Here is a 288,358-nt window from a genome sequence, read left to right as displayed (position 1 = left end):
ATCCAGTGAAACCAAGACCATAAGCAAACAAAGATACTTCTATCAGGCACAACACTTCAAGGTCTTAAGAGGTTATCTTCCAGAAGCTGTGAACAAAGGCCAGACATATTTTGGGGCAAGATTAAATTCTTTGCTACATACTTACTACCTCTGATAAGGAGTCCTGGTGGTGCAGTGGTTAAGTGTTGGGCTGCTAACCAAAATGTTGGCAGTTTGAATCCTTCAGCTTCTCCCTGGAAACCTTATGGGGTGGTTCTACTCTGTTCTATCAGGTAGTTATGAGTTAGAATTGACTTGCCGGCAATAGGTTTGATTTTTTTTTTTTTTCCCTTAACCTCTCATAAGTATAACTGTGATTGAATTTAGGGCCCACCAGATAATCCAAGACAATCTCATCTAAAAATTCTTTATTTAATAATATCTTCAGAGAATTTTTTTTTTCCAAATAAGATAAAATTTATTAAAAAAAAAATTTATAAGGTTCGTGAATTAACACCTGACATATTTAGGGAATATTATTCAACCTACTACAAATACTGAGCTTAAAACCTAAAAATAGTAGGTTCAATTTGGGAAATCCTCAGTTTATAATATCTGTGGGGATTTAACTGAGATGGACAACAAACAAGGCCATAGAAGACTGAAGATTTGCAGGCAAAAACTTGGGCTGAAGATGTCCACCTGGTTGTCATCTGTGTGTTGAAGGTGGCAGCCAAAACTATGGGAGTAATTATGGAAGGCTGTATTGAGTAGTGTTTAATAAGGTCAGCTTGGAAGTCATCCAGACTCGAGCTCAAGTCCACAATCTGCACCTAATTAGCTGTGTGACCTTGCACAGGTGATTTAACATTTCTGTATCTCACTGTCCTAATCAGTAAAATGGGGCAAATATTGCCACACCTATAAAAAGATTGTGAGGAGGATTGGCACAAAGCAAGCATTCAACATTACCTGTTGGTAAAATTAGTAAGAATAGTGGCATTAGGTGGTGGTAGAGGGTAGAACTCTGTGAAGTTTCCAATAATACTTTCAATTATTCTCTTTCGCATTTAAAAATACTTACTCTTGAATCAAAGATAAAGATGGAGATCAGCTGAGTACTTTTGCTCAAAGGGAAGGACATCAAAATAACCTTTATAAAATTGTTGAATCAATACATTAGGGGCAAGAGGTGTCACAGGCAGGAATACTGAATCCAAACAAATGGGGGCTTCAGACTAAATCGTCTCCCTTACAACAATACAAATACAGAATCAATTTCCAAGAAACAGCACAAAAGCAAATAGCAGAAATGCTTTTAAGCTTGTTCACATTAACTACTTAAAGGATGACTAAAGGTGAAGCCATAATTTTAGGTTAAAATAGAATATGAATGGATGTGATTTTTAGCCTAAGCAGGCCTTTTTAGTGTCCACAATCATTACATATAAAAAATGAAACAAAGTAAAACATAAATACTACCACTGAAGCGAAGGCACCTGTAGAATTCTGTCACTTCTCTAAGGCTGTAATATTTGAAGCCACTTGAGATGGAGAATGTTCTCCTCAGCAGGCAGAAGTGTACGGTGCTTTCATTCTAGTTAAAATGGTTTCCTGCTCATTCCTTTATTTTTAATTTAAAGTTGAAGGAAACTCAGAAAGAAAGACATCTAGGGGTTCAAATTTACTTTACATCAACTGCAAATTTGATTTTGATGAGGAGAGTGTAGGCAAAGTATAGGTGAGTCTAAAGAAAGTCAATTTTAGAGGAACAATTTTCCAGAACCACAAACTGGATACTCAGAATGACTGAATCAGCTAAACATCTCACCTCCTCAATTTTACATACAAAATAGTTGCATTCCAAATGAAGTCCAAGTTTTTTACTCCCTGAAATTATATGTGAATAACAATGTTTTGTTGGAGGATCTATAAGCTTTAATGAAAATGAAGCTTCATTTTCCCTTGCTCATACAGGAAGCGATACTACAGCAATCTTCGTTTTCCAGTCTTAAACTTTAGCACTTTTACCAATTTTCTTATTATTTCAAGTCAGCCACAATCACTTCTCTGACACCACATTCTAAAGGAATTCTTCTTATTGCTTCCCTGTAATTGAATTCCCCCATGCTTCTGTCAGCTCGTTGTACTGTGGGGGCTTGTCTGTTGCTGTGATGCTGGAAGCTATGCCACCGAAATTCAAATAACAGCAGGGTTACCCGTGGCAGATATGTTTCAGCTGAGCTTCCAGACCAAGCAGGCTAGGAAGAAGGACCCAGTGGTCTACATCTGAAAAAGATGAAGTGAAAACCTAATGAATAGCAGCAGAACGTTGTCTGATATAGTGGCAGAAGATGAGACTCTCAGGTCGGAAGGCAATCAAAATACAACTGGGGAAGAACTGCCTCCTCAGAGTAATGACCTTAATGACATGGATGGAGTCAAGCTTTCAGGATCTCCAGTTGTTGATGTGACATGACTCAAAATAAGAAGAAACAGCTGCAAGCATCCATTAATAATCAGAAAGTAAAATGCAGGAAGTATGAATCTAGGAAAATTGGAAGTTGTTAAAAATGAAATGGAACATATAAACATCCATATCCCAGGCATTAGTGAGTTGAAATGGGCTGATCTGATTTTAAATAGGACAATCATATGGCCTACTGTGCTGGGAATGACAACTTGAAGAGGAATAGAGTGGCATTCATAGTCAAAAAGAACATTTCAATACCTATTCTGAAGTACAATGTTATCAGCGACAGGATGATATCTGTATGCCTACGAAGAAGATCAGTTAATACGACTACTCTTCAAGTTTATGCACCAACCACTAAGGTCAAAGATGAAGAAATTAAAGATTTTTACCAACTTCTGCAGTCTCTAATTGATCGAATATGTGATTAGGATGCATTGATAATTACTGGTGATTAGAATGCAAAAGTTGGAAACGAAGAAGGATCGGTAGTTGGAAAATATGGTGTTGGTGATGGAAACGATGCCAGAGATTGAATGACAGAATTTTGCAAGACCAATGACTTCTTCGTTGCAAATACCTTTTTCCAACAGCATAAGCAGCGACTATACATACGGACCTTGCCAGGTGGAATACGCAGGAATCAAATCAACTAAATCTGTGGAAAGAGACAATGGAAAAGCTCAATATCATCAGTCAGAACAAGGCCAGGGGCCAACTGTGGAACAGATCATCAATTGCTCATAAGCAAGTTCAAGTTGAAACTGAAGAAAATTAGAACAAGTACATGAGAGCCAAAGTATGACCTTGAGTATATCCCACCTGAATTTAGAGATCATCTCAAGAATAGATTTGACACATTGAACACTAATGACCGAAGATCAGATGAGCTGTGGGATGACATCAAGGATATCATACATGAGGAAAATAAGAGGTCATTAAGAAGACAGGAAAGAAAGAAAAGACCCAAATGGATGACAGAAGAGACTCTGAAACTTGCTCTTGAATGTTGAGTAGATAAAGCAAAAGGAAAAGAATGATAAAGTAAAAGAGCTGAATGGAAGATTTCAAAGGGTGACTTGAGGAGACAAAGTAAATATTACAATGACATGTGCAAAGAGCTGGGGATGGAAAACCAAAAGGGAAGAACACGCTAGGCGTTTCTCAAGCTGAAAGAACTGAAGAAAAAAGTCAAGCCTCGAGTTGCAATAGTGAAGGATTCCATGGGGAAAATATTAAACAACTCAGGAAGAGTCAAAAGAAGATGGAAGGAATACAGAGTCACTACACCAAAAAGAACTGGTTGACATTCAGCCATTTCAGGAGGTATTATTTTTTTATATGACAAGGAACATATGGTACTGAAGGAAGAAGTCCAAGCTGCACTGAAGGCATTGGTGAAAAACAAGCCTCCAGGAATTGATGGAATACCAATTGAGATGTTTCAACAAACAGATGCAGCACTGGAAGTGCTCACTTATCTATGCCAAGAAATTTGGAAGACAGCTACCTGGCCAATTGCCTGAAGAGATCCATATTTATGCCTATTCCCAAGAAAGATGATCCAACCAAATGTGGAAATTATAGAACAATATCATTAATATCACAGGCAAGTAAAATTTTGCTGAAGATCATTCAAAAGCAGCTGCAACAGTACACTGACAGGGGACTGCCAGAAATTCAAGCTGGATTCAGAAGAGGAACCAGGGATATCACTGCTGATGTTAGATGGATCCTGGCTGAAAGCAGGAACACCAGAAAGGTGTGAACCTATGCTTTACTGACTAGGCAAAGGCATTCGACTATGTGGATCATAACAAATTATGATTAACATTGCAAAGAATTCCAGAACACTTAATCGTATTCACAAGGAACGTGTACATAGATCAAAATGCAGTTGTTTGAACAGAACGAGGGGATGCTGTGTGGTTTGAAGTCAGGAAAGGTGTGTGTCAGGGTTTTATGCTTTCACCATACCTATTCAATCTGTATGTGGAGAAAATTATCTGAGAATATGGACTATATGAAGAAGAACCAGACATCTGAATTGGGGGACGAGTCGTTAACAACCTGGATTATGCAGATGACACAACCTTGCTTGAAGCACTTACTGATGAAGATCAAAGACCACAGCCTTAATATGGATTACACCTTAACATAAAGAAAACAAAAATCCTCACAATTGGACCAATAAGCAACATCATGATAAACAGAGAGAAAAGACTGAAATTGTCGAAGATTTCATTTTACTTGGATCCACAATCAACACCCATGGAAGCAGCAGTCAAGAAATCAAAAGATGTGTTCCATTGGGCAAGTTCGTGGCAAAAGACGCCTTTAAAGTGTTAAAAAGCAAGATGTTACCTTGAAGACTAAGGTGTGCCTGACCCAAGCCATGGTGTTTTCAATCGCCTCACATGCATAGGAAAGCTGGAAGATGAATAAAGAAGACCGAAGAATTGACGCCTTTGAATTGTGGTGTGGGTGAAGAATATTGAATATACCATGCACTGCCAAAAGAAGGAACAAATCTGTCTTGGAAGAAGCACAACCAGAATCCTTCTTAGAAGCAACGATGGGAAACTATGTCTCATATATTTTGGACCTGTTATGAGGAGGGATCAGTCCCTGGAGAAGGACATCACGCTTGGTAAGGTGGAGGGTCAGCGAAAGAGAGGAAGACCCTAACGAGATGGATAACACAGTGGCTGCAACAATGGACTCAAGCATAACTATGATTGTGAGGATGGTGCAGGACCAGGCAGTGTTTCGTTTTGTTGTACATAGGGTCACTATGAGTCGGAAGCGACTAGACGGAACCTAACAACAACAACATAATTGAATTGATGAAAAGCCTCCTGTAATAACCATCAACACAACTTCTTCTTATAGTCAACATTATTACTCACCCTCACAGGGGAAGTCAGATTTCGGAAAGCCTTGTAATAACTTCCTGGGTTGGGAGAGCCTGATTCAGTATTGCAAACCATTAAGGAGCTCAGCTGCTACCTGAAAGGTTTGAGGTTCACATCTACCCAGAGGTACCTCAAAAGACAGGCCTGGAGATCTACTTTTGAAAAATTAGCCATTGAAAACCCTATAGAGCATAGTTCTACTCTGACACACATGGGGTTGCCATTAGTCAGAGTCGACTAGACAGCAACTGGTGTAGGGCTCAGGGATCTGGAGTTCCTAAAATCTCCGCGGTGGCTTTACTTACGCAATGATTTTTGGTAGTTTTAGTAAACTAATGCAAAGGTTGGTATGACTCTCACTCAGAAGGGTGACACGTGCTACTCTTTAGGGAGACGGTATAAATGTGCGCCTTGCAACCTCTAGTTCCCTGGATGTGCTGATATTTATATCTCCTGTGTGTGTGTGTCTTAGAGTGTATGTAAAAATACCTACTAACTTCCATTTGGAAAAATCTTGACTTAGGATAAAAAAAAAAAGTGGAAATAAGTAAAAGTAGACAGCTTAATAGCTTAAAACTTTAAAATTAATTGAGAATTGATTATAATTCCAATAACAAAGATAGACTGTTAAAAAAAAAATTGCTGTTGAGTCAATTCCAACTCATAGCAACCCTATATAGGACAGAGTAGAACTCCCCATAGAGTTTCCAAGGAGGAGCTGGTGGATTTTAATGGCTGACCTTTTGCTTAGCAGCCGAGGTCTTAACCACTGTGCCATAAGAGCTCCAGATTTTTAAACGTTCAATAAAAAATATAGAGAAGTGAATATTCTAAAATGTAATACATAGCAATGTCCTCAGTCTTTTTCACTTCCTTCTAATTATGACTTTTTAAGAATTACATGTGTCTTTAAAATGTGTTTAATTTTTATTTTTAGAGCAAACTTGTCAATTGCTAACAACAACAAAAATAACAATACTAGCAGCAGGTGACATTCATTTAACATTTATTAAGTCTTAGGCAATGTCAAGCACCTTATATATGTTGTCGTTGTTAGGTGCCGTCGAGTCAGTTCCGACTCATAGCGACCCTATGCACAACAAAACGAAACACTGCCCGGTCCTGCGCCATCCTTACAATCTCTGTTATGCTTAAGCTCATTGTTGCAGCCACTGTGTCAATCCACCTTGTTGAGGGTCTTCCTCTTTTCCGCTGACCCTGTAATCTGCCAAGCATGATGTCGTTCTCTAGGGACTGATCCCTCCTGACAGCATGTCCAAAGTATGTAAGATGCAGTCTGACCATCCTTCCCTCTAAGGAGCATTCTGGCTGTACTTCTTCTAGGACAGAATTGTTTTTTTGAAAGTCCATGGCATATTCAATATTCTTTACCAGCACCACAGTTCAAAGGTGTCAATTTTTCTTTGGTCTTCCTTATTCTTTGTCCATCTTTCACATGCATACGATGCAATCGAAAATACCATGGCTTTGGTCAGGCGCACCTTAGTCTTCAGGATGACATCTTTGCTCTTCAACACTTTGAAGAGGTCCTTTGCAGCAGATTTGCCCAATGAAATGCGTCTTTTGATTTCTTGACTGCTGCTTCCATGGCTGTTGGTTGTGGGTCCAAGTAAAATGAAATCCTTCACAACTTCAATCTTTTCTGTTTATCATGATGTTGCTCATTGGTCCAATTGTGAGGATTTTTGTTTTCTTTATGTTGAGGTGCAATCCATACTGAAGGCGGTGGTCTTTGATCTTCATTAGTAAGTGCTTCAAGTCCTCTTCACTTTCAGCAAGCAAGGTTGTGTCATCTGCATAATGCAGGTTGTTAGTGAGTCTTCCTCCAATCCTGATGCCCCGTTCTTCTTCATATAGTCCAGCTTCTCGGATTATTTGTTCAGCATACAGATTGAATAGGTATGGTGAAAGAATACAACCCTGACGCACAGCTTTCCTGACTTTAAACCAATCAATATTCCCTTGTTCTGTCCGAACAACTGCCTCTTGATCTATGTAAAGGTTCCTCATGAGCACAATTAAGTGTTCTGGAATTCCCATTCTTCGCAGTGTTATCCATAGTTTGTTATGATCCATAGAGTCAAATGCCTTTGCATAATCAATAAAACACAGGCAAACATCCTTCTGGTATTCTCTGCTTTCAGCCAGGATCCATCTGACATCAGCAATGATATTCCTGGTTCCACGTCCTCTTCTGAATCCAGCCTGAATTTCTGGCAGTTCCCTGTTGATATACTGCTGCAGCCGTTTTTGAAGGATCTTCAGCAAAATTTTGCTTGTGTGTGATATTAATGACATTGTTCTATAATTTCCACATTTGGTTAGAGCACCTTTCTTGGGAATAGGCATAAATATGGATGTCTTCCAATCAGTTGGCCAGGAAGCTGTCTTCCATATTTCTTGGCATAGACAAGTGACCACCTCCAGTGCTGAATCTGTTTGTTAAAACATCTCAACTGATATTCCATCAATTCCTGGAGCCTTGTTTTTCGCCAATGCCTTCAGAGCAGCTTGGACTTCTGCCTTTAGTATCGTTGGTTCCTGACCATATACCACCTCTTGAAATGGTTGAATATCGACTAATTCTTTTTAGTATAATGACTCTGTGTATTCCTTCCATCTTCTTTTGATGCTTCCTGGATCATTTAATATTTTCCCCATGGACTCCTTCACTATTGCAACTCGAGGCTTGAATTTTTTCTTCAGTTCTTTCAGTTTGAGAAACGCCGAGTGTGTTCTTCCCTTTTGGTTTTCCATCTCCAGCTCTTTGCACATGTCATTGTAATACTTTCTTTTGTCTTCTCGAGAGGCCCTTTGAAATCTTCTGTCCAGTTATTTTACTTCATCAGCTCTTCCTTTTGCTTTAGCTGTTCAAAGCTCAAGAGCAAGTTTCAGAGTTTTCTCTGACATCCATCTTGGTCTTTTCTTTCTTTCCTGTCTTTTCAGTGACCTCTTGCTTTCTTCATGGATGATGTCCTTGATGTCATTCCACAACTCGTCTGGTCTGCTCTCACTAGTGTTCAATGCGTCAAATCTGTTCTTCAGATGGTCTCTAAATTCAGGTGGAATATACTCAAGGTCATATTTTGGCTCTCGTAGACTTGCTCTGATTTTCTTCAGTTTCAGCTTGAACTTGCATATGAGCAATTGATGGTCTGTTCCACAGTCAGCCCCTGGCCTTGTTCTGACTGATGATATTGAGCTTTTCCATCATCTCTTTCCACAGATGTAGTCAATCTGATTTCTGTGTGTTCCATCTGGCGAGGTCCATGTGTATAGTCGCCGTTTATGTTGGTGAAAGAAGGTATTTGCAATGAAGAAGTCGTTGGTCTTGCAAAATTCTATCATTCGATCTCCGGCATTGTTTCTATCACCAAGGCCATATTTTCCAACTACTGGTCCTTCTTCTTTGTTTCCAACTTTTGCATTCCAATTGCCAGAAATTATCAACGCAGGTTGATTGCACGTTCTATCAATTTCAGACTGTAGCAACTGATAAAAATCTTCTATTTCTTCATCTTTGGCCCTAGTGGTTGGTGTGTAAATTTGAATAATAGTCGTATTAACGGGTCTTCCTTGTAGGCCTATGGATATTATCCTATCACGGACAGCATTGTACTTCGGGATAGATCTTGAAATGTTCTTTTTGACGATGAATGCAACACTATTCCTCTTCGAGTTGTCATTCCCAGCATAGTAGACTATAGGATTGTCCAATTCAAAATGGCCGATGCCAGTCCATTTCAGCTCACTAATGCCTAGGATACTGATGTTTATGCATTCCATTTCATTTTTTTTTATTAATTTGTATTAAGCTTCAAGTGAACATTTACCATTCCAATCAGTCTGTCACATGTAGGTTTACATACATCTTACTCCCTTCTCCCACTTGCTCTCCCCATATTGAGTCAGCCCTTTCAGTCTCTCGTTTTGTGCCAATTTTGCCATCTTCCCTCTCTCTCTATCTTCCCATCCCCTCTCCAGTCAAGAGTTGCCTACACACTCTCCAGTGTCCACCTGATTTAATTAGCTCACTCTTCATCAGCATCTCTCTCCCCCCCACTGACCAGTCCTTTTCATGCCTGATGAGTTGTCTTCGGGGATGGTTCCTATCCTGTACCATCAGAAGTTCTGGGGAGCATTGTCTCTGGGATTCCTCTAGTCACAGTCAAACCATTAGGTATGGTCTTTTTATGAGAATTTGGGGTCTGTATCCCATTGGTCTCCTGCTCCCTCAGGAGTTGTCTGTTGTGCTCCCTGACAGGGCAGACATCGATTGTGGCCGGGTACCAACTAGTTCTTCTGGTCTCAGGATAATGTAGGTCTCTGGTTCATGTGGCCCTTTCTGTCTCTTGAGTTCTTAGTTGTCGTGTGACCTTGGTGTTCTTCCTTTGCCTTTGCTCCAGGTGGGTTGAGACCAATTGATGTATCTTAGATGGCCGCTTGTTGGCATTTAGGACCCCAGGTGCCACAATTCAAAGTGGGATGCAGAATGTTTTCATAATAGAATTATTTTGCCCATTGACTTAGAAGTCCCCTCAAACCAAGTTCCCCAGACCCCAGCCCCTGCTCCGCTGACCTTTGAAGCTTTCATTTTATCCCGGAAACCTCTTTGCTTTTAGTCCAGTCCAACTGGGCTGACCTTCCTTGTATTGAGTGTTGTCTTTCCCTTCACCCAAAGCAGTTCTTATCTACTGATTGATCAATAAAAAGCCCTCTCCCTCCCTTCCTCCCTCCCCCCTTTGTAACCACAAAAGTATGTGTTCTTCTCCGTTTTTTCTATTTCTCAAGATCTTATAATAGTGGTCTTATACAATATTTGTCCTTTTGCCTCTGATTCATTTCGCTCAGCATAATGCCTTCCAGATTCCTCCATGTTATGAAATGTTTCAGAGATTCGTCACTGTTCTTTACAGATGCGTAGTATTCCATTGTGTGAATATACCACAATTTATTTACCCATTCATCCATTGACGGACATCTTGGTTGCTTCCAGCTTTTCGCTATTGTAAACAGAGCTGCAATAAACATGGGTGTGCATATATCTGTTTGTGTGAAGGCTCTTGTATCTCTGGGGTATATTCCGAGGAGTGGGATTTCTGGGTTGTATGGTAGTTCTATTTCTAACTGTTTAAGATAACGCCAGATGGATTTCCAAAGTGGTTGTACCATTTTACAATCCCACCAGGAGTGTATAAGAGTTCCAATCTCTCCGCAGCCTCTCCAACATTTATTATTTTGTGTTTTTTGGATAAATGCCAGTCTAGTTGGTGTGAGATGGAATGTCATCGTAGTTTTAATTTGCATTTCTCTAATGGCTAATGATCGGGAGCATTTTGTCATGTATCTGTTGGCTGCCTGAATATCTTCTTTAGTGAAATGTGTGTTCATATCCTTTGCCCACTTCTTGATTGGGTTGTTTGTCTTTTTGTGGTTGAGTTTTGACAGAATCATGTAGATTTTAGAGATCAGGCGCTGGTCTGAGATGTCATAGCTGAATATTCTTTCCCAGTCTGTAGGTGGTCTTTTTACTCTTTTGGTGAAGTCTTTAGATGAGCATAGGTGTTTGATTTTTAGGAGCTCCCAGTTATCTGGTTTCTCTTCATCATTTTTGGTAATGTTTTGTATTCTGTTTATGCCCTGTATTAGGGCTCCTAGGGTTGTCCCTATTTTTTCTTCCATGATCTTTATCGTTTAGTCTTTATGTTTAGGTCTTTGATCCACTTGGAGTTAGTTTTTGTGCATGGTGTGAGGTATGGGTCCTGTTTCATTCTTTTGCAAATGGATATCCAGTTATGCCAGCACCATTTGTTAAAAAGACTATCTTTTCCCCAATTGACTGACACTGGTCCTTTGTCAAATATCAGCTGCTCATACGTGGATGGATTTATATCTGGGTTCTCAATTCTGTTCCATTGGTCTATGTGCCTGTTGTTGTACCAGTACCAGGCTGTTTTGACTACTGTAGCTGTATAATAGGTTCTGAAATCAGGTAGAGTGAGGCCTCCCACTTTCTTCTTCTTTTTCAGTAATGCTTTGCTTATCCGGGGGTTCTTTCCCTTCCATATGAAATTAGTGATTTGTTTCTCTATCCCCTTAAAATATGACATTGGTATTTGGATTGGAAGTGCGTTATATGTATAGATGGCTTTTGGTAGAATAGACATTTTTACTATGTTACGTCTTCCTATCCATGAGCAGGGTATGTTTTTCCACTTAAGTATGTCCTTTTGAATTTCTTGTAGCAGAGTTTTATAGTTTTCTTTGTATAGGTCTTTTACATCCTTGGTAAGATTTATTCCTAAGTATTTTATCTTCTTGGGGGCTACTGTGAATGGTATTGATTTGGTTATTTCCTCTTCGGTGTTCTTTTTGTTGATGTAGAGGAATCCAAGTGATTTTTGTATGTTTATTTTATAACCTGAGACTCTGCCAAACTCTTCTATTAGTTTCAGTAGTTTTCTGGAGGATTCCTTAGGGTTTTCCATGTATACGATCATGTCATCTGCAAATAGTGATAGCTTTACTTCCTCCTTGCCAATCTGGATACCCTTTATTTCTTTGTCTAGCCTAATTGCCCTGGCTAGGACTTCAAGTACGATGTTGAATAAGAGCGGTGATAAAGGGCATCCTTGTCTGGTTCCCGTTCTCAAGGGAAATGCTTTCAGGTTCTCTCCATTTAGAGTGATATTGGCTGTTGGCTTTGCATAGATGCCCTTTACTATGTTGAGGAATTTTCCTTCAATTCCTATTTTGGTAAGAGTTTTTATCATAAATGGGTGTTGAACTTTGTCAAATGCCTTTTCTGCATCTATTGATAAGATCATGTGGTTTTTATCTGTTGTTTTATTTATGTGATGGATTACATTAATGGTTTTTCTGATATTAAACCAGCCTTGCATACCTGGTATAAATCCCACTTGATCAGGGTGAATTATTTTTTTGATGTGTTGTTGGATTCTATTGGCTAGAATTTTGTTGAGGATTTTTGCATCTATGTTCATGAGGGATATAGGCCTAAAATTTTCTTTTTTTTGTAATGTCTTTACCTGGTTTTGGTATCAGGGAGATGGTAGCTTCATAGAATGAGTTGGGTAGTATTCCGTCTTGTTCTATGCTTTGAAATACCTTCAGTAGTAGTGGTGTTAAGTCTTCTCTGAAGGTTTGGTAGAACTCTGCAGTGAAGCCGTCTGGGCCAGGACTTTTTTTTGTTGGAAGTTTTTTGATTACTGTTTCAATCTCTTTTTTTGTTATGGGTCTATTTAGTTGTTCTACTTCTGAATGTGTTAGTTTAGGTAGGTAGTATTTTTCCAAGAATTTATCCATTTCTTCTAGGTTTTCAAATTTGTTAGAGTACAATTTTTCGTAGTAATCTGAAATGATTCTTTTAATTTCATTTGGCTCTGTTGTGATGTGGTCCTTCTCGTTTCTTATTCGGGTTCTTTGTTTCCTTTCCTGTTTTTCTTTAGTCAGTCTAGCCAATGGTTTATCAATTTTGTTAATTTTTTCAAAGAACCAGCTTTTGGCTTTGTTAATTCTTTCAATTGTTTTTCTGTTCTCTAATTCATTTAGTTCAGCTCTAATTTTTATTATTTGTTTTCTTCTGGTGCCTGATGGGTTCTTTTGTTGCTCACTTCCTATTTGTTCAAGTTGTAGGGACAGTTCTCTGATTTTGGCTCTTTCTTCTTTTTGTATGTGTGCATTTATCGATATAAATTGGCCTCTGAGCACTGCTTTTGCTGTGTCCCAGAGGTTTTGATAGGAAGTATTTTCATTCTCTTTGCTTTCTAAGAATTTCCTTATTCCCTCCTTGATGTCTTCTATAACCCAGTCTTTTTTCAGAAGGGTATTGTTCATTTTCCAAGTATTTGATTTCTTTTCCCTAGTTTTTCTGTTATTGATTTCTAGTTTCATTGCCTTGTGGTCTGAGAAGATGCCTTGTAATATTTCGATGTTTTGGATTCTGCAAAGATTTGTTTTTATGACCTAATATGTGGTCTATTCTAGAGAATGTTCCATGTGCACTAGAAAAAAAAGTACACTTTGCAGCAGTTGGGTGGAGAGTTCTGTATAAGTCAATGAGGTCAGGTTGGTTGATTGTTGTAAGTAGGTCTTCCGTGTCTCTATTGAGCTTCTTACGGGATGTCCTGTCCTTCTCCGAAAGTGGTGTGTTGAAGTCTCCTACTATAAATGTGGAGGTGTCTATCTCACTTTTCAATTCTGTTAAAATTTGATTTATGTATCTTGCAGCCCTGTCATTGGGTGCGTAAATATTTAATATGGTTATGTCTTCTTGATCAATTGCCCCTTTTATCATTATATCGTGCCCTTCTTTATCCTTTGTGGCGGATTTAAGTCTAAAGTCTATTTTGTCAGAAATTAATATTGCTACTCCTCTTCTTTTTTGCTTATTTTTTGCTTGATATATTTTTTTCCATCCTTTGAGTTTTAGTTTGTTTGTGTCTCTAAGTCTAAGGTGTGTCTCTTGTAGGCAGCGTGCAGATGGATCATGTTTCTTTATCCAGTCCGTGACTCTCTGTCTCTTTATTGGTGCATTTAGTCCATTTACATTCAGCGTAATTATAGATAAATAAGTTTTTATTGCTGTCATTTTGTTGCCTTTTCCTGTGTGTTGTTGGCCATTTCATTTTTCCACATGCTTTTTTGTGCTGAGAGGTTTTTCTTAGTAGTTTGTGAGATCCTCATTTTCATAATGTTTAACTTTATGTTTGTTGAGTCGTTACGTTTTTCTTGGCTTTTTTCTTGAGTTATGAAATTGATATTCCTTTTTGTGGTTACCTTATTATTTACCCCTATTTCTCTAAGTAAAAACCTAACTTGTATCGTTCTATATCACCTTGTATCACTGTCCATCTGGCAGTTCAATGCCTCCTATATTTAGTCCCTCTTTTTGATTATTGTGATCGTTTATCTATTGATTTCCGTGATTTCCTGTTATGTGAATTATTTTGTTTATTTATTTTTTAGAATTAATCTTAATTTGTTTGTTTTTGTGCTTTCCCTATTTGAGTTGCGTTGATATCAGGACGTTCTGTTTTGTGACCTTGTATTGTGCTGGTACCTGATATTATTGGTCAGCAGGCTGAACAATCTCCTTTAGCATTTCTTGCAGTCTTGGTTTAGTTTTTGCAAATTCTCTAAACTTGTGTTTATGTGTAAATATCTTAATTTCTCCTTCATATTTCAGAGAGAGTTTTGCTGGATATATGATCCTTGGCTGGCAGTTTTTCTCCTTCAGTGTTCTGTATATGTCGTCCCATTCCCTTCTTGGCTGCATGGTTTCTGCTGAGTAGTCTGAACTTATTCTTATTGATTCTCCCTTGAAGGAAACCTTTCTTTTCTCCCTGGCTGCTTTTAAAATTTTCTGTTTGTCTTTGGTTTTGGCAAGTTTGATGATAATATGTCTTGGTGTTTTTCTTTTTGGATCAATCTTAAATGGGGTTCGATGAGCATCTTGGATAGATATCCTTTCATCTTTCATGATGTCAGGGAAGTTTTGTGTCAGGAGTTCTTCAACTATTTTCTCTGTGTTTTCTGTCCCCCCTCCCTGTTCTGGGACTCCAATCACTCGCAAGTTATCCTTCTTGATAGAGTCCCACATGATTCTTAGGGTTTCTTCATTTTTTTAAATTCTTTTATCTGATTTTTTTTCAGCTATGTTGGTGTTGATTCCCTGGTCCTCCAGAAGTCCCAGTCTATATTCTAATTGCTCGAGTCTGCTCCTCTGACTTTCTATTGCGTTGTCTAATTCTGTAATTTTATTGTTAATCTTTTGGATTTCTACATGCTGTCTCTCTATGGATTCTTGCAACTTATTAATTTTTCCACTATGTTCTTGAATAATCTTTTTGAATTCTTCAACAGTTTTATCAGTGTGTTCTTTGGCTTTTTCTGCAATTATCCTAATTTCATTTGTGATATCTTTAAGCATTCTGTAAATTAGTTTTTTATATTCTGTATCTGATAATTCCAGGATTGTATCTTCATTTGGGAAAGATTTTGATTCTTTTGTTTGGGGGGTTGGTGAAGCTGTCATGGTCTGTTTCTTTATGTGGTTTGATATGGACTGCTGTCTCCGAGCCATCTCTGGGAAACTAGATTTTCCAGGTAATCAGCTAAAAAAAAAATGCAGTCAGATCCCTATCTGAATTCTCCCTCTGGCTCAGGGTATTCGGATGTTATTGGAGCCGCCTGGGGAGGGTGGGGGAGGGATCAGAGAGCTAGGAGTGTAGCACCACAGAATATAGAGCTGATCCCAACTTTCAAGCTCCGCCCCCGTCCGCCAAAATCCTGGCGGGACGGCTCCCCGGCTGGGACGCTACTCTCCCTGCTCCGAGACCAGTCACTTCCTCCCGGGGACTTCTCCCTCTGGTGTACCGCACCGCTCGCGCGAACTGGGTGGGAGTCTCCCGTATGAACGGGTGGGCCCGCCCCCGGGGTCTATTCAGGGGAATATAATTGGACCCCACACTCACGCCTCGCCCGCTTTAGCCAAAATCCCAGCGGGACGGCTCCCCAGCTGGGACGCTGCTCTCCCCACTCCAAGACCAGTCACTTCCTCCTGGGGACTTCTCCCTCCATTGCGCCGCGGCTCAAGCGCGAACTGGGTGGGCGTCCCTGGACGAACGTATGGGCCCTGCCCCGGGGTCGCTTTAGGGAAATATAGCTGATCCCCCCGCTCGCGCCTCACCCGCTTCCCGCCAAACTCCCGGCGGGACAGCTCCCCGGCTGGGACGCTGCTCTCCCCCCTCCAAGATCAGTCACTGCCTTCCGGGTGCTTCTCCCACTGGCTGTGCCGCTACGCCGCCCGCGCCAACCAGCTAGACTTCCTCCCGGGATGGGTTTGGGGGGATAAGGCTGGGCCCCTTGTCTGTGCCGTCTGCCCCCCTGGGCTCTGCCCCAGATTGGGCTCCGAAGGTCATCTGCCTGGTACGCTGGCTCCTAGTTCTGAAAACGGTCGCTGTCTGCCTGTATTTGTTCATTTTCCGTCTCTATGTCTGTGTTTGTTGTTCAGAGTTCCTAGATTGTTATGTATGTGATCGATCCACTTGTTTTTCCGAGTCTTTGTTGCAAGAGGGATCCGCGGTAGCGTCCACCTAGTCCGCCATCTTGGCCCCGCCAGTTCCATTTCATTTTTGATGATTTCCAATTTTCCTAGATTCATACTTCGTACATTCCAGGTTCTGATTATTAATGGATGTTTGCAGCTGTTTCTTCTCATTTTGAGTCATGCCACATCAGCAAATGAAGGTCCCAAAAGCTTTACTCCATCCACGTCTTTAAGGTTGACTCTACTTTGAGGAGGCAGCTCTTCCCCAGTCATCTTTTGAGTACCTTCCAACCTGGGGGGCTCATCTTCCAGCACTATATCAGGCAATGTTCCTCTGATATTCATAAGGTTTTCACTGGCTAACGCTTTTCAGAAGTAGACTGCTGGGTTCTTCTTCCTAGTCTGTCTTGGTCTGGAAGCTCAGCTGAAAGCTGTCTTCCATAGGTGACCCTGCTGGTATCTGAATACCAGTGGCATAGCTTCTAGCATCACAGCAACAGACAAGCCCCCACAGTATGACAAACTGACAGACACGTGGGGGACCTTACACATAACTTATCTAAATTCACAACAATCTTATCAAAGAGATATTATTATAAATCCTTTTTTACTGATGAGGAAACTAATTTGCAAAAAAAAGTTAAGTAGCGAAGACATTAAATCACAACACTGAAAAATAGCTGTGCTGGGATGGTCCCATGATATCTGATTCCAAAGATTATGCCTCTATTAAATGAATGAAACTATTAATGTTTAAAGAAGTGAAATTTTACTGTACGTATTTATTTGTAAGTTGACAAAATTTTGCCTCAGGACATAATACCCAAGACCGGATTTTCATTACATCATTTATTGATTATTTATACTGTCTCTTCTTCACAAAGGAATTTGAGTTGGCTTGCAAAAGCAGACACATATATGCTAGAGATGAACAACACAAGAACCAGAATCTTTAATGACAGAAGGGAGTGTGAAGAGTTCTCTCTAGAAGGCTTAGTTTAAATGAAGCCATGGTAACTGAAAACCGCCTTGACAACTCAGGCGCAAAAGAGAACAGCATGAGTTTGGAGACTAACTCTTTTTTTTTTCTCCCTGAGTGTAGTAGGAAAAGGTCTTAGATATTAATCTTAGAGATTTTTCTTTTCCTACCCATCCTAATTCTTTCCTTGTCTGTCTGAGGTATCCCTGATGGCCTTGAGGAGAACAGAGCTGTTGTAGCAGAAATGCAAAGAAAGAAAAACAAAATCACTTTTTGTAGTTGTTTTAATTCCCATACTAGGCTCCCAAGAGTCAAAAGAGAAGGCTTAGAGGAAAGTATTTTTTTAGCATTAAAAAGGATTAGAAAAAGAAGAATATCGTGTCCTATCTTGGGGATACTCAATGAGGGTTCTTGGCAGAGGGATGGATGTCAGGACTTTGAAGGAGGTGATGGATCTAGGAGAAGGACCTGTCCTGATGGAGCCCAATGGAAGCCAGTGTCTTTTCTTCCCCTCTTGTACAAAAAAGCCATGACATCCACTTTCTTCCAATCCTCTGTTTGGGGTCTTCTGTCAATAGGTCCTACTCACCTTCTGCAGCTCATTCAACAGAAGTACCCCTCCTTGTGGTACCAGAGACTTGCCCATGTAGACAACCCCTTTGACAACAGCCCACAACACAAGGTGGAGCCCTTGGTCCTTATGAGGGATGAAGATGGTGCAGACAAGAAAGCCTTAGTATGGGAAGTTAGGTAAACCAACCCTACACTAATATCGCCATAAGAGGAATTCAATGCCTCAATCCCTTACACACACACAGTGATATCCAAAGAGACATTGAATATTGTCATAAAAACAATACATCCATTCATATTGCAATTTTCACTTAAAAAAATCACATTTGGGTGGGGTATGGGTAGTAGGCTTGAACAAAATTTAAATATTTGTTTAATTTTAACTGTTTATAAATCTATTTAATTTAATAAAATTACAAACATTAATTAAACATTCAATTACATATTGAATTCAAATATTTAAATTATTATATTTAAATATTGAAAAGTTTAACTAAAGCTGTAGAAACAGGATTTGATAAATCACTTACGTCCTGTTTGTGAACTGTGGTTTACTGGAGACCATTGCATAATAAGTTAAATCAGTGCAGTTCAGATATGTTTCTTTCAGGCTCTCAGACTTAAAAGGTTATTGCTTAGGCAGTATTTGCGCATCAGAGAGTCTGGAAGGCACGTAAAAACACAGGTTTCTTCCCCCACCCCCTAGAGTTTCTAATTTAGAAAGTCTGGATGAGTTGAGAGAATTTGCATATCTAAAGAGTTCCCAGGTGAGCCTGATGCTCCTGGTCCAGGACTGTATTTTGAGAAGCATTCACTTGGGGGGTTTAAAAACTTGGATGCTTCGCCCATCTTTTAAGTCAGGACTTCGGAACACAGCTTTCCGGTTATAACCCCTGCTGAAAATGTGCATTTCTAACACATTCCTGGGAAGTTAAAGTCAAGAATCACTTGGAGATCTTGTTAAAATGCAGATTCTGATTCAGTATATATGTGATGGAAATGCAAATTATCAGCAGAGAACTTGTTAAAAATGCAAATTCTCAGCAGGCGTTCATACCAGAATGAACCTATTTGAGGCCCTGATTTAAAGTTTGCCTCTCAAGCAGCAATGGCCTCTCTCAAGAGGCATTTTACAAGGGCTGAGAATAAGTAAACACATATAGTACTTAACTCTGGGTCAAACAAGATTCCAGGTACATTTCATGAGCTTACTTAGTCCTCACAGTAACCCTGTCAGACAGGTACTATGATTAGCTTCATTTTGCAGATTAGGGAACAGAGGCAGAGAAAAGTTAAATGACTTGCCCAAGGTCACACAACTGATAGGTTGCAGTGTTAGGATTTGAACACAGATCATCTATCTGTGCTTATAATTGTAGATCAATGAGGACTCTGAACAGTGCCTGAACCTCTGGCATTTTATCTGAGTATTTTATAATGCATATAACAGGTGGTAAAAATGACTGTCTGCTATGATAATTTGGAGTCCCTGTGTAATAGTGTAAATGGTTAATATGCTTAGCTGTTAACTGAAAGTTTGAAGGTTTGAGCCTGCCCAGAGATGCCTGAGAAAAAAGGCTTGGCAATCTGCTTTTGAAAAGCCAGCCATTGAAAACCCCGTGGAGCACAATTCTACTCTGACACATGGGATCATAATGACAATTGACTCAAAGGCACTGTTAACTGGTAAAAATGATAATTTATTCAGTGTTTGGGATGTGTATTCATGGAGATGGAACCTGGACGTTCTGTCCAATAACCAAACCCACTGCTGTAGAGTTGATTCCAACTCGTAGTAACCCAATAGGACAGAGTAGAACTGCCCCATGGAGTTTCCAATGCTGTAAATCTTTATGGAAGCAGACTGCCACATCTTTCTCCTATGGAGCAGCTGGTGGGTTTGAACCACCAACCTTTCAATTAGCAGCTAAGGCTCCTTGGAAGGTCTATAGGCAGGGCCAAAACTTTCCTAGGGAAGAAAACTGTTGGTGCATCTAGTTTCCAGGACTGTACACCATTCCTCTCTGGGATTTAAAACCTCCTCCAAAGTCTTCCCATTACACTTAAACTGTAGTAAGCCAGACCCTCCTGAGGCCCACAAAAGCCTTCCTGATCAAACTTGCCATAGCTTCATGGGCTACCTCTCCCACTCTGCACCCATCCCTTCTGTTTGTCCAAAGACCCATTCCTCTCCTTCTCCCTGCTCTGCCGCTGAGTCAGCTGGCTTCTGCCCGGGGCCTGCCAGTGGCGGACACTGGCAGGAGAGGGAGGAATCAGCATGGTATTCATTCTCAGCCTCTGCCCTGACCTCTCCTTGATTCTAGCTTCTGTTGGTCAAGTCTACTGTGTTCCAACTTCTGCTGGGTGACCCTGGCCTGGGTCCTGGCCACCCTACTTCCTCCCTTGGTCTTCCCATTACATGAGGCTGGTGATAACTTCCTGTCAATTACAATCTTTGGGTTGTCTTAGCATATCATTTGGCTTCTTAGCTCTTCTATCACCCATGTAACCAATTCCCCACATTGAGTTTCGTTTGTTTTAAATATGGGAAGTGGTTTTTTTTTTCCTCATTGGGCCCATCTTCATTTACCTGCTCCAGCCACATTAAACCTCTTTCTTTTCCTTAAACATAGATGAATTTCTGCCTTAGGGCCTTTGTACTATTTGTTCCCTCTATGGAATACCCTTTTCTCAAATGGTCTGTTGGCTTACTTTTGTATGGCGTTCAATCTTGGCTCACCATCTGTTAAAACAGTTCTCCTTTTTAAATTATTTTAAAAATTATCTAGAACTCAAGAAATAGTTTAAGCAGAGAAGAAAATATTCTTTGATGGTTATGAGAGTGGGGAGGGAGGGAGGGAGAGGAGTATTTGCTAATTAGATATTAACCCAGACCCAGTGCTGTCGAGTTGATTCCAACTCATAACGACCCTATAGGACAGAGTAGTGCTGCCCCATAGAGTTTCCAAGGAGCGCCGGGCGGAGTTGAACTGCTGACCCTTTGGTTAGCAGCCTTAGCACTTAACTACTACACCTATCTTAAGTGAAGGGAAAGACAACACACAATACAGGAGAGGTCAGCACAGCTGGACTAAACCAAAAGCAAAGAAGTTTCCTGAATAAACTGAATGCTTCGATGGCCAGAGTAGCAGGGGCGGGGGTCTGTGGACCATGGCGTTAGGGGACATCTAGGTCAATTAGCATAATAAAATCTATTAAGAAAACATTCTGCATCCCACTTTGGTGAGTGGCGTCTCAGGTCTTAACCACTAGCAAATGGCCATCTAAGATGCATCAAGTGGTCTCAACCCACCTGGAGCAAAGTAGAATGACGAATACCAAAGACACAAGGTAATTATGAGCCCAAGAGAAAGAAAGTGCCACATAAATCACATACATCAGCCTGAGACCAGAAGAAATAGATGGTGCCTGGCAACAACGGATGACTGCTGTGACAGGGAACACAACAGAGGATCCCTAAAGGAGACCAAGAAAGCAGTGGGAAGCAGACCCCAAATTCTTGTAAAAAGACCAGACTTAATGGTCTGACTGAGACTAGAAGGACCCCCGAGGTTATGGTCCCCAGACCTTCTATTAGTCCAAGACGGGAACATTCCCAAGGCCAACTCTTCAGACAGGGATTGGATTGGACTAAAAAAAAATAGAAAATGATGCTGGTGAAGAGTGAGCTTCTTGGATCAAGTAGACATATAAGACTTTGTGGGCAGCTCCTGTGTGGAGGAGAGATGAGAAGGCAGAGGGGGACAAAAGCTGGCTGAATGGACACGGAAATGCAGGGTAGAAAGGAGAAGTGTGCTGTTTCACTTAGGGAGAGAGCAACTAGGAGTATATAGCAAGGTATATATAAATTTTTGTATGAAAGACTGCTTTGATTTATAAACTTTCACTTAAAGCACAATAAAAATTTAAAAAAATTATGTAGAAATTACTATTACTATTTGAAATTAGGAAATATTTGAGTGGAAATAAAAGAGAGATATGTGTAATTTTGACATTGGGAATCCATGCAGTTCAATATATTAGGATGTTGTGGTTAGTTGCCACTGATGGCCCCCAATGACTTCTATCAGGAATATCAATAGCATATAGCAAAATGATAAGATGTCACTTCTAAGATTAGGCTATGAAAACTGTGGTTTTCTTTTTGGACATGCTGAAGAGGAAAAATGCTAGAATTAAAATTATGACTGCAAATTGAAACATTCTAGTGGATATGTCTACATAATTGGTAAATAAAAATCATATTTGGGAGAAAAGTATCTCTCACATCTTAAACACCATCTACCAAAAAGTCCTATGGTATAAAGACTTTTGCATTTCTATCATATAGTTGATGAATTACTTGATTGTTTTAAATAATAGATGGCACATAATGGACATTTCTACCATATCTTATTATTTTTCTCTCTTTTTTAGAATAATGCAATGCAATATAGGATTTTTTTTTTTTGAGGCAAGTATGCATATAATACAATATTTGCCAGTTCAACATTTTTTACACGTACAATTCAGTGACATTAGTTACATTCATTATGTTTTACAACCCCCATGGCTATGTGTCATGGAATGAATTAAGTCCCCCCCAAAAGTGTGTGTATCAACTTGGTAGGGCCATGATTCCCAGTATTCTGTAGTTTTCCTCCATTTTGTGATTGTAATTTTATGTTAAAAGGATTAGGATGGTATTGTAACACCACCCTTACCCAGGTCACATCCCTGATCCGAGGTAAAGGGAGTTTCCCTGGGGTGTGACCTGCACCACCTTTTATCTCTCAAGAGATAAAAAGGAAAGGGAAGCAAGCAGAGAGTGGGGGACCTCATACCACCAAGAAAGCAGCACCAGAAGCAAAGTGCGTCCCTTGGACACGGGGTCCCTGAGCCTGAGAAACTCCTCAACCAGGGGAAGATTGAGGACAAGGACCTTCCTCCAGAGCCGACACAAAACCTTCTCCTGGAGCCAGTGCCCTGAATTTGGACTTGTAACATACTAGGCTGTGAGAAAATAAATTTCTCTTTGTTAAAGCCATCCACTTGTCGTGTTTCTGTTATGACAGCACCAAATAACTAAGACACATTTCCAAATTTTTCTATCACTGGAATAATTTTTTATCATTAGAGTAACAATCTAAATTTATGCACAGTCTTTCCAATGGATTAATGAGAGTTCTGACCTGAACAATTTCTGTGTCCATCCATCAAAGAAAATATGTCAGCAATAATTAATGGTGTCTATTTATTTTTTTTTTTTTTATTTAATATTAGTTCTACCATGTTGGTTTCTCATTTTAGAAAATAGTTTTTTTTATCATATGTAACCCTGGTATTTAAGGTCAGCACATTATATCTGTCTATAAATCTTATTTATGTTTGTTTTCATTATTAAGTCAGTAGTAAAAAGGGACAATAGCAAAGAAACAGGCTCTGAGAGTCTGAAGAAAGAACACGCTCAGCCAATGGAAGTCAAGAGGTAAATAAGAATTATGGAGAGCCAAACCAAATAAAAGAGACAACATCCTAATTGTAATAACTCTTAAATCTAAAAGTAAGTAAAATAAATCTGTCAGAAGAGTTGGTTATTGTTTTGGGGAGAGAAATGACATACTTTAAATTTAAGGAAAAAGCTACTTTTAAATACAGGCATTTAAAATTGATAAGGAAGAGAACCACCATGTGGCTGAAAGCAGAGAATACCAGAAAGATGGTTACCTGTGTTTTATTGACTACACAAAGGGATTCAACTGTGTGTATCATAAGAAATTTTGGATAACATTGTGAAGAATGGGAATTCCAGAACACTGAATTGTGCTCATAAGGAACCTGTCCTTAGATGAAGAAGCAGCCATTCAAACAGAACAAGGGGATACTGCATCGTTTAAAGTTAAGAAAGGTGTGCGTTAGGGTTGCGTTTTTTCACCACACTTTTTCAATCTGTATGCTAAACAAATAATCTGAGAAGCTGTATGATGAAGAAGGCGGCATCAGGACTGGAGGAAGACTCATTAACAACCTGCAGTATGCAGATGATACAACCTTGCTTACTGAAAGTGAAGAGACCTTGAGGCACTTGCTGATGAAAATCATGGACCACAGCCTTCAGTATATAGATGAAGCTTCGCCAAAAAGTAAACAAAAATCCTCACAACTGGACCAATAAGCAACATCATGATAAGTGGAGAAAAGATTGAAGTTGTCAAGGATTTCATTTTACTTGGATCCACAATCAACACCCATGAAAGCAGCAGTCAAGAAATCAAATGACTTATTGCATTAGGCAAATCTGCTGCAAAAGACCTCTTTAAAGTGTTAAAAAGCAAAGATGTCACTTTAAAGACTAAGGAGAACCTGACACAAGCTGTGGTATTTTCGGTCACCTTATATGCATGTGAAAGCTGGACAGTGAATAAGCAAGACTGAAGAAGAATTGATGCCTTTGAATTATGGTGTTGGCAAAGAATGTTGAATATACCATGGACTGCCAGAAGAAGAAACAAATGTGTCTTAGAAGAAGCACAGCCAGAATGCTCATTAGAAGCAAGTATGACTTTGTCTCACATACATTGGACATGTTATCAGGAGGGACCAGTCCCTGGAGAAGGACATCATGCTTGGTAATGTGGAGCGTCATTGAAGGAGAGGAAGACCCTCAACAAGATGGACTGACACAGTGGCTGCAACAACAATGGGTCAAGCATAATAACAATTGAGAGAATGACACAGGACCTGGCAGTGTTTCATTCTGTTGTACATAGGGTTGCTGTGAGTGGGAGCTGACTGGACAGCACCTGACAGCAACAATAAGAAAGAAGATGCATGGGGAAGAAAGATCTTATATCAGCATTATGTGTTTAAGAACTTTCACTGGGTTGTTTTATTTTTGTTTGTTGGATTTTTTTAATTTTTTTTTTATAGAGGTGAAAGCTTTAGTCTGTCCTGTAGCCTATTCATTATTTGTATGTCTCCTATGATCATTCAGAATATTCCAAAACACCTCCAATCACAGGGTTATAACTAGCTGATGAAAGAATGTTGTTGTCGTTAGGTGACAAGAGATTAGGGCTGTATATAAAGCATTGCTTCTCTACATTCAAGCATTGTACTCTGTAACTTCAGCCTATAACTTCTAGTTGCCCTGTTGAGTCCTACATATACTTTTCTAGACAATGGACTCTATGACCTAATTTGAGTCAGACATTTTCTTGTTTTTAAAAGAGTCCCTGGGCAGTGGTTCAAACACATCCAGAGGCACCTTGGAAGAAAGGCCTGTCGATTTGATGGCAGCATTTTTTTTTTCCCCTTCTGTCTAATTAATCCACTGTGGCTATGGGTGGGATCACACTATATTAAAATGGGGGCTCTCGACCATATGAATGAAATGAAGAAGAAAAACTGGAAAGTGGTTGATTTCCAGAGATTCTCAGGGCCCAGATAAAGAGGAGACAAAAGCAAAATTTTTCATTGTAACACTGATATCACTTAAAATATTTGAGGATATCTATTGGGCCCCTCAACATAAAGAAAACAAACGTCCTCACAACTGGACCAATGAACTACATCATGATAAATGGAGAAAAGATTGAAGTTGTCAAGGATTTCATTTTACTTGGATCCACAATCACCAGCCATGGAAGCAGCAGTCAAGAAATCAAAAGACGCATTGCATTGGGTAAATCTGCTGCAAAGGGCCTTTTTGAAGTGTTGAAGAGCAAAGATGTCACCTTGAAGACTAGGGTGCACCTGACCCAAGCCATGGTATTTTCAATCACATTATATGCATGTGAAAGCTGGACAATGAGTAAAGAAGATGGAAGAAGAATTGACGCCTTTGAATTGGGGTGTTGGTGAAGAAAATCGAATATGCCATGGACTGCCAAAAGAATGAACAAATCTGTCTTAGAAGAAGTACAGCCAGAATGCTCCTTAGAGGCAAGGATAGTGAGACTGTGTCTTACGTACTTTGGACGTGTTGTCAGGAGGGATCAGTTCCTGGAGAAGGCCATCATGCTTGGCAGAGTACGAGGTCAGTGGAAAAGAGGAAGACCCTCAATGAGGTAGATTGACACAGTGGCTGCAACAATGAGCTCAAGCATAACAACGATTGTAAGTATGGCTCAGGACCGGGCAGTGTTTCATTCTGTTGTGCATAGAGTTGCTGTGAGTTGGAACCAACTTGACAGCACCTAACAACAACAACAACATTAGGGCCCCTATGAGTCTTCCCTTTCCTGGTTTTTCACACCTTGAGATTTTTTTTTCAACCTCTTCACATGTTTTGATACTCTTCTCTGTTTTAACCTTTTCAAAATATCTGAATATTAAATATAATGTGCAGTAAGGGGCCCTGGTGGTGCAACAGTTAAGAGCTTGGTAGCTAACAAAGAGACTGGCACTTTGAACTCACCTAGAGGTTCTGTGGGAGAAAGACCTGGTGATCTGCTTCCATAAAGGTTACAACCAAGAAAACTCTTTGGGGAAGTTCTATTCTGTCACATGGGGTCACGATGAGTTGGAATCAACTTGATAGCACTCAACGGCAACAACAAATAACAAATGACTAGCATAATGAATAATTATGAACACCTGTACTCACTACTCAGGGCAAGAAACTGAGTATTGCTCACATCCCAAAGCCTCGAATACTTCCATTCACCTTGTCTACCTCCGAGAGAAAATCACTACCCTTTCATGGTACCAAATCAAAACCAGACCCATCACTGTTGAGTCGATTTCGACTCATAGTTACTCTATAGTACAGAGTAGAACCGCCCCATAGGGTTTCCAAGGCTCTAAATATTTACAGAAGCAGACTGCCACATCTTTCTCCACAGAGCAGCTGGTGGGCTCAAACCGTCAACCTTTAGGTTAGCAGCCAAGCACTTTAGTCATAGCACCAGTAGGTCTCCTTCTCTGGACTTTATTTCCCCTTTTTAAACATCTTTCAACCATGCTACCCTCTGGTCCTTTTGCCTCATTCATTCTGAAATTCTCATCAATACATCAAACAAATTGTGAACCTTTTCCATTTACACAAGTCATTGCTAGCACATGTCAATTTCATGGTTTACAAACAAATGGTTCTTATTGTGTAAGCAATCCTTCCTGTGTCTCAACACGGCTCCCTCTGCCATTCCCCACAGAGGCTCTTCCAAACCTTTATTACCTACCTCCAACATTCTAAGCCATAACTTTTTCTATGATTTTACTAGGTTATTTTGTTTTTACTGTGCAATGCAGAGAGGACAAAAGGTAATACAGTTTTCAGTTCTATATTCCTAAAACAGTAACTTTCTGTGTATCCTCCTTCCTTCTTACCTCTGTAGAAGACATGAGCCTTTATTTTCCCAAGACTAATCCTCACAATTGGACCCATAAGCAACATCATCATAAATGGAGAAAAGATTGAAATTCTCAAGGGTTTCATTTGACTTGGATCCACAATCAACACCCATGGAAGCAGTAGTCAAGAAGTCAAAAGATGCATTGCATTGGAAGAATTTCCTGCAAAAGACCTCTTTAAAGGGTTGAAAAGCAAAGACATCACCTTGAACATCAAGGTGTGCTTGGCACAAGCTGTGGTGTTTTCAAACACCTCATATGCATGAGAAAGCTGGATGATGAATAAGGAAGACCAAAGAAGAATTGATGTCTTTGAATTGTGGTGTTGGCGAAGAATATTGAATATAGCACAGACTGTCAAAAAAAACAACAAATCTGTCTTGGAAGAAGTACAAGCAAAGTGCTCGTTAGAAGCAGAGACAGCGAGACATCTTATATACTTTGGACATGTTATCAGGAGGGATCAGCCCCTGGAGAAGGACTTCATGCTTAGTAAGGTAGAGGGCCAGTGAAAAAGAGGAACCCCCAGGAGATGGATTGACACAGTGGCTGCAATAATAGGCTCAAGCAAAACAATTGTGAGGATGGTGCAGGACTAGACAGTATTTCATTCTGTTGTCCATAGGGTCTTGTTATGATTCGGAACCGACTCGACAGAACCTAACAATTTTTCCTGTGGTACTCAGGATCATTTCCCTTCTCTCCAGTTACAGCAATGTATCCACTGTTTTGCTCTCTTCTTCAAGTAAACTCATGGTCTGTTCTAATAGTTCTTCTATATTTCTCTTTCCTCCACACAAATCTTTTTAAGACAACCCAAGAAAATTACAGAGCTGTCTCGATTAAAAACAGTGTTACAAAAATATTAAAATGAACCTTAAAAAAGAAATTCTAGCTGTAAATTAAAAGGACAGGTAAAAAATAAGTGCAATTAATTTCAGAATTCATGAATAATAATAATAAAATTAACAGTAATAATATAATAAAATCATAATAAGAGATAATAAGGATATAGCTCCTTCTATATTGTAGGCACTTTTCTAAGTGCTTCATCTTTGTTAACTCTTTGCAGGATGGATCAATATTTAAAAATATGTTAATATAATTGACTATAATAATAAAGGAGGAAAAACATGATCATCTCAATAAATGCCAACAAGACATTTGACTGATTTATTTCTTTAAAAAAATTTTTTTATTGTGCTTAAGGTGAGAGTTTACGCAGCAAATTAGGTCTCCATTTAACAACTTCTATACAAATTACAAATTACTCAGTGATAATGGTTACCTTTTTCACAGTGTCATTATTCTCATTCATTTTGTTCTTGTACCATTTCCAGTACTCTAGTTTTCCTGACCCTTTACCTTTTTATCTTTCCTTTAGAGTAATTTTTGACCATTTGATCTTCTATAGTTTATTTATTTTTTTTAAAGAAGCACATTACTCATAAGTGATATTCTTTATTTTATGATAACAGCTAACAGGTGATCTCAAGGAATAATTTCAGTTTAAGGTTTGAAGTGTATCTCAGGGTGATAGTCTCAGGGAGTCCTCAACCAGTCCAGTAAGTCTGGACTTTTTAAGAATTTGAGTTCTGTTCCACATTTTTCTCCTGTTCTATAAGAATCCATCTTATGTGGCCCTGCTTAGAACGGTCAGTAGTTGTTGCCGGATACCATCTAGTTCTTCTGGTCTCAGGGTAGATGAGGCCATGGTTCATGTCTACCATTAGTCCTGTTGAGGGCTTTCTTCCCTGAGTCTTTGATTTCCTTCTTTCTCTTTTTTTCTAGATGAGTAGAAACCAATAGTTGCATTTTAGGTAGCTGCGCATAAGATTTTATGACTCTAGACACTACTTACTGTACTGAGTTGTAGAACTTTCGCTTTATGAACTATATTATGCGAATTAACCGAGTTGTCCCATGAGGCTATGGTCCTAATCTTCAAACCCTGAAAACCAGTCTCTCAAGGTGTTTGGTTGTGTCCTCTAAGTGGTTTACAATATATATAGACATACATGCATTCACCTACATACCTGTATGTACATATGACTATAGATACTTTTATCTATGCGTACATATGTACCCACATATTCATACTCATATACCTATATGCCTATAGGCATATTTGTGTAACCATACCCATATTTGTTTGGCTATTGTTGGTGTTGTTTCCAAGTTATATTTGTCACATCCTTTACCAAAGACATTCTTTTTTCTTGTACTCTTCATAGTGACCTCATTTATCTTGATCAAACTGTGTGCACTTCACCCATATTTGATGGTATCTTCCTAATCACCAAAACTAACAAGAGTCTGTTATCTTGAGAGTGCTCCTCCCCCAACTCTGGTAACCCACCAATGATCACTGGTTTCCGTATATACATATGTATATGCATATGCATATACATATACATATATTCTTGTCTTCTTATAAAAGTGTGATCATACAATATTTGACCTTTTGTGACTGACTTATTTCACTACGCATGATGTCCCACAGATTCATCCACGTTACATGATGTTTTGAGGACTTATCATTGTTCTTTATGGCTGGGTAGTATTCTAATGTTTGTATGAACAATTTGTTTATCCATTCATTCATTGATGAGCACTTAGTTTTCCATTCTTTGGCTATTGCGAATAAAGCTGCAATGAACATAGGTATGCATATGTCTATTCATGTCACTGCTATTAGATCTTTAGATTATACCTAGGACTAGGATTTCTAGATCATAAGGTACTTCTATTTCTAGCTTTTTGAGAAAGTATCATACCATTTCTTTAGTGGTTGTGCCATTTCACAATTCCACTTGTGATGGATGAAGGCTCCGATCTCCACACAACATCTACCCTGGCTGATTTCTGATTAAAGAACACTTCCATAAAATAAGTGATGCTAGGTATGTCCAAACCTTCTAAATTTATGCACACACACACACATGTGTTCATACACAGAGATTAAACCCAACGTTAGACTTAACGGTAAAACTCTAGAAGCATATCAGGTAATAGAAGGAACAGCACAAGGTTGCCCTCCTACCACTATTGTTCAGTACAGCATTCTCAACAAGGGTTGACTTTATCCTCCAAGAGATGTATGGCAATGTCTGGAGACATTTTTGGCTGTCACAACTGGGGCAAGTTGTAGTTACCGATATCTACCAGGTAGAAGCGAAGGATGCTGTTGTATATTTTACAATGCACAAGACACCTCCCTCCACAATAAAGACTATTCAACTCAAAATGTCAGTAGTGGTGCAGTTGAAAAATACTGTTGTTTTTAGGTGCCACCCAGTTGGTTCCAACTCAAAGCAACCCTGTGTACAACAGAACAAAACACTGCCTGGTCCTGCACTATTCTCACAATCAATGTTATACATGAGCCCGTTGTTTCAGCCACCGTGATAATACATCTCCTTGAAGGTCTTCTTTTTATTTATGGAACCTCTACTTTACCAAGCACAATGTCTTCCTCTAGGGACTAGTCGCTCCTGATAACATGTCCAAAGTATGTGAAACAAAGTCTCATCATTCTTGCTTCTAAGGCGCATTCTGGTGGTACTTCTTCCAAAACAGATATGTTCAGTCTTCTGGCAGCTCATGGTATATTCAATATTTTTTGCAAAACCATAATTCAAAGACATCAATTCTTCTTTGGTCTTCCTTATTCATTGTACAGCTTTCCCATGCATACCAGGTGATTGAAAACACCATGGCTTGGGTCAGGCACACTTTGCTCCTCCAGCTGACATCTTTGTTTTTAATACTTTAAAGTGGCCTTTTGCAGCAGATTTGCCTAAAGCCATGCATCGTTTGATTTCTTGGCTGCTGCTTCCATGGGCGTTGTTTGAGGATCCAAGTAAAATGAAATCCTTGACAACCGCAATCTTTTCTCCGTTTATCCTGATGTTGCTTATTGGTCCAGTTGTGAGGATTTTTGTTTTCTTTATATTGAGGCATAATCCATACTGAAGGCCGTGGCCTTTGATCTTCATCAGGAAGTGCTTCAAGTCCTCTTCACTTTCAGCAAGCAAGGTTGTGTCATCTGCACAAAGCAGGTTGTTAATGGGTCTTCCTCCAATCCTGATGCCTCTTTCTTCTTCAAATAGTCCAGCTTCTTGGATTAGTCGCTCAGCACACAGATTAAAAAGTATGGTGAAAAGATACAACCCTAACACAAACCTTTCATAATTTTAAGCCATGCAGTATCTCTTTGTTCTCTTCAAATGACTGCTTATTGGTCAAGTTCAGATTCCTCATGAGCACAGTTAAGGTTTCTGGAATTCCCGTTCTTCACAATATTATCCATAATTTGTTGTGATTCACACAGTTGAATGCCTTTGCATTTGTTCTGTATATTTGTCTAGGTTTAGAGTTAGGTGGATCAAGAAAGCAAGATCTCTTCTGTGTCTCAGTCCTACTATTATCTTCCTTCTAGCCGAAAAACATTTTGTAGGAGTTGGAAGATAAGGCTAAGGGATGTCTCAAAATTTTCATCTCCCTGCTTTCCAAGTGTGGCTGCAGGAAATCTCTTTTGAATGGCTCACGGACCAGAAAATGCTTAGGCCACCCAGGAAAGGCAGGAAGTGCTACTTCATCACTGCCCCTGTCCCCACTGCTGCTGCATCTGTGCCTGGACTACTCTAGCTTCCTCCATCTTGGACAAGGCACTGTGCATGGTTAGGAGCCCCAAGGAAGATGCCAACAATACTGTCTGGCAGGTGGGAAGATGGGTATTCATGCTACTTTGACCTAGCTTCTCCCAACCCTCTCCTAGGCTGATGTTGACCCCCCGCAGGGTGAGGTCTAGGTCTCTAGGTCTTTAGGTTTTTTTTCCCATGTCTCTCCCCACTTCACCGTAGGCAAACTTTCTTTTGTTTCCTTCTCATTTGGTTACAGAAACCCTTTCCAGTTTGTTAAACTGGTTAGGATCAGTCTCCAGTCCATCACACCACTCTTGAAGATCCAACCGTCCTAGTTCTAGTTCACACCAACCATCTCTCCTCAAGTTCCAATCAGAAGATTTTACTTAAGTTTTATGCAATTCTTCAAGCTTTCGTTGCAGTATCAGAAGTTCCAAACTTGCGGGTTTGAAAATGAGAATTTAATAGTAAGAGTAATTGTTTTTATTGTTAGTTGCCATCTGGTAAGCTATGACACAGAGTGACCTTATGTTTAACAACAAACATTGCCTAGTCTTGTGCCATCTTCATGATTGGTGGTATGTTTGAGCCCACTGTTGCATTCTTCAGTCAATGCATCTCATTGAGGGTTTCCCTTGTTTTCACTGACCCTCTTCTTTACCAAAAATATATCTTTTTCTAGCCATTTGTCTTTCCTTATGGCATATCCAAAGTAAACAAGTCAATTCTCACCATCCTCATGTCTAAGGAACATTCTGGCTGTATTTCTTCTAAGACTGATTTGCTCTTTCTTTGACAGCCCATGTTATATTCAATATTCTTCGCCAACATCACGGTTTGAACTCACCAGTTCTTTTCTCTTTCTTTTTAATTATCCAACTTTTGCATGCGTAAGAGGCAATTGAAAAGAATACTAGTAGTAGTAGTATTTCAGTAAAACTTGACAACAATATGCATTAAAATATATAAATATAATATCATGAATACTTTTTGCTTACCTGTTTTCTCTATTTGTCTTTTAAGTGGAAGCATCCTATAAAGATAATAGGCTCTTTAGTAGTAAAATCTGGGTTTGAAGCTCTGCTCTTACCCTTGCTAGTTCCGCTGTCAAGAGGGCCACTTCTGGGATCTCAGAGTTTGTTTCCTTATAAGTAAAATGAGATTATTATGCCTATCTGGAAGACTGTTTTGAGGATTAAATGAAATAACTGGTATAAAATACCAGGCACACAGTAGATATTCAACAAAATGTTAGCTCCCCTATTCTGCCTTCACCCCAGAGTAATACTTTTATTTAAATTACCTCCTTAGTAGAATAATGGATGATTATGCATTTCTGTATACTAGTTTTCTATCTCCTGGAACTCTTCATCAGTTGTTGACATTGTCATTTTCCTTTATATATGAATCGACTCACCCAAAATTAGACTTCGAACAGTGATAAAGTCATTGGAATCCTGGCCAGCCAACTGGAAGAGATCCATATTTATGCCCTTTCCAAAGAAAAGTGATCCAACGGAATGCAGAAATCACTGAACAATATCATTAATATCACAAATAAGTAAAATTTTGCTGAAGTTCATTTAAAAGCAGCTGCAGCAGTACATTGACAGAGAACTTCCAGAAGTTCAAGGTGAATTCAGAAGAGGAGGTAGAATGAGGGATATCATTGATGACGTCAGATGGATCCTGGCTGAAAGCAGAGAATACCAGAAATATATTCACCTGTTTCATTGACTATGCAAAGGCATTCGACTGTGTGGATCATAGCAAATTATGGATAAAATTGCAAAGAATGGGAATTCAGAATACTTAATTGTGCTCATGAGGAACTTGTGTGTAGATCAGGAGGCAGTCATTTGAACAGAACGAGGGGATACTGCATGGTTTAAAGTCAGGAAACATGTACATCTGGGTTGAATCCTTTCACCATACCACTTCTATCTGTACGCTGAGCAAATAATCCAAGAACCTTAACTATATGAAGAAGAATGGGGCATCAGGATTGGAGGAAGACTAATTAACAACCGGTGTTATATAGATGGCACAACGTTGCTTTCTGAAAGTAAAGAGGACTTGAAGCACTTACTGATGAAGATCAAAGACTACAGCCTTCAGTACAGATTACACCTCAACATAAAGAAAACAGAAATCGTCACAACTAGACCAATAAGCAACATCATGATAAATGGAGAAAATGTTGTCCAAAGTTGACAAGGGTTTTATTTTACTTGGATCCACAATCAACCGCCATGGAAACAACCATCAAGAAATCAAAGGACATATTGCATTGGGCAAATCTGCTGCAAAAGGCCTCTTCAAAAGTATTGAGGAGCAAAGATGTCACTTTAAGGACTAAGGTGCACCTGACCCAAGCCGTGGTGTTTTCAGTCACCTCTTGTGTATGCAAAAGCTGGGCAATGAATAAGGAAGGCTGAGGGAGAATTGAATGATTGTGTTGGCGAGGAATATTGACTATACCATGGACTGCCAGAAGAACGAACAAATCTGTCTTGGAAGAAGTTCAGCCAGAATGCGCCTTAGAAGCAAGGATGGTGAGGCTTTGTCTCACATACTTTGGATGTGTTACCTGGAGGGATCAGTTCCTGGAGAAGGACATCATGCTTGGTAGAGAGTCAGTGAAAAAGAGGAAAACCCTTTATGAGATGGATTGGCACAGTGGCTGCAACAATGGGCTCAAACAGAGAAAAGATTGTGAGGATGGAGCAGGACGGGGCAGTGCTTCGTTCTGTTGTACATATGGTGGCAATGAGCCAGAACTGACTTAAGGGCACCTCACAACAGCAACAAGTTTAATACCTTTATCTAGGCATCAGTCTACCCATTTCTTCTAAAATTGCTGGTTTTATAGTCATAAAGTTTCAGAGGCTGTACTCTCTTTACAAAAAAAGTAAAGAGTATATAGAAAAAAGAGTTTTTTCTTGATTTTTTCCTCACAATTAGTAATGGAAGGAATATAGGTCAAAGGTAGAATATGTAAGTATGACAATCATTTTCAATACAAATAAGGAAATGTTAAAAGTAATGTCAATACACAGTAAGCAAAGTAAAATTTGACATTCTTATTTTGTTAAACAAATGGACTTTAGCTTTTCATTCTTGATCAGCTTTGGAGTGCAAAGCTTATGAGCACAGTAAAACAGGATACCAGGTGAGGCTTGTATTGAGAGCTGTGATATGTGTATCAATATTTAAATACATTGAACTCCTATCAACTTATAAAAAGGTAAATATTTTAAAGTGAGACAGGTGGATACAGACAAATGTTCTGATTTTTATTTTTCTCACTTTTTCTTCTCTTTTAATGACATCCAAATTTATTGTCTAAATTCATTTCTCTATACTCAAGACTCCACAATTTCTCTCTCTCTCTTTTTTATTTTGTAGGTTTAAGATCCTGCACTCTTTATACTAATTTTTAGGATAGCTATGAGAAAGACACTTCCTGAGAAATAAATGTGTGAGACGTGAATTAAGGCATGTAGTTCTCAAAAGTATCAGTATCATCCAGCCATGCCTCCAGTCAGGTCCAAGACAGAGGCAGGTGGAAACGAAGGGTTTCTATATTAAAGGGCTAATTGCCTTCTAGATGTTCCCTTGGGAGAACAGATAGCCCTGAGGGCTTCAGCTGCCCCTTTTATTCTCAGTAACTAAATGAGCACCCTCCAAATCCAAAATCTATAAGCAGAACAGGAGCTAGCCAGAGCGACGCCAACTCAAGTTGAAACAGGACTCTTGGCTTACTGCATGAATATTGAATGAATGAATTTTTCAGTAGCTTTATGATCTTGGAAGCCCTGGTGGCACAGTGGTTAAATGCTACGGCTGCTAACCAAAGGGTTGGCAGTTTGAATCCGCCAGGCGCCCCTTGGAAACTTTATGGGGCAGTTCTACTCCATCCTACAGGGTCACTATGAGTTGAAATTGACTCAAGGGCACTGGGTTTGGTTTGGTTTATGATCTAAGAAGATCAGACAGCCAATTTTCTGTGTACTGAGAAAAGTTGGGCTTATTGCTTTCTAGCTTCCAAATTATCTGATCTTTGATAGCATTTATTAATTTTTTTCACCCCCATGGAGAATGTGTGATCTCTGGTACAAAATGGCCTGTTGGTAGGGGTGGATCTGGGTTTTATGGGACTTAAATTTATTTAATTTTGGAGGCCCTTGCCGAGGAAAGGAATCCCCAAACACAAATACACGATTTGGTACATAATGCACAGTGGTTTTTGTTTTTTGACCAGTTGCAGTTGAAATATTTTACTTCTGCAAATGTTACAGAAGTATATGAATATGTAAACATTGCTGTGAGTGTCAGCTGTTAACTGCTCCCAAGTGCCCTCTTTCCCATGTCTGAGGCCTGGGCCCAGATGACTTAAAGCCTGGGCTCAGCTGGAACCATCAACTGGCAAGCATACATACAGGCTCTCCAAGTGTCTCAGGCTCCCCTACAGCATGGTGGCCTCAGGGTAGTCTGACTTCTTACAGGCAGCCCAGTGCTCCAAGAGTGAATGTCCTCTTAAACAAGGTGGATGGCTTCTTAAGACCTAACCTCAGAAGTCTCATGATGTCACTTCCACCATACTTTGCTAGGCAAAGCAGACACATGCCCACCCATATTCAAGGGAGGAAACCTAGACCTCACCTCTCAATGGGAGGAGTGTCAAAGAAGCTGTGGCCTGTTTTCAAACCGCCATAGGAAGCCAATTAGGAACAAATCATACTAAGTTGAGTTGTAGAAAAGCTTTTCACTGTTTTCTGTTGGCCTGCTCTGGATCTTCATCATGCAGTTCCTAGCAAGTGTCAGTTATCTGTGAAATAACTTCTAGTCTACAGCCTCTGCTCTCGGAATGCTGAAGTTACTGCATGGTCATGGAATGGCAACTGAAATTCAATAAATATAAAGTAGCTAAAAGGCCTGACTCAGCAGCCCTTGGACAGAGTCAAGTCAATATTTCTACAAGCAATTTTGAAAGCTTCAATGGCTAAATAACTCATGCCAAAGTGCTCCACTCTTAATAACAATAGATATTAGTCTGTAAACAGATTCCTGTAACATAGATATTTGGCTCCATAGAGAAAAACAAAGAATTTCTGCACTCAAATATTCACTTCCTTGGTAGAAGATCCTTTGGGGTATGGGAATAAGAAAAATTGAAGAGGGGAGGAGGATCCGTAGAGCCAGTTTATGATTTTTGCTCCATTAAGGTTTTTGAAGTTATATATGTATATACAGTCCTTATAAAGTATATGCGTATGCACATGCAAAAGCATTGTTATGAAATGTAAATATTTAAAATATACAACAGTTTTTGCCCATAGTTTGAGGTATGAGTCTAAATTTATTTATTTTTACTGTATGGATAGGCAATGCTTTTACAGGCATTTAGTGACTAGTTTCTTTTTATCTTTTCTGCACTAACTTGCAATGCTGTTTTGGGAACTTCCCATATATGCATAGGTCTGTTTCAGGGCAATCAATTCTGCTTCTTTCATCTATTTGTCTGTTCCTCAACCCATAGCACACTGTTTTCATCACCAAAGCAGGATATTGAGTTGTGATGTCTGGTGGAGTACCTCTCCCCCCACCCCCATTTCTTATTCTTCATATTGTCCTAAATTTTCATTCTTTTATACAAATTTAAAACCACTAAGTAAAATTCCTCCAAAAAAAATCCCCTTGGAAAATCTCCCTGAAATTGTATTGAAATAATTGATTAATTTGGGGGGAATCGTTGTCTTCACAATATTGAGTTTTCCCATCCCATTTGTCCCTTTACTCAGATCCATTGCTTTTGGATTTTCAAGAGCTACCTATACTTTTCCTCATAGAGGTTTTACACATCTTTTGTTCAATTTAGTCCTGAGTAATGTATAATTCTTGTTGCTATTGAAAATGGTGTCTTAATTTTTCTATTACAGATACTAAGTGGTTTTTACCAATATATAGGAATACTGTTCATTTGCTAATTGATCTTAGATCGAACACCCACAATTTACTAAGTTTTTGTAACCCTGTTTTGGCATCTCATCTTTTTTAACACATGGAGGGTCTCAAACCCTGGAAGTGTGTTGGCCCTCTTTCAAACTCTGAGTGGCCCTGGATAAGCCTATCACATAATAGAGTGCCACATCAAGTTAGCGGTAAAGCAATTATAAAAGGAAGGAGCTCCAAATGTCCCTGTCTAGTTAACTGCCTGGCCAGCCCATCTCTCTGTTATCTATGGCAAAATTCTTGAATTTCAAGGTGAATTAGAACCATCCGTGGAGATGCCAATGCAGTAAGTCAGGGGTTATGGCCTAGAATCTCCGCTTTTAAGTCACCCAAGTGACTCTCCTTCATGAAATTCTTGCACCACATGAAGAAACAGTGAGCAATGACACATAATAGTTGTGAGGATTTGGAACAATGTGACTAATGGTACCTTGACCATGACTTTAACTGAAGAATTGTTGTTACTTGGATATCCTGCCCCATGTATCTTTGCTGTGAATTATGAAAATTTGTCTTTTAAGATTAAAAATATTTCCTGAATTGTGGTCAGTTTACTTTGTATGTGGAGCCCTGGAGGTGCAGTAGCTAAGCACTTGCCTGCTAACTGAAAGGTCAGCAGTTCAAACCCACCAGCTGCTCTGCAAGAGAAAGGTGTGACAGTCTGCTCGCATAAAGATTACAGCTTTAGAAACACTATGGGGCAGTTCTCTCTCCTATAAGGTCACTATAAGTCAGAATCAACTTGATGGCCACGGGTTTGGTTTTTTGGTTACTTAGTATGTCTCTCTGACAGCTGGTCTCTGGGTGGTGCAAACAGTGAACACGCTTGTCAGCTTACCAAAAGGTTGGCAGTTTGAAACCACGAAGAGGTGCCTCTGAAGAAAGGCCTGGTGATCTACTTCCAAAGAACCAATCACTGAAAAGCTTATGGAGCACAGCTCTACTCTGACACACATGGGGTCGACATAGGTTGGAGTTGGCTTGATGGCAAATGGCAGCTAGGCAGCTGAGCCTGCCTTATCCTCAGTGTTAGCAGCTGTAGCCCGTGCATTTCAGGGCTTTCTTCAGGTTCTTGCTAAAATTGCTGGCCATCAGCTAGTTAGCTGCCTTGCAGGGCCAGAAATCACATGAGTATCTCACTCTCCTTAGCAAGAAAATGAAGGCTGGTCTACTTATAAGGTCAGCTTAGATCTTCATGTTGATAAACCTTGTGTATTTTAAGTATATGGGCAAGCAGAGGTGAGGGAAAAAGAAGTCCAAATGATAAAAACAAACAAACAAACAGAAACCTTTCTATGCTTTTGAAAGTAAAAATAATTTACTGTTTTGACCTTTTCCCCAGAAAATGGCTTCAGGGAAACAGGTAGTGGCTTGCCTAAAAGCTCTGAACCAAATTTCCCAGATTGTTCAGTGTGAAGTGCAGTATCAATCTCACTTGACAGGGAGCAAAGAAGAGCAGAAATTGGATATCCACAGATCCTTGTTCCATAAGCTGAATTCTGAATCTCTTTTCAGTATGTGGATTTACTAAGTAAAATGACTCACTCAGGCAGTTTTGTTTCTTGGCACCTATTACAGTAAATAGGGTCATCTGTTCTTTTGTTGCATTCTTACCTCTACTATTTAAAGTTCTATGAAAGGAAAAGAACCTAATATGTATTGAGTTTCCAAAATATTCCAGGCATTATTTTAGGCTCAGTTCCGTACATTATCACTCATTCAACCCTTACAAATACCCAGTGAATAACATATCATTATCATCTCCATGGGGAGACTGACACTTGGAGGTTCACTCTGCTTGTCTAAGGCCATACAGGTAGTAAATCATCATGCCATGAATTAAATCCATAACCGTCTAACATAAGGCCTATAGTCCTTATGAATTATATCTTTTGGTTCTCTTAGATTAGATCATAAACCCATTTGAAGAACATTCATGGAGAGAATCAATCTAAACACATAGTTCTCTTTGTGCAAAGGGAACTCTTTGAATTGCTGAGGTCAGACATTCCAAGATGACTATATGTACTCCTGCATATGGAGGGTTTCTTTGGGTTATTTCTATAGACTTCTCCAGGTATTGGTAAATTCTCCTCTAAAGGTACTGGGAAAAAAGCCTTTGAGAAGCACAGTCGTAGACTATTCCCTGAGTTGTCAGATAAAACCTGGAACATCCTAAAACAGTATCACAACAGCCTAGGTGGACCACTGATGGGTTCTACTCCTTCTGGAAGGTCTCAGAAATGCAAACAACTAATTGAAACAACAGTGCCTGAGCTGATTTATACTCATTGCTATTCTCTAACTAAATGTGTACTTCCATTTAGTGAAGGATCAGGAGGAAGGAATAAAATCAGACAACATAAATAAAAGTGTAGTTTTCAGCCACAGATATGCAAGTGATAAAGAGATAAAAATAACAAACCATAGCTATAAAAATATTGTAAATATACTACCTTTTATAACTTCTTAATTTGTGGGATTTTGCTTTCCTATAGCTATTTTTCCGCAGCGATTAGTAACAAAATTTAGAAAGGACAAAAGATCTGCGTAGTACTTGTGAAGTCCAAACTACAGTGACTTCAAAATAACCCTAAAGAGTGCAGCCCTGAGCTTCTATTCCCAGGGAATGTCTACTGATGTTCTCATTAGAAACTGCACAGCTTCTGGTTTCCACCCACATGTGGAAATGTTGGACCCAAGTTCTGCACTTTTCATGCAAAGGAGAGTATAACACTACATAATCCAGACAAGAATATAACAAGTGCACAAGCAAAGCTTAAGACCATTTTGCAGGTAATCACAAATAAGGCCCTGCATAGGGAGCAACATGCTAGTGCAGAGTGGTGGGGAGGAGGACAGTGTAGGACCCAAAAGAAGATCAATGAAACTTGGAGAAAAAACCCAGACAAGAAAATCACGGAGACTATTTTCTTAAGGCTTAACTGTCTTCATCAATTTCTTACTCAAGACATAACTGGAAATTAATATCAAATGACCGTTATATTGAATCTATGCTGAATGTAATTATTCAGCTTAAGTTAACCATGAAGATAAAATATATTGATGTTTTCAGCTGCTGTCGAGTTGGCCTTAGGTATTATGGTGACTATAATACCTGAGGAACAAAAGGGAGAAAATAATTTGGGGTGGTTTGGAGGATAAGAGGGAATTACTGGGTGGTGCAAATGGTTAACATGCTTGGTTGCTAACTAAAAGGTTGAAGGTTCAAGTCCCCCCAGAGGCATCTCAGAAGAAAGTCCTGGCAATCTACTTCCAAAAATTCAGCCATGAAAACCCTATGGAGCACAGCTCTACTCTAACACACACAGGGTCACGTGAGTTAATATCGACTCAATGGCAACTGGTTATATAATCTTAGAGGCCATCTGCTGCAGATTCTTACCAATGAGCTCAGGTTTTCCCCTTCATATCCCACTGACAAAAAAATGGGAATAGACCATGAATCCATTCACTCAGCAAATATTGTTTAAAGAATTCATTATCCAATTAGCTCAGCTTGGGTTAAGTGCAGATCCCTGAACCAGGCAACTATAGTCAGGAAAGTGAGGGTCATGATATATGAACTTGGCTTTGATAGTAACAATGAGGATGGGATGTCGGAAGGAGGCATTTCCTAGGTGGTGCTAAGGAGGCACTTTTTAAATTGTCCAATACAGCATACACTTTTTTCAGATGTCCTAACATAATATTAAATGCTCAGAAAGTGTTTGTTGAGTGAATTAATGAACGAGACCTTCACATTTTCCTACCCTATCATAATAATCTGCATTTCAAATGTAACATATGTATCCTTTACCTGGCCTTGCATTTGTGGTAGGTTCCTCCCAAACAATAGCATTCTTTCGTCTCTCCACTCTCCCTCCCTCACTGATCTCACCCATCTCCATGACTGCTAGCATGTTGGTGACTCGTAAATGTATCTCTCCAACAAAGATCTTTTCCCTGAGCATAAAAGCATGATGCGAAGTAGTTGAATGAGGCTGAGTGAGCAATGTGAGAAAAGAAGATTGTCAAAGGACAAAGTTCTGGGGAAGAACAACATTTAGGACTCCTTATATACCAATTGGTAGTAGCTTCCAAGATCACTGCACTGTGAAGGATTCTTATTCTATATCCAAGCTCTAGAAAAAAGAATATCAGTTGTAGGGAGAAGGGGGGGAGATTGATAACAGTTGTGCCACGTGTTTGAGCTATTCAGTTGTCATCTCTAATTAAAAAGATGTACAAAGGAAGATAAGCCAGCAAAAGAAATTAAGATAGTACAATTAGGTAAGGAGAGAATAAGGATAGAATCAAGTCAAGGAAAAACACACATAAGGCAGGAAAAGAGGCAAATACTATGAAACACCTGGATGTGATCAAGTATTATAAGTATTATTATAAATCTTATTATAAATAAGATTTTTGTATTGGGAATAGCTGTTTCAGTGGAGTATTGGTTATGCAAATTAAATGCAAATAAGCGGACTTAAAAGTAAATGGATGGTGAAAAAATGTGGACACAAATTACATTCTACTCATTTAGCTGCTTATAAATGTGAAGAGAAAATTGTGGCTAGACTGGGTCACAGAGTTGAAAGAAAGTTGTATTTTCTAATAGGACACAAGTGAGCATGTTGACAAGTTGTGCAGAAGCAAAGACTCAAATGGAATATTGCTGGAAAGATACGTTGGTGTCTTTCAAAGAGAATCTACCTCTCTAGTTAGCAGGGAGAATGTTCTGGTTTCCCAAATGCATCACTCCTTTTGAAAAACTTTGAGGCTCTAAGTAGCTGGAAAATCTGAGAAAGATTTGGGGAAGTGACCCATAAGAGTTGGCTCCACATTTCAGGAAATGAGATTGGCCAGATCACTAGATGCTCAGCCACTGAAGGACTCTTGTCTGTTCACTTTGGGTAGCACCAAGGAGGACATGACATTCAGTAGGTGGGACTTTACTAGTAGAGACAACCAGCTGAGGTGGTAACATGGGTAAAAAACACCTGGAAACAAAAAATGTCTAAAATGCAAGGAAAAAAAATCAAATAGAAACTGAAAAACAGCTAGCTCAAAAACTACAGGGTTATACAAGAAATCAAGGAGAGAATAAAGAAATTCATAGAATCAAATGAGAATGAAAACACATTCTACCAGAACCTTTGGGAAACAGCAAAAGCACTGCTCAGAGGTCAATTTATAGCAATAAACGCATACATCCAAAAGGAAGAAAAGGTCAAAATCAAAACATTAACCCTACAACTTGAGCAAATAGAAAGAGAGCAGCAAAACAAGCCCACGGGCACCAGAAGAAAGGAAATAATGAAAACTAGAGCAGAAATAAATGACATAGAGAATACAAAAAAAAAAAAAAAAACTCAATGACCAAAAGCTGGTTGTCTGAATAGATCAACAAAATCGGTAAACCACTGGCCAAACTGGCAAAAGAAAAACAGGGGAGGACTCAAGTAACCTGAATAAGACATGAGATGGGTGATATCACAACAGACCCAACTAAAAACTGAAAGAATCATAACAGAATACTATGAAAAATTGTACTTCAACAAATTTGAAAAGCTAAAGGAAATGGACAAATTTCTAGAAACACACTACCTACCTAAAGTAACACAAACCAAAGTAGAAAAACTAAATAAACCTATAACAAAAGAAGAGATTGAAGAGGTAATACAAGAAACTCCCAACAAAAAAATGCCCTGGCCAAGATGGCTTCACTGGAGAATTCTACCAAACTTTCAAAGAAGAGTTAACTCCACTATTACCAAAGGTATTTCAGAGCACAGAACAGGATGGCATACTCCCAAACTCATTCTATGAAGCCAGCATAACCCTGATACCAAAACCAGGTAAAGACGCTACAAAAAAAGAAAATTATAGACCAATATCCCTCATGAATATAGACGGAAAAGTCCTCAACAAAACTCTAGCCGATAGAATTCAACAACATATCAAAAAATAATTCATCACGACCAAGTGGGATTCATAACGGGTATGCAGGGATGGTGCAACATTAGAAAAACAATCAATGTAATCCATCACATAAATAAAACAAAAGTTAAGAACCACATGACCGTATCGATTGATGCAGTAAAGGCATTTGACAAAGTTCAACACCCATTCATGATAAAAACTCTCAGCAAAATGGGAATAGACAGGAAATCCCTCAACATAATAAAGGGCATTATACAAAGCCAACAGCTAACATCATCCTAAATGGAGAGAGTCTGAAAACATTCCCCTTGAGAACGGGAACCAGATAAGGATGCCCTTTACCACCACTCTTATTAAACATTGTGCTGGAGGGCCTAGCCAGAGCAATAAGGCAAGAAAAAGAAATAAAGTGCATCCAAATTGGTAAGGAAGAAGTAAAAGTATTCCTCTGTATGGATGATATGATCTTACACAGAGAAAACCCAAAGAATACACAAGAAAACTACTTGACTTATAGAAGAGTTCAGCAGAGTATCGGGATACAAGATAAACATACAAAAATCAGTTGGATTCCTCTACATCAATAAAAAGAACATCAAAGAGGAAATGACCAAATCAATACCATTCACGGTATCCCCCAAGAAGATGAAATACTTAGGAATAAATCTAATCAGAGATGTAAAAGACCAATACAAAGAAAACTACAAGACACTACTGCAAGAAACCAAGAGAACTATGTAAGTGGAAAAACATACCTTGCTTCTGGATAGGAAGACTCGACATTGTGAAAATGTCAATTCTACCCAAAGCCATCTACAGATACAATGCAATCTTGATCCAAATTCCAATGACATTTTTTAACAAGGTGGAGAAGCAAATTACCAACTTCATATGGAAAGGGAAGGGGTTCCAGATAAGTAAAGCATTACTGAAAAAGAACAAAGTGGGAGAGCTCACACTACCCGATTTTAGAACCTATTATACTGCCACAGTAGTCAAAACAGCCTAGTACTGGTACAACAGCAGATACATAGATCAACAGGACAGAATTGAGAATCCAGTTATAAATCCATTCACCTATGAGAAGCTGATATTTGACAAAGGTCCAAAATCCATTAATTGGGGAAAAGACAGCCTTTTTACCAAATGGTGCTGGCATAACTGGACATTCATCTGCAAAAAAATGAAACAAGACCCACATCTCACACCCTGCACAAAAACTAACTCAAAATGGATCAAAGACCTAAATATAAAGTCTAAAATGATAAAGATCACAGGCGAAAAAATAAGGTCAACACTAGGAGCCCTAATACATGGTATGAAAGAATACAAACCATAATTAACAATGCATAAACACCAGAAGAAAAACTAGATAACTGGGAGCTCCTAAAAATCAAATACCTAGGATCATCGAAAGCCTTCATCAAAAGAGTAAAAAGACAACCTACAGACCAGGAAAAAATTTTTGGCTATGACATATCCAATCGGGGTCTAATCTCTGTACTCTACAAGATACTGCAAAAACTTAACAAAAAGACAAATAACCCAATTGAAAAATGGGCAAGTGATATGAACAGACACTTCACCAAAGAAAACATTCAGGAGACTAACAGATTCTTGAGGAAATGCTTATGATTATTAGCCAGTAGAGAAATGCAAATCAAAACTACCATGAGATACCATCTCACCCCAGCAAGGCTGGCGCTAACCCAAAAAACAAAATAATAAATGTCGAAGAGGTTGTGGAGAGATTGGAACACTTATACGCTGCTAATGGGAATGTAAAATGGTGCAACCACTTTGGAAATTGATTTGGCTCTTCCTTAAAAAGCTAGAAATTGAAGTACCGTATGATCCAGTAATCCCACTCTGTAGAATATATCCTAGAGAAATAAGAGCCCTCGCACAAACAGATGTATGTGCACCCGTGTTCATTGCAGCACTGTTCACAATAGCAAAAAGATGGAAACAACCTAGGTGTTCATCAACAGATGAATGGATAAACAAATTATGTTACATACATACAATGAAATACCACGCAACTATAAAGAACAACAGTGAATCTGAGAAACATCTCACAACCTGGATGAATCTGGAAGGCATAAGGCTGAGTGAAATTAGTGGCAAAAGGACAAATATTGCATAAGACCCTTATTATAAGAACTCAAGAAAAGGTTTAAACACAGATGAAAATATTCTTTGATGGTTACCAGGTAGGGAGGAAGGGAGAGGGGAATTCAGTAAATAGATAGTAGACAAGAATTATCTTAGGTGAAGGGAAGGACAACACACAATACAGGGGATGTCAGCACAACTGGACTAAACCAAAAACTAAGAAGTTTGCTGAACACAACCAAACACTTGGAGGGACAGAGTAGCAGGGAAGGGTGTATGTGGACCATGGTTTCAGGGGACATCTAGGTCAATTGGCATAACAAAGTTTATTAAGAAAATGTTCTGCATCCCACTGTGGTGAGTGGTGTCTGCGGTCTTAAAAGTTAATGAGCGGCCATCTAAGATGCATCAATTGGTCCCAACTCACCTGGAGGAAAGGAGAATGAAGAACACCAAAGACACAAGGAAAATATTAGCCCAAGAGACCAAAGGGGCCATATAAACCAGAGACTCCATCAGCCTGAGACCAGAAGAACTAGATGGTGCCCTCTACCACTAATGACCACCCTGACAGGGAACACAACAGAGTCTACTGATGGAGCAGGAGAAAAGTGAGGTGCAGAATTCAAATTCACATAAAAAGGCCAGACTTAATGGTCTGACTGAAACTGGAGGAACCCTTGAAGACATGGCCCCTGGAAGCTCTGTTAACCTAGAACTAAAATCATACCCGAAGCCAACTCTTCAGACAAAGATTAGAATGGAATATAAAACATAAAATAATACCCATGAAGAATATACTTCTTAGTTCAAGCAGATACATGAGACTAAACGGGCAGCTCCTGTCGGGAGGCAGGATGAGAAGGCAGAAAGGGACAGGAGCTGGTTGGATGGATGAGGGAAAACTGGGGTGGAGGGAGGGAATGTGTGATCACATTACAGGGATTGCAACTAGTGTCACATAACAATGTGTGTGTAAATTTTTGTATGAGAAGTTAACTTGAGCTGTAAACTTTCACCTAAACACAATAAAAAAATAAAAATAATATTTTTAAAATTGCATAAAATATGTTGAAAAGATAATTAGTGTGTTCAGAACGTAAAGGATTTGTGGGCCATAAGCCTGGATAACATTGGTAAGGCTTAGTCAATACAGGCTTATGGATTTGATAAATGTACCACACAAATATAATAATGAATCACATGAATAGGGCTTTAAGTGAAAAGAGTAAGTTTCTGAACAAATAAATAATTGATGAATTGACTTGATGGCACTGGATTTGTTTTTTTGTGGGGTTTTTTGGTTTATATAAAGTTTGAACCTTTGCAAAATGGTACCATTTATTGTTTTGGGATGTGTGTGTGTGTGTGTGTGTCTCTGTAGAGAGAAGAGAGAGAGTCCTGGTGGCACAATAGTTAAGCACTCAGGCACTAACCAAAAAATTAGCTATTTGAACCCAACTTATTGCTCCTCGGAAGAAAGACCTGGTGATCTGCTTCCAGAAAGATTTCAGCCTAGAAAACCCTATGGGGCAGTTTTACTCCATCTCATTGAGTGGCAATGAGTTGGAATCGACTTGACAGTGCCTAAGAACAACAACAATACACAAATAGGAATATATATATACATACATATGTATATCTGTGTATATATATATGTATATATGTACAGTATATACCCTTGTGGTTGAATTGATTCTGACCAATAGCTACCCTTTAGGACAGAATAGAACTGTCCCATAGGGTTTCCAAGGAGCTGCTGGTGGATTTGAACTGCTGACCTTTTGGTTAGCAGCAGAACGCTTAACAACTATGCCACCAGGGCTACGTACAGTACATATGTGTGTGTGTATATATATATGTATATATAAAATAAAGACCAAATCAGGAAAGGGGGAACTTAAAAAAGTATGAAGAAGAAAGGAAGAATGGGAAGTGATTAGAAAGGGATTATTATTTTTCTTAAACTGGGTTGGACACTGCAGCTATTCATTGTGTCATGTAGATCTTCATTCTGTTTTTTTTTTTTTCTTTTTTGTCTGAAATAGTTTACAATAAATTTAAAGTAAGTGAAAATAGGTTTTTAAAATAAGAGAAAATAAAGCAAGTTTTTATAAATCTCATAACAAAAGAAGCCGTGTCCTGCCTCCTACCCCACCCAGAATCCTACTTCCTAGAGGCAGTCATGTTCAACTCTTAGCCTTTTCTTCTAGAATTTTACCCCATTAAAAACAAACAATACTCAATCCTGTGTGGAGTGTAAAATTGCACATGATGAATATATAACCAAATCAAGAAAAAGTGTGGATTCTCCTTAAGAGAGATGGAGTGGTTTGTCAGTGCAGAGCAGTGGCTCAGGTTCATCACCGGCAAAACTGCAGACCGACATTAGCCATGGGCATCTTAAATGAATGGCATATGCAACAATCTTTCTACTAGATATAAAAGGTAGGTCATATATTGTAGAAGTGAAGAAGAGGGGACCCGCAGATTTGATAGTAGTGGGGAGATTGTTTGAAAGGCAACAAAAGAAGCCAGGCAGAGATTATTATGATAAAGACAGCAAAGATGAAATATGTTATTGTTGTTAGGTGCCATTGAGTTGGTTTCAACTCATAGTAACCCTATGAGAAAATAGAAGGAAACACTGCCCGGTCCTGCACCATCCTCACAACTGTCGTTATGCTTGAGCCCGTTGTTGCAGCCACTGTGTCAATCCATCTGGTTGAGGGTCTTCCTCTTTTTTGCTGATCCTCTACCTTAGCCATTGGCACTGAGTCTATTCCAATTCATAGCAGCACAACAGGACAGAGTAGAACTGTCCCATAGTTTTTCCAAGGAGCAGCTGGTGGATTCGAACTGCCAACCTTTTGGTTAGCAGACAAGCTCTTAATCACTTCTCAACCACGGCAAACATGATGTCCTTCTCCAAGGACTGATCCCTCCTGATAACATGCCCAAGGTATATTACCAATATATGCTCTATAGATTTTTTTTCTGTCTCTACCCACTTAACGAGAAGATTCATTTTTCTGTTTTGCTCATTAATTCCTGCTGTTGAGCTGTTGTTGTGTGATCGTTGTTGTTGCTATTGTGTACTGTCGAGCCAATTCCAACTCATAGTGAACCCATAGAACAGACTAGAACTGCCCCATAGAGTTTTCTAGGTTGTAATCTTTATCGGAGCAGATCACCAGGTCTTTTCTTCTGTGGAGTGTCTGGTGGATTAAAACCACTGACCTTTTGACAAAAGGTAATGTTTTCTGGAGAGCACAAAGCACTGCATCAGTCTACAACATTGCTGCCAAATGCACCTTTCCCATGAGTTTGCCCTGGTGCCTGGTTTAGGTGTGCCAGCCTCTCTCAGCACTGCCAGAAATATCTGCTGTTCAGGACAGGCAGAATCATAGCCAAGGCCCTTGGAAGAACTCAATTATTCAGTCATTCTTAAAAAAGAAAAAAAATTATTGAACACTTATTATGTGTCTGACACTTTTCATGGAGTTACAAATACGGTAGTCAATGAAAGAGTCTTTACCCTCATAAGTTTACAGTCAAGGCAGCACAAGATTATAGGAAAACGGTAAGTTGTATAGGATAGAAAATACATTTGCTGTTATTAAGTGTCGTAGAGTTGGCTCTGATTCACAGTGACCTTACGGATAACAGAACAAAATGTTACCCAATACTCCGCCATCTTCATGATTGTTACTGTCCATAAAGGTTTCATTGGCTGATTTTTGAAAGTAGAATACTAGACTTTTCTTCCTATTCTTAGTCTGGAAGCTCCGCTGAAATCTGCCCACCGTGGGTAACCCTGGTGGGTATTTGAAACACTGGTGGCATATCTTCCAGCATCGTAACAACATGCAAGCCACCACAGAAGGACAAACTGACGGATGAGCTTACATTCCAGTCAGCATAAGATTGTAGGAAAAGGGCAATTTATATAGAATAGAAAACACATACGTACATACAGGTATAACTATATTTACACAGCAAAGTGATGGTATGCCATTAACATTGCAAATTGTACATGTAAATAAGTTCTAAAAAATTTTCCATTCTTATTGCATGTGTGCGTACCTTATAAACTTGTGGGCAGTCTATAAAAAACCAAGATGATGTTTACAGCGGGGTGGGGAAATGCTCTCCTCCTGAGCCAAGGACCAACCCTATCTGGCACCTTCATCAGTAACCCTTTTAGAGAAAGGCCATTTTCTCATCCCAGGTACAGCCTCTTCATCACTTCTTGACCCCTATCTCTTGCTCTTTAGTGAGAGAGAAACATCATGCCTCAGATCCATGGAGGACATTTTCCTTCATAAACTCAATCATCCAACTGAGGTGAACACCTGTGTCATACTAAAAACATCCCTCCTGTCTCTCGTTCTACCCCTGAGACATTATATACGCCCGAAACAATCTATATGGTATTTATTTAATCCTTTTAGCAGAAAGCAAACCTGGCTCATGCTTTGTCTTTACGTTACGGGGTATTGGTGAAGGGCAGGGTGGAGGGCTCAGGCTCTCTGAGTTTAAGTTCCAGATCTACCTCTTAGCAGCTGTGTGAGCTCAGGCACGAGACCTAGTCCCTCTGTGCCTCAGTTTTCTTCATCTGAAAAATGAGATGATAAAACTATCCTCCTTACAATGTTTTGTAAGTGTTAAATTAGATAATGGACTGTCTGGTATAGAATGATTTACTCAATCAATACTGGATAACTAGTAACCAGTTGCCATTGAATTGATTCTTACTCATGGCTACCCTACGTGTGCCAGAGTAGAACTGTGCTCCACAGAATTTTCAATTGCTGTTTTTTTTTCAGAAGTAGATTGCCAAGTCTTTCTTCTGAAGTAACCCTGGGTTGACTTGAACCTCCAATCTTATGATCAACAGCCAAGTGGGCGAGTTTACCATTTGTACCACCCAGGGACTCAATATTGGAACCCAGCCCAGACCAATTTTGGAAAGCATCATTAATTTTTGACAGGATAATTAATCTGAGCTTTACTGTGATCTTTTAACAGAGAGCCTGGTGTCTATGAGAAGATGAATAAATATTTGTTAGGTAAATATAACAAATAGGAGGCATTGGTAGTTAAGTAACGGAATTCTCGCCTTCCATGCAGGAGCCTTGGGTTCAATTCCCAGCCAATTCACCATTAGCGCAGCCACCACCCGTCTGTGAGTGGAGGCTTGCATGCTGTCATGGTGCTGAAAAGGTGTCAGCCAAGCTTCTAGTTATAAGACTGACTAAGAAAAAAGGCCTGGGAATCTACTTCTGAAAATCAGCCAGTGAAAACCCTGCAACCCGTCCCCAACCAATCGTGGGGATGGTGCAGGACTGAGCAATGTTTCATTCTGCCATGCATGGGGTCGCCATCAGTCAGGGGTTAACTCTGCAGCATGCAACAACACTTTACGCTTTGGGTTACTGCTTATATGTGTGTTTGAGGTTTCTCAATTCTTTACTTCCTGCTTACAAGTTAAAAGAAATAAAAGAAGCTATTTAGGAACTAAATGAAAAGAATATACCCCAGGGCTCAGAGTCTACGGCAGCTAACAACCACCACAAGCAAACATGAACTCAGACTGGTTCTTTAGGGTTATCAGTAGTATGCAACATAATGGATGCAAAGTTTTGGACTCTTGTACCTGTGATTCGAGACAACTTGTTTAATTTTTCTGGGGGCTCTTTTCTTTGCTCACCAGTGACGGACAAGGGTTGAACTAAGGTCCTTTCAGGTTCTAAACATGAGCTGAGAAGGAAGCATTATAGGGGAAAAAACAAAAACAAACTAGAATCAAGACTTAAAATTATTTAGAGGTGAAGCATGAATTAGAATTAAATAGAAAAGGTTTTGAGTTAATGAGGAAACGAGCAGCTCTTGAGTCATATAAGTTGACATAGGCCAGTGACATAAACATAAAAATGAAAAAAGAAAAAAAAACCCACTGCCGTCCAGTCAACTCCAACTCATAGCCACCCTACAGGACAGAGTAGAACTACCCCACAGGGTTTCCAAGGAGGGACTGGCGGATTCCAACTGCCAAGCTTTTGGTTAGCCACCAAGCTCTTAACCATTGCGCCACCAGTGCTCCAAGGTAGTTCAAAAGTTTCTGGGTCATAGGAATATTAGCTCTGCCAATTTCCTGAATTGTTGAGTGGATGAAAGACAATTTTAAAGCGTTCGAAAAATGATGAAAGTGCTTTAAAAGATGTGAATCCATTTTAATAATGAACAGATACTCTCCTTCAGCCACAGGTGTTTAAGGCAGGATCTTGTGTTGTGCAAATTCCGTCAGCGTCCTAGTAGCTTTTGGTTGATTTAAGCTATGAGGTATATAGTGAGTCATTCTTTGTTCACTATATATTTCTATCCAAAATAATTTGTTTAATATACATCCCTTTATTCTTTTAAAGATGATTTTTGGCCTTTGCTATTGTTACAGGATTAAAAAAATAAAATCCTCTATGCAATCTACAGTAAGACTGTCCCTTATTCTCATGTCATTCTATAGGTTTAGGAAAACCTGGATTTATACCTGAAACACAATTTCACAGGAGCAATCAAAGAGAACAGCGTTCCTATCAAATGCCACTGGATGTTGACAAATCCAAGATTTTGACAATTGTGTATTTACAAATTATACTATATCAAACTCACTTTTTATGACTTTTAATCCTTTGGTGACCCAATTATTTTCTGCTTTGAATTTTTTGTTCTTATCACATGTTTTCATTAATGGAAGCGTTCTGAATCATTGAGTATGTCTGAATTTTTAGTTGACAGTATTAATTTTTTTTTCTTACCCCCTCCCATAAAGCCTACCCTAAATGTTTAGTGGTACATAGGAAGTACCACTAATTACACCCCAGAGTTCCCACTGGGGTCTATTGGTACACATGTGAAACAAATAAAAATTTTCACAAAATTTCTATTTTTCCTACCAAAAATTCAGACACCTCATACAACACTCTATAAAAACAATAATTAGTGGCACACACCCATTTCTTTTATTTCAGTCATAAAGGCCCCTGTCTTGAGGCAGCATACACTATCAATGATACAGCAGCTTTCCAATAAACCCCAAAGGCTGAAAAAGTACATGGTCACTATATATACTGCCGGGCATGAAAGGGTTTAAATAGTCCAGAGCTGTGTCAACAGTGGTGCTCAGTGAGGGTCTCCTTATAACCAAAGAAGATCTGCTGCTTATGCTGTTGTTGCAAGGGAAAATTTTCAAGTCCCAGGACATTATTCCCCCCCACCCCCACAAAGCCTTATGCATTGACCTACTGAAGGACAATACTCATTTTTCAGGATGTCCAAAGCTGAAACTTGAAATCATCCAGACATAGGAGGCTGTGAAGAGAGCCTTTCTTGCTATATAAGAAAAGACATCTAGAAAAATAAGTAAATAAATAATTAAAAATACACTATTCCTTGATTTTTTTTTTTTTTAAATCTGTATTTCTCTTTCAATCACCTTTTCATTTCCTGTCATGGTATCCTATTTTAGTCCAATACATGTGGGGATCAGAGGCTTTGCTTCTCCCTCTAAATCAAGGTTATGTGAATGTGGAAGGAACCAAAATGGGGTGAAAGGTTTCCAGAACCTGTAAGTCATTTTTGGGAATAAAAAAAAATCCCTATAATCCTTCCAGGGCCCTGGTAGTACAGTGGTTAAGCCTTTGGTTGCTAACCAAAAGGTTGACAGTTCTAAGCCACCAGCTGCTCCTTGGAAACCCTATGGGGCAGTTCTACTCTGCCCTATACAGTCACTATGAGTCAGAATTGACTTGTAGGCAACTAGTGTTTTATAATCCCTCCTTCTTAGGTCCTGCTCTTGGGAACTAAGAATCCAAATAGGGAGAAGATGAGCAAAGATCAGTAAATGTCAAATGATGTTTATGGTAGGCTGTCTCCAAGATAGCCCCAATGATCCCCACCTCCTCGTGTTCACACCCTTGTATAGTCATTCCCCCCCCACCCAACATTGTCCCAGGGTTGGTCTGTGTGACAGGAGTGATGGTATGTTACATCTGAGATTAGGTTATAAAAGCATATGTAGCTTCTGTCTTGGTCGCTCGCTCTTTCTTACTCTGAGATAACTCACTTAGAGAGAAGCCAGTTAAGCCTTCAGATGGCTGCAGACCCAGCAGATATCTTGACAGCAACCTCGTGAGATACCCTGTACCAGAACCACCGAACTCAGCTGTTGCTCCTGAATTTCTGGTCTACAGAAACTGTGTGGTAGTAACTATTTGGTGTTTTAAGAAATTTAGGGGTGCAGGAATGTATAATTAATATAGTGTTTTTCAAATTAATCCTGCTCTTAATAAAGAAAAGGTAGTGAGGCTTCAGCTTCTCTGGATAGGCAACTTGGAGGAGGTGTGGCAAGAGTGAAGGCACTTCAAATACACAGAGTAGGACAATAAGTCACCCTCGTGCTCCCACCCCACCCCCACCCCCCACACCCCCCATTCCTGCTTCTTCCATGTCTTTCCTCTCTCCAGGGAAGTCGTTGTTACTAGGTTCATGAGTGTCTTCCTGGCATATTTTGAGCATTTTTGATATTGATTTTGAACACCTTCAATATACTTAATTACTAAGAATTTTTCCTTAATGTGTAGAGGGAAGGAAGCATGTCAACTTGTGAAAACTTCATACCGTGTTTTTAAACCCATTGCCAACTGGTTTGTTTTTCAATTCTAGAGACGTGTTGCTAATTTTTAACGTCTACTGTTTGAACTTTTCATTTCTGCTCCCTTTTCATTCTGTTTTTTCTATTTTGCCCAGATTCATAGGCTAGACTATGAAGAGCTTTTCAAAGATGCATTTGGACTTGAGGACTATTTCAAAATGAATTGAGCAATAAAATTTTCTAAATGATCATGCCCATTCATGCATCCCGTCAGTCTTTCTTCACTTTCTGGAAGATATTAAAACAGCTTCTATTAATAATTCGTTGTTTGTGTTTAACAAATGTGCAGTTAGCTTTCATTAATAATTCATTATTATTTTAACAGTTGGCCTTAACCTAGGGTCCCTGAATATTGAATTGTAGTTTTTTAGAGTAGTGATTTCCTATTCTGTATAAAATTCATACATTAATTATTAAAGTCATACTTATTTGGGTGGCGCAAATGGTTAACACCATTGGCTGCTAAGAGAAAGGTTAAAGGTTTGAGTCTACCCAGAGACAACTTGGTAAGAAAGGCCTGATCTACTTCCAAAAAACCACCCATTGAAAACCCTGTGGAACACAGTTCTATTCTGATATATACGAGGTTGTCGTGAGTTGACGTCGACTAGAGGACAAGGAGCTAGTTCCTATACTTACTTAAGAGCCTCACAGCATCTGAGACTTTCCAAACATGAGCTGTCTATTAAGTTGTTGTGCTTTTCTTCTTGGGAATTTATTTGTATTATATAAAATCTTTTGGAATCACGTTGCCTATAGTCTGCTTCTTTTTAAAGTCAAGTTCTTTAAAAAAATGTAACAGACCATCTGAGTTAACATTGAAAGATTCCAAGGAAATTTACTTAAGTATCGGACTTAAAAAAAAAAAATACAGTTTTTTTTATTTTCATTGCCAACAAATTTTTCTTTCAAATATGATGTTTTCATATTTCTTGATCATAGTTTCCATGACTATGCTTTATGTCATCTTTATAACCCATCTTCTTTTGAACATGTGCTCCCCTCTATTTTAAAGTTGGCTACAAACAATTTGTTTTTAGCCCCAGACAACAAAGCATATTCGCATGATTTAAAACACATGCACACACCCTCACATGCAAAATAATGAAAATATACTAAAAACCATGACAACTCCAGCAGTCATGCTGCTTTATCTGGTCGAGAGAGAATACTTATTTTTATTTTTATTGTTTAGCAGTTTCATTTTGTCTTTAGCTATGTGATTCTGGACTTTTAATTTTTTGATAGTCTAGTTTTTAGTTAATATTTAGCATGACTTTGCAAAATATGCAATGAATTATCCATTTTACAGAAATCATCTCCAGCTTGCCCTCATTTCCTTGACCATGATATAATAGCAAATATTTGCTCCTAGGCTTGACTAATTTAGTCCATCCACACTTATGGACCTTATTTCTGTTTCTGGCCCCTCCCCATGAGGCCACCCTCAATCATATCTATGATTTTTCAGGTTTTCCCATTTTATTTTGTCTGTCTTACCATTCACGATTGTTCAACTTTGGTCCATCTGTCTACTGACACCTCATTTAAGGCTCTTTTCTCCTGTGAAAACTTCCTGGATGGAACACACTTTGTTGTTATTGTTGTTATTTTTAGATGCTGTCGTGTCTATGTACAACGGAATGAAACACTGCTCATCCTGCTCCATCCTCACGATCATTGTTGTGCTTGAGCCCATTGTTGCAGCCAATGTGTCAGTCCATCTCCTTGAAGGTCTTCCTTTTTTTGCTGACTCTGTACTTTACCAAGCATGATATCCTTCTCCAGGGATTGATCCCTCCTGACAACATGTCCAAAGTATGTTAGACAAAGGCTCATCATCCTTGCTTCTAATAAGCATTCGGGCTGTACTTCTTCCAAGACAGATTTGTTCGTTCTTCTGACGGTCCTTGGTATATTCAATATTCTTCACCAACACCACAATTCAAAGCCTTCAGTTCTTCTTCGGTCTTCCTTATTCATTGTCCAGCTTTCGCATGCTTCTGAGACGATTGAAAACATCATGGCTTGGGTCAGGTGTACCTTAGTCCTTAAAGTGACATCTTTGCTTTTCAGCACTTTAAAGAGGTCTTTTGCAGAAGATTTGCCCAGTGCAATGTTTTATTTGATTTCTTGACTGCTGCTTCCATGGCTGTTGATTGTGGATCCAAGTCAAATGAGTTCCTAGACAATTTCAATATTTTGTCTGCTTAAAGTTATGTTCCTTATTGGTTCAGTTGTGAGGGTTTTTGTTTTCTTTATGTTGAGGTGAAATCCTTTTTGAAGGCTATAGTCTTTGATCTTCATCAATAAGTGCTTCAAGTCCTCTTTACTTCCAGCCAGCAACTTTGTGTCATCTGCATATCGCAGGTTGCTAATGAGTCTTCCTCCAATTCTGATGCCTCAATCTTCTTCATATAGTCCAACTTCTCAGGTTATTTGTTCAGCATACAGATTGAATAAGTATGGTGAAAGGATACAACCTTGCTGCACACCTTTCCTGATTTTAAACTGTTGGAACAACTGCCTCTTGGTCTATGTACAGGTTCCTCATGAGCACAATTAAGTAGTTTGGAATTCCCATTCTTTGCAATGTTATCCATAATTTGATACGATCCACATAGTCGAATGCCTTTGCATAGTCAATAAAACACAGGTAAACATCTTTCTGGTATTCTCTGCCTTTAGCCAGGGTCCATCTGACATCAGTAATGATATCCCTCATTCCATGTCCTTTTCTGAATCCAGTTTGAATTTCTGGCAGTTCCCAGTGGATTTACTGCTACAATAGCTTTTGAATGATCTTCACCAAATTTTACTTGAGTGTGATATTAATAATAATGTTTGATAATTTCTGCATTCTGTTGGATCACCTTTCTTTGAAATGGATATAAATATGGGCCCCTTCCAGTCAGTTGGTCAGGTAGCTGTATTCCAGATTTCTTGGAATAGGTGAGTGAGAACTTCCAGAACTGCATCCATTTGTTGAAACATCTCAATTCGTATTCCATCAATTCCTGGGGCTTATTTTTTGCCAATGCCTTCAGTGCAGCCTGGGCTTCATTTAGCACCACCAGTTCTTGATCATATGCTATCTCCTGAAATGGTTAAGTATTGACCAGTCCTTTTTGGTACAGTGACTGTGTATTCCTTCTATCTTTTTTTTATACTTCCTGCACCATTTGATATTTTGCCAGTAGAAACCTTCACTGTTGCAACTAGAGGCTCGAATTTTTTCTTCAATTCTTTCAGCTTGAGAAATACTGAGCACATTCTTCCCTTTTGGTTTTCCAACTCCAGGGTTTTGCACATTTCATTATAACACACTTTAGGGTTTGATAAATTAATATATAAAATGATCGTAAAAAGCAAGAAGAGACCAATCTCCTAAAAAAGATATTCTGTAACAGAACAAACCCATGTTTCCACGGGTTTGTACTCTAGAAAGAGCCACTGTTCTTAGATTCTTGGAGCTGATAAATAAAGATGGCAGCACATTAAGAGAAAATCTACGGGGTAGTAGTTTTCCAGGTTTAGTGTGCTTAAGACAGCACCACCTGGGTTGCTTATTAAAGCTACAGATTCCCAGATCCCACTCCTAGAGACTCTAATTTAGTAGGTCTGGGGTGGGGTCCAAGAATCTGTACTCTACAAGATTTTATGAAGTCAGTTTTAGTCCCTTGCTTTGAAGAATATTGTTTTGAGGAACACAGAAAGCTCATACGAGATCAATATGTTTATGTTCACACAACTGAAACAGGAGAAAGGTGAATTTAGTGTCTGTCATATATGGGAAAATAGCCCCAACCGTTTTCAGATTTCTTGGAAGATTCTTTACAAAACCTGTTACTGAAGGTACCATTTAAGTAATTCAAAGGAAAAATATGTGTAAGGGAAATTGTTTTTGGGAGAGAGTAAAGAAATTATTTGAACTCGCTTTGAAACAGGAAAAGACAGAAAAATCTAAAGGAGAGTAGGCCGTGTTGATGAAATGAGAGGAAGAATATTTTAGTGCTGAGATGGAGGACAATCTAAACCTTACAAGGACCATTAATTCTAATGATTCCATCCACTTTTCATTCACTGGATGTTGACTGAGCATCAATTAACAACAACAACAATAAAACTGATTCTAATGTGCATCAGAGCTATAGCCACAGGATTCATAGTTTTTTCAGTAGCCCCTCCACCTTGGCACTGTTACTGGAGTTCAAGTTTATGAATATACATCCAGCTCTCATTTAATCTTAAAAGATATTTGCATTAGGCTTTTGTCTACAGAGCAATGATTCTCATTTCTAGCTGCACTTTGAAATTACATGGGAACTTTATGAAATGTTGATGCTTGGGTCCCACCCTCTAGGCAGCAGATTTTAATTGGTCTTAGGAATGGCCTGAGCATAAAGAGTTCTAAAACCTCCCAGGTGATTTTAACATGCAGCCGAAGTTCATAACAACTGCTCTAGATAACCTGGCAACAACTGTAGCAGAATGAAATTAAGCCATGTAAGGTAGATTGATTCAATGTTAAATATTTAGAAAGAAGGCAGTGTACAGACGTGGAAGCATGTTGTATTTCAGTGAGAGAATATACACAGAGAGAAGATCTGGGAAGAAAGTAACCAAATGAGACAAATCAGTGGCTGCACTTTGCTTAAACAAACAAACAAATAAACTAGCAGCAAAACAAAAAAAAAAACAAGCATGATTCTAGAACTTTACCTCTGAACAATTTAAATCCAGATCCAGATATTTATATTTGTTTAAAGCTCTTAGCTGATTCTGAAGTCCCTGGGTAGCACGAATGGTTAGCCACTCAACTACTAACTGAAAGGTTGGTGGTTCAAACTCACCCAGAGCTGCCTTGGAAGACAGTCCAGGTAATCTGCTTCTGAAAAGTTGCAGCCTTAAAAACCCTGCAGAGCAGTTCTACTCTGTACACATGGGGTCGCCATGAATTGAAACTGGCTGGACAGCAACTAACAACAACAATAAAGCTTATTTTGTTGTGCATTAGAGCTTTATCCATGAGTACACTATTTTTTCAGTAGCCTCTCCACCTAGCCACTGTTATTGGAGCTCAAGAAAGAACATGGAGGAGTCAAGGGGATGAAGCTCCTCCTGCAGTCTGCAGTGTAGACTAAGGCAGCTTGGGAAGCACAACCGTTCTCTGTATAAACCCTTCCCATTGAAAACCAAGAATGCTTGGTAAGTGATTATTGATGATTTTCGTAGGTCCGGACAGACATTTTGTCCAATTTCATAGATTCTACCTGAGTCCAAAATTAGATCTTAACTACTGGATTTTGCTGTTTATTCATTTGATATTGCCTTTTCTTTTCTTAAATGTTAAACTTTCCTCTGTGGCATCTTCCTGAGATGGATGAAACATAACACATTTCAGGGAGCTGTTTCCAAAATGCCTTTATCCTGGACATAATGGTTAGTTAACTTATGCCTGGGAGTGATGTCAGCCTAAAATCAGAGATATGAATACCCTGATTAGCACACTGTCTTAGACTTAGGTGGATGGCAGAATAATGGCCCCAAAGATGTCCACATCCTAATACCTGGGACTTGAATATATTACATTACATGGTATATGGAATTAGAGTTCCTAATCAGCTGACCTTAAAATAAAGAGATTATATTGGATTATCTAGGTGGGCCCAATGTCATCACAAGGCTCCTTAAAAGTAGAAGAGGGATGCAAAAGAAGAAAGACACAGAAAGAAATGTAAAGACAGAAAGTAAGAGTGATGTTGTGTGAGAAGAATTCAATCCGCTGTTGTTGGCTTTGAAGTTGAAAGAATGGGGCCATGACCCACCGAATAGGGATAGCCTTTAAGAAGCTGGAAAAGTCAAGGAAACAGATTCTCCTTAAAAAAAAAAAATTTTTTTTTTTGAGCATAGATCTGCCAACACCTTGATTTTAACTCACTGAGACCCATTTTGGACTTCTAACCTCCAGAACCAAAAGATAATAAATTTATGTTGTTGTAAGCCACTAAGTTTGTGGTAATTTGTTATAGTAGCAACATGAAACTAATAAGACTTTCCTGTTAAATAAGGGGAGAGACCTAAGAAAACATGAAATCGCTCTCTTGAGATCCATTCTTTTGTGGTCAAAGGGGTCGGTGGCACACACCAGCTTTCCCATGCCACATATGATGCCGCCCAGGAGGACTATAATTCCTATAGTTGGTTGTGGGATGGTGCCTTGTCTCCTTAGTAAAAGCACAGCCTTTCAACCCACAAAGCCACAGGTGACCATGGTGTACCTACTATGTGCTAGGCCCAGAGGAAGGGCACCAGTCAGAGGTAACAGCAGTGGAAAGAGGGAAGCTCTCTCTTGCATTCTGCATCATGCTCAGTATTTTCAGTGTTTTCAAGGCCCCTAAATAAGCAAAGCTATCATTTTGAGGACTTGTCACTGTACCGATGAAGAGTCTTTTTCTGATCTCAGGCATTACTTATGTGACCAGCCCTTGTACACTCACTATTCAGAGAGAATTCTCTTTCACAGAGTAGCTTCTTAATTCTGTTTTCTCAAATTCTTCACTAGAAGTATCTGTTCTATAGGTAGAACTTTCCTTCCATCCTGGTCATGGTAGTATACAATATTATCATAATACTGTTTGGATTACTGTGTTTACTATTTGTGTGTTTAGGTGACAGAAAGCCACAATGTGAGGAGAGAATCAAAGTCATATTTGTGCAATGCTTATGCTGAGCTTTCTGGTGAAGAAGTTTGGTTTCCTGATTCCAAGATATAATTATAGTCTAATTTTCATATACAATAGACCCTCTACTCTTCACTTGTTCGGTCAACAAATATTTGAATTACCTTTTGAATATGTGCTAGTCACTTTACTAGGCATTAGAGATAAAACGACGAACAAAGGCATGGTCCTTTTTCTCTGGGAACTTAAAATCTAGTGGAAAATATAGACAATAAAGCAAAAAATTCCGGTACCATGTGACTAATTTGTTTATTCATCTACCAATTATATATGGAGCACTTACACTCAGCTAGTGTCAAGAACAGAAAAGTGAGACACAACATGTTTTTTAGGTATTTAAAGGAGCGTGGTGGGGAGCCCCACCTCCTTAAATTGAATTATGACAGAATAGAGGTGAAAAGTGTACATTTTATAGAGCTGTCCACTGTTAATTAGCCACTGAGGATGGCTGCAAAGAGATCTGTACATCTGGGTGACAGGCCTTTATTTCTAAAACCTCAGCAGGGTACAGACTAGGAACTTAAGACTTCATTTAGAGGCTTTTTCTGAGAGCCTGGAGTTGTTCTCAAAAAGAAATAAATCAAAATCCAAGTTGACTTTGCAACTAAGTCATCTTAGAAAAGTGCTTCTCCGGAGGGTTCATCACCCACTCACATCAAAATCATCTGTGAACACTTGAAATTCCTGTGAATGGGACCTGGAACCTGCATTTTTAACATGGACCCCAGATCTAAAGTATGATAACCACTGCCTTAGATCCCTAGCATATCCCATATTGACATCTTTCTTTTATTAGTACAAATAGCAAGGCCTTATAGATTTTACTAACTTGATTGTACAGTTAAGAGGTTTCCACAAGAATTTTAAATACACTAGGGGTAGTTGTGGTGCAGTGGTTAAGAGCTTGGATGCTAACCAAAAGGTCAGCAGTTCAAATTCACCAGCTGCTCCTTGTAAACCCTATGGGGAAGTTCTATTCTATCCACTAGGTTGCTAAGAGTTGGAATGGACTCAATGACAACCAGTTTAATTTTTCAGCATGGAGGAGAGGGGTGGTGGTGGCTCAGTGGCAGAATTCTCACCATTCATGTGGGAGACTTAGGTTTGATTTCCAGTCAGAGCACCTCATGCGCAGTCACCACCATCTGTCTGTGGAGGCTTACATGTTGCTATGATGCTGAACAGGTTTTGTCATCACTCTAGACTAAAACGGACTAAGAAAAAAGTCCTGGTGGTTTACTGTCAAGGATCAGCCACTAAGAACCACATGGATCACAGTGGTCTAATCCACAATCTATCTTGGGAATGGTACAAGACTGGGCAATGCTTTGTTCCATTATGCATAGGATCACAATGAGATGGAGGCCAACTTGATGGCAGTTAATAGCAACAACAAATTCCTCTTAAAACAGTAAAGTCCACGTATGATGCAAGAGACACAATCTGGAGAAAAAACTGAGGAACTTATCTATAAATGTTTAATGTGAGGAGAGGCGAACACCCAAGTTCAGCCATCTAAGATGACTTGGGTGCAATTCATTTTCGAATGACTAGAATATGTTGCCAGTCAAAACTCTGAAACCCAATTAATAACACTGTAGTGGATATGAGGAAAGCTTGTTAACAAAAGGCTATTAGATTCTCACTCTCCTGTTTTAGACTTGACATTGTCTAAAATAAAAAATGAAGACCAGCTCATATGACTATTATTCAAATTTATGAACCAACCACTAACGCCAAAGGTGAGGAAATTGAAGGTTTTTACTAACTTTTGCAGTCTGAAATTGATCAAACATGCAATCAGATGCATTGATAATTACTGGTGATCGGGATGAGCAAGTTGGAAAAAAAAAGAAGGATCAGTAGTTGGAAAATATGGCCTTGGTGATAGAAATGATACCAGAGATCACATGATAGAATTTTGCAAGACCATTGACTTCTTCACTGCAAAAACCTTTATTCACCAACATAAGCTATGACTATACCCGTGGACCTCATCAGATGGAATACACAGGGATCTGTAGGAAAAGACAAAGGAAGAGATCAATATCATCAGTCAGAACAAGGCCAAGGGTCAACTGCAGAGTAGAACACCAATTACTCATACGCAAGTTCATGTTGAAGCAGAAGAAAATTAAAATAAGTCCACAAGAACCAAAGTACGACCTTGAGTATATCTCACTTGAATTTAGAGACCATCTCAAGAACAGATTTGATGTATTGAACATTAACGAGCAAAAACTAGAAGAATTCTGGAATGACATCAAGGACATCTTACCTGAAGAAAGCAAGAGGTCATTTAAAAAAAAAAAAGGAAAGAAAGAAAAATCCAAAAAGGATGTTAGAAGAGACTCTTGAATGTATAATAGCTAAAGCAAATGGAAGAAATGATGAAAAGAGCTAAACAGAAGATTTCAAAGGGCAGCTGGAGAAGACAAAGTATTATAATGAAATATGCTAAGGCCTGGAGTTAGAAAATGAAAAGGGAAGAAAAGCCTCAAAATTTCTCAAGCTGAAAGAACTAAAGAAAAACCTCAAGCCTCGAGTTGCAATACTGAAGGATTCTATGGGCAAAAATTGAATGACACAGGAAGCATCAAGAGGAAATGGAAGGGTTTCAGGGGACATCTAAGTCAATTGGCATAATAAAATCTATTAAGAAAACATTCTGCATCCCACTTTGAAGAGTGGCTTCTGGGGTCTTAAACTGTAGCAAGCAGCCATCCCAGATGCGTCAATTGGTCTCAACCCACCTGGATCAAAGTAGAATGAAGAACACCAAGGACACAAGGCGATTACGAGCCCAAGAGATAGAAATGGCCACATGAACCAGAGACTACATCGCCTTGAGACCAGAAGACCTAGATGGTGCCTGGCTACAACCGATGACTGCCCTGACAGGGAACACAACAGAGAACTCCTGAGGGAGCAGAAAAGCAGTGGGATGCAGACCCCAAATTCTCATAAGACCAGACTTAATGATCTGACTGAGACTGGAAGGACCCTGGTGGTCATGGCCCCCAGACCTTCTGTTGGCCCAGGACAGGAACCATTCCCAAAGCCAACTCTTCAGATATGGATTGGACTGGACAATGGGTTGGAGAGGGATGCTGGTGAAGAGTGAGCTTCTTGGATCAGGTGGACACTTGAGACTATGTTGGCTTCTCCTCCCTGGAGGGGAGATGAGAGGGTGGAGCGGGTTAGAAGCTGGTGAAATGGACATGAAAAGAGAGAGTGGAGGGAGAGAGCAGGCTGTCTCATTGGGGTGGAAGTAATTGGGGAGTGTGTAGCAAGGTGTATATGGGTTTTTGTGTGAGAGACTGACTTGATTTGTAAACTTTCATTTAAAGCACAATAAAAAAATTTTTTTTTTAAAAAAAGGAAATGGAAGGAATACAAAATTACTATGCCAAAAAGAATTCGTCTACCTTTAACCATTTCAGGAAGTAGCATATGATCAAGAACTGATGATGCTGAAGGAAGAAGTCCAAGCTGCCCTGAAGGAGTTGGCAAAAAACAAGGCTCCAGGAATTGACAGAATACCTACTGAGATGTTTCAACAAATGGATGCAGCGCTGGAGGTGCTCACTTGTCTATGCCAAGATATTTGGAAGACAGCTACCTGGTCAACAGACTGGAAGAGATCCATATTTGTGCCCATTCCAAAGAAAGGTGATCCAACAGAATGAGGAAATTATCAAATAATACCATTAATATCACACACAAGTAAAATTTTGCTGAAGATCATTCAAAAGTGGTTGCAGCAATACATCAACTGACACAAATTCAAGCCACATTCAGAAGGATGTGGAACTAGGGATATCATTGCTGATGTCAGGTGGATACTGGCTGAAAGTGGAGAATAGCAGAAAGATGTTTACCTGTATTTTATTGACTATGTAAAGGCATTTGACTGTGTGGATCATGACAATTATGGATAACGTTGAGAAGAATGTGAATTCCAGAATGCTTATTTGCACTTATGAAGAACTTGTACATAGACAAAGAGGCAGTCATTTGAACAGAACAAGGGGATGCCGTCTGGTTTAAATCGACAAAGACATGAGTCCTGGTTATATCCTTTTACCACACTTATTCAATCTGTATGCTGAGCAAATAATCTAAGAAGCCAGGCTATATGAAGAAGAACGTGGAGGAAGCCTCATTAACAACCTGCTATATTTATTTATATGCAGATGATACAACCTTGCTTACTGGAAGTAAAGAGGGCTTGAAGCACTTACTGATGAATATCAAAGACTAGAGCCTTCAATAATGATCACACCTCCAACATAAAGACAGCAAAAATCCTCACAACTAGATCAGTAAGCAACATCATGATAAATGGAGAAAAGACTGACATTGTCAAGAATTTCATTTTAGAGAAAGTAGGGCCAAGATGGTGGAGTAGTCAGGTGCTTCCAGTGATCCCTTTTACAACAAAGACCCAAAAAACCAAGTGAAATAATTATATATATGACAACCTAGGTGCCCTGAGCATCAAAGGTAAAGTTAGAAAATGGACTGAGTGATGGGGGAGGGATAGACGGTTCAGAAGCAGTGAGGAATGGCCTGATTTGACTCAGTGGAAACCAGCACCCCTCAGACACGTTCCTCTGGAATGACTGTGGCAGGGCTAGGGGTAGCGTTCCAGACACGATTTCCTTAGGGAGAGACAGCAAGCTGCACAGCCTACTCACACCTCTGGAATCAAAGAAGAATGGAACTCTCAGCAAAAGCTAAGTACTTGTGTTTATTTTACCTTGCCTGCAGCCCCCAAGCCAGTTTTAGTGGCTGTTGACTTCCCTGGGCCTAAGAGAGGTCCTGCTGCATGCTCAGAGCCATTCCCCCAGCCTTGGAGAAGGAATAAATTCATAATTGGGGGAAAAGACAATCTGCCAGTTCCACTAAGCTGGGGAGCTCAGGTCAGAAGCGGCTCTTGTCCAGGCACAAATGGTCCCCTGACTTTGACTACCTTTCATCCCTGCATGGACCTGCATGGGCTTATTTCAGGAGAATAGGCTGTTGCTGGCAGACTGTGTGGTGGAAAGATGGGTGTTTGGTGCTTGACACCACTTTGCCTATTAAACAAGGTCTTTACCTACCCACATCAGGGGCCGAAGAACTGGTGCCACCACCCATGTCACCTAGCCACCTATGACAGAGATCCAAGGAAAAGTGGCATACCTCTCAGTCCTTACAACCAAAAGCATTAGGTTCCCATGGTCTGACTGCAGAACCCACCCACCAGTGCACTCTAGGGAACAGGGATGTGATTTCTTCACGGACACTCGGGGACGATTGTCAGCCCTCTGCCTTGTTCAGAGCATGACCCCCTGCTGCAACAAGATACATGTGCCTACACCAATCACCCCTTCTGCTCTAAGACTGTAGGACAGAATCTGTACCATGCACTTGATGATCAACTACCTGGACACCTGGGCTGAATCCATACAAGAAAAGTGAATGGACTTCTAGGCTCATGTACCTGGTAACAGCTCTAACCATCTGGTGACAGAACATTAGAGCTTCAGAGGTGAGAATAATCAAGCTAGCTCACTCAAGCAGTCTATTTGGGGATATCCAAACAAAACAAAGCAAGAATCTAGGATATAGTGAGCAAACATAAAATAAATAATACAATAACTTATAGATGGCTCGGAGACAACAGTCAATATCAAATCACATAAAGAAACAGACCATGATCACCTCAACAAGCTCTCAAAACAAAGAATCAAAGAATCTTCTGGATCAAGGTGTCTTCCTGGAATTATCAGATGTAGAATACAAAAGATTAATATACAGAATCCTTCAAGACACAAGGAACAAGGTCAGGCAAAACCCAGAACAAGCCAAGGAACACACAGATAAAGCAGTTGAAGTTAAAAACGTTATTCAAGACCATCATAAAAAATGTAATAGGCTGCAAGAATCCAGAGACACAGCAATCAGAAAGTCAGAAGATTAACAATAAAATTTCAGAATTAGACAACTCAATAGCAAGTCAGAGGACCAGAACTGAGGAAATGGAAGGCAGAAAATAGTGAGATTGAAGATAAAACACTTGGAAACCTATGTATTCAAAGAAAATTCAGATAAAAAAATTAAAAAAAATGAAGAAACACTAAGAATCATGTGGGATTATATCAAAAGAAATAACTTATGAGTCTTTGGAGTACCAGAACAGAAAAGGATAACAGAAAATACAGAAAGAATTGTTGAAGATTTGTTGGCAGAAAACTTCCCTGATATCATGAAAAATGAGGAGCTATCTATTCAAGATGCTCAACGAACTCCACATAAGGTAGCTCTCAAAAGAAAATCACTAAGATGTATTATAATCAAACTTGCCAAAACCAAAGATAGAGAACTTTAACATAGGCTAGGGATAAACAAAAAGTCACCTACAAAGGAGAGTCAACAAGTGTAAACTCTGACTACTCGGCAGAAACCATGCAGGCTAGAAGGCAACGGGATGTCTTACATAAAGCATTGAAGAAAAAAAATCACCAGATGAGAATCATATATCCAGTAAAACTGTCTCTCAAATATGAAGGCAAAATTAGGACATTTCCAGAGAAACAGAAGTTTAGGGAATTTGTAAAAACCAAACCAAAACCACAAGAAATACTAAAGGGAGTTCTCTGGTTAGAAAATCAATAATATCAAATATCAACCCAAGACTAGAGCACAGTACAGAACAACCAGATGTCAACCCTGACAGGGAAATCACAGAAATAAATCAAGATAAAAAAAATGCTCAAAGCAGGGAAACAGCAATGTCATTATGTAAAAGATGACAACACTAAAACAATAAAGAGGGAATAAAAAATGCAGTAATAGATGTTTCATATGGAGAGGAAGTCAAGGTGGTATAAGGAAATAAAAGTTGCTTTTAAACTTAGAAAAATAGGGGCAAATATTAACGTAAGTACAAAGGAGACTAACAATCCTACTCATCAAAATAAAATACAAGAAAAAAATAAAGACTCAGCAAAAACAAAATCAGTAACAAAGAATAAGAGGAAAAGGCAATATATAAACTGCTCAGCACAAAAAATTAAGTGGGAAAAAGAAACTGTCAACAACACACAAAAAAAGACATCAAAATGACAGCACTGAATTCATACCCATCCATAATTACATCGAATGTAAATGGACTAAATTTACCAATAAAGAGACAGAGAGTGGCAGAATGGATTAAAAAAAAAAAAAAAACAGTATCCGTCTATATGCTGCCTACATGAGACATACCTTAGACTTAAAGACACAAACAAACTAAAACTCAAAGGTGGGAAAAATATATATCAAATCAACAATCAAAAAAAGAGCAGGAGTGGCAATATTAATTTCTGACTATATAGACTTTAAAGTTAAATCCACCACAAAGGTTAAGGAAGGACACTATGTAATGATTAAAGGCACAATATACCAGGAGGATACAACCATACTAAATATTTATGCACCCAATGACAGGGCTTCAAGATACATAAAACAAACTCTAACAGCACTGAAAAGTGAGATAGACAGCTCCACAATAAAAGTAGGAGAATTCAACACACCACTTTTGGTGAAGGACAGGACATCCAGAGAGAAGCTCAATAAAGATGTGGAAGGTCTAAAGGCCACAATCAACCAACTTGACCTCATAGACATAAACAGAACACTCTACGCAACAGCAGCCAAGTATCCTTTCTCTTCCAACGCACATGGAACATGCTCCAGAATAGACCACATATTAGGTCATAAAGCAAGCCTTAGCAGAAACCAAAACATTGAAATATTACAAAGCATCTTCTCTGATCATAAAAAAAAACATAAAAATAGAAATCAATAACAGAAAAAGCAGAGAAAAGAAATCAAACACTTGGAAACTGAATAATACCCAGCTCAAAAACAATTGGGTTATTGAAGAAATTAAGAATGGAATAAAGAAATTCACAGAATCCAATGAGGATGAAAACACTACCTATCAGAACCTTTGGGACACAGCTAAAGCAGTGTTCAGAGGTCAATTTATATCAATAAGTGCACACACACAAAAAGAAGAAAGGGCCAAAACCAAAGAATTATTCCTATCACTTGAACAAATAGAAAGACAGCAACAAAAGAAACCCCCAGGCATCAGAAGAAAGCAAATAATAAAAATTAGAGCAGAATTAAATGAAGTAGAGAACAGAAAAACAATTGAAAGAGTTAACAAGACCAAAAGCTGGTTCTTTGAAAAAAATAAACAAAATTGATAAACCATTGGCCAAAATGACAAAGGAAAAATACTAGAGGAAGCAAATAACCTGAAAAAGAAATGAGATCAGTGGTATCACAACGGACCCAACCGATATGAAAAGAATCAAATCAGATTACTATGAAACATTGTACTCTAACAAATTTGAAATGTAGAAGAAATGGATGAATTTCTAGAGACACTCTACCTACCTAAACTAACACAAACAGAGGTAGAACAACTAAATAAACACATAACAAAAGAAGAGATTAAAAAGGTAATTAAAAACTCCCCCCCCCCAAAAAAAAAAAAACTCTGGCCAGGAGGGCTTCACTGGAGAGTTCTGCCAAATTTTCGGAGAAGCGTTAACGTCACTACTACTAAAGGTATTTCAGAGCATAGAAAAAGATGGAATACGCCCAAACTCATTCTATGGAACCGCCATATCCCTGATACCAAAACCAGGTAAAGACACCACAAAAAAAGAAAATTGCAGACCTATATTTCTCAGGAGCTTAGATGCAAAAACTCTCAACAAAATTCTAGCCAATAGAATTTAACAACATATCAAAAAAATAATTCACCGTGACCAAGTGGGATTCATACCAGGTGTGCAGGGATGGCTCAACACTAGAAAAACAATTAATGTAATCCATCATATAAATAAAACAAAAGACAAGAACCACCTGATCTTATCAATTGATGCAGAGAAGGCATTTGACAAAGTCCAACCCCCATTCACGATAAAAACACTCAGGAAAACAGGAATAGAAGGAAAATTCCTCAACATAATAAAGGGTGTTTGTAAAAGGCAGCACCCAACTTCATTCTAAATGGAGAGTCTGAAAGCATTCCCATTGAGAATGGGAACCAGACAAGGATGCCCTTTATCACTACTCTTATTCAACATTGTGCTGGAGGTCCTAACCAGAGCAATTAGGCTAGATACAGAAATAAAAGGCACACAGATTGGCAAGGAAGAAGTAAAAGTATCTTTATTTGCAGATGGCATGCTCTTATACACGGAAAACCCTAAAAAATCCTCAATAAAACTACTGAAACTAATAGAAGAGTTTCGCAGAGTATCAGGATACAAGATAAACATGTGAAAATCAGTTGGATTCCTCTACGCCAACAAAAACAACATCAAAGAAGAAATTTACCAAATCAATACCATTTACAGTAGCCCCCAAGAAGATAAAATACTTAGGAATAAATCTAATCAGAGACGTAAAAGACCTATACAAAGAAAACTACAAGACACTACTGCAAGAAACCAAAAGAGACCTATGTAAGTGGAAAAACATACCTTGCTTATGGATAGGAAGACACAACATTGTAAAAACATCTATTCTACCAAAAGTGATCTATGGATACAATGCAATTCTGATCCAAATCCCAAAGTCATTTTTTGATAAAATGGAGAAACAAATCACCAACTTCTTATGGAAAAGAAAGAGGCCCCAGATAAGTAAAGCATTACCGAAAAAGAAGAACAAAATGCGAGGACTCATACTACCTGATTTTAGAACCTATTATACCACCACAGTAGTCAAAACAGCTTGGTACTGGTACAACAACATTTACATAGATCAATGGAACAAAATTGAGAATTCAGACATAAATCCATCCACCTATGAGCAGCTGATATTTGACAAAGGCCCAAAGTCCATTAAATGGGGAAAAGACAGTCTCTTTAACAAATGGTGCCAGCATAACTGGATATCCATCCACAAAAAAATGAAACAAGACCCATACCTCCTACCATGCACAAAATCTACCTCAAAATTGATCAAAGACCTAAATATAAAATCTAAAACAATAAAGATCATGGAAGAAGAAATAGGGACAATGCTATGAGCCCTAATACATGGCATGAACATCATACGAAACATTACTAACAAAGCACAAACAGCAGAAGAGAAACTAGATAACTGGGAGCTCCTAAAAATCAAACACCTATGCTCATCCAAAGACTTCACCAAAAGAGTAAAAAGATTACCTACAGACTGGGAAAAATTTTTAGCTATGACATTTCCGATCAGCACCTGATCTCTAAAATCTACATGAGACTGCAAAAACTCAACAACAAAAAGACATATAACCGAATTAAAAAATGGGCAAAGAATATAAACAGGCACTTCACTGAAGAAAACATTCAGGTAGCTAACAGATACATGAGGAAATGCTCACAATCATTAGCCATTAGAGAAATGCAAATCAACACTACAATGAGATTCCATCTTGCTCCAATAAAGCTGGCATTAATCCAAAAAACACAAAGTAATAAATGTTGGAGAGGTTGTGCAGAGACTGGAACACTTATATACTGCTAGTGGGAATGTCAAATGGTACAACCACTTTCGAAATCCATTTGGCACTTCCTTAAAAAGCTAGAAATAGAACTACCACACTATCCAGCAATCCCGCTCCTTGGAATATATCCTAGAGAAATAAGAACCTTTACATGAACAGATATATGCACACCCATGTTCACTGCAGCATTGTTTACAATAGCAAAAAAGATGGAAGGAACCAAGGGGCCCATCAATGGGTGAATGGATAAAGAAATTATGGTATATTCACACAGTGGAATACTATGGATTGATAAAGAACAATAATGAATCCCTGAAACATTTCATAACATGGAGGAACCTGGAAGGCATTATGCTGAGTGAAATTAGTCAGTTGCAAAAGGACAAATACTGTATAAGACCACTATAATAAGAACTCAAGAAATAATTTAAACAGTGAAGAAAATATTCTTTGATAGTTACAAGTGTGGGGAGAGAGGGAGGGAGAGGGGTATTCACTAATTAGATGTAGACAAGAACTATTTTAGGTGAAGGGAAAGATAACACACAGTACAGGAGAGGTCAGCAAACTGGACTAAACCAAAAGCAAAGAAGTTTCTTGAATAAACCGGACCCTTCTAAGGCCAGCGTAGCAGAGGCAGGGATTTTGGGACCGTGGTTTCAGGGGACATCTAGGTCAATTGGCATAATAAAATCTATTAAGAAAATATTCTGCATCCCACTTTGGTGAGTGGAGTCTGGGGTCTTACATGCTAGCATGTGACCATCTAAGATGCATCAACTGGTCTCAACCCACCTGGAGCAAAGGAGAATGAAGAACACCAAAGACATAAGGTAATTATGAGCCCAAGAGAGAGAAGAAAAAAAAAAAAAGACAGAGAGAAAAGGCTACTGAAATTAGAGACTACATCATCCTGAGACCAGAAGAACTAGATGGTGCCCAGCTACAACTAAAGAGTTCCCTAAGAGGGAACACAACAGAGAATCCCTGATGGAGCAAAAGAGCAGTGGGATGCAGACTCCAAATTCTTGCAAAAAGACCAGATTTAGTGGTCTGACTGAGACTAGAAGGACCCCTGAGGTCATGGACCCTAGACTTCTGTTAGTCCAAGATTGAAACCCCAAATTCCCAAAGCCAACTCTTCAGACAGGGATTGGACTGGACTATAAGATGGAAAATGATACTAGTGAGAAGTGAGCTTCTTGGGTCAAGTAGACACATGAGACTATGTGGGCAGCTCCTGTCTGGAGGGGAGATGAGAAGGCAGAGGGGGACAGAAGCTGGCTGAATGGACATGGGAATACAGGATGGAGAGAAGGAGTGTGCTGTTTCACTAGGAGGAGAGTAACTAAGAGTATATAGCAAGGAGTATATAAATTTTTGTGTGAGAGACTGCCTTGATTTATAAACTTTCTCTTAAAGCACAACAAAAGATTAAAAAAAAAAAAAAAAAGAATTTCATTTTACTTGGATGTACAATCAACGTCCATGGAAGCAGCAGTCAAGAAATCAACTGACATCTCCTGCAAAAGACCTCTTTGAAGCGTTGAAAAGCAAAGATATCATTTTGAGGACTTAGGTGTGCCTGACCCAAGGCATGGTGTTTTCAGTTGCCTCATATGCATGCAACGGCTGGACAATGAATAAGGAAGACCATAGAAGAACTGATGTTGGTGTTGGGGACGAATACTGAATATACCATGGACTGTCAGAAGAACAAAGAAGTCTGTTTGGGGAAAAGTACAGCCAGAATGCTCCTTGGAAGTGAAGATCATGAGATTTTGTCTCATGTACTTTGGACATGTTATCAGGAGGGTCCCTGGATAAGAACATCATGCTTGGTAAGATAAGGGGTCAGCAAAAAAGAGAAAGACCTTCAATGAGGTGGGTTGACACAGTGTCTGCAACAATGGGCTTAAACACAGGAACTATTGTGAGGATAGAGCAGGACCGGGCAGTGTTTCATTCTGTTGTACATAGGGTCTCTATCAGTTGGAACCTACTTGAAGACACCTAACAACAACAAATTAAAAAACAGGTTAGTATTTCCCAGCACGGTCCAGGAGGGAGAGAGAGAGAGAGGGAGAGGAAGAAAGTGAGAGAGAGGGAGATAACGAGCATCTGATCTCTTGAGAAATATTATCTTCTCTGAGGCAAAGACGAGCCACCAGGGTTAACCACGAACTAGAGGAAGTGTCCTCAAGACTATCTCAAGACTCTTGGCTCTGGGTCTATAAATCACTGCTCAGTTTTCTAATAGCAATTTGGAGTCCCTTGAAGATTTCAGGACATAGAGAATGCACTGGCCAGAAATCTGTGTGTTCCAGCACTTCTAGCATTTATTTTTCTCATTGTAAATTTGTATGTTGACATGTGATTTATAGTTTTTTTTTTTTTTTCCTGTTGACTCTGGAGAGTATTGACTTGAACCCCTGGCCCCAACGATCCTTTTAATTACAGTGTCATAGCTTCTTGAATGCAAATTTGAGCGCTAAGGGTCTGTGAGCTTATGTGAGCAGCTGGAGTCCTTGAATAGAACGACTATGTTGTTTCCTACTAACTGTAAAATGTGCTCTAGATTTTTTTTAGAACCACTAGGAGCCAATCTTTTATTTTATAAGGAAGGAAACTGAGGTTCAAAGAGGTGAAATGATGAGCCAAGGTCACAGGGCAAGCACATGGATGGGTAGGGATTTGAACACAAAACTTTGAATCTAAGAGCATATTGTTTCTACAGCATTACAGTGTTTCTCACAAACAGTGCTTGCCATAATGACTTTATTTTCCATACCACTATTGCCCACCAAGCTTATGATACCAGTATACCTTTGTAAGGAACGAAATCATTCCGTACATAAAACGACTTCATTTTTACAGGGCTTCACTTATTTTTTTTTTTCACTTACAGTAATTTTTCTCGAGGCCTTACAGCTTCCAAAACCAACATGTATGGATGCATGACAGTGCACTTCCTAAGTCTGGCATGGGTTTCTTCCTTTCTTTTTAATTCCCTGCAATGTGCCCCTGCTTAAACATACAAAAAATCAGAAGAAGTCAAGCAAAACTTCCTTGCTTGAAAACATGACTTTCCTTGTTATAAAAATAACTCTCAAGCTTTGACAAACTGCTGATTTTCTATTAAAAACTAAAACAAAAAAAAACCCAAAATACAATCATTAAACATGATTTTACACCTAAAAACACCATGGAAAACTAAAAAGTTAGTTTCAGTGAAACCAATCTTCATCCAGAAAGGGAGGTCAAAATGCCCCATGGACGTGACTCACTTCTTTAAGCTTGTTTAGACAGACCTCCTGCGCACACAATTGCCTTCAAAGATAATAGTCATATAAAAATCATTTTGTCTGTTTTGCCTAAAAGTGCTTGTAGGCTCAGAAACAAACAGAAACCAGACCAGAAGTCACTGCATTTTCTCTTGGCTCTCAATGTCATGTGTCAGAATCTCTGGACTCCCATCCGTCAGTTGATTGGATTCAAATCATGATTTTCTTATTTGTCCCATTTAAATTACCCTGAAGGTATGAGCTCAGTAGTGCTCTGAGGCAGCATTGGCACACGCTGCATAAACAACCCAGGCTCAGAACTCAGGAACGCCTCAGCAATAACCTGAAAAAAAAAGAAAAAATCTCTGTTACAAAACAACTTATAGGCTTGATATAAATCGTGCTTTCAACACTTTGGGAAAAACATTTGCACAGGGCATTGCATGCAGTTCCTGTGAACTGGAACAAGGAAACATGTTCTAAAAGCTTATTCAAAACACTGTTACATTTTAGTGTAGTAAAATACATATAAGACAAACTTACCACTTTTTAAGTGTAAAATTCAGTGACATTAATTATATTCACAATGTTATACAAACACCACCACCATCCAGAATTTTTCATCATCTAAAATAGAAACTCAGCATCCATTTAGCAGTAACTCCTCATGTTTCCCACCCCCATCCCCAGCTCTTGGAGATCCTTGGATGGTACAACTGGTTTGTCCTGGGCTACTAACCTAAAGGTTGGCAGTTCGAACCCACCCGGTTGCACCATGGACGAAAGGCCTGGCGATGAGCTTCCATAAAGATTACAGCCCAGAAAACCCTATGGAAAAGTTCTACTCTGTAACACATGGCTTTACCATGTGTTGGAATCAACTTGATAACAATGAGTTTGGTTTTTTGTTTTGTTTTGTTTTCCAGCCCTTGGTGACCACTGTCTACTTTTGTCTGTATGCATTTACCTATTTTACATAATTCCTATAAGTGATATCATACCATATTTGTCCTTTTGTGTGTGACTTATTGCACTTAGCACAATGTTTTAGGACCCATCCAAGTCATAGTATGTATCAGAACTCTACTTCCCTTTATGTCTGAATAATATTCCTTGCATTTATAGTAATTACCGAAGAAGAAGGAACTTAATTCTGCCATTTTACTCTTTGTTTTCTGTGTGTCTTATACATTTTTTGTCCTTCATCTCTTCCCTTGCTGCATTCTTCTGTGTTTAGTTAATTTTTTATTGTGAACCATTGCCTTAGTCATCTAGTGATGCCATAACAGAAATACCACAAGTGGATGGCTTTAACAAAGAGAAATTAATTTTCTCACAGTCTAGTAGGTTACAAGTCCAAATTCAGGACATCGGCTCCAGGGGAAAGCTTTCTCTCTGTCAGCTCTGGAGGAAGGTCCTTGTTCTCAATTTTCCCCAGGTCGAGGAGCTTCTCAGGTGCAGGGACCCTGTGTCCAAAGAACACACTCTGCTCCTGGTGCTGCTTTCTTGGTGGTCCCCCACTGCTCTGCTTGCTTCCCTTTCCTTTTAACTCTTGAGAGATAAAAGGTGGTGCAGGCCACACCTCAGGGAAATTCCCTTTACCTTGGGTCAGGGAGGTGACCTAAATAAGGCTGGTGTTACAATCCCACCCTAATCCTCTCAACACAAAATTACAATCACAAAATGGATGACAACCACACAATACTGGGAATCATGGCCTAACCAAGTTGACACATGTTTTTGGAGGGACACAATTCAATCCATGATGACCATTTTGATTATCTTCTCATTTCCTTTTGTGTAAATTTTTAAGGTGTTTTCATTATGGTTATCATGAGGATTATGCTTAACATCCTACATTTATAACAATTTAATTTGAATTGGTAACAACTTAACTTCAATAGGAAGCCCTGGTGGCTTAGTGGTTAAGAGCTATGGCTGCTAACCAAAAGATCAGCAGTTCAAATCCAGCAGGCACTCCTTGGAAAATATGGGGCATTTTGACTCTGTCCTATAAGGTCACTATGAGTCAGAATTGACTCAAAGGCACCAAGTTTGGATTTTTTCTTTTTTAACTTTAATAACATGCAAAAATTCTATTCCTATACAGCTTCACCGTCTCCCCCTATTATGTTGCTGTTCTCACAAATTACATCTTCATATACTGTGTGCTCAATACCATATATTGTTAATTATTTTTATACATTTGTCTTTCGTAACATGTAACGTTTAACAAGTTGAATTATAACACAATAATGTCATAAAACTACCCATGAAATATCTTTACTGGAGATCATTTTTACTTCATATGGCCTTGATTTATTGTCTAATCTCTCTGCATTTCATCATGAAAGACTTTCTTCAGAATTTTATGGAGGCAGTTCTGGTGGCAACTAACTGACTCAACTTTTGTTTATCTGGGAAAGTCTTAATTTTGCCCTTAGTTTTGAAGGACAGTTTTGCTAGATACAGTATTCTTGGTTGATAGGTTTTTTAGCTTTTTTTTTTTTTTTTCTTTTTCAGCACTTTAAATATGTTATCCCAGTGTCTTGTGGCCTCCATAATTTCTGGGCAGAAATCAGCATTTATTCTTATCGAGGATCCCTTGTATGTATTGATTCTCTTCTCTTTTGCAGCTTTCAAGATTCTTCATCTTTGGGAACAGTTTAATTATAATGTGTCCTGGTGTGGATCTCTTTAAATTTATCCTGCTTCAACTTTGTTGAACCTCTTGTATGTGTAGATGCATGCATTTCATTAAATTTCTCAAGTTTTCAGCCATTATTTCAAATATTTCTTTCTTTCACTTCCTTTATAGAGATGACTGCTAGAGTAGTTTGTACATTTTTAATATGTACTACATCTACACAGAGTCACTGTACCAGAAAGAATTGATTGATGTTCAACCATTTCAGGAGGTAGCATATGATCAAGAACTGATAGTATTGAAGGAAGAAATCCAAGCTGCACTGAAGGCACTGGCAAAAAACAAGGTTCCAGGAATTGATGTAATACCAGTCGAGATGTTGCAACAAATGGATGCAGTTCTGGAGGTGCTCATTCATCTATGCCAAGAGATTTGGAAGACAGCAACCTGACCAACTGACTAGATGAGATCCATATTTGTACCCATTTCAAAGAAAGTTGATCCAACAGAATGTGGAGATTATAGAATAATATCATTAATATCACATGCAAGTAAAATATTGATGAAGATAATTAAAAAATGGCTGTAACAATACATTGACAGTGAACTGCCAGAAATTCAAGCCAGACAGAAGAGCAAATAGAACAAAGGATATCACTGATAATATCAGATAAATCTTGGGTGAAAGCAGAGAATACCAGAGAGATGTTTACCTGTGTTTTACGGACTACACAAAGGTATTTGACTGTGTGAATCATAACAACTATGGATAATATTGAGAAGAATGAGAGTTCCAGGCCACTTAGTTGTGCTCATGAGGAATGTGCACATAGACCAAGAGGCAATTGTTCAAACAGAACAAGGGAACACTGCATGGTTTAAAACCAAGAAAGGTGTGAGTCAAGGTTGTATCCTTTCACTATACTTATTAAATCTGTACACTGAGAAAATAATCTGAGAAGCTGGACTATATGAAGGAGAACAGGGCATCAGGCTTAAGGGAAGACTTGTTAAAAATCTGTGATATTAAGATGATGCAATATTGCTTGCTGAAAGTGAAAAGGACTTTCATGTACTGATGAAGATCAAAGACTACAGCCTTCAGTGTGGATTGCACCTCAACATAAAGAAAACAAGAATTCTTAAAATTAGACCAATAAACAGTATCATGACAAATGGAGAAAATATTGAAGTGGTCAAGGATTTTATTTTACTTGGATTCAAAATCAACACCCACTGAAGCATCAGTCAAGAAATCAAATGACATGTTGCATTGGGCAAATCTGCTGCAAAAGATCTCTTTAAAATGTTGAAAAGGAAAGATGTCACTCTGAAGACTAAGGTGCACCTGACCCAAGCCATGGTACTTGCAAGCGTCTCATGCATGAGAAAGCTGGACAACTAATAAGGGAGACAGAAGAAGAATTGATGCTTTTGAATTATGGTGTTGGTGAAGAATATTAATATACCATGGTCTGCCAGAAGAATGAACAAGTCTTTCTTGAAAGAAATACAGCCAGAGGCTCCTTGGAAAAGAGGATGGCAAGACTTCATTTAATGTATTATGGGCATGTTATAAGGAGGGACTGGTACATGGAGAAGGACGTTATGGCTGGAGAAGGTCCTCATTGAGATGAATTGACACAGTAACTGCAACCATGGGCTCAAACAGGGAAAACATTGTGAGGATGGTGTAGGGCCCAGCAGTGTTTCGTTTTGTTGTGCATAGGATCATTATGAGTTAGAATCTATTGGTTGGCACCCAACAACAACAATGACAATATACAGGTGACGCAAGCATGCTTGCTGAAAGTGAAGAGGACTTGAAGCACTTACTGATGAAGACAAAGACCACAACCTTCACTATGGATTACACCTCCACATAAGGAAAACAAAAATTCTCACAACTGGACCAATAAGCAACATAATCATAAATGAAGAAAACATTGAAGTTGTAAAGGATTTAGTTTTACTTGGATCCACAATCAACACCCATGGAAGCAGCAGTCAAGAAATCAAATGACATATTACATTGGGCAAATCTGCTGCAAAAGACTTCTTTAAAGTATTGAAAAACAATGATGCCATTTTGAGGACTAAGGTGCACCTAACACAAGCCAAGGTATTTTCTATTGGCTCATAAGCACACAATGGACAATGAATAAGGAAGATCAAAGAATAATTGATGACTTCAAATTATGGTGCTGGCAAAGAATACTTAATATTTCATGGACTGCCAAAGAACAAATAAACCTGTCTTGGAAGAAGTACAGTAAGAATGTTCCTTAGAAGTGAGGATGGAGAGACTTCGTCTTAAGTACTTTGGACATATTACTGAGAGGGACCAGTCCCTGGAGAAGGAAATCCTGCTTGGTAAGGTAGAGAGTTAGTGAAAGAGAGGAAGATTGTCAACAAGATGGGTTGACGCAGTGGCTTGAACATTGCAACAGTTGTGAGGATGGCATAGAACCAAGCATTATTTTTGTTCTGTTTACATAGGGTCGCTATGATTTAGAATGACTCAGAGGCACCTAAAAACAACAGCATGTGCCGTTGATATGATATGATGAGAATGATACTTTATCTCTGTTTTCTTCCTCCTAATTGGGTAAGATTTTTAAGACCATTAGTTCTCATTTCTGGAGACTTGTCCTATTCTAAGGCTATGAAACTCTTATTCTAGGATAATACATCTCAGGGATTGTTTCTATGACCAATAAACATCTGTTGAGCACCTGATGTGTGCCAAGAACTGGAGATACAGAAATGAACAGGACATGGTCCTTCATGTTAGAAATCTCATCGAATAGTGGGGCAGATCCATTGGTCAGTACGAGAATCACTAAAATAGAAGGTTTCATGGATTGAATTGTGAACCTCAAAAATATGTGTCAACTTGGCCATGATTCCCAGTACTATGTGGTTGTCCTCCATTTTGTGATTTTCCTATGTGTTATAAATCATAATCTCTACCTATGGTTAAAGAGGATTAGGGTAGTATGTAACATCCTTGCTCAGGTCACATCCCTGATCCAATATAGAGGGAGTTTCCCTGGGGTGCGGCCTGGACCACCTTTTATTTTACAAGAGATAAAAGGAAAGGGAAGTAGACAGTTTGGGGACCTCATAGCACCAAGAAAGCAGTTCCAGGACCAGAGCATGACCTTTGGATCTGGGCTACCTGCATGTGGAAGCTCCTAGTCCAGAGGAAGATTGATGACTGGGACCTTCCTCCAGAACAGACGGATAGGGAAGGCCTTCCCCTGGAGATGACTCCCTGAATTTGGACTTCTAGGCTACTAGACTGGGAGAATAGATTTCTCTTTGTTAAAGCCATCCACTTGTGGTATTTCTGTTATAGCAGCACTAGATGACTAAGACAGAAGGATACTGGTTCTAAGGAGACATAAAAAAAGAGGCAAGACTGTTGGTCACTGAGGATTTCAGATGAGTGTGGAAGGATAACTTAAAAATAGACTGAGCAAAGGGGTTAGGCCTTGAGGCAGGAGGAAGCAGCTGGTCCTTCAAAGTCGTGGAGGCGTAGAACCATATGCCCCACTTGGAGAACTGCAAATAGTTCTGCACAGGTGGAATGAAGTGTGTACGTGGGGTAGTGGCTATAAATAAAGCCAGAGCACTAAAGAGTGGGCAGAATAATAAGAGCTTGTGGGATAACCTAAGTACTTGAGCTTTTTCTCAAGCACTGTTACCAAGCTCCTCATAGTCTCTAACATCCCACTTCCAAGTATCTACTGGTACTTGTAAAAACCTGTCTGATAATCCTACAAGACAAATGAAGAAATATAGATAAGGTCAAATAATGTTGTAAGAGGACAGATTATAGGCTGACATTCCATTGTCTTTTTTTTTTTTTTTGTACTATATATCTCATTTCTATCATAGCAATACATTTTAAAGAAAATAGAAAGTTGTGTGATGAATACACAAAGTTTCTGCCTTATGATGATGCTAAAGGAGTGTGTGGAAGGGGAGTGGCGGGAATCTATAAACCAGTTATATTGTGCCATAGAACATTTTCTATAAACACTCACCAAAAACCTTTTACATTCTTGGGATGAAGATATTGCTATTCCTGTAATCATAAATTTAATTTTCCATGGATTGTACGTATTCTTTGAGTATTTTCAGGGTGTAGGAAACTATATTTAATCGCAATATCCCCTTAGCAAGAATGGAAGTGTTTTAAGAATTGGGAATGGTTTGCTTGGAGAAAAGGCTAAAGGGCAACATAGAAAGAAGAATTGACCCGGGTAATATGAGGTTCCTTAGGCCTAGGTTCCTGTTAGTCCAGTTTGCCCTATATCCCCAGTGCCTAGCAGATGGTTTTGCAAGTGTAGGCATTCAGTTAGAACTTCTGGATGGCTACAGGGATGGAAGGATGGAGGAAAGAATGGATGGAAGAATCTGGGAGTGAAGCTGCCAACTGAACAAAGCTGGTGGTCTTATGAGAAGCAGTGGAAGTCACTTGCTGAAAGCTAAAGGGCATGTCATGTAGCATAGTGGCTAAGAGCATGGGGTCTGAAACCAGGCTCTGTGGGGCAGCTGCCTGACTCTGTTACTTTCCAGGCTGGTATGCTCAAGAAGGAGCCCTGGTGGCACAGTGGTTAAGAACTCAGGCTGCTAATCAAAAGGTTGGCAGTTTGAATCCACCAGCTGCTCCTTGGAAACCCTATGAGGCAGTTCTACTCTGTCTTACACAGTCGCTATGAGTCAGGATCAACCTGATGACAAGGTTTTTTTTTTTATGGTTAAAAAACTTTCACCTCTCTGTCCTAATTAAAATAATATTTATATCATATGGCTTTGTGATAATAAGTGAAAGTATCCATGTCTATATTTATATCAATATCTAGAAATTGATATGAATATTGATATATAGGTATGTATCGTCCAACAGTACCTGACACATGGCAATCATTAAAATGCCACTTATCTTTATTTTAAGGTGTTTTTCATCCCTATTTGGTCACTATGAGTCAGAATTGACTTGATGGCAATGGATTTTGTTTTGGTTTTCATCTTTGATACATTGACTCTTGAACACTCATTAACAGACAAAAGGGGAAACAAAAGAGGGAAATACAATGAAACTTTCCACATTTTCATTCCTTCTTATTCTGAGTAAGGAGAAACTGACTGGCAAGTGTGGGAAATGAATATTGTGGAAGGTGTAAAATAATAAAACAAAAATTTCAAACTTAACATAAAAATCTGAAAAGAACATCTTGGCAAACATATTAAACTAACTTGAGCTTTCCAGTTGGGTTGGAGGAGTTGATCTCAAGTTGAATTCACATGGACAGCAAATGGAAGGAAGATAAGAGGTGGCAGATTTTCAGCACATACCAGGGTGTGAAAAATACTTTCTCATCTAAAAATCAATCTTTCCCCTGCTTCAATCCTGGAAGAGAAAGGAGAAGAGAAATGCTGAGGGCCAAAAACCTTTTGCAGGAGCTGATCTGTGCTTTCCTCTTGTGGCTGAATTCTTGACAGGCTTACTCATTCTGCTGCTGGCCTTGTCCTCACATCATACTGATTCCAGGAACTCCTTATGGTCACTAGTAAGGGAGCAAATTATCTACAGCAGGTGGTGATTGACTCCACGAGCATACTTGGGTCTAAACTACTAAAAAAGCCCTGTTTCCCTTCTCACCATAGCATCCCTCGTGTGGGCAGCTCTCACACATTTCTCATCACATCCAGGCGCTTCACCTGGCTGAGAGGCATCCTCTCAAGGCCAGAAGAATCTGTGACTTGGACTTGCTGACAAATCTCTGATTCCTGGAATTGTTTGGCTGGTGGATTTTCTGAACACCTAATTTACCCTAACTTTAAAACAAGATGAGAAAATAAATACCTGACTTCAGTGACTTCTCATAATGTGGCGGAGCTGTGCATTTCAAAGCAGATACTGTCATGGTTGGCACTAATTGGCTTTCAAAGCACAGTAATAGGCATAGACCCTTGAGATGCATTGAAGTATATGTTGTACACATTAGCATGGTCTCCCAAAATATCCAGTCTGTCCTCCTTCACTGCATGTTAAAATACACTTGGGAAAACGACAGTTTAAGGTAGGGCCTGTTCAGTTATAAGGTTCCCTCATCCTTTTTGCTAGTGATTGCTGTTGGAATGACCACATGACCAATCTGGCCAGTGAGGCACAAGAAAGGTTTGCTGGAAGCTGTGGGCTCTCTGGACATGAGCAAGTCAGCTATGCTGTAACTGTGAGGGCAACCAGCTGATACTGTGAATACAGGGATGGCAGTCTTAATAACATTGTTAAACTTTAGTCTAACTGCAAAGTGGATCCTTCCTCAAGGTATCATCCTAAAAGACCTAATAAATGCCTTCGTTATTTAAGACCATTTGAGTTCATTTTTCTTGCTGTTGTTGTTAGCTGCTGTCAGTTTGGCCCCTGTCTTACAGCACCCTATGCATAATGCAATAGGACTGTTGTGATACATAAGGCTTTCATTGCTGATTTCTTTGGAAGTAGATCACCTAAAAAAAAAAAATTTTTTTTTTTTTTTAGATCACCAGGTCTTTCTTCCTAGTCTGTCTTAGCCAGGAAGTGCAGCTGAAGCCTGATCACCATCATAGCAACATGCAAGTCTCCACTGAGAGACACGTCTTGGCTGTGCTCGAGGTACATTGGACAGGAATTGCACCTGAGTCTCCCACATGGAAGACAAGAATCCTACCACTGAACCACCACTGCCCTCTTGCTGCTAAAACATCCTAAAAATATAGAAATCAACTTAATATATAACTTGACCAGAGGGACTTTAAATTGCTACATTTCTATGTAAACATGTAGAATCAACTTTCTAAGAAACACTGTTTCGACTGAAAGAATGAACAAGTAAGTAAAAATCTAGCTTAATAATCTGATTTTATTCATTAATTCCATAAGCTTTAGTTGAGTGTCCGCTTGTGCCTAGCACTACGGTTGGCACTGGGAGTAAGTGCATAAATATAACCCTGCCCTCCAATTGTTTATAACTGCTATAAGATAAAGATACTTAAAAAGATAATGACAATACCGTGTGATAAATGTGATAATAGAGCTACGCACAAGTATTCCTGGATTCCAGAGGGGTGTTGATACTAGAGCTACAGAGCTGTGTCTTACAAAATAAGGTGGGAGTTGGGTCAGGCAGAGAGGAAGCAAGTGGACAGTCCAAGCATTGAAGGCATTGTAAACAAAGGCAAGGACATTCACCACTTAGACTACAATGTAAATGTCAATCAGGATTGTGTCGTGCATAACCTGCTCTACTCTATGCAATAGCCCTCAAAAAGATAAAGGTGGAAAACTGTGTGGGGATTCATGGAGCTAGAAACTGTCATAGTTGCTGCACTGACAGATGGGGAGTCATAAGAGATGAGGCTGGAAAGTCACACAGAAGCATGCATTCTTCTCGTAGAGTCACCTTATATAACATCTAAAGGAAAGTGAACTTTATCCTGTGGGATAGTGTTTCCCCTAAAGTGCATCTCCTAAAGTGATGTATCTATCACCCAGTAAACATTTTAAAAATAAAGACTTGCAGGCCCCACCCCTGGGTATTGATTCCATAGGTCTAGGGCCAGGCACAGGTTCCTTATCTGCAAAATGGGGATAATAATTACACCTACCTGAGCAGTAAAGAATAATGAAAAGTTCCTATTTGTAAAGCACTGTGAAGAGTGTAATCATATATGTAACAGAGGTGAAATGCTCTGATACATTCTGTTACATACATTAAGCATTTGAACATACTTATTTTAAATTCAGTTTTTAATTAAATGTAACTAAATTAACTTTATTTTAAATTCAGTTTTTAATTAAATGTAACTCAACAGAGGACACAGCAATAGGATGAACAAACCAGAAGGAAAATCATCACCCGGGCACTATTCCAAAGCGAGGAGTCTGACAAGAACCAGGTCACTTCCTGTTTCCTGGTGGCCTTCTAGAATTTTACCTACCCAGTATGCTTTTCCTTAGTATGCCTGTGTGGCCACCATCCTGCTGCCCAAATCATATATAAGCTCTATTTCCATGTAGCTTGGGGAGCCGAATCTGAGGAACTTCCTCCTGGCTCCTTGCTTTGTGCATTACAATAAAGTTACTTTCTCTTTCTCGAAGACTGGTGTCCAGATAATTGGCAAGTCTGAGTGTGTCAGACAAAGACCCACCTTCTAGGGTTCAGTAGCATTACCCCTCTGGCTCCAGTGTCATTGTTTAATTAACACTGTTGAAAGTTCCCAACTGTTCCGTTTCACCACACACTTCCTCTTTTATTTTAACCCCTAGTTTTCAGTCTCTTCCCACCAATTAATTTCTAAATATATAGACAAAAAAAGTGATCAATGCACTTTTAATTCCAATCTCCAAAATTACTTTTTACTTCTCACTTTCAGAATGATATTTCTACAGAAACTATTAATTGTATTTCTGGTTTTGGTTCTACACAGAGGATAATGGAGTCTTGTTCAGGTGTGTGAGAATTCTTGGTAGACAAAAGGAGAATCTTAATTTAAAACCTTAAATCTTAATTATATTCCAAAGAGCTTTGAGCTGGATCAGAGTTAATGCCCGTGTCTCTAAGGGAGAGTTTGATGTAAAGACGCTGTCCAGCCAAGCTACGCTTGCTTTATGAGCACTACAGTAAAGAAATATCAACGGAGAGCTTTCTTCCCTGATTCTTTTCTAGGCTAAGAGACATTCTTCACCCTGGGAAGGAGCATTCCCTGGAAAAGTGTTTCTCAAAGTGTGGTATTTGAACTGCCTATATCAGAAACTCCTAAAATATTTATTTAAATTTCCTAGAACATCAGTCTGGGGGTGAATCTAAAGCCCCCGTGTAGTTAATTCCTAGGGTTGCTGTAACTAAGTACCAGAAACTGGGTGGTTTATAAGACTAGAAATTTATCGTATTACAATCCTGAAGTCTAGAAATCCGAAATCAGGGTGTCAGACATGCTGATTCCTTCTAAAGGCTCTGAGGGAGGTCTTCCATGACTCTTTCCTAGTTTTTGATGGCGACCAGTGACCCTTATCATTCCTTGGCTTGTGGATGCATCACTTCGGTCTCTGCCTTTGTTTTGACATGACCATCTTGTCTTTGCATCTGTTTGTCTCTGTGTCTCTTCTCTTTTTATAAGGACACCAATCATATTGAATTAGGACCCACCGTACTCTTATTTTTTTTTTACTCCAGTATGTCATTCTGTTAACTGATAATATCTTCAAAGACCCTATTTCCACAGAAGGTCACATTCACAGGCACTAGGGATTAGAACTTCTACATATCTTGTTGGAGAACACTCACTATTCAAATAATAACACTTCCATATCCATACTCTTCTTTGATTTTGTGCACATTAATTTTTAGGACTATCACGTGTCTGTCACTTTGTCATACTGTGGTGGATTGTGTGTTGCTGTGATACTAGAAGCTTTGCCATCGTTATTTCAAATATCAGCAGGATCACTCTTGGTGGACAAGTCTCAGCAGAGCTTCCACGGACTGCCAGGAGAACGAACAAGTCTGTCTTGGGAGAAATACAACCAGAACGCTCATTAGAAGCAAAGATGGCAAGACTTTGTCTCACATACTTTGGACATGTTATCAGGAGGGACCAGTCCCTGGAGAAGGACATCATGCTTGGTAAAGTAGAGGGTCAGCAAAAAAGAGTAAGACACTCAATGAGATGGATTGACACAGTGGCTGCGCCAAAGGGCTCAAACATAACAACAATTGTGAGGATGGTGCAAGACTGAGCAGTGTTTTGTTCTGTTGTACTTAGGGTTGCTATGAGTCAGAACTGACTGGATGGAACCTAACAACAACAAAAACATTTGAGATCACCTTAATGCCTTTGTACTTAAACCAAGGAAAGTAGGTAGTAAGGGCTAAAGTTGCAGAACTGAGGATAATCTTGGGACTAGGAAACCTCTATACTTAAGGGCAAAATCCACAACCAAACCCCTTGCCATTGAGTCAATTCTGACTTTTAGTGGCCCTATAGGGCAGAGTAGGACTGCACCATGGAGTTTCCTACTCTGTAATCTTTACAGAAGCAGGCTGCCACATCTTCCTCCCATGGGTCAGATGGTAGGTTTAAACTTCTGATCTTCCAGTTAGCAGGCAAGCACTTAACCACTGTGCAACCAGATCTCCTGTCATGCTTAAGAATGCTGGTAGATAAATAAGTATTAAACTTAGGAAAATTATAACCCAAGAAGAGGACACAGAAAGTGATTCAATTATTAGATCCATAACAAGCTATGGGCAATTTGAGGGATGAACTCTATAACCTTTGAGAGGCACCAAAACCCAAACCAAACCCATTGTCACTGAGTCAATTTCAACTCATAGCGACCTTATACGACAGAGTAGAACTGCCCCATAGGGTTTCCAAGGAGTGACTGGTAGATTTGAACTGCCAACCTTTTGGCTAGCAGCCAAGCTCTTAACTACTATGCCACCAGGGCTCCTTGAGAACTACATTCCCTATACAATGTCCCTTGGAGATGCTGTCAGAAATGGACTCCAGAGATTCTCATATTTGGCATTTTGAGGGTATAGTAAACTTGATACTATACTGTGCATTCTTCCACTAGACTAAAAGTTGCTTAAGGACAGAAACTGTGTTTCTTGTATTCTTTGTGTCTCTGGAGGCTAACACAGTGCCTGACAGATAATAACAGACCTCAGCAAATGTTGGACACGTCTCTGCTGCTAAGTAAATGTTTGTTGAAATGACCTGAGGGAAAGGATCATTTTTCTGGGAGAGTTCACTGAAAAATAGAAACCCCAGCATCAAATATGAGAGTGAACTGACAAAAACATATGCATTGTTTTTATTCAAAATGTCCTTGACATTTCACCAAAAATGCCCGTTAATAAACACATTTTTCCATTCTATTTTGACAGTATTATGTACAGTTTTGCTTACAAAGTTTTGTCACTGACTCTTCCTGTGGTGTCTTTGGTCACATTCCTCTAGGCTACACAGAATTTTGGTCATCTTCAATTAATTTAGTAATACAATATATTGATTTTCATAACACTGAACTCTGTTGCATAATGTATAATTAAATAAACTTCTCTCTGTTAATTCATTTTGATCTCTAGAACTTTTTTTCAGTTTATTTCAAAATGACTATGGCTTAATAGCATCTTTGTTTTTTTTAATAATTTTTATTGAGCTTTAAGTGAACATTTACAAATCAAGTCAGTCTGTCACGTATAAGCTTATATACACCTCACTCCATACTCCCACTTACTCTCCCCCTAATGAGTCAGCCCTTCCAGTTTCTCCTTTCGTGACAATTTTGCCAGTTTCTAACCCTCTCTACCCTCCTATCTCCCATCCAGACAGGAGATGCCAACACAGCCTCAAGTGTCCACCTGATACAAGTAGCTCACTCTTCATCAGCATCTCTCTCCAACCCATTGTCCAGTCCCTTCCATGTCTGATGAGTTGTCTTTGGGAATGGTTCCTGTCCTGGGCCAACAGAAGGTTTGGGGACCATGATCGCTGGGATTCCTCTAGTCTCAGTCAGACCATTAAGTTTGGTCTTTTTATGAGAATCCCACTGATCTCCTGCTCCCTCAGGGGTTCTCTGTTATGCTCCGTGTCAGAGCAGTCATCGGTTGTGGCCGGGCACCATCTAGTTCTTCTGGTCTCAGGATGACGTCTCTGGTTCATGTGGCCCTTTCTGTCCCTTGGGCTCATAGTTATCATGTGGCCTTGGTGTTCTTCATTCTCCTTTGATCCAGGTGGCTTGAGACCAATTGATGCATCTTAGATGGCCGCTTGTTAGCATTTAAGACCCCAGACGCCACATTTCAAAGTGGGATGCAGAATGTTTTCATGATAGTGTTATTTTGCCAATTGACTTAGAAGTCCCCTGAAACCATGGTCCCCAGACCCCTGCCCATGCTCTGCTGACCTTTGAAGCATTCAGTTTATCCCGGAAACTTCTTTGCTTTTGGTCCAGTCCAGTTGAGCTGGCCTTCCGTGTATTGAGTATAGTCCTTCCCTTCACCTAAAGTAGTTAATAGCATCTTTTTTAAGTGAGGTTTTTTTTTTTTTTTTTTTCCTATTAATCAGTTCTAGTGCAGTATTAAGATATAAAAATCTTCCATTGGTTACGGCAAAGCCCCCAATGTCTGGCATGCTGAGATATCACACATGTAAAGTGGCAGGAGAAAGAAAAACCTCTTTGATCACCTGTGAAAATCATGTGTATTAAACAAACAAACAAATAAATAGATTTGGGCAAGTTTCATCTCCCATGGTAGCTGATCTCTTCTGGGGAGAACCAGGGGTAGAAGAGTAATTTGAATTAATTACCCTTGCAAAATCCTTACTTCTGTTTCTGAAAGAGAAGTTCGTAAAAGCAACTTTTTTTACATTGAAAGACCTTTTTAACATAGTTATGAATTACAAAATAATAAGAGCTAGAAGAAAATAAATGTGAAACATATGGATTAACAATCCCAATCATTGTATATATACGCTTAAAAATTAAGAGAAAAAATATGTTGGGGTACAACACATGTTGAGGTCTTACTGAACCACAGCATTATCTGAAATGTAATTGACGGTGTTCAAGAAATCCATGGGATGAAGGCTTTGAGTACTTTTTCTACAACTATAATTTTTTTGACAAATGAGATATAGGTCTTCTTGTTAAATAAATATGGAAAATATGGTTAGTTATACAGAACAAATAATCTAAATATATCAAGCCTACTTAGAGTTACTTTATTGTATAGGCCTACCAAAGTGAAACAAAAGATGGGATTATAAAATGCCAGGCTTAGAAAAGACCCTAGAGATTATGGGCAGCCCTCGTATTGACTTGAGGCTGAAGATAGTAAATTATTTGTCTAAGATTATATAGGAAATAAATATCAGAATTAGGGCTGGTTTGAAACTTCTGATTTTATATTCAGAGAGAAAAAAAGAACTATTAGGGAATAAAAATGTCAAAAATGTTTACTATCACTCAATGCTATTTCTATGTAAAGCTATGATTTATTCTCTAATAGTTCATAAACTCTGCAGCAGATATTTAACTAAAGTCTTCCACCTATGCAAAGTAGCTATATATGATGCAAACAAAATTTTTGAATTCACTATGTTGTGAAACAGCTCTAAATATTTATTATTTTGGAATTTGATATTGGCTCAAAGGCAAATAAAAGGACTTGAATTAATTACATAAGACAGACCAAAAATAAGAATTTTAATTTGAAAATTGGGATGAGGAGTATTGGAGAACAGGCTGCCACCTATCAGGAAGGCATTGCTTTGAACCACAAATTTCTCAGGTCACCTCCCAGGACTAAAACAATCAAAAGGAAACACCGAATGGGAAATATTTCTAAGAATTATTAGTGTAATGCAAATGTGATATTAATGTTATGAAATGTATGCACATATATCATAATAATATTTCTATTATTATGAATTTTAATGAATAAAGACCAGATGAGTTGTGGAATGACATCAAGAACATCATACCTGAAGAAGGCAAGAGGTCATTAAAAAGAAAAGACAGAAAGAAAAGACCGAAAATGGATGTCAGAAAACACTCTGAAAGTTGCTCTTGAACATAGAGTAGCTAAAGTGAAAGGAGTAAATGATGAAGTAAAAGAACTGAACAGATTTCAAAGGGCGGCTCAAAAAGACAAAGCAAAGTATTATTAGGAAATGTGCAAAGACCTGGAGATAGAAAACCAAAAGGGAAGAACATACTCAGCATTTCTCAAGCTGAAGGAACTGAAGAAAAAAATTCAAGCCTCAAGTTGCAATATTGAAGGATTCTACAGGGATAATAATTGATAACACAGAAAGCATCAAAAGAAGATGAAAGGAATACACAGAGTCACTGTACCAAAAAGAATTGGTCGATGTTCAACCACTTTCAGGAGGTAGTGTATGATCAAGAACCGATAGTACTGAAGGAAGAGGTCCAAGCTGCCCTGAAGGCATTGGCAAAAAATGAGGCTCCAGAAATTGACAGAATACCAATTGAGATGTTTCATCAAAGTGATGCAGTGCTGGAAGTGCTCACTCCTCTAAGCCAAGATATTGGGAAAGACAGCTACCTGGCAAACTGACTGGAAGAGATCCATATTTGTACCCATTTCAAAGGAAGGTTATTCAACAGGATGCAGAAATTATTGAACATTATCATTAATAACACACACAAGTAAAATTTTGCTGACTCTCATTCAAAAGCAGTTACAGGAGTACATTGACAAGGAACTGCCAGAAATTCAAGCCAGATTCAGAAGAGGATGTGGAACAAAGGATTTCATCGCTGATGTTGGATGGATCATGGCTGAAAGCAGAGATTACCAGAAAGATGCTTACCTGTGTTTTATTGACTCTACAAAAGTATTTAACTGTGTGGATCATAACAAATTACAGATAACATTTCAAAGAATGGGAATTCCAGAACACTAATTGTGCCCATGAGGAATCTGTACTTAGACCAAGAGGCAGTTGTTTGAACAGAACAAGGGGATACTGCATGGTTTAAAGTCAGGAAAGGTGTGCGTCAGGGTTGTATCCTTTTACCGTAACTATTCAATCTGTATGCTGAGCAAATAATATGAGAAGCTGGACTATATGAAGAAGAATGCAGCATCAGGGTTGGAGGAAGACTCATTAACAGCCAGCAAAATACAGATGATATAACCTTGCTTGCTGAAAGTGAAAAGGACTTGAAGCATTCATTTACTGATGAAGATCAAAGGCCACAGCCTTCAGTATGGATTATACCCCAACATAAAGAAAACAAAAATCCTCCCAGCTAGACCAATAAGCAACATCATAACAAACAGATAAGATTGAAGCTGTCCAGGAATTCATTTGACTTGGATCCACATCAAATAAGCAGCAGTCAAGAAACCAGATGACACATTGCATTGTCAAATCTGCTGCAAAAGATCTCTTTAAAGTGTTAAAAAGCAAAGATGTCACATTAAGGACTAAGGTGTGAGACGATTGAAAACATAGGCATGTGAAAGCTGGACAATGAATAAGGAAGACTGAAGAAGAATTGATTCCTTTGAATTATGGTGTTGGCGGAGGATATTGAATATACCGTGGACTGCCTGAAGAACGAAAAAAAATCTGTCTTAGAAGAAGTACATACAGTCTGATCGCTCCTTAGAAGCAAGGTTGGCAAGACATTGTCTCACATACTTTGGACATGTTATCAGAGGGATCAGTCCTTGGAGAAGGACATTTCACTTGGTAAAGTAGAGGGTTAGAAAAAAGAGGAAGACCCTCAGTGAGATGGATTGACTTAGTGGTTGCAACAATGGTTCAAGCATAAGGAAGATTGTGAGGATGTCTCAGGACTGGGCACTGTTTTGTCCTGTTGTACATAAGGTCGTTAGTCAGAATCAACTTGATGGCACCTAACAACAAAAACAACATACACACATAAGAGTCCCTGGGTGGTACAAATGGTTATGGCACTCAACTACTAGCTAAAAGGTTGGAGGTTCAAGTCTATCCAGAGGCACCTCGGAAGAAAGACCTGGTGATCTGCTTCTGAAAACTCAGCCATTGAAACCCTATGGAGCAAAGTTTTACTATGACACACATGGAGCTGCCGTGGTTTGCAATCTATGCCACAATGACTGGTTTATATATTATACTAATTAATAGAGCCACACCAAACCTGTTGCTGTCAAGTCGATTCCAACTCATAGCAACCCTACAGAACAGAGTAGAAGTGCCCCTATAGGTTTCCAAGGAGCGTTGGTGAATTCGAACTGCCGGCTTTTTGGTTAGCAGCTAAAGTTCTTAACCACTGTGCCACCAGGGCTCCATACTAAATAATAGCATATAATATTATAGGCATTACTTTTAACATTTATATTACATTTATACTTTTAAAAATGCTTTTACGGTCAATATTTTTTGCTGGTATGGTGTCAATAGCAGTAGTAATTTTACACAAAAATCATTGTGGAGTCAGAAATGTCACTTTTGAAAAGTCTTAGAAGACTGAGATGACCAAAGGGTAGAAAATAGGCCCCAGGTTTCTCTTTACAAAACGATCCCCCCTTTAGTTACAACTCTGGCTCTAATCTGTCATCCAGCTTCTACTTAAACTTTTCCAACTGCTTTCAGTATCTTTCCACTTAAATGTCCCATTGCTTCAATCTCAACACGTACCAAACTGCATTTTTCCTCTGGTTCTCTGAACAGATATTTCCTGGTGGAATCAAAGATATTACTGGTCACCCCTGCACTAAAGCTGGCCACCTATCTTGGTTTAATCCTCCTCTTCACCCTGTCCTCTGCCCTTTTATGTCTGATTTATCTCCAAGTCCTACTGATTTACTTTTTTTTCCCTTTCTCTCTTTTATTGTGGTGAAAACATATATGAGAACACATCCACCAACACAAAAACATCCACACTTACAACTCGATGACATTGATTACGTTTTTTATGTTGTGCCACCATTATTGCTATCCCATTCAAAACTGTCCACCACCATTAACATGAACTCAATGTTTCCCAAACTGATTTGTTTTTTATTTCACTCTTGGAATTGCTAAATATTGTTTCTTGACATTCCTCCAAGATAGGACAACTAATTTTGTGTGGCGTAGGGGGTGGACCAGATAAACTCTTTGAGTTAAAAATTCAAGCACTCTCTGGTAAGATAACATTTCAGAAATGATTGCAGTGTGCATTGTTTGTGTCTCCATGAGTCGTGATCAACTCGATGACAACTTTTTTTGTTACATTGTTAGCATGAAACTTCTTCCTAACTTCCGGTATTTCTTTCCATGAAATACCTCATCACATGGATGAATCTGGAAGGCATTATGCTCAGTGAAATTAGTCACGAAAGAACAAATATTGTATGAGACCACTACTATAAAAACTCAAGGAAAGGTTTAAAAACAAGAAAACATTCTTGGATGGTCACTAACTATATAGTAGTCAAGAATTATCTTAGGTGAAGAGAAGAACAACACACAATACAGGGGAAATCAGCATAACTGGACTAAACCAAAAGCTAAGAAGTTTCCTGGATACAACCAAACACTTTAAGGAACAGAGTAACAGGCAACGGTCTTGGGACCATGGTTTCAGGGGACATCTAGGTTAATTGGCACAACAAAGTTTATTAAGAAAATGTTCTGCATCACACTTTGATGAGTGGTGTCTGGGGTCTTAAAACTGTCAAGTGGCCACCTAAGATGCATAAATTGGTCCCAACCCACCTGGAGCAAAAGAAAGTGAAGAACACTGAAGACACAAGGAAAATATTAGCCCAAGAGACAGAAAGGGCCACATAAACTAGAGACTCCATCAAGCTGAGACCAGAAGAACTAGATGGTGCCCAGCTACCACCGATGACTACCCTGATACGGAACACAACAGAGTCCCTGATGGAGCAGGAGAAAAGAGGGGTGCAGAACTCAAATTCTAGTAAAAAGACCAGACTTAATGGTCTGACTGAGACTGGAGGAACCCTGGAAGACATGACCCCCAGACTCTGTCCACCCAAAACTAAAACTATTCCTGAAGCCAACTCTTCAGATGAAGATTACACTGGACTATAAGACATAAAATGATACTTGTGAAGAATGTGCTTCTTAGTTCAAGTAGATGCATGAGACTAAATGGACAACTCCTGTCTGGAGGCAAGATGAGAAGGCAGAAAGGGACAGGAGCTGGTTGAATGCACATGGAAAATCTGCAGTGGGAAGGAGGCGTGTGCTGTCACATTTTAAGGATAGCGAGTACGGTCACATAATAACGTGTGTATAAGTTTTTATATGAGAAACTAGCTTAAGCTGTAAACGTTTGCTTAAAACACACACACACAAAAAAAAGTTAAGGAAAAAAAAAAGTCAATCTGCGTCCTTTCAGACATACCTGATGGTTGAGTTTGAAATTGGGAGTGAATGTGTTACAGAGCTCCTTCCTTTCTTTTTTCTCTCAAGAGCTGCCCAGGGTATCTTGGCTCTGCAGTTCCAGGGACAGGCTCCAAGTAGAGAGGTAGGGAGGTCTGCAGGTAGGGAGGCCTCCCCAGTACTGTGGTGCCTGCAGATACATGCTAGAGTTTCTAAAGAAATATCTTTAGGTGATTATTCATTATTTTTAAAAGAGTTATTTTTGTTTCTGTCTGCTATTTTGTATTATCTCAATTGTTTTAGAACTTATGCTGGGAAATAGGATGTTCTTTATTGCATTCATCACTTAAAGACAGCTCCATAAGAATAATTCATGTCATAATATTAGTATTTTCTTTAATGACCTTGCTACAATACACGAATCCATGCATTTGCTGAATATATATTATAGGTGTGGGCTATCCACCTTATTCGTTGATACTATCACATGAAGAATTGATTCTTAGGTGCTTAAGCTGTTTGATTAATGTGCTTAGGGTTATATTATCAAAAGATGGGTCAGGTCTAAACATCATACAGGTATTGTAGTTGTTATTATTTAATTTAAAAAAGCTATATTTGTAGGATTGGAAGAAATGGCCTGATAATGAGATTTCCTCCTCTAAAATCAAAATGACTGTTTTTCCAAAAAAAAATCTTTGGAAGGAAAAAGGGTTTATGAGATACAGAAAATCTAGGAAGATGAAAGTTTGCACAAAATTTTTGGAGAGTGGGGAGGAAATCTTGAAGGTAGAAGTGAATTTGATTAAGTATATCATCAAGTTCTTTGGTTTGAACTAGTTTTTCTTGATGTTAATTCTCAAAGATACCGTGATTTTATAAGAACTATTCTCTCCTTCGTTCCCTCATATTGTTATTTTTTCTATTACCACTAATTGTGTTGTTCTGGCCCTTGTATGTTACTTCGAAGTTGATGAAGAAGTGTGCATATTTCCCCCTTGGCAATTTTTCCATTGTGACAAGGTCTTTGTGTAACTGTGATAATTTATTCTCTAGATAGATCTTTAATGAAGCACGATGGCCGTGTGTGTTTCATAACACCTGGATGGTCAGATAGCCAATTATGAATTTTCTTGCAAAACTTTCAGTTTGGGTTTCTGAAGTGATGAACATTACTGAGAGCCAGGCAGTCTACATATTTGTGTGCGGTGTGTGTATGCCCATATGCACATTCTAGGTTCTTCAATTTCAAGGTCATTATAATTTTTCACCCTGAATATCTGACCCATGAGATTACCAAGAAATTTTCTCCAGGGATGCTGCTGCTTAGGAATCAGAGACAAAACAAAACACAACTTCACTTAGAGTTTTGCATAGTAATGCTATGTATATTGAATCCAATCTATCATTGTGAAAAGAGTATCTTAACTTGGGTTATTAACAACTCTCTATTATTTACTTCAGGATTTGAATTTTGTTTTTACTACTTAGTTGTGGTATCCCTAGGAACGAAATAGATGGCAATCCACTAAATATTTACTTGATCTGTATAAGTAAAAGAATTTTAGGTCAAGTGAATGGCAGCCTAGCTTTGATCACCAGAATAGAGACTCATGGCCCCTAAATCAATTCCCAGATTTAAGCCACAGACCCACAACTCCTTGAATGAAGGGAAGGCCAAGCTTTTTTGAGTTAGGCCCTCACTGCACTGCCTAACATATTTTTACAATGTATTTTGATAGTATTTTATTAGAGTATTAAGGAACAATAATAGAACAAACTTCACGAGTTTATATTAAGGATTTAGTGAGTTACTCCATGTAAATAATTAGAATTGTTTAGCTATTATTATCTTAACTTTGGGGAGTAGATTATATTATTTTTTTTTAATCTGGGGGTTAAAAGCAAAATCATGGGTTTGGTCAGACTTAACAGCTTCATGAGCCTCAAGAATATTTACCCTTTCTAAACTGAATTCCATAATCTGCCAAATGTGTGTTAAAACACAGTAGGATCATTGGGAGATTTAGATGTTTATTTCTGAGTATTATTTTCTGAGTTGGTTTTTTTTCCCCCCCTCTCTCCCTGCGGAACATGTTATAAGAGATGAATTAAGACACAAACTCCTAAGAGGAAAGGAAGTGTTTTTATTCTGTTCTTAATGTTTTTTTTTCCTGTCTTTTGCTTTCAAAACCCTTCTTAATCCACTCTTAACCTATTAATCCAGCCATAATTTCCCTCTACTTTGCAGTGTATCTTCCAGTCAAGCTATATTACTCATGCATTTCTGAATATCATTTGTCCCTTCTGTGGTGGTTAATGTTATGTGTAAACTTGGCTAGGACATAATTCTAGTGGTTTGGCAGATATCATGTACTCATCCTCCATTATGTGATCTGTTGTGATCAGCCAATCACAGGCTTACAATACAGGCAATTCCTGGGTTACAAACATCCAACTTACGTACAAACAGTAGTTATGAACCAACTCCCGTAAAGCCTATACATTAAAAATTCGAGGTATGTATAATGGTTCATAATAACAAACGGACTCTACTTTGCTATGTGTATCCAAACATTATTATTAATGTTAGGTGCCATTGAGTCAGTTCCGACTCATAGCAACCCTAAGTACAACACAACAAAACACTGCCCAGTCCTGCGTCTTCCTCACAATTGTTACTATGTTTGAGTTCATTGTTGAAGCCACTGTGTTAATCCATCGTGTGGAAAGTCTTCCTCTTTTTTGGTGACCCTTTACCTTACCAAGGTTGGTGTCCTTCTCCAGGGACTGGTTCCTCCTGATAACATGTCCAAAGTCTTGCCATCCTCCCATTTCAGTAGCATTCTGACTGTACTTCTTTCAAGACAGATTTATTTGTTCTTCTGGCAGTTTATGGTCTATTTAATATATTTGTCAGTACCATAATTCAAATGCATCAACTCTTCTTTGGCCTTCCTTATTCATTGTCCAGAGGAATGAAATCTTAAGGACGAGTTTTCTGAACTGGTTCTCTAGTCTGTCCAGTCTTAAAGGCACTGATGACTCTATCTCCAGTAGTAAAGGAAAACAAACCAAACCCATCGCCATCAAGTTGATTCTGACTCATAATGACCCTACAGGACAGAGTAGAATTGCCCCATAGGGTTTCCAAGGAGCAGATGGTGGATTCAAACTGCTGACTTTTTGGTTAGCAGTTGTAGCTCTTAACTACTCCTCCAGTGGTAAAGAGGGCACTGCTAATCCATGGCATGAGGTGGCGACCAAAATACTCAAAATATCACCACCCTTGGATCAAATATTTGTGAGAGACAAGGTTCTGGGTGATCACATATTTGATACTTTTCTACAACTTTGTAAGAATGAGCAGTATGAAGAAACTGATTGGTTGGTCCTACTTTCACTAGACAATGTGGTCAAAGAAAGAGTTGAGCTCAAGGCTTCAGAGTCACAGATCAAGCACACATAAAAATCCTGAATGTTGCCACTTGTACACTGAAAGAAAGCCTTATTTCCTGTAGCAACAGAGCTGATATTGCTAAAAACCAAACTCAGAGTCTTATCATAAGAGTGGCTTAATTATAATGCCAATTGAATTCCCAGCTTCAAAATATGTCTGAAGTTAAAGTGAGTGCACTGATTGGAAAGAAATAGTATCCTAAAACTTGGGATGGGGCATATGGGCAGATAATGAGGAAGCTGGGGACATTAAGCCCCTAAATTCTATTGAGTCACTCCCACCAACAGAACAGTCCCTCTTACTCCCATCTGAAGAGGTTATTCCAGTTTTTTCTGCTAAACCCCAACCCCAGCTAAACAATTATCCCTTCCACCCCATCTTCCACACCCAGCTGTTTCTGAAAAGTCTTTGTCTGAAATATCACCTGGGGTGGCTGTTGCCTTGGGCATTTCCTGGGGCATCACCTGAGGCAGATGCCTTTTAAGACATTGCTTAATGTCCCCAGGACCCACACCCACCACCTATTTCTGCTTCTAGACCTGTAATCAGAATTAAGTCCCAGCAAGCCCCAAAAGGTGAAGTATGAAGTGTGACCCATGAAGAGGTACCCTACGCTCCAAAAGAACTTCTTCAATTTTTTTTTTTTTTAATATATACAAACAGAAACCTGGGGAACATTTGTGGGAATGGCTATCAAGTGTGTGGAATAATGGTGCAAGGAACATAAAGTTGGATCAATCTGAGTTTCTTGATATGGACCCACTGAGCAGAGAGACTTCACTCAATGTTTCAGCTCGACAGATTAGTGAAAGATCTAATAGTTTATTTGGCTGGTTCTCTCAAGCATGGATTAAACAGTGGCCTACACTAAATCAAGTTGAAATGCCAGAACTGCTTTGGTATACTGTAGGAGAAAGTGTCCAACTTAGGGAAATTGGCATGTTAAAGTGAGTTTATCAGGCTGGACCCACAGAACCACTCATGGAGTAACCAGAGGACATACCTTTCACTACAACAATGAGGAACAAATTAGTGAAGTGAGCCCCAGCATCCTAGAAGACTGCTGTAATTGCCATTTTATGTACGTCAGGTTTGACAGTGGTTACTGCCCTAACTGAATCAAGACACCTAACTACAATGGGGCTGATGGGACCTCAGCCTGGTAGAGGCCAAGTGGTGGCACTTAATCACCAAAGACAAGGTGAGTATGGTTACTGTTATAGACAGTAGAGTCAAAGCAGTAACTAGAAAAGTCTGACTTATATAGACTCGTGGCATTGGCTACTTTGTTGTGGTGTCCCTAGGAATGAAATAGGTGGCGAATCCACTAAATATTTACTTGATCTGTACAAGTAAAAGAATTTTAGGTCAAGTGAATGGCAGCCTAACTTGAATCACCAGAATAAAGAGTCATGGCCCCTCAATCAATTCCCAGACTTGAGCCACAAACCTACAACTCCTTGAATGAAGGGGAGGCCAAGTCTCTTTGAGTTAGGACCTCACTACACTGCAAAAATTTATGTGATTAGTCTTTCTCCCAGCCTTCCCCAAAGGATTCTATGGCCTTTTACGAGAGTGACTGTTCATTGGGGAAAAGGAAATAATCAGAATTTTTGAGGATTACTAGATACTGGCTCTGAATTGACACTAATTCCAGGAGACACAAAACATCAGTGTGGCCCACCAGTCAGAGTGGGGGCATATGGAGGTGAGGTTATTAATGAAGTCTTAGCTCATGTCCATCTCACAGTAGCTTCAGTGGACTCCTGAACCCATCCTGTAGTGATTTCCCCAGATCAGGAATGTATAATTGGAATAGATATACTCAGCAACTGGCAGAGCCCCTATATTGGATACCTGACATGTGGAGTAAGAGTCATTATGGTAGGAAAAGCCACATGGAAGCCTTAGAACTGTCTCTACCTAGGAAAATAACAAACTAAAAGCAATATCACATACCTGGAGGGATTGAAGAGATTACTGCCACCATCAAGGACTTGAAGAATACATGGGTGGTGGTTCCCACCACATCTACATTCAATCGTGTATTTAGCCAGTGCAAAAAACAGATGGATATTGGATAATAACAGTGGATTATTGAAAACTTAACCAGGCAGTGACTCTAATTGCAACTGCTATTCCAGATGTACTTTTATTGCCTGAGCAAACTGATACATTTATTGGTACCTGGTATGTAGCTATTGACCTGGCCAATACCATTTTCTTGATTCTGGTTTTGAAGGGTCGCAAGAAGCAGGTGACCTTCAGCTGGTCCTACCTCAGAGATATATTAACTCTCTTGTCCTGCTTCATAATTTAGCTGACAGGAATCAATTCCTCTTTGGTTTTCCTTATTCATTGTCCAGCTTTCACATGCATATGAAGTAGTTGAAAACACCATGACTGGGGTCAGGTACATCATAGCTCTTAAAGTGACATCTTTGTTTTTTAATACCTTAAAGAGGTCTTTTGCAGAATTTCTGGCTGTTTCCTGTTAATGTACTGCTGCAAGTGATCTTCAGCAAAATTATATTTTCCTGTGATATTGATACAGTTTGATAATTTCTGCATGCTGTTGTAACACTTTTCTTTGGAATGGGTACAGATATGAATCTATTCCAGTCGATTGGAAGAGATTTCTTTGCATAGTCGAGTGAGTACTTCCAGTGTTCACTGATTTGTTCAAACATCTCAATTGGTATTCCATCATTCCTTGGAGCCTTGTTTTTTGCCAATGCCATCAGTGCAGCTTGGACCTCTTCCTTCAGTACCAGCGGTTCTTCATCGTGTGCTACCTTCTGAAATGGTTGAATGACAACCAATACTTTTTAGTACAGTGACTCTGTATTCCTTCTATCTGCTTTTGATGCTTCCGGTGTCATTTAGTATCTTCCCAATATTTTCAATATTGCAACTTGAGGCTTGCATTTTTTCTTCAGTTCTTTCAACTTGAGAAATGCCAAGCGTATTCTTTCCTTTTGATTCTCTACTTCCGGGTCTTTGCACATTTCATTATAATACTTTACTTTGTCTTCTTGGGCTGCCCTTTGAAATCTTCTCTTCAGTTCTTTTACTTCATCACTTCTTCCTTTCACTTTATCAACTCTAAGTTCAAGAGCAACTTTCAGAGTCTCTTCTGACATCCATTTTGGTCTTTTCTTTCTTTCCGGTATTTTTAATGACCTCTTGCCTTCTTCAGGTATGGTGTCCTTGATGTCATTCCACAACTCGCCTGGTCTTTGGTCATTAGTGTTCAATGCATCAGATCTGTTTCTGAGATGGTCTCTAAATTCAGGTGTGATATCCTCAAGATGGTACTTTGGCTTTCTTGGACTTCTTCTAATTTTCTTCAACTTGAAATTGCATATGAACAATGGATAGTCTGTTCCACAGTCAGCCCCTGGCCTTGTTCTGTTTGATGTTATTGAGCTTTTCCATCGCCTCCTTGGAAACCCTGATGGTGTAGTGGTTAAGAGCTATGGCTGCTAACCAAAAAGGTCGGTAGTTCAAATCCACCAGGTGCTCCTTGGAAACCATATGGGGCAGTTCTACCCTGTCCTATAGGGTCGCTATACGTCACAGTAGACTCAACAGCAATAGGCTTGGGCTTTCCACAGATGTAGTCAGTTTGATTCCTACGTATTTCAGCTGGAGAGGCCCACATATATAGTCACCATTTATGCTGTTGCAAAAAGGCATTTGCAACGAAGAAGCCGCTGGTCTTGCAAAATTCTATCATATGATCTCTGATGTCATTTCTATCACCAAGGCCATATTTTCCAACTACTAATCCTTTTTCTGGAAACCCTGGTGGACTAGTGGTTAAGTGCTGCAGCTGCTAACCAAGCAGTCAGCAGTTCAAATCCACCAGGCACTCCTTGGAAACTCCATGGGGCAGTTCTACTCTGTCCTCTAGGGTTGCTATGAGTTGGAATCAACTCAGCCGCAGTGGGTTTGATACCTGGAGGCAGGATGATTACTGTCTTAGTCATCTAGTGCTGCTGTAACAGAAATACCACAAGTGGATGGCTTTAACAAAGAGAAGTTTATTCTCTCACAGTCCAGTAGGCTACAAGTCCAAATTCAGGGCACCGGCTCCAGAAGAAAGCTTTCTCTCTCTGTCAGCTCTGAAGAAAAGTCCTTGTGATGCATCAGTCTTTCCTTCTTCTGGGAGCATCTCAACACAGGTACATCAGATCCAAAGGATGTGCTCTGCTCCCAGTGCTGCTTTCTTGGTGGTATGAGGTTCCCAACTTTGCTCGCTTCCCTTTTTCTTTTATCTCTTGAGAGATAAAAGGTGGTGCAGGCAATACCCCAGGGGAGCTCCCTTTACATTTGATCAGGGAGGTGACATGAGCAAGAGTGTTACAACCCACCCTAACCGTTTTAACCACAGGCAGAGATTAGGATTCATAACACACAGGAAAATCACAAAATGGAGAACAACCACACTTGGCCTAACCAAGTTAATACACACATTTTTGGGGGGACAGAATTTAGTCCATGACAATTACTTTGGATGACTTCCACAATGGAAAAGGCAGCATTGTGTTCTTATTGGAATAGACACTTACTGTGGGTATGGATTTGCCTTGCCTGCATGCAATGTTTCTCCCAAAACTACCAACTGTGAGCTTATAGAATGCCTTATCCACCATTATGGTATCCCACACAGCATTGCTTCCATTCAGGGAGCTCACTTCACAGTAAATGAAGTGCAGGCAGTGGGCTCATGCTCATGGAATTCACTGGGCTTACCATGTTCCCCATTATCCTGAAGCAGCTGGCTTGGTAGAATGATGGAATGGCCTTCTAAAGACACAATTACGGTGACAATCAGGTGGCAATACCTTGCAGGGCTGGGGCAGTGTTCTCCAGGAGGCTGTATATGCTTTAAACCAGCATTCAATATATGGTGCTGTTTCTCTCATAGCCAGGATTCTTGGGTCCAGGAGTCCAGGGGTGGAAATGGGGTTGGCACCACTCACTATTACCCCTATTAACCCACTTGCAAAATTTTTGCTTCCTGTCCCTGCAACCTTATGCTCTGAGGGTCTAGAAGTTTTAGTTCTAAAGGGAGGAATGTTCTCACCTGGAGATACATCACTGATTCCATTGAACTGGAAGCTAAGAATGTCACCTGGCCACTCTGGGCTCCTTATGCCTCTGGATCAACAGGCAAAGAAGGGAGTTACCATATTGGCTGGTGTGATTGATCCTGATTACCAAGAAGAAATTGGATTGATATTACATGATGAAGGTAAAGAAGGCTGTGTGTGGAATGCAGGAGAACCCTTAGGCATCTGTTAGTACTACCATGCCCTGTGATTAAAGACAATGGAAAACAATAGTAACCCAATTCAAACATGACTACTAATGGCCCAGGCCCTTCAGGAATGAGGGTTTGGGTCACCTCACTAGGCAAAGAACCTTGACCAGCTAAGGTGCTTGCTGAGAGGAGGGGAATATGGAATGAATGGTGGAAGAAGGCAGTTCTAAATACCTGCTACTACCACATTACCTGTTGCAGAAATGAGGACTATAATTGTTATGAGTATTTCTTCCTTGCTTTCTTATATGTATATCTTTGTTTTCTTCCCTCTCTTATTCCGTTAAAAAAATTACTTATTATAAAATACAAGATATAAACATGGTTAGTGTGTTTTTGGTTGTTAGTTGTATCATGTTAGGATCAAGTATGACTTTATAATTGTCTTTATTTAGATATTATGTATGGCTTAAGGAGATGTGTATAGGTGACAAGTTGACAAGTGGTAGGCTGCGATGCTTGAAGTCATGTGTCAACTTGGCTAGGCCATGATTTTTCAGTAGTTTGGCAGATATTATGTATCATCCTCAATTTTGTGATCTGATGTGAACAGCCAGTCAGTTAAAAGGGGCGTTTACTTGGGGGTATGGCCTGCATCCAATATATAGGGATGTTCTGGCAAAGTTCTCTCTCTCTAGATCCTTCATTCGATCCCACATTCACCTCATCATCCCCTTACCTCTGGTTCTTGGGACGTGAGCCATCAGCCTGCCACCTGACCTGAAGATTTTGGATTTGCCTCTTCCTGCCACCCTGTGAGCCAGAAGACTGCCGCCTGACTGGCAGATTTTGGGTTTGTCAGCCTTTGCTACCACATGAATCAGGAGAGCCTCCAGACTGCTGCTTACCCACAGATTTGGTGCTTGCCAGCCTCCACAATTGTGTGAGCCATTTCCCTGAAACAATATTTACATACCTGTTTCACTGGTTTTTGCTCCCCTAGAGAACCCAGCCTAAGATGTCTTCTCACTTCTATGCTCTATATCTGTTTGCCTAAAATATGCTATTTAACCAAATCTATCTGTTGAAATGTCACCTTTATAAAATCTTTCTAAATCTCTTCCTAGAAATAAAGTCTCTCCTTTGAATGTCAACAGCACTTTGGGCCAGTTTTATAAGTGTTATTCCATCTGCTTTGCATTATAGTTATGTGTAATCATAGGTTATGTCTGATTAGGCCAAAAACTCTTTGAATGAAAGAAAGAAAAGGCAGATTCACTCCCATAAAATATAGCACATAGTAACCATTTACTACATATATGAATTGAAACAACAGCAGGATGAGGTATCAGATTGAATTTCTTTTTGTACTTTTAATGTAAAAAGAGATTTTTGTGTTGATTAATAATGAAGAAAAGACCAAGAAGGGAATGTCTCATTTAAGAGAAACAACGTTTTGATCACTCAAGAAGCAGTAATTATACACACACAGTTAATGTATTAATATTTAATCACGCTCAGGTATTTGTTAAAGTTCCCTGAGGATCAGTACCAGGCAACGCTATATTACTTGAATGCCATATGTTTGTTATTGTTGTTAGGTGCCATTGAGTCAGTTCCAACTCACAGCAACACTATGTACAACAGAATGAAACATTGCTTGGTCCTGTGCCATCCTCACAGTCACAGCTATGCAGGAGACCATTGTTGCAGCCACAGTGTCAACTCATTACCTTGAGGGTCTTCCTCCTTTTCACTGACCCTCTACCAAACATGATGTCCTTGTCCAGGGACTGGTCCCTCCTGACAACATGTCCAAAGTACAAACTCTTGCCATCCTTGTTTCTAAGGAGCATTCTGGCTGTGTTTCTTCCAACACAGATTTGTTCTTTCTTCTGGCAGTCCATAGTATATTCAATATTCTTTGCCAGCATCATAATTCAAAGGCATTCTTCTTGGGCCTTCCTTATTTCTTCTGGGTCTTCCAGCTTTCACATGCATATGAGGTGATTGAAAACACCATGGCTTGGGTCAGGCACGCCTTAGTCCTCAAGGTGACATCTTTGCTTTTTAAAACGCTTTAAAGAGGTCTTTTGCAGCAAATTTTCCCAATGCAATACATTGTTTGATTCTTGATTGGTGCTGCAGTGGGCGTTAACTGTGGATCCGAGTAAAATGAATTCCTTGACAATTTCAATAGTTTCTCTATTTATCATGATGTTGCTTATTTGTCCAGTTGTGAGGATTTTTGTTTTCTTTATGCGAAGTTTTAATCCATGCTTAAAGGCTGTAGTTTTTTGATATTTATCAGTAAGTGCTTCAAGCCCTCTTCACTTTCAGCAAGCAAGGCTGTGTCATCTGCATAATACAGGTTGTTTGTTAATGAGTCCTCCTCCAATCCTGATGCTCCATTTTTCTTCATATAGTCCAGCTTCTCGGATTATTTGCTCAACATACAGATTGAATAAGTATGGCAAAAGGATACAACCCTAACGCACACCTTTCCTCATTTTAAACCACGCAGTGTCCCCTTGTTCTGTTCGAACGACTGCCTCTTGGACTATGTACAGGTTCCACTTGAGCACAGTTAAGTGTTCTGGAATTCCCATTCCTCCCAATGTTATACCCATAATTTGTTATGATCCATACAGTTGAATGCTTTTTCAAGTAAACATCTTTCTGATATTCTTTGCTTTCAGCCAAGATCCATCTGACATCAGCAATGATATATTCCTCATTCCACGTCACATTTGTGCAACATTTGATAGTTGACAAAGTACTTCCATGCACATTATCTAATTTGATCATCATATCAGTCCTGTCAGCTGGGGAGGAAAGATATTTCTATTTCACTTCTGCAAAAGAAAAATTTGAACCTGACAGCATGTGATTTGTCCAATATCACAAGCTAATGATTTCTGAAACTAGGATTAGTTTGCACGTTTTACTCTTAGTCTGCGCTGTGTTGTTTTCCACCACAAAACATGCCTTAAATCCCGTTTCAGAATCCCTATGTGTTAACAAATTAGACTGGTGTCTTCAGCCACCCTCCTCCCCCTAGTTAATGTGTGAGTTTTTTCATTTGATTAAGAGAAACTTCAGTGAAGCAGATTTTATTTGATTGCAAAATGCCCAGGAAAAAAATCAAATATGATTAGATGAATCCTTTTTTGCTGTGATTTTCTATTCAGCAAACTACTGTACTGATTCACCCAATGTACTTAATTTAGGTTTATCTTGTTGAAACCCAGCTAAGTAGCTTTAATTTTACAAAAATTCTAACATTGTTTCTTTGCAGAATACACCAGTTGAAATGAGCTTGAAGTATGACGTGTCACACATTAGTGTGTTTCCTATTAAAATTTAAATGTTTGATCAAAGTATCTAAATTTTATAGACTTTAAATTTTTCCCATAGGTAGTCTTGCTAGGAAGTGATACCTTGGTTCTGGTTTGTGGTTTCCCTTTATTTTTCCTTGTAAAATATTGAAGTTTCATAACCGAAATTACTGCTCATTTAGAAAGTAATACTATTATTCCCATAAAAAGATAACTTTCATTATATTTCCTCAAGGAAAATTCACCAGTATTTTGGCTTTTTTTTTTTTAATTCTTCAACTACCCCAATTAAATATGCAGATGGAATTCATTAGACAATTTCCTTTAGAAAACGATGTTTTGTTCCTTTATATTGTGCTGTAGTGAATCTTATAGTTCATTCAGTTCCATATGACTCTAACCTCGAGAACCTGTGCTAACCTTTAAACGTGCACCAGTATAAACAATATCATCTCTGTCGTTGGTGAGTGTCCTGCTCTGCCTTTTCTCTAGTGATAAGCCCTTGACTTGGTTTCTTGCCATGACTTCAATTAAAGGCTTACTTCTTAACCACTGGTGTTGTGTTAGCTTGCCAATTTATGACAGGGAAAGAATGCCCTTCAGGTTATAAATGCTATGTCATTTAGGTTCCAAGATCATAGCTTTCCATTGAGTTTTCTGTGAAGTCGTACCTGCTATATTCTGAAGTCAAAGCTCTTAGAGTTCAGGTAGGTGTTTTGCAAAAATTGTGTAATGATCTTTCAGGTGGTGACTGAAAATAGGTGTGGCATGATCACAGAACATTCTGAATGTTTTATTTCAAAGATGCCAAACAAACACCTGATGAGAACAATACATAAAAACATTGAAACTTAAGTTTTAATGATAAGGAGTAGTCAGGGTACCTGGGGAACAAAGGTAGCAGACTACTAACCTTAAACCAAGGTATCAAGATGACACTGAGCCTAAGAAGCTGAATCTCAACCAGCATCTGATTTTGCGACTAAAAGGCACTATCTTTTCCTACTTGGCTCATTCCTCCCAAAGGCTGCCCCTGAACCACATTTGCCAAAGGCTATTCTAGAGAGTGTGTTGTTATTCTAGAGGGGTGTTGAAAACCTAACTGGAACATTATGGCCTTTGAAATTCTGTAATTAACTAGAACATCAGTCTAAAAGGAAAATGAATACCAAGTTTTGATGAAATATAAACTCCATCTAATTGTTGGTAAGACTAAATATAGACTGAAGTGTGATAACACATACAAATGTGCAATTGGAAATACTGGCTCATGTGTGTACTGTGTCATGAGAGCAAATTAATCTCAGCATGGTTTAAAAAACATTGACAGGCTCACATCTGCCATTTAAGTTTCTTTTTAGAATAGCCATCTATATTGATTTTTAAAATTCTTTTTGAAAGAGGAAAGTTCTTCATCTACAAAGATGTTAGAGACAAGGATTTAAGACTGAACTACAAGCACATGTAACACTTTCAAGGTTATATAACTGAGGCACAGGTCTTCTAGAAACTCAGAAAAAGGAAGTTGCAGGAACATGTGCAGTGTGGTTAGTCTTTGGTGTGTAGTCTCACAAAACCTTGGAAGAGAGTGGTCGAAATTAAATTCTTTAAAAGTCATACTTAGATATTGTCTTAGTTATCTAGTGGTGCTATAACAGAAATACCACAAGTGGATGGCTTCAACAAACAGAAGTTTATACTCTTATAGTCTAGTAGGCTAGAAGTCCAAATTCATGGTGTCAGCTCCAGGGGAAGGCTTTCTCCATTAGCTCTGGAGGAAGGTCCTTGTCATCAGTCTTCCCTTGGATTAGGAGCTTCTCAGTGCAGGAACCCCAGGTCCAAAGGACACGCTCTGCTCCTGGCACTGGTTTCTTGGTGATATGAGGTCCCCTCCTTCTGCTTACTTCCCTTTCCTTTCCTTTTACACTGGATCAGGGACGTGACTTTAGTAAGGGTGTTATAATCCCACCCTAATCCTCTTTAACATAAAATTACACTTACAAAATGAAGGATAACCACACAATACTGGGAATCATGGCCTAACCAAATTGACACATATTTTGGGGGGACACAATTCAATCCATGACAGATATTTCACATGATTTTCATTACCAAGATATTTATTAATTACTAAATTATATGCATATTTTATTGAAAATTCTGAAGGTCATTAAAACCAAAAAACCAAACCAGTTGCCATTGAATCGATTCCCACTCATGGTGACTCCATGGATGTCAGAGTAGAACTGTGCTCTATAGGATTTTCAATGGCTTTGATCTTTCAGAAGTGGGTCATGAAGACTTTCTTCCAAGGTACCTCTAGGTGGATTCAAACTGCCAGTCCTTTGGTTTGTGCCACCTAGGGACTCCTGAACGTTATTAGACTTTGTTAATGTTGTGGCAGCCAGACCCCAATATGATCTCCAATGAACTTCACCTCCTGGTGTTCACTCCTTGTAATGTTCACTCCCACAATGAATAAGGCTGACCTGTGTAAACAACAGAAAATTGTGGAAATAGCCATGTGTGACTTCTGAGGTGAGGCCACTAAAGACATTGCAGTTTCTGCCTTGCTTTCTCTCGGATCACTCAGTGAGGGAGCCAGGTGCCATGCTGTGAAGACATTCAAGCAGCCCTCTGGAGAGGTCCACATGGTGAAGAACTGAGGCCCCCCCAGCCAACAAGCAGAATTAACTCACCAGGCCTATGAGTGCCCCACTGTGGAAGTGGATCCTCCTGTCTTGTTGAAGCCTTGTGGTGACTGCCGTCCTGGCTGACATCTTGACCACCACCTCAGGAAATACTCTTGGTCACAACTACTCTAAATCCTGATTCACAGAGACTGTGTGAGATAATAAATTTTTATTGTTTTAAAACGCTAAGTTTTGGGGTGATTTTTTAATGCAGCAATAGATAAATAATACAAAATGGAGAGCTTTTAACACATCTTCTGAGAAAAGGATATATAGAGAGTGGCTAGTGAAGAACAACAGAACAAGACACATCAAAAGAACCAGCAAGCTTAGAACCTCACAACACAATGCCTAGAATCCCCAAAGGAAACATTACCCTTCTGGAAAACTAGTTCAGAGGGGTCCTGGAGAGATTATCATTGAATGGCAGATTTTCAAAAGTAAAGCATGCTAAATTGATTAAACACATAAATAAAATAGAAGCATCCTTGATAGAGTGTATAAAGACAACAAATAATTCTTTCATGTGGCTGAGAACTTCCTCACAGCTTTGGATGCACAGTTGCCTGGTATAACCCCTGGTAGAGAGTTAGTATTCAATGAATATTTGTTCAAATGGGAAAATAAAATTCTAATACTTTGGTTGGTTACGCTGTGCAATGGATCTTTTTTGTTTTCTGAGAGTGTCAGCAGCTAAAAAGACTTTGGCTCTGGGCTTTGAGTTGCTTTGGTTTGCCCTTACCAGGATGCTAGAAATGCCCTAGCTGGGACTAAACAATGGTTCCTTTTGATCCCTCAGAGCCTCAGATTGTTCACATGGGAGGAGAAGATCTCCATACTCCCATTCAGTTCTGTTATTAGTTCTATCCAGTTGCTCCATTTTGCAAAAGAAACTTAATTGGTGTCACTGAATTGTACACATGAAAAATGTTGGATTGCAAATAGGTTATTTATATTTTTTCAACAATAATTTTTTAAAAAGACAATGAAAGTGGAAAGTTTCCACTATTTCTTGCTGTTTATATCTACCATGATGTTGGTCATGTCCAACATACAGGCAGGAGTTCTGGTGGAGCAGTGTTTAAGAAATTAACCAGAGGCCAAACCAAGATGGCAGAATAAACAGACGCTTCCGGTGAGCCCTCTTTACAACAAAGACTCAAAAAAACAAGTGAAACAAGGATATTTGTGACAAGCTGGGAGCCCTGAGCTTCAAAGGCAAGCTTAGAAAACGAGCTGAGGGGTAGGGGGAGGAAGAGACCATTCAGAAGCGGAGAGGAGTTACAGGACTTGAATTGTGGGGAGCCCTCAGGCACCACTCTCGGAACGGCAGCAGCGGTGGGCTGGTACTAGGGTTCGGCCGCAGTTTCCTCAGGGAGAAGCAGCCAGCCACACAGTCTACTCACACCTCCGGAACCTGAGAAGAATGGCGCTGTCAGCAAAAGCTAAGTACTTGCCTATATCTTACCACACCCTCCTGACCCCCAAGCCAGCTTCAGCAGCTGAATTCCATGGGCTTGAGATAGGCACTGTTGAGCACCTAGAGCCATCCTCTGGGCCTTGGGGAAGGAAAAGATTTGCAATTGGAGGAAAAGACAATTTGCTAGCTCCACTAACTGCGGGAGCTCAGGACAGAAGCGGTTCCTGTCCAGGCATAAACCGTCCGTGGACCTTGAGTACCTTTCCCTTCTGCATGGACCTGTGTGGGCCTATTTTGGGAGAATACGCCCTTGTTGGCAGACTCCAACCATTTCAGCTGTGTGGTGGAGAGATGGAAGTTTAATGTTTGACATTGCTTTGCCTATTAAACAAGGTCCTCACCTTCCCACATCAGGGACCTAAGGACTGGTAGCTCCACTCAGGTCACCCAGCCACCTGCAACAGGGGTCCAAAGATAACTGGTACCTCCCAGTCCTTACAACCAAAAACTTTGGGTGCCCATGGTCCATCTGCAGAACCCACCCACCTACATGCTCTAGGGAACAGGGACATGCTTTCCTCAGAGACGTTTGGGGACTGGTTCTCAGCCCCCTGCCTTATTCAAAGCATGACCCCCTGCTGCAATCAGACACCAGTATATACACCAATCACCCTTGCCCCTCTAAGACTGTAGGACAGAGCCTGTACCACACACTTGATGATCAGCTACCTGGACACCTGAGCTGAATTCATACAAGAAAACTGAATGGACTCCTAGACTGATACACCTGATAACAGTTTAAGCCATCTGGGGACAGGACATCAGAACTCCAAAGGCGAAAAGAATCAAGCTAGCTCACTCAAGCAACCCATAGGGGTATACCAAAACAAAACAAAGCAAGTAGGTACGACACAGTAAGCAAGCATAAACTAATAGAATAACTTATAGATGGCTCAGAGACAACAGTCAATATCAAGTCACATAAAGAAACAGACCGTGATCACCTCAACAGGCTCTCAAAACAAAGAATCCAGGAGTCTTCTAGATGAAGGTGCATTCCTGGAATTACCGGAAGCAGAATACAAAAGTTTAATATATAGAACCCTTCAAGACATCAGGAAGGAAATGAGGCAATATGCAGAACAAGCCAAGGAACACACAGATAAAGCAACTGCAGAAATTAGAAAGATTATTCAGGAACATAATGAAAAGTTTAATAAGCTGGAAAAATCCATAGACAGACAGCAATCAGAAATTCAGAAGATTAACAATAAGATTACAGAATTAAACAACTCAGTAGAAAGTCAGAGGAGCAGAAATGAGCAAGTAGAAGCTAGAATTTCTGAACTTGAAGGTAAATCACTTAGCACTAATATATTTGAAGAAAAATCAGATAAAAGAATTTAAAAAACGAAGAAACCTTAAGAATCATGTGGGAATCATCAAGAGAAATAACCTTCGAGTGATTGGAGTACCAGAACAGGGAGGGATAACAGAAAATACAGAGAGGATTGCTGAAGATTTGTTAGCAGAGAACTTCCCTGATGTTGTGAAAGATGAGAAGATATCTATCCAAGATGCTCATCAGTCTCCACATAAGGTAGATGTTAAAAGAACTTGCCAAAACCAAAGATAAAGAGAGAATTATAAGAGCAGAGAGGGATAAATGAAAAGTCACCTACAAAGGAGAGTCAATAAAAATAAGCTTGGACTACTCGGCAAAAACCATGGAGGCAAGAAGGCATCGGGATGACATATTTAAAAAATTGAAGGAAAAAAAATTGGCAGCCAAGAATCATGTAACCAGCAAAACTGTCTCTTAAATATGAAGGTAAAATTAAGATATTTTCAGATAAACACAAGTTTAGGGAATTCATAAAAATCAAACCAAAGCTACAAGAAATACTAAAGGGAGTTCTTTGGTTAGAAAAATAATAATATCAAGTATCAACCCATGACTAGAACACTGGGCAGAGCAACCAGAAGTCAAACCAGACAGGGAAATCCAAAAAAAACAAAGCAAGATTATTAAAAAAAAAAAAAAAAACAAAGCTCAAAACAGGGTAACAGTGATGTTACTATATAAAAGAAGACAACATTAAAATAATAGAGAGGGACTACAAAATGTAATCATACACCTTCCATATGGACAGGAATATACGGGGATACAAAGAAATAAAAGGTTTAAATTTAGAAAAATAAGGGTAAATAATAAGGTAACCACAAAGGAGACAAACAATCCTACTCATCAAAATAAAATACAGAAAAAAATAGTGACTCAGCAGAAACAAAATCAATAACAATAAATATGAGGAAAAGACAATACATAATCTACTCAGCAGATAAAATTAAGTGGGAAAAAGAAACTGTCAACAACACACAAAAAAGACATCAGAATGATAACACTAAATTCATACCTATCCATAATTACCCTGAATGTAAATGGACTAAATGCACCAATAAAGAGACAGAGACTTGCAGAATGGATTAAAAAACAAGATCCGTCTATATGCTGCCTACAAGAGACACAACTTAGACCTAGAGACACAAACTAACAAAACTCAAAGGATGGAAAAAAATATATCAAGCAAACAACAATCAAAAAAGAGCAGGAGCGGGGGCGGAGCCAAGATGGCGGACTAGGCAGACGCTACCTCGGATCCCTCTTACAACAAAGACACGGAAAAACAAGTGAATCGATCACATACATAACAATCTACGAACCCTGAACAACAAATACAGATTTAGAGACGGAGAACGAACTAATATGGGGAAGCAGCGATTGTTTCCAGAGCCTGGAGCCAGCGTACCAGTCAGGTATGGCACAAGCACAGAGAGCGGCTCCACCCCCCTGAACTAACCCCGGGAGGGGGACCAGCTGGTTCCACGGGCGGCGTGGGACGCAGCCGGTAGGAGAAGTCCCCGGGAGGCAGTGACTGGTCTTGGAGCAGAAAGAGCAGCATCCGAGCCGGGGAACCGTCCCGCAGGGATTTGGACTGGACGCAGGTATGGCATAAACACGGAGAGTTGCTCCACCCCCCTGAACTAACCCCGGGAAGGGGACCAGCCGGGTCGCGCGGGCAGCGTGGGACGCAGCCGGTAGGAGAAGTCCCCGGGAGGCAGCGACTGGTATTGGAGCGGGGAGAACAGCGTCCCACCCGGGACACTCGGTCACGGCACAAGCACGGGGACCTGCTCCACCCATCTGAACTAACCCCGGAAGGAGGCCCAACTGATTCTCGGAGGCGGCACGGCCACGCAGCTGGAGGGACGAGAAGTCCCCAGGAGGCAGCGACTGATTTTGGAGTTGAGAGTGCACCGTCCCAGTAGGGGAGCCTTGACGCTGGGCTTGGGGCTGGAAGCGGAGGATCTGACCGTGACTCCAGCGGGCCAGACCCCCCCAGGGGCAATCTCCACACAGCCAGCACACATAGGCGACGCGCCCCGCGGGAGTCTCAGATATAATAGTCATTCCAAGCAAGACAAGCAACTCTGGCTATATTCTGAGGTGCTACTCTCCTATCTCTCTGTTCCCTCCCCCACCCTCCCCAGGCAGCTTCATTAACATCTGAATAGCCTGAGCCAGAGGGAGAACTCTGATAGGGATCTGACTGCATTTTTTTTTTTAGTGGATTTTCTGGAAAAACTAGTTTCCCAGTGATGGCTCGGAGACAACAATCCATATCAAACCACTTAAAGAAGCAGACCATGATAGCTTCTCCAACCCCCCAAACAAAAGAATCAAAATCTTTCCCAAATGAAGATACAATCTTGGAATTATCAGATACAGAATATAAAAAACTAATTTACAGAATGCTTAATGATATCACAAATGAAATTAGGATAACTGCAGAAAAAGCCAAGGAACACACTGATAAAACTGTTGAAGAACTCAAAAAGATTATTCAAGAACATACTGGAAAAATTAATAAGTTGCAAGAATCCATAGAGAGACAACATGTAGAAATCCAAAAGATTAACAATAAAATTACAGAATTAGACAACGCAATAGGAAGTCAGAGGAGCAGACTCGAGCAATTAGAATGCAGACTGGGACATCTGGAGGACCAGGGAATCGACACCAACATAGCTGAAAAAAAATCGGATAAAAGAATTAAAAAAAATGAAGAAACCCTAAGAATTATGTGGGACTCTATCAAGAAGGATAACCTGTGGGTGATTGGAGTCCCAGAACAGGGAGGGGGGACAGAAAACACAGAGAAAATAGTTGAAGAACTCCTGACACAAAACTTCCCTGACATCATGAAAGACGAAAGGATATCTATCCAAGATGCTCATCGAACCCCATTTAAGATTGATACAAAAAGAAAAACACCAAGACATATTATCATCAAACTCACCAAAACCAAAGATAAACAGAAAATTTTAAAAGCAGCCGGGAGAAAAGAAAGGTTTCCTTCAAGGGAGAATCAGTAAGAATATGTTCTGACTACTCAGCAGAAACCATGCAGGCAAGAAGGGAATGAGACGACATATACAGAACACTGAAGGAGAAAAACTGCCAGCCAAGGATCATATATCCAGCAAAACTCTCTCTGAAATATGAAGGCGAAATTAAGATATTTACAGACAAACACAAGTTTAGAGAATTTGCAAAAACCAAACCAAAGCTACAAGAAATACTAAAGGATATTGTTTGGTCAGAGAACCAATAATATCAGATATCAGCACAACACAAGGTCACAAAACAGAACGTCCTGATATCAACTCAAATAGGGAAATCACAAAAACAAATTAAGATTAATTAAAAAAAAATACACATAACAGGGAATCATGGAAGTCAATAGGTAAAAGATCACAATAATCAAAAAGAGGGACTAAATATAGGAGGCATTGAACTGCCATATGGAGAGTGATACAAGGCGATATAGAACGATACAAGTTAGGTTTTTACTTAGAAAAATAGGGGTAAATAATAAGGTAACCACAAAAAGGTATAACAACTCTATAACTCAAGATAAAAACCAAGAAAAACGTAACGACTCAACTAACAAAAAGTCAAGCACTATGAAAATGAGGATCTCACAATTTACTAAGAAAAACGCCTCAGCACAAAAAAGTATGTGGAAAAATGAAATTGTCAACAACACACATAAAAAGGCATCAAAATGACAGCACTAAAAACTTATTTATCTATAATTACCCTGAATGTAAATGGACTAATGCACCAATAAAGAGACAGAGAGTCACAGACTGGATAAAGAAACACGATCCATCTATATGCTGCCTACAAGAGACACACCTTAGACTTAGAGACACAAACAAACTAAAACTCAAAGGATGGAAAAAAGTATATCAAGCAAACAATAAGCAAAAAAGAAGAGGAGTAGCAATATTAATTTCTGACAAAATAGACTTTAGACTTAAATCCACCACAAAGGATAAAGAAGGACACTATATAATGATAAAAGGGACAATTGATCAGGAAGACATAACCATATTAAATATTTATGCACCCAATGACAGGGCTGCAAGATACATAAATCAAATTTTAACAGAATTGAAAAGCGAGATAGATACCTCCACAATTATAGTAGGAGACTTCAACACACCACTTTCGGAGAAGGACAGGACATCCAGTAAGAAGCTCAACAGAGACACGGAAGATCTAATTACAACAATCAACCAACTTGACCTCATTGACTTATACAGAACTCTCCACCCAACTGCTGCAAAGTATACTTTTTTTTCTAGCGCACATGGAACATTCTCTAGAATAGACCACATGTTAGGTCATAAAACAAACCTTTGCAGAGTCCAAAACATTGAAATATTACAAAGCATCTTCTCAGACCACAAGGCAATAAAACTAGAGATCAATAACAGAAAAACTAGGGAAAAGAAATCAAATACTTGGAAAATGAACAACACCCTTCTGAAAAAAGACTGGGTTATAGAAGACATTAAGGAGGGAATAAGGAAATTCATAGAAAGCAACGAGAATGAAAATACTTCCTATCAAAACCTCTGGGACACAGCAAAAGCAGTGCTCAGAGGCCAATTTATATCAATAAACGCACACATACAAAAAGAAGAAAGAGCCAAAAGCAGAGAACTGTCCCTACAACTTGAACAAATAGAAAGTGAGCGACAAAAGAATCCATCAGGCACCAGAAGAAAACAAATAATAAAAATTAGAGCTGAACTAAATGAATTAGAGAACAGAAAAACAATTGAAAGAATTAACAAAGCCAAAAGCTGGTTCTTTGAAAAAATTAACAAAATTGATAAACCATTGGCTAGACTGACTAAAGAAATACAGGAAAGGAAACAAATAACCCGAATAAGAAATGAGAAGGACCACATCACAACAGAACCAAATGAAATTAAAAGAATCATTTCAGATTATTATGAAAAATTGTACTCTAACAAATTTGAAAACCTAGAAGAAATGGATGAATTCCTGGAAAAACACTACCTACCTAAACTAACACAATCAGAAGTAGAACAACTAAATAGACCCATAACAAAAAAAGAGATTGAAACGGTAATCAAAAAACTTCCAAAAAAAAAAGCCCTGGCCCGGACGGCTTCACTGCAGAGTTCTACCAAACTTTCAGAGAAGAGTTAACACCACTACTACTAAAGGTATTCCAAAGCATAGAAAATGACGGAATACTACCCAACTCATTCTATGAAGCCACCGTCTCCCTGATACCAAAACCAGGTAAAGACATTACAAAAAAAGAAAATTATAGACCTATATCCCTCATGAACGTAGATGCAAAAATCCTCAACAAAATTCTAGCCAATAGAATCCAACAACACATCAAAAAAATAATTCACCCTGATCAAGTGGGATTTATACCAGGTATGCAAGGCTGGTTTAATATCAGAAAAACCATTAATGGAATCCATCACATAAATAAAACAAAAGACAAAAACCATATGATCTTATCAATTGATGCAGAAAAGGCATTTGACAAAGTCCAACACCCATTCATGATAAAAACTCTTACCAAAATAGGAATTGAAGGAAAATTCCTCAACATAATAAAGGGCATCTATTCAAAGCCAACAGCCAATATCACTCTAAATGGAGAGAACCTTAAAGCATTTCCCTTGAGAACGGGAACCAGACAAGGATGCCCTTTATCACCGCTCTTATTCAACATCGTGTTGGAAGTCTTAGCCAGGGCAATTAGGCTAGACAAAGAAATAAAAGGTATCCGGATTGGCAAGGAAGAAGTAAAGTTATCACTGTTTGCAGATGACATGATTATACACACAGAAAACCCTAAAGAATCCTCCGGAAAACTACTGAAACTAATAGAAGAGTTTGGAAGAGTCTCAGGTTATAAAATAAACATACAAAAATCACTTGGATTCCTCTACATCAACAAAAAGAACACCGAAGAGGAAATAACCAAATCAATACCATTCACAGTAGCCCCCAAGAAGATAAGATACTTAGGAATAAATCTTACCAAGGATATAAAAGACCTATACAAAGAAAACTACAAAACCCTACTACAAGAAATTCAAAAGGACATACTTAAGTGGAAAAACATACCCTGCTCATGGATAGGAAGACTTAACATAGTAAAAATGTCTATTCTACCAAAAGCCATCTATACATTTAACGCACTTCCGATCCAAATTCCAATGTCATATTTTAAGGGGATAGAGAAACAAATCACCAATTTCATATGGAAGGGAAAGAAGCCCCGGATAAGCAAAGCACTACTGAAAAAGAAGAAGAAAGTGGGAGGCCTCACCTTACCTGACTTCAGAACCTATTATACAGCCACAGTAGTCAAAACAGCCTGGTATTGGTACAACAACAGACACATAGACCAATGGAACAGAATTGAGAACCCAGATATAGATCCATCCACGTATGAGCAGCTGATATTTGACAAAGGACCAGTGTCAATTAACTGGGGAAAAGATAGCCTTTTTAACAAATGGTGCTGGCATAACTGGATATCCCTTTGCAAAAAAATGAAACAGGACCCATACCTCACACCATGCACAAAAACTAACGCCAAGTGGATCAAAGACCTAAACATAAAGACTAAAACGATAAAGATCATGGAAGAAAAAATTGGGACAACCTAGGAGCCCTAATACAAGGTATGAACAGAATACAAAACATTACCAAAAATGATGAAGAGAAACCCGATAACTGGGAGGTCCTAAAAATCAAACACCTATGCTCATCTAAAGACTTCTCCAAAAGAGTAAAAAGACCGCCTACAGACTGGGAAAGAATTTTCCGCTATGACATCTCCGACCAGGGCCTGATCTCTAAAATCTACATGATTCTGTCAAAACTCAACCACAAAAAGACAACCAACCCAATCAAGAAGTGGGCAAAGGATATGAACACACATTTCACTAAAGAAGATATTCAGGCAGCCAACAGATACATGCGAAAATGCTCTCGATCATTAGCCATTAGAGAAATGCAAATTAAAACTACGATGAGATTCCATCTCACACCAGCAAGGCTGGCATTAATCCAAAAAACACAAAATAATAAATGTTGGAGAGGCTGCGGAGAGATTGGAACTCTCATACACTGCTGGTGGGAATGTAAAATGGTACAACCACTTTGGAAATCCATCCGGCGTTATCTTAAACAGTTAGAAATAGAACTACCATACAACCCAGAAATCCCACTCCTAGGAATATACCCTAGAGATACAAGAGCCTTCACACAAACAGATACATGCACACCCATGTTTATTGCAGCTCTGTTTACAATAGCAAAAAGTTGGAAGCAACCACGGTGTCCATCAACGGATGAATGGGTAAATAAATTGTGGTATATTCACACAATGGAATACTACGCATCGATAAAGAACAGTGACGAATCTCTGAAACATTTCATAACATGGAGGAACCTGGAAGGCATTATGCTGAGCGAAATTAGTCAGAGGCAAAAGGACAAATATTGTATAAGACCACTATTATAAGATCTTGAGAAATAGTAAACGTGAGAAGAACACATACTTTTGTGGTTACGAGGGGGGGAGGGAGGGAGGGTGGGAGAGGGTTTTTTATTGATTAATCAGTAGATAAGAACTGCTTTAGGTGAAGGGAAAGACAACACTCAATACATGGAAGGTCAGCTCAATTGGACTGGACCAAAAGCAAAGAAGTTTCCGGGATAAAATGAAGGCTTCATAGGTCAGGGGAGCAAGTGTGGGGGTCTGGGGAACATGGTTTGCAGGGACTTCTAAGTCAATTGGCAAAATAATTCTATTATGAAATCATTCTGCATCCCACTTTGAAATGTGGCGTCTGGGGTCTTAAATGCTAACAAGCGGCCATCTAAGATGCATCAATTGGTCTCAACCCACCTGGAGCAAAGGAAAATGAAGAACACCAAGGCCACACGACAACTAAGAGCCCAAGAGACAGAAAGGGCCACATGAACCAGAGACCTACATCATCCTGAGACCAGAAGAACTAGTTGGTACCCGGCCACAATCGATGACTGCCCTGACAGGGAGCACAACAGAGGACCCCTGAGAGAGCAGGAGATCAGTGGGATACAGACCCCAAATTCTCATAAAAAGACCAATCTTAATGGTCTGACTGAGACTGGAGGAATCCCGGCGGCCATGCTCCCCAGACCTTCAGTTGACACAGGACAGGAACCATCCCCGAAGACAACTCATCAGAAATGAAAGGGACTGGTCAGCGGGTGGGAGAGAGACGCTGATGAAGAGTGAGCTAATTATATTAGGTGGACACTTGAGATTGTGTTGGCAACTCTTGTCTGGAGGGGGGTTGGGAGGATAGAGAGAGAGGGAAGCCGGCAAAATTGTCAAGAAAGGAGAGACTGAAAGGGCTGACTCAAGAGGGGGAGAGCAAGTGGGAGTAGGGAGTGAGATGTATGTAAACTTATATGTGACAGACTGATTGGATTTGTAAACGTTCACTTGAAGCTTAATAAAAGTTATTAAAAAAAAAAAGTAAAAAAAAAAAAGAGCAGGAGTGGCAATATTAATTTCTGACAAAATAGGCTTTAAAGTTAAATCCATCATAAAGGATAAGGCAGGACACTATATAATGATTAAAGGGACAATACACCAAGAAGACATAACCATATTAAATATATATGCACCCAATGACAGGGCTGCAAGATCCAATCAGCATTGAAAGGTGAGATAGACAGCTCCACAATAATAGTAGGAGACTTCAACACACCTCTTTCTGTGAAGGACAGGACATCCAGAAAGAAGCTCAATAAAAACACGGAAGATCTAAATGCCACAATCAAACATCTTGACCTCATAGACATATACAGAACACTCCACACAACAGCAACCAAGTATACTTTCTTTTCTAGTGTACATGGAATATTCTCTAGGATAGACCACATGTTAGGTCATAAAGAAAGCCTTAGCAGAATCCAAAACACTGAAATATTACAAGGCATCTTCGTTGACCATAAGGCCATAAAAGTGGAAATCAATAACAGGAAAAGCAGGGAAAAGAAATCAAACACTTGGAAATTGAACAATACCCTGCTCAAAAAAGACTGGATTATAGAATATATTAAGGATAAAAAAAAAATAAAGAAATTCATAGAATCCAATGAGAATGAAAATACTTCCTATCAGAACCTTTGGGACACAGCAAAAGCGGTGCTCAGAGGTCAACTTATATCAATAAATGCACACATACAAAAAGAACAAAGGGGCAAAATAAAAAAATTATCCCTACAACTTGAACATATAGAAAAAGAACAACAAAAGAAACCGTCTGGCACCACAGTAAAGCAAATAATAAAAATTAGAGCTGAACTAAATGAAATAGAAAACAGAAAAACAATTGAAAGAATTACTAAGACCAAAAGCTGTTTTTTTTGAAAAAATCAACAAAATGGATAAACCACTGGCCAAACTGACAAAAGAAAAACAGGAGAGGAAGCAAATAACCCAATAAGAAATGAGATGGGTGATATTACTACACACCCAACTGAAATTAAAAGAATCATATCAGATTACTATGAAAAGTTGTACTCTAACAAAAGAAAACCCAGAAGAAATGGACGAATTCCTAGAAACACACTACCTGCCTAAACTAACACAAACAGAGGTAGAACAACAAAATTGACCAATTACAAAAGAAGAGATTGAAAAGGTAATCAAAAAACTCCCAAGAAAAAAAAGGCCCTGGTCTGGACAGCTGCACTGCAGAGTTCTACCAAACTTTCAGAGAAGAGTTAATAATACCACTACTACTAAAGGTATTTCAGAGCATAGAAAAGGACGAAATACTACCAAACTCATTCTGTGAAGCCACCATATCCCTGATACCAAAACCAGGTAAAGACACCACAAGAAAAGAAAATTATAGACCTCTATGTTTGATCCCTCATGAACTTAGATGCAGAAATCCTCAACAAAATTCTAGCCAATAGAATTCAACAGCATATCAAAAAAAAAATTCACCATGGCCAAGTGGGTTTCATAACAGGTATGCAGGGATTGTTCAACATTAGAAAAACAATTAATGTAATCCACCACATAAATAAAACAAAAGACAAGAATCACAAAATTTTATCGATTGATGCAGAAAAGGCATTTGACAAAGTTCAACACTCATTCATGATAAAAACTCTCAGCAACATAGGAATAGAAGGAAAATTCCTCAACATAATAAAGGGCATTTATATAAAGCCAAGAGCCAACACCACCCTAAATGGAGAGAGCCTGAAAACATTCCCACTGAGATCGGGAACCAGACAAGGATGCCCTTTATCACCGCTCTTGTTCAACATTGTGTTGGAGTTCCTAACCAGAGCAATTAGGCTAGATAAAGAAATAAAGGGCATCCAGATTGGCAAGGAAGAAGTAAAAGTATCTTTATTTGCAGATGACATGATTCTATACACAGGAAATCCCAAGAAATCCTCCAGAAAACTACTGAAACTAATAGTTCAGCAGAGTATTGGGATACAAGATAAACATACAAAAATCAGTTGGATTCCTCTACACCAAAAAAAGAACATCAAGGAGGAAATCACCAAATCAATGCCGTTTACAGTAGCTCCCAAGAAGATAAAATACTTAGGAATAAATCTTACCAGAGATGTAAAAGGCTTATACAAAGAAAACTACAGTACACTTGTGCGAGAAACCAAAAGAGACTTACATAAGCGGAAGAACATACCTTGCTCGTGGATAGGAAGACTTAACATTATAAAAATGTCTATTCTACCAAAAGCAATCTATACATTTAATGCAATTCCGATCCAAATTCCAACGACATTCTTTAATGAGACGGAGAAACAAATCACCAACTTCATATTGAAGGGAAAGAGGCCCTGGATAAATAAGGCATTACTGAAAAAGAAGAACAAAGTGGGAGGCCTTACTTCACCTGATTTTAGAACCTATTATACCACCACAGCAGTAAAAACAGCCTGGTACTGGTACAACAGCAGATACATGGACCAATGGAACAGAATTGAGAATCCAGACATAAATCCATCCACATATGAGCAGTTGATATTTGACAAAGGCCCCAAAACAGTTAAATGGGGAAAAGACAGTCTCTTTAACAAATGGTGCTGGCATAACTGGATATCCATCTGCAAAAACATGAAACAAGACCCATACCTCACTCTATGCACAAAAACAAGCTCAAAATGGATCATAGGCTTAAAGATAAAATCTAAAATGATAAAGATCATAGAAGAAAAAATAGGGACCACGTTAGGAGCCCCAATATGTGGCATGAACAATATACAAAACATTATTAAGAATCCAGAGGAAAAAATAGACAACTGGGAGCTTCTAAAAATCAAACGCCTATGCTCATCCCAAGGCTTCACCAAAAGAGTAAAAAGGCCACCTACAGACTGGGAAAAAGTTTTTAGCTATGACATTTCTGATCAACGCCTGAACTGTAAAATCTACGTGATACTGTAAAAACTCAACCACAAAAAGACAAATAACCCAATTAAAAAATGGGCAAAAGATATGAATAGACACTTCGCTAAAGAAGACATTCATGTAGCTAACAGATATATGAGGAAAAGTTCACGATCATTAGCCATTAGAGAAATGCAGATCAAAACTACACTCAGATTTCATCTCACTCCAACAAGGCTGGCATTAACCCAAAAAACACAAAAGAATAAATGTTGGAGAGGCTGTGGAGAGACTGGAACACTTCTACACTGCTGGTGGGAATGTCAAATGGTACAGCCACGTTGGAAATGGATTTGGCTCTGCCTTAAAAAGTTAGAAAGAGAAATACCATACAATCCAGCAATCCCACTCCTTGGAATATATCCAAGAGAAATAAGAGCCCTCACATGAATAGATACATGCACACCTATGTTCCTTGCAGCACTGTCCACAATAGCAAAAAGATGGAAACAACCTAAGTGCCCATCAGTGAATGAATGGATAAACAAATTATGGTATTTTCATACAATGGAATACTAAACAATGATAAAAAAACAATAAGGAATCTGGAAACATTTCATAGCATGGAGGAACCTGGAAGCCATTATTCTGAGTGAAATTAGTCAGTTGCAAAAGGACAAATATTGTATAAAACCACTATTATACACACTTGAGAAATAGTTTAAACTGAGAAGAAAACATTCTTTTGTGGTTATGAGAGGAGGGAGGGAAGAAGGGTGGGAGAGGGGTATTCACTAATTAGATACTAGATAAGAACTACTTTAGGTGAAGGGAAAGACAACACACAATACAAGGGAGGTCAGCACAATTGGACTAAACCAAAAGCAGTTTCCTGAATAAACTGAATGCTTTGAAGGCCAGTATAGCAGGGACAGGGGTTTGGGGACCATGGTTTCAGGGGACATCTAGTCAATTGGCATAATAAAATCTATTAAGAAAACATTCTGCATCCCACTTTGAAGAGTGGTGTCTGGGGTCTTAAATGCCAGCAAACAGCCATCTAAGATCCATCAATTGGTCTAAATCCACCTGGATCAAAGGAGAATGAAGAACACCAAGGACACAAGGCAATTATGAGCCCAAGAGACAGAAAGGGCCACATGAATCAGAGACTACATCATCCTGAGACCAGAAGAACTAGATGGTGCCCGGCTACAACCAATGACTGCCCTGATGAGGAACACAGCAGAGAACCCCTGAGGGAGCAGGAGAGCAGTGGGATGCAGACCCCAAATTCTCATAAAAAGACCGGACTTAGTGGTCTGACTGAGACTAGGACCCCGGTGGTCATGACCCCCAGGCCTTCTGTGTGCCCAGGACAGGAACCATTCCCGAAGCCAACTCTTCAGACATGGATTGGAGTGGACAATGGGTTGGAGAGGGATGCTGGTGAAGAGTGAGCTTCTTGGATCAGGTGGACTCTTGAGACTATGTTGGCATCTCCTGCCTGGAGGAGAGATGAGAGGCTAGAAGGGGTTAGAAGCTGGTGAAATGGGCACGAAAAGAGAGAGTGGAGGGAGAGAGCGGGCTGTCTCATTAGGGGGAGAGTAATTGGGAGTATGCAGCAAGGTGTATATAAGTTTTTGTGTGAAAGATTGACTTGATTTGTAAACTTTCACTTAAAGCACAATAAAAATAAAAAAAAAATAAAAAAGAACTCTTAACCAAAAGGTTAGCAGTTTGAATCCACCAGCCGCTCCTTGGAAACACCGTGGGGCAGTTCTGCTCTGTCCTATAGGGTCACTATGAGTTGGAATTGACTAGACAGCAATTTTTTTTTTTTTTTTTTTGGTACATGTAGGCAGCTCTTTCAACCTGGATTTCAGAAAGAGAAGATCCAAGGAGCTGACACCAGGAGAGTCAAGCAAAACAGAACAGATCCAAAGAGTTGAGAAAAACTGCAGCAAACATAGCTGAACGGCACCCACCAACATATAACTTAAATGAAAAATGAATCTTGTAGTTTTAAGCCTCCTTCTCCCCCTCCCCCCTCCCCCCAAAAAGATGATTTATCCTGGAGTAGAATTTTTTTTTTTTTTTTTAGAAAGCTAGTGAACAGTAGGACTGCTTGCAAACACCAACTTTTTGGCTATAACCCAGTCCTCTTTCCTTTTATCAATAGACCCATGTCAGCCATACTCCTGGCTCTCCTACTGATTTTAAAGTAGTGGCTGAGGCATGGGGCATAAGAGTTCTTTGTGAAATATAAGACCGGAGCGTCAGTTTGGATTCTGGTTAAAATTGCTCTGCGTGACAATGACTTTGAAGATTAGCTGACTATATTGGGAAATGGTATTTTACTTCTTACACTAATGTTGCCTCTGTGGATTCTAGTATCCTTTGCAATGCCTTTTACTGACCATAGATACCTACGGAACATGCTAAAGAAAAAACAAGGCCACTCTGCTAGTAATTCTGAGTTTGCCTTCCTTCCACCCAGCCCCGATCCTGGCAATCCACTATAGATAGATTCTTGGCTCTTCTTTGTCCTGCCCTGTGCCTTCTGAGGCTTAAACCCTGGGGCCTGTACTTCCTGGCCTTTCTTATCTTCTGGCTTCCCTTTGGAGCGGGTGATCTGAGGGTAGGAGGAGAGAGAGATTGGGGTATTTCTTCCCCTGCTGCTTTACTGCCTCAGCACCACAGTTCTGGCAGTTTCTGTGACCACGGCTCCTGTCAAGGCTCTCTTCCGTAGCTGCAGCTTTCACCAGACTCTGGCTCTGGTACTACTCCCAGTCTTCATGCTTAGAGGGTAACAGCTTTCTGCTACTGCTAAGCCCTGGGAGCCTGAGTATTGCTTGCTGATTCCCTTAATCTTCCCATAGCTCTGTAAATATTTTCTTCATTAATTCACTTAAAAAATCCCCAAATGAGTCTTTTGTTTCCTGTCAGGACCCTAACTGATGAATCTACACCAAAAAAAAAAACATGCCTCAGATTCCTAAAAAGGTATTACTTTACCTCAGAGTTTTTCAACCTCAGCAATATTGGTATTTAAAAAACAAACAAAAAAAGTTTCCTTCAAATTGATTCTGACTCATAGAGACCCTATAGATCAGAGTAGAACTGCCCCATAGGGCTCCCAAGGAGCAGCTAGTGGATTTGAATTGTCAACCTTTTGGTTAGCAGCCTAAGGCTTAACCACTGCACCACCAGGGCTCTTGTTGGTATTTAAGCCAAAAAACAAATCCATTGCCTTCAAGTCAATTCCGACTCATAGCGACCCTATAGGACAGAGTAGAGCTGTTAGGGCTGGATAGTTCTTTTTGCAGGGGAGATGTCCAGTGCACTGTAGGATGTTTAGCAGCATCACTGGCCTCTACCCAGTAAATGCCAGTAACATCCCTTCCCCAACTGTGACAATTTTGCCCCCAGGTGACATTTGGCACTATTGGGGTATCACATCTGGGAAGGGTGCTTCTGGATCTAATGGGCAGAGGCCAGGGATGCTGCCCAACATCCTAAAATGCACAGGACACTCTCCACCCCAAGAAAAAATTATTCAGCCCAACATGTCTAGTCATCTATCCACTGTGCTATGCTGTCTCCTTAACCAGCTAGTACTGTTCTGTCTTTTTTCTACCCTCTTGGCTAAAATATTCCTCTGGAGTTATAAAGATATATTGAAGTCATAAATTAATAGTAGTTCACAGGAACTTAAACCATACTAGGAAACACTGGTGGCATAGTGATTAAGAACAATGGCTGCTGACCAAGAGATAGGCAGTTTGAATCCACTAGGTGCTCCTTGGAAACCCTTCAGGGCAGTTCTACTCCGTACTTGGGGATTGTTATCAGTCAGAATCGACTCAATGGCAACAGGGTTTTAAATCATACCAAGTTCATTAAAAAAGTAATATTCCTGCCTCTCTGCTGTTTATAATGCAATTTCTCCCCTATAGATTATGTTGATGAAAAGTGTAGGGAGAAGCTTGTCTTTTCTTAGATTTAAAAAGCAGTTTGGAACATGGAGATGGCAAAAAGAAAGAGGAAAATTGGCAAATACATTGAAGTTTAAATAGAATTATTACAGCTTGATTATTAATAAAATATTTATGAAATATTTTAGAGCAGGTCTACAAGTTCTCATATTTCTCAACCTGACCTAGAAATACTTCACACAAGGGGAGAAAGAGAGGTAACTTTATGGTAAGGTTTGAGAAACAAAAAAGTGTAAGAGATATGGTGAAGGGTTTGGTTTGTTGTAGTTGTTTTGGCAGACAGGATAAGATCTTAACTTCATTATTTTTAGGTTTTTAAATTAACACATAGCAACACTGGCTTTGTTGGTGTGCGTGTCTATGCATTTTAACACACGTACGGGTTTGGGAAAGCACTGCCACAGTCAGGATACACAACAGTTGCGCCACATTCTCGTGCTATCCCCTACGTATTGCCAGTGTACCCTCCACCGATCCTAACCCTCTGTCTGGCAACCGCAGATGTCTTCTTCATCACTATAGTTTTACATTTTCAAGAATGTCATTTAAATGGAGTCATAGAGTATGTTCCATTTGGAGATTGACTTATTTTAGCAGCAGCATGCCTTTGAGATTTTTCCAAGTTGTTGTGTGGGTCAATAATTTAATTTTTACTGCCTCACAACTGGACCAATAAGCAACATCATGATAAATGGTGGAAATCTTGAAGTTGTCAAGGATTTCATTCTACTTGGATTCACAATCGAACCCCATAGAAGCAGCAGTCAAGAAGCCAAACATCGTATTGCATTGGGCAAATCCGCTGCAAAAGACCTCTTTAAAGTGTTAAAAAGCAAAGTGTCACTTAAGGACTAAGATGTGCCTGACCCAAGCCATGGTATTTTCAATCGCCTCATATGTATACAAAAACTGGGCAATAAATAAGGAAGACTGAAGAAGAATAGATGCCTTTGAATTATGGTGTTGACATTTTTATGTCAACATTGAATACTGAATACACCACGGACTTCCAGCAGAAGGAACAAATCTGTCTTGGAATAAGTATAGCCAAAATGCTCCTTAGAAGCGAAGATGGTGAGACTTTGTCTCATGTACTTAAGACATGTTATCAGGAGGAACCAGTCCCTGGAGAAAGACATCATGCTTAGTAAAGTAATGAGTCAGCAAAAGAGAGGAAGACACTCAAGAAGATGGACTGACATAGTGGCTGTAACGATGGGCTCAAGCATAACAATGATTGTGAGGATGGCACAGGACTGGGCAGTGTTTCCTTCTGTTGTACATAGGGTTGTTATGAGCTGGGACCGGCTCGACAACACCTAATAACAATAATAACAGCATTACATTTCATGAACATACCACCATTCATTGTCATTTACCCACTGAAGGACATTTGAGTTTCCAATTTGTGGGTGATTATAAATAGACCCAACCTAGAGCTGCTATAAAATTTAGTTTACAGGTTAATAAATGAACCTAAGTTTTCATTTCTCTAGGCTAAACACCTAGGAGTCAGATTGCTAGGTCATATGGTAAATGTGAGTTTAATTTTACAAGAAACTACCAAATAGATTTCTAGAGTAGTTATAAACGCCTATATGAGTGTTTCAGGTGATCTGAATGCTTACTAGCCCACTGCTGCTGAGATGATTCCAACTCATAATGACCCTATAGGACAGAGTAGAACTGCCCCACAGGGTTTCTAAGGATGTAAATCTTTAGGGAAACAGATCGCCACATCTTTCTCCCTCAGAGTGGCTGGTGGGTTCGAACTGCCAACTTTTCAGTTAGCTGCTGAACACTTAACCACTGTGACACCAGGGGTCCCTGAATCCTCAATTGTTGTTGTCGTTGTTAGTTGCCAACTCATAGTGACCCTATGTACAACAGAATGAAACATTGCCTGGTCCTGCAAACAATGTTTGAGCTCATTGTTGCAGCTACTGGGTCAATTCATCTACTTGAGGGTCTTCTGCTTTTTCCCTGACCCTCTGCTTTATTAAGCATGATGTCCTTCTCAAGGGACTGGGTCCTCCTGATAACAGGTCTGAAGTATATGAGATGAAGTCTTGCCATCCCTGTTTGATAGCACTTGGTATTGTCAGAATTTTTTTCTTTTAACCATTCTAGTAAGGATGTAAGGAGCCCTGTTGGTTCAACAGTTAAGCTTTAGGCTGCTAACTGAAAGATCAGAGGTAGGAACCCACCAGCTGGTCCCCAGGAGAAAAGACCGGAAGATCTGCTTCTGTAAAGATTATTTTACCATGGAGCCAATCCTGACTCATCCCAGCCCTACAGGACAGAGTAGAACTGAACCGTAAGGTTTCCGAGGCTGTAACCAGAAAGATTATACTCTAGAAAACTCTATGAGACAGTTGTGCTCTGTCATACAGGGTTTCTATGAATCATAGTTAACTAGATGGCACCCAGCAATAACAGTAAGGAAGCAGAGGTATCTCACTGTGGTTATTTTATTTTATTAGTAAATGGTTTATTTTAGAATTGTTTTAGACTTCAGAAAAATTACAAAGGCTGTTGGAAGAGTTGCCATACACTCCACACCCAGATTCCCCTATAGTAACATCGTGCATTTGTCACAATTAATGAATCAACATTGACACATTATTATTAACTAACAACCATAATTTATTCAGATTTCCTTAGTTTTATCTAACGTCCTTTCTTTGTTCTAGGAGTTCATCCACAATACTGCATCTTGCTTGATCATCTTGACTGTGACAATTTCTCAGACTTTCCTAGTTTTTGATGACTTGACAATTTTCAGGAGTACTAGCCAGATATTTTGTAGAATTTGCCTGTGGTTTTCTCATGATTAGATTGAGGTTGTGGATTTTTGCTTGGAGGAACACCAAAGTAAAGTAGCATTCTTGTCACATCATATCAAGGGTATCAACTATCAAAATGATTTATCACTATTATTGTTGCCCTTGATCACCTGGCTGAGGTTCTATTTTTTCAGGTCTGTCCACCTTAAAATTACTTCTTTTTGTCTGTTCCACATTTTGCTCTTTGGAAGGAAGTCACTAAGTGCAGCTCACACTCAAGGAGAGGAAGATTATGTGCAGATACTCCACTTCCTTGAGCTTGGAGTATCTACATAATTTGTTTGGAATTCTGCAGAGAGTATTTGCCCATTCTCCCACATTTACTTCATTCAACTCTTTATTTAAACATGGATTCAGGATATTTATTTTATACTTTGGGTTATAATTCGATACCACTTTATTTATTTATTTATTTATTGTGCAAATTGTTCCAGTGTTGACCATTGGGGGCTTTTTCAATTAGCTGCTGTGTCCCTTTGACATAAACCTGTCATCTTGGTGTTTCTGTTTTCTTTTTTTTTTAAGCACTGCCTTACTTTCTGGCATTACAAGATGTCCCAGGCTCATCTTGTATGTGTCCTGCCCCAGTTTTAGAATCAGCCCTTTCTCCAAGGAATTCTGGCTCCTTTTATTGGAGAATGGTATTAGAAATGAAAATCTGGGTATTAGGTGTGCTCATTGCTACTAGGATGTCATTACTTTTAGCTCTCTCGGCTGACAGAACAAGGAAATATATGTGTGCAGGCTATGTACATACACATACATACTATGTATACATACATACCATGTATATGCACATATTTACAAATAATCCTGTATGTAACCATCTGTATCAATGTTAAGCTAAGCATGAGTTCATACTAATGTCCCCAGTGCTAATCCGTTGTCACGTGTTTCGTCCTAGCCTCCTGCCCTTGTTTATCTGTAACCTCCTGCTCCAAAAATGAGAAGCTTGGCTCCTACTATCTGCCATTCATTCATTTCATTGTTAACTTTCCAGTATACATGCATAGGCTTTAGGATTGTAAACCCATACCCTTATGGTAGACAACTTTATCAATTAGAGTACACTCCTTATGTACAGTTTCTTTTGCTTTTTGTTTTTACACATTCCACTAATTTCCAGTGTTACTTAGCTTAGCACCTTTTTCCCCAGCCCCTTCAGTGAAGTCGTTTTATACTTTTGCAATAGAGTTAGATTCTTTTATTACATTCTGCAATCCATCCTGGGATCTTAAATGTTCTTTTTTTTTGATTTACATATGTTGAGGCTCAGTCTTTGTGCTGTGAAGTTTTGTGGGTTTTGACAATTGCAGTGTCATGTATCTGTCATCACAATATCATACAGAATAGTTTCACTGCCCTAGGAAGTCCCTTGTGCTGTCAACCTCCCTACCCCCTAAACCCTGACAAGTACTGACCTGTTTACCGTCTCTATAGTTTTACCTTTCCATAATGCTACACAAATGGAACCATACAGTATGTGATCTTCTTATAGCCTGGTTTCTTTCATTTAACAATATGCATTTAAGATTCATGTTTTTGTGTGGCTTGCTAGTTAAATTCTTTTCATCACTGTCATATTCCGTTGCCTGAATATTTCACAGTTCGTTTAATCCAACATTAAAGGGGATCTTGGTTACTTCCAGTTTCTGATGATTATAAATAAAGCTGCTGTAAACACTCACATGCAGGTTTTTGTGTCCTCATAAATTTTCAAAGCAGTAGGATAAATACTTAGGAGGAGAATTGCCTGATTGCATGGTAAGTCTGTTTAGTTTTACAAGAAATTGCTAAACTGTTTTCCAAAGTGGCTGCACCATTGTGCATACCCACCAGCAATAAATGAGTGTTTTTTGCTCCACATGCTTGGCATCAATTGGTATTGTCAGGTTTTTTGGATTTTTGCCATTTTATCAGATGTGTAATATTCCCAAGTCCTCCTTCTTACCCACTGTAGCATTGCTGTCATTCATTTCACCTCTCCATATGCTTTAATCACTCAGTACATTGTTGTTATTATTGCTTTTAATGGTTCTTTTTTAGATCCACTAAGACTAAGAAAAATAAAAGATTTCATTCTCCTCCTTTCTTCATGTAGATCTAAGTTTCTGACTTAAATCATTTTCCTTTACCTGAAGAACTTCTTTCAACATTTCTTGCAGGGTAAGTCTGCTAGCAATGAATTCCTTTTTTTCTGAAATTTTGCATTTCTTCTTCACTCTTGAAGGATTCAGAATTCTAGGTTGGTGTTTTTTATTTCTTTTAACATTTCACTATTTTTACTCTAATCTTCCTTTCAGTTATATTTCTCATTTATAGTGAGAGTTGCTGTAATTCTTATCATCTTATATAGATAAGGTGCTCCCCACCCCAGTTTCTTTCAAGATTTTTTATGTCTTCAGTTTTCTGCAGTTTGAAGATGATATGCCTAGGTGTGTGGAATCTGGGAAAGAGGCAGGATTATTTAACCTGCTTTGTTTTCTCTGCAGCTCCTGAGTATGGTTTGGGGGTCTTTCATTAATTTTGGAAAGTTCTTGGTCATTATGACTTTAAATATCTTCTGTTCAGTTCTCTCTTTCTCTTCCTTCTGATATTCCAATTACATGCATGTTCCACTCTTTGAATATATGCCACAGTTTGTAGATGTTCTGTTTTTTTGCATTTCAGTTAGGGAAGTTTCTAATGACCTACCTTCAAGCTCCCTGATTTTTTTTCTACAGTACACTGATGAGTTCATTGAAGGCAATCTTTATTTATCTTACCGTGTTTTTGACTTCTAGAATTCCCTTTTGATTCTATCTTAGAGTGTCCATCTCTCTGCTTACGTTAACCATCTGTTTCTGCATGTTGTCTACTTTTTCCACTAATCCCTTGGCATAATAATTGAGTTATTTTAAATTCCTTGTCTGATAATTCCAACATCTGTGCCATATCTGGGTTTGGTTCTGAAGATTGCTTTGTCTCTTCAGACTCTCTTTTATTTTATTTTTTGCCTTTTGGCATTCCTTGTAATTTTTTATTGAAAGCCAATAAACTCTGTTACTTTTTGGTTGTGAGGCCTTGTGTGCTTTGTTCAACTCCTCTGAGTTCTAGGCAGCTCATCAGTAAAATGGGGGAAAATCATGCCTACATAATAAATTTGTTGTGTAGGCTGCTAAAAACAAAGTTCTGTGCAAGGGGAGAGACTTACGGTCACCAACGTGAGGTACAGCTTTGACTTAGGAAGTGGCAAGTGTTCTTCAGTTTTTTATGGCAACACTCTTTGGGTGTTCTTGGATGGCAAGGGTGGGGGGATATAAGAGAACATCAAGGTTTATGTACCTGTAGGAAATTTAAGGTTTACATATATAATATTGAATGGACCATCACTCTTGAATATGATCATATGTTTTCTCACACTCAGGACCAGGTCACTTCTTAGAGTTGTCAAAATGCATTTTACATCTGAACCTGAGGTCTTTGGTACTTATGATGGTTGGTGGGTTTGAAAAGATGATAGTCATGGTGGGGGGTTGGCCCCCAAAAAACCCATTACTGTCGAGTTTATTCCAACTCATAGTGACCCTATAGGATAGAGTGGAACTACCCCCAAGTGTTTTCAAGGCTGTAAATCTTTACGGAAGTAGACTGCCACATCTTTCTCCCACAGAGTGGCTGGTGGGTTTGAACTGCTAACCTTTCCATTAGCAGCACAGTGCTTTTACCACTGCACCACCAGGGCTCCTTGAGGGGCTGGGAGTTAGGAGAAAACCAGATCAGAACAACAATACATTCTATTGAAGATCTGAAACAGATCTATCTGATGAAAAGGACAATCACAGGGAAAGATGTTTTGAAAGACAAAAGATTCAAGTAGGCTTTGCAACACATACACACATTGATCACAGTCATTTCTATTTCACGTACCTTAATGTGAAGCTAAACAAGTTTAAGACGCAGTTCTGTTCCTCTATCTTTCAGCAAAGAGAAAGCTATGGGGTTGAGGGCTTGGGGAAAGTCTATGGAAATGATAAGCTACTTACTATTAGTGACCACGATGTGTTTACCATATGCTTAACTTTTCCTAGCCTTGAAAATAGCACCTATGGTAGGCAGAATAACGACTTTCCAAAGATATAAGAGTTCTAATTCCTGGAAATTGTGAACATGTTTCTTTACATGGCAAAAGGGACTTTGCGAATATAATTAAGCTAAGCAGTTTGAGATGGAGATATTATCCTGGATTTCCATTTGGACCAAATCTAATCCCATGGGCCCTTAAAAAGCAGAGAGCCTTTCTTGACCAGAGTAAGAGGGAGAAATGACTATGGAATAATAGTCAGAAAGATAAAACATTGCTGGCAAGGTTGAAGATGGAGGAAGGGAGCCACGAGCCAAGTACTATGAGTAGCCCCTAGAAGCTAGGAAAAGCAAGATAATAGATTGTATCCTAAAGCATCTAGAAGGGAATACAGCCTGCTAACACCTTGATTTTAGCCCAGAGAGACCCATGTGGGACTTCTAACCTACAGCATTTTAAGATAATATGTTTTTGTTGTTTTAAGCCACTAAGTTTGTGATAATTTTTCACCCACCCAGTACCGTCGAGTCGAATCACAGCACCAATGAAAAACTAATTCATTGCTCACTTAGAAATTAATACTGCTATTTCCAATAGTTCTTCTGCTATTCAGAAGGGAAAGCTTTTGTAGAAGGTCACCATGCAAACTTCCTAATCTGTATTAGACAGATAATGAAAGACACTAATGTCCCAGACGTTATATTGGTCATGACTTCAATTTAGAATATTTAAAATCTTCTTGAAAAATATCAACCCTGAACCTCCTGGCAATATGTCTATTCAAAGATTGAGAAATACACCTATAGTAGTTAAAATCATTTCCAATATTTAGGAGACAAGACAGACCCACATGGTCTCTGATTTGCAGAAATGTGTATCCCTGCTCTAGGTGGGAATCTTATAAGCTGTTAGTGGCTTGCTGGATGAGTCACTGCATTGCCACCTTTATGAGTCTCATGGTGCATTGAAAAAAATTACAAAGAGAAAAATGGGAGTGCGGTGCAATTTCCAGAGCTAAAAACAAATAGCAAATGAGTGATTCTATTAATCATATCAGAGATGGGTGAGAGGTAATATTTCAATATAATTTAAAAAACAAAAAAATCCAACATGTAATACTTTAAGGAAAATGAAATCCTCACCCTTTGTAGCCAATAGAAAAAGGAACTGTTCATCACCTAGCAGCACAAAGAACTGATTGATAGACAAAGAGAGCCATCCAAAAACTTCCTAACTTAGCCCTTAGGGGCTTCCATAAAGTCTGCTCCAGGGAAAAGTCAGCCAATTTAAACGAGAAATAGGCATATATGCCCACACATCAAATGAGTGACAGCTTCTTTAGTTGTGAGTCCCCAAGAAGGTGATGGTTTTAAAAATGATAAAAGATTTAAAATTGACAAATATTTCTTCTGGAAGAAAGTTGCTAATGGAAGGACTTTGAGATTAGCAATAGAGTTATGGTAATTGAAATCTTCTGCTACGAAAGCTATTCCTTACAGTGATTTGGCATTGTGGGTTCATTAGTATTGCTGTTACAGTTATGGTAATTTAGTTATTTTGCTTAAAAAATTAGATTAAAGCACACTTGAACTCAACAGGAGAAGTGACAAAATACCAGCATTTATTTGCCCAACTGCAATGACTGAAAACGTGAAAGCATAAAGCTTTGCAGTAAGTGAAAAAGTGTCTTCTTTGCTGAGGACACACAAGAAGTTCCTTCTGAATTTTGTGTTACATATAGCCCATAAGACTTTTCCTCGATGATTTTTTATCCTACTTTGGAGGCTAGATGCAAGTAAGAATTTTTGATGCTATCAGATAATTAATTGTATTTTAAATGGTATGAGTTCAGAGAGTTTAGGGAAATCTTTTATTGGATAATAAGCAAAGGAGTATTTTAAGGAAGTCATCCTAAAGATAAATAGAATTCAACATATCTAATACTCTTTATTTAGTATGTAGCAGGAGTCCTTGCCATGCTTTGCTTAATTCCAAATGAATTGTGTTGGCACATCTTTAAAAAAAAAAAAAAAGGAAGGAAATACAGGTAAAACAATGTCTAAGAGAGATTAGATTATCCAACCCTTAGGGGGCAGCAGACGGAGCTTGCTTGTAAACAGCAACATGAGTTAACCAAAAAAAAAAAAAAAAAAAGCCAAATCCATTGCTATTGAGTTGATTCTGACTCATAGAGAACCTATAGGACAGTGTAGAACTGCCCCATAGAGTTTCCAAGGAGCAGTTGGTGGATTCAAACTTCCGACCTTTTGGAAATCACCTCTATTACTTTGGACAAAGAAGTCACGTGGCTGATTCAGATGTACTACAGACTTATTGACTGAAATTTGGTCACTAAAGAAAAACAGCCAACACCCTTCCCTTTGCCACTGGAAGGAATACTAAGCTTTGCAGTCGTATTTCCTTTCAAGAATCTACAGCTGGGCTACAGTGATGTGTAGTTATTGACAATTATAAATATGTAAATGAAACACTGTTCCCTTTGGCCTTTAGGAACTGCAAAGTGAACAATTTTTAGAGATATGTAAACAAAACACCTTCTTTCATAACTGGCTAACATTAATTGAGCACTTACTATGTGTAAGACTATGCCCTAAAAGTACTCTACAGATACTGACTTCTTTATTACTCATAACAGCATTATGAGGTAGGCACTATGGTTATCCCATTTTGCAGATGAAGGAACTGAAGCTCAAAATGATTGCCATTTGCCCAAGGTCATGCAGGTAACATGTGGTAGAGGTGGGGTTTGTACCAGGGACTGTGATTCTATATACTCTGTGCCTCAATTACAACATGAAACTTCCTAGTGAAATGAGAAGGAGGGACCTCTGGTTTATATTAATGCTGTATCCCTTTTGTCTCAGTCACAGGGCTATAATCATATATCAATGACCAGAAACTCATGTTAAATGTGAGTTAGGGGAGACAATGGTCTCAAAGAGCTTGTCAGTCCTTCAGATTAATAGATCAGCATAGAAACCCTGGATGCTGAGTGAATACATGTAGAGACAAGCTTTACACATGTTCTTTTTCCAATACCAGCTGGGCCATAGGCAATTTAAAGAAGAAATAAGTGAAGGCATATAAATAAGTAGAGCCTTATACGGAGCTGACAGAGAGAGAAAGACTTCTCCTGGAGCTGGCACACTGAAATCGGATTTTAACCTACTGGACTGTGAAAGAATAAACTTCTCTTTGTTAAAACTATCCACTTTTGATATTTCCATTATAGCAGCACTAAATGACTAAGACAATTAGTAAAGATATTTCAGAGCATAGAAAATGATAGAATACTCCCAAAATAGTTCTATGAAGCCAGCGCACCCTGATATGTAAAACAGGTAAAGACATCAGAAAAAAAGAATCTTACAGACTAATATCCCTCATGAACATAGACTCAAAAATCCTCAACAATATCCTAGCCAATAGGATTCAAAAACATATCAAAAAATAATTCACCCTGACCAAGTGGGATTCGTACCAGGTACACAGGGATGGTTCAACATTAGAAAAACAATTAATGTAATCCATCACATAAATAAAACAAGAGACAAGAATCACATGATCTTATTAAGTGATGCAGAAAAGGCATTTGACAAAATTCAACAGCCATTCATGATAAAAACTCTCAGAAAAACAGGAATAGAAGGAAAATTCCTCAACATAATAAAGGGCATTTATACAAAGCCAACAGCCAACATCACCCTAAATGGAGGGAGTCTGAAAGCATTCCCCTTGAGAAGGAAAACCAGACAAAGACGCCCTTTATCACTACTCTTATTCAACATTGTGCTGGAGGTCCTAGACAGAGCTATTAAGCTAGGAAAAGAAACAAAGGGCATCCAAACTGGTAAGGAAGAAGTAAAAGTATCTCTATTTGCAGATGATATGATCTTATACTCAGAAAACCCTGAAGAATCCTCAAGAAAACTAATAGAAGATTTCAGCAAAATATCAAGATTCAAGATAAACATACAAAAATCAGTTGAATTCCTTTACACCAACAAAGAGATCTTTGAAGAGGAAATCGCCAAATCAATGCCATTTACAGTAGCCCCCAAGAAGATAAAATACTTAGGAATAAATCTAACCAGAGACATAAAAACCTATACAAAGAAAACTACAAAACACTACTGCAAGAAACCAAGAGACCTACATAAGTGGAAAAACATACCTTGCTCGTAGATAGGAAGATTCAACATTGTGAAAATGTCGGTTCTATCCAAAGGGATCCACAGATACAATACAATCTCAATACAAATTTCAATGACATTTTCTAATGAGAAGGAGAAACAAATCACCAACTTCATATGGAAAGGGAAGAGGCCCTGAATAAATAAAGCATTACTGAAAGAGAAGAACAAAGTGGGAGGCTTCACACTACCTGATTTTAGAACCTATTATACTGCCACAGCAGTCAAAACAGACTAGTACTGGTAAAACAACAGATACATAGACCAATGGAACAGAATTGAGAATCCAGACATAAATTCATCCACCTATGAGCAGCTGATATTTGACAAAGGCCCAAAGTTCATTAAATGAGAAAAGGTAATCTCTTTAAGAAATGGTGCTGGCATAACTGGATATCCCTCTGCAAAAAAAAAAATGAAACAAGACCCATACCTCACACCATGAACCAAAACTAACTCAAAATGGATCGATGACCTAAATATAAAATTATAAAGATCATGGACGAAAAACTTGGGACAAAGCTAGGAGCCCTAATACATGGCATAAACAGTACGCAAAACATTACTAACAATGCACAAACACCAGAAGAGAAACTAGACAACTGGGAGCTCCTAAAAATTAAACACTTATCCTCATCAAAAGATTTCATTGAAAAAGTGAAAAGGCAATCTACAGACTGGGAAAAAAATTTGGGCTGTGACATATTCAATCAGGGTCTAATCTCTAAACTCTACAAGATGCTGCAAAACCTCAACAACAAAAAGACAAATAACCCAATTAAAAAATGGGCAAAAGATATGAACAGGCACTTCACAAAAGAAGACATTCAGGTAGCTAACAGATATGTGAGGAAATGCTTACCATCATTAGCCATCAGAGAAATGCAAATCAAAACTACAATGAGATACCATCTCACTCCAACAAGGCTGGCATTAATCCAAAAAACACAAAATAATAAATATTGGAGAGGTTGTGGAGAGACTGGAACACTTACACACTGCTGGTGGGAATGAAAAGTGGTACAACCACTTTGGAAATCGATTTAGCCCTTCCTTTTTTTTAAAAGGCTAGAAATAGAAGTACCATACAATCCAGCAATCCCACTCCTTGGAATATATCCTAGGGAAGTAAGAGCCCTGACACGAATTGATACATGCACACCTGTGTTCATTTTAGCACTGTTCACAATAGCAAAAAGAGGAAAACAACCTCCTTGCTCAACAATGATTGAATGGATAAATGAATTATGGTATTTTCACACAATGGAACACTAAGCAATGGTAAAGAACAATGATGAATCTGAGAAACATCTCATAACGTGGATGGATCTGGAAGGCATTGCGCTGAGTGAAATTAGTCATTGGCAAAAGGACAAATATTCTATGAGATCACTTTTACAAGAACTCAAGAAAAGGTTTAAACACAGAAGACAACATTCTTTGATGGTTACAAGGGTGGGGAGGGAAGGAGAGGATATTCATTAACTAGATAACAAAAAAAATTTTCTTAGGTGAAGGGAAGGACAATGTACAATACAGGGGAAGTCAGCACAACTGTACTAAAGGGACAGGAGCTGGTTGAACGGACACAGGAAACCTGGGATGGAAAGGAGGAGCATGCTGTCACATTATAAGGAAAGCAACTAGGTTCACATTAGCCATGTGTGTGTAAATTTTTGTAGGAGAAACTAACTTGAACTGTAAACTTTCACTTAAAGCACAATAAAAAATAAAAAAAGTTCCCTAAAAAAAAATAATAAAATAAAATGCTCTTTTCCATTCTTCAAACTGGTAAATATATTTTTTAATTGAATAGGCATTATCTTTTGTTAGAGTGATGTGACATATAACCTTTCATTTATCCTGGTGGCAGAATAAATCGGTACAATCTTTCTGGATGGTAATTTTGGCAACACACATTAACAGCATTAAGTTTGTGCTTTATTTTGATCCAGTAGTGCTACTTTGGGAAATTTATCTTAGCAAGTAATTTAGAAATTTATGAAAAAAAATGATAAATACAGTTGATTGCAATGTTATTTACATAAACAAAACTGTGTAAATGACTTAAAACGGTTAAATAAATTGTGAGGAATCCAGATAATGTTAGGCACTTTAAAGCAGCATCCCTGATGAAACAGAAAATGTTGTTAAATAAATATTAATGGAAAGTTATTGAACAAATATTAATGGCAAAGGCAGGAAATTATTTGTGCATGTGTGTTGCTGGTTTTATAAAATTGGAAATATTGTTGGGAATAAAAGAGGTGGGAACCAATTCTCTCCTGAACCAGCAGCCTACAACCTGATTTCTTTGAGAGGAAAATAAGCCAACAACACACAAAGACAATACAAAAGAACTACATCACTACCTGAAGCTGTCCTTCTAAACCACAAAGTAGTCACTAATTGGACCGCTAACTCTCAGAACGAAAGCAGAACTGTGTAACTCCTTTTCCTCTACACACTCATCTGGGACCTTACAGGTCAGACCATCGGGAGTGCAAGGATAGACAAATCCAAGGAGGGCTAGCCAGGCACACACCAGAGGAAGCCAAAGGCAGGAGCAGAGTTTGTCTAGATCTCCTATCCCAGCTCTTCTCAGGCTGGGGTAGCTGATTTGAGTTCAGACTTGCTTCAGAGGGATATGGGGCAGTTCTATTCTGCCTTATAGGGTCTCTATGAGTTGGAATCCACTTGATGGCAACCCCCACCCCACACACACTTGCAAAGGCATAAATGTAAATGGTCTACATTTAGATATATTTTGTAAAATTTGAGATTTTCAAAGTTTCCTTAAAGGAAAAAAACCAGTCACAGAGGAATAAAAATCCATTAGCCCCAGGCTTATCAGCAACACTGGATGCCAGTATTAATATATGAGGGAATTAATTTAAAGTTCTAAGGGAAAATGGCATTATACATAAAAAATAATGAAAATATTTTTATATTTATAAGTACTCATCAAATTTATTTCTCACATGCTCTTTATTTAGAAAGTACTCTTTTTAAAATATGCTCCTGCAAAAAAACAAAAACAACGATCAGGAAACACTGGATCTAATTCAGGAAAACAATTATGACAACGGTATCATACCCCTAAATTGCAGTGAATTCAGATTACAGCAGAAAGGGAGGGACTCCAAGATTAAAAGCTATTTTGGGAAATATGGAACAAGTCAAGAAATCAATAAAAGCAGAAAATACAAGGAAATAAAAAATTCCAAGGAGGGAAGAAACACTACAGTTTTCACTGCATTTTTCAAATACCCATGAGATCAGGCAGAAGTTCTTTGGGTGTTAAAGATTTGTAATATACAAAAAGCAATTGCATATAACACTTCTACGACTTCTAAAAATTTTAAATAATTCCAACTCCACTCTTTCCCTGCATACCTGCTACCCCACCACTTGTAATTTCTTTACAATTTTCTCTGTTTAATTAATTCAGTCATTTATTCATGGTGTGTAATATCTTCTAAATGATCTGCAATTGTGCAGATATGGCAATATAGTTTATTACTAAGAGTTACAGTTTTTTTTTTTAATTTATTAGTTACCTTAATATTAGAGCTCATACATCCTATACCACTTCCCCCCCACGTGTCTGTCAGTTTGTGGTACTGTGGGGGCTTGCATGTTGCTGTGATGCTGGAAGCTATGCCACTGGTATTCAAATACCAGTAGGATCACCCATGGAGGACAGGTTTCAGCTGAGCTTCAAGACTAAGACAGACTAGGAAGAAGGACCCAGCAGTTTACTTCTGAAAAGAATTAGCCTTTGAAAACCTTATGAATAGCAGTGGAATATTGATATAGTGCTGGAAGATGAGCCCCCCAGGTTGGAAGGCACTCAAAAGACGACTGGGGAAGAGCTGCCTCCTTGAAGTAGAGTTGATCTTCATGGCATGGATGGAGTAGAGCTTTTGTGACCTTCATTTGCTGATGTGGTGTGACTCAAAATGAGAAGAAACAGCTGGCAAACATCACCTCTCTTGGGAGTAGGCATAAATCTCTTCCAGTTGGTTGGCCAGGTAGCTGTCTTCCAAATTTCTTGGCATAGATGAGTGAGTACTTCCAATGCTGCATCCATTTATTGAAACATCTCAGTTGATATTCCGTCAATTCCTGGAGCCTTATTCTTCTCCAATGCCTTCAGTGCATCTTGGACTTCCTCCCTCAGCACCATCAGTTCCTGATCATATGCTACCAAACATTTCAAGAGGTAGCATATGATCAGGAACCAACTGCGTGAGATCCATATTTATATCTATTCCCAAGAAAGGTGATCCAACCAAATGCGGAAATTATCAAACAATATCATTAATCTCATATGCAAGCAAAATTTTGCTGAAGATCATTCAAAAGTGGCTGCAGCAGTATATTCTCAGGGAACTGTCAGAAATTCAGGCCGGATTCAGAAGACTATGTGGAACCAGGGATATCATTGCTGTTGTCAGATGGACCCTGGCTGAAAGCAGAGAATACCAGAAGGATGTTTACCTGTGTTTTACTGACTATGCAAAGGCATTCAGCTGTGTGGATCCTAACAAATTATGTATAACATTGCAAAGAATGAGAATTCCAGAATACTTAATTGTGCTCGTGAGGAAACTGTACATAGATCAAGAGGCAGTTGTTTGGACAGAACAAAGGGATACTGACTGGTGTGTGTCAGGTTGGTATCCTTCCGCCATACCTATTCAATCTGTATGCTGAGCAAATAATCCAAGAAGCTGACTATATGAAGAAGAACAGGACATCAGGATTGGTGGAAGACTCATTAACAACTGGCATTACACAGATGTCACAACCTTGCTGGAAGTGAAGAGGACTTAAAGCACTTACTGATGAAGATCAAAGACCACAGCCTTCAGTATGGATTACACCTCAACATAAAGAAAACAAAAATCCTCACAGCTGGACCAAAATACCACATCATGATAAATGGAGAAAAGGTTGAAGTTGTCAAGGATTTCATTTTACTTGGATCCACAACTAACACCCATGGCAGCAGCAGTCAAAAAATCAAAAGACACATTGCACTGGGCAAATCTGCTGCAAAGGACTTCTCTAAAGTGTTGAAAAGCAAAGACATCACTTGAAGGCTAAGGTGTGCCCAGCCTAAGCCATGGTATTTTCAACTGCATCGTACTCGTGCGAAAGCTGGACAAAGAATAAGGAAGACTGAAGAAGAATTGAAGCCTTTGAATTGTAGTTTTGGCAATAGACTGCCAAAGGAACGAACAAATCCACCTTGGAAGAAATACAACCAGAATGCTCCTTGGAAACAAGAATGGCGAGACTGTATCTTACATACTTTGGACATGTTGTCAGGAAGGATCAGTCCCTAGAGAAGGACATCATGCTTGGTAAAGTACAGGGTCACCAGAAAAGACAAAGACCATCAACGAGATGGATTGACCCAGTGACTGTAACAATGGGCTCAAGCATAACGATTGTAAGGATGGCACAGGGCTGGGCAATGTTTCGTTCGATGGTACATAAGATTGCTGTGAGTCAGAGCCAACTTGATGGCACCTAACAACAACAATGATACCATAGTCGATAGCCATGTGTGCTGAAAGAATATTGACATACAACATGCAACTGCATTTTATAATAAGAAAATATTCTTGTTATCACACATGCAATAAAAAGTTTTATCATCATAGGAGCCTAGGAAATATCAATTATATAGAAGGGCAAATTACACAGAAAGTTACCAATATACCTTCTAATCTACTAGTATATAATTTACTTATGTATTATGAATTATGTATATTATAATAGTCTGTTTCCCCCATCTGTCCCCCTTAGAATGAAGCTCCATGTTCGCAGGAACTTTTGTTCATTGATGTATAACAAATTCTTAGAACAATGTCTTGCACATAATAGGTTAATGTTTGATTGGGTAAATAAACAAATTTGGTCAAATATTTTGACAGACTTCCTACAACAGATAAAATTCTCCTATGTTTTGTTTCTAACCAACTGGAGATTATATTCATATAAAATTTATCTGCATAATGTTAACCCTTCTGTTACAGTGATGGCTATATTGACCATCATATACTAAAGTGTCTAACGAGTTGCCAAGAGCAAAACACTAAATGAACCAGTATAATTCATATATTTATCACAGTCTCTTCATTTACTGCCTCTTTTACATTATTTCATTGACATATTTTTATAAAGTTGCAGTTTTTGCTAAGGAGTCATGATCTGTATGCTAACATTTTCTATTCTATACTTTTAAATGTAATTTTTTTTTTTACTCACAAAGTTGATTTTATAACCACTAATTATTGATTTTATGGGTTGAAAACTCTACCCTAGTAAAATATATACACAAGGACACTCACAATAATGTTTATAGCAGCTTTGCATATAATAACAAAAACTTGGAAACAATCCAAATGCCTATTACCATAAGAATGTGTAAATTAATCTTTTTATTTGCATATAATTGAATAGTGCACAGCACTGGAAATGAATGAACTCGAGCTTCATACATTCAACATGATAATCCCATGACAAAAAATAAGCAAAAGAGAAAAAAAGCTATGAGTAAATATGAGTGATAACATTTACATAAAGTTTAGAACCAAAAAGTCCTCCCATATTTTTGGAGATGCATACATCTTATTATTCAACGATACATTCTGATAGCATGACGAAGTTCAAAATCTGTCTAATTGAAGGTACCAAGATTTTTCCTAGTTTTTCCGAGGATTTTTTAAAATGCACCCTGGAAGTGTAACATGGTCCTCTTACCCACTTTGTAGGAAGAATCTTAAAAACACCTCAATCCTGATTCTGTAACTTTTCAATTAATAAAACAATCTCATTTCAACTAATTACTAATATTTTCCATTGTAGAATTATATTCCACGTTATACTCAAAGCTCTCACTCTTCTCAGTGGTGTGTTAAAGTCAGGTTAAACCAGCTGGTAAGAGCCCATTGTACACATCCCTTCCCAATTTAGAGTTCAGTGATATCCTGTTGAAAACCTGAAATTGGCTATGATGGGAGTATTTACACTGTGGAAATGGGCAAACACTAAAAATTCATGCCATTTTTTTTTTCCTGGACACTCAGCTGTTAAACATTATCCAGCACAACACTGCCCCTTACTATTAAGGCTAAAGATACGGTTCCACTGCCTTAGGATGTATGTGTGTGTGTGTTTGTTTGAATGTGTGAGGGTATTGTGGCCTCCTGTCTCTCACGCCTGCCTCTCCTCTGTGCTTAATATTCCAATGTTAGTGCTGGAAAAGAGCTGCCCATACAAGTTGACTGCCCTCTTTTCTATTACAAGTTGTAATCTTTATGTGAACCTTCACACTGGTGGTCATGGATTTGCTATCCCCTTTTTTTTTCTGTTAGTCATCTCAGCTGACCTAAGCCTTAGTCTAGATCTCAGACAGGTGAAGCCCAACAAGCCCCAGAGACAAGATAGCCACTCCTGAGCAACAACTGACTCTTTTCAGACTGGGTTACATATTCTGACATTAAATCTGCTTTCCTCTGATACATTTGCCTTTTTGCCTCAAGTTGATACGGGCTCCAGTGAGCCTGCAACCATCACATTTGTGTACCCTCTGCACCCCAACACTAGGCTATCCAACCAAGGAACAGGTTTCAAATTTCAATCCTACAGCTATCACAAGAAATTATCTTACCCTACAGACCCTACATCTATTCACAAACTCTGACTTACCTCAATGGATGACCCTCTTCTTTTCTTGTATCTCTCTTGGTCAATAGCTCCCTAACATATTTAGTCTTTCTCATACCTGAGGACAAACTTCAAGTCTTACATCAAGAACCAGATTTTCAAAGGTGGAACAGAAATGACACTATAGACAGAAGCACTGTGACGTCCCTCTGCAGCAAAGACAAAAAACTAAGTAAAGCTGTTATGAACAATAATCTTGGTAACCTAAGCATCAAATAAAGGAATAAAGAACTGTATCAAGTACCGAATGGAATAAGAAACTGACAGAGAACAGGGAATGAGGAGAGCTACAGAGTCGAGGTCCCCTATCAGCTAATGTGGCATGGATTCACTATCTTGGACTACAGCCACCAAAAATGCAGACAGTGAGTTTGGGAAGCCAACTTGATAGAGCTCCCAACAAGAGACAGAACACCCAGTAACCAGGAGTACATGCTTTATAAAATTTTGAAAGAAAAAAAAGGCCAACCAAGAACAGTATATCCTGCAGAATTCTCACTCAAATATGACGGCAAAATTAGGACATTTCCAGATAAACAGAAATTAAGCGAATATGAAAAACCAAACCAAACTCACAAGAATTATTAAAGGGAGTCCTTTGGTTAGGGAACCAACAACATCAGACAACAACCTGAATCTAGGACACAAGACAGCATCAGCCAGGTACCAACCTAGGCAATGAACTCTCAAGGATAAAACAAAACTAAAAGATTTACAACATGGAACCAGAGCAGTGAATCTGTAAATGACAACAAAGTCAGAATAATAAAAGAGGGAATAAACAGTGTAGTATAGAATTTTCAAATGGGGATGAAGTCAAGGCAATACCAAGAAATAAAAGACTGGTTTAAACTTAGGAAGATAGGGGTAAATTTGAAGCTAACTAAAAAAAAGTTAACGAACCTACTCATCAAAATGAAGAAGAAAAACAAAGTCTCAGTAAACGCAAGATATACAAAAATGAAAGAAACCAAAAAAGAACTCACAAACAAAAGGAATTTAGCACAGAAGAGTAAGACAAAGAAAACATCAGCATCACAAAAAAGCACTACAAAATGACAGCAACAAATTCACACCTATCAATATTCACATTGAACATAAATGGATTAAATGCACCCATAAAGAGATGGAGAGTGACAGAATGGATAAAAAAAAAAAAAGTACTCATTAATATGCTGTCTACAAGAGACACACCTTAGAAACAAAGACATAAATACATTAAAAATCAAGGGATGCAAAAAAAATGTACCAAGGAAACAGCTACCAATACTAATCTCAGATAAAATAGACTTTAAAACAAAATCCACCATAAAAGACAAGGAAGGACACTATATAATGACAAAGGGGGAATCCACCATGAAGACATAACCTTAATAAATGTCTACGCACTCAATGATAGGGCTCCAAAACACATAAAACAAACTCTAACCACATTGAAAAGGGAAATTGACAGTTCCACAGTAATAGTAGGAGACTTCAACATGCCACTGTCAGCAAAGAATCAAACATCTAGAAAGAAATTTAACAAAGATACAGAACATCTAAAGCCCAGTCAACCAACTTGATCTCGTAGAACACATATAGAACACTGTACCCAATGGCAGCAAAGTACACATTCTTTTCCAGCACACACAGAACGTTCTCCAGAATACACGCATCTTAGGCCACAGAGCAACTCTCAACAAAATCCAAAACACTGCAATAATACGAAGTAATTTTTCTGATCACAATACCATCAAAGTAGAAATTAATAACAGGAAGAACAAGAAAAAAAAATACATGGAAATTGAATAACACCTTGCTTAAAAACCACTGGGTAATAAATCAAAGACAGAATGAAAAAAATTCCTAGAATCAAGCTAGAATGAAAACACATCATAACAAAACCTTTGGGACACAGCAAAGGCAGTGCTTAGAGTCAATTTATAGCAATAGATGCACACACCAAAAATGAAGAAAGGGACAAATCAAAACATTAGCTATACAGCTCAAACAAAGAAAAAGAGAACAGCAAAAGAAGCCCACAGCCACCAGAAGAAAGGAAATAATAAAGATCAGAGCAGAAATAAATGAAGTAGAGACTAGAAAAACAATAGAAAGAATCGAGAAAACAAAAAGTTGATTCTTTGAAAGCATTAACAGAATCAACAAACCTCTGGCCAAATTTACAAAAGAAAAACATGAGAGGACACAAATAACCCAAATAAGAAATGAAATGGGGACGTTGAAACAGGCCCAAATGAAATAAAAAGGATCATAACAAAGTATGATGAAAAACTATATTCCAACAAATTTGAAAACCTAGAGGAAATGAATAAATTTGGAGAAACGCACAACCTACCTAAACTAACACAAACTGGGGACGAAACTCTGAACAGGCCCAAAACAAGAGACTGAAAAGGTAATAAAAAAAAAAAAACCTCCCAATAACAATAAGAACCAAAAAACCCTTTCCCAGGTGACTTCACTGAAGAATTCTACTGAACATTTAGAGAGAAGCTTACACGAGTACTACTCAAACTATTACAAAACACAGAAAAGGAAATGTACTTCTGAATTCATTCTATGAAGCCAGCATTACCCTGAAACTAAAACCAGGCAAAGACACCACAAAAAAGAAAATTACAGACCAATATCTCTCATGAATATAGATGAAGAAATTCTTAACAAAATACTAGCAAATAGAATTCAGCATCATATCAAAAAAAAAAAAAAAAAAAACACCCCAACCAAGTAGGATTCATACCACGTGTGCAAGGATGTTTCAACATAAGCAAATCAATGTAATCACCACATAAATAAAAGAATCACATGATCATATCAAAGAACACAGAAAAGGCATCTGATAAAGTCCAACACCCATTCCTGATAAAAACTCTTAATAAAAAAGGTGTAGAAGGGAAATTCCTCGACATAATAAAGGGCACCAGTACAAAACCAACAGCCAACATCATTCTTAATGGAGAGAGTCTGAAAATATTCCCCCTGAAGACAGGGACAAAACAAGGACACTCTTTACTGTCACTCCTATTTAACGTTGTGCTGGAAGTTCTAGCTAGTGTGATAAGGCAATAAAAAGAAATAAAGGACATATAAATTGGTAAGGAAGAAGTAAAACTGTCCCTATTTGTGGATGATATACAATACAATGAGAACCCAAAGACCTCCATAAGAAAACCACCGAAACTAATAGAAGGATTCAGCAGAGTAGCAGAATATAGGATAAAGTTGGGTTCCTATATGGCAATAAAGAGAACTAAGTACAAAAAGGAAATCGGGAAAGCAATACAATACAATTACTTAGGAATAAATCTAACCAGGGACGTAAAAGAGGTATACAAAGAAAACTACAAAACACTACTGCATGAAAACAAAAGAGGCCTATGTAAATGGAGAAATATACCATGCTCACGGATAAGTAGACTCAACATTGTGAAAATGCCAATTCTACCCAAAGCGATCTACAAACACAATGCAATCCCACTCCTAATACCAACAACATTCTTTAACTTTATATGGAAAGGGAAGAGGCACTGGATAAGTAAAGCGCTATTGAAGAAGAATAAAGTAGGAGGACTTGCACTGCCTGACCTCAGAACCTACTATACACGTTGTTATTGTTCTTAGGTGCCGTCAAGTCAGCTCTGACTCATACCGACCCTATGCACAACAGAGCAAAACACTGCCCAGTCCTGCACCATCCTTATAATCGTTGTTATGCTTGAGCTTATTGTAGCAGCCACTGTGTCAATCCACCTCGTTGAGGGTCTTCCTCTTTTCCACTGACCCTGTACTCTGCCAATCATGATGTCCTTCTCCAGGGACTGATCCCTCCTGACAACATGTCCAAAGTATGTAAGACACAGTCTCGCCATCCTTGCCTCTAAGGAGCATTCTGGCTGCACTTCTTCCAAGAAAGATTTGTTCGTTCTTTTGGCAGTCCATGGTATATTCAATATTCTTCGCCAACACCAAATTCAAACGCGTCAATTCTTCGGTCTTCCTTATTCACTGTCCAGCTTTCACATGCGTATGATGTGATTGAAAATACCATGGCGCGGGTCAGGCGCACCTTAGTCTTTAGGGTGACATCTTTGCTCTTCAACACTACGAGTAAGTGCTTCAAGTCGTCTTCATTTTCAGCAAGCAAGATTGTGTCATCTGCATAACGCAGGTTGTTAATGAGTCTTCCTCCAATCCTGATGCCCCGTTCTTCTTCATATAGTCCAGCTTCTCGTATTATTTGTTCAGCATACAGATTGAATAGGTATGGTGAAAGAATACAACACTGACACACACCTTTCATGACTTTAAACCAATGAGTATCCCCTTGTTCCGTCCGAACAACTGCCTCTTGATCCATGTAATGGTTCCTCATGAGCACAATTAAGTGTTCTGGAATTCCCATTCTTCGCAGTGTTATCCATAGTTTGTTATGACCCACACAGTTGAATGCCTTTGCATAGTCAATAAAACACAGGTAAACATCCTTCTGGTATTTTTTGCTTTCAGCCAGGATCCATCTGACATCAGCAATGATATCCTTGGTTCCACATCCTCTTCTGAAACCAGCCTGAACTTCTGGCAGTTCCCTGTCGATATACTGCTGCAGCCGTTTTTGAATGATTTTCAGCAAAATTTTGCTTGCGTGTGATATTAATGATATTGTTCTATAATTTCCACATTCAGTTGGATCACCTTTCTTGGGAATAGGCATAAATATGGATGTTTTCCAGTCAGTTGGTCATGAAGCTGTCTTCCATATTTCTTGGCATAGACAAGTGAGCACCTCCAGCACTGCATCTGTTTGTTGAAACATCTCCATTGATATTCCATCAATTCCTGGAGCCCTGTGTTTTGCCAATGCTTTCAGAGCAGCTTGGACTTCTTCCTTCAGTACCATCGGTTCCTGATCATATGCCATCTCTTGAAATGGTTGAATATCAACTGATTCTTTTTGGTATAATGACTCTGTGTATTTCTTCCATCTTCTTTTGATGTTTCTTGTATCATTTAATATTTTCCCCATGGAATCCTTCACTATTGCAAACTGGAGGCTTGAATTTTTTCTTCAGTTCTTTCAGCTTGAGAAACACATAACGTGTTCTTCCCTTTTGGTTTTCTATCTCCAGCTCTTTGCCCATGTCATTATAATACTTTACTTTGTCTTCTCGAGAGGCCCTTTGAAATCTTCTGTTCAGTTCTTTTACTTCATGAATTCTTCCTTTTGCTTTAGCTGCTCGACGCTCAAGAGCAAGTTTCAGAGTCTCCTCTGACATCCACCTTGGTCTTTTCTTTCTTTCCTGTCTTTTCAGTGACCTCTTGCTTTCTTCATGGATGATGTCCTTGATGTCATTCCACAACTCATCTGGTCTTCAGTCACTAGTGTTCAATGCATCAAATCTATTCTTGAGATGGTCTCTAAATTCAGGTGGGATATACTCAAGGTCATATTTTGGTTCTCGTGGACTTGCTCTGATTTTCTTCCATTTCAGCTTGAACTTGCATATGAGCAATTGACAGTCTGTTCCACAGTTGGCCCCTGGCCTTGTTCTGACTGATGATATTGAGCTTTTCCATCGTCTCTTTCCACAGATGTAGTCAATTTGATTTCTGTGTGTTCCATCTGGCAAGGTCCATGTATATAGTCGCCCTTTATGGTGGTGAAAGAAGGTATGTGCAATGAAGAAGTCATTGGTATGGCAAAATTCTATCATTTGATAGCCAGCATCGTTTCTATCACCAAGGCCATATTTTCCAACTACTGATCCTTCTTCTTTGTTTCCAGCTTTCGCGTTCCAATTGCCAGTAATTATCAATGCATCTTGATTGCATATTTGATCAATTTGAGATTGTAACAGCTGATAAAAATCTTCTTTTTCTTCATCTTTGGCCCTAGTGGTTGGTGCATAAATTTGAATAATAGTCGTATTAACTGGTCTTCCTTGTAGGCGTGTGGATATTATCCTATCACTGATAGCATTGTACTTCAGGATATTTCTTGAAATGTTCTTTTTGACAATGAATTCAACACCATTCCTCTTCGAGTTGTCATTCCCGTGCATAGTAGACTATATGATTGTCTGATTCAAAATGGCCAATACCAGTCCATTTCAGCTCACTAATGCCTAAGAAATCAATGTTTATGTGTTCCATTTCATTTTTGATGACTTCCAATTTTCCTAGATTCATACTTTGTACATTCCAGGTTCTGATTATTAATGGATGTTCACAGCTATTTCTTCTCATTTTGAGTCTTGCCACATCAGCAAATGAAGGTCCTGAAAGCTTCAACTCTTCTTTGAGGAGGCAGCTCTTCCCCAGTCATCTTTTGAGTGCCTTCCAACCTGGGGGGCTCATCTTACAGCACTGTATCAGACAATGTTACACTGCTATTCATAAGGTTTTCACTGGTTAGTGCTTTTCAGATGTAGACTGCTGGGTCTTTCTTTCTAGTCTGTCTTAGTCTGGAAGCTCAGCTGAAAGCTGTCCTCCATAGGTGACCCTGCTGGTATCTGAATACCAGTGGCATAGCTTCCAGCATCACAACACACAAGCCCCCACAGTACAACAAATTGACAGACACATGGGGGCCTACTATACATAAGGTAGTCAAAACAGCCTGGTACTGGTACAATGACAGACACTTTGGCCAATGGCACCAAATTGAGAACTCATATGTAAATTCATCCACCTACAGTCACCTGATCTTCAACAGAGGCCCAAAGTATATTAAATGGGGAAAAGACAGTCTTTTTAACAAATGATGCTGGTGAAACTGGATGTCCATCTATAAAAAATGAAGCAGGACACAAACCTCACACCATACACAAAAATTAATTCAAAATAAATGAAAGACTTAAATATAAAACTAAAAACTACAAAGATCATTCAATAAAAAATGGGGTCAACACTAACAGCCCTAACACAGCATAAATAGGATACAAACCATAACTAATAATACACAAACACTGGAAGATAAGCTAGATAACTGGGATCTTCTAAAAATTAAACACTTATGCTCAGCAAAAGACTTCACCAAAAGAGCAAAAGAGAGCCTACAGACTGGGGAAAAAAAATTGACTATGACAAATCCAAAAAAGTTCTAATCTCTAAAATCTATGGGAAAATCCAATACCTCTACAACAAAAAGATGAATAATCCAATTAAAAAATCGACAAAGGATATGAACAGACACTTCACCAAAGAAGGTAGCAGGCAGCTAACAGAAACATGATGAAATGCTCACAATCACTAGCCGTAAGAGAAATGCAAAGCAAAACCACAATGAGATACCATCTCCTCCCAACATTACCAATACAAGTCAAAACAAAACAAAACAAACAAAACAGAAAATAACACATGTTGGAGAGGTTGTGGGGAGTTTGGAACTCTTATACACTGCTGGTGGGAATGTAAAATGATACAATCATTTTGGAAATCAATATGGCACTTCCTTAAAAAGCTAGAAATAGAAATATGATCCAGCAATCCCACCACTAAGAATACATCCTAGAGACATCAGTCATCACACGAATAGACATCTCCACACCCATGTTCATTGCAGCATTGTTCACAATAGCAAAGAGATGGAAACAACCTAGATGCCCATCAACAGATGAATGGATAAACAAACTATGGTACATACACACAATGGAGTATTACTCATTGATAAAGAACAATGATGAATCTGCAAAGCAACTCGCAACATGGATGAATCTGTAGGGCATTATGCTGAATGAAATAAGTCACAAAAGGACAAATACTGTATGAGACTACTGTTATAAAAATTTATGAAAAGGTTTACACACAGAAAGAATCTTTGATGGTTACTGGAGAGGGGATGGGTGGGGAAGGAAAAACACTAGATAACAGATAAGTGGTAACTTTGGTGAAGGGTAAGACAGTACACAATCCTGGGAAATTAAGCACAACTTGACCAACGCAAGGTCATGGAAGCTTCATAGACTCATCTAAACACCCTGAGGGACTGAATTACTGGGCCAAGGGTTGGGGACCATGGTCTCCGGGGGCATCTATCTCAATTGGAATAACATCCTTTATAAAGAAAATTTTCTACATCTTGCTTTGGTGAGTAGCATTGGGAGTCTTAAAAGTTTGTGAATGACCATCTGAGATACTCCACTGGTTCCACTCTACTGAGAGCAAGGGAGAATGGAAAGAAAAAAAACATAGACACAAGGAAAAGATTAGGCCAAAGGACTAATGAACCACATCTACCACAGCCTCCACCAGACTGAGTCCAGCACGACTAGATGGGGCCTGGCTACCGCTACCGACTGCTCTGACAGGGATCACAATAGAGGTTCCCTGACAGAACTGTAGAGAAATGTAGAGCAAAATTCTAACTCACACACACAAAAAAATCCAGACTTACTGGTCTGGCAGAGACTGGAGAAACCTTAAGAGTATGACCCCCGGGTAGGCTTTTAACTCAGTACTGAAGTCACCCCTGAGATTCACCCTTCAGCCTGAGATTAGATAGGCACATAAAACAAAAGGAGTCTAAATGGGCACACCAGCCCAGGGACAAGGATGAGAAGGCAGGAGGCAAAAGGAAAGATGGCAATGGGAAACCGCGTTCTAGAAGGGCAGAGTGTTGACATGTTGTGGTGTTGGTAACCAATGTCACAAAACAATATGTGTATTAAGTGTTTAATGAAAAACTAATTTGCTCTGTAAACTTTCATCTAAAGTACAAAAAAAAAAAAAGATTTTATTGAAAAGTACTGATTAGAAAGGGAAAAACACAGAACAGAATTTCATGGACTCTAGACTTACAGGAGCCATGAAGGTTGCATGAACACCTGAAACCATTGTTCTAAGATAACCTTTATACCATAAACCAATAATATACCCTGAAGTCTTCTTAAAACCAAACAAAAGTTTAGCTTAACTAATAAAAAAGTATCTGCCCTGAGCCGTATGCTCTTTTAAGAACTATCTATAGGGGATAAATTGACAATAGCAACTTGAAAGATTAGATAGGAACCTTAGGGGGCAGTGAGTTTATGCTAATGGAGAGGAAGATCTCAGAAAGGAGGGCGAGAATGTTTGCACATCTTGTAGAATGTAATCAATGTTCCTGAACTGTACATGCAGAAAACTTTGAATTGGTATATTTTACTGTGTATATTCTCAGTAGCAACCAAAACATAAAATAAATTATTTAAAAAGAGAGAGAGAAAAAAGAATCAGAGTTTCTTTAAATTGGGGCTTGGAGAATGTTGCAACTTTGTTTTCAACAGGGCACTATCTTTGTTTAGCATAAAAAAAAATCATATCTTCCTTCAATTTCTCTGTTAGATATAATCTAAGAGTTCATGTTTTTGGAGCATGAGGTATTGGATTTTGCATCGATTCAATCTCAGGAGAGGAGGCCAAATTTCACCTCTATTTTATTTGGTTCTGTATAGCTTGAATTTTTATACAACATATTTTACTTCCATAAGAAAAAAATAAAAGTAGTGATTTATATTCTTATGTACTCAGCTGCTAGAGAGTAGAAGAAAGCAGTATAGGAGTGTTCTGTATTGGGAATAAAAGACCCGATATTGTAATTTTTAAAACAAGATGCTGTATATAGTTAAATGTTGGCTAGAATACGTTGGCCCAAGTGAGAAAGTGATCAGATTTTTCCATATAAAGTCATGTAACATATACAATCGAGAAACATGAAAAAAAAAAAAAAAGGAGGTCCTCCAGCTTCTCTTACCCAATTCTAACACATGAGTGAACAAACCTAATTTAATTATGCATAGTAAATTTAAACTGCTGCAGAAAAACCCTAGAAAAGAAATAGTGGTGGTGGTATTGAAATAATAAGGGAATTGGGAATCTGATAGAAAAATCACGGATTTTGTACAGACATAAAATCATATATGTAAAATAAAAATGAAGTTAAGATAGCAAGAAAGGAAGTAGAATCACAGATCTTTTCATACTATCAGCAAGAGGAGCCAGGACATATCAAAGAGAAAGCATTGGTTGCAAAAGTTTGGGCCAGCAGAATGAAAGAATATGCATGCTTTGCAAAATGACTCTTTTAATATTAAGATACTATTGCATTTGTTAGGATAATGCTAGCTTCTATAGAAAATAAAGCTAGAAATGTATAATGACCTAAAAGCAATAGAAATATATTTCTTACTCATGTTTACTGGGTGTGTTGCTTGACCCTCATCAGCCCTACCATTCAGAGATGCAGAATGATAGAACCACTACTGTATTCAATAGCTGGCTTCCAGGATCACACTGGGTTCGTCTCTGTTCTTGCCAGAGGAAGAGGAAGAATATGTAGGCGCACTTGTGGCAAGTTTTTAATGGGCTGAGTCTGCAAGTAGAACTTAAAATTTTCACTCATGTTCCCTGGTGAAAACTCAGTCACAAGGACAGCTAACTGCAAGGGAGAATAGCACATGCACTCTTGCCCAGGAAGAAAAGAACATGGATTTGGCAAGCAGCTAAAATCAATCAATGTGAAATGGAATTGCCTTCTCTTTAGATAGTTTAAAACAGAATAACTCTATCTGACTGCGGTAGTATGGATGCAGTGCTGCCTGAGGAGTCCCTTGGTGGTGCAAACAGCTATCCTGCTCGGTTGCTAACCAAAAGGTTGGAGGTTCAAACCACTCAAAGGCTCTTTGGAACAGAGGCCTGGTGATTTCCTTCTGAAAAAATCAGTCATTGAAAGCTCTATGCAGTACAATTTTGCTCTGACACGCATGGGGTTGCCATGGTTTGGAGTCAACTCAACGGCAACTGGTTTTAGCGCTGCTGAAGACATAAGTATGGATTGTCACCAAACAGTTTCTTTGGGTCTTGTCGACTCCTCTGAACTTTGCAAAGGTGTTTGTATTTTTGGTTTTTTTTAAAAAAAGAACACATGGAGAAGAAACATATAAAGGGGTATGAATGAGCAGCTAGGAAATGATATAGAGTTTTATGTTGACGGGGGATATGGAGAGAGGAAAGTTATTGGGGGAAATTACAGCAAACGAGAGGGAGAGGGGAAGAAAGAGAAGAACATGAGAAGAGTAAGGGAAAGTGTTCTTATTTTTCAATGAAGTGATGACAAAATACCAAAACAAGAATGTGCAGTGTTTCAAAAACTTCAAGGAAAATAATATAGTCCCTTCAGTGCTATTTATTCCTACTTTACTCTTCATGAGTAATGACAGTTGCAAAAGCTAGCATGCACAGGATCACAATTCGGAAGCCTCTACCACATTGCCCTCAGGGCTGTCTGATTTTTGACCCAATATTTGTATTTGGTTAATTGTGTACTGAACTCACCTGCTTATTGAGTCATTTTCAGGGCCTTACTTCATACTTTTTTTTGATTTGGTTGTTATTTTTCTTATCTGTCTCTGTTGTTGGAGCCCAGACCAAACAAGGCACTGGGTACCCAAACCAAACCAAACCCAGTGCCGTCGAGTGGATTCCGACTAATAAAAAAAAAAAGATTATACTCCTTAAAGAATTTTTGAATTTTGAAAAAATATAATGAATTTTGTGGGTAGGAACAGCCTGAATTTTACACAAGACTTCTGAACCTGACTATATCCTCATTTATTTGGAATATTTAAGTGATTAACGCCAAAACCTAAAATTGAGTGGATACACTCAAGGTCATATTTTGGCTGTCCTGGACTTGCTCTGATTTTCTTCAGTTTCAACTTGAACTTGCATAGGAGCAAGGTCTGTTCCACAGTTGGCCCCTGGCCTTGTTCTGACTGATGATATTGAGCTTTTCCATCGTCTCTTTCCACAGATGTAGTCAATTTGATTTCTGTGTGTTCCATCTGGTGAGGTCCATGTGTATAGTCCCCGTTTATGTTGGTGAAAGAAGGCATGTGCAATGAAGAAGTCATTGGTCTTGCAAAATTCTGTCATTCGATCACTGGCACCATTTCTATCACCAAGACCATATTTTCCAACTACTGATCCTTCTTCTTTGTTTCCAACTTTCATGTTCCAATCGCCAGTAATTATCAATGCATATTGATTGCATGTTTGATCAATTTCAGATTGTAGCAGCTGATAAAAATCTTCTATTTCTTCATCTTTGGCCCTAGTGGTTGGTGTGTAAATTTGAATAATAGTCGTATTAGCTGGTCTTCCTTGTAGGCATGTGGATATTATCCTATCACTGACAGCATTGTACTTCAGGATATTTCTTGAAACGTTCTTTCTGACGATGAATTCAACACCATTCCTCTTCGAGTTGTCATTCCCGTGCATAGTAGACTATATGATTGTCTGATTCAAAATGGCCAATACCAGTCCATTTCAGCTCACTAATGCCTAGGAAATCAATGTTTATGTGTTCCGTCTCATTTTTGATGATTTCCAATTTTCCTAGATTCATACTTCGTACATCCCAGGTTCCGATTCTTAATGGATGTTCACAGCTGTTTCTTCTCATTTTGAGTCATCCCACATCAGCAAATGAAGGTCCCGAAAGCTTTACTCCATCCACATCATTAAGGTTGACTCTACTTTGAGGAGGCAGCTCTTCCCCAGTCATCTTTGAGTGCCCTCCAACCTGGGGGGCTCACCTTCCAGCACTATATCAGACAATGTTCCCCTGCTATTCATAAGGTTTTCACTGGCTAATGCTTTTCAGGAGTAGACTGCTGGGTCCTTCTTCCTAGTCTGTCTTAGTCTAGAAGCTCAGCTGAAAGCTGTCCTGGCATAGCTTCCAGCATCACAGCAACACGCAAGCCCCCACAGTACGACAAACTGACAGACACGTTGTGGAATGACATCAAGGACATCATCCATGAAGAAAGCAAGAGGTCACTGAAAAGACAGGAAAGAAAGAAAAGACCAAGGTGGATGTCAGAGGAAACTCTGAAACTTGCTCTTGAGCTTTGAGCAGCTAAAGCAAAAGGAAGAATTCATGAAGTAAAAGAACTGAACAGAAGATTTCAAAGGACCTCTCGAGAAGACAAAATAAAGTATTATAATGACATGGGCAAAGAGCTGGAGATGGAAAACCAAGAGGGAAGAACACGCTATGTGTTTCTCAAGCTGAAAGAACTGAAGAAAAAAATCTAGCCTCGAGTTGCAATACTGAAGGATTCCATGGGGAAAATATTAAATGATACAGGAAACATCAAAAGAAGATAGAAGGAATACACAGAGTCATTATACCAAAAAGAATTAGTTGATATTCAACCATTTCAAGAGGTGGCATATGATCAGGAACGGATGGTACTGAAGGAAGCAGTCCAAGCTGCTCTGAAGGCATTTGCAAAAAACAAGGCTCCAGGAATTGATGGGATATCAATTGAGATGTTTCAACAAACAGATGCAGCGCTGGAGGTGCTCACTTGTCTATGCCAAGAAACATGGAAGACAGCTTCCTGGTCAACTGATTGGAAGAGATCCATATTTATGCCTATTCTTTCCCAAGAAAGGTGATCCAACTGAATGTGGAAATTATAGAACAATATCATTAATATCACATGCAAGCAAAATTCTGCTGAAGATCATTCAAAAATGGCTGCAGCAGTATATGACAGGGAACTGCCAGAAATTCAGGCCGGTTTCAGAAGAGGACGTGGAACCAGGGATATCATTGCTGATGCTAGATGGATCCTAGCTGAAAGCAGAGAATACCAGAAGGATGTTTACCTGTGTTTTATCGATTATGCACAGACATTTGACTGTGTGGATCATAACAAACTATGGATAACACTGTGAAGAATGGGAATTCCAGAACATTAATTGTGCTCATGAGGAATCTTTACATAGATCAAGGGGCAGTTGTTCAGACAGAACAAGGGGGTACTGATTGGTTTAAAGTCAGGAAAGGTGTGCATCAGGGTTGTATTCTTTCACCATGCCTATTTAATCTGTATGCTGAACAAATAATCTGAGAAGCTGGACCATATGAATAAGAACGGGGCATCAGGATGGGAGAAAGACTCATTAACAACCTGTGTTATGCAGATGACACAACCTTGCTTGCTGAAAGTGAAGAGGACTTGAAGCGCTTACTAATGAAGATCAAAGACCACAGCCTTCAGTATGGATTACACCTCAACATAAAGAAAACAAAAATCCTCACAATTGGACCAATGAGCAACATCATGATAAACAGAGAAAAGATTGAAGTTGTGAAGGATTTCATTTTACTTGGACCCACAACCAACAGCCATGGAAGCAGCAGTCAAGAAATCAAAAGACACATTGCATTGGGCAAATCTGCTACAAAGGACCTCTTTAAAGTGTTGAAGAGCAAAGATGTTACCTTGAAGACTAAGGTGCGCCTGACCCAAGCCATGGTATTTTCAATCACATCATATGCACGTGAAAGCTGGACGATGAACAAGGAAGACTGAAGAAGAATTGACAACTTTGAATCTTGGTCTTGGCGAAGAATATTGAATATACCACGGACTGCCAAAAGAACGAACAAATCTGTCCTAGAGGAAGTGCAGCCAGAATGCTCCTTAGAGGCAAGGATGGTGAGACTGAGTCTTACATACTTTGGACATGTTGTCAGGAGGGATCAGTCCCTGGAGAAGGACATCATGCTTGGCAGAGTACAGGGTTAGCGGAAAAGAAGAAGACCCTCAACAAAGTGGATTGACACAGTGGCTGCAACAATGAGGTCAAGCATAACAACGATTGTAAGGATGGCTCAGGACCAGGCAGTATTTCATTCTGTTGTGCATAGGGTCACTATGAGTCGGAGCTGACTCAACGGCACCTAACAACAACAACAACAATGCCAAAACCATACATGACCTTGATAACCAATGTCAAGCAAAGATCCTGGCAACAGCTTTTTAACTTCTTCTAAATGCAAGTATTTATCATGTCTACATCTAGGAGAATATTGCAGTGCTTTATCTGATGCTTTGATTTCATTAGACTGGCATCAAAATGATTAGGTTCCACATGGCATCAGGAAGGGCTTTGAAAATGGACCATCAGTTGGAAGGCTCTTCACTAGCATTTTGCAACCTTCCTCAAGCATAGCAGTCAATGTCAATTCACAGAAAAGTTTACTACAGTCTTATGGCCTGGATACACTTTACCTGAATCTATGCAGGATCCATGAAACTTATCTTGATTCTTTGTGCAAGAAGAAAGCAAAATGTGGATGGAAGGTAGAGGTTTCGGTATGATGCTCCTTTCCATCTCGATTGCCTGAGATAGATGACCATCTTCTGCCCACAGCAGCCATTGGAGTCAAAGTTAATGTCTTAATATATGACTCAGCTAGACTTTATGTGACTTTTGTTCCTTTTTTATGGTAATGGCTCAAGTAATGCTGTCCACTGAAGACATGCAGTATAAAGGAAAGAGCTATGTGCTGTCTGCTGTTGATGACTGAAGGATAGTTCTCTGGGAACCCACAGAAGTTGGAAATGGATGGAGGAATTCCACTTAGGCACAATTTATTATTTTATTAATCTTCCACTTAAAGATCCTATAAAGACATGTATGGACTATGTCATCCACCATGTATGAATTTTTGAATGTGGTCCATTTTATTTTTTAATAAATAATGCTTGGCCTAGTCATCATCCAAAATGGCCCCCAAAAGTCCCTGCCTCTTGGCATTCATGCCTTCTTGTAGATCACCTCCCCACCCACACACACATTGTATCACAGAAGGGATAGTAGAACATTACTTCTGAGGCTAGGTTATAAAAGACATTGTGGCTTCTGGTAAAGAAAAGGGTATGACTGCAAAATCTTTCAATACCTCAGAAAGATCAAAGATGACACCTCAGAGTAGATTCAATCATAAGGAAACTTTACAAACATTTTTAGACTCTGCCTCTCAGACACCCTCAATCAAACAATAAGAGCTTCTAAGAAGCTTAAGGAAGCTGTCCTGCAGTCATCTCAGCAGAAGCTGAAGGTGAAGAAGGGCTTTTCTTGAAAGTATTTAAGATAATTATGTTCACAGAAATACCACCAGCTTGATCTGCAAAGGACAGAGACTGTATAAAAGGAAAAGAGGACTTTGAACACCTCAAATTATACAAGCATAAGATAAACTTAAAAAAAAAACTCCTTAGCTGAAAATAAATGCCACTTTTATGGAAAATAAGGGATGAGTCACAGCCCAGACCAAGAGCTCAGAGGGTATAAGAGCCAGGGAGAGTAATTCCCAGGTCTTAAGTCCTAATCAAGGAACTGCCAACCTGTGCTCAGCTGACTTCAGAATTTGTATGGACTGATACTCCTGTCCTTTTATTTTCTGCTTTTTGAGCAAAAATTTCTACCGCAATTGTCCTGTCTCTGCCCCTATTGTACGTTAGGTGTTGGTTAGAGGAGGAATAACTTGTTTCTTTTGTTTGCAGCTCTTTGGATTGAGAGGAACAATAGTTAAGGAGTTGCACTTAAGGAATTACACTCAAGCAGTCTCGTGCACACCTGGACTTTATTCAAATAGTGAGACTCAGGACTCTGAGCCAAAGTTTCTGTGGGATGAAACTTTGGGACCTTTGGAGGAGGTGAGCATATTTTTCAAGTGGGAAGGATGTGAATTGTCGGAGGCTACAGAAGCACTGTGGTAGTCAGCTTCTAAGATGGCCCCAATGATGTCTGTCTTCTGGTATCCATGGCCTTGTGTAGTGCCCTCCCAAAATTTATCAGCGTTGGTCTGTGTATCAAGTAGGATATGGCAGAAGTGATGGTATATCACTTTAAAAGATATTTTGAGTTTTCCCTCTGCCTCTAGTTAGTGTCACTCTGGGGAGGCCAGCTGTCATGTGTATGCAGCATTATGGAAAGATCCACGTGGATAGGAACTGAGGGCTTTTTCTTCCAAAAGCTGTGTCATTGGGCTTGGAAGCAGGTCTTCAGGCTCCAGTCAAGTTTTCCAGTGACTGCAGCCATGGCCAACACCTTGATTACAACCTTATTAGAGACTGAGTTAAAACAAAACAACAAAACAGGTCCTGCATTCTGACCCATAGAACCTATGAGATGAAAGATGTTTGGTTTTTTTAAGTCCGTGACACTTGGGATTCTTTGTTCTAAAAAATAGATAACTAATCCACTACTACTAGAACACAGCACTTTCTTCATTTAATTTATACTGCATCCTGACTAGCAGTTTTCAATGCCATGAGCTTCATCAGCTGGCCCCTAATATTACTTGTTTTAAAGTATGAAGTAATTTATTTAAAGGCTAAAAGTTATGACTGTGGAGACACCTCATCTAAAAATCTAATTATATGCTTTCCTGCACCAAGGAGCCCGAACAAGGCAAAGTAGTACCCTTTCTTAAACCATAAACTTTATTTACAAACAGTACTTCAACTTATTTCATTTTCTCTTGCCCTACTCAACGGCAACAGGTTTGGGTTTTTTATTGAATAACAAATGTAGTAATATCTTGTATCTTTTATGTATGTTTGAGCTTCTGAATATCAGAAACTTCCAATTTTAAGGCTCAGCTAGACATAATCTGCCATTGAAAAGAGACTGATTAATTTGCATGGCACCAAACAAGTACAACTGGAAAAGAGAGGCAGGAGTGGGTGTGAGTTATAACATAGTTAAGTTGTTGTTTGGAAGGTTTGACAAGGGATGCTGTTGAAGTATGGATTCATCACCTAAAAAATCTAATCATCGCACTATACGTAGTGATATTTTTTCTTAAAATATAAAATAATTTATGTCATAGTTCCTTTGTAGATTAATATGACATGCAGTTATTCACTAGAAAAGTTTGTTTTTAAATTTTTATTGTGCTTTAAGTGAAAGTTTACAAATCAAGTAAGTTTCTCATACAAAAATTTATATCCACCTTGCTATAGACTCCTAGTTACTCTCCCCCTAATGAGACAGCACACTCCTTCTCTCCACCCTGTATTTCCGCGTCCATTCAGCCAGCTCCTGTACCCCTCTGTCTTCTCATCTCGCTTCCAGACAGGAGCTGCCCACATAGTCTCCTGTGTCTACTTGATCCAAGAAGCTCACTCCTCACCAGTATCATTTTCTATCTTATAGTCCAGTCCAGTCCCTGTCTGAAGAGTTGGCTTTGGAAATGGTTCCAGTCTTGGGCTAACAGAAGGTCTGGGGACCATGACCTCTGGGGTCCTTCTAGTCTCAGTCAGGCCATTAAGTCTGGTCTTTTCAAGAGAATTTAAGGTCTGCATCTCACAATAGAAAAGTTTTTGTGTTTTGACTGAATTATTTTACCTATAGGTTTGCAGATGAAATTCATTTGGTTACCCTTAAAAATGGGAAATAAAGTTTTTGAATAGGTATGACTATGTCAGTCGTTCTTTTGAGCCAAGGTTTATTTGGTTGTATAGATACATGCACCAGACTCAGTTATTTTCATAAGGGAATTTAACAAGAATTTAAAGATGAGATAATTCCAATTCTACCAAAATTATTTCCAAAGATAGAAAATAGGAATTGCTTAAAGTGATAAAATAAATTCTAGGTCCAGAAAAAAAAAAGTTGGAATGGCATTTATAGTACATATGAATAAGATTATTTTTTTATGGTTTGAGAAGCTGAACTTCGCATAGATGTAGCTGAGCCAAAGAGTTTAGATTTAACCTTTTTTAAAATATTTATATGTAAAGAACTAAACACAAAATAATTAGTATGTATTTAAAAAGTAAGAATGAAGAGGTAAAACAGCTATGCATAACTAGATGTTTTACTCTTAATGTATACTTTTGATTATTGCCTAATTTAATTTACTGATATATGGTTGAGAAAAATGTATTCACTTTGACGTGTAATGTAGAGTCAAATTCTTTGTGGATCCTCTAAAATATCTGTGATGGACAGACTCTAAGAGGGCCCCCTACTAGTCCCACTTCCTGGGGTCCAAACCCTTGACTATACTTTTCACTTGAGTGTGGGCAGCATCTGTGACTTGCTTCTCACCAATGGGTATGGCAAAGGTGTAGGAGTCCCTGGGTGGTGCAGTTAACACACTCAGCTGTTAATCAAAATGTTGAAAGTTTAAGTCCACGCTGAGGTGCCTCAGAAGAAATGCCTGGGGATCTTCTGAGAAATCAGCTCTTGAAATCTCTATGGAGCATAGTTCTACTCTAACATACAGGGTGCCAGAGAATGGCAGCTTTTGCGCACCTGTGTGTGTGTGTTTGATAGGATATCACTTATGTGATTACATTGCATGAGATTGTAACTTTTTTCTTGCTGGCAGACAAGTCTTAGTTCTCCTTCTTACTGTGTGGCCTTGGTCAAATAATTCAGCTGCTCTAATATTCAGTTTCTTCATCTGTAAAGTGATAATAGCATAATATCACACTACTTTATTTACATGGCTGTGTGAGAATAAAGCTACCTTCCCACAAGGAACTTTGAAAACCATGTTATATTATACAAATATTTGAAAACCATGTTATATTATACAAATATGTCTTACTTACCGAATATTCTGTTAGACATGAGGGATGCAAGGATGAGTAAAACATAGAGATAAACACCCAGTTTATAAGAGGTTGTGACTTCCAAACGTATTAAAACAAAATGTAACTACGTTTAGAAATGGGGATAGATATAATGATATTTAACCATGTTTCTAGCCGATACTCTCAAGGGATCCTTTCTAAAAGAAAGGATTCTGCAACTAATATTTTAAAACCTAGGACATGAATTTTGGGCTAATTTAGATTCACTTGCAGATGTTTATATTTCTTAATCTTTAGGCTATTGCTTCTGCCATGTTAACTGATGATATTACTGGGCTGTGTAAGTTAACGATTTTTAAAGATTTTAAAATACTAGAAGGATGCTTAATAAGCATAAATGCATTTTAAGTAATTTACCAAGATTCTTTTAACAACAAACAGATCCCCTCCTGTGACAGCTGCTATGTTACATATCTGGCAATTCTGTGGCACTGGAAAATTCCAATGGAAGAAGGATTGAAATGAGCAAAAATAATGCTGTCACACTCAGTTCAGATTAAATGTAAGCACTCAGATCATTTCCCTGGTCCTCTCTCTTGCCATTCCAAAGAGAAAACACAAATACATTAGAGTTCCCGTAGTATGAGAGCTTCTCTGGTAATGATGTTCAGCAATTATGTAAGGAATGACAGTAGCTTAATTTCAAATGCTTGACCCAGCTGAAGCTGCAGACAAAAATGACATCGAGTGAAAGTTGGGTCACAGTACTAACAGATTATGGGTGAATCCACTGAGCTAAATGAACCAAGTTGTTTTTCAATTTATGCTGGGAAAACAAGTTTAGATCATTTAGCCCCAAAGAAATTCACATTATTTGGGAATAAGATTGAAAACAAAGTGTTATGGATTGAACTGTGTGCCCCTCAAAATTTGTGTCAACTTAGCTAGGCCATGAATCCCAGTATCTGGTCATTGTCCACAATTTTGTCATCTGATATTAATTTTCCTATGTATTGTAATTCCTACCTACCTCTATGGTGTTAATGAGGCAGGATTAGAGGCAGTTATGTTAATGAGGCAGAACTCAATCTATAAGATTAGGTTGTGTTTTAAGTCAATCTCTTTCGAGATATGAAAGAAAGAAGCAAGCAGAGGGACACAGGGACCTCATTACCAGCAAGCAAGAAAAGCCAGAAGCACGGGCATCCTTTGGACCACTGGTCCCTGCATTGAGAAGTTCCTGTTGTTGTTAGGTTTCTGTTATCTTCCAGTCGGTCCCGACTCATAGTGACCCTATGTACAACAGAATGAAATGCTGCCTGGTCCTGCACCATCCTCACAATAGTTGCTATGCTTGAGCTCATTGCTGTAGTCACTGTGTCAATTCATTTCCTTGAGTGTCTTCCTCTTTTTCACTGACCCTCCACTTTATCAGGGGTAATGTCCTTCCTGATCCTTCCTGGTAACATGTCCAAAATGTGTGAGATGTAGTCTCACAATCCTTGCCTCTAAGGAGCATTTTGGTTGTACTTTTTGATCATGGATCTGAGTAAAAGGAAATCCTTGATAACTTCAGTTTTTTCTTCATTTATCATGACGTTGCTTATTGGTCTATTTGTGAGGATTTTTGTTTTTTTTTTTTCTGCTGAGATGTTCCTCCAATCCAGAGGCTGAATTCTTCTTCATATAGTCCAGCTTCTTGGATTATTTGCTCAGCTCCTAGGCCACGAGAAGGTTGAGAACAAGGACCTTCCTCCAGAACGGACAGAGAGAGAAAGCTTCCCCTGGAGCTGGTGCCTGAATTTGGACTTCTAGCCTCCTAGTCTGTGAGAGAATACATTTGTTTGTTAAAGCCATCCACTTGTGGTATTTCTGTTATAGGAGCCCTAGATAACTAAGACACAAAGCCAGCAACGTTACTCTATCAGTCTTTGAACTCCTTGGCATAGTTCATGTTAGAAGAATTAATTGGCTATTTCCCCAATTACTAATATGCAGTATAGCCCAGGAAACCTTACAGGGCAGTTCCACTCTGTCATATATGCTGGTTATGAGCCAGAATTGACTCAATGGCACATAACCACAAACAACAAGGTTACGTATAAAATATCTATAAAATATGGATGTGTGTCTTTAAAATGGAGCTTTAAAAACTTCTAGAGGTACTCTATAAGTGAAATCACATGCTACCTCCTGAAATGGCTGAATGCGGACCAATTCTTTTTGGTATAGTGACTCTGTATATTCCATCCATCTTCTTTTGATGCTTCCTGAGTCATTTAATATCTTCCCCATAGAAACCTTCCATATTGCAACTTGAGGTTTGAATTTTTTCTTCAGTTCTTTCAGGTTGAGAAATGCTCAGCGTGTTCTTCAATTTTGGCTTTCTATGTCTAGGTCTTCGCACATTTCATTATAATACTTTACTTTGTCTTTTCAAGCCTCCCTTTGAAATCTTCTGTTCATCTTTTTTACTTCATTATTTCTTGCTTTCACTTTAGCTACTCAACATCCAGAAGTCCAAGCTGCACTGAAGGCATTGTCAAAAAAGAAGACTTCAGGAATTGACAGAATATCAATTGAGATGTTTCAAAAAATGGATGCAGCACTGGAAATTCTCACTCATTCCAAGAAATTTAGAAGACAGATACCTGACCAACCAGCTGGAAGAGATCCATACTTGTACCCATTCTGAAGACAGGTGATCCAATAGGTTGCAGAAATTATCAAACAATATCATTAATATCACACACAAGTAAAATTTTGCTGAAGACAGCATTCAAAAACAATTGCAGCAGTACATTAACAGTGAACTGTCATAAATTCAAGCTGGATTCAGAAGAGTACATGGAACAAGAGATATCACTGCTGATGTCAGATGGATCCTGGCTGAAAACAGAGAATACCAGAAAGATGTTTATTTGTGTTTTTTGACTATGAAAAGGTATTCTACTGCATGGATCATAACAAGTTATGGATAACATTTCAAAGAATGGGAATTACCAAACACTTAATTGTGCTCATAAGGAACCTTATCTTGGACCAAGAGGCAGTCATTCAAACAGAACAAGGGAATACTGAGTGGTTTAAAGTCAGGAAAGGTATGCACCGGTGTTGTATCCTTTCACCATACTTATTCTATCTGTGTGCTGACCAAATAATCCAAGAAGCTGGACTATATAAAGAACAGGGCACCAGAATTAGAGGAAGACTCATTAACAACCTGCATTATGCAGATGACACAACCTTGCATGCTGAAAGGGAAGAGGACTTAAAACACTTACTGATGAAGATCAAAGGCCCCAGCCTTCAGTATGGATTACACCTCCACATAAAAAAAAGCAAAAATTCTCACAACTGGACCAATAAGCAACATCATGATAAACGCAGAAAATATTGAAGTTGTAAAGGATTTCATTTTACTTGGATCCACAATCCATGCCCCGGGAAGCAGCAGTCAAGAAACCAAATGATGCATTGCATTGGGCAAATCTGTTGCAAAAGATCTCTTTAAAGTGTTGAAAAGCAAAGATGCACACTTGAGTACACCTGACCCAAGCCATGATATTTTCAATCACCTCATAACGCATGCAAAAGCTGGACAGCGAATAAGGAAGACCAAAGAAGAATTGATGCCTTTGAATTATGGTGTTGGCAGAGAATATTGAATATATCATGAACTGCCAGAAGAACAAACAAATCTTTCTTGGAAGAAGTACAGTCAGAATGCTCATTAGAAGTAAGGATGACGAGACTTCATCTCACATACTTTGGACATGTTTTCTGGAGGGACCAGTCCCTGGAGAAGGACATCATATTGGTAAAGCAGAGGGTCAGTGAAAAAGAGGAAGACCCTCAAGAAGATGGATTGACACAGTGGCTCAGCAATGGGATCAAGCAAAACAATGATTGTGAGGATGGTGCAGGATGAGGAGTGGTTCACTGTTGTTCATAGGTTTGCTATGAATAGGAACGACTCGACAGCACCCAACAACAACAACAAGTAGAAGTGGGATTTTTTTGTCAAAGCAAAGATGAATACTTTTGATGTGGGGACATATAGCACTTGGCATAGTTTTGGACTATTGTCACCAATACAAAGAAACAAAAGATGACAAGGAAGCTATTTGCTTCAAATGTTTAACAGAAAGTCTGGGAACACTGTTATATCAGAATATGGCGCGGGGGAAAGAAAAAGGCTTTAATCAAAATTTCAGTACATGAGTCCATGAGTCCATTTTTGCAGAAAGATTTTACTGTATAGAAAGTAAGATTTCCATCTGAGACACTTATTGAAGGCATACTAGATAAATCTTTCCTGGCCCTGTGGGAAAAAGCCACCACTAGCACTGAAAAACTAAATAACATGTCAAAGACAATCCCAGTGGCAGTGAGAACCCTACCTGTGTTCTTTCACTTGCTTGTTCATTCATTATTTATTCCTTTCCTCCTTGATTCTTTTGGTAATGAGACTGTTTTTGCATATAGGCATGCCCTGTGAGGTAGAGTGGGACATTGTCAGATTTAGTCTATCCAGGGGCTATTTTCTGTAGGAAGCAATTTAAGATTCAGGCTCTAAAGGGCCTCTTCAGTGATTGCATGAGGGCGGACCAAGGCCAGATCCATAATTTGCAGGGCCCAATGCAAAATGAAAATGTGGGGCCCCTTGTTCAAAACGCAGGACAAAAGTATTTTCTTTTCTCCTCTGTCTCTTGCTGAACATGTCATGGTGTTTTGTTTTTTTTTTTTGGCTGAGGCCCTGGTGGCACAGTGGTAAAAGAGCCTGGCTGCTAACCAAAAGGTTGGCAGTTCAAATCCACCTGCTGCTCCCTGGAAGCCCTGTGGGGCATTTCTACTCTGCCTTGTAGAGTTGCTAAGATTCGGAATTGACTCTACAGCAACGGGTATTTAATGTTGTTCTCTCTCATACATGAGGGTATTCACAGGGCATTTACAGACCCTCACAGGCATCCAGGGTCCTGCTTCCCACCACTGCAAACAGGGCACATGCACCCAACGGCAACCGTCTCCTGTGTTGGAGCCCAGGACCCTGACAGTGATGAGGGGGCCGCAATAATTGCTGGGTGGGTACCTGAGAGTGCACGGCCAAGATCCTATCCCAGGTGGCAAGAGGAGGAACCATCAGTGAGCTGATGTTCCATTGTCCCATTGGAGTCACTTACACAACACGAATTCAAAAGTAAAAAGATTAAGAATTTCCAGATGGTGACAGCAGAGTTTTAAATCCTATGAAGTGGCCCTTCCTAACATGGTGTCTTGTGCGACTGCACTGGTCACACACCACGAAGCCGGCCCTGTGGCAGATCAGCCAGTCCTGCCAAACCTCCTCCCAATTCTCATCAAAATATATACAAAAATAACCATCCTTCCAAAAAGCATTGCAGAATCAAAGGCAGAAAGAGGCGCAGAGGAGGGACTACCATGAAAGTCGCTTTTATTCAAAAAAATCTTGAGATTAAAAAAGAAAAAGTCACACACAGGCCCATACAAAATAAATAAAAATACAACCTTTTTTTTAAAAAAGGTAAAGGAGGAAAAAAACCTGTTCCTAAACAAACAAACAAAAAACAAATAGGGAGGAAAAAAACAGGTTACCTACAAGAACAAAAATTAATCTATCTTTCTATGACTGTCAATACCAAAAGATGGAAGAAGATTTCAGAATATGGCTTATGAATGCTTGTGGGGAAATGTGGAGACCTCCATCCCTAGCCAAAATGCCATCTGCCAAAGCAAGAGAAATTTATTCTAATATCCTTAAGTAACAAAAATATGTGGCATTTATATATTTTTTTCAGGTGTTGGGGGGGAATTATTTGAAATGTTCTCTATCTGGCTAGGAGATTAAACAAAATCAAAGACTCAAGAATGTGCAAGTTGTTTTTAAAAGTCTACCACTAAACATCAAGAAAAGAAAAACATATAGAGCTAAGTGAAAACACTTTTTCTATATCTGTGTCTAGGTTTGAGGTAGATCCTGAGGCAAGAATTTTAGAGCAAGTACTTTATTTGGGAGACTGAAGACACGTAGAGGAGTCGGGGAAAGAGATAAAAAAGAGATGTCAGCTAATAAAGGTGAATTATCAAGCCAGATGCCAGTCAAGTGATTGGAGTTTAATCTTTTGGGGAAATTTTGAGAAAATGCTCATCTCAGAGTTGTCACACTCAAGGGGCAAGGAAGCCTAGACATTAGTATACCAGTGCTCAGTAGTTATTGGTTAAGGGCTACCCACATGCCCAGCTGCAAGGCAGAAGGGAGCCCTCTCTGTGGCTTCAGGGATTCAGAGTCCAGCAGTCAGAAGCTTGGACGTCATCAAACTGGCAATGTAGAGGTAAAATCTGAGGGACGTGACACCAGCAAGGACAAGGTCTACTACAGTCTGCTTATGAAAGTATCCCCCACATTCTAAGTGCTAAATAAAGATTTTGTGCTAAAATAAAAATTTGTAGTATAAATTGACTCACAGCTGTAGATTAAACGAGTAACATCAGAAAGTAAAAACAGATAGAGAAGACAGAACAATGTAAATCCATGCCCAGTGCCTTATCACATATAAAACCAAAACCAAACCTCCTGACATCTAATCAATTCCAACTCACAGTGACCCTATAGGACAGAATAGAACTGCCCCATAGAGTTTGCAAGGAGCACCTGGCGGATTCAAACAGCTGACCTTTTGGTTAGCAGCCGTAGCACTTAACCACTAGGCCACCAGGGTTTCCTTATCAAGTATAGAGGAACAATAAAAGTTACTCTCTGTTGAAAATTATAGAAATAGAGGTTTTGTTTCCCCTTGTATTTGGTAAAATTAAGGACAACTACAAAAAAATAAAATACTAGTTATTTCCCACCCACATTGCCACAATAAATAAAAAGAAATATTTCTTAACGTAAAAAGAAATAGAGCAACAGAAGCAATGAAAATATCACTATTGTAATAATATGTTCCACCACCTGTGTGTCAGTTTGCCAAGCTATGCTGATTTGCCTGTTGGTACGAAGTTGAAAGCTATGAAACCAATATGTCAAATACTAGCAGGAGCACCCATGGTGGTTATGTTTCAGTGGAGCTTCCAGACTAAGACAGACTAGGAAGAAAGGCCTAGATAGCTACATCTGAAAATTAGTCAGCGAAAACTCTAAGGATCACAACAGAATATTAGCCAATATAGTGCCGGGAGATGAGCCCTCTAGTGGCCACATCAAGCACACCAACAATGCTGAAGATGGCACAGGACAGGACTGAGCAACATTTCACTCTTTGCGCATAGGATCTCATTTCACTCTGTTATGGAGCTGACTCAACGTCAACCAACAACAACTATATGTCAGCAAACTACTCATTAAATGGGAAATGTTCTTGTTTCTATTTTAAAAGCCCTTATATGTGCTTATGGAAAGATGCACAAATCAAAGTAACAGAAAGTTTAAAAATAAAAAAGCTACAATGCCTAGACATAATACCAGGTAAAAGCGGAAATGTTTTCCTGCCAGGAATATACTCAACAATTCAGGGTATACAGTTATACATGCATCGCACATGTTTTCTGTGGGTTTTCTGGTTTGACATGAAGCACTATCTTGGATGAAGATAATGCCACTAAAATGAGGGCATTGACAAGCAACTGCTAATAATTGTCATCAATTCAGAGCGTTTGAATGAGTGTAATACGAAAGAACATTTGAAATGCCCTCCAATGTTACAGATCATGTAATAGAGGCTTTCTCAAACTTGACATTTACATGACATTACCAATAAAGTGCCTCGAAGCTGAATCAATAATAAAAAACAATTTCTGATCAATCATGCTAGAAGATGAAATTGTCTTTCTTCATGTTGTTGTTAGTTGCTGTCCAGCTGGCTCCAGCTCATGGCAAGCTATGTGTAACAGAAAGAAAGTTGCCCAGCACTGAACCATCTTTATGATCACTGATATGTTTGAGTCTTTTCTCTTTAAATAGTTATTTTTTAAAACTCTATTCTTGCTATAGGAAAATATTACAAAAAGAAGCAATCAAAGAGTATGCAGCCAAGAAAATGAAGGAGAAAAAATAACACAGAATGTATCTGGCAGTTAATTAATAAAAATGTTATGCTATTTTTTTCAGGATCGTATGACATCTATATTATTTGTGAGCTTTTGAATATGTGCAAATTGCTGAATTTTCTTTTCTCATTCTCAATAATTATTCACTTTCATATTTCACTTGTATTTGTAACTCCATGTCTGTGTTTTTCTCCTAAAGTGGACCCCCAAGCTATATAACCTTTATCCCCACAGAACCTGGACACACACAGGGCATGGACATTTGTGGTTTTGATAGATATGGTATGATGAATTACTTAGTATGGCCTTTCTTGCCATGATCTTGTAACTCCCATCCAGGTGATTGGGCAGAACTGTGCAAATAAAATAATTGTGGCCCACCAGGAGGTTTAGTCAGTTTTGCCTTAAAAGAGAGCCAAGCCCAGAGCAGAAAAAACCCATCACCACCAAGGAAGTAGAGACCCAGAAGAGAGGCCCACAGGAGACAGGCCAGTGGGCTTGCCGGCCCTTGGAGCAAGAAAGCTGAGTGCCTTCGGGCAGAGAGTGAGGGCCAGGGAGAAGCCTATGCCTGAGCCACAAATTTGGGACTTGCCAGTCTTCACAAGCACGTGAGCCAATTCTTTGATACAGTTTGTTAATTCTGTGAGAGGTTGCAGTGAATTACGGAACCCAAAGACAGGAGGGAGAGTACTGAGGGGAGAGGGAATAGTCGATGTTAGGGATGATGGACTGGTACACCAGCTGTGAAAAGTTAGACATTTGGGACATCTTTAACCTCCATCTCACAGGAACTAGCTTTGTGCTGATCTTTATAAAATAAATTATTCGTTTAATAGATATTGCTGGATCTGCTTCTACAAAGGATATGCTAACTCATATTTCCACCAGCAGCTGTGAATGTACATGTTTCCTCAAAACAATTTTGTGAAAGAATAGCTATGAGGAAGGTCCTGCACTTCTAGATATAAAACTGTATTATGAAACTACTATAATTAAAGGATGCCCATTGTGCCTCACCCAAGCCATGGTATTCTCTATCTCCTCATATGCACGCAAAAGCAGGACATTGAAAAAGGAAGACCTCAGAAGAGATGATCCCTTTGAATTATGGTGTTGGCAAAGAATATTGAATATACCATGGACTGCCAGAAGAATGAACAAATTTGTCTTGGAAGAAGTACAACCAGAACACTCCTTAGAAGCTAGGATGGCAAGACTTCGTCTCACAAGACTTCTTTGGATATTTTATCATAAGGGATCAGTCCCTGGAGGAGGACATCATACTTGATAAAGTAAAAGGTCAGCGAAACAGAGGAAGACCTTCAACAAGACGGATTGATACAGTGGCTTCAACAATGGGCTGAAACATAGTAATCATTGTGAGGATGGCACAGGACTGGGTGGTGTTTCATTTTGTTGTACATGGAGTCACTACGAGTGGGAACTGACTCAATGGCATCCAACAACAACAACATATGTGAAGGGAAAACATCATAATTCAAATATATTTTTCTGGGGGCTTTGCACCTGCTGCGTCTTCTAATTAGATACTCTTCTCCAGGATCTTCTCATGGCTGCCTTCTTATTATTCAAGTGTCCCTGGCTCAGAATGATCTTTCCTGAGCACATTAGGGAAAGCAAAGACTGGACACCTCACCACCACCACTGGGAACCAGCACCCTGTTTCATCTTCTTCACATCACTTCTTAACACTTAAAAGTTGCTTACTTTTTACGTGTTTAAATATTTATTGATATTTTAAAACCAAACCTACTGCCACTGAGTCGATTCTGACTCATAGCAACCCTATAGGACAGAGTAGGACCGCCCCACAGGGTTTCCAAGGAGCGGCTGGTGGATTCAAACTGCCGACCTTTTGATTAGCAGCCATAGCTCTCAAACACTGTACCACCAGGGTTCTTTTTATATTTCAAATATATATAAATATATATATATATTTTATATTCCAAGAAACCCAGTGCCGTCGAGTCGATTCCGACTGGTACTCCGACTCATATCTCACCCTGCCCCCTAATACACACACAGAGGTGCATCCATTATAATATAAGCTCATTTACCTGCTTTGTTCATTACTGAAATCTACCTCACAGTAATGTTAGTCAGCCAATGACTGATGGGCAAACACTTGGAATGAAGATGGTGAGAAAATACCCCAGCTTTTCTTCTTTTTTTTTTTTTAATGACCACCGGTGAGTGATGAAGCTAAAGGTGATTTTTACCTTCTGTTTCCTGTTTGTATGATTATTCAAATTTTCTGTAAAGAGCAGGTATTAGATACATAATTAGAAAAAAAAAATGTAAAAAGTAAATCCTCCTCCATATTCATGGTCCGGTTCAAAGACATCTTTTCTGTATGCCTTCCTGAATTCCTTTAAAAAAAAAAAAAGAAAAAATTCTTTTTTTTTTTTAGGAGTGACTTAATCACAACCAACCAGTCCTCATGTGGCATTCTACACCTCTTCATAACATTCACCACTTTTTGGCTCTGTATCTACCAACTTCTCTAACAGATCACAGATTTTTCGAGTACAAGACTTGTGCCTTAATATCTGTTTATCCATGCCGAGTGTTTCGAACACCAGAGTATTCCATAAATATTTGTTAGGTGTGTATGTATGTATTTGGAAATAATACAAAATGTATACATACAAAAATGTATAAAACAACCTGTTATTATAGACCTATCACCTTAGTTAGCAAGTAGAACCTTGTCAGCATCCCAGAATCCCTCTGCATATTCATTGCTAATTACGACCCTTTTGCTCCCTTACTAACAAAAATTCTGAATTATGTGGTAATCACTTGCTTACTTTTACCATCTTAGTATAATTCCTAAACACAGTAGTTTAGTACTGACCTCCTTTGAATCCTACATAATACAGAGCCCTTAGTGACACAGTGGTTAAATGTTATGGCTGTTAACCAAAAGGTCAGCAGTTTGAATCCACCAGCTGCTCCTTGGAAACCCTATAGGACAGTTCTACTCTGTCCTATAGGGTCAAGTGTTGACCACCTTTGAATCCTGCATAATAGAAATGATAAAGCTCCTTTCAGATATTAGGTTTGTGAGATTTATTCATGTTATAACATGTAGTTGTAGCTCATTTATTTTCAGTGCTGTATATTGTTTGTTTATATTAATATACCAGTTTATTTATTCCACTATGGTGGACATTTGGATTTTGCCTTATTTTGAGTTAGTATGTGTAATACGGAGCCCTGGTGGTACAGTGGTTAAGTGCTCAGCTGCTAAACAAAAGGTCAGTTTTTTGAACCCACCAGCTGAAAGATGTGGCAGCCTGTTTCAGTAGACATTACAGCCTTGGAAATCCTATGGGGCAGTTCTACTCTGTACTATATGGTCTTTATGAGTTGCAATTGACTCGTAGGCAATGAGTACGATGTGTAATATTAGAAATACCTATGAATATTCTCATACATGATTGTTGCACATTTTCACACATATCTGTGGGTGTATGAGCGGGAGTGGAATTGCTAGGTCGTAGGGTATCTGTATGTTGAACTTCAGTAGCTATCAGCAAACTCTTCTCCGGAGTGATTGCACCAGTTTATACTTCCACCAGCAGTACGTGAGAGCTATTAGTGCTCCACACTCCTACAACTCTTGGTTGTTTCCATCATTTAAAAAAAAAAAAATTGGTCATTCTGGAAGGTATATGATGTTCCTGCATGGAGCTAATTTACAATATTTTATGACTAATGAGGTCTAGCCTCTTCTCATATGTGTATTGTCCATTTGTATTTCCTGATGTGTTCAAGCCTCTTGCAAAAATGGTCTTCCGTCTAGATATCTAAAAAATCTATTTTAATGATTCTTGGTCACAGATGAAATACTAAGTAAATTTACAGACTATTTAGAAAACAAAAATTTGTAAAAAATAATTATAAGAGAAAAATTCAGTCTGAATATATAAGTTAATAAAAGAAGAAGTGAGAAAAAATTGACATCTGACTAAAATATTGAATAAAACACAGTAATCTCAACAAATCACCAGACTTGGCAAACTTCCACCAAATCCTAAGGAATTCCAGTGCCATTAGACTTTTCAAAGCTCAGGAAAAACTGGACATTTTCCACATTCTTTTTTTTTTTTTACATTTGACAGATTGCAGAGAAAATAAAATTATAGACAACTCTCACTTAGGAATATTGATGCAAAAACCCAGCTGCACATTAAAGGGGTTTAACCCCAGATATGCAATAATGGCTTAATATTAGGAAATTAATATAACATAACATAATATTATATAATATAGTGTATTATCAGCTCTAAGAATACAAATCTATGATCATCTCCAAACAAACTGAAAAGGCATTGGACAGCATTCAATAACCATCCTTAATAAATAAATAATAAAATAGGAATATACAACTATTAACTATGACTACTATTTCATAAAATATTTCTATGTCAACCCCAGCATCATGATTAAAGAGAAAACAACATCAGGAACATTACAAAGAATTCTACTATTTAAAAACCAAAGCAATTAGGCAGTAGAAAGAAACTGGAGGTATAAAATTTGGAAAGGAGAAGATGAATCTATCTCTACTACAGCTGGTATGATTATATAGCTAGAAAACCCAAAAGAAAGGGATAAAAAGATTTTGAATAGTAATAAATTATTGGATGCAAAATAAATAGTCTTCATGAACATAAACAATAACTAGTTGGAAGATGTATTGGAGAAGACTCATCTTAATAGCAAAATCATTATAATTCAATTTTAACTTGATGATATAATAGAATGAAGGTAAAAGTCTTTAAACTTAACAACTTGTGCAATATTTATATAAATAAAACTTTTAAAAAGTTACCAAAGGTCACTAAAGAAAACTTAAAATTTGGAAGATGCAACATTATAAAAATTTCAGTTCTCCCTAAATTAACATATTTATGAGGCAGGATCCCAATAAATACACTAATGATTTCATCCCACATACTTTGGACATGTTATCAGAAAGGACCAGTGCCCTGAAGAAAGACATCATGCTGGGTAAAACAGAGGGTTGGTAGAAAAGAGGAAGATCCTCAACGATATGGATTGACCCAGTGGCTGCAGCAATGAGCCCAAGCATAACGATTGTAAGCATGGTGCAGGACCGGGGGGTGTTTTGTTCTGTTGTGCACAGGATCGCTAAGAGTCAGAGCCAGCTCAACAGCACCAGCAACAACAACAACAGCTGTTTTTAATATTCATATGAGCAAGAAAAGCTTAAGGCTACTCGTAAAAATTCAGGGTACGGGGAGAGCCAGTAATGACAGAAACAGCCTTACCAGATATTAAAATAGAATATAAAGCCTTGATAATTAAAACAATATAATAGCAGTGGATAAATAGAACATTGGATTAAAAATAACTTCAGAAAAAGACTTAAATACCAACAGAAACTAAGTATATGGTTAAAGTGACATTTCAGATCAGTGAGGCACAGATAGATGATTTAATAAACGGTGCTGAGACAACTAGGAAGCTTTCTGGAAAAAATAATTAAGTGAGAACCATACTCCGCTATTCATGAAGATAAATTTCAAATGACTCAGAGGTTTACTTGTGAAAAATACAACCATAAAATACTAAAGCAACATGTGAAAACTTCTTTTTAACCTTGAAATAAGGATAATCTTTCTAACCATGATTCCAAACTGTTAAACCGAAAATAAAATATAGATAAATGTGACTGCATAAAAGCTTTTAAAACTATGCATTAAAAAATAAGAAAAGTCAAAATACATTCATAAAGTGAAAAAAATGTTTACACTCATCACACTAAGGAGAAATTTCCTGAATGTATACAATATATTTCCCATAAAGAAAAAAAATTCAGAAAGAACAAATGGGTAAGAGATGGAGTCTCAGAAAAGAAAACCATAAAATATGCTCTATGATAAACAGTTCAACTTCACTCTATCGGCATGTCAAAGTTCTGGATTTTTACCCATTTGCCAGGTGAAAACGCTCTCTCTTCAAGGCAGTGTGGAAAGAAGCACTTCTTGTGGGAATGCCAATTGGCACAACCCCAATAGAAAGAAATGTTGCAATTATCTGTCAGACTTGCAAATACGTATTCCCTTTTGGCCAGCAACCCTGCTTCTGAGAATATAACCTAAAGATACATTGGCACATTCATGTACGTGCTTACTTATTGCACAGAGGATCCCTGGGTGGTACAAATGGTTAAGTGTTTGGCTACTAACCAAAAAGTTGGTGATTTGAATATACCCAGAGGCATCTCAGAAGAAAGGCCTAGTGATCTCCTTCCCAAAGATCACAGCCGTTGAAAACCCTGTGGAGCAGTTTCACTCTGAAATACATGGGGTTGCCATGAATAGGTATTGACTTGATGGCACTTTTTTTTTTTTTAATTAATTAATTACAACATTGTTCAATATAGTAAAAGATTATAAGAAAAACCTCAAATAATCATCAACAGGGAAGTATTTAAATGCATAATGATTCAGCCACAAAATTATGCAGCAGTAAAATAAGAACAAAGGATGTGCATATGAAAAGATCTCCAAAACTGTTGGTGCCAGACACTGTATAGAAGTCCCAGGGTGAGCAACCTTACTGAAAGGCCAGTGGTTTGAGTCCATCCAAAGGTGCCTAGAAGGAAAGGAATGGTGATCTACGTGTAAAAAATTAGCCTTTGAAAATCATATGAAGCACAGTTCTACTCTGCTCCATACGGCTTCCAATGGCTGATTGAAAACTACTGAGACATGTGGGTTCACTGTGAGTTAGAATCAATTCAATGGCAACTGGAAAAAGGAGTTTCCTGGGCCACATGACTTTCAGTGACAAAACTGGGGATGTCTTGGGCTACCTGGGACAGATGATCACCCTAAGTTTGGCCCCTTTAAGTTTCAGTATGGGTGAAAATTAAAATATAAGCTCCTATTCATTTGTATGGAAACCCTGGTGGCGTAGTGGTTAAATGCTACACTGCTAACCAAAGGGTTGGCAGTTCGAATTCACCAAGTGCTCCTTGGAAACTCTATGGGGGCAGTTCTACTATGTCCTATAGGGTTGCTGAGTTGGAATCGACTTGACGGCACTGGGTTTTTTTTATTCATTTGCATATACACAGAAAGCCTTTGAAAGGATACACTAGAAAGCAACAATAATGATAACCTAGTGGAGTGAGGGGAGCCCTAGTGGTGCAGTGGTTAAGCATTCAGCTGCTAACCAAAGTTTGGCAGTTCAAATCCACCAGGTGCTCTGGGGCAGTTCCACTCAGTCCTACAGGGTCGCTGTGAGTCGGAATCAACTTGACTGCAGTGGTTTTTTTTGGGTTTAGTGGAGTGCGGAACTAGGTGGATGGAGGACTGAGATTTAAGAGAGTTGCTTCATTCTATGGATATTTTTAAATTTTTGGCTTAAGTGAATTTAAGAGTAATTAAAAATTAAACAAGCAAACAAATAAACAAAAACAAATAAGTCAGAAATGAAAAGGCAATCAGTTTTGTGGGAGAAAAAAATGTGGTTCTTTTCCTAAGCAAAAAACAAAGTATCTAAGTAGTTTACACAGCTGAGTAGCTTCTTGCAAAATATATTTTTTGTAACCTCTCCTAGCTAGCTTTGCCATAATGAATGTAATATAGTGTACTACCCTTTGAGGACAAAAACTCTCCAGCTGCCTTGGCCTAGTCAAAGCCAGCAAGTCTAAATTGCCTTTAAATTTCTGAATTGCCCAGACAGTCTCAACACAGGCCTATAAACCTATTGTCTGAAAGAAAATAGATGATACTCAGATCACATCAGCGTGAGGGTAACTGCATATTCACCTTAAGTTGAAAATGTATTCTAAGTCACAGATTTTGTTCTTCATGATACTATTCAGGTTTTTTGCAATGAGACTCTGTAAAACATTTCAGGACTTAGAAAAAGTCTTCACAAAACAGATTTATTTGCAAATTCATTTTTCTTCCAAAATGCTTATTTTTCTACTCTTTTAGGGCAGTAGAGAGAGGGGAGGTAATAGAAACAGTAGGGGTAGACCTTAGGATAGCACATGCATGAATGTGTGTGTGCATGTGTAACTCTGTGCATGCATTTTTGTTGTTGTTTTTGCTTTGAATTTGGCCAATGAATTCAATAATTACAACTTAAAGAGTTACTAACATATATAATGGGGAGACCAGAAAACAAGAAATATGTAGACATGGGTAAAAATTCAACCCCTGCCCCTAGGGAACAGTGGAGCTCATACAAATGCAAAAAGAGCTATTGTGCCAATTCTGGACATGGCTAGTGTCTTAGTCATCTAGCGCTGCTATAACAGAAATACCACAAGTAGATGGCTTTAACAAAGAGAAATTTATTTTCTCACAGTCCACTAGGCTAGAATTTCAAATTCAGGGCTTCGGCACCAGGGAAAGATTTTTGTCTCTCTGTTGGCTCAGGAGGAAGGTCCTTGTGATGCATCAGTCTTCTCTTGGTCTGGGAGCACCTCAGCGCAGGAACCTCAGGTTCAAAGGGCACGCTTGCTCCCAGAATTGCTTTCTGGTGGTATGAGGTCCCCACCTCTGCTCTCTTCCCCTCCCTTTTTATCTCTTGAGAGATAAAACGTGGCGCAGCCCACACCCCAGGGAAACTACCTTTACTTTGGATCAGGGGGGTGACCTGGGCAAGAGTGTTACATCCCACCCTAATCCTTTTAACAACAGGCAGAGATTATGATGTATAACACAGAGGAAAATCACAGAACGAAGGACAACCACACATGGCCTCACCAAGTTAATACACACATTTTTGGGGGAGACAAAATTCAATCCATGAAAGCTAAGCATGATTTAGTTACATTGTCTGGGATGGCACAGAATAGGAGATACCAAAACTTGGGATTGGATGTTTGGCCTAAGGCAGAGAAGGCTTTCGGTGGAGAGGCTGTGTGGAGGCGCTGTGAGGAAGCCAAGCCTAGGCAGCAGAAGACGACAGTAAGTAATATTGCTGGTGTGGTATTGCAAGCAGCAGTAAAAACCTGCACCGTCCTGTTGAGTAGACAGAACATGGGCAGAGGAAACAAGGAGCAGACATTATCTGGATATTGACTATCAGTCTTAGGAAATCTGGGAGTAGTAGGGTCTGGGAAGTAATTCGTATCTAGAAATCTGTTCCCAACAAGGGATAGGGGTATGGGTGTACTGGTCAAAGTAAGGCGGGTACATGTTCTAGACAGACTGAGGCACGAGGCAAATTTTCACACTGGAAATCAGGTACAAGGCCAGGCAGAAATTAGTTACGGGAGAAAGGTTCAAGTTGAGAAGAGCAAGACCATCAGGGAGAATGTTCCACCCTGGAGTTCCGATCAGGGGCTTTCTAACCTCTCTTGCTTAAAGTTCAGGATTAGTTCTACAGACTGAAGAGAGCAGAGGTGAGGTTCAAGTGGCCCCAGTGGGAGATGGAACAGATGAAAAAGCAGCCAAATAAAGCAGCACCTGAAAACACTAATTCCAAGCAGAAAAAACCAAGAGAGTCTTAGATGATTAGAAGAGTCATGGCTCTGAATGAAAGAATCAAGATCTGTAGACACAGTGAAATTCTGATCAAAGATGGCTTTCTTAGAGAAATAGATGAATGGGTTCTAAAATTTAGATGAAAAAACAAAGGTCCTAGAGTAGCCAAATAATTTTGAAAAAGAACAAAAAGGTGCAAAATTGGAGAACTTACACAGCCTAATTTCAAAACTTATATAAAGTTCCATAAATCAAGATAGTGTGGTATTTGCATAAAGTTAAACATGTAGATCAATGGAATAGAGAATTTGAATATGTATATATATATATATATATTCACATATATTTTTTGAATACTTTGTTGTTAAAACCAAAACCAAACTCATTGCCATCGACTCCATTTCGACTCCTAGCAACCCTACAGGACAGAGTGGAACTTCCCCATAGAGTTTCCAAGGAGTGCCTGGTGGATTCAAACTGCTGCCTTTTGGTTAGTAGCTGACCTATGGTGACTATAAAATATGCCCTAATGTTAACAGTATTTCTCCTCCCTTGAATTCTAGTATGGGAAGAACCAGAGAAAGTCCATGTTGAGAATTTTTCAAGTAAGAAAAGACTGAAAATAAAAGCACTTGTAAAATTTGTAGCACAGATACGGTTGGAGACCCTGCAGAGAATTTAGAGAGGCACCTAAAGTGTCACCATAGATATGAATACAATGCAGTGCAAAGCAAGAAGGCAAAGGAGATTGAAGAAAGTGTCAGAAGTGTTCTGAATAAGCAACAAAAACCATTAGATGATTTTGCTGTTCCAGAATGCCTTAAGGTGAAATTAGATAAGCAAGCAATTGTTGATGCATGTGTTTAATTAGTTACTGTTAAGTGTTATTCATTTAATTGAATATTCAGGATTCCCTAACATTTTAAATGCCATTATTGCTTCAATTGGTCAAATTTTTCAATTAGGTCAGATAATCTTAGGGGAATGATACCCCACATGTCCTTAAAATTTAGCTTCAAAATTAGTAGTAGTCAAGAAAAATGAATATTCTCTTTGAAAGTGAATGTTGGCAGTGGATGGAGTCAGTCAATGCTAGGAATTAATGCTCAGTTTGCACGAGACAGTGAACTACATCTGCTGACACTGGGAATGAAAGAATTAAAAGAAGGACACACAGGTCTGTATATTAAAAGCACTGCATCAAATTTTAGAGAAGTACAACATTGATTTACACTAGATTTATTCTGTAACCACAGATAATGGCTCCAACATGATTAAGTTTGTTGATTTATTCAGAAATGGTAGTGAAATCAAATGGCAAATGTCGGGGCAAAAATGACAGTTTTGAAGACTCTGACTTAGTGCACCCCAACAGACAGACATTAACCGTCACAGAGTATGGTCAAAGAGACAAGATTTATAAGAGAAGATTGACTGGTATAAAGTGTGTTGCACACACACTTCAACTGATTATTAAAGATAAAATAAAGGATGCTTACCTAGAAGAATTTTTAGGAGAATGTCATGAACACGTATTCGTATTCTGACATTGTCTACCAAATTTTTGGAAAATAATTTAAGGAAACCTTTACTAATTGCCCAACATGATGGAACAGTATTTACATACCATGTTAGGAACCTTACTAGGGTACAAAAATCTCTGTGATGTATTAGCTGAGAATAATATGAAATATTACTTTTCTAATGACAAATGAGCCCTGGTAGCATAGTGGCTAAGAGCTTGGCTGCAAATCAAAAAGTCGGCAGTTTGAATTCACCATCCACTCCTTGGAAACCCTATGGGGCAGTTCTACTCTGCCCTACAGGGTCGTTATGAGTTGGAATCGACTTGATGGCAATGGGTAATGTCAAATTAAATTTGGAAACTTAAAAACATTTAAAGAAAGTTACAGCAAGATTGCAAAGTGAACAATTAACCATGAGTGATGTTTTTGGAATGTGGGCTGAAACTAAGCTAAAATTAAAAACTGCTAATAATGGCTCTGGAAACACATTGATTGAGAAATTTAATGTCAGGGAAAAAGTTATCATTCAAAATGATAGAGTATTAGTAACTATCTAGATCCTCGTTAGCAAATTCTAAGTAGTTCTGAATATAAGGTGAAGGCCGTATTACATTTAAAAAGGTTTTGGGAAATCACAGAAAATCTGAAAAGGAGCAATACTGAAAGTAACAAAGGAAAGCAATTCAGGAAATACTCTCATTTCAAATGTTGATGGTGATGAGATGAAATTATTTCACAAAAAGAAAGAAAAAAAAGTTAAGTTGAAGTCAAAGACTTTACTGTTAATATGGACTCTATATTACCAAGCTTTGATGGTATACAAAGAATTGAGAGAAAAAAAATTCTTAAATTTTGGGAAGAAAACCATTAACACTATCCCCAGTTACCATATTTTTACGAAAATAACATAACATAGCCTTCTACATTTGTTTGCCAACCTCACCCTCCCCCCAAGAGGTATTTTCGTAACCACGCTATGCTAATTTTTTTTTACAGCAGCATGTAGTTTTGAGCCTACCAGCTACACAGGTCAGTGTTAAGACAGCTTTCTCAGGATTGAAATTCATCTTATAAGACAACAGGGACAGCTTAAATGAAAAAATATTGGAGGGATTAGAGGACATTCTTTTAATTAGGTGTAATTATGGCTTCTGCAATGATGCTTTCTTAATGAACGATATACTTGTGTATGAATTAAATCTATATTTGTGATAACATGTTTATTTTATGCAATGTTATGGCAATTCTTCAGCTTAGAACTGGGGTGAATATTAAACTATTAAATATTTTATTGCACTTTGCCTTTATGTATTGATGTATTAGGTATAATAGCACACTTTGTATTTCTACCATTTTGTGAATAAATTCTCATCAATTTTACTTGTTTTTATTAAGCGTTGGTATCGACGGCACTGGTTTTTTTTTTTTTTTAATTAAGTGTTGGTAGTGAAATGTTGCCTACATCAAAATTAAGTTTGCTTTCAGTGTTTTTAATAATACTGAGTATTTCCTACTAAAAAAGGGTTTCAGATATTGAATTTACTGTTTACACAGTATGCTAGGAGTGTTTTTATCACAATACTGTTTGTAAAGTGACTCAGTGCAGTGAATTCTGGTATATTTTAAAAAATAGAATTTAAGAAACAAAATATTTTATATCGTGTTTTTCTTTGTATTGAAATATTCTGAGACAGTCATTACACGAGCATCACTAGTATACATGAGTATAGCATTTGAAACTGAAAAAAAATCTTTTAAAAGACCCAATGCTTTGATGATTGGTATCAATAAGTCTACATTTTTACCTAAAAAAAAAAAAAAAAAAATGACATCCAAATGTGTCTGCGTAAATTCAAGCATGAATTTTCTTTCCTTTTACTTAAAATTACTACAGTTAAACAAGAATTTATAGTTGATAGAAGAATAGTGATCAGAATAATCTAATAACTGCTTCTGAGCATTCTTTTCCTGGTGGTTCAGTGGTAGAATTCCCACCGTCCATGCGGAAGGCAGAGGTTCGATCCCTGGATAATGCACCTCAGGTGCGGCCAAAACTCATCTGTCAATGGACACTTGGTGTTGGTATGATGCTGACCAGGTTTCAGTGCAGCTTCAGATTAAGATGAACTAGGAAAAGAGCCTGAAAACCCACTTCCAAAAATCAGCTAATGACAACCCACAACCGTCTCTTCAACAACCAATTGTGAGGATGGCCCAGGATTGGGCAGCATTATATTTCATTGCACATAGGGTCACCATGAGTCAGGGGCTGAGTATACAACAGCTAACAACAATAAGATCCACCTTACCAATCCTTACAAGTTGCCACCAAACTGATTCCAATTCACGGTGACCCCATGTGTTACAAAGTAGAACTGTGCTCCATAGCGTTTTCCTTTTTGAAGTAGATCACCAGGCCTTTCTTCTGAGGTACTTCTGGGAGGTTTTGGACTGCCAACCCTTCAGTTAGTTAAGCACTTAACCATTTGTGCCAACCAAGGACTCCTAATAACCTCTTCTTGTTATCATGTGCCCTCGAACTAATTCCCCACTCATAGCAGCCATATATGACAGAGTAGAACTGTCCCTTAGGGTTTCCTAGGCTGTAATCTTTACTGGAGCAGATCACCAGGCCTTTCTCCTGCAGAGTCACTGGTGGGTTTGAACTTCTGGCCTTTGGGTTAGCAGCTGAGCACTTAACCGTTGTACCACCAGGGCTCCTTCCTAATAACCTAATCAAAAACCCATTTCTGCTGAGTCAATTCCAACTCATAGCAACCCTACAGGACAGAATAGAACTGCCCCATAGGTTTTCCAAGGCTGTAATCTTTATAGAAGCAGACTGCCACATCTTTCTCCCAAGGAACAGCTAGTGGGTTCCTACCACTGACCTTTTAGTTAGCAGCCAAGCAATTAACCACTACAGCACCAGCACCAGGGCTCCTTCCTAACAACCTAGTGGTTACTAAACACCCCCCCCCAAAAAAAGATCACAGCCTTTGTGAAGAAGTTTGGGGTCCCAAAAGAATGCAATAAGAGATAAGTCATGGTTGAGGCACAAATTGAAGAAGTAGGCAGGGACTAGATGATCTTGGACTCAGTAATGTATGATGCCTTAGGCTGGGTTCTCTGGAGAAGCAAAACTAGTAAACTGTGTGTATGTATATATAATATATATTATATATTTTATACGTATATATTATATATAACCCAAAAAAACCCATATGTATTATATATATGTATATATATATAACATATATAGAGAGAGAGATTTATCTCAAGGAAATGGCTCATGTGGTTGTAGAGGCCAGCAAGTCCAAAAGTCCGTGGGCCAAGCATCAGCTGGAGGCTTCTCCTGAGTCACATGGCTACAAGGGCTGAAGAACCCAGAACTAGCAGGTCAGAATGCAGGCTGCTGGCTCACAGGGCTGCAGAAGCTGGTGAATTCCAAAGTTGGCAGGTCAGAAGACAAGTTGCTGGCACAAGTCCCAAGGACCTGAAGTCAGATGATGACAAGCCAGAAACAGGATTCAGAGCAAGCAAGCGAGCATTACCAGAACATCCACATCCCCAGGGAAACTCTCCTTACAACCGATTGGCTGATCACATCAGATAACGTCATGGAGGTGATTACATTATATCACAAAATGGAGTATAATCACATCAGATCGCAAAATGGAGGATAATCACATAATACTGAGAATCAGGGCCTAACCAAGTTAACACATGATGTTAACTATCACATATGCTAATAAATTTATACTGTATTCTTAGCTTGATGGGAAACTAGAACAAGTCTGAGCAGTTCAGTGACTCTGGTGGCTGTGTGGAGAATGAGCCTGGGTAAAACAAGAGAAAACTCCCCCATATGTGAACCTGAAAATCCATTTTCCTAATGCACTCAACTCTGCTTTAATTCCAAAATGATGCATGTGTAAATTTGAAACAGTTCCACATTCCAACAATCTATCTCTGCTGTGATTCAAATTATTTCATGCTTTTATGTAAAAAAAAAAAGGGGGGGGGTTGTTTTTATACTAAAAGGCGTAGATTGCTAAAGACATTTATATCTTCCTAAATGGAGTTATGTTAGCAAGAGTGTAATTGTTCCTGCTTGCAGTCCTGAACTTACATGTTCAGTCCCCCTTTTTCTCAATTCATAAGTAGAAATATTATTAGGAAACAAAACTTCAAGAACTCTTTAATTAAATTTTAGATTCTTTACATATTTATCAGCTATGAGTCAGAATCACTTGATGGCAACGGGTTTGGCTTGGTTTTTGGTACATAGGTTATTGTTTTAGGCTGGGTTCTCCAGAGGAGGATAACCAGTGAAGCGTATATATGAATATATAGAGAGAGGTTTCCGTCAAGAAAATGGCTCACACAATTGTGGGGGCTGGAAAGTTCCAAATCCATGGGTCAGGTGGCAGGCTGAATGCTTCTCCTGATTCATGGGGCTGCAGGGGCTGACAAAACCAAAATCTGCAGGTCAGGTGGCTGGCTGTAGGCTTCTCCAAAAAACAGAGATCAGATCATGAGACAGGTGCAAGATTGAGAGAGAGAGAGCAAGGCACTTTGCCAGAACATTCAGATATTTTGGATGCAGGCCATGCCCCCAAAGAAACTCCCCTTCCAACTGATTGGCTGCTCACATCAGATCACAAAATGGAGGATGGTTACATAATATCTGACAAACCACTGAGAATCACGGCCTAGACAAGTTGACACATAATATTAACCATCACAGTTATGTTGCCTCTGTCCTTTACAGCTCCAGCTAATCATAAAAAAAAAAAGATCCACTGCTGTTGAGTCCATTCTGACTCATAGTTACCCTGTAGGATAGAGTAGAACCGCCCATAGAGTTTCCAAGGCTGTAATCTTCATGAAAGCAGACTGTTACATCTTTCTCCTGCAGAGCAGCTGGTGGGTTCAAACCACCAACATTTCAGTTAGCAGCCAAGTGTTTTACCACTGTGCCATCAGGGCTCCAGGGTTCCAGTTACTAAATGTAAATATCTAGTATAACCGAAGTCTCTTCAGGGTCCATGGTAAAAATTTCTCTTGCAAAACAAGTATCTGGATTTTCTCCTTCCAGACATACAAAAATTTATATTTTCCAGACCTGTTATAATTAGGTGGGGCCATGAGACTAGTGGTTGCCAATGGACTAGTCAGCAGTGAATGTTACGTATTGTCCCTTCTGGGAAGAAGCATAAAAGAGCAGGTATGAGGGTTCAGTGCTATCTTTTCTCCTGCCATAGTAACCAAGATGGTACAGCTGTAACATAGTGGACCTTGTATCAGCCTAGGTCCCTGAGTGACTGTGTGACAAAAACAGCCCCTAGCCACCAATTCCCCACCCCACCCTCCCAACAAACTGCATCGTGTGTGAATATATGAGTCGATTCTGACTCATAGTGACCCTAGAGGACAGAGTAAAACTACCCCATACAGTTTCCAAGGAGCACCTGGTGGATTCGAACTGCCAACCTTTTGGTTGGCAGCTGTAGCTCTTAACCACTATGCCACCAGAGTTTCCATACATATATATATACACACACATACCCATGAGCGAGAAATAAAACAGTGGTATGCTAAGTCACTGAGGTTCCAGGTTCCATTTGTAGCTGCGGCATCCCTAGCCTATCCTGACTAATAAGGTTTCAAGGGCCCCTATGAGACTCTGATGAATACTGTATACCCTCTCCCCAGCTAGCTGTTATTCCAACAACATTCTTTATAAAGAACATGTTGAAGCCTCCCCATGAACCTCCCATCACAAATCAATATTAAGGATTAAAGAATATTTGGTTCCTTCCTAGCAACCAAACGATACGTGTATGCCTGTGTGTATGTGCATGTATGTGTAGAAGTACTGTATAAAGTACAGTATAAGGTAATGTACAAGCTTTCTAATTTTGCAACTAAAAATTGATGAGTTGATAGGAGAAAATCAGCTGGCTAATCCCTAAATTGTCCCTCCAAACTAGAAGACTCTGCCAACCTCGAAGCACACCAGCTCTGATTGGAACTAAAAGCAGTAGCTCACTGCCCATGGGCAAGAGGGAGATAACTGGGCATTCGCTGAATGGACCGGCTTTGTAGAGAAGAAGGTGCAGAGTGGTAGGCTTGTCTGCTTTACCTGAGGGTTGAAGTTGTGAACTGTGAACAAGAACCCTTTAGCATTCTGGTTTGTTTATTTCAGAGAAAGTGAGTAACTTCCTGTTTCTCAGGAAAAAAAAAAAGAAAGAAGTACTCTCAAGAGTCACATAGAAAGTCCTCCTTGACATCCAAGGATTCTTCTAAGAAAATGTGTCAGAGAGGGAAATAAAAAAGTATCAATACCCTTCAGACGGTTTAAATATTGAGGGTAAAATGTTTTGTTGAAGTGTTTTTAATGTGTCAAAACGAACTCCAAATATTGAAATCATTGTTTTTGAAGGGTTTGCTAAATCAACCAATTACATTTTCTTTTCTCAGTGTAACTGTGTGTACTGAGGCTACTTCCTGGCTGATAAGGGGAGATAACATCTATCTTCCGTGCCTAGCCTCATTTTGTTTTGTTTCCCCACTTTGGCCCATACTAGGACTTCCTCTCCAGCCTCGCACCTCATGTAGCCCTCCACTGCCCTGTCTTTCCTTTAGAGATCCTGATGCTGCTTAGCAGGAGTCCCTGGGTGGCAAAAAATAGTTAAGCATTGACTACTAGGTGAAAAGTTGGAGGATTGAATCCACCCTGGGGTGCCTTGGAAGAAAGACCTGGCAATCTGCTTCTGAAAGGTCACAGCCTTGAAAACCCTATGAGGTAGTTCTGCTGCACATGGGGTCATGATGAGTCAGAATCGGCTCAATAACAACTGGGTTTTTTTTTTTTTTTTGTCTACTCAGTAAGTACTGAAGCTGGCAACTTGAACCAGATTCCTAGAAGGAAACAAATGGAAAAATGGGTAAAAACAAGATGACTTATCCGTAAAAAAGTATACGCCATAAATAAAATAAAATGTAAATTTTAACACATAAACCTAAACAGAGGCTCATAACTATCTCATAGACCTGGGGGAATGGGATGAGATTATATCTCTAGAAGAGTATTTATTCCTTGTCCAAATGAAACAGATTGAATTGAAGGGCAGAAGAAATAAAATTGTAAGCAAAACATATTTACTTCTTAGTGGAGATCTGCAATGTAGAGAGGAAGTAGCTCATCCTTAAGACCAAATACCAAACCCACTGACATCAAGTAGATTCCGACTCCTAGCTGTGGACAAATTAGAACTGTCCCAAAGGGTTTCCAAGGCTGTAATCTTTAGGGAAGCAGACTTTCTCCTGTGGAGTGTCTGGTGGATTCAAACCACCAACTTTTCGGTTAGCAGTTGGGCACTTAACCACTGCACCACCAGGGCTCCGTACCTCATTCTTAGGTGAGACTAAAACAAAAGAGGTAAATGAGTGAAATGACTGTGGGAGTATAGCTACGAGCCAGCCAGCCAGATAAAAGATTGTGTTTGGCTCTCACAGAGACAAAGTATTAAAAGAATGAGGGGTGAATATCTAGAGACAACCTGGCAACCTAATTCTCCTAAAAGGCAATGGATCTGACAAATTCTTGAATTGTTGAAAGTTAATTGTTCAGAAGGCAGGGGAAATAATTAGGCTTAGATATACTCTGTCTACTGTGTCCTTAATATGGAAGTAGAAGGAGCCTTGCAAGAAAGTGACAAAATCTTAATAATGCTATGAACAAAACACCGGGCATAACTAGCCATATATGTTGTGCTTTACCATATATGATTTTACAGATGAATTCATGCATCTCTGACAATAGTACGAATTATACTTTTACTACTTCCCTAAAAAATATACAACCTTAGAATATGTGTATTTTCATTTTCTTGCATATTAGTGCTATATATATTTTAAACTCCATGAAATGCTGTTGTTGTTGTTAGGTGCCATCGAGTCAGTTCCAACTCATAAAGACCCTATGTACAACAGAACAAAACAGCACAGGGTCCTGGGCCATTCTAACAATCCCTGTTATGCTTGAGCCCATTGTTGCAGCCACTGTGTCAATTCATCTTCTTGGTGTCGTCTTCTTTTTTGCTGACCCTTTACTCCACCAAGCACAATGTCCTTCACCAGGGACTGATTCCTCCTGATATCAAGTCCAATGTATGTGAGATGAAGTCTCACCATCTTCAGTTCTAACAAGCATTCTGGTTGTACTTCTTGCAAGACAGATTTGTTCATTTTGTTGGCAGTACATTGTATGTTCAATATTGTTTGCCAACCCATAATTCCAAGGCACTGATTCTTCTTCAGTCTTCTTTATTCACTGTCCAGCTTTCACAAGCATATGAAGCATTGAAAACACCATGGATTGGGTCAGGAACACCCTAGTCCTTAAAGTGACATCTTTGCTTTATTAACACTTTAAAGATATCTTTTGTAGCAGATTTGCCCAAATGCAATGTGGCCTTTGATTTCTTGACTGCTGCTTCAATGGGTGTTGATCGTGGATCCAAATAAAATGAAACCCTTGACAACTTCAATCTTTTCTCCATTTATCATGATGCTACTTATTGGTCCAGTTGTGAGAAACTTTTATTTTCTTTATGTTAAGATGTAATCCATGCCTGTGGTCTTTGATCTTCATCAGTAAGTGCTTCAAGTCCTCTTCTTCACTCTGAGCAAGCAAAGTTGAGTCATCTTCATAACACAGGTTGTTAATTACTCTTCCTCCAACCCTGATGCTGAGTTCTTCATGTAGTCCAGCTTCTTGGTTATTTGCTCAGCATACAGATTGAATAAGTATGCTGAAACTATACAACCCTGACGCCCATCCTTCCTGACTTTAAATCATGCAGTATCCCCTTGTTCTGTTCCAACGACTGCCTCTTGATCCATGACCACAATTAAGTGTTCTGGAATTCCAATTTTTCTCAATGTTATCCATAATTCATTATGATCCACACAGTTGAATGCCTTTGCATAGTCAATAACACAGGTGAACACCTTTCTGGCATTCTCTGCTTTCAGCCACAATACATCTGACATCAGCAATGATATCCCTGGTTCCATGTCCTCTTCTAAATCCAGCTTCAATTTCTGGCAGTTCACTGTCAATATACTGCTATAGCTGCTTTTGAATGATCTTCAGCAAAATTTTGCTTCCAAGTGATATTAATGATATTGTTCAATAATTTCCACATTCATTTGGATCACCTTTCTTGGGAATCAGCATAAATATGGATCTCTTCCAGTTGGTTGGCCAGGTAGTTGTCTTCCAAATTTCTTGGCATAGATGAGTGAGCACTTCCAGTGCTGCATCTGTTTGTTGAAACATCTCAGTTGGTATACCATCAATTCCCGGAGCCTTGTTTTTCCTCAATGCCTTCAGTGCAGCTTGGACTTCTTCCTTCAGTACCATAGGATCCTGAAATGGTTGATTGTTGACCAATTCTTTTTGGTGTAGTGACTCTATGAATTCTTTGCACCTTCTTTTGATGCTTCCTGCATTGTTTACTATTTTCCCCACAGAATCCTTCAGTATTGCAAACACAAGTCTTGAATTTTTTCTTCAGTTTTTTTCAGCTTTAGAAATGCTGTGTGTTCTTGCCTTTTGGTTTTGTATCTCCAGGTCTTTGCACATGTCATCATAATACTTGACATTGTTTTCTCGTGCTGCCATTTGAAATCCTCTGTTCAGCTCTTTTACTTCATCAATTTTTCCTTTTGATTTAGCTACTCCACATTCAAGAGCAAGTTTCAGGGTTTCTTACGACATCCACTTAGTTCTTCTCTTTCTCTCCTGTCTTTCTAATGACCTCTTGCTTTCTTCATGTATGATGCCCTTGATGTCATTCCACAGCTTGTCTGGTCTTCAGTCATTAGTGTTCAATGTGTCAAATCTATTCTTGAGACGGTCTCTAAATTCAGGTGGGATATACTCAAGGTCATACTTTGGCTCTTGCGGACTTATTCTAATTTTCTTCAATTTCAACTTGAACTCGTATTTGAGTAATTGGTGGTCTGATCCACAGTAGGCCCCTGGCTGTGCTCTAACTGCTGATATTGAGCTCTTCCGTCATCTCTTTCCTGGCCAACCAAGTGGGAGAGATCTATATTTATGCCTATTTCCGAGAAAGGTGATTCAACCAAATGCAGAAATTATCGAAAAATATCATTAGTATCACATGCAAGCAAAATTTTGCTGAAGATCATTCAAAAGTGGCTGCAGCAGTATATTGACAGGGAACTGCCAGAAATTCAAGCCGGATTTAGAAGGGACATGGAACTAGGGATATCATTGATGACATCAGGTGGATTGTGGCTGAAACAGAATACCAGAAATATGTTTACCTATGTTTTATTGACTATGTTAAGGCATTCAATAGTGGGACCATAACGGATTATGGATAACATTGCAGAGAATGGGAATTCCAGAATATTGGATTGTGCTCTTGAGGAATCTGTACATGGATCAAGAGGCAGTCATTCCAACAGAACAAGGAAATACTGCATGGTTGCAAGTCAGGAAAGGTGTGTGTCAGGGTTGTATCCTTTCACCATACCTATTCAATCTGTATGCTGAGCAAATAATCTGAGAGGCTGGACTGTATGAAGAAGAACATGGCTTCAGGATTGGAGGAAGACTCATTAACAACCTGCGTTATACAGATGACACAACTTTGCTTGCTGAAAGTGAAGAGGACTTGAAGCACTTACTGATGAAGATCAAAGACCACAACCTTCTGTATGGATTACACCTCAACATAAAGAAAACAAAAATCCTCACAACTGGACCAAGAAGCAACATCATGATAAATGGAGAAAAGGTTGAGGTTGTAAAGGATTTTATATTACTTGGATCCGTAATCAACACCCTTGGAAGCAGTAGTCAGAAATGAAAAGATGCATTGCATTGGGCAAATTGGCTGCAAGAGATCTCTTTAAAGTGTTGGAAAGCAAAGATGTCACCTTGAAGAATAAGGTAAGCCTGACCCAAGCCATGGTGTTTTCAATCGCCTAATATATGTCAAAGCTGGACAATGAATAAGGAACCCCGAACAAGAATTGACCCTTTGAATTGTGGTGTTGGTGAAGAATATTGAATACACCAATAGAATGAACGAATCTGTCTTGGAAGATGTACAACCAGAATGCTCCTTAGAAGCAAGTATGGCGGGACTATGTCTCACATACTTTGGACATGTTGTCAGGAGGGATCAGTCCCTGGAGAAGGACATCATGCTTGGTAAAGTAGAGGGTCAGCAGAAAAAAGGAAGACCCTCAACGAGATGGATTGACGCAGTGGCTGCAACAATGGGATCAAGCACAGAAACAATAGTGAGGATGGCAGAAGACCCATCAGTGTTTCGTTCTGTCAAGCATAGGATCGCTGTGAGTTGGAATCAACTGGAAGGCACCTAACAACAACAACAACAGCTTTCCACAGATGTAGTCAATTTGATCCCTATATATTCCATCTGGCAAGGTTCATGTGTACAGTCGCTGATTACGTTGGTGAAAAAAGGTATTTGTAATAACGAGGTCATTGTTCTTGCAAAATTCAATCATGTGATCTCCAGCATCATTTCTATCACCAAGGCCATATTTTCCAACTACCAATCCTTCTTCTTTATTTCCAACTTTCGCATTCCAATCACCAGTAATTATCAGTGTATTCTGATTTCATGTTTGATCGATTTTAGACTGCAGAAGCCAGTAAAAGTGTTCAATTTCTTCATCTTTGGCCTTAGTGGTTGGTGTGTAAATTTGAATAATAGTTGTATTAACTGGTCTTTCTTGTAGGTGTATGGATATTAACCTATCATTGACAGTATTGTATTTCACAACAGAACTTGAAAATGTTCTTTTTGATGATGAATGCAATGCCATTCCTATTCAAGTTGTCATTTCCGGCATGGTAGACCATTGATTTTCTGATTCAAAATGACAAATACCAGTCCATTTCAGCTCACTAATGCCTAGGATATCCATCTTCATGAGTTCTATTTCAATGTTGATGATTTCCAATTTTCCTGGATTCATACTTCGTACATTCCACGTTCTAATTTTTAATGGATATTTGCAGCTGTTTCTTCTCATTTTGAGTCTTGCTGCATCAGCAAATGAAGGTCCCAAAAGCTAGACTCCATCCAGTCATTGAAGTCTACTCTACTTTGAGGAACCAGCTCTTCACCAGTCATATTTTCAGTGCCTTCCAACCTGAGGGGCTCATCTTCTGGCACTATATCAATGTTCCACTGCTATTTATAAAGTTTTCACTGGCTAATTCTTTTCTGAAGTAAACTGTCCAGTTCTTCATCCTAGGCTGTCTTAGTCTGGAAGCTCAGCTGAAACCTGTCTGCTGTGGGTGACCCTGCTGGTGTTTGAATACTGGCAGCTTCCAGCATCATAGCAAAACATAAGCCCCCACAGTAGGACAAACTGACAGATGTGTGGGGGCGTCTACCTCTAATTCTACCTCTAGTTCATCACTGTTTCTAGAATATAGCCTTCCAGAACTTCTGTTGAGATTCTGGTGGTCTTTGACACCTTATTCCTGAAATTCTATAGATATTTTAGTTCAGACATCTTTCTGCACAGAAGAAGGTCATTGTTTCATGAGATGGCAGGAGATTTCACTTTCATTTCCAGATGCTTTGAACCTAACACTTCAGCCTCCCATACAGCTTCAAAGTTAAACAAGGGCCGTCGGGGGGAAACCAGCCATGTGTCTGAGACTCTTCAGTTCTCCAATATTATCTTGGTAACCCTGTATAATGGCTAAAAACCTTGTTAGTTTCTTTTTCTCCCAGCAGTGACCCCGTGCCTGGGCCTAACCTCAATATTTAGCTTCTACTCCATGCAAAGGAAGAGTAAACACTCCCAGTAGAAACAATATCTGCTGATTCTCAGATCAAAATTGGATGGCTTCCCTTTCTGGAATTTTAGTTTTTCTGGATTTTATTGCTTCTGCAATTCTCTGATGTGCTTAAAAAATGTGAAATTCAATTTATCTGGCTTTTTCAGTCGCAGACAACAAGAATGTTGAGCCGCTATGACCTATTATATCCTATAGGAAGTAGAAGTCTCCCAAGATTCTTATTTATTATAAATGTAGTCATAAAATTAGGAACAAGCTGTTTTGTAAACGTGCTCGAGTGTCTCTCATATTAAAAACATGCACACATAAAATACCAAATCATCCTTCTTCAGTTTTACTTTCCCTAAAAATCATCATCTTGGATTCTTCTTTTTACAGGTAAACACCCTAAGAGGCAGACTTCACTCCTTTCTTTTCTCTACTCACTAGTCAACGAACCCACTGATTTTCCTACTAGATCCAGTTGACATCTTTCGCTTTGACTTTTATGATGCTGTAAATATCTGATTCTCCTTCTAACTCTCTGGCTATTCTTACTGAGTTTTCTAATTGTAGCCCTCTTTTTCCCGCTCTTCCTTAAATGTTAATGTTCCTCTGTTGTTTAGTGTTTATAGCTCTGGTACTTAGCACAGAACCTTTCACCTATAGGCATTTAATGCCTATTTTATTGGGAAAATAATTTAAATAAAAAGGTAGAAAGAAGGATATAAAACCAGTAATGAGTAAAAATGAGTGGCATAACTCTGTGGTGAGAATAGGAACAGTCAGGCTGATATCCAAAACTTGTTATAGCCCTTTTTCAGAGAAAGAAAATGAACAAAGAAAAATAGAATCAGCATCTGGGGCAGATTGGTGGCACATCAAGAGATTCTAAATGGAGGGGAGGAACACAAACGAACCAATTTCTATTTTATTTCTACCTTCTTCAGTGATCTTCAATCAGTTAACAGTAGCATAATTACACTTAACAAGGACTGGATTCCAGATAGGAGTGCAAAAGGTTCATGTAAGGATAATTAAAATGCTTGTGCATGTTTTGGAGTCCCTGGGTGGAACAAATTATTAATGTGCTTGGCTAATAACTGAAAGGTTAGAGTTTTGAGCCCACCCAGAGGTGCCTAGGAAGAAAGACCTGGCAATTTACTTCCAAAAAATCAGCCGTTGAAAACCCTATGGAACACAGTTCTACTCTGACATACATGGGGTCACCATGAGTCAGTGGTGACTTGACAGCAACTGGAGGTTACACATGTTTTAAGCACCAAGAAAAGACTTTTGGATGGAACTTATAAGTATGTACTTGGTAAAGAAACAGGCTAACTTTCTTTCAGAATACCCCAAAATGTTTGATAGAAAAACCTGCCTTTTTTTCATAAAAGTCTATTCCTTTATCAAGCATGGACATATACCATTGCTTTAAGGACCTTTTAAACACAATTTAAAAGAAAAGAAATCAGCTAGGTGAAAATATTAACTGGTAAGTTTTGCAGTGGTACCTCAGAGAATGCCATCTAGACTAATATCAAACATTCCTTAAACATACGTCAACCAATGGAGAGAGCAATGCCTCAGAGTTATGCTGGTTAAAAAAGGAAAATCAGTAGAAGACTGTTTTAGGCTGGGTTCTCTAGAGAAACAAAACCAGTAAAGCATGTAAATATGTACACAGAGAGAGAGATTTATATCAAGGAAACAGCTCATGAGATTGTAGAAGCTGGAACGTCCCAAGTCCGTGGATCAGAATAGAGGCTTCTCCTGTTTCATGTAGCCACAGGGTCTGGCGAACTCAAGATCAGTAGGTTGGAGAGCAGGACTCTTGTTCACAGGCTGTGAAGATCCATGAATCCCAAGATAGGCAGGTAAGCTGCTAGCTCAAGTCCCAAGAACTGGAAGTCAGATGAACAGGAGGTAGCTGTAGGATCCAGAGAGGGCAAAAGCCATAATGTCTTCTTATATTTGTATGCAGGCTATACACTCAAGGAAACTCCCTTTCAACTGATTGGCTACTCACAGCAGATCCCATCATGGGAGTGATCACATATAAACACTGAGAATCATGGACTCGCCAAGTTGACACACAATCTTAACCATCACAAAGACAAAACTTATAACATGAATAACTCAAAAAGAAAAAAAAATTCACATGGATAATTGACAGCTGAGCATGTAGTTAATTTTGTTTAAGATTATCTCATAGATTATTAATTACAATTAAAAAAAAAAAAAACTAGTTGCCATTGAGCCAGCTCCAACTCATGGCAGCCCCATTTGTGTCAGTGTAGAACTGTGCTCCACTGGGTTTTCAATGACTAATTTTTCAGAAGTAGATTACCAGGCCTTTCTTCCAAGATGCCTCTGGGAGGACTTGAACCTCCAGCCTTTCAGTTAGCAGTCCAGCATGTTAACCATTTCTACCATCCAGGGACTCCATAGCTGCCATCTAATGAGTAGGTATGTTGTAATGTATAATGTGTGTTGTAATGAGTAATGTTGTACTAACCACTTACATTTTCTCACTTAAATTCTCTCAACTACCCTAAGAGGTAGGTATCCTTGTAACTATTTTAAAGTAGAAACTAAGATGTATAGACTATCATATAGTTTGAAAAGCCAGTTGTTTGAATTTGAATCTCATCTGCACTGCTTAATTAGCTGTGTGATCTCAGGCAAGTTACTTAATCTCTCTGTGCCTCTGTTTGCCATTGCAAAATGGAGCTAGTAATAGAACTTATGTCAGAGTAAAGTTCCTGACATTTAATAATTATGTACAACCTTTTTTTTTTGGCAAGTTGCTTAATAATACCTGCCCAAGTCACTTAATAATAAATTGCTCAAGGTGACACAACTAGTAAATAGCAGAGCCAGGATTCCTACCTAGATTCAAAAGTTTGTGCTTGTAATCAAAATATTCTAATGTTACCCCAACTAGATTATAGACTTTTCGGTACATTTAGGTAAAATTAGTATGTATTTTATTTGGTTCATGAAACTCTAAAATATTATTAATTTTCCTCCTTCCTTACTGTTTCTTGAGTGTTTGTGTCATTCTAACTTGACGGCACTGGGTTTTTTTTTGTTTTTTTTTTAATGTCACAGAACCTGATACTTAACAGAAAATGAAGACCTGTCAATGTCCAGAAAAGAAGCTATCTGGATCTATGTTTGCGGAGCACGTGTGGATAACCACTGGGTCATTTTCCCACAGGGGACTGAAGTTTGTAAGGACATATACGTTTATAGGCTGGTTATTTGTCAATAAGCTATTTGCTTCACAGTGAAAAAACGAAACAAAACAAAACGGAGAAACACAGCCTTCTTTCCTTAGCTTTCACACCGTACTTACCCTGTCATCTCCAATTCTGATGTGTACAGCAGCCAGCATGTGTAGGAAAAAGCTGTATTTTTTTTCCTTTAAGTGGAGCACAGGAGAAATGATGTTGTTGTTATTTTTACTGTGTTTTTGCTCCCTGTAAAAAATCAGAGTAGTGCCCTAAGGGGATCATGCATTTTTTAGGGCATTTCCTGGAGTTATTTTTAAGGTAGTCTTTCTTGTTCCAGACTAAGTTGGCACTAAGGCTACAATGGCATCAGGGGGACTGAAAATTTCAAAACTATGTGTTTTCAGGTAACATTGCCTGAATTTGTAAATCACATTTTGGAGAAATTCTGAATCCCATATGCTCTTATAACTGCATCTCTGTTTATAGGTGCCAATAGCCATGACTCTGAAGGGCTGACATTGTAATGGAAACAAAACAAACACAGTGTGTCTGGCTGAGCTGCCTTTGCTTTCAAGGAGAAAGCCATGGGAATACACTCCAGGTTGACCTTGTCACACTCCAGCTCAAAATCCTACAATGGCTTTTTCCCCTTGCCTACTGAATTATATATAAATGCCTCAGTGTTACTTGGAAGATTCTAGACAATAAAACCCTAAACTCATCTCCCACTGCTTCATTCCATGAACTCTATATTTGAGGCAAACTGGTCAACTTGCCCCTTCCCAAACAAGTTTCACACTTTCTTTTACGTCAGTTAGCACATATTTATTCAGCACTGGTGATGCAATGGCTAAGCGCTTGGATGCCAACCGAAAAGTTGGAGGTTCGAACCCACCAGCCACTCCACAAGAGAAAGATACAGCAGTCTACTTCTGTAAAGATTGCCACCTTGGAAACCCTATGGGGCAGTTCCACTCTGTCCTATAGGGTCGCTATGAGTCAGGATCCACTCAGTGGTAATGGGTTTGGTTTTTTTAGTTTGGTTTGCTATGGCCATGGTGTTAGGTGATGGAGATATAACACACTTGCCTTCACAGAGTCTAGAAGTGAAAACTGACAGTAAGTAGTTACATGTGTGATGAGTTCTATAAGGAAAGACAGAGCACTCTTGTAGTACATAACATAGGGAAGCAATCTAGAATGGGTTTCAGGAAAAGTTTCCGTGAATAAAACGTCTTTGAAGCAGAAATCTACAAGTTAGAATAGAAATTATTTAGGCCAAGGGGAAGTAATGAGTAGAGAGCTTTCCAGACAGAGACAATCTGAAGTTTGAAGGCTCTGAGGCATGGCAGGAATAGAGAGAGGAAGAAGAAGGTTTCAAGATGAGGATGGAAAGTTAGGCACAGCTCTGTCATCCCTGTTAAGAGATTTAGGTTTATGCTAAGAACAAGGGGAAGTTATAAAGCAATTTTATTTTATAGAAAATGAAAGTCAGAAATCAGGACAGGGTTAGTTCTGGATATGTGAAAGACAAACTTGGCTGCTAGTTTAGAGAATGAATTCAAGAGAGGCAGGAGGAAATGTAGGGAACCAGTTAGGAGGCTATTGTTATATTTCACCTTGGACTATGATGGTGTTTTTTCCACTTAGTATGAAAAAAAAAAGTTATTAGAAATGAATGTAAAGGGTTGTACTTTAATTTAAAAAGTCTAAGTTGCACAAGTAAAGTATGTAGTGAGAAGGTATTGCTGTAGCATCTATGTTAGGAAACAAGAAGATCTGGTCAGCAGTGAATCAGTATGAGGCAGCAGTACGGTGTGGCCACCAAAAAAATCTCTATTCCTAGACACATCATAAGAGGTATACTGTTTAGCACAAAGAAGGTGTTTGTAGAGAGATCAGTCTCCAAAAATCTCTTTTATTTCTGCACACCTTAAAAGCAGAGACACTAGAGGCCTTTGCTCTGGACTATCTTTCCAAGAATAACTGTATAGCAGACAACGTTGGAATATAGAAAAAGTATCTCCCTCAGGGGCAAAGATCAGGTGGGCTTTACTGCCCATTACAAAATATTCAAGTTCCATAAGCTTGTAGTTCCTTTTCTATAACATAACCCACTGCATGGGCAGGTGTCACCTGACCCTTTTTACATTGTCCTGTGGGAACTGGAGGGTGGTGAACCAGCACAAGTGTTGATATTTTGGCCAGTGCTATTGTTGTGGTAATAAATTATCTCTTATCTCTGACCCAGAAATCTCACATCTTCTTCCAGCAACCAAGGGACTGTTGCAAACTAAATCTCAGACCTTTCACACTTTTTGACAGTGTCATTTCCAAAGAACCTTTCTACTTGTCCCAGCCGTGCATAAGCATTGCCTTGCCCAGGTCTTTGCCAACAAAACAAAGCTTAGTCACCAGCTGGGAGAGGAGCTTAGTTCAATAAAATGAGTTATTTTCTAACCTAAGCATCTGCCCTAGGAGGTGGTGAGTTCCTAGTTATCAAAGAAGTTCTGTCTGGCTGATATTATAACTGGAGGGGTTAAAGGTGATTCAGGCATCAGGGGTTGGATTAGAAGATCTTTAAAGACCCTTCCAGGTCCTCTATTGTGAATCCCTCCCACCACTCTTCTTTCAAGCCCTGTTTAATATAATTGAATAATCATAAGTCAGGAAACATTTCTGGGGTAGCATATTGTAGCAGACAAGGGCACAGGCATAGTATCAGACATGCATAGATTCCAGTCTCAGATCAACAGCTTACTATAGGAACTATATCTCATGAGGACCTGGTTTGTCATCTGTAATATGAAAATAGCATTACCTACCTCATAGTAAGGGTGTAAGGAATAAATGAGGTAATGAGTACAAATTGATTAACATAATGTCTGGCGAACAGTACCGACTCAAGTATTAGCTATTATTCTTCCTCTTCTACCTCACATTAGCCTCCCACTGAAGCACAAGTTCGATACCATTGGAAAGCAGCGTTACACTCAAACTTGGTAGATGATTGATACACGAATCTCAAAGAAGAAGGGAGTCCCAGATAAAAGAATAATGAGGGAAAACAATACAGTTGACCTAAAAGTTAAGATCCCAAGGAGAAATGTATCTGCTTGATAAGGCTTAACACCAAAAAGGCTGGATTTAATCTTAGCATTTGCCCATGATTAATTGTTACTAGCTCTCCTAAAAAAAACTCTCCTAGAGGCAAGTATATGGATGAGTTGCCTTTTCCAGTGCATTCTGTGATTCCCAGCTTTGTAACACTACCGACTCTTGTGATCACACAGAGTTGAGTGCTGTTGTGGCTTGCTAATCTAAACGATTTACAAATTTTTGTGATGGTGTTTAAAAATCCCCTGTAAATTTTAAATCTACATTTAGAAAATGGAAAGTAAAACAGCACTTTAATACTGGTCGTGCACTTTTTTCTCCCCTCAACTCAACTCTAATTTCTCTGAATGGCTAATTAGGAGGCATATATTTGTTTTCAATTATTTACTCCCACTTTGAAGAACAGCCTTCTGCGTACGTGGAAAACCATAGAAACCCTTGTTTCCCGGGACTTAGCTGTGTACTATTATTCAGAGAGTTGTTGAAAACATAAAGTAATGGCTTTCGTGCTGGGCGACCCAGAAGCCTTGACATTGGATGAGCCTGTGGAAGCTGTAGCAACGGCAGCTTTGTAGTCATGGTGACAGCCTGGTGCTCCACAGCCAAAACCAATGAGCTTTAAGCATCGCTACACTCTAGCTAAGCTTCTCTGACCTTACCAGGGAGCAACAAGATTTGTCTGTTCTTCCAAGTGTGCGTGCCCATCAGCAGGGAGCGAACACTACACGTAATGTACCAGATTTAAATGTCATACTTGGTTTATTCAAAGAAGTGAATCCTCATTCTAGTTAGATGGATTAGATGGTACAGTTTCATAAAGTAGATTGTTGATTTCAATTACCCATGAGCTTTGCTAAGAAAGCGGAGCACATAATACACATGTTGAGAGCATTGGGATCGCTAAACATTTCAGAGGAGTAGAATGTGTAGATTTCCCTACAGTGATATGGATTAGAAACTCCAAGGGACCTGAGAAATGATTTTCCTCTTTTTTGTTGAATATTTTCCCTCCCATGAAGGATGGCAATAAGGAACAATATTATCTTTCAAATTCATACGACATCCTAAGGTTGCAATAGCAAGAAACCAATGGTAATCCAATCTACAGCTGGCAAGCAATGCTATGAAAAAGCTTGTAACTTCCCCTGCACTCTTCCTAAAATTGGGCAATTAAACCATAGCCCTGAAAGCTGAATGTTGTTAAAATTTCTTATCCTCAGAAGCACCAAATGGAGAGCCAAGGCTAAGCAACCCATTCATAAAAAAGACAGACAGACATAAATAAATACATAAAGACATAAATAACCCCCCTTTCATTTAAATTTTACTAGCTGCTCACAAATATATCATGTATGATTGCATAATCTCAGATGCAAATGTATAACAACAAAACCAATAAGTTTCCTGATCGTATATTGTTCAACTCTTATTGTTTACTTGAACTGTTCCACACTTCATGGCATGTTTCACATCAAAAAAGACAGTTCAAAATATTAAGCTTTTGCTGCTGTTTGAATTGCATTTATCAGTTTTCTCCAAGTGCATTCTTAATTAGTTCTGTTCTTTGGTGTTTTCCTTCTAGACCAATATAAGACAAGAATGCCCAAGGAAAATTATCCTTTATACATGAGTTCCAGTTAGATAATTTTTTAATGCTTCTCACTTGTACCAATTCAAATGAGTAGCTCATTCATTCATGTAATCAGCTAACGTGTATATATAAAAAAAAAAAAAAAAAACCCAAACCCATTGCCGTTGAGTCTATTTTGACTCATAGTAACCCTATAGGACAGAATAGAACTGCCCCATAGGGTTTTCAAGGAGCAGCTGGTGGATTCGAACTGCTGAACTTTTGGTTTAACAGTCAAGCTCTTAACCACTGTGCCACCAGGGCTACAATGTGTTTAAAGTTCCTGTTATATATTATGTTAGATGCCACCGAAGATATAAAGATAAACAAGAACTGACTCTTGCTCTTAAGGTACTTGTAAACTAAGCTTTGCATGTGAAAGCTGGACAATGCATAAGGAAGACCGAAGAAGAATTGACGCCTTTGAATTGTGATGTTGGCGAAGAATATTGAATATACCTCTGACTGCCAAAAGAATGAACAAATCTGTCTTAGAAGAAGTACAACCAGAATGCTCCTTAGAAGGAAGGATGGCGAGACTGTGTCTTACATACTTCGGACATGTCAGGAGGGATCAGTCTCTGGAGAAGGACATCATACTTGGCAGAGTACAGGGTCAGCAGAAAAGAGGAAGACCCTCAACGAGGTGGATTGACACAGTGGCTGCAATAATGAGCTCAAGCATAACAACGATTTTAAGGATGGCCCAGGACCGGGCAGTGTTTCATTCTGTTGTGCATAGGGTCGCCATGAGTTGGTACCGACTCAGAGGCACCTAACAACAACAACAACAAAACTAAGCTTAATTGAGATGGATCTTCATCTTTGGTGGAGTGAAATCACCTTAAACAATAATTTAGAGTCACCAACTATCCTGTATTCATTTCCAGCAAAACCCAGGGAAAACTGGAGTTTTACTCCCCATTGACTTTAATGGGTTTAGTTAAGCGTGCGTTTGTTTTGTTGTTTCGGTTTAGTTTTGCTTACTCCAAGATTTGGAAACCCTGGTGGAGTAGCGGTTAAGTGCTACAGCTGCTAACTAAGAGGTTGGCAGTGCAAATCCACCGCGTGCTCCTTGGAAACTTTATCAGGGCAGTTCTACTCTGTCCTATAGGGTCACCATGAGTCAGAATCGACTCGATGGCAGTGGGTTTTTTGGTTTTACTCCAAGATTTGAAGCATGTTTGTTTGTTTTAAAGCAAGGTTTTGTGTTTGAGAAATATTTTATTTCAGGCGTTTGTAATCATGTATGTGTTATTGCTGAGTGTTTTTTTGATCATCTGCTTAGGAAAAGTACCTTAGATTTTTTTTTTTTACTGGAATAGAAAGTTTTTTTTTTTTTCTTTTTCTGTCAGGAAGATCACAGTTGTTTGCTTAATGCTATCTTCGGTTCCATGGTTTGTAGCAGATGTGGAAGGTGTTGTTGGTGAATATGTTGGAGCTGTCATAAAATGGGCAACAAAGAGAAAATATTCAATGAAACTCAGATTTGGTAAACTCAACTTAAAAGAAAGAGTTGTCCAAGAAATGACTTCACACCTAAATTTTGGGCTGGTCATGTGAAAAATAAAAGCCAAGTGGAAAGCATTGACATTATTACTTGGAAAATGATCTCATTTAGTACTGAGTCCTTTTGATAGTGTCAAGAAATCAAACAATGTACTGCTTTGGGCAAATCTTCTGAAAAAGACCTCTTTAAAATGTTAAAAAGCAAAGTCCTCACTTTGAGGACTAAGGTGCACTTGACCCAAGCCATGGCCTCAGATGCACGGGAGACCTGGACAATGAATAACAAAGACCAAAGAAGAATTGATACTTTTGAGTTATGGTGTTGTGAAGAATATTGAATATACCATGGACTGCCAGAAGAACAAACAAATCTGTCTTGGAAGAAGTACAGCAAGAATGCTCCTTAGAGCAAGGGTGGGGGGTTTGGGGACTATGGCTTCAGGGGACTTCTAAGTCAATTGGCAAAATAATTCTATTATTAAAACATTCTGCATCCCACTTTGAAGTGTGGCATCTGGGGTCTTAAATGCTAACAAGCCGCCATCTAAGATGCATCAATTGGTCTCAACCCACCTGGATCAAAGGAGAATGAAGAACACCAAGGCCACATGATAACTATGAGCCCAAGAGACAGAAAGGGCCACATGAACCAGAGACCTACATCATCCTGAGACCAGAAGAACTAGATGGTACCCGGCCACAACCAATGACTGCCCTGACAGGGAGCACAACAGAGAACCCCTGAGGGAGCAGGAGAACAGTGGGATGCAGACCCCAAATTCTCATAAAAAGACCAGACTTAATGGTCTGACTGAGACTAGAAGAATCCCAGCGGTCATGGTCCCCAAACCTTCTTCTGTTGGCCCAGGACAGGATCCATTTCTGAAGACGACTCATCAGACATGGAAGGGACTAGACAATGAGTTGGAGAGAGATGCTGATGAAGAGTGAGCTACTTGTATCGGGTGGACACTTGAGACTGTGTTGGCATCTCCTGTCTGGAGGGGAGATGGGAGGGTAGAGAGGGTTAGAAACTGGTAAAACCGTCATGAAAGGAGAGACTGGAAGGAGGGAGTGGGCTGACTCATTAGGGGGAGAGTAAGTGGGAGTATGGAGTAAGGTGTATATTAGCTTATATGTGACAGACTGACTTGATTTGTAAACTTTCACTTAAAGCACAATAAAAATTATTTAAAAAAAAAAAAAGAAAGCTCCTTAGAAGAAAGGATGATACAACTTCGTTTCACATTCTTTGTACATGTTATCAGGAGAGACTGGTCCCTGGAGAAGGACATCATGCTTGGTAAAGTAGAGGGCCAATGAAAGAGAGGGGAAGATACTCAACGAGATGGGTTGACACAGTGTCTGCAGCAATGGGTTCAAGCAGAGCAGTGACTGTGAGGATGGCGCGGGACCAGGCAGTGTTTTGTTCTGTTGTACATATGGTTGCTATGAATCGGAACAAGAAATTTTAGAATTTATAATATTTGTGTCACTCATTTTGATCCTCATTTGCCATTGCAATCTTTGATAATACTTGATAAGCAGAATATTTTAAAGAAAGTTATCGTGTTACAAAACAACAAAAATGTGACTATTAGGGTTCGTCTAATCCAACTTTTTATTTGTAAATGAGGAAATTGATGTTACTAAATTTTCTTCCAGCTTAAAATTTCAGATTTGACTTTCTCTTGACAACCCAACCAAATTAACTTAACTGATTTGGTATCAGTGCTAATTTCTAATCAAGCCAAGTTGTCTGTTTTTAGTAGAATTCATTTGATTCACTTGCTTTAATTTCCTTCTTATGCTAGCTTTCTTCAGTTCATTTAGTTTTAGCCTCCTCTAAGCCAAAGGATGATTAAAGTTCATGGAGAGATTATAAAAGCCATATAATAGTTCTCACTGAGATACGATAACCTTAAATTGCAGTAAGAGGGAATTAGGTTAAATGAGGGCAAGAAATGGATAACAGTGATAACAGGTTCCCAGGAAATATTTTGACTTTTCTAAGTCTGTGATTTCATTTGTTTCTATCATCTTGTGGGTCGTGTCCATATGCCTTCATATTTTAATTCATTCCCTCACTTCATTCTTTAATTCTCTTTTTAGCCATCTATAAACTCATCCCCCTCTTCATGAGTGCCTTAATGGTAGCCAGGCTGAGATGACATTGAACCTTCCGTGTCTGAATATGCATATAAATTCATGGTCTTGTTTTAATTCTGCAGGGGGAAATGTGTGTGAGAACACACACACGCACAAATACCAGTGCAGTCTCTTAGCACAAATGAATCTCTTCTACAAACTGGAGGAAAAACTGTAATTTGAGAAAATTTGTCTTCAGCTGAACATCATTTTGTTTGCTTGCCTCCTTGGTCTAAGTGACCACATAGGCACTGTCTCTGTATTTTTTCACCAACTCTCTGGAGGATTTTCCTCATTCACAGTGTCCCATGTTCTAGGGCTTTCCTTCTCCCTACTCCCTTTGAAAACTTACTTTATCTGGATATTATGCTCTCAAGATCCTGGTCTCTAAAACTAACTATAATCTTCTAAATTATTTGTCTAAAGACATTAATGGAAGATAATGGTTTAGTGTGCATCTTAAAAGCGCCCTTCAGTGCTTTAATCTAAATGAGTTCAGAATTTCTAGTACTGTGGCATTCTAGCTGAGGATATTTTAAGAATTCATACTTTTCTATTTCCTTTAATTTATTCAGTTGATGGTTGCTCACCATCCACTGTGGACCAGAACTGTTTACCCGATGTGGACATTTTTATTGGGTTGTTTCAATGAAAAAACTAACAATAATACCTTTCATCTATTGTTTCTGTTATGAGTCTCATATTCTACTAAATATTTTACATGAATTATCTTTCATCATAAAAAAATTGAGTGAGGTTCACTTTATTGTTCACATTTTTCTGTTGAAAAATTTAGAGTAAAAAGGATAAGCAACTTACCTAAGGTCACATAACTACTAGGTAGTGAAGCAGGGAATTCAATTAGATCTTATGGCTCCAAAGCCTGTATTTTTCTGCTATACTACTCTGCCTCCAGCTAAAAGTTATAACCAATAAGCTTTGCTCCAAGACACATTGATTATTCTGCCCAAAATTTTTACTCCATGGGAGACTGAGAGACTTAACTGTTGTGTACATAAAAAAATTCTCCTAAAAAGAATGCATTTAACAAACATAAAAATAGATTATTTTCACACGGTGGAATTTTTTAACTTTGTTGAACATTAAAGACAATTTTTTTTTTTTTTAGTAACAAGGGAATTTTGGCATTTTATTTATTTTTTATATTTCTAAAACCAATAGGAGGTGCTTTTAGAAATATCTATATAATTTTTAGAAATCAACAGCAAGAAGACATAATTAGGATGTATTTATTTAATGCCGAACCGACCAGGGTGCACAATGTGAATTGATTTAGGATCGTCAATATTTTCTGAGACAGCTCAGCCACTAACTCCTTAAATTTACCTCAATTTAAACATGTTTTGGAAAGGGAAGAGCTATCTGAGCCTATACTAATTTCAGACTGTTTGCTATTCTCTTGGAAATGTAGACAAAATACTTCCTTACTCATTCAAATTAATTATTTTGACCATTTTTCTGCTACAACATACTGTTCTGAGAGATTTCATGATGAGATAGGCTATGACAAGTCAGTTCTTTTGTTATTTTTGTAGCACAGAAATTTTACCTGAAAAAAAAATCCATAACCTTAGCCAAATTACAAAATGATGATGTTATGCCTATGCCTAAGGAAGTTCATGATAAAGTGAAATTATTTTACATTAATTTATAGTTAAGGGTTTTTTTTTTTAGATATTCTAAGGAAAGGAGGAGAAAGAAAAAAGGAGGACGAGAAGAAGGAAAAATTAAGGTTTGAATATTGGCATGGTGTTTTGGGTTGAATTGTGCCTCCCAGAAAGAAACGTTGAAGTCCTAATTCCTGTACCTGCGAAGGTGGCTTTATTCTGAAATAGGATCATTATAGAAGTAATTGGTTAAGTTGAGGTCAAACTGGAGTAAATTGGGCCCTAATCCAATACAACTGGTGTCATTATAAGAAGAGAAGAGACACAGAGAGAGACACAGGGGAGAAGACCATGTGAAAGCAGAAGCAGAGATTTTAATTACTCAGCTACAAGCCACAGAAGCACATTGCTGACAACCACCACATCAAGGACTCAATTTTTTCCAAATACAAGTAAACCGTACATGAGTATATTGGTTTTTTGATTAGTAGTATTATCCCGGTATATGCTCACAAAAAGAGCATCTAGGCTCCATTAGCTCTGTGGGCATGAACGAGTTCCATGTGGTTTGTGATATAGTTATAGTCTATAAGATGTGTATCAGTGTTAAGAGAGGGTCATCACTGAGCAAATAGTCAAGATTTTAGACCCTCTCAGAAATATTTTTTCAAAACAGTGTGTAGGATTATATCTCTTAGTGTTTCCTAGTGAAAGAATCTCTGATTAGTGCTCCAATAAATACTGATGCAATGTTCATAGAGCCAATATATCTGTGACTGAAAATGGTTTTAAAAATCTGCCTTTTTCATTTAGCCTCCAAATATATACCTGCAAGTTTGCAGGTCCTGGACAGTGCCATGTATTGCCTAACAAACATTTATTCAATAAGTAAATAGCACACTTAACTCTGTATCCTGGAGAAAGATGTAGCAGTCTGCTTCTGTAAAGATTTACAGCTTTGGAAACCCACAGGGGCAACTCTACTCTGTCCTGTAGGGTCGCTATGATTTGGAATCGACTCGATGGCAGTGGGTTTGATTTGGTTTTAACTCTGTATCAGGCTGGCATTCTTTTGCTCTGCTATATATAGAGATGAAAAGAAATTGATCTGTCTAGATCAGTGCTATTCTGTAGAAATATAATGTGAGCTATAAGTAATTTTTAAATTTTTCTGTAGCCACACTAAAAAAAGGGGAAAAGGAGAAGTTAATTTGAATATAACCAAACATATCCAAACTATTATCATTTCAACATGTGGCACTAGCCACATTTCAAGTGCTCAATAGTCACGTATGTCTAGTGGCTACCATCTGGGCCAAACCAAACCATAAACATTGCTTATGAACTGTGAGAACCTGGATTAGCTACTCCCTCAGTTTTCTCATCCATAAAATCAGTATAATTACACTACCTTTCTCAGAAGTGTGTTACAAGGAATAAAGGAGTGCTAGAAACAGAGTGGAGCCCTGGTGGTGCAGTGGTCAAGAGCTCTGCTGCTAACCAAAGCTTTGGCGGTTGGAATCTGCCAGCTGCTCCTTGGAAACCCTATTGGACAGTTCTACTCTGCCCTATAGGGTCGCTATGAGTCGGAATCGACCCGATGGCAATGGGTTTTTTTTGACACAGAGTAAGCAACCAGCACATAAACTGCCTTGTACCCATTTCACTTTGTGTTGTGTCTCCAGTGCCAAGAATAATATCTAACTGATAGGATTATGAATAAATGAATGACCCTACTTCATATCAGGTACCAAAGCATAGTTTTTGTTTTGAAGGTTAAATCTTTTCATTATCAAGAAAAGACAAAAAATAGGTTACCAAAGATGGGTCCTGAAGATAGCACATCAGCCTATATTGCATAGTTCTCAATCTTTTGGGGTCATTGGTTCCTTTGAGAATCCAATGAAAGCTGTAGACACTCTGTCCAAAAACTTTTAGAGAGTCAGATGCACACATATCCAAGGATCTGCAGGTCTATCCATGGGCGCTTATGCTGAAAACTCTTGCTCAGGAATTAAAAAAAAAAAAACCCAAGAAGAAAAAAGGAGAGATGGGTATGCACAAGATCCTCAAGAAGTTGGGTTCTACCTCCTTCTCTTACCCTTCACACACACAGTTTAAATCGGTTTCATTTCTGTTAAAGGAAAAACAGTAAATAGGCTGAAGAGCTACAACAATTTTAATAAAAGAGACACAGAAATCCAGGTTTTGTATGAAGAAGCTCCAGAATTGGGTTGTTGGCTTTTCTCATACCCTGTCTGCTTTACTGAGCCCTGGTGGTGCAGTGGTTGAGAGCTCTGCTGTCAACCAAAATTCTGCAGTTCAAATCTACCAGCTGCTTCTTGGAAACCTTATGGGGCAGTTCTACTCTGTCCTATAGGGTTACTATGAGTTGAAACAGCTCAATGGCGATGGGTGTCTGCTTTGTTAGGATGAATTCCTGCAGGAAACACTAACTCCATAACTGGGGTGCCTGAAGTATTCTGGCCACAAACAAGGTGATACTGTCATTTGTCCTAGTATTTTGAGTGATGTGTTCCAGGTACAGAAGGGTTCATGGTTACTTTGGGGTCATGGATGTTGGACATGTTGTAAGTCCTAACAGTAGTGGGCAGAACTTGCCCTCATCATTCCCTGAGACTGTACTGCTCATCAGGACAATGTGCTCTTCACTTGAAATTACAGAGGGGAGAAACTGTCAACATCTGCCCTCACCCTTCCATGCTTGGGAAGACTCGGGTTCCACCTCAGGCAAGTCAAAGCCCCTCAGGATGCCTGGGAGAGTTTATAAGTTTGTTTTCTATTGTGGTTTACTGAAGAATTTTTTTTTTCAAATTAGTGTCCATAATTCCTTCTTGATGTAAGCTTGAATTCCCAGATCCATGAAGAATAAACCTGGCTGCTCTTAATAATTTTTTCCAGCTTAAAAATAAGGTTTTGTAATTTTTAAAAGTTGCACATTTATGACTGTTTCGAGGAATGCAAAGAAAAATAAAGTGAAGGCATGTTTCTTGTCTTCAGACTAAGTCAAAAGATACTTTTGAGGTGACTGCTGGGCTCCAATGTCTTAGTTTCCTAGTGCTGCTGTAACAAAAGCACCGTGAGTGGATGGCTTTAAAGAACCGAAATTTATTTTCTCATAGTTCTGGGGGCTAAAAGTCCAAATCACGTTCTCATCCATGTCACCTCATTCCTAATTGTTTGTTCTGGTGTTCCTTCACAATCCTCACATGACATATGTCTTCCCCTTTGTGTTTGTATCTCTGTGGCTAATCTGCTGTTTTATAACTTAGAAGTGATTAGATTTGGCACCCACTCTACATGGGTATAGCCTAGTTAATTTAACAAAGAAAATCCTATTTCCAAACAGGATTACATCCTCAGGTATAGGGTTTAGGATTCCAAGGCGTATTTTGGGAGGACTCAATTTAATCCATAAAAGTCAGGCACTGTTCCAGATTCTTGGGATACAGTGATGAACAATGTGGATGGACTAGACTTACGCCATAAAATAAAGCTCACGGCCCAGTAGGGAAATTCACAAATGTGTATGTGTGTGGTGAATGCTGCTGTGTGCGGTGACTGCTGCTATGGAGAAGCATGGCGTGCAGTTTGGGGACCTAAGCTAAATTGAAAGAAGTCTCTGGGTGGCACAAATGGCTAAGCACTCAGGTATTAGCTGAAAGGTTGGCGGTTCAAACCCACCCAAAGGTGCCTTGGAACACAGGCCTGGTGATCTCTTTCCTAAAGATCACAGCCTTGAAAGTCCTATGGAGCAGTTCTACTCTGCACGTATGGGGTCACTATGAGTCAGGATTACTCAGTGACAGCTAACAACAACAAAAACAACTTAAATTGAAGGTGGAGTGTCTAATTGGGAAAGGCTTTCTTTAAGAAGAGATGTTTAAATTCAAGAAGCTTAAGTTCACTTGAAGAAACACAATGATTGCCCCTGAAGCAATATAGAACCCTCCAAGTCGGACTATGGAGTCCCTGGGCATTGCAAACAGTTAACCCAAATGTTGGTGGTTTGAGCTCACAAAGCTATCTTGGAAGAAAGGCCTGGGGATCTACTTCCAAAAAATCAGCCACTGAAAACACCGTGGAACACAGTTCTACTCTGATACACATGGGATCACTATGAGTCAGAATGGGCTGGACGGCAACTGGTCTGGGGTTTTTTGGTTTTAAGTTGGACTACAGTAAAGGGCTAAATTGTGTGAAAATGAAAAAGTCAAAGGAGATACGTAAGAGCTAGCGGGGTCAGGAAGGTGGTGAGAGCTGAGTTTGTCCTTGAACTAAAGATAAATTGAGACAGAAAGTGTTGAGTTTTTCTGCAAGCAAAATGATATAAAATGAAGCAAGAGGAAGATGCCTGATGCATTTGTAGAAAAAGATGATTGGCCTTACTAATATACATAGGATTCCAAGCTGAGGAAAAGAAACAAATGCAACAGAGATGTTGTACATGTAAATATAATGGACATTTCTGAAAGCCATGCAGACAACTTGAACTGCAAGTGCTGGGAAATAGGGAGCCACTGAAGGTTGTAAGTAAGATAATGGCAAGACGAAAACAAGATTTTAAGAAGCAAGAGGTAGATTGAATTGGTAGATGAGACTGGCCTAAAGGAATCTTTCTGAAGCATCCAGATATAAGGGAATGAGGGCCTATGTCACGGAAATGGAAATAGAGAGATAAAACTAAGGGGAAAAAAAGCATTTCACAATGAACCTATTGAATATAAACCAGTTAGAATGGCCAGTTAGAATGAAAGAGGGGCCAGGGAGGGCATGGAAAATTTACTTTTGGACATTCTGAGTTTGAAGCTTACTATTATTCATTTCTTCTTTGTTACAACTCTCTGCTTATCATACTATGTTTAGCTTTCTAATGGTAATTTCCCTAAAACTCTGGGGTACTGTAAGTAAAGCTGTAAAACCTCATCAAAGAAAACCAAATTTGGCAAAATTTTCTGAATATTCAGTTTCTTTTCAGTTATAACTGAGCTGATTTCATGCTATGTAGAAAAACATCTTGGGGATTTTTCTTAACTAAACTTTGGTGGTTAAATCTTTCTTGCCTGCCACGCATTTCAGTGTGTACCTCATATGTATTATAAATTTTAATTTAACCAGTATTTATTGGGAGCCCTGGTGGCTCAGTGGTTAAGAGCTCTGCTGCTAACCAAAAAGGCCAGCAGTTCGAATCCACCAGCCTCTCCTTGGAAACCCTATGGGGCAGTTCTATTCTGTCCTATAGTGTTACTATGAGTTGGAATTTACTTGATGGCCACGGGTTTGTTTTGTTAACATTTATTGAGCATGTATGGGATATATAGATTAGGATTGTTTTTGTTTGCTATAATTCTTTATTACAAAGGAGATGTATTTTTTGTCATTTGGTTGTTTTGTGATTTTATGTGATGGCCATTCACTGAAATATTTTTGTTCGTAGTGAGAAGATACACCTAAGCTCAGCCCTTACCTGAATTAGTAGTATGAGTTAGTAAAAGTGTGACTGGATAATCCATTTTTTCTTATATTAAAAATAAAAAAAAAACTGAATTCAAATCAGGATTCACATTAAAACCAGGATTATCTTGAGGCCTTGCTCCCTTCCCTTAGGGCAGCTGTGTACAGCATTTACAGATGGGTCCTTACAGATGTGTTGCTGGACCATAACATACCACATTTACCTCACACAATGGACAGTGAAAAAAAAAAAAAGAAACAAATCCTTTGCCGTGGAGTCAATTCTAACTCAGCACCCTTATAGGACAGAGTAGAACTGCCCCATATGGTTTCCAAGGAGAGGCTGGTGGATTCGAACTGCCGATCTTTTGGTTAGTAGCCATAGCACTTAACCACTACGTCACCAGGGTTTCTCAAAGGACATTAGGCCTCTTTATTACCTTCTCATATTTATTTCTGCCTTGATTTCCTTTATAGTCATTAGTCTTTGCAGGCACCACTTTATTTTACTGAGTTGCTTTTTCTATTTTTATGTCTTTGAGATAGATGTATCTTTCACTACGCCAGTGTCACCTCCCTGCTGCAAGTAACTTCATGTGCTCTTCTCACACTTGAAGTCCATATGGGTTTGTCTTAGCTTCTTAGGGCTGCCATAACAAAAAGCCACAACACGGGTGACCTTAAAGAACAGAAATTTGCTTTCTCACAGTTTTGGAGGCTAGAAGTTCAAATTTAAGGTGTCAGCAGGGCTATGCTCTCTCTCTGTCAGCTCTAGGGGAAGACTCTTCCTTATCTCTTTCAGTTTCTGGTAGCCCCAAGAAGTCATTCCTTGACTTGTACATGGATCCTCACATGCTGCCTTCCCCTGTGGATGACTTTGTTTCCATCTCTGTTCTCCCCTCAAAAGGATTAGGACCCACTCTACTCTTTTTTTTTTTTTTTTTTTCTACTCTAGTATGACCTTGTTAACTGATAACAAAAGAAAAATCCTATTTCCAAACAAGATCACATTCAGGGGTACAGGGTTAGGACCTCAACATTCCTTTCTGGGAGATATCATTCAATCCACAACAGGGTCACTGTAGGAGAGTTGGAGGACCCGGCAACTGTATGCCCCCACCTTTGCTCCCAGTTCCCTGGCACATTAAGTCTGTACCAGGAGGCTCAGTTCTTTCATTCTGAATGCTTTAGTCTTGAGAAATCTTTGAGGAAAGTTTCTGGTGAGTAAATTTTTATTCTTTATTGCATATTCTTGTACACATTATCATTTCTACAAATTAGGTCTCTGAAGACTTCTACTAAGTAACACAGTGTTGGCCTACTAATAATATTCTCTTCTTGGGTTAACATTTTTTAATATCATGAAAAAAATATACATACATATTTGAGACTGTCCCCAGATTAACAATTAATGATGTTTGTTCTCTTTCTATAGAAGTTATGATATTTAATGTCATTTTGGACTAGAAAAATAATTTCAAAGCCATAACTAAGCATATAATCTAAAATGTTATGTAAGAAGTAGGCCTTAGGTAAAAATAAAATTATCATAAACCAAAAAAACTGAACCCACTGCTGTCAAGTCGATTTTGACTCAGAGCGACCCTATAGGACAGAGTAGAACTGCTCCATAGAGTTTCCAAGGAGTGCCTGGTGGATATGAACTGCTGACCTTTTGATTTGCAGCTGCAGCTCTTAACCAATAAGCCACCAGAGTTTTCAATATTATCATAGAGAAGTAAAAATGTGATGTAATTTAGTTATGTTATTTTACATTTCCTTTTTGAGGTCTGTAGTTTTGAAGAACTACAGACCAGAAAACTAGTCATTCATTAAATAAGATACACTTAAAAAATTTTTTTTAAAAAACTGCAGTTTTCTTGTGAATTCCCACTGAGTGGAGATGGAAAACATAAAGAACAAAAGACACTGGGAAAAGTTAACAAACTTAAGATGAAATACATAAGAAAAATGATATGGGAAGACATATGTACAAAGAAGGAAAGGGAAACACATGCAAAGAGAACTAAAGAGAAGATGAATAAAAGGGAGATGTTCGAGCAATTTCTTAAATGTCACTATCCCCTGCTCTTTGCTTGGACTATGACTTCAGAAAATGTTCACCTTGTATTTTTAGTCCCGTAAAATAAGCAATTTAAATATTGTTCTCAGGTCTCTAACTGCTTTTTAGCCCTAGGCCTTCAGAGGATCTCTTCTTAATTATCTAACCATTAAGTATGGGAAATTATTTGCTCTGTCAAATAATAATAAGCAGAATAATATCATCCCTTAGATGGAATCAAGTCCAAGACATATATATCTAGTGGTCTGATGATTCTCCACTTCCGCCTTAGTTAAGTAAATTATAATAAACAGCATGGTTGCAGACATAATGACTGTGCACTGGATTGTAATGCAACATACACACCACACACACACACACCACATACACAAAAACCAAAGATGCCTTTCTTCTAGAAAAACTGGTAGTGTGTAGGTGACTGGAAACCCTGGTGGGGTAGTGGTTAAGAGCTACGGCTGCTAAACAAAAGGTTGGCTGTTCAAGTCCACCAGGCACTCCTTGGAAACCCTATGGGGCAGTTCTGCTCTGTCCTATGGGGACGCTATGAGTTGGAATCGACTCGATGGCAACTTTTTTTTTTTTAATGTAGGTGATTATGCCAATTTAGTTGTATCCTTCCATAGTTCAAAATGTGTTTTCATGCTCCATGCCAAGATCAGGCTGCATTTTTTGAGTGATTCCAAGAAATTATACTGGGCAAACAAAAAAGATAATTAAATTTCTATTTATAGACTTAGCTCACATTGATAGAGACAGGAATAAGATTTTCTGTTTGGGAAGACACATTTAAGTAAATATTCATGGTTCTGGCAATATTAATAGTAATAATACAAAGAGCTAACATGTGTTAGTAACATATAACGTGTTTTAATGCCTACCATGTGTGAGGTAGTTCACAAATCTAATTTTCTATAAGGCAAATAAAGAAGTGTTTGCAAACTTCAAGCATAGTTTTTAAAAAATGCTATTATCTGTAATATGTACTGTAAATCTTTCAATATCTCAGGTCCTATTTTAAAAAATGGCACTGTAATATAGTGGAAGGAGCCCAGGTGGCACAAGTAGTTTGCAATTGGCTGTTAACCCAAAGGTTGGCAGTTCAAACCCACCCAATGTCTCTGTGAAAGAAAAGACATCACAAATGGCTTCTGTAAAAGATTACAACCAAGAAAACCCTATGGAGCAGGTCTACTCTGCACACATGGGGTCACCATGAGTCGGGTATCGAAGTGACAGCAGCTGACAACAACAGCCAACCGAAAGGTCAGCAGTTCAAATCCACCATCTGCTCCTTGGAAACCCTATAGGGCAGTTCTACTCTGTCCTATATGGTCTCTATGAATTGGAATTGACTTGACAGCACGCAACAACAACAACAATACAGTGGAAAGACTTGTTTTTCATTGCTACATAACAAATCACCCCAAAAGTTGGTGCTGGCTCCTAGCTGGGAGCTAGTATAGGACTGTAAGCTTGGGGCTTCAATTAATCTCCATGTGGGCCTCTCCATGGGGCTACTTGGGCTTCCACAAAGCATGGTGGCTGGCTTCCAAGAGGGAATGTCCTGAGGAGGAATGTCCTGAAAGTAACATTTCCTGGAGTCCCTAGCAGAAGCTGCAAACATTTTTTTATGACTCACCCTGGAAGTAATTTCTGGAAGAAATTCCAGAACTTATCTTCCATTGCATTCTATTAACCAAAAAACTCACCAAGACTAGCCCAAATTCAAGGAAGGGAAATTAGACACCACCTCTCAATAGTCCCATTGCCTTCGATTCGATTAATAGAAAAGAATCTGTGACCTTCTTTAACTGATCAGACAGACCTAGGTTCAAATCTCAACTTTACCTCTCACTGTCTGAGGGGCAGTTACTAAACTTCTCTTGGCCTATTTCCCCTTTACAAAATGGAGATAATAATTTCCATGATAGCAGGTTATTGTGATGATTAAATGAAATTAAACTAAATTAAATAATTGCAGTTCCGTTTCAGTCCTTGAAAATTGCATGATATGGAGGTACACATGTGGATAAATGTACATACATGTAAACGATGAATATAGGGACACCGATCTCCGTGAATAGAAACAGAACGCCAGTTTCAAATGTGATATTTTAGGAATCCCCTACTTGTGTATCAGTTGCAGTTTCTGTGTCTAGAAGTCAAGTGAGAATCAAACTTGACTTTATTATGAGATGGATGTTGAGAGGAAAGTGTAACCGAGGTTTACATTATGGCCTACAAATATTCACAGAGAAGCGCAACACCACGCTGAAAATTAAACAGCCAGTGCCTCTGCCCTTTAGTCTGCTAGAAGACTAAAGGATCCCTCTGCCCTTCAGCTAAGGTTCAATTTTGTGCTTATGGAGTACTTCTACCACCTCTGATTTACCCAGTCTGCTCCTGCATGTCAGTCATAATGAATTCCCACCCAATTTCTACACTAATTATCATGCACTTAAAGTTTTCCCTACAGCTCACGGAGCTTTTTTTTTTTTTTTTTTTTGACAGAAAAGGAGGTTTTGTTTATTAATATCTGGACAAATAAACACTTAAGATAGTGACAAGATGGAAGAAACTTTGAATTCATAGGATCCATTCTCCTCCTGCCAAGCTGGTTTTTACCTCAAAATTCTTATTTCTTGAGACGTGCCTGCGTGCTAATCGTGCTACCTAGTTTTAGCAGCAACTCTCCATTTTGTCCCAATAATAATTGTGGCATCCATCAGTTTGACACGTACAGTCATAAAATACCTTGTTCCTTACACACTTCATCATCGAAGCTCTGTTTCTGTCAGTTCTCAAGATAGAACTGAGTGCTTTCAAGATAGGGTCAGGATGTTGTCCAAGGATGTTCCACAGTTAGAGTAGATTTTTTTTTTTCCTACACAGTCCAGCATCATCTAAAATAGAGGCTAGGAGTTGTTAAGAGCCCTCGCTCTGATTCTAGATCACCTGGATTCAAAACTCTAGCTCTACCATTGGTCAACTCTGTGTTCTTATGCAGATTACCAAAATTCTTTGAGCTTCAGCTCCTTCATCTATAAAATGGGGATAATGCAAATACCTCCTTATAGTGTTGTTATGCGAATTAACTGGTTGATACATGTAAAGAATTTTAAAGGGTACCTGGAACCTAGTAAATGGAGCCCTGGTGGCCCAGTGGTTTAAGCATTTGACTGCTAACCAAAATCCACCAGCTGCTCTTTGGAAAAGCTATGTCAGTTCTACTCTGTCCTATGGGGTCGCTATGAGTTGGAATTGACTTGACAGCAATGGGGTTTTGGAACCTAGTAAGTGCTCAGTAAATATTAGGTCTTATACAAGGTGATCTTAGGTGCTTTACAGATGAACTTTTTAAAATAATTTCATAATTATTTTAATGCATATTTGAAAAAATGTAACTCATATCAAATGTATAATTTCACAGATTTTATTGTTTTTCTTTCTAAGGAAAACAAGTGAAGTTACTGAAAGAAAATCTTAAGTAAATTAGCATAGGTGGTACTTTTATGAGACAAAAATCATAAAAGTATGTAGGTGAATGACTGAAATTTGGGAAACCCTTCCTTAGTTAGAAAACAACTAGAAACCAAACTGATAAACAGACCCACTCTTTCTTCCGACATCTGTAAATATACTCTTAACACAGGGCACCAAAAATGCATACCTGCAACCAGCTCCATGCACAGATCTCTTGCGCCAGCCATTGGCAATGAGGCGGTTCCTCTGATTTAGGACGTGATAGCTGTGAACTCACTATTCAAGCTTGATACGTATAAACTTCAAACAACTGATGTACTGCTGTCAACCACATTCAAGCAATATGATGCCGTGGACAAGGGACAAGACGTTGTGGTTTCTGATTTAGTCTTGTCTTGGTTAGTGGTCAAGCTCTTAACCAGTGTGCCACCCAAGCCTCCTGTATAACCTTAGGCACCATCAACTGTCTCTCAGTTTGTCGTATTTCAGTAGCTTGCATGTTGCCATGATGCCAGAAGCTATGACACCAATGTTTCCCATACCAGCAGGGTCACCTACGGTGGAAAGGTTTCAGCGGAGCTTTCAAACTAAGACAGACTAGGAAAAAAGATCTGGTGATATAATTCCAAAAAATCACCCAATGAAAACACTATGGATCACAACAGGACATTGTCCAACTTGCTTGCTTTGGACACATCATCAGGAGGGATCAATCACTACAAGAGGATGTCACATTTGGTAAAGCAAAGGGCCAGCAAGGACTAGGGAGACTCTCAGTGAGAGGGACTGGCACAATAGCTGCAACAATGAACTTGAAAACTCTGGTGATTGTGAAAATGATGCAGGAAAAGAAAACATTGTGTTCTGTTGTACATAAAGTTCCCATGAGTCAGAGTCAACAGCAGCTAACAACAGCAATGATAATTTCAGGCAAATGATTTAATCATTCTGGCTTTCTGTTTTCCTCATCTGTGAAATAGGGGACTCTGGCAACGCTCTGCCTTCCTTACAAAGATGTTGTGTCAAATAACATATGGTATGTGAAATTTTGTCGCAAATACCAGGATGAGCCATGCACACAAACGTAAATATTGAGCATATGATTGAGCATATGAGCATGTGAAAAACTGCTGCTAATGTTACTTGTTGTTGTTAGTCGCCTTTGAGTAGGCTCTGACTCATGGTGACCCTGTGCCCAAAAGAGCAAAACACTGCCAAGGCCTGCGCCATCCTCACAATCTTTGTTATGTTTGAGCCCATCGTTTCAGACTCTGTGTCAATTGATCTCCTTAAGGGTCTTCCTCTTTTTCAATGACCCTCTACCAAGCATGATGTCTTTCTCCAGGGACGGGTTCCTCCTGATAACATGCCCAAAGTGCCAGAGATGAAGTCTTGTCATCCTTGCTTCCAAGGAACATTCTGGCTGTACTTCCTCCAAGACAGATTTGTTAGAATAAAATATTCTTCACCAACACTGTAATTCAAAGGCATCAATTCCTCTTCCACCTTCCTTATTCATTGTCCAACTTTTGCATGCATATGAGGCAATTGAAAACACCATGGTTTGGGTGAGTCTCACCTTAGTCCTCAAGCTGACAGCTTTGCTTTTTAACACTTTAAAGAGGTCTCTGGCAGCAGATTTGCCCAATGTAACACGCTGCTTGATTTCTTGGAGTGCTGCTTCCATGGGCGTTGATTGTGGATTCAGGTCAAAGGAAATCCTTGATGACTTCAATATTTTTTTTCATTTATCATGATGTTGCTTATTGGTTAAGCTGTGAGGTCTTTTGTTTTGTTTATGTTAAGGTGTAATCCGTACTGAAGGCTGTAATCTTTGATCTTCATCAGCAAGTGCTTCAAGTCCGCTTCACTTTCCACAAGCAAGGCTGCGTTCTTCTTCATATATTCTGCTTCTCAGATTATTTGCTACACATACAGATTGAATAAGTATGGTGAAACAATTCAACTCTGAAGCACACCTTTCCTGATTTTAAACCAAGCAGTATACCCTTGTTCTGTTCAAATGACTGTGTCTTGGTCTATGCACAGGCTCCACATAATCACAGTAAAATGTTCTGGAATTTCCATTCTTTACAGTGTTGTCTATAATTTGTTATTGTCCACACAGTCAAATGCCTTTGCAAAGTCAATAAATCAAAGGTAAATATCTTTCTTGTATTCTCTGCTTTCAGCCAAGATCCATCTGACATCAGCAATAATATCCCTTATGCCACGTCCTCTTCTGAATCCAGCGTAAATTTCTGGCAGTTCCCTGTTGATGTACTATTGCAATCATTCTCAAATTACCTTCAGCATAATTTTACTTGCATGTGACATCAATGATATTGTTCAATGATTTCCATATTTCATTGGCTCATCTTTCTTTTGAATGTGCACAATGTGGATCTCTTCCAGTCTGTTGGCCAGGTCGCTGTCTTCCAAATTTCTTGGCATAGATAAACGAGCCCTTCCAGTGTTGCATCCCTTTGTTGAAATATCTTAAGTGGTGTTCAGTCAATTCCTGGAGGCTTGTTTTTTGCCAGTGCTTTCAGTGTACCTTGAAATTCTTCCTTCAATACCATTGGTTCTTGATCATATGCTACTTTCTCAAATGTGTATTCCTTCCATTTTCTTTAGATGCTGCCTGTGTTATTCAATATTTTTCCCATAGAATCCTTTCAATATTGCAACTTGAGGCTTAAATTTTTTCTTCAATTCTTTCAGCTTGAGAAATGCTGAGGGTGTTCTTCCCTTTGGTTTCTCACTCCAGGCCTTTGCACATGCCATGATAATACTTTGTCTTCTTGAGCACCCTTTGAAACCTTCTGTTCTGATATTTCACTTCAACATTTCTTCCTTTCACTTTAGCTACTCTACATTCAAGAACAAGCTTCAGAGTCTCTTCTGACATCCATTTTGGTCTTTTCTTTCTTGCTTTCTTCACTTATGATGTCTTTGATGTTATTTCACAACTCATCTGGTCTTCAGCCATTAGTGTTCAATGTGTCAAATCTGTTTTTCAGATGGTCTCTAAATTCAGGTGGGTGGTACTGAAGGTTGTACTTTGGCTTTCTTGGACTTTTAACATTTTTTTCCATTTCAACTTGAACTTGCATATGAGCAATTTCTTCAGTGTTCTGCAGTATGTCCCTGGCCTTGTTCTGACTGATGGTATTGAGCCTTTCCATCAGCTCCTTTCCACAGATGTAGCTGATTTGATTCCCGTGTATTCCCTCTGGCGAGGTCCACATGTATGGTTACCATTTATGTTGTTGAAAGGAGGTATTTGCAATGAAGAAGTTGCTGGTCTTGTGAAATTCTGTCATGTTATCTCCAGAGTCATTTCTATCACCAAGGCCATATTTTCCAACTACTGATCCTTCTTCTTTGTTTCCAGCTTTCACTTTCCAATCACCAGTAATTACCAATGCATCTTGATTGTGTGTTTGATCAATTTCAGACTGCAGAAGTTGGTAAAACTTCAATTTCTTCATCTTTGGCCTTAGTGATTAGTATGTAATTTGAATAATAGTCATATTAACTGGTCTTCCTTGTAGGAGTATGGATACTATCCTATTACTGACAGCATTGTACTTCAGGATAGATATTAAAATATTTTTTTGACAACGAATGCAACACTGTTTCTCTTCAGTTTGTCATTCCCGGAATAGCAGGCCATATGATTGTCTGATTCAAAATGGCCGATACCAGTCTCAGCTCACTAATACTTAGGATATCTATCTTCAAGCATTCCATTTCATAATAATAAAGCCTAATTCATGGGAATTTTATGAACACTTAGTGGGTTAACACATGTAAAGACCTTGGGACAATGGCTTCCTCTCAGTATATATTCAGTAAGTTAACTATTAATATTGTGCTGCTATATTTAGCAGATGCTGCTGGTGAGTATTCTGGGCACTTAATGGGATCATTTTTGTTGAAACATATAGATTTGGATTTTATTTATTTATTTATTCCTGCCTCACACTTTCCATTAAACCATACCCTCTGAATGGATTGGGGAAAAAAAATATTTTAGAGGATGCGTTCTGTGTTCTTTTGTGTTTAATATATATGATTTATCCCAGTGAGAACTATGTTTTAGTGTTTAGACCTGTTTTCATTATAACATCTGGTGGTTATTTTTTTTCCCCAAGACCAAAGGAATTAGAGAACAGTAAAGAAGCTATAAGCTCTGGAATTGGGCTGACTTGGTTTGAATTCTAGTTCTACTATTTCCAAAGTCTTATGAGTACCCTGGACAAATTACTTAAGTTACTTAAACATCATTTGCTTCGGCTATAATTTGGAGATGATAAGTACTTATCTAATGGGGTTATTGAGAGGGTTATATGAAAAAGGAAACTCTGGTGGCATAGTGGTTAAGGGCTACAGCTGCTAACCAAAAGGTTGGCAGTTCAAATCCACCAGGCACTCCTTGGAAACTCTATAGGGCAGTTCTACTTTGTCTTATAGGGTCGCTATGAGTCAGAATCGACTCGATGGCAATGGGTTTATATGCAAAAAAGATGCGAGTATTAAGTAAATGTTAGTTATTGTTATTATAATAGTCATAGCAATGGACTCAAACATACCATGATCATGAAACGGTCCAGGACCAGGGAAAGTTTCATTCTGTTAAACATAAAGTAGCCATGAGTCGGAGAAAACTTGACAGCAACTAACAATAACAACATGCTTATTATGGATTAACTTACACTAGAATCTATAGAGCTACCTTTCAAGTTGCTCCCATGGTGGAATTAGATATAGGGTTCAAGTCTGGAGACTGTAGTATACATTTAAGTAATGGCACTATGACCCATATTTCTGGCTCCTGGTCTAGTTACACCTCTTATTAATGGACTATTCCTATTGGAAAAGGTGCTGTATGGGCAAGAGGAAACCTGAATGGAGGCAGTTCACATAATTCTTTTCCTGCTGGTAGATTCCTTTAACTTTATCACTTCAGTAAGGTGCCAAGGACACACTCCCTTGTCTTTACTTGTCAAAAGATCATCTGGTTAATTTGCATGTTCCTACTTAGCACCTTGTTTATGTTGCCAGCTTTTTAAGAGGCAGATGTTCATCTTAGATTCTCACCCCCCCAACAAAGTATGCAAAATGCACGACAGCTATGGTGACTCATTTTTTTTTTATTATTGTTCTTTAGGTAAAAGTTTACAGCTCAAGTTAGTTTCTTATTCAAAAATTCATACACATATTGCTTTGTGACATTGGTTGCAATACCCACAGTGTGATAGCATGCTCCCTCTTTCCATCCCAGATTCCCTGTGTCCATTTGTCCAGTTCCCATCTCTCAGTCTTATAGGGTCCAGTTCCCAACCCTTCCTGCCTTTTTGAACAGAGGCTTCCTATTTGGTCTCTTTTATTTGATTGAACTAAGAAGCACTTTCTCACATGTGCTAATGTTTGTTTTATAGTGCTGGCTAATCTTAGTCTGAAAGGCGGGCTTTGGGAATAGTTTCAGTTCTGAGTTGGCAGAGCATCCAGGGGCCATAGTTTTGGGTGTTCCACCATTCTCTGTCAGACCAGTAAGTCGGGTCTTTTTATGTGACTTTGAATTCTATTTGGTGACTGAGTCCTGATTTGTTAAAACTGGAAGTTAAAATTATTGAACAGGTAAGGCCACAGACCTTACACATTTAAGGGGTCACCAGGAGCTTTATGCTACACAGAGTTTGCCATCTGTCTTCCATTTCAGACTCCACGCAAAACAACTCACGAATGACTTAACCAAAAAAATACAGTTACACATTTCACAACCATGTTCTAAGAGCAGCAAACACATTTCAAATCCTTGATCTCAGAAGGTCATTCAGATAAAAATGCATTTGTTTTAAGTGAGCAACGTGTCTGGATCCACTCCCCAAAGGTCAGCGTAGACTGTATCATCTGCCTAGAAGCTGACCAAAACTACAGGCTGGAAGGATTTTATGAAGTACACTGACCCTGGTGGAACTTTGTAAAGCTAAATTTATGGCAAATGTTTCAAAATCTTCCCCTTTCAGTATAAACCATGCATTTGTGTTTTGCTTGTGTAACATGTGATACACTCAAACATAGAAAAGACTCATAATGCTAGAATTCTGAGAGGAGGGATGTGGGATGGTTATCTTTACTTGCCCACTCTAAGCGTCTGAATCTTAACCCCCTCAGGCATGTCTACTCCACACAATCCAGTGTCTTATTTTCCCCATAACAAATTTATCCCCATTGATGCTAGGATATCCTTAATTGGCATGAACACCACCTGTCTATCTGTCATACTGTGTTACTATGCTGTTTCATGTTACTATGATGCTGGAAGCTATGCCACTGGTGTTTTCAAATGCCTTCATGGTCACTCACTGCAGACAGGTTTCAGGGGAGCTTCCAGACTAAGACAGACTAGGATGAAAGGCCTGTCAATCTACTGATGAAAATCAACCAATGAAACCTTTGTGGACCATAACAGAATATTATCCAATATAATGCTGGAAGATGAGCCTCTTAGGTTGTAAAGCACTCAAAATACACAGTGGGCCCCAACAGGGGATTTGAGCATACCAACAATTGTGAAGATGACACATGATTGGCAACATTTCATTCTGTTGTGTATGGAGTCATCATGAGTCAGAGCCTACTGAAAAGCAAATAGCAACAACAACTGGCATGAATTCAAGAGGTCAAAGAAATTGAGAGCTTTACTCTCACTACTGGAGCAACTTGCAACAGGCTTTAAGCTGTAAATAATATACCAGATCCGCAGGGCCTGGTTTGCTTGGGAAGGAGAATAAAACAGGTTAGCACTAGAGAGAGCTGAGATATCTTTGAATGAAAAGGAGCTCTCCAAATTTGTTCTTGTGGTTAGCCAGACCCAAAACTTCAGATGTAGTTTATAGCCTTCAAAACCAAATCCAGACTCCTCAGCATGGCAGTCTAAGTCTTTTAAAACTTTGGTTTCCTCCTTTCCTCCTTTCTTCAGCATCTCCCTAACTCCCATGAACAACTGTATCTATTCAACCTCCTCTCCTACCATTTTCTTTAATTTATTTATTTTTAACTTACATATTGTGCAATTTTTATTAATACAAATTGGCATATGAATATATCTTCTCAGTATTTGTTAAAAGAAAGGCACACACCTAGAAAGTTGATGAAAATAGTAGAATACATGCATCTTATGATTCAAACTATAGCCTGTTACAGGAACTAGGTACTTCTTAAAGGATGTTGCTGTTAGTTGCCATCAAGTCAACTCAAGATGATCCCACATATAACAGAACAAAACATTGCCCAATCCTGCATCATCTTCACAATCATGGGTATACTCAAGTCCATCGTTGCGGCCAATGTTTTTTTTTTTTTTTTTTTTTTGTGTACCTTACAAAATTGGAGGTATCTTCTAGCACTATATAGGACAATATTCTGTTGTATTTGATAGAGTTTTTATTGGCTAATTTTTGGAAGTACTGTAGATCACCAGCGCTTCCTTCCTAGTCTGTCTTAACCTGGAAGCTCAGCTGAAACCTGCCCACCATGGGAGACCCTGATGGTATTTGAAATACTGGTGGAATAGCTTCCAGGAGCGTAGCACTATGAAAGCCACCACAGTAACACAAACAGACAGGTGGTAATGGATATATTTGGAAAAAAGGTAAAATCATAATCCTCATAAAAATATAAAATGAACTCATATGAAAGATTTTATTTAACTTATTAATTAGTAAAGAACTGGAAGTAAGTCACAGCAAGTTCAAAGGTGAATCCAAAAAGCAGACACATAAATGTGCAATTAGAAATGCTGAAATGAATGTGTCAATAGATGCGAAACCAGTCAATATCAATAGTGAATTAATCTGTTGCATCTGCCATTGGCAAAATTCACTTACCTTTCTATGGAGTAGAATAATTGCAATTGCTACAGCTTTCTACAACTTACAAAGCTGTAAAATAACTCAAATACAAGGAAATTCACAGATAACCTGGGATGGTTATCTAAACAGGGCTTTCAGTAATGTTTCCTCTTTCCTTTCTTCTTCTTCTTTTTTTTTAAATAACCATTCCAAAGTAAGTTATGACTTTTTCTAATATATAACACGCAAGGTTTTTTATATGGCTATAATATTAATGAATGAGAAAGCTGGACAATGGAAAAAGAAGACAGGAAAACAACGGAGGCATTTGAATTGCTGTATTGGCAAAGAATATTGAATATACCATGGGCTGCCAGAAGAATGAACAAATCTGTCTTAGAAGAAATAAAACTAGAATACTTCTTGAAAATGAATACGGAAAAGCTTCATTTTGCTTTTTTGGACACATCTCCAGGAAAGATTAATCTCTAAAAAAGGACATCATGTTTGGTAAAGTAGAAGGACAACGAAAGTGAAAAAATCTCAGTGAGATAGATTGACACAATATCCAAAACAATGAGCTCAGACATATCAAAGATCATGAAGCTGGTGCAGGAGAGGGCCATGTTTCACTCTGTTGTACACAAAGTCACCAGGAGCCTGAGCTGACTCAATAGCAACTAACAACAACAATAATAACTATAAAATAGCCACAATAAGGGCTAGCCATTCAACCAAATGTGGAAATTATTGAACAATATCATTAATATCACATGCAAGTAAAATTTTGCTGAAGATCATTCAAAAGCAACTGCAGCAGTACATTGACAGGGAATGCCAGAAATTCAAGCCAGATTCAGAAGAGCACAGGGAATGAGGGACATTATTGCTGATGTCAGATAGACCCTGGCTAAAGGCAAAGAATACCAGAAAGATGTTTACCTGTGTTTTACTGACTCTACAGAGGATCATAATAAATTATGGATAAAATTGCGAAGAATGGGAATTCCAGAACTCTTAATTGTACTCATGAAGAAGCTGTACATAGATCAAGAGGCAGTTGTTTGAACAGAAAGAGGGAATATTTTGTGATTTAAAGTCAGGAAAGGTGTGTGTCAGGGTTGTTTCCTTTCACCATACATTTTTGATCTGTATGTGAACAAATAATCCCAGAAGCTGGACTAGGAAGAAGAACGGGGCATCAGGATTGGAGGAAGACTCATTAACAGCCTGCATTATGCAGATGACACAACCTTACTTGCTGAAAGTGAAGAGGACTTAAAAGACTTACTGATGAAGAACAAAGACCACAGCCTTTGGTATGGATTACACCTCAACATAAAGAAAATAAAAATTCTCACACCTGGACCATCAAGCAACATAGTGATAAAAGGAGAAAAGATTGAAGTTTTCAAGGATTTCATTTTACTTGGATCCACAATCAACACCTATGGAAGCAAAAAATGAAAGCAGCAGTCAAAAAATCAAAAGATGCATTGCATTAGGCAAATCTGCTGCAAAAGACCTCTTATTTAAAGTGTTGAAAAACAAAGATGTCACCTTGAAGACTAAGGTGTGCCTGACTCAAGCCATGGTGTTTTTAATTGCCTCATATGCATGTGAAAGCTGGACAATGAATAAGGAAGACTGAAGAAGAACTGATGCCTTCCAATTGTTGTGCTGGTGAAGAATATTGATTATACCATGGACTGCCAAAAGAACAAACAAATCTGTCTTGCAAGAAGTACAACCAGAATGTTCCTTAGAAGCAAGGATGGCAAGATTACGTCTCACATGCTTGGACATGTTATCATGAGGGATCAGTCCCTAGAGAAGAATATCATGGTTGGTAAAGTAGAGGGCCAGTGAAAAAAAGGAAGACCCTTAACAAGATGAATTGACACAGTGGCTGCAACAATGGGCTCAAGCATAACAAGATTTCTAGGATGGTGCAGGACCAGGCAGCGTTCCATTCTGTTGTACATAGGGTCACTATGCGCTGGAAGTGACTTAATGGCACCTAACAACAACATTTAATTGTCCCATAACTGTATGAAGTAGATATTAATCAAGGCCTTGAAATACATAAATTTAGAAACCTTCAAAGAATGTTATATCGGTTTTTAGTAGTTCCTTCTCACTAAGGAATAGTTGATAACCAGGGAAGGTGTAGAAATAGTTCTGGCATAGTCTCATTTTTATTATGGGTTACTCTGGCCTTGGGCAGTCTGGCCAGCAGTTTCGAACATCTGCTGCTGCTGCTGCTGCTGCCGCTGCTGCTGCTGTTGCTACTTCTTTTTTAAAACTCATCACTGAAAGTCCTTAGTTTTTGTCCATCAACTCTGGAAATGGCCACACAATGCTGTGATTCTATGGTCTGAGCCCTTTCTATTTGTAGTTTTCTTTTTTTGTGGTGTCTTTACCTGGCTTTGGTAGCAGGGTAATCCTGGCTTCACAGAATCCATTAGGAAGAACTAATTTGTATTTTTTGGAAGAGTTTGACCAGGTTTGGTATTAATTTTCATTAGGTATTTGGTAGAATTCACCAGTGAAACCATCTGGTCCTGGGCTTTTCTTTTTTGGGAGGTTTTTGAGAAAAAAAAAAAAAAATTTTTTTCTTGTTTTGTTTTTGATTAGAGATTTAATCTCTTCACGTGTTATTGATCTGTTGAGATTTTCTATTTCTTCCTCCATCAATTTAGGTAGTTTGTGTGTTTCTAAGCATTTGTCCGTTTCATTTAGATTATCTAATTTGTTGGCATACAGTTGTTCATAGTAATCCCATGTTACCCTCTTATTTCTATGGGGACGGTAGTATGTCTCCTATTTCATTTTGCCATGTTAATTATTTGCATCCTCTCTCTTTTTATTCTTCTCAGTCTAGCTAAAGCTTTGTTTAATTTATTTTTTTCAAAAAACCAACTTCTGGTTTTATTGATTCTTTTCTGTTTTTTCTATTCTCTATTTCATTTCTTTCTACTCTAATATTTGTTATTTCCTTCCTTCTGGTAGCTTTAAACTTAAAACTGGTAGCTTGCTCATCTTTTTTAGTTCTTCAAGATTTAACCACCCCGAGTCTGTCAGTTAGTTGTACTATGATGTATTGCGTGTTACCGTGATACTGGAAGCTTTACCACCAGTATTTCAAGTACCAGCAGGGTCACCCTTGGTGGACAGGTTTCAGCAGAGCTTCCAGAATAAGAAAGACTAGGAAGAAGGGCCTGGTAGTCTACTTCTAAAAAAAATTGACCAGTGAAAACTTTATGGATAGCAGCAGAACACTGTGTGATATAGTGCCAGAAGATGAGTCCTCAGGTTAGAAAGTACTCAAAATATGACTGGGGAATAGATGTCTCCTCAAAGTAGAGTTGGCCTTAGTGAAGTGGATTGAGTCAAGCTTTTGGGGCCTTCATTTTTTGATATGGCACAATCCAAAATAGAAAAAAACAACTTCAAATATTCATTAAAAATCAGAACATGGAATGTGCAAGGTATGAATCTAGGAAAATTGGAAGTCATCAAAAATGAAATAGAACACATAAAGATAGATATCCTAGGCATTGGTGAGCTGAAAAGGAATGGTACTGGCCATTTTGAATTGAACAATTACATGATCTACTATGGTAAAAAAAAAAAAACCCAGTTCTGTCAAGTCGATTCCAACTCATAGCGACCCTATACCAGGAATGATAAATTAAAGAGGAAGGATGCCGCATTCATTGTCAAGAAGAACATTTCAAGAGCTTTCTTGAAATACAATGCTGTCAGTGATAGGATAATATCCATAAGCCTACATGGAAGACCAGTTGGTATGACTATTATTCTAATTTACTTACCAACACTGCAGCCAAAGATAAGGAAATTAAAGATTTTTACCAGCTTCTGCAACCTAAAATTGACTGAACATGCAATCAGGATGTATTGCTAATTACTGGTGATTGGAATGAAAAGTTGAAAACAAAGAAGAAGAATCTATAGTTGGAAAATATGGCCTTGGTGATAGAAATGATGCCAGAGATTGCATGACAGAATTTTTCAAGGCCAATAACTTCTCCATTGAAAAATTCTTTTTTCAACAATATAAACAGTGACTATACACATGGACCTCACCAGATGGAATCAAATCAACTACATCTATGGAAAGAGACAATGGAGAAGCTCAATATCATCAGTCAGAACAAGGCCAAGGGCTGACTGTGGAACACACAACCAATTGCTCATAACCAAGTTCAAGATGAAGCTAAAGAAAATTAGAGCAAGCCCATGAAACCCAAAACACGACCTTGAGTATATCCCACCTGAATTTAGAGACCATCTGAAGAATAGATTTGACACATTGAATACTAATGACTGAAGACCAGACAAGTTGTAGAATGACATCAAGGACATCATACATGAAGAAAGCAAGAGGTCATTAAAAAGACAGGAAAGGAAGAAACGACTAAAATGGATGCCAGAAGAGACTCTGAAAGTTGCTCTTGAGCGTAGAGTAGCTAAAGCGAAAGGAAAAAATGATGAAGTACAAGAACTGAACAGAAGATTTCAAGAGGTGGCTCAGGAAGGCAAAGTAAAGTGTTATAATGAAATGTGCAAAGACCTGGAGTTAGAAAATCAGAAGAGTAGAACACACTCGGCATTTCTCAATGAAGAAAAGAACTGAAGAAAAAAATCAAGCCTCGACTTGAAATATTGAAGAATTCTACAGAGAAAATATTAAATGATGCAGCAAGCATCAGAAGAAGATGGAAGGAATACACGGAGTCACTGTACCAAAAAGAATTTGTCGATGTTGAAGCATTTCAGGCAGTAGCATATGATCAAGTGCCAATGATATTGAAGGAAGAAGTCCAAGCTGCACTGAAGGTATTAGTGAAAGACAAGGCTCCGGGGATAGATGGAATACCAATTGAGATGTTTCATCAAACTGATGCAGTGCTAGAGGTGCTCTCTCATGAATGTCAAGAAATCAGAGGCCAGCTGCCTGGCCAACTGACTGAAAGAGTTCCATATTTGTGCCCATTCCAACGAAAGGTGATCCAGCAGGATGTGGAAATTATCCAACAATATTAATATCACACACAAGTAAAATTATACTGAAAATCATTCAAAAGCAATTGTGGCAGTATATCGACAGAGAATTGCCAGAAATTCAAGTCAGATTCAGAAGAGGATATGGAATGAGAGATATCTTTACTGATGTCAAGTCAATGCTGGCTGAAAGCAGAGAATATCAGGAAGATTTTTACCTGTGTTTTATTACTATGGAAATTTAATAAAATCAACTGTGTGGATTATCACAAATTATGGACAACATTGCAAAGAATGAGAATCCCAGAACAGTTAATTGTGCTCATGAGGAACTTTACATAGACCAAGAGCCAGTCATTCGAATAGAACAAGGGGATACTGCATGGTTTAAAATCAGGAAAGATGTGCTTCATGGTTGAATCCTTTCACCATATGCATTCAATCTGTATGCTGAGCAAATAATCCAAGAAGCTGGACTATACAAAGAAGAACGGGGCATCAGGATTGGAGGAAGGCTCATTAACAACCTACAATATGCAGATGACAGAATCTTGCTTGCTAAAAGTGAAAAGGACTTGAAGCTCTTACTGGTGAAGATCAAAGACCGTAGCCATCAGTATGGATTGCACCTCAACATAAAGAAAAAAAAAAAATCCTCACAACTAGACCGGTAAACAGCATCATGATACACTGAGAAAATATTGAAGCTGTCAAGGTTTTCATTTTATTTGGATCCACAATTAATGCACATGGAAACAGCAGTCAAGAAATCATATAAGGTATTGCATTGGGCAAATCTGCTGCAAAAGAACTCTTTAAAGTGTTAAAAAGCAAAGGTGTCACTTTAAGGACTAAGGTAAGCCTGATCCAAGCCATGGTACTTTCAATCACCTTATAGCCATGCAAAAGCTGGGAAATGTACAAGGAATACTGAAGAAGAATTGACATCTTTGAACTGTGGTGTTGGCGAAGAGTATTGAATATACCACGGACTACCAGAACAACGAATGAATCTGTCTTGACGAAGTACAGCTGGGATGCTCCTTTGAAGCAAGTATGGCAAGACTTCACCTCACATACTTTGGACATGTTATCAGAAGGCACCAGTCCCTGGAGAAGGACATCATGCTTGGTAAAGCAGTGGGTCAGTGAAAAAGAGAAAGACCCTCAGTGAGATGGATTGACACAGTAGCTGCAATGATGGGGTCAAGCATGACAACAATTGTGAGGATGGTACAGAACTGGGCAGTGTTTCATTCTGTTGTGCTTAGGGTCACTATGAGTTGGAACCAACTAGAGGGCACCAAACAACAACAACAAGAAGTAAAGTTAGTCATTGATTTGAGGTCTTTCTTCTTTCTCTATGCAGGCATTTATAGCTATAAATTTCCCTGTGAGTACTGTTTTTGTTGCATTCCACAGATTTTAGCATGTTGTGTTTTCATTTTCATTCATTTCTAAGATTTTCTAATTTCCCTTGGGTGTTCGTCTTTGACCCATTAGTTTTTAATAGAGTTTTGTTTAATTTCTACATATTTGTGAAAATCCCAGTTTTCCTGTGTTATTCATTTCTAGTTTGATTTCATAGTGATCAGAGAAGGAACTTTTTATAATTTCAATCTCTTTACGTTTACTGAGATCTATTTTGTGACCTAACATACGGTGGAAACCCTGGTGGCATAGTGGTTAAGAGCTACGGCTGCTAACCAAAAGGTTGAATCCTCCAGGTGCCCCTTGGAAGCCCTGTGGGGCAGTTCTATTCTGTCCTATAGGATCGCTATGAGTTGGAATTGACTCGACGGCAGTGGGTTTTGATTTGGTAACGTATGGTCTCTCTTGGCCTCTTCGTTTAATTTGAGCATTCTGTCTGGTCATATTGGCCTCCCTCTGTACACTGGCAAGGGAAGAGGATTTTAGGCCCCTTTCGATGGACAGAATCATACCTACTTTCTTAGAAAGCTGAAAAAAGGAACCCTTGTTTTGCAGAAACTCTGTTCTCAAAATGCTTTCTATGAAATGCTGTTAAGCCCTGAAACCCCTGCCATCAATCACATTGTAACTCCTAATATCCCAATATTGATTATATTTCACATATCCAGTCATTGAACAAAAATCTGTAGACTGCCTACGCTGTATTAGACATGGCGCTGGGTCCAAAGGAAATGAGCAATGAGCAAACAAAAATCTCTGTCCTCCTGGAGCTTAAACAGACAATTAACAAAAACAACAACAGAAAAGTGGACTGTGTAATATATTAAGCAATGTGAAATAGTGTGGAAAAATAAAGCAGGAAAGGGGATTAAGAAATTAATGAAATGCAGTGAAGGTTGAAGAAGTATGGAAATTTTTAAACCAGCTGGTTTAATGAGAGAAGAAGCCATGTGGACATCCAGGAAGAGGAGGCACAATTTGTGTTTGCAAAGACCCTGAGGTGGGAACAGGCATGGGGTGTTCAAGGAGGAGCAAGGAGGCCAGTATGAACAATGAGGAAAAGTGCAAGTTTTTCTCTGTATAAATATTGGGAAACACATCTTATTGTATGGGCTTGATATACCTCAAACCCTTTTGGAATAAGGCAGGGGTACAAGACTGACTATGAAGGAATGACTGTAAGGATGGAAAAATGAATGAATGACTGAATGAATGAGTTCGATGTGCTTCTTTCAGTGCAATTCACAAAGTATTAGTATCACTAGCCTATGGATGTTTTCTTGCCCCTCTAAAATTCACGAGAAGTTAACAGTTTCTTGAATAAGACCGTTAATTCAATTCTTTTTACTAACTTCTTATTTTTTAATTTATTTTAGAGAAAATCCAATCCTTTTTTCTCTATCCTATTATATTTCAGTCTTAAAATTAATGTAATGAAAGTGTTAATTGATGTTGGAGAATCTGTGTCAGCTCTTTATAGTAGCCCTGAAATTCTGACAGAGGTGTTATGCCAAGAATAAAGAACCTTCAACAAATGTTTGGTTTCAGATAGAAATCGAAGGCAGTGTTTTCCCTTTACTTTAGAAGATGGCTAAACAATTACAAAATTGCACACTTTTTTTTTTTCCATTTTTCACTTTAGCAAATTATTTGTCCTCTTGCCTTCCATGGCACTTTCATTTTAGGGCACTAAAGATCAGATGGGACACTGAAAGCTGTTAACATTTGTAAAATGGTGGTGTCTGAAGTCCTCTAACTTCACGGTGTGGGAGGATAATCACCAGCATGAGCCCAAAACTGATTTCCATGAGGTGGAGGTCAGACATACCTCCACTCTCCAACCTTTTTACCCATTCTGACACCAGCCGTGTCTCCCACAGCACTCTCTACTTCTCTACTGTCTTCAATAATTCATTGCAATGGTCACAGGGAACTCAGAGACCTTACAATTATGGGGTTATTAAAGAAGTAATGGGTTACAATTCAGGATCAGAATCAACTTGGAAGCCACAGGAATAACTAAGGAAGCAGCTATTTAATCAGGGTAGCTTCTTCTTGGCCATGCCTGCAGATAGGCCTCTGCCACCAGGCCCTGCTTAGGCCTGGCCTCTGCCCTGCTCAGGCAAGTGTTTCAGGACTTTAGCTCACCAGTAAGTGCCCAGAGGCACCCTACTCCACAAGGAAGCCTCCTGCCCTAAGGTGTTCTCCTCTCAAGGTGGGCAAACCCACTGCAGCTGTCTGTCTTTCCCATGCCACTGCCATCTCATGCCACTGCCACCTCCAGTGTTACAGCTTTCGAGTGTTACACCTCTCCAGTGTTGCAGTTATCTCCTGGGTCTAAGAGGTTCTTAGTTCAGGGACCTTGGGTTCAAAGATGCGCTCTGCTCCTGGCTCTTCTTCTTGATAGTAATGAGGTTCCCCCCTCAGCCCAACCTCTGGGACTGGCTCTTTTTAAGCCTAGTGGGAAGGCAAAACTGACCAATACCATTGGTGGGGCACAGACACCTTATTTGCATATTCCAGCTAATCATTTTGTGGGAATTACAAGACCATGGCTAGAAAGACTGTGTAAAAAGAGAAACTCATTGCCCTGACACATTATTTTATGATTACTATTTAGTGGTCAATGACCCACAGAGTGCTTTATCAGTCTTCATTGTTTATTCCTCACTAAGTCATGTGCCATGTTAATTTTTTTAAGTAGACTAAAACACCTCAGAAACGAAAATATTGATTCAGAAGTGGACAAAATCTTCAGAAGTCAGAAATGTGTATCTTGGTCTTACCACCTTATTTTAATGCTGTTTCCCCCATCTCCTGTTGCTTCTCTGTCTCTCTGTGTCTCTTTTCCTCTGCCTTTTCAGAGTAAAATAGTCTCTAAGACAGGTTTAGGAACAGAAGAAAAGTAAATATGTATGTGGGTGTATTATATGTGTTTCCATAATGAGAAAAGGGAGAAAGAGAAAATAAATAAGCTTTATTTAATGAAACAAATTTATTCGATATATACATGTAGTCCCTGACTTATGATATACTTGAGCTACGACTAGCCACACTTACAACCATCCCTTTTTTTTTTTTTACATTTTGTCATCAGTAATATGTACTACATATAATGTTGCAGGGTGTAATTTGCTGATGTTATAATTCTCAGATGTTCACTCTCAGATGATCAATTGTAGGGTTTATTGTCCAAAATGCTACCTTATATATTTAGTTTTCTAAACTAAATCAGGGGCTTCAGTTGTTTGGAAACACAGAGCCAAACTCTGATCGCTTTGCTGAAGTTGATAGGCAGATTAGGGAAGCAGTGTGATGTTACCACGAAAAAGAAAAAGACCATACGGACAACTCTCACTAACTTTCTGACTAGAAACACCATCACCATTCCCAGGGATAATCCAATGCTCCAGGACCTTCCACAAGTGGAGTTATTACTGCAACTGACGAAATGGAAATGTTATCCAACTCTTCTTCATTGGAGTAAATTTTTATGACTTGTGTATTTTTTATAGATTAAAATATATCTGTAAGTCTATATGACATATACAGATCAGATTTATAAAGATAATGGTAATAAAAAGCAATAATAATGAAAACAAAAAAAAAATGAGATAGTCAACTTACGTCAAAACTGCTTACTACAGGGTTGTCAGAACAGAACCCCATCGTAAGTCAGGGACTACTTGTATATGTGTGTGTGTATACATATATGTACATACCTATGTATATGTAAAGAGAGTGATGTACATATATGTATAACCCACTGCCACCAAGTTGATTCTGACCCTATATAGTGGGTGTAATACATCCTCAGTGAAATGGATTGACACAGTGGCGGCAACAATAAACTCAAACATAACAATGATTGTGAAGACGGTGCAGGATCTGGCAGTGTTTCATTCTGTTATACAGCCTACTAGATGTCAACTAACAACATAACAACAACATAAAGAAAGAGGGAGAGGAAGGGAGGGAGGGACATGAAGAACAATTGAACTATTTTATCATCATCGCCATCTAACTTTCCAGTTCAAAGCATTGAGAAACTTTCATTGTTGAATGTGTTTTATTTGTAACAAGAAGTGGGAAGAAGTCACTTTTGACTTCCTTTTTCACTGCCTCCCATATACTCGCTCTGGTGACCTCATGCTATTTATTCTTCTCGATTTTTAGACTTTTACTAAGATGAACTTTCAGTAATCATTCCCATCTTCCAAAATTTATAGTGCCATTTTCCCTTTTACCTATATGCCCTCCCTAACTCACTTGAATTTGACAGGTTTTACAAAATTTCAAAGTATATCTTTAAATATTACCCCATCGGCGTTTGTTTTATAAAATAAAGCTTATTTTCTCTTTCTCCCTTTTCTTGTAAACGTGCTGATCCCAGATTCTGGAGATTTTTCTCACTTTGTCCAATCTCTAGAAGTTGTATGCTAAGAAAAAACTTAGATTAGACAGGGCCCACCATAGAAGAAGTAGAATTTAGACTTGAACATCCTTGAGGTTTTTCATACTGAGTTTGTCTGTGTAGCTTGTCAGCAGCTTGGAAAAGTAGCTTCAGGGTCTTATAACAAAAAAAACCTGGGTCCAGCTCAGTGACCTTTGGCAAATTAATCAACCTCTCTGAACCTTGGTTCTGTTTTTGTAAAATATGAGTCTTTAGTATTTACCTCCAAAAGCTCTTACAGACATTAAAATATGTAAAGCATATAAAGTTCTTGGCTTCAGAATCATTATCTTCTTTAATCTTTACAACAGCCCCATGAAAGCATTTTTGTCCCAATTTCACAGAAGGGAAAACTGAGTATTGACCACAGTGCCAGAGTTAGTATTTATTCATTCAGTCATTCAACAAATACATATGGAGGGCCAGCTAGGTTGTAAGCCCTGCCCTCAGGGAGCACTCCCTTCTAATGGAGAAAGACAATAATAAACATGTAGCAAATACAAAAATAACAAGTTTAGAAGGAATAAATGCAATGAGAAAAAAAAAACAGTAATAAAGAGGAAACAGTGAAAGAAGAGAAGGGGATTAGGGGCACCCAAGATAGCCCCTGAGGAGGCGACATTCAAGCAGAACAGCTGACCCACCAGAGGCAAGGACAATGGCATGGACTGGAGGTTCATGGATGCACATCAAGAAGTCGATGGGCTGGAGACCTAAAAAGGGAGCTTGCTGCCTCTCAGCAAATCTTACATACCTTTAAAGCTGAGCATAGAACAGATGACCTTATCACACTTAACAGGCTTTTAGGATTATAATGCCCTAGCCATCAATGTGTTTTTATAGGTTCAATAAGATGTTATGTTTCATTCATGTGTTTGTCATTTTGTGATTCCACGGTGATAAGAGGACAAAGGTTGTGAAAAGGCGACTATGCCTGTCTTGTTTCCTTCCATGGAGAGGAAAGCATCTTCTCCATTAAGCTCCACTGGGGAGGAAAAGAGAAGAAATGATCTTTTAATGAACAAATCAATCTGAGTCTTTACCTGGCTGCTGAGCACCACATGGTACAATTCGCTCAGCATGTTTGAACTTGGGCTGACCGGCCTCACCACAGAGCAGGAGTGAGGCTACACAGAATGGATGTCCATAAGCCAGGTGTGCTTTGATCCATGTTAGTTTCTGCTGCCGTATTTCACGTTCTCTTATGCTTCAGATCATACCACTTGTTTTAGTCTCATTGGCCTGCCATAAGAAAACACCACAAAGTGGTGACTAGAAGTTCTGGAGACTAGAAGTTTAAATCATGGTCTTAGCCTTGTCGGTCCCTTCTGGGGGTTTTGATAAAGAACCATTCCATGCCTCTCTCCTAGTATCTGTTGGCTGCCAGCAATCCTTGGCATTACCTTGCTGTTTATAGATGCACCTGCCTCCATCATCACATTGAGTCTCTCCTTCCCCTGTGTGTGATTCTCTGTCTGTTTTCTCCTTTCATAAGACACCACTCATAAAGGTTTAGAACTAGCACCCATCCTACTTCAGTATGACTGAACTGATAATATGTTCAAAAGAAGACCCTATTTCTCCAAACGAGGTCACATTCACAGGCACAATGGTTAGGATTTCAATATATCCTTTTTGGGGGACGCAATTTAATCCATAGGACCATTCCAAGGTAGTTATCAGATATTCTGAAAACTAGTTAGAATTCACGGTCTATTTGGATTGGACTGATGACCAAGGCTCGAACCAATTCATTAGGAACCCTCTCTGGTCCATCTGGCACTTACACATTGTGGTGTGACACATGGGGTATCTTCTCAAAAGGGGGAGGAATTGTGTAGAAAAGGAGAACCAGAAGCCCCAGTAAGACGTTGGGGGGAATAATATAAACTCATAGTGATTCACCATGTTCGCCTTGCTGAACGTGCAGCACAGGCCTTTACAGCCGTCATACAGGTTTCCAGGTGAAAGGATATACAGCAATTATATCCAGGAGGCACCTCAGAAGCCCGGAGGTGTAGGAGTGAGACAGGAAGAGGTGTAAAATACTGCCACTTTCTACTAGGTTATACTGCAAGTTGTGGGCACCATCACTTTTCAACCTGTGCTGTTCAATCAGAGGAAAGGACAGACCAGGGGTGCCAGATTTAGCAACCAAAAACATAAGATGCTCTGTTAAATTGGAATTTGAGATGAATGATGAATTATTGTGTACCGTAAATATATCCCAAACATTACATGGAATACATGTACTTATGTTAAAAATTGTTGTTTTTCTGAAACTCAGATTTAACTGGGTGCCTCGTATTTTATCTGGCAACCCTAAAACCCTGAAGAGCTTTCCTTCTCCTGGCGGCTCCTAGGTGCTGTTCTTCCCAATAAAGATCCCATAAGCAATGCTGCAAAGAACGCTGAGCTAGGAGTCCTAGCCTTGAATTTCAGCATCCGTTGTGCTACAAGTGTTGGGTTTGACCAGAGCACTGAAATTAATTTTCTTCATCAGTTAAAATAGAAATGAGAATGTCTTTCCCATGACCTTAAATTGTTTTTGTGACAGTCAAGCAAGATGAATGAAATGAGAGTGCTTTGAAAATATTCAAGTGCCGTTATAGTGGCATTGCTGTTAACTGCTGTCGAGTCAGCCCCGGTTGATGGAAATCCTATACACAATGGTAAGAAATGCTGCCAGATCCTGTGCCACCTCCTGATCACTGTGGATCAAATCCCTGTGATCCAAACTGTTCACTGGCTGATTTTTGGAAGTAGATCTCCAGGCCTTTCTTCCTAATCCATCTTAGTGTGGAAGCTCCACCGAAACCTGTTCAGCATCACAGCAACACACACGCTCCACCGAGAGATTGGTGGTGGCTACGCTTGATGTGTATTGGACAGGAATCGAACTGGGTTTCCCCCATCAGAGGGGAGAACTCTACTACCGAACCACCACTGCCCCTGCTACCATAAAAGAAAGTTATTATTTTTATATTTTAAGAACTTGAAGTTCTATGTTATTCCTTGCTCTGAAAGTCAATCCCATGGACCCGTACCTGTAGTAAATTAATGGTCTTCTAGAACCATTGTTGTGAATTTAGAGCCTCACGATAAAGGACAAAAGAACTGGAATGAAAAATGTTGGCCTTAAAATTGACCCCGAGTCAATGACAAGGGCATTTTGCTTTCAGATCTCTGCCCTGAAAAGTAAAAATGTTTTTCCATCAACACTTCAATCCATCTGTTCCTTTGGAGATGAAATTAGTGTTTGTGTACCAGGAAGTTTGTGGGTTTTTTACCAGTAAGTAGGCAAGAAATCACTTTTTAAATTTGGAGAAAAATCTTATCACAAGCACAAAAAAATTATAAGAAGGAAAAAGAGACCCTAAAATGCTAAATGTTAAGATCAGAGCCTTTCATTAATGATATACAACCAATTCTAAGGAAAATTTTCAAATAAGAACTAGAATAATTACCCACACTTGCTAAATAAACACTCAGTGTAGTTGCTATCAAAATGAAAATCCATCATTTCTATTTTGACCCTGGGGGCCCATAATTAAGTAGGCTTGGCAAATGTTTTAAATCCCATAAAAAAAAATTAGGAAAAAAATTACATGCTTTATTCAGTAAGGAATTTGTGATGGGTATTATAAATTTCACCTCTAAAGGATTTCATACCAAAAGGTGACAGCTTTTTCTTCACTTGTTTGGAGCAAAGCACTCTTGGCAGAGTTTACAAAAAGTGTCATAAAGTGCTTGTGAATTTCAGTAGCTTCCTGTAGTTAATGTCTTTTCCTGTAGTTGATGTAGCATTTCACGACAGTGAGCATTTTATTTATCTTCCTCAAATGTACTATTTATGTGCATCAAACTAGCCTCCTTGCTTCAACTGCGAATTCATTTGATTGTTCTGTTTTTACAGAAAATTTATTTTATAACAATCATATGCTTCCTGTGAGACCACTGTATTCTAGTAACAATGTGCATAGCCTATTCCTCTGCACCCCTTTGTTGAAACATCTCAGTTGGTATTCCGTCAATTTCGGGAGCCCTGTTTTTCCATAATGCCTTCAGTGCAGCTTGGACCTCTTCCTTCAGTACCATCAGTTCTTGATCATATGCTACCTCCTTAAATGGTTGAACATCAACCAATACTTTTCGGTACAGTGACTCCGTGTATTCCTTCCATCTTATTTGATGCTTCCTGCATTGTTCAATATTTTCCCCTTAGAATCCTTCAATATTGCAACCCAAGGCTTGGATTTTTTCTTCAGTTCTTCCAGCTTGAGAAATGCTGAATGTGTCTTTTTCGTTTTCAATCTTAGGTCTTTGAACATTTCATTATAATACTTTATTTTGTCTTCTCAAGTTGCCCTTTGAAAGCTTCTGTTCAGCTCTTTAACTTCATCATTTTTTCCTTTCACTTTAGCTACTGTATGTTCAAGAGCGACTTTCAGAGTCTCTTCTGACATCCAATTTGGATTTTTCTTTCTCTCCTGTCTTTTTAATGACATCTTGCTTTCTTCATGTATTCCTTGATGTTATTCCACAACTGGAGAGGTCTTCAATCACTAGCATTTAATGAATCAAATCTCTCCTTGAGATGGCCTCTAAATTCACGTGGAATATAATCATCATACTTTTGCTCTCAAGGACTTGTTCTAATTTTCTTCAACTTGAAGTTGTATATGAGCAATTGACGGTCTGTTCCGTAGTCGTCCCCTGGCCTTGTTCTGATTGATGATATTGAGTTTTCCATGCTTTCTTTCCACAGATGTAGTTGATTTGATTACTGTGTGTATTTCATCTGGTGAGGTCCACATGTATAGTCACCTTTTATGTTGTTGAAAAAAAGTATTTGCAATGAAGAAGTCTTGGTCTTGCAAAATTCTGTTATGCGATTTCCAACATTATTTCTATCACCAAGGCCATATTCTCCAACTACCAATTCTTCTTCTTTGTTTCCAACTTTCACATTTCAATCTCTGTTAATTGTTAATGCATCTTTACTGCATGTTTGAAAGCAATTAGGACTGGAAAAAAATATTGTTGTTCTGCTTTTAGTTGCTGTTGAGTCAGTTCCAACCGATGGAGACTTTATGTATGATAGAACAACATGTTGCCCAGTCCTGCATGATCTTCATGCTCATTGGCATGTTGGAGTCCATTGTTGCAGCTACTGTGTAGTATCTTCCAACCTAGAGGCTCGACTTCCAGCTATATTGGACAATATTCTGTTGTGATCCATAGGGTTTTCATTGGTTAATTTCAGAAGTAAATCACTAGACCTATCTTCCTAGTCTGTCTTAAAAAAAAAAAAAGTCTGTCTTAGTCTAGAAATTTTGCTGATACATGTCAACCATGAGTCACCCTTTTGGCATTTGAAATACTGCTGGTAGAGCTTCCAGCATCATACAGGCACAAAAGCCACCACAGTGTGACAAACTGACAAACAGGTAGCAGAGAAAAATTAAGCTGTACAATTTTGGCCAAACTGTCATCGGCATAGAGCTCCAATGACTAGAAGGACGAGGTGACATTTATCTAATGGACTCACTCTTTGCACATTTTCACTGCTAGGCCTGATGAATTTCCATTATGTGATAAATCCAGGCAGCTCATCCACAAGACACAGCCCTTAACCTTTGATCAGTGGATGCTGTGGTGATCTTGAACTATTTTTCAGAGGAATCTAAATGAGAATCATCTCGAATTTGGGGGATATCTAGAGGTTTTTAAGACTTAGAAAGCATTTTCTTGAGATTTTGAGGTATTTTAACAGATGACTATATATATGGGCCACAGCAGGACCAAATTTTTGGACTAAGTAGAGACTGGTTACTACTAGGGGATTACATTCTCTTCCTGGAAGTGAATCATTACTGTCTCTTTTCACTTTGTCATACTTCCCCTTATTAACTATCCCAAAGGTAAAAAAAAAACAAACTATTTTTTAGTTTTTTTTTTTACCTTTGGGGAAAAAAAAAAAAAACCTTTACCAAGGACTGTCATCTTAGTTATCTCAAGTCTATTAGCCCCATTTTATAACTGAAAGAAATGAGTTTCAAGGAGACAGGGTGACTCTTTCAGAGCCCCCACATACAGTAAGTAGCAAAATCAGGACTTCCACCCAGATACTTTGACACCTAGCCCAGCTTCAGCTTCATCATCAAAATCATCTCCTTCTCTTCTTGGCTCTGAATTTGTAAGTTGAAAAACTATATTTGAAGAATGAAAATCTTTCTAAGATCTAAATGCCAATTTACCAATTAATCTGTTTTGAATTTCAAATCAAAATCTTTTCCCCTAAACTATCATTTATCAATTTTCATTCATTGAAAAATATTTATTAGAACCTGCTATATTACAAGCACTATGCAAAATGCTGGGACAAATTGATAATCAATGATGGAATAAGATATATCTCTTCCCTACCCTCATAGAGTTTAGTCCGCGGCAGGAGACAGTTTAGCAAGCATTGGCAATATGGCAGAGTGAGTCCTTATCAGGGAAGTATAGGTTACTATTGGGAGTTTGTTGAAGGTTTCCACATTATCACCATCTCAAGTGACAATTACAGAGTACTTATTACATTCAGGCACTGTGTCATTGCTTTACAAGTATCATCTTATGTAATAGTCACTCAGCCTCATGCAGTTAATAGATGAGAAAAGTGAAACACCAAGAGGTAACCAACTAATCCAAGTCACAAATCAAGATGGAGCCCGAATTCAGCCAGACAGTCAGGTTCAAGTCCATATTCATAGACTTCCACTTAAGTCCATTTTAAATTTCCCAAGGAAAAAAAGTAAAACATATTTTTGTTATTAAAATAACCAGAGTTTTGTCTATTGGGGCAGAAAAGGATAGATTAATGGTTGGCTTTAAGTAGAATCTACTACAATTTCTAAGCAGAATTTGTTTCAAAACTGAAATAAATTCCAGAAGAGACTTAACAAAATGTACCTGACCACAGACTTTATTTTAATGCCCCAACTGGCCCCACAGTTGAAACAAAAGATTTAGCTGTTATGCTCATGTCTGTTACATTGCAAGAAGGGTTTTTGTGTTCTATAAATTAATGAGGGTGGAAATTACAAACAGTGTCATTATGGCCACAGAGTATTTAATAGATGCAGACTTTGAGTCTCATTGCTAAAGAAACACCTAAGCTTTAGCCATATTAAAACGTCCCTGCTAGTGAGCTGGTCCACAGCCAAGCTCACAAAGGCACACAGAGTGATATGTCTCCCTATTTCTTCCAGCCTCCCTTAAGTTTCATTATTCACAATCTTTTTTTTTTTTTTTTAACTTGCATCCAACAGAGTTAATAGCCTCCTCATTTACACTGGTTATATTACTTTTATATCTGATAAACCCTTTTGTTCTTGATTTGTTGGTCTGTATGTTTCTTCTGAGACCCTAATTAGGAATTTAATTTAACCCAATTGAGGGTTAAAGAGAGGTGGGAAAAATGTTTAAGCAATAAGTAGCACCCTTTTGTTTTGTTTTGCTTTGCAATTTGGAAAAGAGAATCACATTGCTTTTGAAAATAAATGTGGTGAAATTATAAACCATGCCATTTCTCTTCCGGTCTTCAATTGAAACTGCCTTTGTGGCAGACAGTAAACACAAAGTCCTGTCTTAAATCAGCCCCAAGCAATCTACTTAGAACATTTAGCCCATTTTCAACAACATATAGACTGCCAAATTATGCCTAATGAAAATAAAACCACAGTGAACTATAATGTATTACTCAACTAAATATAGTGGGCATGTGGTTTAGTTTTTTGGATTCTGTTTTTCTCACACATACCCCAAATCATAAATGTCTTCCTTTGTATGATCAGCTTACTTGTATGTTAAAGACCTACTCAGTTTTTATGAAGATTTTAAAAAGAAGTTTGCTACCCCACAGAGTAACTGACAATCAGCTTATGTTCCCATTTGACTAGTATGTGGTGATTCTCTGTAATTGCTTTATATCTAAAGACTTTTTGAACTAAAAAGTCGTTATTCAATGTGATTATTCCCTTGTTTATCAAGTTTTGTTCTGGATGTCTTCCCCCTCTCCAAAAAAAGACCAAATCCAGCCTGCAAGATTTATGCTCTTAAGGACTTTAAATATATATTCTATAAACTCTGATAATTTCAGAAGAGAAATAGAATTGTTTTAACAATAATAACAGTGTTGAATAAAGTATATAGCTATTTCAAAGTAACTATTATAAAATATAACTTTTTTTGGATGTATAATGTGAATTTTTGGAAATAATATCTTAAAGTCATATGCTTTATTTTTCTCAGCAAGGATATAAAGAACTTTCCAGAAACACAGCTTGTCTCCAGTTATATCAGGTCTACACAAGATAGTAAGCACAGAAGGGAGTATTCCAAGTAGAGTAAAGAACTGAGTGATGTGGGTGGTAAGAATTTGTTAAATGAGCACAATATAAAAATAAACCTGTTGGCAGAACAATAGAAAGATAAGGAAACCAATGGAATAATGAAAAGAGTGAAAATAGCTACTCTTTAGGGAGTTTTTATTATAAGCTAGACATTTTTCTTAAATGTCTATATGTTTTAACTCACATAATCTTCATTAAAAAAAAAAAAACCTATGAAGATCAGAAAACTAGTCAGTTTAATCCACAAGTGGGAAAGATGTTGAAACACAAAGTAAGTAAGAGATAAGGACTAAAGGGAGATACAAGCAAGAAGAAGCAAAGGTAAAAGAACATGTGAAAGTGGAAAGACAGGAAAGCGGGAGACACAGAGAAGGTGACTGGAAGGCTGTTATTAACCCGAAAGGACTACAAATAATAAAGAGCTAGAGTTCACCCAAAGGAGCCCTGGTGGCACAACAGTTAAGTCTCAGCTGCCAACCAAACCCACTCAGAGACTCTGCAGGGGAAAAGACCTGGCAATCAGCTCCCATAAAAATTACAAACAAGAAAACCCTATGAGGCCTTTCTACTCTGTAACACATGGGGTTGCTGTGAGTTGGAAGTAAATAGTAATGTTAATATAATTTATTGAGAAAGAGGCAGAAAAGGGAAAAAGCAGCAGCTCAGAATGAGAAGATTAGGGTTTTAGTCCAAGTTTTAAAATCTGGGTGACCTTGAGCAAGTCATTCCACATCTCTGGTCCTTTATTTCTTCACACGGAAATACGTGCATTAGAAAAGACAGTCTGTAAGATCTGGAGCCCTTGTGGTGCAGTGGTTAAGAGTTTAGGCTGCAAACCAAAAGACTGGCATTTTCAATCCACCAGCTGCTCCTCAGAAACCCTGTGGGGCAGCTCTACTCTGTCCTGTAGGGTTGCTGTGAGTCAAAATTGACTCCACAGCTGTCATGGATTGAATTGTGGTCCCCAAAAAATACATGTTGACTTGGTTAGGCCATGATTCCCAGTATTGTGTGGTTGTCCTCCATTTTGTGACTATAATTTTATGTTAAAGGGGATTAGGGTGGGATTGTAACACCACACTTACCCAGGTCACATCCCTGATTCAGTGTAAAAGGAGTTTCCTTGGGGTGTGGCCTGTACCACCTTTTGTCTTACAGGAGATAAAAGGAAAGAGAAGCAAGCAGAGAGTTGGGAACCTCACACCACTGAGAAAGCAGTGCCAGGAGCAGAGTACTTTCTTTGGACCGGAGGTTCCTGTGCTGAAATGCTCCCAGACCAAGGGAAGACTGATACATAACAAGGGCATTCCTCCGAAGCCAGCAGAAGGAGAAAGCATTCCCATGGAGCTGAAACCTTGAATTTGGACTTGTAGCCTACTTGACTGTGAAAGAATAAACTGTTAAAGCCATCCACTTGTGGTATTTCTGTTATAGCAGCACTAGATGACTAACACAACAGCAATGGATTTTTGTTTAAGATCTATTTCAGCTTTAATATAATATGCTTCTTAAGGGACTCTGATATAATGGAGGTAAACCTGCTTTAAACAAATAAAATTTATTATTATTGATTCATTTGAAAACAAGATTCCGGTTTTTCACTTTATACCAGTTTAACTTGAACTCTAAACTGGGAATCCCAGGCACTGTGATGGGGTGATTCTTTACTCTGAACATTTTAAAGATGTGGTTTGGGTGTTTCCAAAAGGGGACAGGCAGGTCGGTCTGGGTCATCATCAGGGGCAGATTACCCAGTAAGCAAGGTAACCACAGCCTTACTTGTGCTTACTTGCTAGATGCAGTGAAACCCACATGAAACTGGTCACTACAGATTAGTAAGTAAGCACAAGTAATCCCATCCTTACCTTGCTTACTGGGTGATCCATCCCTGTCCATCCTGTCCAGGACTGTAAATTTGAAAAGAAGTTTTGATTGTGTAGGAAGCTGCTGTGAGGTTGGGGGAGAGACAGATATCAGCCATACGTAGATGCAGAATTTTTGATGTGGTGAAAAAATGTGAAAATCTTTACTATAGATGATTTGGTGAGCAAGGTAAACCCCATGCTTACCTTGCCTATTGATAATTCACTCCTGGCCATCACAGCTACCCAGCATAACTACAAGGGGACAGACTCCCACTACTGTCTAATGATCCCAGTTCAGCGTGCTCTGACAGTTAATCACAGGAGGAGAAATTGTCTTAAATTAAAGACTGTGAACTGAAGCCTAATTAAGCATTGGAAATTGCTTAGGGGGAGGGGAAACATAAAAAGTCATTCAGCAATACTGATGTGCCATTGTACATTGCAGAAAGCTTTAATAAACACAACTTGCAAAGTATGGAAAAAATTTTTTCCTTCTGTGTGTGTTGGCTTTAGAAATTGCTGAGGTGCTCATCTAGAATAACACTACGCTGGAGGTGAAGCCAACATGGGCTATAGACAGAAGCACCATGCCATCCCTCTGCAACAAAAACCCAAAAAACTAAGTAAAACAGGTACAAATGTCAAATCTGGAAGGCTAAGAAGCCCCCCACCTTGTACTGCAAACTACACATCCCCACCTCTCCACCCCCAACTGGACCTGCCCTGCTGCACAATAGTTGAGTGGCTGGACTGTCTACTTGAACAAGGTGGTGAGAAGAATCATGCCCACAAGCGAGTGAGTAACAAAACATATCAAGCCTGCCTGCCCAGACATAACCAAATAAAACAAAAGCAGGACAAAATAATCAAATCTACAATCGATAAATGAAGAAAATAATTCCTGAATGTCCCAGAGACAGCAGACAATATCAAAACATTTAAAAAAAAAAAAAAGGAGAGGATGGTTTCAGAAAGTGACCAAAATAAAATATCCAATGACTTTCCGCTAGAAGGAAAGGTACTAGAACTACCTGCTAGGGAATTCAGAACCCTAGTATTCAGGGTTCTCCAACAGATAAAGGAAAATGCAGATGAAGATAAAGAAAAAACAGACAAATCATGGAAAATACAGACCAAATAGTGCAAAAGACAGACAAAATAATGGAAGAAATCAGGAAAATAATACAGGAACAAAATGTCAAAATAAATGAACAACTAAAAATCACACAATTTTTACAAATCACAGCAGTTAGAAATCCAAAAGATGAACAGCAAGATTTCAGAAATGAACAGTGCAATAGAAGTTTTAGGAGAAAATTTGAAACAATGGAAGACAAGATCAGCAAAATGAAGGCAAATCCTTGTATACCACTTTGTCTGAGGAAAAATCAGAGGAAGTAATGAAGAAGAATGAAGAAACCCTGAGAAGGATGTGCGATACAAACAATAGCAAAAATTTGGGTGTGATTGGAGTTCAGAACAGGGGGAGAAAATGGAAAACATAGAGAGGATCATTGAAGAATTGCTGACAGAAAACTTCCCTAATGTGAAAGATGAAAAGCCATCTATCCAAGAAGCTCAATGAATCCAATATAAGATAGACCTCAAAAGAAAAACACCAAGACGTATCATAATCACACTTGCTAAAAACAAAGACAAAGAATGAATCCTGAGAGCAGCTCAAGAAAAATGAAAAGTCATATACAGAGGGGAAACAATAAGACTAAACTCTGATTAGTTGGCTGAAACTATGTAGGCAAGAAGGCAATGGGATGACAAATATAAAATCTTGAAAGAAAAAAACTGCCAACCATTAATAATATATCCTACAAAAGTCTCACTAAAATATGATGGTGAAATTAGGATATTTCCAGATAAGCAGATATTAAGGGAATACATAAAAACCAAACCAAACTTACAAGAATTATTAAAGGGAGTTCTTTGGTTAGAGAACCAACAACACCAGAAAAAGCCTGAATCTAGCACATAAGACAGCATCAGCCAAACACCAACCTAGATATTGAACTCTCAAGGGTAAAACAAAACAAAAAAATTTGTAATAGGGAACCAGAGACATCAATCTATAAATGACAACAAAGTCAGAGCAGTAAAAGAGGGAATAAACAGTATAGGTATAGAACTTTCAAAAGGAGAGGAAGTCAAGGCATTATTAAGTAATAAAAGACTGTTTAAACTTAGGAAGATGGGGTAAATTTCAAGGTAACAACAAAGAAAGTTAACAAACTTATTCATTAAAATAAAGAAGTACACAAAACCTCAGTAAACACAAAATCTAGGAAAACAAAAGAAATGAAAAAAAAATACACAAACAAAAGAAATTCAGCACAGAAGAATAAGAGGAACAAAGAAAATGTCAGCACCACAAAAAAACACTACAAAATGACAGCAATAAACTCACACCTATCATAATCACACCGAATGTAAATGGCTTAAATGCACTCATAAAGAGACAGAGAGTGGCAGAATGGATAAAAAAATCAGGACCCAGCAACATACCATTTACAAGAAACACACCATAGAAACAAAAGCATAAATATATTAAAAAAACAAAGGATGGGAAAAAACATGTTAAACAAACAACTACTGAAAAAAGCAGAAGTGGTAATACTAATCTCAGACAAAACAGGCTTTAAAACAAAATCCACCATAAAAGACAAAGAAGGGCATTGTATAATGATTAAAGAGACAATCCACCATGAAATCATAACCATAATAAACATCTACGCACCCAATGACAGTGCTCCACAATACATAAAACAAACTCTAAAAAACAAACTCTAACAGGGCTGAAAAGAGAAATTGACAGTTCCACAATCAACACACTACTCTCAGTAAAGGACAAAACATCTAGAAATACACTCAGCAAAGATATAGAAGATCTAAAGGCCACAATCAACCAATTTGACCTCATAGACATGTATAGAATATTCCACCCAACAGCAGCAAAGTACACATTCTTTTCCAATGCACATAGAACGTTCTCCAGAGAAGACCACATCTTAGGCTGCAAAGCAGCCATCAGCAAAATCCAAAACACTGAGATAATACAAAGTATCTTCTCTGATCACAATGCCATCAAAGTAGAAATTAATAACAGGAAAAGCAAGGAAAAAAGTCGAATACGTGGAAACTAAATGACATCCTGCTTAAAAACCACTGGGTAACAGAAGAAACCAAAGATGGAATCATAAAATTCCTAGGCTGAAATGAGAATGAAAACACATCATACCAAAACCTTTGGGACACAGCGAAGACAGTGCTCAGAGGTCAATTTATAGCGATAGATGCACCCATCAAAAAAGAAGAAAGGGACAAATCAAAATATTAGCTATACAACTCAAACAAATAGAAAGTGAACAGCAAAAGAAGCCAATGGCCACCAGAAGAAAGGAAATAATAAAGATCAGAGCAGAAATAAATGTTATAGAGAATAGAAAAACAATAGAAAGAATCAACAAGACCAAAAGTTGGTTCCTCAAAAGGATCAACAAAATAGACAAACCACCAGCCAAACTGACCAAAGGAAAACAGGAGATGATGCAAAAAACCCAAATAAGAAATGACGTGGGGGACATTGCAGCAGACCTAACTGACATAAAAAGAATCATAACAGAGTAGCATGAAAAACTATACACCAACAAATCTGAAAACCTAAAGGAAATGAAAAATTTCTAGAAACACACTACCTACCCAAACTAACACAAACTGAAGTTGAAAATCTGAATAGACCCATACAAGAGAAGGCATTAAAAAGATAATTAAAACAAACTCCCCAAAACAAAAAGCAAAAAGCCCTGGCCCAGATGGCCTCACTTGAAAATTCTACCAAACATTTGGTACTGCTCCAACTATTTCAGAACATGGAAAAGGAAAGGATACTTCATGCTATGAAGCTGGCATAACCCTGGTACCGAAACCAGGAAAAGACACCACAAAAAAAAGAAAATTACAGACCAATATCTCTCATGAGCATAGATGCAAAAATTCTCAACAAAATTCTAGCCAATAGAATTCAGCATCATATCAAAAAATAACATACTACAACCAAGTACAACTCATACTAGTTATGCCAGGATGGTTCAGCATTAGAAAATCAAAGTAATTCACCACATAAGTATAATAAAACAATCACATGATCATCTCAACCAACACAGAAAATTTATTTGACAAAGTCCAACACTGGTTCCTGATAAAAACTCTCAATAAATTAGGTATAGAAGGGAAATCTCTCAATATAATAAAGAGCATCTATACAAAACCAACAACTAACATCATTCTTAATGGAAAGAGGCTAGAAATCATTCCCCTTGAGAATGGGACAAGACAAGGATGCCCTTTATCACCACTCCTATTTAACATTGTGTTGGAAGTCCTAGCTAGAGCAATAAGGCAAGAAAAAGAAATAAAGGGCACCAAAATTGGTAAGGAAGAAGTAAAACTGTTCCTATTTGCAGAAGATCTGATACTATATGTAGAAAACCCAAAAGACTCCACGAGAAAACTACTGAAACTAAAAGAAAGTTTCAGCAGAGTAGCAGAATACAAGATAAACATACCAAAATCAGTTGGATTCCTATACACCTATAAAGATAACTATGAAAAGGAAATCAGGAAAACAATACCATTTATAATGGCCCTAAAAAATAAAATATTTAGGAAGAGGGATATAAAAGACCTATACAAAGAAAACTACAAAACACTACTATAAGAAACCAAAAGAGATCTACATAAATGGAAAAACATACCATGGTCAAGGATAGGTAGACTCAACATTGTGAAAATGTCAACTCTACCCAAAGCAATCTACAAATGCAATGCAATCCCAATCCAAATACCAACAGCACTCTTTAAAGAGATAGAAAAACTAATCATTATATAGAGAGGAAAGTGGCCCCGGATAAATAGACCAGTATTGAAGAAGAAGAATAAAGTAGGAAGACTCACACTACCTGACCTCAGAACCTACTACACGGCTACAGTAGTCGAAACAACCTGCTACTTGTACCACAGACGCATTGACCGGTGGAACAGAATTGAGAACCCACAAGTAAATCCATCCACCTCATCTTTGACAAAGGCCCAAAGTCCATCAAATGGGGAAAAGACAGTCTTTTTAACAAAAAAAAAAGGTGCTGCCAAAAGTGGATATCCATCCTCAAAAAAAAAAAAAAAAAACAGGGCCCATACCTCACACTATACACAAAAACTAATTTCAAATGGATCAAAGACCTAAATATAAAATAAAAAACTATAATGGTTATAGAAAAAAAAAAAATACGGTCAACACTAGAGGCCCTAATACAGAGCATTAACAGGATACAAACCATAACTACCAATACACAAACACCAGAAGATAAGCTAGGTACCTAGGATCGTCTTAAAATGAAACATTTATGTTCATCAAAAGACTTCACCAAAAAAGAAAAAAGAGAACCTACAGATTGGGAAAAAATTTTGGGCTATGACAAATCTGACAAAGGCCTAATCTCTAAAATCTACAGGAAAATCCAACACCAGTACAAAAAAAGACAAATAATCCAACTTAAAAACGGGCAAAGGATACGGAAAGACACTTCACCAAAGACGACATTCAAATGGCTAACAGATACAGGAGGAAACGCTTGCGATCACCAGCCATTAGAAAAATGCAATTCGAAACCACAATAAGATACCATCGTACCCTGGCATTACCAGTACGAATCAAAAAAACAAAATAACAAATGTTAGGGAGGCTGCAGGGAAATTGAAGCTCTTATGCACTGCTGGTGGGAAGGCAAAATGTACAATCATTTTGGTAAACAATATGATGCTTCCTTAAAAAGCTAGAAATACAGATACCATATGATCCAGTAATCCCACTCCTAGGAATATACCCTAGAGAAATAAGAGCCATCACACAAATAGACATATGCACACCCATGTTCACTGCAGCACTGGTCCCAATAGCAAAAAGATGTAAACAACCTAGGTGCCCATCAACAGATGAACGTACAAACTATGGTGCATACACACAATGGAATACTAACCAACAATAAAGAACAATGATGAATCTGCGATGCATCAAACAACATGGATGAATCTGAAGGGCATTATGCTGAGTGAAATAAGTCAATCACAAAAGGGCAAATATTGTATGAGACCACTAACCGTAAAAACTCATGAAAAAGTTTATACACAAAAAGAAACAATCTTTGATGGTTATGAGGGCGGGAAGGAGTGGAAGGGAAAAACACTAAATAGACAATACATAAGTGGTAACTTTGGTGATGGGTAAGACAGTACACGATACTGGGGAAGCCAACACAACTTGTCCAAGGCAAGGTCATGGAAGCTTCACAGACACATACTAACTCCCTGAGGGACCAGATTACTGAGCTGAGGGCTGTGGGGGCCATGGACTCAAGGAACGTCTAGCTCAATTGGCATAACATAGTTTATAAAGAAAATGTTCTACATTCTACTTTGTTGAGTAGTGTCTGGGATCTTAAAAACTTGTGAGCAGCCATCTAAGATACTCCACTGGTCTCACCCTATCTGGAACAAGAGAGAAAGAAGAAAACCAAAGACTCAAGGGAAAGATTAGTCTAAAGGACTAATGGACCACAACTACTACAGCCTCCACCAGACTGAGTTCAGCACAGCCAAATGGTGCCACTACCACCGCCGACTGTTCTGACAGGAATCACAATAGAGGGCCCTGGACAGAGCTGGAGAAAAATGTAGAACAAAATTCTAAAACGCAAAAAGAAAAAAAGACCATACTTACTGGCCTGACAGGGACTGGAGAAACCCCTAGAGTATAGCTCAGTAATGAAGTCACCCCTGAGGTTTACCCTTCAGCCAAAGATTAGACAGGACCATAAAACAAAATGAGGCTAAATGGCACACTAGCCCAGGTGCAAGGACTAGAAGGCAGGAGGGGACAGGAAAGCTGGTAATGGAAAACCCAAGGTCAAGAAGGGGAGAGTGTTGACATGTCATGGGGTTGAGAACCAATGTCACAAAACCATGTGTGCATTAATTGTTTAATGAGAAACTAGTTTGTTCTGTAAACCTTCATCTAAAGTACAAAAAATAAAAATAAAAAGACAACACCCTGCTGGTGGTCTTTGATGGCAGCTCAGAGGAATATTGGGTGTTAGGTTTTTTTTTTTTCCCTAGCAGTTGACTGTGAGAAAAAAAAAATAAAAGCAAATGTTTGTTTTGTTTATCACAGCAGCTGGAGGCTATAGAAAAAAATAATCTGCATAATGACATAGGTAACTCAAATGTCCTCCATTATGTCTAAGTCCAATTTTTCAATTCCATAAGCCTTTCTCTCAATTTTCAGACATTTTGTGGGGTTTTCTCCCCTCCATTTCCCTGACCCCGGTTATTTTTGACACACTAATGCTCCTGAATAATTGAAAATAGGCCCCTTACAGCTTGATGCTTGATATTCTGAATACAAATTACCAGCACTATCTAAGGCTTTCCAAGAATGGCACGGAGAGAAACGTCATGAGATGACCTCCCAGTTCCTCCTGTCAGGCTGTGCTGACGACTCGCATACCTTAGTACATTTTCTAAGATATTCTGTGTTTTGAACTGTATTTATGAAAGTTTCAATTTGAAGCTGATTCTGTAGTACGAAAATAAAATCACCATTCCTTGGGGTAAAGTGGTGATTGGTGGGTAAACTGCCCTCCCCCAAAATGCACCACCACGCATACAGTGACAAAAGAAAAAGCACTGCTGTGCCCTTCCACAGCCTGTAACATCTCTAATTCATGGCAATGGGCATCGATGAATTTTATCCTGCAGAGTCTCAGTTTAAAATTTAGGCTCTTTCTAAATGTGATCTTAATTATATTTTGGCTACTTTCTAGAATATTCTTCTTAGATTTTTTAAAAATTCATTTTGTATCTACTTTATGGGCCTAGGTCTACTTATTCAGATTTTTGATAGCTTGACCCTCAGAGAGCTAAAACCTGGATAACATCGAACAAGTCATTTCACCTCTCTAGTCCTTTATTTCTTTGTTTCTAGTGGTTTGGCTCACTTTCCTCTTAGTGATGCCACACAATGAAGGCAGACTGGCTATTTCAAGTTCTTTTGCCTCAGTTCTACACTTGATCAACTGAAGATCGGATCAAGGTGTCCAAAGCTGCCACAGGCACTAGTTTAAAATACCGAATGTTTTCTCAATAAAATGATTCCATCTAGCAGCTGCTGCTACCATGTATAGGGTGGTTTCCTCAGAAAATAGATGAAGACTAAAGAGAGTAGCAGGTCCATGCAAATTCTCAGCAAAGCTGACCAAAACATAGGGAAAGAGAGGGCACTAAGAGGGCTAGAGTAATACTCACACCTTATAGAAATCTAAGAATCGACGATAGATAGCACCTGGAATTTTCCCTGAAAAATCTGCCATGTTGAGACAGGAGGAGCCCCTAAAGATGAGTAAAAGTGGATCTCTGAGCCTCCTGCTGGGTCCATCCATGACAATGTGGAGTAAGTTAGGAATTCAGGAAGTGTGTCCCCATGCGCTAGATTTTACTGAAAGGTGTAAATGCACGATAAACCACCCTGGTTTGGGCTTTGATGCCTACATTTGTATTTCATGTGTGTGTGTTTTTCATGCATAATTTTTTGTACACAATTGATTGTTTTGAAATTTATATCCGTTTGACTTTCCAGCACTGGAAATAACGAAAATGGTTCCAGCAATTCATAAATCAGTTAGCATTACTCATCACTTGGAGTAAGACCACATCTTCTGATTTTGTATAGGTCACTGCCACCTCACATTCTGTGTATCTTCAGAAGGAAATCTACAGGCTACATAATAAGTCAATCTTCTTCACCCATGAGGATATACAAATACTGCCCTCAAGCCTCAGGAGTCCAGAAAAACAATAACCATTAGAACTGAAGCAACAATCCTAGCCTCTAATTAGGAGAGTATTGCTGATAGCCAGCACATGCCAAGCCATTAGAGGTACACAAACTCCCTTTATACATAATTTTTAAAAAGAAAAGATTGTAAAATATGTCCCTTGTACATAACATCAACAAACACTAGTACAGCTTTTCTTACAACATCCTTCTTATGCATTAGGGGAACAGAAAGATGGCACTTTCAAATCAATTGGTTTAGCCACAGAAAGATTGTCAATCCCCAAAAATGTTCACTGGCAATACGAAACAAAATAAAAATTTGAGTACCAATTTGTTAAGTCAGAGCCTGATAACTGAATGTTCTAAATCACCCTACATCTATTGAAATAGTTTGTAACTTCTGTAGATCATTCCCTCTGTGGCAACCAGGCTCCAACATGGCCCCAGTGAGGCCCCTCCTCCTGGTACTCATGCCTTTGTGTAGCTCTGCCCACATTGCCCCAAGATTGGTCTATGTGACCAGTAGGACAGCAGTGATGATAGTTGTTCTGAAGATAGATTAGAAAAGACACTGTGGCTTGTGCCTTGTGCTACTTCTCTTCAATAGCTTGTTCTGGGGGAACCTAGCTACCATGTCGAGAAGATACTGAATCTTCCTTATAGAGATGCCCATGTGTGGTGAGAAACTAAGGCCAACAAGCAGTGAGAAACTGAGGCATCCAGACAACAGCTTTGTGTATGAACTTGGAAGCATAGCCTCTATCCCTGGTCAAGCCTTTGGATGATTGCAGCCTTAACAACATCTCCTTCAAAACCTTCTGAGAGACACTGAGCTGGAACGACCCAGCTGAGCTGCTCCCAATTCCTGACTACAGAAAACGTGAGATAACAAATACATATACTTTTTTTAAGCTAGTAACTTTTGGGGTAATTTGCTATGTAGCACCAGATAAACTAATACATTCTCTCACCTGGTCTCAAATAAGTTAAGGACAATGCTTAACTATTTATTTCCCTAAGCTTATATAATCCAAAGTAACTTCTTATATCTTCTGCAACTGTGATTTCAGGAATTTCTTTAGCCAACTCAAGTAAAATGTAAGATTTTATTCCAAGGGTATACTGGGAAAGACTTCACAGTCTCATGAGCTGTGGAGCTTGGCTCAGAGGGCTTTTCCTTGAGAATTGAGTCACGCTCGCTCACACACACAAATGTGTGACTGAAATTGATTGATTTGTTGATACAAATCTTATCAAGATGCTAAACTGGAATTGAGATAAAAATAAAAGACAGTGGAAGTCTTAAACATATCATCAGCTAAGATGAAATCATCTCCAGGGATTCCTCTTAAAGCTTCAATTATTTAAAGTAGAAAAACCTCTGTACTTTCTCCTCCACAGATTATTAGCTCTAAAAAACTAAGAGTCTGAAGCATTCTTCCGTGCCAGCTGTATCCATATCTGAGAAGCTGACACAATTTGAGCGTGACTCATTCACTGTCCTGTGTCCCTGGCAAATACTCATTGTAGCTAAGTAAACTGACTCTCAGGAAAGGTTTTGCGGTTGAAAATCTGCTAGTGACTCTTGCAGTATTTTCCTAACATGCTGGCAGTTCCAGGTTCCCATTGATTTAAGATATCCATGTCCACAGGCTTCTAACTTTTAATCCTTTGAGCCATTTTAGCTTGAAATCCTCTACTTAACCCAGTCACATTTACTTCCTCTATTGTTGAAGAAGGGGCGCTGGTGGTACAGTGGTTAAGTGTTCAGTTGCTGACCAAAATATCCGTAGTTCGAGCCCATCCACAACTCCACAGGAGAAAAGACCTGGAGATGTACTCCCGTAAAGATCACAGCCTAAGAAACCCTATGGAGCAGTTCTACTCTGCCCTTAGGGTCACTATAGGTTGGAATCTACTCAGCAGCAGCAGGTTTGGTTTCTGTTTTATTTATTGTTGAAGAAGGAGCCCTGGTGGTGCAGTGGTTATGTGCTCGGCTGCTAATCGAAAGGTTGGCTCTGCAGGAGAAAAGGGCTGGTGTACAAAGATTATAGACAAGAAAACCCTATGGGGGCAGTTCTACTCTGTCCTATAGGATCACTGAGTTGGAATCAATGGTACATACCAAAAAACCAAACCCACTGCCATCCTGTCAATTTCGACTCAAAGCAACCCCATAGGGCTTCCAAGGCTGTAAAACTTTACAGCAGCAGACTGCCACATCTTTCTCCCGTGGAGTAGCTGGGGGGTTAGAATGGCCGACCTTTCAGTTAGCAGCCTAGTGCTTTAAGCACTGTGCCGTCAGTGCTCCTACGAATGGCACATAACAACATTGTTGAAGAACTTCCTGGGTGACACTCAACTCCTAATAAAAAGGTTGGTGGTTTGAACACACCCAGAGGTGACTGAAGAAAAGCTTGGAAATCTGCTTCCAAAAGGTCACAACCATTAAAATCTTATGGAGCACAGTTCTACTCTGCAACACATGGGGTCGCCATAGGTCAGAGCCCACTCAACTGCAACTGTTTTTTGTTTTTTTTTTTAATTGCTGTTGAAGCAGCTTTTAACAGGGGGCCAAAGACATAAAGAGTTGCCCAGTAAAATCTTTCTGTGTTTCTAGACTATTTACTGAAAAGAAAATTGCGGGTATTTAAATCATCAGTACTAAGCTTCCTTGTGACTTTGTGAAATAATTGTCTAATGAAAATTGATGGCTGCATTACTAATAAGATAATAAGAAAAAAATGAAACTTATTCCTATGTTTTGTTTATTAGTTAGAAATGCCAGTAACCATTATGTTGTTGTTATTGTTACTTGCCATTGAGCCGATTTCAGCTCATAGTAACCCTGTATGAGAGAGTAAAACAGCCCCATAAGGTTTTCAAGGCTGTAATCTGGACTATACACGTGGACCTTGCTGGATGGAACACATAGGCATCAAATCGACTACATTTGTGGAAAGAAACAATAGAGAACTCAATATCATCAGTCAGAACAAGGCCGGGGTCAATTGCAGAACAGACCATCAATTGCTCCTATGCAAGTTCAAGTTGAAGTTGAGAAAATTAGAACAAGTCCCAAGAGATCCAAAATATGACCTTCAGTATATCCCACCTAAATTTAGAGACATCTCAAGAATAGATTTAACCCATTGAACACTAATGACTGAAGACCAGGACACTTATGGAATAAGATCAAGGTTGTCAAACATGAAGAAAGCAAGAGGTTATTAAAAAGACGAGAAAGAAAGAAAAGACTAAAATGGATGTCAGAAGAGACTCAGAAACTTGCTTTTGAATGTACAGTAGCTAAATCAAATGAAAGAAATGATGAAATGAAAGAGCTGAACAGAAGATTTCAAGGACAGCTCAAAAAGACAAAATGAAGTATTATAATGAAACATGCAAAGACCTGGAGTTAGAAAACCAAAAGGAAAAACACACTCTGCATTTCTCAAGCTAAAAGAACTGTAGAAAAAATCCAAGCCTCAATTTACAACATTGAAGGTTTCCATGGACAATAATTTAAAAAAAATAGGAAGCATCAAAAGAAGACGGAAGGAATACATAGAGTCATTGTACCAAAAAGAATATATCAACATTCAACCATTTCAGGAGGTAGCATATGATCAAGATCCAATAATGTTGAAGGAAGAAGTCCAAGCTGCACTGAAGGCATTGGTAAAAAACAAGGCTCCAGGAATTGATGGAATACCAATTGAGATGTTTCAACAGATAGATGCAACACTGGAAGTTCTTATTAATCTATGCCAAGAAATTTGGAAGATAGCTAACTGACCAATCATCTGGAAGAGATACATATTTGTGCCAATTCTAAAGAAAAGTGATTTTAATGGAAAGCAGAAATTATCAAACAATATCATCAATATCACATGCAAGCAAAATTTTGCTGAAGACAAAAAACAGCTGCAGACGTACATCAACAAGGAACTATCAGAAATTCAGAAGAGGACACGGAATGAGGGATATCGTTGCTGGTGTCAGATGGATGCTGACTGAAAGCAGAGAATGCCAGAAAGATGTTTACCTGCGTTTTCTTGACTATGCAAAGGCATTTGACATTGTGGGTCATAAAAAATTAGAGATAACATTGGGAAGAATGGAAATTTCCGAACAATTAATTGGGCTCGTGCTGAACCTGTACACAGACCAAGAGGCAATTGTTCGAAGAGAATAACAGAATATTGCATGATTTAAAATCAAGAAAGTTGTGCGCCATACTTATTCAATCTACATGCTGAGCACAAAAATCGCACAGAAGCTGGACTACATGAAGAAGAACACAGCATAAGGATTGGAGGAAGCCTCTGACTGGGTTCAAACTGCCAACCTTTCAGTTAGCACCCAAGTGCTTAACCATTGTCCCACCAGGACTTCTTTATTAACCATTTTATGTTATGCAATTGGGCTCGATAATGCTTCTTTAGTCACGATTTTCTTCTTGCCAAGTGAACCAGTCAATGATGAAGGAATGTAACAAATCCAAGCTGGCCTATCATCTCTTAGAAAAAAAGGGACATGCTTGGGTGACCTCCATATGCAGCACCACACATACTGTGACAAAAGAAAAAGCATCTTCAATAGTCCCTAAGGTCTCTAATTCATGGCAATGGGCAGCAATGAGTTTTATTCTGCAGAGTCTTTATTTAAAATTTAGGCTCTTTCTATGTGTGATCTTAATTATATGTTGGTTACTCTCTACTACAACTTTCTCCCTAGACTTTTTAAATTCATTTTGTATTTATTTTATGTGCATAGATGAACTTATTCAGATTTTTGATAGCTTGAGCCTCAGAGAAGTAGAACCTGGATGACCTTGGGCAAGTCATTCCATCTCTTTGGTCTGTTATTTCTTCATATGGAAACGGCACTGGAATAGATAGCCTCTAAGGTCCATTCCAAGAAACCCTGGTGGTGCAGTGGTTAAGTGCTCGGCTGCTAACCAAAAGGTTGGTGGTGGTTTGAACCCACCAGCTGCTCCACAGGAAAAAGATATGGCAATCTGCTTCCATAAAGATTTACAGTCTTGGAAACTCTACAGGGCAGTTCTACTCTGTCCTATAGGGTCGTGATGAGTCGGGATCACTTGACAGATATGGGTTTTAAGGTTCATTCCAGCTCTAATATGATCTGCTTTCATTATTATTTCATTTTAATTGACTAAAATTTGGCTGCCATATTGGACAGCTCAAATGGAGTCTCTTGATTAGCACATTCTGCCCTTGAACTAGAGGCACTTTGAAGCTGAAGATGCTGCCCCAGTGAGGGCTAAGTGGAATAAGATTCCATTTAACAATCTCTAGTTTTAAACTCATAAGTCCTGGGGAAAACTGTCCAACATCTATGTAAACGGGGGGAGCAGGGGGTGGGGGAGGCAAATCTATTTGATTGATTCGTTCTCAGCAGCATAACATTTCCACGAATTTTGAATGCTGTTTTTCTATGTAATTTAGGACACTCTCTCACAGGTTCTGCTGAGGGTCTGAGAATTATAGAAACCTTGGCTAGTGCTGAACCACACATTCTTTGATGTTCTGAAACTGGCTCTTAACCCAGACCACATTCCCCCTAGAATTATGGCCTTGCCTCTCGTACTTCATTACTGTTAGCTGCCATCTAGTAAGTCCCTGGCTCAGGGAGACCTCGTGCACAATGGAACGAAACACTACCCAGTCCTGCACCATCCCCCTGATCAGTTGCAGATCAGACCACTGTGATCCGTAGGGTTTTCATTGACTGATTTTTGGGAATAGATCACCAGGCCTTTCTTCTGCCTTAGTCTGCAAGCTCTACTGAAGCCTGTTCAGCATCATAGCAACACACAAGCTTCCACTGACAGATGGGTGGTGGCTGTGCACGAGGTGCATTGGCCGGAAGCCAAACCCAAATCTCCCACATGGAAGGCAAGAATTCTACCACTCCACCACCAACGCCTCTCTCTCACTTTCTTTGCCATGATATATATAGATGGTAAAAACCTTTGTGAAGCTTTCATTGTGGGGGGGGGGGGAAGTTCTCTGTTTTTTTAATTCAAAAACAAACAAACAAAAAAACCAAACCAGTTGCCATGTAGCCAACTCCAACTCATGGTGACCCCATGTGTATCAGAGTAGAACTGTGCTCCACAGGGATTTCCATGGCTGAGTTTTTGGAAGTAGATCATCAGGCCTTTCTTCCAAAATGCTTCTGGGTGGACACAGACCTCCAACTTTCCATTAGAAGAGAACTCATTAGCTATGTACCTCCTAGGGACTCCCTCACCTTCTCAACCAAATCCTACCATGTTTTTTTCACCACCTGCTGGTGTTCCCCAGGGGGGCACAAGAGAGCACACTTGAAAACCATCAGCAAAAAAAAAAAAAAAAAGAATTCTGGAGTGTTCTCAAAAGTAAGACATTTACTGTAAAGACCTGGGTCTTGTACCTTCACAGGTCAATACTTTGATCTATTGCACAGCTTAACAGTTTAAATGGTGCTCATAGGTCTAAGCATTCTAAGTGAGTATGCATTGATAAGCAATACTTCACAGACACGTGAGTGTCCAAATTTACAAATTAGATGTGGGTGGGTTGCCATTCCCATTGCAAAAGAATTTCTTGCTTTCAAAGCAATCTGTGTTCACTCCTTTAAATGACGGTGTATATAAATGGTACATATAAATGTGTACAAAATCTACCTTACTTGTTAAATGTCCTAGGGTACTGGGTGACTTAAAATGTAAGTAATTATCCCATCTGCCTAATAAAGGCTAATCCAAAAGGGAAACAAAGCAATCTTCAATTTATAATGTATCAATTAAAAAAATTATGATTAGAGTCACAAAATTCACACATCTTTATAGGGACGTGGAAGAAAGATATGACAGTCTCTCCCATAAATATTACAGCCTTGGAAACCCTATGGGGCAGTGATATTCTGTCTTACAGGGTTGCTATGAGTCAGAATCGACTAGATAGCATTGGTGGGTTTTTATAGAAATATACCTTTATTTTAAAAGACAAATTTTTGGTTTCACCAGATATTTAGCTGAGGAATATATTTTTCAAAAAGCCAAAATAACACATTGTTTTATGGGTAACACCTACTTCCACCCATGCTTCAGAAATGACTTTAGTTTCTAAAGACATGATATACCATCTGAAAGGCATTCTTCCTTCCCTGCTGTCACGAACTGCCTGTCTTCTGCCTCCTCCCCACCCCTCCCGCCACCGCCCCTGGCACTCAAAGATCCCTTTAAGCAAATATGGAGACCAAAAGGTTAGAGATTCAAGTCCACCCAGAAGTTCCTCAGGAGAAAGGCCTGGCAATCTGCTTCCAAAAAATCAGTCATTGAAAACCTCAAGGGACACAGTTCTACTCTGACACACATGGGGTCTCCTTGAATCAGAATTGACTTGAAGACAACTGATTGGTCTTAAAATGACGTCTTGTTTTAAGCTTCATTCAGGCTGCTGGTGCCCTCCTGCTTCATACCCAAACCTTGCCTAGAACCTGACCTTGGTTCCCATATTCTTTGGCTTGATTTCACTTCTGCCTGAGATACACAGTCTGGATCTCAACACTTTTTTTCTTCAGTCTCTCAAGTTCTAGTACATTGTTTTATCAAATGTAACCTTTTTCCCACCTGGATTCTTTTTTCTACCTATTTCTCCCTGCCTTAGTTGAAGTTCATGAATGTGATCCTTTTCCCTCCATGATTTTTGTTTCTATATTCACTTTCCTACCTTATTTGTCTTTGTTTTCTGAACTTGACTTATAAACCTGAAATGCAAAAGCAAAATGTGGCTCAGAGAGACAGAATGATTACCCTGAGATCATGCAGCATGTAAAGGGCAGATCCCTGGGTCCAATCTACTTTCCACCTGCTTCCTGCTCCTGAGTCCTAGCAAGACCAGATGCTGAGAGTCACACTCTGCACCTGTTATGAATCCCAGTTCTCCCAGTTGAAAGCCTTGAGCTCCATCTTTCCACACTGCCCTCACTTAAGTAAAGATGCAAAATGTGAAAAAGCAGAAAACTATGAATTCAGGGACTACCTAGAAACTACAAAACATTACAGGGCCTTGGGCTTAATGAGGAGTCCCTAGGTGGTACAAATGATTAATGTGTTCAGTTGCTAACAGAAAGGTTGGGGGTTCCAGTCCACCCAGAGGAAGGAAGGCCTGATGATCTATTTCCAAAAAAAATAGTTCTACTTCATGAATCGGGGATCAGCTGGATAGCAACTTTTTTTTTTAATGTTTTTTGGGGACTGAGCAAAACCTCTATATCAATTTGTGCTTTATTAATAAAGCACAATAATTAAGTAATAAGATTGTTACACCAGGAGGAAGGGGGAAAAGGTGATTCCAAACATTGCTAGAAACATAAAAAGTTTTATCAGTGAAGAACAAATCCCATTTCAACTTCTGATGGTCTCGTATTAGAACCGAGAGAGATGTGATGTCTGAGTAATTATTATTATCTTAACTGACAATAAACAATGTCACCCACTTAGTCATCGTAATTTATCATTAACGTGACTGATATATTTTAGCCTTGACATTCCCAGGACAGCATGCTCCTTAAGAATGGGCCAAGCCTGTTGATTTATGTCCCTTGGAAAGGTGAGTAGATTAAACATTCTACCACTCACTCTGGGTATTTGGCTTTGTCAATCTGGAGGATAAGCTCAATTTTACCTTACCTCCCAAGCCACGTATACAAGAGAACAGATTCAGGATCCATGCCTGAATCCTTAGCCTCTCTTTCCATGTAATTGTGCTAACCAGAGTTATAATATTCAGATTGGGATAATGCACAACCTAAACCAAAAATACTCCAAAGGAGCTCGTGCTTTCATTGCCTGCTTCTGTCAAGTCGACTCCGACTCATAGAGACGCTATAGGAGAGAGTAGAAATGCCCCACAGGGTTTCCAACGAGTAGCTGGTGGATTCAAACTGTCAACCCTTTGGTTAGCAGTGGAGATTTTAACCACTGAGCCACCGGGGTTTCCATGCTTGGTGTTTTTTTTTTTTTTTTTTTAGAAGTGTCTAAATAGTTTTGAGTTAAACTAATAGCTGACTTTATCTTACTAAACGGTGTCTAAATAAGGGGGGGTAGGGAGGGGGTCTTAGAAAGGTTTTTCAGAGGTTAATGGAAGAAATTAAGAAATCTCCCAAATACCTTTTGGGGGAACTGGTTTCCAAAATGTGTTTCGTGGTAAAAATGTGTGTTGAGCCTTCCTAGGCTCCACACACCAGGGACGGATATACCTTGTGACAGTAGTTTTTGCTCTCTGAGTGGGTGGTTAAGTAATATAAAGAAGATGGTCACTTTACGCTAGGCTCCATTCAGTCTGCAACCTGCTACAGCCTGCAAGTAAACATCCAAAAGCCCCTGCTTCATGGCTGCTATTTTTGGCTTCATTCATTATCACAGGGCCAAACTGGTACAAGGCCACAGATGGGCACAGCAGCCAGTCAAAGGTACCCAAGCCCATGAAATACAATTTAGGGAATGGGGGAAAAAGAAAAAAAAAAAAAAAAACTATGAAAGAGGTCTTTCAGCATCATTCCAAGCTTATTACATTTAGAAAAAGAAAAGAGCTGCTTGTAAGGGTCTCGGCCTTGGCAAGACCGCCACAGAGGCTGTTATCTCTGGCATTGCCTCAGAATCAATCTAACCAGAAGTGGATATCACCCAGCAGTGCCCTGGCGACCACAGGCTGCTTCAGAAGAGATGCTGAGGAGAGAACTCAGATATGTCACCTTAGCTGCCTGGGAGGGAGCACTCGGGTGAAGGGCGACCTCGGGACACTGTCTTAGGCCCCAGAGAGGTCACTTTTGCCCTGGCAATAACTGCTGTAAGGAAAGACAGAAAAACAAGCCATAATTAGAGCTGGGGGTACACCATACCTGGTGTGAGAGGGTGGGGAATGCATTTGTGGTCCTTTCTTCACGGTAGACTCATTGCATTGGCGATGAGATTCTGTGCACTGACACCACGAGGGAGATCATTGCCAACTAAATTCTTGATCTCCTATAATTGTTGAGGGGCAGTTCTACGCATTCAAAATTGAAAAATCTATCAAAGAGAAATAATAGGCGGCATTTTCTATACTGGTGTTTTCATTGACCTAACTAAAAATTCATTGTAGTCTGTCCTAAGGCTCTTTCTCCAATTAGCACAAAGGAGGTGTTGTTATGTCTGATGCAGTAGGCTAAGGCGTATAGAAAAAGTGTAAATAGCAACCCTTTTAAAGAAGGCAATTCTCTTCCCCTGCCTACTTTCCTGAAAACACAAATCAAGATATTCACAAATTAAGTTTGGTCACCTAAAGAGACATGGCTCACTTTTGATTGGAAAGCAACAGAACACTTGGTAGGAGCTTTGCAAGGAGACAACAGAAGTTCAGGTGGGCAGCTTTACTGGACTCTATGTACATGACAGAGCTGATAAATTTTAGTAAATCTGTATTATTTTCAGAAACCTGGAAACAATTTTTACTGCACTGTGTTGTTGCAGTGAGAGACTTGATGGATCTTCAGTTCTCACTGAGCACGCTTTCGCTTAAGAAAAGAACTGTGCTGTCCAAGTCCACCATGCTTACGATTTCCATGTCAAGCAACTATTACGCCTGGAATAAAAGTTCTTCCTTTTGATTAAACAATATATTAAACAATGCTTTGTAAGAAAGCTTTTTTTCTCACCTTTTTTCTCTTCTCTGGTGTCCTTTAACTTTTCTGAATAAATCTTATTCTCTTAATCTCTGTTATTGTTGTTGTTCTTAGGTGCCATCGAGTCAGTTCCGACCCATAGTGACCTTATGTACAACAAAATGAAACACTGCCTGGTCTTGCGCCATCCTCTCAAGCTTTGCTATGTTTGAGCCCATTGTTGCAGCCACTGTGTCAATCCATTTTGCTGACAGCCTTCCTCTCTTTCACTGATCCTCTGTTTTACCCAGCTTGATGTCCATCTCTAGGTACTGATCCCTCCTGATAACATGTCCAAAGTACATGAGATGAAGTCTCGCCGACCTCAAGGTGAGTACTCTGGCTGTACTTCTTCCAGGACAGACTTGTTTGTTCTTCCAGCAGTCTATGGTGTAGTCAATACTCTTTGTCCACACCATAATTCAAAGGCATTATTCTTCTTCAATCTTCTTTATTCATTGCCCAGCTTGGGTCAGGTGCACCTTAGTCCTCAAAGTGACATCCTTGCTTTTTAACCCTTTAAAGAGTTCTTTTGTAGCAGATTTGCCTAATGGAATACATCATTTGATTTCTTGACTGCTGCTTTCTTGAGCGTTGATTATGTATCCAAGTTAAATGACTAAAAGAGTAGATATAGATATATAATTTCCAAACAAGCGGAAGAGTCAAAATGAAAAAAAAAAAAAAAAAAAGAAAGAAATCTCAAGCAAGGTAGGCAAAGAAGGAGGAGAAAAAAGAAATTTAAACAGATCAGGTGGTACAAATAAGAGACACAAGATAAGATGGTAGAAATTACCCCAAATATATACATATTCAGAAGTAATGTACATGAATTAACTCCTAAGTATATATCCAACAGAAATGCTACTTATGTTCCCAGAAAGTCATGTACTTTACGGAAGCAGACTGCCACATCTTTCTCCTGTGGAGTGGCTGGTGGGTTTGACCTGCCCACCTTTTGGTTAGCAGCCAACCACTTAACTGCTGCACCACAAGCCTCTTTGAGGATAATAAAAGCATGCCCATTATGGAGCTGCTGTAAGGTTTAAACGATTCAACACATTGAAATGCTTAGCATTCATCCTGAAACTTGGTAAGAAATCAATAAATGCTTATTGTTATTGTTGTTTTGTTATATTATGACAATGTTTCCCTAGCACACGTTTATCTTTAGCCACAGAATCTGTGAATTTCTCCTTGAGAGTCAAAAGTAGCTCATTATTGTGTTTACCTCCATTTACTGTCACTTAGGCAAAGCTCTGTAGGGTTTGGCACAAGAATCAAATAATTCTTTGTTTCATGAGAATGATTCAGACCTTCTTTGTGCCTGGGTACCTGTGAGTAGGTATACCATGGAAATGTAAGGCTCTTTTAATTAAGCACTGTAAAATCTGTAGAAATCTTGAAAGAAATGTGGAACACTTTGAGAAACTCATAGTGAGGAACAACCAGCAAATAGAAAGTCAATTATAAGCTAAATAAAATATCACTCTTAGTGACTGACATTAATTTTGTAGGGCAGACATAAACTTCTTTCAGCCATCCTCCATATCTTCAAATTAAGTGAGTTGGTCAAGTTTCTCACCCAGCCGATAAATCAGGCAAAGGCAATGAACTGAGACCTCCTCTACTGCCTTCACTACACGGTGATGCTCGGGTCCTCAGCTATACAGCTACACACACATGAGAATGCCTGGCGCCTTCTAACTGCTTCAGATTTTTTACTGAGAATAGCAATTTGGGGCCTCCCTTTTGAGTCATACCTGGCAACGGCTGCCAGCAACCTTTTCAAACTGTGTATTGTCAATGGGTATTTGTGCAAGCCAGATGGAATATGCTGGATAGAAATATTGTGCTGTTGGTAATAGTCCTTATACTGTTAGCTTAATGTACCCTGAGCAACTACTGACCAGTTCTTGCTGTTAAAGGGAATGAATAAGAGAAGCAATTTTTTAGGACAAAGCAGCTACCCCCCTCAACCTCTTTTACCAGCCATTTTAGTGGGGAAAAGAAAAATGTAACTGCTTCTAAATCTCTAATGTATCCTGACTTTATATTTGGCAGAGTCGGGGAAAACGAAACTAGAAAATATAGATGTGGTCTCATTGAAAACTGAGAAAGGAAGATAAAATCATACTAAATGAATAACAAAAAATAAAAATACCTGCTTCCTTTGAGTGGATTCCTATTCATGGCGATCCCATGTATTACAAGCAGCCCTGGTATCACAATGATTAAGTGCTTGGCTGCTAACTGAAAAGTCGGCAGTTCGAACCCACCAGCAGCTCCATGAGAGAAAAGATCTAGAAATCTGTTCTCATAAAGATTATAGCCTAGAAAACCCTATGGGGGCAATTCTACTCTGTCCTACAGGGTCGCTGTGAGTCAGAATCAAGTCAACAGCACACAGCAACAACCATGTGTTACAGAGTAGAACTGCTCCACAGAGATTTCTTGGCTGTAATCTTTACAGCAAGGAACACTGGTGGTGCGGTGGTTATGCACTCATTGCTAACAGAAAGGTTGGCAGTTCAAACCCACCCAGTTGCTCCTCAGGAGAAAAACCTGATTCCATACCCGTTGCCATTAAGGCAATTCTGACTCATAGCAACTCTAGAGGGCGAAGTAGAATTGCCCCCATAGGGTTTCGAAGGTTGTAAGTCTTTACAGAAGCAGACTGTTACATCTTTCTCCCATAGAGTGGCTGGTCGGTTCAAACGCTTTAGACTTTTTTTTTTTAGTTCAGACTTTTCGGTTGGCAGACGAGTGGTTTAACCACTGTGCCACCAGGACGCCCCACAAAGGTTATAGCCTAGAAAACCCTGTAAAGCAGTTCTACTCTGTTGCATGGGATTGCTATGAGTAGAAATCTATTTGACAGCACCTAACAACAACAATCTTTATGGGAGCAGATTTCCAGGCCTTTCTTCTGTGTCCTTGCTGGGTGGCTTTGAACCATCAACCTTCAGGTTAAGAGTTGATTGTAAAATAAATTATGGCTGTTGTTGTTGTGCGCCGTTGAGTCAATTCTGACTTATAGCGACCCTATATGCCAGAGTAGAACTGTGCCATAGGGTTTCCTAGGCTGTAACCTTTACAGGAAAGAGCAGATCACCAGGTCTTTTCTCCCACAGAGTTGCTGGTGGGTTCAAACTGCCAATCTTTCCATCAGGTGCTGAGCGCTTAGCTATTGTGCCACCAAGGGAATAAAAAAAGAAGAAGCAAGCATCAAGAGGTGGAAATGCCAGGACCCAGTCCAATGAATACAAAACATATCCATCCTAATTCAACTCAAATTGCCACCAACTTTTCTTGCTACAAAACGGACAAAGCCTAATCTTTTTCTTAAGGGCATGTATAGCAATAGGAATGTGTTTTGGTAACTGTTTTATTTATTGCTAAAATTACCAGGATATGAAGCTGTAAGATCCTTTTACAGGAATATTCACTACATATCAGCATGTAGTGAGTTTGACATGAGATATAATCATTGTAAATGAAAAACACATAATAAGAGAAAAAGAAAGTCTTTTCCAGAAATTAACCAGACACCACCCAAGGCAGAAACATTCTATTCAAAATGGAAAAAAAAAAAAAAACACAGTTTGTTGTCTTTATATTTATCTTTCTGGAACATTGAAATAAGACAATGTATGTGGGGAGAAGAAAATGATTCCTACTTCTTCAAAAACCGATTATTCACTGCTTTCCCTGTGATCCATATTTTCTTTTCCAAGATTCTTTTTCTAAAAAACTGGGTTACAGCTTGTTTTTGTGCCTACGAATACACACAAACATGTGATAGCGTTGGGTATAATAATCATAATGAACATTTATTGAGCATTCACTGTTTGCTAGGCTTTATACACATTGTCTTACTTCATCTCCACAATACCTGGACAGTATGGGGACTATTTTCCATATGTATTTTACAGAGGAAAAAAGAGAAGAGAGACCTTTCTAAAACAGGTAGCTCTTTCAGTCATAAACATACCTCGTTGACACAGATTTTCATAAGGGTGTTTCTTACCTGGTTTTGTCCACACTGGGCACCATAATCTCCTTTGAATACCTAGCTGGGTAGGGACCACCTAGTTCACGAGTCTTTGTGTATGAGTGTGGCTTTTAACAGGATCCTAGCAGATTTGTAAGAATGCCTGGACTACACTCTCTATTGAGATCTGTACTCACAAACAACAACTTCTAAAGATATAAGGGAATTTGTTTACTCTTCTTTCCCCTAAAAATCTGGCAATGTCTCTTATCCTTTATGTCTAAGAGAAGAGCCTCTCTCTGGCCAGTCTCAACCCTCACCTAGGCTTCCCATGCCATTTTGTGGGGACATCCACTTTTTGATTGAGCGACCTTAAAATCACCTATAGTCCTCCAACTCTGTGCCTTCAGTCTTTGCCGCTAATTTCTGAAGAGGGTTTTGTTTCTAAGTTACTCTGAAAAATTCTGGCTGCTGCCTTTACTAGTTAACGGAAGTGTCCATGTGCTTCTGCAGCTCTCTGTCTCTCTTGAGCTCAAATATTTTCAACCTGTAACCTCTTTGGTGACATATTCTCTTAGGTAGTATATTGTCTTTAATAGATTTCTCCACTTAGCTGTGTAAACTCCTCTTAGAAGGAATTCCTTCCTATTTGGAACCTAAACTGAGACCATCACCCAACTAAAACGCCTGGTCTTGAAGAATATTATTAACATGCCCCAGCAGCAGTCAAAGAATTACCGACAAATCACTTTGTGTCCAAAAACTCAATCGGCAGCAGTTCTATCATTGATACTACCTTGCTGTTGTTGTTAGGTGTCATTGAATCGGTTCCAACTCATAGGAACCCTATGTACAACAGAGAGGAGCCCTGCCTAGTCCTGTGCCATCCTCAAAATCATTTAGCATTTAAAGAGCTCAGCTGCAATGCAGATTTTGTAAGAGATTGCAATTCATTAAAATGGGAAGGAGTGGAAAATAATCGTTCTAAAAGAATGTATATTCAGTTAAAATTATTTTTTGAATACTTAACAGTACAAGGTACACTATTACGAAGTGTCGTGTTACTGTTGTTAGGTGCCATCTGCACCACAGAAAATACCAAACAATATCATTACTATCACGTGCAGGTAAAATTTGGCTCTACATAGGTACCTATATACAACAGAACGAAACACTGCCCAGTCCTGCAACATCCTCACAATCTTTGCTATGCTTGAGCCCATCATGGCAGCCACTGTGTAAATCCATCTTATTGAGGGTCTTCCTCTCTTTCACTGTCCCTCTACTTTACCAAGCATGATGTCCTTCTCCGTGGACTCGTCCTAACATATTCAAAGTATATGAAACGAAGTCTCACCATTCTCACTTCTAAGGGGCATTCTGGCTGTACTTCTTCCAAGACTCATTTGTTCTCTTTTGGCAGTCCATAGTATATTTTTAGTATATTTAAAATTCCTTGCCAATACGATAATTCAAAGGTGTCATTTCTTCCATCTTCCTTATTGACTCTCCAGGTTTCCCATGCACATGAGGTGATTGAAAATACCATGACTTGGGTCAGGCACACCTTAGTTCTCAAAGTGACATCTTTGCTTTTCAACACTTCATGCCATTTGATTTATTGATTGTGGAACCAAGTAAAACGAAATCCTTGACAAGTTCAATCTTTTCTCCATTTATCATGATGTTGCTTATTGCTCCAGTTGTGGGGATTTTTGTTTTATGTTGAGGTACAATCCACACTAAAGGCTGTAATCTTTGTCCTCATCAGTAAGTGCTTCAGGTCCTCTTCACTTTCAGCAAGCAAGGTTGTTTCATCTGGATAACACGGGTTCTTTTTTTTAAATTTTTTTATTTTGCTTTAAGTGAAACTTTACGAATCAAGGCAGTCTCTCATACAAAAATTTATATACACCTTGCCGTATACTCCTAGTTGCTCTCCCCCTAATAAGACAGCACACTCCTTCTTTCCACTCTCTATTTTTGTGTCCATTCAGCCAGCTTCTGACCCCCTCTGCCCTCTCATACCCCCTCCAGACAGGAGCTGCCCACATAGTCTCATGTGTATACTTCAACCAAGAAGCTCACTCTTCACCAGTATCATTTTCTATCCCATAGTCCAGTCCAATCCTTGTCTGAAGAGTTGGCTTTGGGAATGGCTCCTGTCTTGGGCTAACAAAGTCTGGTGACCACGGCCTTGGGGGTTCTTCCAGTCTCAGTCAGACCATTAAGTCTGGTCTTTTTACAACAATTTCAGGTCTGCATCCCACTGCTCTCCTGCTCCCTCAGGGGTTCTCTATTGTGTTCCCTGTCAGGGCAGTCATTGGTTGTAGAAGGGCACCACCTAGTTCTTCTGGTCTCAGGCTGATGTAGTCTCTGGTTTATGTGGCTCTTTTTGTTTCTTGGGCTCATAATTACCTTGTGTCTTTGGTGTTCTTCATTCTCCTTTGCTCCAGGTGGGTTGAAACCAATTGATGAATCTTAGATGGCCGCTTGCTAGCGTTTAAGACTCCAGAAGCCGCTCTCCAAAGAGGGATGCAGAATGTTTTCTTAATAGATTTTATTATGCCAATTGACTAGATATCCCCTGAAACCATGGTCCCCAAACCCTCACCCCTGCTATGCTGGCCTTCGAAGCATTCTGTTTATTCAGGAAACCTCTTTGCTTTTGGTTTAGTCCAGTTTGCTGACCTCTCCTGTATTGTCTGTTGCCTTTCCCTTCACCTAAATTAGTTCTTGCCTACTATCAAATTAGTGAATACCCTCTTCTTTCCTCCCTCCCCACTCTCATAACCATCGAAGAATATTTTCTTCTCTGTTTGAACTATTTCTCGAGTTCTTATAATAGTAGTCTCATACAATATTTGTCCTTTTGCAACTAATTTCACTCAGCATAATGCCTTCCAGATTCCTCCATGTTATGAAATGTTTCACAGACTTATCATTGTTCCTTATTGATGCATAGTACTCCAGTGTGTGAATATACCATAATTTATTTATCTGTTCATCCATTGATGGGCATCTTGGTTCCTTCCATCTTTTTGCTATAGTAAACAGTGGTGCAATGAACATGGTTGTGCATGTATCTCTTTGTGTAAAGGCTTTTATTTTTCTAGGATATATTGCAAGGAGTGGGATGGCTGGTTTGTATGGCAGTTCTATTTCTAGCTTTCTAAGGAAGCGCCAAATCGATTTCCCACCAGCAGTGTAGAAGTGTTCCAGTCTCTCCACAACCTCTCCAACATTTACTATTTTGTGTTTTTTGGATTAATGCCAGCCGCATTGGCGTGAGATGGAATCTCATTGTAGTTTTGATTTGCATTTCTCTAATGGCTAATGATCGTGAGCATTTCCTTATGTATCTGTTAGCTACCTGAATCTCTTCTTTAGTGAAGTGCCTGTTCATATCTTTGACCATTTTTTAATTGGGTTATTTGCCTTTTTGTAGTCAAGTTTTTGCAGTATCATGTAGATTTTAGAGATCAGGAACTGGTCGGGAATGTCATAGCTAAAAACTTTTTCCCACTCTGTAGGTAATCTTTTTACTGTTCTGGTGAGATCTTTGGATGAGCATAGGTGTTTGATTTTTAGGAGCTCCCAGTTATCTAGTTTCTCTTCTGGTGTTTGTGCATTGTTGTTAATGTTTTGTATACTGTTTATGCCATATATTAGGGCTCCTGTTTTTTCTTCCATGCTGTTTATAATTTTAGATTTTATATTTAGGTCTTTGATCTGTTTTGAGTTAGTTTTTGTGTGAGGTATGGGTCTTGTTTCATTTTTTTGCAGACGGATATACTATTATGCTAACACCATTTGTTAAAAAGACTGTCTTTTTCCCCATTTAACTAACTTTGGACCTTTGTCATATATCAGCTGCTCATACGTGGATGGATTTACGACTGGAGTCTCAATTCTGTTCCAGTGGTCTATGTATCTGTTGTTGTACCAGTACCAGACAGTTTTGACTACTGTGGCAGTATAATAAAAAAAAGTTCTTAAAATGAGATAGTGTGAGGCCTCCCACTTTGTTCTTCTTTTTCAGTAATACTTTACTTATCTGGGACCACTCTCCTTCCATATGAAGTTGGTGATTTGTTTCTCCATCTCATTAAAAAAATGTCATTGGAATTTGGATCGGAATTGCATTGTATCTATAGATGGCTTTTGGTGGAATAAACATTTTTACAATGTTATGTCCTCCTATCCATGAGCAAGATAGGTTTTTCCACTTATGTAGGTCTCCCTTGTTTGTTTGTCTTGTAGTGTTTGTAGTGTCTTGTAGTTTTCTTTGTATAGTTCTTTTATGTCTCTGGTAGGATTTATTACTCAGTATTTTATTTTCTGGGGACTACTGTAAATGGTATTGATTTGGTGATTTCCTCCTGGATGTTCTTTTTGTTAGTGTAGAGGAATCTGACTGATTTTTGCATGTTTATCTTGTATCCTGAAACTTTGCAGAACCCTTCTATTAGTTTCAGTAGTTTCCTTGAGGATTCTTTAGGGTTTTCTGTGTATAAGGTCATGCCATCTGCAAATAGAGATACTTTTGTTTCTTCCTTACCACTCTGGATGCTCTTTATTTCTTCATCTAGCCTAATTGCTCTGGCTAGGACCACCAGTACAATGTTGAATAAGAGTGGTGATAACGGGCATCCTCGTCTGGTTCCCGATCTCAAGGGGAATGCTTTCAGACTCTCTCCATTTAGGATGATGTTAGCTGTTGGCTTTATATAAATGCCCCTTATTATGTTGAGGAATTTTCCTTCTATTCCTATTTGGCTGGGAGTTTTTATCCGGGATGGGTGTTGAACTTTGTCAAATGCCTTTTCTGCATCAATTGATAAGATCACGTGGTTCTTGTCTTTTGTTTTATTTATATGATGGATTACATTAATTGTTTTTCTTATGTTGAACCATCCCTGCATACCTGGTATGAAACCCACTTGGTCATGGTGAATTATTTTTCTGATATGTTGTTGATTTCTATTGGCTGGAATTTTGTTGAGGATTTTTTAATCTAAGTTCATGACGGCTATAGGTCTGTAATTTTCTTCTTTTGTAGTGTCTTTACCTGGTTTTGGTATCAGGGAAATGTTGGCTTCATAGAATGAGTTTGGGAGTACTCCATCCTTTTCTATGCTCTGAAATACCCTTAGTAGTAGTGGTGTTAACCCTTCTCTGAAAGTTTGGTAGAACTCTCCAGTGAAGAGTTATTGTTGGGAGTTTTTTAATTACCTTTTCAATCTCTTCTTTTGTTATGTGTTTATTTCGTTGTTCTACCTCTGTTTGTGTTAGTTTAGGTAGGTAGTGTGTTTCTAGAAATTCATCCATTTCTTCTAGGTTTTCAAATTTGTTAGAGTACAATTTTTCATAGTAATCTGATATGATTCTTTTAATTTCCATTGGGTCTGTTGTGATATCACACATCTCATTTCTTATTCCAGTTATTTGCTTCCTCACCGGTTTTTTTTTGTCAGTTTGCCCAATGGTTTATCAATTTTGTTACTTTCTCAAAGAACCAACTTTTGATCTTGTTAACTCTTTCAATTGTTTTTCTGTTTTCTGTTTCATTTAATTCTGCTCTAATTTTTATTATTTGCTTTCTTCTGATGCCTGAGGGTTTCTTTTATTGCTCTCTTTCTATTTGTTCAAGCTGTAGGGATAATTTGATTCTGGCCCTTTTTCTTTTTGGATGTATGCATTTATTGATATAAATTGACCTCTGAGCACTGCTTTTGCTGTGTCCCAAAGGTTCTGACAGGAAGTGTTTTCATTCTCATTGGCTTCTATGAATTTCCTTATTCCCTCCTTAATATCTTCTACAACCCAGTCATTTTTTAGCAAGGTATTGTTCAGTTTCCAAGTATTTGATTTCTTTTCCCTACTTTTTCTGTTATTGATTTCTACTTTTATGACCTTATTGTCAGAGAAGATGCTTTGTAATATTTCAGTGTTTTGGAGTCTGCTAAGGCTTGCTTTATGCCCTAATATGTGGTCTTTTCTAGAGAGTATTCTCTGTGCATTGGAAGAGAAAGTACAGTTGGTTGCTGTTGGGTGGAGTGTTCTGTATATGTCTGTGAGGCCAAGTTGGTTGATTGTGGCATTTAGATCTTCCGTGCCTTTACTGAGCTTCTTTCTGGATGTTCTGTTCTTCACCAAAATGGTATGTTGAAGTCTCCTACTATAATTGTGGAGCTGTCTATCTCACTTTTCAATGTTGTTAGAGTTTGTTTTATGTGTCTTGCAGCACTGTCACTGGATGCATAAATATTTAATATGGTTATATCATCCTGGTATATCATCCCTTTTAACATTATATAGTGTCCTTCCTTATCCTTTGTGGTGGATTTAACTTTAAAGTCTATTTTGTCAGAAATTAACATTGTTATTCCTGCTCTTTTTTGATTGTTGTTTGCATGTTATATTTTTTTCCATTCTTAGAGTTTTCGTTTGTTTGTGTCTCTATGTCTAATGTGTGTCTCTTGTAGGCAGCATATGGGCAGATCGTGTCCTTTTATCCGTTCTGCCACTCTCTGTCTCTTTGTTGGTGCATTTAGTCCATTTACATTCAGCGTAATTATGGATAGATATGAGTTTAGTGCTGCCATTTTGATGTATTTTTTTGTGTTGTTGAGTGCTATTTTTCCCACTTAATTTCTTTGTGAGCTGAGTAGTTTATCTTCATATATTGTCTTTTCCTCTTACTTGTTGTTGTTGATTTTGTTTCTGCTGAGTCTCTGTTTTTTTCTTGTATTTTATTTTGATGAGTAGGATTGTTAGTCTCCTTTGTGGTTACCTTAATATTTACCCCTATTTTTCTAGGTTTAAACCTAATTTTTATTTCTTTATATTGCCTTGTCTTCCTCTCCATATGAAAGATCTATGACTACTTTTCTTAGTCCCTCTTTATTGTTTTAATGTTGACTTCTTTTACATAATGACATTGCTGTTTCTCTGTTTTGAGCTTTTTTAATCTTGATTTATTTTTGTGATTTCCACATCTGGGTTGACATCTGGTAGCTCTATCCTGTGTTCCAGTCTTGGGTTGATATCTGATATTATTGATTTCCTAACCAGACAACTCCCTTTAGTATTTCTTGTAGTTTTGGTTTGGTTTTTACGAATTTCCTAAACTTCTGTTTATCTGGAAATGTCCTAATTTCACCTTCATATTTGAGAGACAGCTTTGCTGGATATATGATTCTTGGCTGACAGTTTTTTTCCTTTAATGCTTTGTGTAAGTCATCCCACTGCCTTCTTGCCTACACGGTTTCTGCTGAGTAGTCCGAGCTTATTCTTATTGACTCTCCTTTGTAGGTGACTTTTTGTTTATCCCTAGTCGCTCTTAAAATTCTCTCTTTATTTTTTGTTTTGGCAAGTTTGATTATAATATATCTTGGTGACTTTCTTTTGAGATCTACCTTATGTGGAGTTCGATGACCACCTTAAAGAGATATCTTCTCATCTTTCACAATGTCAGCGAAATTTTCTGCCAACAAATCTTCAACAATTCTCTCTGTATTTTCTGTTATCCCTCCCTGTTCTGGTACTCCAATCACTCGTAGGTTATTTCTCTTGATAGAGTCCCACATGATTCTTAGGTGTCCTTCATTTTTTAAAATTCTTTTAACTGATTTTTCTTCAAATACATTGGTGTCATGTCTTTTATCTTCAATCTCACTAATTCTGCCTTCCACTTCCTCAATTCTGCTCCTCTGACTTTCTGTTGTCTAATTCTGTAATTTTATAGTAAATCTTCTGAATTTCTGATTGCTGTCCCTCTATGGATTCTTACAGCTTATTAAATTTTTCACTATGTTCTTGAATAATCTTTTTAATTTCTTCAAGTGCTTTATCTGTGTGTTCTTTGGCTTGTTCTGTGTATTGCCTGATCTCATTCTTGATGTCTTGAAGAGTTCTGTATATTAATCTTTTGTTTTCTGCATCTGATAATTCCAGAAATGCACCTTTATCCAGAAGATCCCTTGATTCTTTGTTTTGAGAGCTTGTTGAAGCAATCATGGTCTGCTTCTTTATGTGATTTGATACTGACTGTTGTGTCCGAGCCATCTATAAGTTATTGGATTAGTTTATTTTATGTTTGCTTACTGTATCCTAGCTTCTTGGTTTGTTTTGATATGCCCAGATAAGTTGCTTGAGTGAGCTAGCTTGATTATTTTCACCTTTGAAGCTCTAACCTCCTGTCCCCAGATGGCTAGAGTTGTTATAAATTATATGAGCCTAGGAGTCCATTCACTCTTCTTGTATGGATTCAGCTCAGGTGTCCAGGTAGTTGATCATCAAGTGTGTCATAAGATTCTGTCCTACAGTCTTTGAGGGGCAGGGGTGGTTGGTGTAGGTACAGGTATCTGGTTGCATCAGGGGGACATGCTCTGAACAAGGCTGACAACCATCCATTGAGTGTCTGTGAGGAAACCACATCCTTGCTCCCCGGAGCACACAGCTGGGTGGGTTCTGCAGATGGACCATGGGCACTCAATGCTTTTGGCTGTAAAGACTGGGAGGTGCCAGTTATCCTTGGACCCCTATCGCTGGTAGCTGGGAGATGTGTCTGAAGCCACTAGTCCTTAGGTCCATGATGTGGGTAGGTGAGCACCCTGTTTAATAGGCAAAACCGTGTCAAACATCAAAACCCACCTCTCCACCACACAGCTGAAATGATTGCAGTCTTCCAACAAGGGCCTATTCTCCTGAAATGGGCCTGCACAGGTCTATGCAGGGGTAAAGGTATTCAAAGTCCATGCACAGTTTATGTCTGGAAAAGAGCCACTTCTGTCTTGAGATCTCCAGGTTAGTGGAGTTGGCAGATTATCTTTTCCCCCATTTTTGAATTTATTCCTTCTCCAAGGCCAGGAGAATGGCTCAGAACATTCTGCAGAACCTAGCTCAAGCCCAGGGAAATCAACAGCCACTGAAGCTGGCTTCGGTGCTGGGGCATGGTAAAATATACACAAGTACTTAGCTTTTGCCAAGAGTGCTGTTTTTCTCTGATTCCAGGGGTTTGAGTAGGCTGTGCAGCTGGCTGCCTCTCCCTGAGAAAACTATGGCCAGAGTGCTACCACCAGCTCCCTGCAATTGTTCATGGGAATGGTACCTGAGGGTTCTTGGCGATTCAGGTCCAGCAGCTCCTCTCTGCTTCTGAATGATCTCTCCCTCCCCTTGCTGCTCAGTTTTCTAACTTTGCCTTTGATGTTCAGGACTCCTAGCTTGTCATAAATATAATCGTTTCACTTGTTTTTTTGGTTCTTTTTTGTAAGAGGGATCACCGGAAGCTTCTGACTACTCCATCATCTTGGCCACAGCTCCTTAGCTTGATTTCTTGACTGCCACTTCCATGGGTGTTGATTGTAGATCCAAGTAAAATGAAATCCTTGACAATTTCAATCTTTTCTCTGTGTACCTTGATGTTGCTTATTGGTACAGTTGTGAGGATTTTTGTTTTCTTTTTGTTGAGGTGCAACCCAAACCAAAGAGTATAGTTCTTGATCTTCATCAGTTAGTGCCATCTTATTACCTTACAACTGGCCAAATTGCAACAATTAGGGCGCTCGAACTTTTGGTCACTACAGCACTAACACACTTAGGTCTAGACTAAGATGACCCTGAACTTACCTGTTTTGTATTCCACTGTTTATTATCCCCACTTTAAAATCTGAATGCGTTAGATATGCCTGAGAAATGCAGTGCATTCTGGCAAGGGCTCCAAAGGAGTGTACTATTGTGTCATATGGAGCTGGAGCAAAGGTTGAATCTTGTAGTATGATTTTTTAGAACAAAATCATTTAAAAGGGAGAGAACATTTCTTAATTGTTTTGAATTCAGAAGTTGTCAACTACAACAACAAAAATCATAGCCATTGAAAAAACCTGTGGAAGAGGAAAATTTGGGATGTGTTGGTTATGTCTTTCTTCCTTTGAAGTTCAGGTCTCCTCACATGGAAAGATGTTTTTTGTGGTATTGCTGGGCTTTTAGCCATGGATAGATTAAACAGTACAAATGCTTTGTTTGTGTACAGTACCTTTCATCTGGACTCTTAGTAAGGTTTTAAACACACACGTGTTAATCTTCACATTTTATGGAATATATGTATACTTCTTCATTCCATAAAAATTAAATGGACAATGTAATTTCACTGCTAATGTTCACTGTCATGTAAGAACCCTAATTTCCTGACCATTTCCTGGCAGCACCAATTTTTCCCTGTTTCATTCCTCTCTGCTTTTAGTTCTTCCCAAAGCATTTAGTCACCCCCTTTTGTTTTCAATTTATTTAACTATGTATCTTCCTGAATACTTCTGAATTATAGTCTTGCCATGGTTTTTACACTATTTTAAAGACGTTTTCCCAAAATAAATTTCAAAAAATCCCAAGAGAAAAATTGTGCATTCTGGAAGCTTTATTCAAGGCAGATACATTGATATTTTCAGCTGTGTTTTCCAATGGACTCTTTTCTTTTCTTCCTGCCAACTGTTCTATGATGATGTGTTCTAGGCGTTCTCAAAAAGCACAAAGATTTTACAAAAAATAAAGATGGGTAATTTCATTTTAGTGTTCTGTATAAATTTTTTTGGTAGCAAGTGCCTTTGCCTTTCCCACACCTTTCTAAACACACAGACAAACCATCAGACACATACACATCTGCCATTAGCTTTAAAATTAAAAAGTCTGGTGCTTTGTGCTAAAGGTCAACAGACCAGGAGAGAAGAGTTCTGTTGAAAAAGGACTAACATAACTTCTATGTGTAACTGGAAGTGGAGATAATCCTACCTTCTGTCCCCACTTTGATGTCTGATTCTTAAATGCTACTGATACGGCCATGTCCAAAAAAGAGTGGCAGCATCAAAACAACTTGGAGCCAAATAGTTTGACTCTTTCCACAACTGTCTACACTTCTGTGGCACCCAGGCACAAACTCAGTGACAAACTGAATCATCATGCTTTTTGTGTGGCTCAAGGCAATCACTAATGAAGTCTAGGCCCTGTGTCTATATTATATCTGGATGGTTCACCAAAGCAACCAAACCAAACCCATTGTTGTCAAGTCCGTTAAGACTCAGAGACCCTACAGGACAGAGTAGAACACCCCCTTAGGGTTTCCAAGGTTGTAATCTCTATGGAAGCAGACTGCCACATCTTTCTCCTGAGGAACAGTTTGTGGGTTTAAACCGCCAACCTTTCAGTTAGTAGTTGAACACTTTAAACACTGCACCACCAGGGTTCAGTAAGTAGCCCTCCCTATAATAGCGACAGAGTAGAACCATCCCATAGAGTTTCCAAGGGGTGCCTGGCGGATTCGATCTGCTGACCTTTTGGTTAGCAGCCATACCACTTATCACTACACCACCAGGGTTTCCTTATAATACACTATAGAAGGCCTTAAGGCACATATAAGGGTAGGGTGGTCATCACCTGAAGAGAAGCCCCATTCTCTACAGATTGGAAGACATTCCAAAAGGAGAAAGTTGGCAGCTCATTGTATACGTGGTAACTGCCCATCGAAGAGCAGAATGGACAGGTGTCCAACTATATTCCCATCTCACTGTCACGCTTTGCCAAGTGACTTCATTCAGTCTTATATCTCTAATCACCTTTGTGCTGATGATCTCCAGTTCTGCATATCCCACTATGATCTCTCTTCTCAATTTCAGAACCACGTAGCCAACTGTCTAACAGTTATTTTGACTCCAGTTTCTCACTAAACTGAACTCATGATCTCTTCTACACCGGCTCCTCCTCTTGTGTTCTGTACCTTAGGAATCATCAGATTGTCCCGTTTGTCAAGACCTGAAATTTTATTGTCACCCTTGGCACGTTCATTTTCCTTCCACTTCACAGTCCCAACACACACACACACACACACACACACGAACACTCTCTCTCTCTCACTCTTCAAAGCCAAAGCCATCTAAGAATTCTCCTTTCAAATATCTTTGGAAATCCACCACTATTCTCTATCCCCACTGCTACCACTGCAGTTCAAGGTCATATCATCTCTAGCTTGGATAACTATAAAAACCTTCTAATACATTAGTCTCCTAGCCCATTCTTGTCCTTCCCCTGCCACCTCCTCTCCATATCTGTCTCTCCTCACTTTCCCTCTCTCCAGTGTATCTAAGTTCTTACGGTTCCTCAAAGGCGATGCTCTTTCTC

Source organism: Loxodonta africana, chromosome 2 (assembly GCF_030014295.1).
Source record: "Loxodonta africana isolate mLoxAfr1 chromosome 2, mLoxAfr1.hap2, whole genome shotgun sequence".
NCBI lineage: Eukaryota > Metazoa > Chordata > Mammalia > Proboscidea > Elephantidae > Loxodonta > Loxodonta africana.
The sequence above is the reverse complement of the archived record's forward strand: the minus strand, read 5'-3'. Positions refer to the sequence as shown.